Source organism: Saccopteryx bilineata, chromosome 2 (assembly GCF_036850765.1).
Source record: "Saccopteryx bilineata isolate mSacBil1 chromosome 2, mSacBil1_pri_phased_curated, whole genome shotgun sequence".
In the NCBI taxonomy this organism is placed as follows: Eukaryota; Metazoa; Chordata; class Mammalia; order Chiroptera; family Emballonuridae; genus Saccopteryx; species Saccopteryx bilineata.
The window spans coordinates 385,550,534-385,789,655 of NC_089491.1; the positions used below are offsets into that span (position 1 = coordinate 385,550,534).

At 42.6% G+C, this 239,122-nt stretch overlaps 4 protein-coding genes, 1 long non-coding RNA gene and 2 other non-coding genes across 9 annotated transcripts; 4 read left to right on the forward strand and 3 right to left on the reverse strand.

Moving 5' to 3' along the window:
* The first annotated feature begins 2,250 nt into the window (after positions 1 to 2,250).
* PPM1E (protein phosphatase, Mg2+/Mn2+ dependent 1E) lies at positions 2,251 to 100,148 on the forward strand. Its single transcript, XM_066264071.1, has 7 exons — positions 2,251 to 2,861; positions 75,511 to 75,629; positions 83,107 to 83,306; positions 86,762 to 86,950; positions 89,414 to 89,557; positions 89,785 to 89,878; positions 95,731 to 100,148. Exons 1-7 carry the CDS (start codon positions 2,392 to 2,394, stop codon positions 96,786 to 96,788), a joined length of 2,274 nt encoding a protein of 757 aa, XP_066120168.1. The 5' UTR covers positions 2,251 to 2,391; the 3' UTR covers positions 96,789 to 100,148.
* On the reverse strand, positions 98,284 to 197,716 carry TRIM37 (tripartite motif containing 37). 2 transcript variants are annotated; one of them, XM_066264069.1, is made up of 25 exons: positions 197,296 to 197,716; positions 194,842 to 194,943; positions 191,243 to 191,283; positions 187,803 to 187,919; positions 184,811 to 184,898; positions 182,868 to 182,990; positions 179,258 to 179,381; positions 176,742 to 176,809; positions 173,819 to 173,943; positions 170,409 to 170,459; positions 169,236 to 169,317; positions 162,711 to 162,787; positions 157,176 to 157,355; positions 153,838 to 153,952; positions 151,197 to 151,412; positions 148,589 to 148,725; positions 147,501 to 147,586; positions 138,849 to 139,043; positions 134,709 to 135,014; positions 129,958 to 130,083; positions 127,586 to 127,775; positions 123,430 to 123,545; positions 112,933 to 113,040; positions 109,776 to 109,854; positions 98,284 to 98,414 (listed from the first exon to the last, which is right to left on the reverse strand). In XM_066264069.1, exons 1-25 carry the CDS (start codon positions 197,314 to 197,316, stop codon positions 98,411 to 98,413), a joined length of 2,877 nt encoding a protein of 958 aa, XP_066120166.1. In that variant the 5' UTR covers positions 197,317 to 197,716; the 3' UTR covers positions 98,284 to 98,410. The 2 variants fall into 2 exon arrangements, with proteins under 2 accessions (XP_066120166.1, XP_066120167.1); XM_066264070.1 differs by lacking the exon at positions 98,284 to 98,414 and having other exon boundaries at positions 108,633 to 109,854; positions 151,245 to 151,412.
* Positions 156,227 to 156,390, reverse strand: LOC136327629 (U1 spliceosomal RNA). Its single transcript, XR_010729809.1, has one exon. It is a non-coding gene; the product is annotated as a U1 spliceosomal RNA (small nuclear RNA).
* A 2,040-nt stretch (positions 197,717 to 199,756) lies between the features above and the next one.
* LOC136323656 (uncharacterized) lies at positions 199,757 to 204,211 on the reverse strand. Its single transcript, XR_010728998.1, has 3 exons — positions 204,063 to 204,211; positions 201,047 to 201,115; positions 199,757 to 199,963 (listed from the first exon to the last, which is right to left on the reverse strand). It is a non-coding gene; the product is annotated as an uncharacterized lncRNA (long non-coding RNA).
* Positions 204,212 to 204,595: 384 nt separating this feature from the next.
* Positions 204,596 to 224,247, forward strand: PRR11 (proline rich 11). Of its 2 annotated transcripts, none has more exons than XM_066255522.1 (10): positions 204,596 to 204,726; positions 211,149 to 211,281; positions 212,660 to 212,810; positions 213,043 to 213,165; positions 215,337 to 215,603; positions 219,464 to 219,562; positions 219,923 to 220,035; positions 220,278 to 220,337; positions 220,425 to 220,521; positions 223,252 to 224,247. In XM_066255522.1, exons 2-10 carry the CDS (start codon positions 211,154 to 211,156, stop codon positions 223,318 to 223,320), a joined length of 1,107 nt encoding a protein of 368 aa, XP_066111619.1. In that variant the 5' UTR covers positions 204,596 to 204,726; positions 211,149 to 211,153; the 3' UTR covers positions 223,321 to 224,247. The 2 variants fall into 2 exon arrangements, with proteins under 2 accessions (XP_066111619.1, XP_066111620.1); XM_066255523.1 differs by lacking the exon at positions 204,596 to 204,726 and adding an exon at positions 210,389 to 210,469.
* A 4,853-nt stretch (positions 224,248 to 229,100) lies between these two features.
* SMG8 (SMG8 nonsense mediated mRNA decay factor) lies at positions 229,101 to 236,419 on the forward strand. Its single transcript, XM_066264072.1, has 4 exons — positions 229,101 to 231,090; positions 232,226 to 232,371; positions 233,273 to 234,145; positions 235,114 to 236,419. Exons 1-4 carry the CDS (start codon positions 229,332 to 229,334, stop codon positions 235,309 to 235,311), a joined length of 2,976 nt encoding a protein of 991 aa, XP_066120169.1. The 5' UTR covers positions 229,101 to 229,331; the 3' UTR covers positions 235,312 to 236,419.
* LOC136327642 (U1 spliceosomal RNA) lies at positions 234,909 to 235,072 on the forward strand. Its single transcript, XR_010729822.1, has one exon. It is a non-coding gene; the product is annotated as a U1 spliceosomal RNA (small nuclear RNA).
* Positions 236,420 to 239,122: the final 2,703 nt, after the last annotated feature.

The window sequence follows — 239,122 nt, forward strand, 5'->3', positions numbered from 1 at the left end:
ATAAATAAAATCTTAAAAAAACCAACAGATTATTCTGTCTCTTTCCCTTCCTCTAAAATCAACAAATTTTTTTTTTTTAAATTAGTTTTTTAAGTTTGGTTGTTTTTTTTTGTTTTTTTTTTTTTTTATTTATTCATTTTAGAGAGGAGAGGAAGAGACAGAGAGAGAGAAGGGAGGGAGGAGCTGGAAGCATCAACTCCCATATGTGCCTTGACCAGGCAAGCTCAGGGTTTTGAACCGGCGACCTCAGCACTTCCAGGTCAATGCTTTATCCCACTGCGCCACCACAGGTCAGGCTAAAATCAACAAATTTTAAGAAAATAAAATAAACCTGTCAGTTAAAAAATAATTGTTGGGATGTAAAATTGTGGACATTTAAGTTTGCAGTCTTACAAGTTTCTCAGTCTTTTCTAGACATTCTGAATTGGAAATGAACAGTAGATTGAAAACAAAGACAAATGAGTAGTTTAAAGACTTTCTTGTCATCTCATAGAGAAGTTGCTCTACACTGGTGATATTTTAAACAAAATACATATAAATACATTTAGCTTGTATGGAAACAGACTTATTTATTGGGTCTTTCTATTTACTTTTGAGACAAAAATAAATAGTTATAGAGGGCTCATGTGCTCACTATACACTTTCTGTCAGGTACTATTTAATTTCAAGCTGGGAGAGAGAATGGACATCTATTTTACATGATGCCATAATGTACATTAGTGAGCTCAACCCACTTAATCTTGAAACAACAGTATCGGGTCAAGGATTTAGAATACAGTATTACATGAAAACAGTTGGCAGGGAGACTCCTTCTTCTGCCATTAATAACTGACTATAAATGGTATATCAGACCTTAAATCCAACTGAAACCCAGAAACAACAAATGGAGAGGATGGGTGGATAATTCATAAACATGTTTTTCTTTTATTATTATTTTTGAAAATAGAGGTGAACTCTTTTCAAAGTAGAAAAAGAATATATTTCTGCTGAATTCTGTTACATGGACATGGCAGTATGCAATAAGGATGCTATCCTCTACACAGCTTTATAACAGCTCCGCCTCTCCCTCTCCCAAACTCTCACTCAGTAAGTCTTGAAAATAATAGGTTTGTGTGTAGTGTGGTAAGAAAAATAGAATCATTTAAAGTTTCAATTTCAAGCTAAGAAACAAGAGACTCCAGAGATGAGGAAGAAGAGCAAACAAAATGTAAAAACCCCGCATATTATGTAATAAAGTATAATATGTATTATGCAGAGACTAAAAAGGGGTGTGCTGGAAAACTAATGTCTTTGCAGTGAAAAAGATCCAAATTTACTCCTTGTTGCATCACTGTGTGACCTTGAGCAAAGTCACGATTTCTTTAAAGCTCAGTTACCTCATATATAAAATGGAATCATAATGGTAATGTCTTCTACCTTGAGGCGCAATTGTAAGGATTAAAGGGGTGAATAACAACCTATAAAGTATAAAGCCTCATAAAAATAAGGCTTTATAGACATATTGCACCACTGAAGCTTCAGAAACAGAGAAAAAGGGGGAAAAGTCTAGCAGGCTTCGGAGTCTGACAACCTGGGTTCTTATTCCATTGTCATGGCTAGTAGCTTTGACACCTCGAAAGGGGTAAAATACTTAATCCTGCTTTTCTCTTTTTGAAACAAGGATAACACCACTTTCTCCACAGAATCAAACGAGAGAAAGTATGCAAAGGAACCTACCACTTGGCATGTGTATGATGCCCTCCACTGCCCTCAACTACTTATCAAAGCAGTGACATCAACAGCAAAGGTGTCCACACTGTAGTATCTTTCAACAAATAAAGACGCTGGGGCAAGGCAGGAACAGAGTAGGAAAACTGAGGTAAATCCAATCAAAGTGGGAACCAACTAGACCTGGAGATAGATGTCTTAGTTCACTTTATCCACATGAGGCTAGGCTAGGATATCCATACAATAAAGACATTCAGAGTTGGAGAGCGGAAGAGTCAAGTGTCCTTTCGACTCCACGGACTCAATGGAAGGGACCCTGAAAATTCTTAATTAAAGCCGGTTGCCATGGCGACAGTCTCTAGGCAGCGTGGGCTGAGCTTTCCATAGGGCTAGGGGGTGGGCCTCCGCAGGACCCCGAGTGCGCGCCCGCCGCCACCAACTTTCCCTCCAGATCCGAGAGGGGCGGCGCGCGCCGCCCCCCCCCCCCCCCGCGCCCGGGCCGCGCACGTCCACCCTCGGCGGCGCGCACGCCTGAGGGAGCCCTCTCCAGGCAACCTAGTGCTGATCGCTCGTGCCGGTGCGGCCGTTAAACGCCCCGGTGGGAGCCGCCGCTCCAGAGCAGCCCCCTCCCCTCCCCAGGCTTCCCCTCCCCACTTCCCAGTTGGCGCCGGGGCATGAGCAGCTATGGCTGGCTGCATCCCCGAGGAGAAAACTTACCGGCGCTTCCTGGAGCTATTCCTGGGCGAGTTTCGCGGACCCTGTGGCGGCGGCGAGCCGGAGCCGGAACCCGAATCGGAACCCGAACCCGAGCCCGAGCCCGAACTGGTAGCGGCTGATGGAGCCGAGGCTTCAATAGAAGAACCCGAGGAGGAGGCGGCCAGGGTGGCCGCGACGGAGGAGGGGGAGCAGGAGCAGGAGCGGGAGCAGGAGCAGGACCCCGAGCCCGAGCCCGAGCCCGAGGCGGCGGCGGCAGAGGCGGAGGGCCAGGGCGACCAGGCGGCGGCAGCCCCGGGGCAGTCGGCCGTGCCGCCGCCGCCGCCGCAGCCCCAGCTGCCGCCGCTGCCCCCGCTCCCGCGGCCGCTGTCGGAGCGCATCACCCGCGAGGAGGTGGAGGGCGAGAGCCTGGACCTGTGCCTGCAGCAGCTCTACAAATAGTTAAGTGGCGGGGCCATGCCGGGGGTGGGGGTACCCCTCGGACCGAGCTCCCTCCCCGCTCTTCGCCTCCGAGTGCGCCCCCCGCCGCTTCGGCTCGGCCGCCGGCTGCGGGCTGCCCACGCCACCTGGGCCCCCGCGCCCGCCCGCGACCCCTTCCCGTGTCACCTCGGTCGCCCGCCCCTTGCTCCCCTCCATCACCGCGTGCCCCTCCGTGCCTTGGAAGGTCCTCGCTTCCTTCCCACTCTCTCGCTCCCTGGGCTTTCTCCCGCTCGGTGTCTGTTTTCCCGGCTGAGTGTCTTGTTTGGTGGCGGGGAAGCGAGACTTGGTTCTAGGCTGCGCCGAGGGTGCCTGCTGCGTAACCGCGACAACAGTGGGGCAAGCGGCCTCAGGGCCACGGGGTGGGGGAGGCCGGAGGAGATGTTTCCATCAGGCGCTCGGTGTTGAAAGTGAAGAGCTTCTTTAGATGGCTTAATGCACGGGAGCCTGCTATGCTAGTTTAAAGATATTTGATAACTCGTGATTGAGGGAGGTGGGAAGGAATTGGAAGGGTAAGAAAAATTTTACAAACCAGACTTCAGGTGAAAGACACCGAAAAAGCCTTAATTCGTTAAAGTGGATGTCAGGCAGGTTTGATAAAATTGCAATTGGGTGCAGTATTTTCAGTCCATTAAGTAGATGGGGTAGGGGAGAGAAAGCAGATGGCTCAGCTACACAGATGAAAGTCGAAAATAGAAAGGTCAAGGCTTTGTCTTTCATCCCCGCTCTGGTTTTTATGGGCTTGAAATAGAAACGGTTTACAATCGCGTCTCTTTAAAAATGGAATTGTTTTGAAATAATGACAGGAGAATAGTAACAAGTTTCTGAGAACGTTGGTAAAACCTGGGAATCTTTTGTCATTCTTATGACAGTTGGCTGTTATTCTGGCCGCCCAAAAGTTTTCTACTGCATAATTCACTGCAATTAAATTCAGACTTACTTCTTGGATTTTCTCAAAAGCCTACATTAAGAGAAGAGGCTGGAAAGTAAATGTTTTGTCTTCATCCAACCTAACAGACACCTGATCAAATAATTTCCTTGTTAAAGCAGAAGCTTAACACATCGACTGTAGAAGTGAACTGTGTTAATGTAAATTTAATTTTTAAATACTCTCCAATTACCAAAGTAATAATACTTTTTGGGGAATGAAAAAAAGAAATGTCATGTCACACCACCACCCAGAGACAAACAGTATTAACATTTCAGAGCCTCTCTAGTGTTTTTGAAAACGGCTTACAAAATATTTTTAAACACTAGATAAAGACACTTAAAACTTTCTACTAAAAACAAAATGAAAATGTTTACCAAAGTGGAGAATTGATCTCAGCACCAGACTAATTCTACTTTGACAGTTATTATCTTTACAAGGTTTTTCAAAGAATGAAATTTATATAAAGATGATGGCAAGTAGATGTGTTTTTTCTGTATTGAGCGACAGCAAGATTAATTTCGATACACATATAAACTAGAAATGATACACGTATAAACTAGAAAAAGTATTCAAATCATAAAATAGCTGTATATATGAGAATAAAGTTTGGATTTGAAGTAAAACTAGCAAAAGTAAAGTTGGAAAATATTATTTTGCTTTAAATCAAGAGATTTTATCATTTGTACTGTGTTTGTACAGAGGCTATTAGCCTGTTCTTATTCATATATAAAATGGCTGGTTTGTTTATGTAAACTAACTTCAAGATTCTTAACGGATAAACCAAAAACTAAAATAAAAAAAACCCCTCAATTGAAAAACAAATAATTTTAACACTTTTAGTTTTTATTTATAAAAGGAAATCATATCACTTAAATATAAGAATCATTACTGGCCTGACCAGGTGGTGGCGCAGTGGATAGAGCGTCGGACTGGGATGCAGAAGGACCCAGGTTCGAGACCCCGAGGTCGCCAGCTTGAGCGAGGGCTCATCTGGCTTGAGCAAAGAGCTCACCGGCTTGGACCCAAGGTTGCTGGCTCCAGCAGGGGGTTACTCGGTCTGCTGAAGGCCCGCGGTCAAGGCACATGTGAGAAAGCAATCGAGAAACTGATGATTGATGCTTCTCATCTCTCTCCGTTCCTGTCTGTCTGTCCCTGTCTATCTCTGCCTTAAATTAAAAAAAAAAAAAAAAAAAAAAAGAATCATTACTGGAAGACATTGGAGGGATAGATTGTTTTTGGTCCAAGCAGTTTATTTTACAGATGAGAAAACTATGGGTCCAGATTCAAAAATGACAGATTATGTACAAATGATTTCAACATTTCTCAATAGAATTTCTGAAACTCAAATCTCTCCCTGACATACTTGAAATACTCCCTGACATATTTTGAGTCCTCAGATTTCTTAAGAAATACTTTTAAATAACTCTGATTAGGAATAGGTTAGAATTGCTTATTTGGGGGTTATTTTTCAAAATACCAACCCACGCTATTTATTTTGGGAATTCTTAATATTCTTTAAAAGCTGTCATGCTTGTCAAATGGTGCTAAAGTTCTTAAGTTACATGAACTATATATTCACTAATTTTATAGTTGGCACTGCTATAAAAAGAAATACTATGTTTAATGCCAGTTTCATAAATCTAGTGTGTTTTTTCTGTCAGTATTTTAGAAATATATACAATATGTAGCTGTTTAATAGACTGAGGTTCTCTAAAGAAAATATAAAGATTCTTCTCAAAACTGTTTTATTTTTATGTTGGTTGAAAAATTTAAAAATATATTGTTTTTTTTCAACATTTTGGTTCTCAAAGAGTTTTAGAATAAGAACAGCAGATATAGTTATTCTTGATTTTGGTAAACTCAAAGCTCAGTTCTAGCTTAATATAAGCAGTACTTAGGTAAGTAAAGTATTGAGATTTAAATGGACAAAATATAATCAGTAACAGAAGAGTTTTTCAGAGCAATTATTTGATGTAAAGTTTTTGCCTTTAGTCTTCAAAATGGGAAATATTATGTAGTAGAGGAGTATCTAAGTACATAACATGTAACATTTTGAAAGAAAAATATATTCTAATAACATAAAATGGTATTTCTAAGGTTAGTGAGAGAAATCTCTGAAAAGGAGGTGGTGAGATATTTTATAGCTTTGAAATAATTTGCATATAAAAAATTTATAACTGATCTTACAGCAGATGTGAATGTGAGGCTACTTGTATAGATTACATGGGTCAGTATGTGTATTTTATTTCTCTGTACTGTACTGAAGATAAATCTATTTGTTTTAATCTTGAAGAAACAAATACTCTCAACTTGTTACCAGAGCTACATGTCAGTACCTTTTTTTTTAGATTTTATTTATTCATTTTTATTAGAGAGAGAGGAAGAGAGAGAGAGAACAGGGGGAGGAGCAGGAAGCATCAACTCCCATATGTGCCTTGACCAGGCAAGCCCAGGGGTTTGAACCAGCGACCTCAGCATTCCAGGTCGACGCTTTATCCACTGTGCCACCACAGGTCAGGCCCATGTCAGTACATTTTTACAGTAGTGTTTCCTCAGTTATAGATTTGTCTGGGTTGGATTTCTTAAGGGGGAGACAGATATCCCAGCAGCCTGGCAAAGTTAAGTAGTTCCAGATGGTTTATAGTAATAATGAGGGTGGGTACTTTTAAAATGGCTTGAAAAAGAAAATCATTGATTAGGGACACTAATAACTCAGTTATATTGAACTATGTAAATCATTAATGACTTTGAGGTAGGTCAGAAAATCATTAACTTTGCCTCACTGTTATATATATAAATTGAAAACACATGGATGTAAGTTATAATACTCATTTAAAATTACATATTTTTTCTTATTATAATGTAATGCTCATTACTAGAAGTAGAGAAAATGGGACATTAGCAAAAAGAAGAAAAGAAATACCAACCATTCAGTATTAACTGTACTTTTCAGGTTTTTCTCCTACCTCTCAGGCTGCCACTTACTCTGAGTTTTTAATACTCTGCCTATTACTTGATTATTGGTGTTTGGTCCTTGGCCTTTCAAGACTGGTTGACTTGTTTGTAGTCAGTCTTTCCCTTGTCTTTCATAGTTGTAGTTATGCTAATACCTCCTGATTCCATCCTCATTTCTACCTTGACAGCTAATAGAACAGTTTTAGATGTCTAAAATGGTCCTCAAATTAAACTATTCAATATTGAATTCAGTCTTGCTACTCCAAGTGCAACTAAAACCTGATTCTCTTTCTGGTGGTCCCATCCCTGATTTCTCTTCCTCTCTTTCACGTACAGTTAATTTTGCATTGTAAATCTCATAAATATGTTCCTCTCCACTCCCACTGTCATTGTCATCTCTTGCTAGTCTTACTCTTCTACAATATATTGTCCCCAGTGTAGCCAAAGAGTTTCCTCTAGAATCTAGATATGTACATTGCCTAATTGTCACCCACTGCTTAAACATTTTTACTGTTTACCCGAAATTAGCCAAACTGCCAGGTTAAAGGCACAGTTCTTCAGAGGCAACTGCAAGGGGTCTGATAACGAAGTTAGAGGGAAGAGTCTGTCCATGAGCACCCTCATTTCTGACACCATCTACAAATTTGGAGGTTTCTCAAAACCACCTGCACGTTTGATAGTTCACTAGAAAGACTGACAGAACTCATTGAAAGCAGTGATATTACTGGAATAGAATTCACTATAGGGAAAAGATACAAATTAGAACCAGCCAAAAGAAGAAATGCATGGGATGCCATCTGTGAGGGTTTCAAACGTGATGCTTCAATTGTCCTCAAGGGATGTATTTGTTGTCCTCTCAGGATCACGTTGTAGCAATACGTATGGAGTGCTGCCAGCCCTAAGCAGCTCACCTGAGCTTCAGTATACAGTTTTGTTTGTGACTCACTGAGTGATTGCCCAAGTGGTTGAACTTAGTTTTCAGTTTCCCCACCTACCCCCAAATGAGCTACCACATGATCCAAGGGTCCCCTACATGAATAACAGAGACTCTCCTGTTAGTTCCAGGGGACTGGAGGTTACCTCCCAGGAGCTAGGGACAAAGGCTAGAACTCTCTTTGGGCAAGGCCAAATGCTTTACACCTTCATCACCTATTTCTCCACTGCCCTCCAGATAAAGTCCACACAAGGTTTTATCATCAGCCTCATCTCTGGATCACTATCCATCCACCCAACTCCTCTAGAAATATACTTAAGCTACTTTAGACTAATATATATATTCATTTGAATGTGCTGTATTTGCTCTTACCTCTACACCTTTGCACATAACTTACTATTCTTTTTTTTTTTTTTTCCATTTTTCTGAAGCTGGAAACAGGGAGAGACAGTCAGACAGACTCCCGCATGCACCCGACCGGGATCCACCCGGCACGCCCACCATGGGGCCACGCTCTGCCCACCAGGGGGCGATGCTCTGCCCATCCTGGGCGTCGCCATATTGCGACCAGAGCCACACCAGCGCCTGAGGCAGAGGCCACAGAGCCATCCCCAGCGCCCGGGCCATCTTTGCTCCAATGGAGCCTTGGCTGCGGGAGGGGAAGAGAGAGACAGAGAGGAAAGCGCGGCGGAGGGGTGGAGAAGCAAATGGGCGCTTCTCCTATGTGCCCTGGCCAGGAATCGAACCCGGGTCCTCCGCACACTAGGCCGACGCTCTACCACTGAGCCAACCGGCCAGGGCCAACTTACTATTCTTTCTGCTTGAAATACCATGCTCTGCCACCCCTATCCCATCCAATCCAATCTCTTATTTATTCTTTAGGTCTCTATTTAACATTACTTCCTTTATCACCCCATAGTCATAATGAGTTAGGTCTTTCTTCCATGTACCTCTCCAGAATACCCAATGCTTATTTCTCTTGTAGCACTTCATTTGTTATTTTTTATCAATAAATATTTATATATACAGTATTTTACTCAACCAGTGGACTTCAAAGTGAGGTATACCCAAAATAACTCATTGAGGTGAAGGAATTATATATATATATAATTTTTAACAGTGACAGAGAGAGAGCCAGAGAGAGGGATAGATAGGGACAGACAGACAGGAATGGAGAGAGATGAGAAGCATCAATCATTAGTTTTTCGTTGCGACACCTTAGTAGTTCACTGATTGCTTTCTCATATGTGCCTTGACCGTGGGGCTGCAGCAGACCCAGTAACCCCTTGCTCGAGCCAGCGACTTTGGGTCCAAGCTGGTGAGCTTTGCTCAAACCAGATGAGCCTGCACTCAAGCTGGAGACCTCAGAGTCTTGAACCTGGGTCCTCTGCATCCTAGTCTGATGCTCTATTCGCTGCACCACCGCCTGGTCAGGCTGAAGGAAGAAAATACTAAAGTCTATTTACTTGTATACGAAGTATGAAATTAAGTGCTATTAATATTTCATATATCAAATGAGATTGGCAGTTTGGTCTATATGGCAACTGATTTCATGTTAAGCATGGTAAATGAAGTATCTTGACAAAATGCATGTTTCACAGTTTTGAGGAGTTGACAGTGGCGCGCTCCCTCCAGTTTTCAGAACATTAAGTAGTATTGCAGGCCCATGCTGGTTGGTTCAGTGGATAGAGCATCACACAGCATGCGACATCCCAGTTCAGTCCCTGGTCAGGGCACACATGAAAAGCGACCATCTGGGCCCTGGCTGGTTGGCTCAGCGGTATTGCGTCGGCCTGGCGTGCGGGGGACCCGGGTTCGATTCCCAGCCAGGGCACATAGGAGAAGCGCCCATTTGCTTCTCCACCCCCACCCCCTCTTTCCTCTCTGTCTCTCTCTTCCCCTCCCGCAGCCAAGGCTCCATTGGAGCAAGGATGGCCCGGGCGCTGGGGATGGCTCCTTGGCCTCTGCCCCAGGCGCTAGAGTGGCTCTGGTTGCGGCAGAGCGACCCCCCGGAGGGGCAGAGCATCACCCCCTGGTGGGCAGAGCGTTGCCCCTGGTGGGCGTGCTGGGTGGATCCCGGTCGGGCGCATGCGGGAGTCTGTCTGACTGTCTCTCCCGGTTTCCAGCTTCAGAAAAATACAAAAAAAAGAAGAAAAAAAAAGCGACCATCTGCTTTTTTCCCTTGTCCTCTTCCCCTTCTCCTATCTTTCCCTCTCGCAGCCAGTGGCTGGATTGGTTTGAGCATCAGCCCAGCGATGAGGATAGCTCGGTTGATTTGAGCATCGACCCCAGACAGAGGTTGCCAGGTGGATCCCAGTCGGTTGGGGCACATGTGGGAGTCTGTCTCTCTATCTCATTTGATCTCACTTAAAAAAGAAAAGTTTATCTGCACTGATTAAATGGATTTATTGATTCTATTTCCTGGTTTTAACAAAATTAACCCTTACAAATGGACAATTGGCTTTAAAAATTCCCGCAGTACCTGACCAGTGGTGGCACAGTGGATAGAGTGTTGACCTGGGGCGCTAGGGTCCCAGGGTTGAAACCCCAGTCACAGGCTTGAGCGCAGGCTCATCTAGTCACTGGCTTGAGTCCAAAGATTGCTGGCTTGAAGCCCAAAGGTCACTGGCTTGAGCAAGGGGTCAATGGCTAGGCTTGAGGGCCACCCTCCCCGCCCACACTGTCGATGTATGTATGAGAAGCAATCAATGAACAACTAAAGTGATGCTACTACGGGTTGATGCTTCTCACCTCTTTCCCTTCCTGTCTCTCTCTAAAAAGAAAAGAATCCCTCAGAGAAATCTTGGGTTGAAAATATTATAATGCAAGTATAAGAAACAACAAAACTTAAGGATGGGAGAAGTAGAGGTTCTCATATTAGCTTTTTTTTTTTTAAAAAAAGATGATGTAATATCTGATGAGAAATCAAAAATAGAATTATTAAGTAAATTATGTGCAACATACTAGTTCCCCAGGTATAAGATGCACTTTTTCCCGAAAAATTTGGGGTCTAAAAACTGGTTGCGTCTTATATAGTGGTTGTAGAAGTGTGGCATTTCAAATGCCATGGAATTGAGGACAGGGCAATATATGAAGACTGCGACTCGTCCTCAGACACAGATGAGGACAAGAGAATGAATAGAAGTTTTGACAGTGATGAGGAGTTGTATGAATTCTATGATGAATAAAACTTGAGTTCAATAACTTTATGTAATACATTTTTTTCTAATTTCGAGCCCCGGCCCTGGCTGGTTGGCTCAGTGGTAGAGTGTCAGCCTGGCGTGCATAAGTCCTGGGTTCGATTCCCGGCCAGGGCACACAAGAGAGGCGCCCATCTGCTTTTCCACGCCTCCCCCTCTCCTTCCTCTCTGTCTCTCTCCCCCTCCATCAGCCGAGGCTCCATTGGAGCAAAAGATGGCCTGGGCGCTGGGGATGGCTCCTTGGCCTCTGCCCCAGGCGCTAGAATGGCTCTGGTCGCAACAGAGCGACGCCCCAGATGGGCAGAGCATCGCCCCCTGGTGGGCGTACCGGGTGGATCCCGGTCGGGCACATGCAGGAGTCTGTCTGACTGCCTCCCCATTTCCAGCTTCAGAAAAAAAAAAAAAAAAAAATTCGAGCCCCAAAATTAAGGTGCATCTTATACATGGGAGTGTCTTATATATGGGGAAATACGATAGCTTATTCAAAGAAATGCTGCCATATTACTGGTGAGAGTAATGTGTGCCATGCATGGGTGTATATTTACATTCTGTTGATAGGGTGCTTGGAGTAAGTGTTTGGAGGCAATTGGATTAGATTATTAACTACATATTTACCATCATATTCCTAGGTCAATAATGATAAGCATATATACAACACAATAAATAGTTGCTGTTCCCATGAATGAACCAAAAGATTTAAAGAAGATATTGTTCTTACTGTCTTAAACTTTTTAAAAATTTGGTAAATTTTGATATTCTCATATTTTAAAACTTTCTATAATAGAAAATTTAAAGTCTATAAAAAATTAACAGTGTACTTATCACCCAGCCTAGTCAATTTATGGCAAATCTTGTTTTCATCTAACTTCATACATCCCACTTGACCTCCCATTATATTCCATGCAATTTAAAAATAAATATGCAGTAATTTAATCAATTCTATTGCAGTTTTTAAGTGTTATCAACTTTTAGTTACTCTAAAAATATTGTGCCTGACCAGGCGGTGGCGCAGTGGATAGAGCGCCGGACTGGGATACAGAAGACCCAGGTTCGAGACCCCGAGGTCACCAGCTTGAGCGCAGGTTCATCTGGTTTGAGCAAAAGCTCACCAACTTGGACCCAAGGTCGCTGGCTCCAGCAAGAGGTTACTCGGTCTGCTGAAGGCCCGCGGTCAAGGCACGTGTGAGAAAGCAATCAATGAACAACTAAGGTGTCACAACGGCAATGAAAAACTGATGATTGATGCTTCTCGTCTCTCTCCGTTCCTGTCTGTCTGTCCCTGTCTATCCCTCTCTCTCTCTGTCCCTGTAAAAATTAAAAAAAATAAAAATTAAAAAATTAAAAAAAAAATATTGTGATAGTCATCTTATGAGCATACCTTTGATTTTTCTTAAGAGTATATTTCTAGTGTTGGGACTTTGTTAAAAGATACTGACATATTTAAGACTTAAAATGCATAGATTTAACATGTCCTCTAATAGGGTTTTACTAGTTTACCCTCTAAGCAGATATATATAAGAAAAAGATTTTTGGTATTATGAAATAATTCAAACATTTAGAAAATAATGGAAAATGATAAAGCAAAAATCCATATAGCCACCATGCAGTTTCAACAAATTATCATAATTGGTTAAGATTATTTTAAGGAAATAGCCCTGGCTGGTTGACTCGGTGGTAGAGCATCGGCCCAGCTTGTGGATGTCCTGGGTTCGATTTCCAGTCAGGGCACACAGGAAAAGTACCCATCTGCTTCTCCACCCCCTTCGCTCTCTCTCTCTGCCTGCTGCAGCCATGGTTCGATTGGAGAGAGTTGGCCCTGGGTGCTGAGGGTGGCTCCATGGCCTCTGCCTCAGGCGCTAAGAAGAGCTTGGTTACTAAGCAATGGAGCAACACCCCAGATGGGGAGAGCATTGCCTATCTAGTGGGCTTGCCAGGTGGATCCCCATCAGGGAACATATGGGAGTCTATCTCTGTCTCCCCTCCTCTCATTGAATTAAAAAAAATGATAATTTAAAAAAGATTATTTTAAGGAAATAAAAATTTCATATGGAATTGAAGACTTTATTGTCACTCTCTTCTCTGAAGCCATTTCCTTATTTTTTCTTCCTAGAGGTAATCTGGATATTTTAAGACTATATTCTTTTGGTCTATATTTTTATATTTTTATTACATATGAATTTGTATGGTCAAATATATGGTAGCAGCCCTGGCCAGTTGGCCTAGCGTGCAGGAGTCCCAGTTTCAATTCCTGGCCAGGGAACACAGGAGAAGTGCCCATCTGCTTCTTCACCCCTCCCCCTCTCCTTCCTTTCCGTCTCTCTCTTCCCCTCCCACAGCCTAGGCTCCATTGGAGCAAAGTTGGCCCGGGCACTGAGGATGGCTCCGTGGCCTCTGCCTCAGGCGCTAGAATGGCTCTGGTTGCAACAGAGCAACGCCCCAGATGGGCAGAGCATTGCCCCCTGGTGGGCGTGCCGGGTGGATCCCGGTCCAGTGCATGTGGGAGTCTGTCTGACTGCCTCTCCGTTTCCAACTTCAGAAAAATACAAAAAAAAAAAAAAAAAAAAAATACATGGTTAGCTTTTTCATAACTATCTTGAGACTAACTTTTAAAAAAAGATTTATTGGCCCTGGCCGGTTGGCTCAGCGGTAGAGCGTTGGCCTGGCGTACCGGGGACCCGGGTTCGATTCCCCGCCAGGGCACATAGGAGAAGCGCCCATTTGCTTCTCCACCCCCCCCCCCCTTCCTCTCTGTCTCTCTCTTCCCCTCCTGCAGCCAAGGCTCCATTGGAGCAAAGATGGCCCGGGCGCTGGGGATGGCTCCTTGGCCTCTGCCCCAGGCGCTGGAGTGGCTCTGGTCGCGGCAGAGCGTCGCCCCGGAGGGGCAGAGCATCGCCCCCTGGTGGGCAGAGCGTCGCCCCTGGTGGGCGTGCCGGGTGGATCCCGGTCAGGTGCATTCGGGAGTCTGTCTGACTGTCTCTCCCCGTTTCCAGCTTCAGGAAAAAAAAAAAAAGATTTATTCATTTTGATACATATAGATCTACTTTTTATTTTGGTTAGTACATAGCATTTCATTGTATGATTATACTATGATTTATTTAATCAGTTGATGGACTTTTTGGATTGTTTCTAATTTCTGCATATTACACAATATATTAGGTAATACTAACTGCTCTAATGGATAAATCCTGAAATCTCAAAAGCTTAACATGTTAGTTTATTTCTTGTTCATAGAGTACCTTTAATGGAGAAGAAGGGGCTGTTTTTATAGAGTGATCGAGGATCTGTCATCTTCAACGTGGTTTCCAAGGTTATGCTAGGCATCAACATCCAGCCAGCAAACATAAAATGGAGAATGATGTAGGTCTTTAGGGGCTTTCCTTAGGAGTGCATATATAGTTCTGTTCACTTTCCATTAAATAGAATACAAGTCATTTGGCACCATGTAGGGCCCACATTTCCTAGCAAACAGGACTGGGAAACGTAGTTGCTGTCCTGACAATTTAAGAAACAACTCTATACTATGGAAAATAGAACATCATTATCTGGAGGCTCAGGGGAAGACTCGACTTTCCAGTCCATATAGGTTGCTAACAGAATCTAGATCCTTATTGTAGGTTTGAGGTCCTCATTTCCTTTCTGGCTGTCAGGCAGGGACTGATTTTCACTCCTAGAAGCCATCCACATTCCTTCTCACATGGCTCTCTCCTTTAAGCCAGCAATAGCACATCAAGTCCTTCTCATGCTTCAAATCTCTCTGGCTTCTCTTACTGCTAACCGGAGAAAGTTCTCTGCTTTTAGGGGGCTTGTGTGATTAGATGAGGTCCACCAAGATAATCTTCCCTATCTTCAGATCAACTTGCCATATAACACAACACACAAGAGGAATATATCGCTAGTATTTACAGATTTTAGTTAGAATGTGGCTTTTTTTTTGGGGGGGGGACCATTTTAGCAATTCTTCATATCATAGTAGAGAAAAAAGATTGAAGAGCATTTTAATTATTTTGTTTAGTGGTCTTTAATTTCACTTCTACATGAAAGACTCTCCCATTTCTTTTTGTCTCTACTCCTACCAACCTGGTCCAAGCTCCCATCAGCTCTTTGCTGGCTGTTGCAATACTCTCAACTGCTATTTCTGGTTCAGTCAGGTTTTTGTATAGCAATCATTTGGTCTCACCTTGGTCAGCCTCTGCTCTTGCTCAGTGACTGTGCTTCAGTCACAGTGGTGTTTTTTTTTTTTTGTTTGTTTGTTTTTTTACAAAGACAGAGAGTCAGAGAGAGGGATAGACAGACAGGAACGGAGAGAGATGAGAAGCATCAATCATCAGTTCGTCGTTGCAACACTTTAGTTGTTCATTGATTGCTTTCTCATATGTGCCTTCACCGTGGGCCTTCAGCAGACCGAGTGACCCCTTGCTCAAGCCAGCGACCTTGGGTCCAAGCCAGATGAGCCCACGCTCAAGCTGGCGACATTGGGGTCTCGAACCTGGGTCCTTCCGCATCCCAGTCCGATGCACTGCACCACCGCCTGGTCAGGCTGCTTTTTGGTTTTTATAGCATCCTTTACTTTTTCTTTATATCCACTTATCATAATTTATATACAGTCATCCCTCACTATATCACAGTTCACTTTTTGCGGTCTCACTGTATTGCGGATTTTAATACTGTATATTATCTAATTTTGTATCACAGGATCTTTTGGTATATATGTATTTATATATATATTAATTATCTTTGTGGTAAATTAAGCATAAATTTTTTTTTAAGCATAAAAATTTAAAACAATAAAAAAAAGAGTGTGGGAAAGGCTTATAAGAGTGTGGGGAGGATTTTATTTTTTTATTTTTATTTTTTTTCTGAAGCTGGAAACGGGGAGAGACAGTCAGACAGACTCCCGCATGCGCCCGACCGGGATCCACCCGGCACGCCCACCAGGGGCGATGCTCTGCCCACCAGGGGGCGATGCTCTGCCCCTCCCGGGGGTCGCTCCTGCCGCGACCAGAGCCACTCCAGCGCCTGGGGCAGAGGCCAAGGAGCCATCCCCAGCGCCCGGGCCATCCCTGCTCCAATGGAGCCTCGGCTGCGGGAGGGGAAGAGAGAGACAGAGAGGAAGGAGGGGGTGGGATTGGAGAAGCAAATGGGCGCCTCTCCTATTTGCCCTGGCCGGGAGTCGAACCCGGGTCCTCTGCATGCCAGGCCGACGCTCCACTGCTGAGCCAACCGGCCAGGGCCTGTGGGGAGGATTTTAAAGCCTTACAATATATATAAATAATAAAATACAAGGTCGCTACTTTGCTGATTTTCGCCTATCGCAGGGGTGTTCTGGAACCTAACCCCCATGATAGACAAGGGACCACTGTAAACATATTCATGTTTGTTTTTTAATGTCTCTTACCTAGACTGAGGGCAACAAATAAGGAATGTTTGTTTCACCTTTGTATATTCAGTGCCTAGTATAGGTCCTGGCACATAGTGGGCACTCATTAACAATCTGTTGAATAAATGAATGATTCTTCAACTTTTTCTCTGCCCAGTCTAATGGATTGTTTCCTTTTCAGATTTTTGTAGGCCTATTTCCATTTCCTTCTTTCTCTTTGTTGTTTTCTTTCTCTTCTCTCCTTTCAATAGTAGAGGAACTTTGTTTTCTATTTTATGTTATTACTGGTGTGTTTATTAGCATTTTCAACTATATAGCTGCAGAAGTATGTTTGCAGTTCTCATTACTGATTAACATTTCACAACTTAGTAAATGAACATTGTCATGGACTTAAGAGTATTCTCATGTAAATTCTTTGAGAATACTGTGAACAACGACAAATTTAAATAGTAATAATATAGTATAGAAAGTAATGAACTAGTTAAAAGATTGAGAATGTTCTTAATTCCTTGTGTGTATTTTAACTTACGACTACCTTCTGGTGTATAGCTGTGAGGAATTCCATTACTTTCCATCTTGTTTAAGTCATCAAAGAAAAAAAATTTAAAAGATGAATTATCTAGTTAGAGATGTCAAAGATAACTTATTTCCTGGTGATGTGATTTCATAATGATTTATAAGATTTCTACAGAAACATTCCAGTTCTTGTCTTTTATGGATTTGAAGTATTTGACCTACTTCTACCACAGGGCATAACTTATGATCTTTGATGCTTGTATAGTAATTTTTTTTTTTTTACAGAGACAAAGAGAGAGTCAGAGAGAGGGATAAATAGGGACAGACAGGCAAGAACAGAGAGAGATGAGAAGCATCAATCATCAGTTTTACATTGCGACACCTTAGTTGTTCATTGATTGCTTTCTCATATGTGCCTTTACCGTGGGCCTTCAGCAGACCCAGTAATCCCTTGCTCGAGCCAGTGACCTTGGGTCCAAGCTGGTGAGCTTTGCTCAAACCAGATGAGCCCACACTCAAGCTGGCGACCTCGGGGTCTCAAACCTGGGTCCTCTGCATCCCAGTCCGACGCTCTATCCACTGCACCACCGCATGGTCAGGCTGTATAGTAATTTCTTATTCACATTTTTCTACTTTGTGAATTTAAATACAAAACTAAAACCAAAATTGGTTTTTTGTTTTTTTATTTATTTATTTATTTATTTATTTTTTACAGAGACAGAGAGTGAGTCAGAGAGAGGGATAGACAGGGACAGACAGACAGGAACGGAGAGAGATGAGAAGCATCAATCATTAGTTTTTCATTGCGCGTTGCAACACCTTAGCTGTTCATTGATTGCTCTCTCATATGTGCCTTGACCGCGGGCCTTCAGCAGACCGAGCAACCCCTTGCTGGAGCCAGCGACCTTGGGTTCAAGCTGGTGAGCTTTTCCTCAAACCAGATGAGCCCGCACTCAGGCTGGCGACCCCGGGGTCTCGAACCTGGGTCCTCTGCATCCCAGTCCGACGCTCTATCCACTGCGCCACCTCCTGGTCAGGCCAAAATTGGTTTTTAATAAGCCTGTTTTTCTTGAAAAGTATATTGTGCTACAGCTAATATTTGCCTTTAATTGAAAAAAGCAAGAAAAAGTAAAATGTAATGCTGTTAAGGTTATATATAGTATTTATAAAATTGTGTTTGAGGCATATGATATATAAAATTCTTTCTTAGGTTAAAACTAGAGGACAAGAGTTATTTGTAAACTTTTTTTTTTTTAGTTGGGGGGGGGAAGACGGACAGGAAGGGAGAGAGATAAGAAGCATCAATCCTTCGTTGCTGCATCTTAGTTGTTCACTGATTGCTTTCTCATATGTGCCTTGACCAAGGGGCTCCAACCAAGTCAGTGACCCCTTGCTCAAGCCAGCGACCTTGGGCTCAAGCCAGTGACCATGGGGTCATGTCAATGATCCCACACTCAGGCAAGTGATCCTGTGCTCAAGCCAGGGTTTTGCACATGGGTCCTCAGCATCTAGGTCAATACACTATCCACTACGCCACCACTTGGTCAGGAGAACATATTTTTTATTGAACCTAACAAGTTGTTACATAAATATGAGAGGTGACAGTCATTAAATCAGGCTATTACTGATTTTGCAATTTTTGGGATTTGATTTCTGGAAACCCTAAATATTTATTAGTTATATAGTTTTTGTTTAAGGCAGCCTATAAATGCAGTCTCATCTGTTACTTGAAAGAGACTTGTCTTATTATTCATAATCTACTTATATACAGAGAAACAAAATATTTTCAACTTTTCAAGGTCATTTTGGAAAGTTAACTTTCTAAAAATTATTTTGAGTCTTTTAAAAATATAAATATAAATTTGCATTTAAATGCCTTTTGTCAGGATATTCTCTAATCTTGCACAGGTAAATATAAATATCTTTCTATAAACCTTAGTTAACAAGTAAATCTGCAGAGGTTCAGTGTTGTCTGCACCTGAAATAATAATTGTAGAATTAGTAGTAGTAGTAAGCTACTCCTGGTTCTGTTGTTGTTATTACATTTATTGAGTGAGGGCTTGTTCAGGCACTGTTTTATTATATTCATTACCTCATTTAATCCTTCACGAAAAGTGTTTGACATTAGGTTCTATTATTAGTTCATTTTGCCGATGCAAAAGCCAAGGCACGGCACGTTTAAAGAACTTTCTCAGGTTTCCACGATCATTGCTGTAACTAGGATGTGAACCCAGGCAGACTTGAGAGGTTATAGCTATGAAATTCATTTCATGATTTTCATGCTATATTACAAACAGATTTCTATAAGGGAAAACTTCAGTGAATAAGTAATTCAATTGTTTGAATTTTGACTATGGCTGTTACTTAGTTCTGGCTCTTATCACTGCTTGCTGTGATTACTTAGTACCCTCACAACAAATTTGTCTGCCATTAGTCTCTTTTCTCTCTTAACCGAGCCCAGCTCCATTTTCCAATAGAATTGAGTTTACTGCAGTCCTCCATCTAAGAGCTGTTATTTCTTCCCTCTCTGCCTTTGTAGATGCCATTTCTTCTCCATGGAATATCCACTTTCCTGGCTAACCTCCCTTTTGAAGGAGAGAGGATGATTGGATTTTTCTTTTATCTTTTACCCAAAACATCCATATTGCTCAGGTATTACCTATAAATAGCAGTTTAAGGTTTTTGCACCAAATATTTTTCTGAATCTTGCCTCTAATGAAAGAAAAGGCCAGCAATTACTGCTGCTTATTAAAACAGGTTTGCCTGACCTGTGGTGTAGCACTGGGTAAAAGCGTCACCCTGGAATGCTGGAGTTGCTGGTTTGAAACCCCGAGCATGCCGTGTCAAGGAGCATATGAGAAGCAACTACTGGCCTGACCAGGCGGTGGTGCAGCGGATAGAGCGTCGGATTGGGATGCGGAGGACCCAGGTTTGAGACCCCGAGGTTGCCAGCTTGAGTGTGGGCTTATCTGGTTTGAGCAAAGCTCACCAGCTTGGACCCAAGATTGCTGGCTCGAGCAAGGGGTTACCCAGTCTGCTGAAGGCCCACGGTCAAGGCACATATAAGAAAGCAATCAGTGAACAACTAAGGTGTCACAATGAAAAACTGATGATTGATGCTTCTCATCTCTCTTCGTTCCTGTCTGTCCCTATCTATCCCTCTCTCTGACTCTGTCTCTGTAGAATAATAATAATAAAAATAAAAATTTAAAAAAAGCAACTACTGTGAGTTGATACTTCCTACCCCTCCCACTCCTTTCTTTTCCTCTCTGCTGTCTAAAAATCAATAATAAAATCTTTAAAAAATTTTTTGAAATCAGGAAATTCTTTAAACAATAGACTAAAAAAATAGTTTACAACTTGTTCTGTAGTTCATAACAATGGCAAACAAACATATCACTATTTAACCTGACCAGGTGATGGCCAGTGGATAGAGTGTTGGCCTGGGTTGCTGAGGACCCAAGTTCAAAACCCCAAGTTCGCCAGTTTGAGTGGGGGCTCACCAGCTTGAGCATGGGTTTGCTGGCTTGAGGTGAGATCGTAGACATGACCCCCCATGGTTGCTGGCTTGAGCAAGGGGTCACTGTTTCAGTTGGAGCCCCCCTGTCAATGCACATATGAGAAAGCAATCAATGAACAACTAAAGTGATGCAACTACAAGTTGATGCTTCTTATCTCTCCCTTCCTGTCTCAAAAAAAAAAAAAATACTATTTATCCACTAAGGTGCCTAGAGGTATTTATTTCCATTTTGTACTTTACTAATCCTACAATAGATTTTGATTTTTCAATTTCAGTATAAATTATTGGAGTAGCCAAAACCTGTTTTCTATACAGTTTTAAGGTCTAGTAAAGTAACCATTTGTTCAACATAGTGTCTCTTTAAGAAAAATCTTTTTTACTTTTAAAAAATTAAGTAAAAAGAGAATAGAAATATTTTTGCTCAGTTTGTAGTCTGTATTAGTATGTGATTAGTGTGTGTAGTCAGTATGTGACTTTTTTAGAAGCCAGTAAAATACTTACTGGTTATTAATAAGCAGTGGATTATAAATTAACATAAAACAATAATCACTTGTACTCTAGAAGTGTCATGGATTATAATTCCCACCACTGGGCTCATATGCTGTAACATAGTTTTGGAATCATTATCCTTGTAAAATTCTTCTTCCTTTGCATAATGCATTTAAAAATGGCTCAAAGTAAAGCTTGTCCTTCAAAGTCAGAATTCCATTGTATAAGGTCTACCGGAAAGTTCTGTCCGTTTTTAGAATAAAACAAAATACAAATTTTTCTTACTGTCAATAAGCTTTATTAAGTAATATAATTGCCATTATTATTAATAATTTCTTGCCAGCGTGAGGGCAATTTGTATATCCCATTTTTGAAAAATGTTTTATCTTTTGATATGAAAAATTGAACCAGTGCTTGTTTGATATCTTCTTCATTTTTGAATTTTTTGCCCTTCAAAAAGTTTTGTAAGGACAAAAACAAGTGATAGTCGGAGGGTGCTAAGTCCGGGGAATATGGTGGATGTGACAGACATGCTTCTGTAGCATTTCTTCCTTGTTGAAATTCGTAAAAATTACAGTGGTGTAAATGAACTTTATCAGTAGCCATGGTTACACTATCGCTTCACACATAAGACTAACGTGAATCAACTTTGTTTTAGTTAATTTGCTACATCAGTATGTATACATTAAGCAATAAAAATAGAGAGGCACACATGCACCAAATAAACATGTGCTTATGTGTCAAAACTTATTGTGATAGAAACGAATAGAACTTTCCGGTAGACCTTATATATGTTAAAATATCAAGTTTATGCTCAGCATATAATATAAAGTAAAATTTTCCTTGACTATCAAGGAAAAGAGGAAGAAATAGGGTGAGTTATGTCAGCTTCTAGTGTAGATCTGTAAAAGTAATTTAGAGATTCAAATGATTCAAATATATTTGTAATGCTGGTGGTCGAGGCCAGGCAGGTCCACACTGGATTCGGGCAGATGGCAGAGGAACTGCAGGGCTGGAAAGCGTTGGGCCATTACCATTTAGTAGAGTCTCACAAAAGCAGGTGAGCACACAGGCAGGGAAAACCTCTTCCCCGGCACACAAACAGCATAAATGGCCCCTCACAATGGCGGACAGGCAATCCATCATCCACAATCTTCCGTCTCTCTAGAGCACAAGCACCCATAGCCTTATATAGGCCATACACACGTGGTGCTGCTATGCACCCACACACTATCCAGGCAGAGTGCTTGCAGCTAGTACACCAGCCAGTAAGCCTAACTCAGCTGCCACACATTCCAGCCCTAAGCGTTGCTTGCCTCACAATAGGTACATTACATACATTCCAAAAATGACAATTACAAAGGTGCCCTTCACAATGTCTCCCTTAGCACTCTGCCCAGGGAGTTAACTGGAGGCCCACCTCCAACTCCCTACCGCACAGTGCCAACAAGGCCACCCATTGTAGGTGGGGGACCTGTACTGTCCAGGGCTATGTCCATTGAAACCAAAAAGTGTCCTCGGTGCATCTCTGCAACTGGGTGAGAGCAGCTTCCCGTGCAGGAAGGCTTCCACAGGTGCCACGCCCCCTCGCCCTCAATCAGGGTCTCTCATAGTCACAGTCCAAGATCAGTCCACGATAGACAGCCCAGCTGTCTGTGCAAATTACCAAGGTAAAAGTCCATTACAGGCAACTAGGTGCACACAGGGCCTCAGGCCTCCCCTCATCCCTGCCGTCAGGGTAGCTCTGAAAACGCGGCCCCAAGGAGGAGTGTGTGGCAACAGTGGCCAGCCTCTCCACCTCTGCTCCAGAGAGCGTGCCATCCACCCCTATGTCCCACAATCGCAGCAAACCTACTAGGGGCTCATTAGGTACTCTTTGCTGCTGCGGTTTTACCTTCTTGGCGACCACCAGCCAAGCTCAGAGCTTTCGGACGGCAGCTTCAGCCCGAGCCTCACTCATCCTCAGAAGAAGAGCTAGAAATGCCTGCTCCTGTTGACTCATTACCATGTAGTCGAGTTTCACAACAGCAGATGAGCACACAGGCAGGGGAAAAAACCTCTTCTCTGGCACAGAAACAGCATGAATGGCCCCTCACAATGGCGGACAGGCAACCCACCAGCCACAACCTCCTGTCTCTCTAGCACAAACCCATAGCCTTATATAGGCCATACACATGTGTTGCTGCTATGCACCCACACACCAGTCAGGCAGAGTGCTTGCAGTTAGTACACCAGCCAGTAAGCCTAACACAGCTGCCCCACAATATTGAAGATCAAATATAAAATAAAAGCATTCTCTAAGAATGAGGCCTTTCAAATACTCTTACTCAAATCAACTTAATTAAACATTACAACAGAAAAGTCTATTAAGTATTACATTAAGTAATTAGTATATACCAAACCGTGAAACAATTTTTTCTCATTTCCCCAAGGAATATAAAAGATTTTAATTAAGTGTTGCTATAGTAAGAATTTCCCTGGTTTAAAAAAGCTGTTTATGACCCCAGCTAGTTGGCTCAGTGGTAGACTGTTGGCCTGTTATGTGGATGTCCCAGTTACGGCTTGGTAATTTTGTGGTTAACATATACCATAAAAAATGATAAGTATTCAGTTCCTGGGGCATATATAAGATCAGCTGTGTTCAAGCAAGATATTAAATCATTTGTATTTTGTAACATGTATAGTTAACAGTAAATCCTAAAACCATTCTGAATGAAGACAGTAAGTACCCTTTTTTGAGACTTATGTTAATGGAGTTTATTTTCTTTACACATTCACTTGTTTTTCACCTCATTACAGGAAATATTTCAAGTGGCAAATTTATTTTACTATAATGGGAGTAATATTTAGTCATCAAAAAATCATTAAGTTTTCTTTGAATATATGTACCCTGATTTATTGATGTCACCCCATTAAAATTAATAAAAATTTATTTATTAAAAAAAAAAGATGAACCAACCAAAAAAAAAATTATTAAGTGCCTACCATAAGCTAAGTACTGTGCTAAATGCTGCTTGTACAGAAATAAAATACTTGTTCCTTTCCTTAAGAAGTGCGTGGTTTAGAGGAAAAGTCAGAGAAGTTAACCAGCAAGTCTAATACAATGTGAGTATAGTAAGTTATTAAGTTTGTTGTGTATGAATTGATATGTTAAGTACATTACAAGCTGTTATTTTCTGTTTTAAAATCAAGAACTTAATGTTTAGCGACCTTAGATAACTTACCTAAGATCACACAGTTAGTGATAGACTTATTATTTGAATTCAGATATGTCTGATTCCAAAGCTTGTTATCCTGTTGCCTCTATATACATACTTAGAGGAGTAAACAGTGATGCAGAGGATTTTATGGGGACACTGAAGAGGGGGTGTGTGGCAATGTAGGCTGTCAGATTCTGGAAGAGGATACTTAAATTGAGTTTAGAAGACTAAATAGAAATTAGCCAAGAGAAGGAGGGATCTGAAAAACATTCAAAAAGAGAGACTACCATGTGCAAAGTCATGGAAATGAGCGAACATAGCCCATTTGGGACTTTTCTGACTTAACTGTTATTTCTCTGATTAAAGAGGGGTAAACCTGCAAGTAAGACCAGAGAAATAACTGCAAAGGTTGTTCATTCATTCATTCACTCATTCATTCAGTCAGTCAATAGTAGGCACTGTAGACTTTGTATTCACTGAGTCTCTGGAAGGTTTTAGAATCTTTAAAATTGTAAGACAGAGAAATGTCACTAATGTTAAACAAAATGCCACCTAATCGGGAAACAGAAGAGCCTTATGCTTTTTCTTCTGCCGTCTAATTTGTTTTATTTGGCTTTTAAGACAATGTCTTCTAAATTGTTAAATTTTTTTCTCTCTTTTTTCTGATCATTTCTCTCATCAATGCTACCTGATGCTAACCTGTGTGGAGATGTTAGAACTGAAGACTGCCTAAAGGTTTCTCATTCCAGCTAGCTTGAATCCTATTTAGATTTTTAAAAATTGATTTTACTTACAGAGTGGGTGGGGAATGAGAAGTATCAGCTCATAGTTGCTTCACTTTAGTTGTTCATTGGTTGCTTGTCATATGTGCCTTGACCAGGCAAGCCCAGAGTTTTGAACCAGCGACCTCAGCATTCCAGGTTGACCACCTATCCACTGTGCCACCACAGGCCAGGCTTAAATCCTAATTAATTTCTAAAGATGTATGAAATCCACTGTGTGACCTTATCTTTCAGAGGATAAATGTATGAAAACTACTAAAACATATTCTTTCAAGGAGTATATATAGTAATATCCAGGTTTCTTTACTTAAAATTAGATGTCAAAAGATTGTTTTAGCATGTCATTTCTGTGATTGCAGTGGATGATCATTTGTAGTAAAAAGAAAAAAGTGTGTGGAGGTGAACAGTCACATCTTCAGCACTGATTGATAGAACCCATGAACTACACATTTAATGATATTCCCATCTGTACAGTGTTTGCCATTTCAGAGAGTTTATTTAGAGAGCATACGTAACCACTACGGAAATTGTTTTACTCAATGAATAAATGCTGCAATAAAAAATAAAATGTGGCCTGACCTGTGGTGGTGCAGTGGGTAAAGCATTGACCTCGAACACTGAGGTTGCCAGTTCGAAACCCTGGGCTTGCCTGGTCAAGGCACATATGGGAGTTGATGCTTCCTGATCCTCCACCCCTTCTATCTCTCTCTGTCTCTCTTCTCTAAAAATGAATAAATAAAAATAATTAAAAAAAATTAAAATGTAAAATGAATTAGAAATGTTTAATACTCAAATATAAATAAAAATTTTCTGAGATCTTAATGATATAAATTTTAATATTTTGAGGAGAATAATATTTCTGATCAAGACACCTAGGTCCTATATAATGTCTATTTAATTAATAGTGTTCAGCTGTTAGTAGATATTTCAATTGTAGAATTATTAAAAATATTTATTATTTGAAAATTTATCTAATTATCATTTCTATAGTCTGAAATATGAAGAAGAAAATCACAATTATAAGAATAAAATGATGCTTAAAAAGAAACAATTTTAAAGTGCCAGTAGACTAAAAAAAAATGGCATCTGTCGCATTCAGAGATAACAGTTTTCTTTTAAGCACGGAAATGCCAGAGTTCTTTATACAAACTCTTGTTCCAGGCTTCTATTTTCACAGTCTTTCAGCACATCAAACTGCATAAAGTCTTTCTTTCCTTGATTTTCATCCAAAAAAGACTGTTTCCTCAAGATTAACAAGGCAACTGGAGCTATCTGTATGCCCTAGACAGAAGTATGAGCCTCTTCAGTCTGGTAGAATAGTTATGTTCTCTTTTATGAAGAGGAGAGAAAAGTATACTTACTCAGCAGCAGTAGTCAGTGTCACCAAATGGCAGTTCTCGGAATTTGTTTTTTATTGTTATTGTTTTTGTTTGTTTTTTAGGTTTAGTGATCAATTTTTATGTTCGAAAAATTAAAACAATATTCAATTTGCTTCTGCTCCAATTTCTTGCTGCCATTTGAGGCTGTGGACAGAGAAGAACTTTTCATATTCAAGAATATAATTGCAATGAATGTAATATTTTTTAAAAAATTATTTATTTCAGTGAGAGAGGAAGGGAGAGAGAGAGGAACATTGGGTTACATTTTCCCTGATTGGGGATCAAATTGGCAACCTCTGTGCTTTAGAATGATGCCCAACCCCCAGGCCGCAGGCCGGTACCGGTCCGTGGGCCATTTGGTACCGGTCCACAGAGAAAGAATAAGTAACTTACATTATTTCCATTTTATTTATATTTAAGTCTGAACGATGTTTTATTTTTAAAAAATGACCAGACTCCCTCTGTTACATCCATCTAAGATTCACTCTTGACGCTTGTCTCGGTCACGTGATACATTTATTCGTCCCACCCTAAAGGCTGGTCCGTGAAAATATTTTCTGACATTAAACCGCTCCGTGGCCCAAAAAAGGTTGGGGACCACTGCTCTAACCAACCGAGCTATCCAGCCAGGGCTGCAATGAATGTAGTGGAATGTAGTCTTTATTAGTGGAGAATTTGAAGACTTTAGGCCTAGACCGTTTCCTTTCTTTGTCTTTCGGTGTCTGGTGACAGTAGCAGGACATTAGGGCAAATAAATTGAACGTTCTTTTACAATGCTATTATGAAAGGCAAATCCTATCAACTAAAGAGTTAATGTGAATTTAGTGAATTGGGCTTTAGATAAAATGACTTTTGATAAATTTACTTTTGGCCAATTACCCAGAGCTCACCTAACCGGCCAGATCAGATGAATTAGTCCTAATAATGAAGTGGCAAATGTTTCATCCATGTTGCCTTTATATTCTCAAAATTAAAAATTTTCATGACAGACCACAAAAATAGACTATTAAACCTAACATAAAATGTGCATTTGTTTTGGACTGAAAGATGGCTTAGTAAAAGCAATTAGGTGACCTTTTCTCTTTTTTATAGTGATAGACACACAGCTCCAGCCTCCTATTCTTTTTTTTATTTTATTTATTTTATTTTTTTACAGAGACAGACAGAAAGTCAGAGAGAGGAATAGATAGGGACAGACAGGAATGGAGAGATGAGAAGCATCAATCATCAGTTTTATGTTGCGACACCTTAGTTGTTCAATGATTGCTTTCTCATATGTGCCTTAACCGTGGGCCTTCAGCAGACCAACTAACCCCTTGCTCGAGCCAGCGACCTTGGGTCCAAGCTGGTGAGCTTTGCTCAAACCAGATGAGCCCGCTCTCAAGCTGGCGACCTCGGACTCTCGAACCTGGGTCTTCTGCATCCCAGTCTGACGCTCTATCCACTGTGCCACCGCCTGGTCAGGCCAGCCTCCTATTCTTACTGGAGCACCAGCTCATATTTCCAAGAGAACATAGGGAACATGGTCACTTTGCATTTCAGTACAAGAGTCAAGATTCTGCCTCTTTCTTTTTTTTTTTTTTTTTTTTCATTTTTCTGAAGCTGGAAACAAGGAGAGACAGTCAGACAGACTCCCGCATGCGCCCAACCAGGATCCACCCGGCAGGCCCACCAGGGGCGAAGCTCTGCCCACCAGGGGGCGATGCTCTGCCCATCCTGGGCGTCGCCATGTTGCGACCAGAGCCACTCTAGCGCCTGAGGCAGAGGCCACAGAGCCATCCCCAGCGCCCGGGCCATCTTTGCTCCAATGGAGCCTTGGCTGCGGGAGGGGAAGAGAGAGACAGAGAGGAAAGCGCAGCGGAGGGATGAAGAAACAAATGGGCGCTTCTCCTGTGTGCCCTGGCCGGGAATCGAACCCGGGTCCTCCGCTCTGCCTCTTTCTTCATCAAATAGCACCTCTTTAGAATTTGTGAAGATTCATAGTCTTTTCATTCTTTTCCAGCTCCACTTCTGTTCAGTTATTCCCCAATTGCATTGTCATTTTTTGAAATGTGGCTCAGATTCTCTATTCATTCTTATTGTAACCACCTTAGTTCAAGTAAGTCTTCATTACTCATCCTTCTATATGTTTCCCTGCTTATGTTCTTCTTTCTAGTAGTTGGTTACATTTAAACAGCTTTCATCCTATCTCTCTGAGTGAATCTCCAAACTGCAAAAGTTAATAGCTAACCTTTCTATCTCAGCGTAGGATGTTATATCAGAAGAATCAGCTATCTGTAGTGCTTTTCTTGCTAAGTTAACATTTACCTGCTTTCTGAACAAAAGGCATCTTTATCCTTATTCGTTTTACTTGGATGACTTCTGGCTGTGACCTTTTGCATAGTACTTGTGGTCCTAATCTGTTGGCTTCTCCCTGATATGATACACATGAAACCTGATGATTTTAAATGTTCAATATTATAGTTTAACTCATATTCTCAATTTATCAAGTAACCTAGTTTCTCAGACTTCAGTTAGACATTCTTAGGATCTCTTCCCTGACTGCTGCCTGCCTGACCTCCCACTGTCACTACCCAAGATTGTGGGTATTCTGTACAGCATATATCACACTATTTTTTTTTTTAGATTTTTTTATCCATTTTGAGAGAGAGAGAGAGAGAGAGAGAGGAGGGGGAGGAGCAGGAAGTATCAACTTAGTATGTGCCTTGACTAGGCAAACCCGAGCTTTTGAACCTGTGACCTCAGCATTCCAGGTCGAGTCTTTATCTACTGTACCACCACAGGTCAGGCTCTGTATCACACTATTTTGAAGTAGTCAGTTTTTGTTTTTGATTTTTTTAGCAAGACAGACGAACAGAAACAGGAAGGGAGAGAAATGAGAAGCATGAACTCATGGTTGTGGCACCTTAGTTGTTCATTGATATGTGCCTTGATGGGGGGGGCACCAAGCCAGTGACCCCTTGCTCAAGCTAGTGACTTTGGCCTTTAAGCCAGTGTGACCTTTCGGCTCCAGCCAGCCACCATGTGGTCATGTCTGTGATCCCGTGCTCCAACTGGTGACCCCATGCTCAAGCTATTTGCCTGAAATGGAAGGTATGAAATATTTTTAGTTAATTAGGAAAAAGAGGAGAAATAATGTATCTATAGCAACATAAAACAGTACTCTGCCTCCTGAAACATAAATTTTAGAATTTATTCTTTGTACTATCTCATCAAAGTGAGTGCTCTTGGTAATCAATTTATCTTACATCTTCAAAATCTGTTATTTTTATATATTGTGCAATCGGAATAAAACTAACAAGAAAAATGGAGAGTTTTTGTGTGTATTAACTGTTATCTTAAACTGTAGGCATCTGTGTAACTATGAAGTGTTCTGCTTTATCCGTTTCTATAAGATCTTACTGATTATTAATTAGCAGGTATAAATTGAATGTATTTGTGCTGTTCTTCTACTGGTACAATTTTATTTTTGCAGTTCATATCATTAGCTGGAGAAGAAAAAGAAACATGAGACCTTATTCATTAACAGTTATCCTTTGTCATTATAAGATGAAGGACTAAGCCCTGGGCAGATAGCTCCATTGGTTAGAGCATTGGCCCGAAGCGCAGAGTAATGGTTCAGTCCCCAGTCAGGGCACATATAGGAACAGATCATCATTTCTCTCTCTCTCTCTCTCTCTCTCTCTCCCTCTCTTCCTCTCCCTTTCTCTCTGGCTAAAATCAATTAAAAAAAAAAAAGATGAGGGCCTAAAGATAAAGGCAGGACAGATGCCTCAGAATTTTGTTTATTTTTTTAATATCTAAACCCTAAGAATGAAGATTTCTAGTAGAGTCTGTTCAGCATGTTTATGATGCCAACCAAATTCATAGTAAAATATATATATATTTTTTAATTATTTTTATTTATTTATTTATTTTAGAGGAGAGAGAGAGAGAGAGAGAGAGAGAATGGGGGGAGGAGCAGGAAGCTTCAACTCCCATATGTGCCTTGACCGGGCAATCCCAGGGTTTTGAACTGGCGACCTCAGCATTCCAGGTCGACACTTTATCCACTGCACCACCACAGGTCAGGCGTAAAATATATTTTTGATATTAGTTTTACATTCTGTTGTAAAAAGATGGTAGGAGATTGTGAAGTTTCATATTGTTAGTCCAGATGTAATCTACTCACCTCCGTTGATTTATTTCCTATCTTGTTTCAGGGGATATATCATGTTTTAACCATAAATAGCACATATTTAACTCTGCAGGTCTCCTCAAGTCCTTTCAGAAGCAAGCAGAATACAATTCATGAAAAATGAAAACTATCTCTTTCTTCCCTTCAAAAATCTATGGCTCAATCTTTTTTTGTGTGTGTTTTTTTTTTTTTTTTTGTATTTTTCTGAAGCTGGAAACGGGGAGAGACAGTCAGACAGACTCCTGCATGCGCCCCACCGGGATCCACCCGGCACGCCCACCAGGGGCGATGCTCTGTCCCTCCGGGGCGTCGCTCTGCCTCAACCAGAGCCACTCTAGCGCCTGGGGCAGAGGCCAAGGAGCCATCCCCAGTGCCCGGGCCATCTTTTGCTCCAATGGAGCCTCGGCTGTGGGAGAGGAAGAGAGAGACAGAGAGGAAGGAGGGGGTGGGGGTGGAGAAGCAAATGGGTGCTTCTCCTATGTGCCCTGTCCGGGAATCGAACCCGGGTCCCCCGCACACCATGCTCTACCGCTGAGCCAACCGGCCAGGGCTACAGAAACACAGAGAGAGGCAGAGAGAGGGATAGACAGGGACAGACAGACAGGAAGAGAGAGAGATGAGAAGCATCAATCATCAGTTTTTCGTTGTGACACCTTAGTTGTTCATTGATTGATTTGTCATATGTGCCTTGACCGTGGGCCTTCAGCAGACTGAGTAACCCCCTGCTCGAGCCACTGACCTTGGGTTCAAGCTGGTGAGCTTTTTGCTCAAGCCAGATGAGCCCGCACTCAAGCTGGCGACCCCGGGGTCTCGAACCTGGGTCCTTCTGCATTCCAGTCCGACGCTCTATCCACTGCGCCACCGCCTGGTCAGGCTATGGTTCAATCTTAAGGACCAAATAATGTTGCATGTTTTTTCTTTTTCTTTTTTTTTTTTTTTTTTGGCAGTAGTCATAGTCATTCGTGATAGCAGTGAAATGAGAGAAATGGTTTGAGTCACTGCCTATAAGATTATTATTGTTCTCAGGTTGTGTCATGTGTTTAATTTTTCTCCCCCAAAGAAAACCCAAGCTCTTTTATGACAGGGATTTTGTTTTTTGTTTTTTTTTTAAGATTTTATATATTCATTTTTAGAGAGAGAGGAGAAAGGGAGAGAGAGAGAATGGGGTGGAGGCGCAGGAAGCATCAACTCCCGTATGTGCCCTGACCTAGCAAGCTCAGGGTTTTGAACCAGCAACCTCAGCATTCCAGGTTGATGTTTTATCCACTGTGCCACCACATGTCAGGCCAAGAGAGAGACTTCTATTTTGTTTATATATCTCTATCCTCTTTTTGTCAAACTTCAGGCCCATGTAAATCTCTATCTTATTCAAAATACTTTTGTCTTGGCTAATTTGTACGTGGGATTTTTTAAAGCCTTTTTCTTATGGAAACCTCGTTGGCATTTCTCTCTGATAGAAAAATTGTGCACATGATGGAGAAAAGCCCACTTTAAGTTGACTTAGTGGGACTACCATATTTGCCTTTCTGAGACATTTGCTTTTTTATATATCCAGATTGTTCCTTATCTCAGTGAAAATAGATATAGGAGACTACTGTAATTAGCTAATCTTATAATTCTTGCCAGGACAGTAGGGGTTGTTCATTGTGAACATGTTCTGCTGCCAACATCTGCGTTGGAACATTGTGTTTATTGTGAGGAGATTTGAGTATGAACAATTTGGTTTAAAGAGTAAATGAGGAAATAAGTTCTGTTGGTAAACCTGATGAAATCATTAATCTTTTAAAGAAAAATTACTGAATTATAGAGGAGTTCACATTTAAAGTATTGAATATCATACTGAATATTGTAGAAGTTGAAATTTCTGTGCGTATTTTATTTAGAAAAGTTCTTTAGCTTTCCTCTTGCCTTTTTGAACAGTGGACAGATGATCTGGGGGCAACCTAACTTGGTATGATAACCAACAGATTGGAGCACAGAGCAGAACTAGGTGTACAATATCAAGGAGTCTGATTCAGTGTGTATTTATAACATACAAGGAACTTTGATAGATACTCTGGAGGGGGGGAGGTTAAACTGGATATAAGAATGAATAAATAAGAAAGTCTCTTAAACAATGTGAAACCCTGTGGGAGAAATAGACCAGTAAGTAATAGAAAATAGAAATAAACATGTTAAAGGTTTCACAGTAACATGTTGTAAGGGAACATGGGAAACAGCAATGAAGATTATTTAGAAAATCAGAGAAGGTATCACTAAGAGTGTGGCATTTTAGTTGATTCCAAAAAAGGAGTGGTATTTGGGTGGATGATGTTGGGAATAGGAGTATGAGGTTTTTGGTTTTTGTTTTTAACTTGAGAGAGAGAGAGAGAGAGAGAGAGAGGAAGGGAGAGAGATAAGCATCAACTCATAGTTGCAGCAGCTTAGTTGTTCATTGATTGCTTTCTCATATGTGTCTTGACCAGGGGGCTCTAGCCAAGCCAGTGACCTTTTGGCTTAAGCCAGCGACATTGGGCTTCAAGCCAGTGACCTTTTGGCTCAAGCCAGCCATATAGGGTCATGTCTATAATTCTGTGTTCAAGGCGGCAACCTGGTGCTTTAGCTGGCAACCTTGGGGTTTTGAACCTGAGTTCTCAGCATCCCAGGCCAACACTCTATCCATTGCAGGTTTTTAAAATTTTTTATTATTTAAAATTTTTTATTTATTTATTTATTCATTTTAGGGAGGAGAGGGAGACAGAGAGAGAGAGAGAGAGAGAGAGGAGAGGCAGGGAGAGAGCTGGGAAAGGAGCTGGAAGCATCAACTCCCATATGTGCCTTGACCAGGCAAGCCCAGGGTTTCAACCTCAGCATTTCCAGGTCGACGCTTTATCCACTGCGCCACCACAGGTCAGGCCTATTATTATTTTTTATGAGGGATTGGTAAATATGGAGACATGCATGCATGGTTAAATACCTCAATTTTGTGAAAGGATAAAGAAAAATGAATATAAGACCAAGCTATATTTTGGATTTTTACTCTGTAATAACATCAATATCAATATTTCTCTAATATTTCTATGTACATTTTGAGAATTACAGAATAGTTGTGGAAGGTGTTATTACTGTCCCTAATGTATACATGGACTTGTGTGATTTAGTGGAAATATCTGGACTTGAAAGTTGACTTTATTACTTAAATAATATTACTGAGTATTAGTTTTCTCATCTGTCAAATGTGGATAATACCTCCTTCAGTAGACTATTTCAGGATAGTTCTGTAAGCTGCGCACTGCATTATTCCAGGGGCTGCATTCACACAGACAAGGGAGTGGTATTTCTTTTTTCTGTAAAGTGTGAGATAGTAAATATTTTAGGCTTTGCAGGCCATAAAGTATCTGTCACAGCTGTTCAGCCTTATTGTTGTAGCACAAAAATAGCTATAGGCAATATGTAAACAAGTGGGTGTGGTTATAGGCTAATAAAATTTTACTTACAAAAACAGGTATTGGGCTACATTTGACCCAGAGCCTGAAATTTGCTTGACCACAACATAGACTGGAATGTGAATGGTGCACCCTTGAGTTGTGTAGTCATGTGACACAGAGTGTTTTAAGAAGTAAATTACATGAACTATCAGAAACATTCCTATAGCACAGAAATATTCTAGTTCAGTACATGTGGGTGCTCAGTGAAAGAAATCCATACACTTTCTTGTCTTCCATTTAAAAGTTATTACCATTGAGCCTGACCAGGTGGTGGTGCAGTGGATAGAGCATCAACCTGGGATGCTGAGGACCCAGGTTCGAAACCCTGACATTGCTGGCTTGAGTGCAGGCTCATCAGCTTGAGTGTGGGATTGAAGACATGACCCCATGGTTGCTGGCTTGAGCCCAAAGGTCCCTAGCTTGAGCAAGAGGTCACTGGCTCAGCGTGAGGGCTGCCCACCACCCCCGTTAAGGCACGTATGAGCAATCAGTAAACAACTAAGAGTGCTGAAACGACGAGTTGATGCTTTTCATCTCCCTTCCTATTTGTCTGTGTCTCTCCCTCTCTCGCTAAATATTCAATAACTAACTAACTAAATAATATTATTACCATTGAATTCTTGGGTAAACCACTTAAACATTTTCCCTCTTTAGAATTCTTTGCCCTCTTCAGAACTTCAGAATTCTCAGTAGGAAGATAAAAACTATCCTTCTGCCAAATTAACTACAATTGGTGTGCAAGTTAGAGTGATAATATATGAATATTGTTTTGAATTCCTTAAAATCAATGTTAACTAGAAATTATGGTTGAGAAATCGTTATAATTGAGTGTCACTGTATCCAGCACTATTAAACACAACGTGATAGAGAGCCTGAAGCTTACACTGATGATACTGTTCAACATATCATGTGATTTATTGCTTTGTGTAAATGAAGATTTTCACCTGGAGAATATATACTGCTTTTGGATCTCTGTCGAATTTGCATGTGATAGTATACTGTCCTGATTTTGATCCCTACCATAGTTTTTGTCAGACTACTACTGCATCATTCTTGAAATACAGTTAACAACTGAAAGAAGCGTACATTCTAGAGATATCTAGAAAGATTGGGGAGAATATGGGCTTTCTCTTGCTTTTACTTAGTGATAGTTTTGTGACTGCTGTTCTTTTCCAGAAGTATTTTTTATAAAGATTTTTTTTATATTTTATTTATTGATTTTTAGAGAGAGAGGAGTGAGAGAGAAAGAGAGAGACAGAGAAGGGGGAGGAGCAGGAGGCATCAACTCCCATATGTGCCTTGACCAGGCAAGCCCAGGGTTTCGAACCAGCAACCTCAGTGTTCCAGGTCGATGCTTTATCCCACTGTGCCACCACAGGTCAGGCGCTATCACACTTTTTAAAAATGTATTTATTTTATTTATTTATTTATTTATTTTGTATTTTTCTGAAGCTGGAAACGGGGAGAGACAGTCAGACAGACTCCCGCATGCGCCCGACCAGGATCCACCTGGCACGTGCACCAGGGGCAACGCTCTGCCCACCAGGGGGCGATGCTCTGCCCCTCCAAGGCGTCGCTTTGTTGCAACCAGAGCCACTCTAGCGCCTGGGGCAGAGGCCAAGGAGCCATCCCCAGCGCCCGGGCCATCTTTGCTCCAATGGAGCCTTGGCTGCAGGAGGGGAAGAGAGAGACAGAGAGGAAGGGGGGGGGGTGGAGAAGCAGATGGGCGCTTCTCCTGTGTGCCCTGGCCGGAAATCGAACCCGGGACTTCTGCACGCCAGGCTGACGCTCTACCACTGAGCCAACCGGCCAGGGCAAAAATGTATTTATTGAGGGGGGAGAGAGAGAGAGAGAGAGAGAGAAACATGGATTTGAGAGAAACATTGATTTGTTGTTCCACTCATTCATGCATTAATTGGTTGTTTTGTTTTGTTTTTTACAGAGACGGAGAGAGAAAGAGTCAGAGAGAGGGATAGACAGGGACAGACAGACAGGAACGGAGAGAGATGAGAAGCATTAATCATCAGTTTTTTGTTGTGCATTGCGACACCGTAGTTGTTCATTGATTGCTTTCTCATATGTGCCTTGACCGTGAGCCTTCAGCAGACCGAGTAACCCCTTGCTCGAGCCAACAACCTTGGGTCCAAGCTGGTGAGCTTTTGCTCAAACCAGATGAGCCCGCGCTCAACCTGGTGACCTCGGGGTCTCGAGCCTGGGTCCTCTGCATCCCAGTCCGGTGCTCTATCCACTGTGCCACCGCCTGGTCAGGCAGTTGGTTGATTCTTATATGTGCCCTGGCTAGGGATTGAACCCACAATCTTAGCATTGAGATGATTCTCTAACCCAGTGGTCCCCAACCTTTTTTGGGCCACAGACCGGTTTAATGTCAGAAAATATTTTCACGGACCGGCCTTTAGGGTGGGACGGATAAGTGCACAAAGTAAAATTATGCGACCGGCGTAAAAACTGTGGTATTTTTAAATATAATTGTTGAACTTACGAGACAAGCGTCAAGAGTGAGTCTTAGACGGATGTAACAGAGGGAATCTGGTCATTTTTAAAACATAAAACATCGTTCAGACTTAAATATAAATAAAATGGAAATAATGTAAGTTATTTATTCTTTCTCTGCGGACTGGTACCAAATGGCCCACGGACCGGTACTAGTCCGCGGCCCGGGGGTTGGGGACCACTGCTCTAACCAACTGAGCTACCCGTCCAGGGCCCTCCATTTTTAATTTTTTGAGGAAACTCCATACTGTTTTCTACCGTGGCTGCACCAGTCTGCATTCCCACCAGCAGTGCAGGAGGGTTCCCTTTTTTCCACATCCTCGTCAGCACTTGTTGTTTGTTGATTTATTGATGTTAGCCATCTGACAGGTGTAAGGTGATAACCTCATTGTGCTTTTAATTTGCATCACTCTGATGATTAGTAACATTGAACATTTTTTCATATGACTGTTAGCCATCTGTATGTCCTCTTTAGAGAAGTATCAGTTAAGGTCCTTTGCCCAATTTTTAATTGGGTTGTTTGTTTTCCTGATGCTGAGTTGTATAAATTCTTTATGTATTTTGGAAATTAACCCTTATCAGATGGTCTCCTATTCTAGTAACAATAGCAGAAACATGGAAAATAGATCAAAGAAAGGAGGCACTGAAATATGGCACTGAATGAAATAAATATATAAATATGAGGAGGCATTATAAAACATGAGCAGCAATGTGGACTATTTACTTAAGGTACAGCTGAGAAATATGATTTTTTTGGAAAGAGAATCCCAAATCTCTGGCTTCAAAGAAAGTGAGAATATAAGCCTCTTTCTGATTAAGTTATTGGTTTCACTAATAATTATGGTTAGAACAACTTCTAGATGTTTGCTTTGTGGCTGGCTAGTAGGAAGAATACCAAAGATGGAGCCAATTTGTATCCCTTTTCTGTTCTGTTATACTAGGCTCAAGTGTTTCCTAAAAATAGAGTGTGTTCACATTCCTAAAGGTGTATCCCATAGACATTTGTGAACTTGCTCTTTGAATTAAGATCATTCATATTTTTAAACACTGATTGGCAGTAAGAAATGTGAAACTTTGTACCTAATCTGGGGTTCTTTTCTAGAATAGGATGTGCGATTTGTGTGTGTGTTTTAGGGAATTTCTAATTAGAACAAGCATAAATTTAAGCTTCTGGATGATAATGAAAGCTATGATATCAGACAGATCTGACAGGACTTGCTGTTTGAGAATGTAGATTGTAATTGATTGTGTTGTTCAGGGTCTGTAACAACTTCGGGCTGCCAAAGTCAGTTGCCCAAATTTCTTCTCCTGTCACTTATAAAATAGTGAGGCAGCAGAGTATTGTGAAAAAGGTGTGTCAGGAGAGCCAAGTTCTGATTGTTCTTGTTCTTCCTGTTTGACCTACAGCAAATCCTTCTAGTCTAATCTTTTCTGATTTTCAAAATGAGATAATATCTCTCTTACCTATGTCAAAGCATTATATATCCATCAGATAGTATAGTTATATGCAAGCTCTTTTTAAACTGTAAAGGCAAACTATAAAAGTAAACTCTTATCATTTCTGTTACCCAAGAAAAACTCAATCTATTCCTGTCATGTAAGCACTTCTGATAAATTGTTCAAAGAATGGAATGGGCAGGAAAGGAACTATAAAAATAATGGAAAAATAATTATGTGGGTACTTGTATGAAAGGCATGCTTACTTGAAATTTCAGGCACAGGAATGGTTTCTTGGGGTTGTGATGATGCTATTTTCTGAAAGATTGAGGTGAAAGGAAAAAGTCCTCAGTTAGTAATTGGATATATTTTATATCAAGATATAATAATAATAAATATTAGAGTATGGTTCCTGTGAATCTGTAGTCATCCTTTGAAATTTGTAAATAACATTGTCTCTACGATTTGGATTGCCTGTTGTTTGGTTCTTAATATTTTTCCTTAGGAAATTGTCTTTTATACATTCTTTAATTATTGCAAAAAAAATGATACAATTAAGCATAGATTAGATCAGGAGTAGTCAACCTTTTTATACCTACTGCCCACTTTTGTATCTCTGTTAGTAGTAAAATTTTCTAACCGCCCACCAGTTCCACAGTATTGGTGATTTATAAAGTAGGGAAGTAACTTTATAAAATTTATAAAGCAGAGCTACAGCAAGTTAAAGCATATAATAATAATTACTTACCAAGTACTTTATGTCGGATTTTTGCTAAGTTTGGCAGAATAAATCTTTATAAAACAACTTACTATAGTTAAATCTATCTTTTTATTTATACTTTGGTTGCACCACTACCGCCCACCATGAAAGCTGGAACGCCCGCTAGTGGGCAGTAGGGACCAGGTTGACTACCACTGGATTAGATCATATATAAAGATGTGAAATTTAATTCTCAAACAAATTAATAAACTATTCTCAAATATATGATGTACAAAATACTACATGGGTTGGCAAGTTGTTCATATGGAAAATAGCACAATAATAAGTAACAATACAAAAATAAACTGTGTTTTGCATACTCAAAACTGTAAACCCACTTTTGCCCACCCCTGTATATATACTTTTAAAACATGAATTATAGTTAAGGAAAGGGGATTGAAAGAAGATGACCACATAGATGAAAATCTCAATCCAGGGTAAAAATATATGTAACAATTATCAGTCAATAAATTTATTTATGCATGATTAAAAAATTTTTTTTTCTATTGATTTCTGAGGGGAGGAAGGGGAGAGAAGAGAGAAGCATCAACTTGTTTCACTTAGTTCTTTCATTTAGTTGTGCACTCATTGATTGCTTCTCTTATGTGCCCTGACCAGACACTGAACCCGTGACATTGGTACACCAGGATGATGCTCTATCCACTGAACCACCTGGCCAAGGTTTATTTATACATAATTTAAAACTTTTTCTGTGTGTAAAAACAGTAGGTTGTCCTAACTATTAGTCTTAATCTGGGTGATCTATTGAGCTCATAACCCTTTCTGAGACTCTAGCACAAGGGTCCTCAAACTTTTTACACAGGGGGCCAGTTCACTGTCCCTCAGACCGTTGGAGGGCCGGACTATAAAAAAAACTATGAACAAATCCCTATGCACACTGCACATATCTTATTTTAAAGTAAAAAAACAAAACAGGAACAAATACAATATTTAAAATAAAGAATAAGTAAATTTAAATCAACAAACTGACCAGTATTTCAATGGGAACTATGCTCCTCTTACTGACCACCAATGAAAGAGGTGCCCCTTCCGGAAGTGCGGCAGGGCCGGATAAATGGCCTCAGGGGGCCGCATGCGGCCCGCGGGCCGTAGTTTGGGGACCCCTGCTCTAGCATGGGCACCTTTCTTAGATCCTCTCTAAGAAGTGGTTAATTAGCTGGTAAATGTTGCAGAATAAACATTTTATTTTTAAATAATGTATACTCAAAAATGCATATCAATGAAGATAGACATTTCTCCAGCCTAATTATTATTAGTCATTTTAATGGAATCATTACAATCATTTTGAAAAGAAAAATGATTCAGTTATCAATTTATGTTGCCTTAGCTGCTGATAAATGTTGTTTTATGTAAATGTCAATGTTTACTTCTTTGTATATTGTCTTGCTTTTTTTTTTTTTTTTTTACAGAGACAGAGAGTGAGTCAGAGTGAGTCAGAGAGAGGGATAGACAGGGACAGATGAGAAGCATCAATCATTAGTTTTTCACTGCGCGTTGCAACACCTTAGTTGTTCATTGATTGCTTTCTCATATGTGCCTTGACCACGGGCGGGCCTTCAGCAGACCGAGTAGCCCCTTGCTGGAGCCAGCAACCTTGGGTTCAAGCTTGTGAGCTTTTGCTCAAATCAGATGATCCCGCGCTCAAGCTGGCGACCTCGGAGTCTCGAACCTGGGTCCTCCGCATCCCAGTCCGACGCTTTATCCACTGCGCCACCGCCTGGTCAGGCTTGTCTTGCATTTTTTAACTACAGAGAGAAGAAATTCATTTAACACATCTAAGCATATTTCTCTTCAAAAAATGGTTGACTTGCCCTGGCCGGTTGGCTCAGCGGTAGAGCGTCGGCCTAGCGTGCGGAGGACCCGGGTTCGATTCCCGGCCAGGGCACACAGGAGAAGCGCCCATTTGCTTCTCCACCCCTCCGCCGCGCTTTCCTCTCTGTCTCTCTCTTCCCCTCCCGCAGCCAAGGCTCCATTGGAGCAAAGATGGCCCGGGCGCTGGGGATGGCTCTGTGGCCTCTGCCTCAGGCGCTAGAGTGGCTCTGGTCGCAACATGGCGACGCCCAGGATGGGCAGAGCATCGCCCCTGGTGGGCGTGCCGGGTGGATCCCGGTCGGGTGCATGCGGGAGTCTGTCTGACTGTCTCTCCCTGTTTCCAGCTTCAGAAAAATGAAAAACAAACAAACAAAAAAAATGGTTGACTTTTAGAAAGCTTTGTGTTAACATATTTCTTCAAGGAATAATACAATGAAAATGCAGTAATTTTCCATTTTCTGATTTATTCTGTATATAGTACATTTTTATATTTAAAATATAAAATGTTATACTTTTAATGGTCCCTAACATTTTTCTCAAGTTTGTTCAGAGTATATGAAAACTGCTTTAGTGTCTTTTTTTTTTTTTTTTTTTTACAGAGACAGAGAGAGAGTCAGAGAGAGGGATAGATAGGGACAGACAGACAGGAATGGAGAGAGATGAGAAGCATCAATCATCAGTTTTTTGTTGCAACACCTTAGTTGTTCATTGGTTGCTTTTTCATATGTGCCTTGACCGTGGGCCTTCAGCAGGCCGAGTAACCCCTTGCTTGAGCCAGCGACCTTGGGTCTAAGCTGGTGAGCTTTTTGCTCAAGCCAGATGAGCCTGCGCTCAAGCTGGCGACCTCAGGGTCTCGAACCTCGGTCCTCAGCATCCCAGTTCGACGCTGTATCTACTGTGCCACCGCCTGGTCAGACTGTTTTGGTGTCTGGTAAAAGAAAGTTAGCTGGACAGATACAGTTGTTGAATTTATAAATAACTACAGATGTCTGAAGCAATAAAGGGGTTTACTCAGGTTGTTATGGCAACTAAAACCTCCAAGATAGCTATATTGAAGGAGGAAAGTACATTAAAGATACATTTAATGCAACTATATAACTATATAATAAAAATTATTGCTTGCTATCATTTTAGATTCCAAGAGAGAAATTAGTTTCAAGTTGTCAATGTAATTTACAATCCTGATGTACAGAGATTTTGTTACTTATTGTCTGTATGGTTTATATATACTTTTAAGGACCATGTAGTAATAATGGATTGTGCTGACCCATTTAAAGTCTCTGTCAGCCCTCTTTGTAATGAGTTCAATGTTTATTTAAATCTGCTGGCTAGGATTGAGGGTACATTTTTGAGTCCATGGAATATGGAATTGGGGTTTAAGTCCATAATCTTATACTAATGCTTTATCCAACTGAACTAACCAGTTAAAATCTTTTAGGCCATGAAAATAGGTGGAGATTGTTACACGGTAAGTCTGGGAATAGAACATTAGGATCTGTAGATTTTAAAAATAATTTTTGTTTTTACTTAATATAATAAATGTGCTTTTGAGAGAGGAGTAAAGTAAAATAGTATGCTATAAAGCCATATATATTTATTTATATATATATAACCATATTTATATATATATATAAAAGGGGGCCCTAGCTGGTGGCTCAGTGGATAGAGTGTCCACCTGGTGAATTAACATCCTGGGTTTGATTCTCGGTCAGGGCAACACAGGAGAAATGACCATTTGCTTCTCCTCCCACTTCCCCCTTCTTTTCCTCTTCCCCTACCATAGCCAGTGGCTCGATTGATTTGAGTGTGGCCCTGGGTGTTGAGGATAGCTTGGTTGGTCCAAGCATGTCAGCCTCAGGTGCTAAAAATAGGCCAGTACTTAAGCATCGGCTCCAGACTGGGTTGCCAGGTGGATCCTGGTCAGGGCACATGGAGGGGAGCCTCCTCTCACCTAAAAAAAAAAATAGAGGAAAGAAATGAATTAAACATCATTATTTTGTTTCTCAAATTTGAATAGCAGAAGGCAATTTTCTTAAATATTTTCTAGGCTAAATTTTATAACTCTCTACACTGATTTTAAGTTCATAAAATATTTTTAGCTTCCAAAAGATCACTTATTCTATATTTGCCATTTGTGTTTCCCCCCCTAGCTGGCAGATTAAGGTCTTTTTTTTTTAACTTAATAAATTGATGGTTTGCTTGACATATTTATCATAATGAATACATATACCAACTAAGTCACCTAAAGTCACTCCTTTCTTATTTGGAAGTTTAGCCACAAGAAATGATTCTCCCTTTCAAACATTTATTTATTTTACTTTTTTGATACCAGCTTCACCAGTATATAATTCAGATATCAAACTTTTATTTCTTATGGGTCTATTTATCATAATCTTTCAGTTATCACCTACCATATATAGAAAATATATTTATCTTTTCAGTTCTATTTGTAAACTGTTATCCCTAAAAACAGCACTGTATTAGCAAAAGAAAACTGGGAGTTTTGACAAAAGATTAGAAATGAGTTTCTAGAGCACCTTTAAGCTCCTTCTAATATATCCAGAAGTCCTCTTCAGAATCTCCACAAGTCTCCTAATTCTGTGATTCAAAATATGCTTTTATTCAGTTACCAGCATTCAACTTAATAAAACATCTTTAAAACAAAACTTTATTCTCTACTGCTTTATGAGTTAAATATCTTTGAGAGCCAGCTGGGAAATCTCCCACCACTGCCTGATCTGTGGTGGCACAGTGGATAAACCATTGACCAGGCATACTGAGGTCACCAGTTTGAAACCCCAGGCTTGCCCAGTCAAGACACATACAAGAAGCAGCTACTATAAATCGATGCTTCCTGCTCCTCCCCACATCTTCTCTTTGTCTCTCTCTCTCCTCTCTCTAAAAATTTTTTTAAATAAATAAATAAACAAATCTACCACCACTTACAACATTTTCTAAGAGAAAATGCATTTAAATTACTAAATTTTAAAAGAAACTTTTAAAATACAATTTGTTCAAAAAATTGAGGTTTCCTATAATGTAGACCAGAAAACTCCCAGTGATCTATAAATCACTGTGAAGATGTATTAACCTCTTTGGTAGGTAACTAATTAGTTTAGAAACGTATGAGCCAGTTCTATTCTTTGAAAAATAGAAATTAAACAAGAAAATTTAAAAAGCAGTATCTTACCTTTACACTGAAAACTATAAGATACTAATTTTGAAAAATTGAAGAAGATACAAATAAACAGAAAAATATTCTGTGCACATGGATTGGAAGATTTAATATTGTTAAAATGTCAATACTACCCAAAGCAATCTATAGATTCAATGCAATCCCTATCAAAATTTCAATGGCATTTTTTATAGCACTAGAACAAATCTAAAATTTGTATGGAACCACAAAAGATGTGGAATAGCCAAAGCAATCTGAGAAAGCTGAAGGCATCATGTGCTCAGATTTCAAACTGTACTACAAAGTTATAGTAATCAAAACAGACAGATCAATGGGGCAGAATTGAAAGCCCAGAAATAAACCTACACAGACATGGACAATTGACAACAAAGGAACAATGGAGAATGAACAGTCTCTTTAATAAATGATCCTGGGAAAACTGCCACATGCCAAAGGATGAAACTAAACCACTCTCTTACACCATACACAAAAATTAATTTAAAATGCATTAAAAACACATGACCAGGTGGTGGTGCAGTGGATAGAGTGTCGACCTGGGACACTGAGGTTCCAGGTTTGAAACCCTGAAGTCACTGGCTTGAGCGCAGGCTCACCAATTTGAGCACAGGATCACCAGCTTGACCATGTGTTCATAAACATAACTCCATGGTGGCTGGCTTGAGCAAGGGGTCACTGGCTTGGCTGGAGTCCCCTGGTCAAGGCACATACGAGAAAGCAATCAATGAATAACTAAAGAGCCACAACTACGAGTTAATAACTCCTCATCTCTCTCCCTTCCTGTCTGTCTCTGTCTCTCTCTCTCTTGCTTAAAAAAATAAAAACATTAAAAACTTGAATGTAACACTTGAAACCATAAAATTCCTGGAAGAAAACATATATGGCAAGCTCCTTGACATAACTCTTAGTAACATTTTCATAGATATGACTCCAAAGGCAAAGTGAACAAAAGAAAAACAAATGGGACTACATCAAACTAAAAGTTCCTGCACAGGATCTCTTCGTGAATGTCTACATCAGGGTCCCCAAACTACGGCCCTGGGGCCGCATGCGGCCCCCTGAGGCCATTTATCCGGCCCCCGCGCACTTCCAGAAGGGGCACCTCTTTCATTGGTGGTCAGTGAGAGGAGCATAGTTCCCATCGAAATACTGGTCAGTTTGTTGATTTAAATTTACTTGTTCTTTATTTTAAATATTGTATTTGTTCCCGTTTTGTTTTTTTACTTTAAAATAAGATATGTGCAGTGTGCATAGGGATTTGTTCATAGTTTTTTTTATAGTCTGGCCCTCCAACGGTCTGAGGGACAGTGAACTGGCCCCCTGTGTAAAAAGTTTGGGGACCCCTGGTCTACATTGTGTGGCGTCTCTCAGCTTGCATTTTCCATTCTTATTCACATTTGTTGATGAGCTTAGCTGCACTTCCATTTACTAATATAAATTCCATTTTATTTTAGCATTTTAGAGACTACAAACAACTAAATATTGAAGGAGAGGGAATATGTTTTTACGTGGAGTGTTAAAAAGGGTAAACTTCTACTATGGTAGTGTTTTGGTTTTTATTAAAAGAGAGGTTGGTTAAAACTAAGCGCTACAGGTCCAGCTTGAAGGACCCCACGTACCCTTCCTTCCCATGGAAGCCACTTTCCTGAATTTGTATTTATCTTTCTCAGCTAAGCTTTATATGGGTGGATTTAAGGATGCTAAGGATCCTTCAGTGCTGTTGTTTTTTTTAATAAAATATATTCATTTAGTCTAGTATGTGGGATGGGAAGCATTTCTGAAAGGAGTCATCAGTCTCTGTCTATGTATAGGCCTTTCTAGGGAAAACTTAACAAGATTGCATTTTCTCTCCAACTTCTTCAGATATTTTGTTTGCAGTTCCTGAAATCAAATTATAAGTTTATATTGCAGTGTTATACTTCTTATGATGATAAACTTCTTAATCAATTTTGCCATAAAGCCATCACTGTTTTCCTTCCAAAGACAATCTTTTTAGACTTTCAAAATGCAACCACTTCAGTTGTTCTGCTGTCTGGGCTGTGGAGCACAAATAACAAATGAGCAATAAAAATTGTGTGTTAAAATATACTAGAAACATACAGATCCATATTACTGTGTTTAGTTGGATTACTTATGTCACCAATTTATGTATGTAAGAAATATAAAATTATTTTATTTTCCATAAATTAACTGAACTCTGGCTTTGAATTGTCGAACCTGGTAAGATGCAGATTCATATCAGTCATGCGAGTCCGTGAAGAATGAGGCTCCCTTCCTTTTCTTTTCTTTCTCTTCCCCAACCCACTTGTTTGCAGTTATCATTGTCACGACTGATACCCTCATTAAAATAAGTCCATGTATTCCTTAAAGTAAGGCACCTTTACTGCTTTTTGGCCAAGCCTGTGCACAAATGTCTATGCTGATTAAATACTCAGGGCCTAGGAGCATAGCCTGCAAAAGTGCTCCACGTAGCCATTTTCCTCTACAGTCGTGCCATTTCCTTGAACCACAGCCAGGGAGTAGGGTTCAGGTCTCTACCATGCCTAAGATTGGGGAAACTGGGCTTAGAAGGCTCTTTCCCAGTCTCCTTGAGCCCGGCTTTGCCAAATTTACCTCAAGCTACCAAAAATTTAAAAAAACAGGTTCTCCATGAGTAACTTCTATTTTTTTTATTCAGTAGCTCAGATCTTCCATAAAGGATGGAGCCCAAGACCTGGTTACCTCTAGGAATGGGGGAAAGGAAAAAATAAATGGAGAACAAACGCAAATTAAGATCTTTAGAAGTGACGGGCCACTCTTACATGTTCACCCCAGAGACATAAGATGTCCATCACATCTTTCTGCCCACGTCAGCTGCTAGGTGTTCAGTTTTATTGAGCACAGGGAGGAAGAGGCCTTAGATTACTACAGATGAATCTATATTTATAAACATTTTAAAAAAGATTTTATTTATTTATTTTTTAGAGAGCGCGAACAGGGCAGGGTGCAAGGAGCAAGAAATGTCAAGTCATGGTTGCTTCACTTAAGCGGTTCATTACTTGCTTGTCATATATGTGCCTTGACCAGGCAAGCCTAGGGTTTTGAACCGGTGACATCAGGGCTCTAGGTTGACGCTTTATCCACTGCATCACCACAGGTCAGGCTATTACTTTTTTATTGTATGTAATTTAGTTTTGTTGAAGCACTACTGGCAAATGTGCTATTAAATAACTGAAGTAGCCCTGGCTGGTTGGCTCAGCGGTAGAGCGTCGGCATAGCGTGCGGAGGACCCGGGTTCAATTCCAGGCCAGGGCACACAGGAGAAGCGCCCATCTGCTTCTCCACCCCTCCGCCGCGCCTTCCTCTCTGTCTCTCTCTTCCCCTCCCGCAGCCAAGGCTCCATTGGAGCAAAGATGGCCCGGGCGCTGGGGATGGCTCTGTGGCCTCTGCCTCAGGCGCTAGAGTGGCTCTGGTCGCAACATGGCGACGCCCAGGATGGGCAGAGCATCGCCCCCTGGTGGGCAGAGCTTCGCCCCTGGTGGGCGTGCCGGGTGGATCCCGGTCGGGTGCATGCGGGAGTCTGTCTGACTGTCTCTCCCTGTTTCCAGCTTCAGAAAAATGCAAAAAAAAAAAAAATAATAACTGAAGTAATGGTGTTGTTATTCAATAGAATAAAATACATTGAGAGGAAAAAAGTGAAGAGAAGCAATTAAAAGAATGATTTTTATTAAATGACAAGATCAATGATAAATCTACACTATGAAAGTGACAAAAATTTATGTGCATGCATGAGAATTATTTTGAATAATCATTTTACCTTAACCATTTGTTAAAATTTTTCTCTAGTTAACTATCACGTACAGTTTCTTTGCAGCTTACCCTTTCCACGTTATGTAATACAGCATTCTACACCTAAAAAAATACTAGTGTCTCTTGGGTGCTATAGAATATTTTGAAACAACATGTAAATATATATAGAGAAATGATTTCTTCATACTCAAGAATAACTTTTTTAAATGAAACTCGGGATAGTAGAAATGATTTTATATTAGGTTTTTAAATAAGTTTTAGTGAAAACTGAAAAACAGACTTCTTTCATAGTTAATGGTGTTATTAGGAAGAAATCAGATGTTTTGGCTTTCCAGATTAACTGAGTATCAAGCAGAGAGAAATCATTAGTGTTCACTTTACCTTCTTGAAGTGTTTTTAGATGGTTGTTAATCAACAAAGAAATTTACAATAATAATAGGACATTCCTCTTGCTTTCCGTGCCAGTGGAGGATGGCAGCAGCAGCACAGAAAACCTCAGAGGAACAGGAACACAAGGAGAATCCCACACCATCTATCTTAGGGGGTCAGGCAAAATTGTGTTTTGAAACTGCATCTGCTTTTATGCCATCTCCCACTGATCTCCAGATGATACTCCTTTATACTCTCTGCTTGACTCTCCTATTCTCTGTCATTTTCTTCTAAATATTATGCATTTTCCCCTAAACCTGGCTGCTTGTTCTAAAAATAGTTGTAGCAACCAAGTACAAATATCAAATAATAAAAATCAGTTACAACTAGGAAGTATTTTTAAAACTTCAGTCCCTGGAAAAGCTATTATATAGTATTTATCTACCAAGAAGACTACTAATTAGCCTCTGTCCTTGTCCAAAACAACAGGGTTAATGTCTTTGACTTCATTAATTTAATCAGTGCTTACAGATGGTGTGACTACTTTTCTGATTGTAGCTAGTGAGAAGGTAAGGGAGATTTTTAAGTTTGTGCCCTTCATTTTATATTTTGTATGTCTTACCTATGTGTATTTTATAATTTTATGTAGAATACCAATAGCGAGAGAGACAGACAGACAGACAGGAAGGGAGAGAGATGAGAAGCATCAACTAGTAGTTGGAGCACGTTAGTTGTTCATTGATTGCTTCTCATACGAGCCTTGACTGGAGGGCTCCAGCCAAGCAGGTGAGCCCTTGCCCAAGCCAGCGACCTTGGGCTCAAGCCAGCGACCATGGTATCAATCCAGCATCCCCACACTCAAGCCGATGAGCCTGTGCTCAAGCTGGAGACCTCAGGGTTTCTAACTTGGGACCTCAGGATCTCAGGTTGATGCTCTATCCACTGTGCCACCACCTGTCAGACAAAGCCACACCTTTTTAAATGTGAATTAAATATTCTGTAGTCAATATCAGTTGGTTAATTTACAGTAAAATAACCCAAATTAGTTACATTTGGAATTTATTTTTCAGGATCATTAATTTTTTCCCTAGTTTTCTCTAAGCTATACCTTTTTGTGTATAAAGGTGATATTTTATACATGAAACGACCAAGTACATTTCAGTATGTGAACCTAATTCTGAGTTTTTTGTTTTTGTTTTTGTTTTTTTGTATTTTTCTGAAGCTAGAAACGGGGAGAGACAGTCAGACAGACTCCCGCATGCGCCCGACCGGGATCCACCCGGCACGCCCACCAGGGGCGACGCTCTGCCCACCAGGGGGCGATGCTCTGCCCCTCCGGGGCGTCGCTCTGTTGCGACCAGAACCACTCTAGCACCTGGGGCAGAGGCCAAGGAGGCATCCCCAGCACCCGGGCCATCTTTGCTCCAATGGAGCCTTGGCTGCTTGAGGGGAAGAGAGAGACAGAGAGGAAGGAGAGGGGGAGGGATGGAGAAGCAGATGGGCACTTCTCCTGTGTGCCCTGGCCGGAAATCAAACCCGGGACTTCTGCACACCAGGCCGATGCTCTACCACTGAGCCAACCGGCCAGGGCCCTGAGGTTTTTTTTATAAAGTGAGAGGTGGGGAGGCAGATCCCACATGCACCCTGACTGGGATCCACCTGGAAAATCCTCTACCGGGTTATGCTGTGATCCATGTGGGCTGCTGCTCTGTTGCTTGGCCACTGAGCTATATTTTAGCACCTGAGGCAAGGCCATGGAGCCATCCTCCGTACCCAGGGCCAACTTGCTCAAACTCTTTGAGCCATGACTGCCGAGGGGAAGAGAGAAAGAGAAGAGAGGGAGAAAAAGGGGAGGGATGGAGAAGCAGATGGTTGTTTCCTCTGTGTGCCCTGACTGGGAGTTGAATCCAGGATGTCCATGTGCCGGGCTGACACCCTGCTGCTAAGCCAACTGGCCAGGGCCTGAGATTTTTTTTTTTTTTCCTGAAGCTGGAAACGGGGAGGCAGTCAGACAGACTCCTGCATGCACCCGACCGGGATCCACCCAGCACGCCCACCAGGGGGTGATGCTCTGCCCATCCGGAGCATCGCTCTGTCGCGACCAGAACCACTCTAGCGCCTGGGGCAGAGGCCAAGGAGCCATCCCCAGCGCCCGGGCCATCTTTTGCTCGGATGGAGCCTCAGCTGTGGGAGGGGAAGAGAGAGACAGAGGAAGGAGAGGGGGAGGGGGGGAGAAGCAGATGGGCGCCTCTCCTGTGTGCCCTGGCCGGGAATTGAACCCGGGACTTCCGCACGCCAGGCCAACGCTTTACCACTGAGCAAACCGGCCAGGGCCGAGATTTCTTTTTACATGAAAAATACGGCTTTTTATTTAATCTTTTTTAAAAGTCAGACATGGCAGGTTTACAATAAAACTTTAGATATATTTAAATGCACTAGAAGATAACTAGCAGAAATTTTATCATAATGAAAACTTGTAAAAGGTCATAAATTTTTAACATGTAAAGAACAAAAAATTTGCCTGACCTGTGGTGGCGCAGTGGATAAAACGTCGACCTGGAAATGCTGAGGTCGCCGGTTCAAAACCCTGGGCTTGCCTGGTCAAGGCACATATGGGAGTTGATGCTTCCAGCTCCCCTCCCCCTGTCTCTCTCTCTTCTCTCTGTCTCTCTCTCTCTCTCTCTCTCTCTCTGTCTCTCTCTCTCTCCTTCTCTCTCTCCTCTCTAAAATGAATAAAATTTAAAAAAAAATTTTTTTAAATTAAAAACAAAAAATTTTATATTTACAGACACATGTTTTTTTCCCAGTGTAGTTTTCCAAATAAAGAGAGGAAACTTAAGAAGCTCTTTTCAGGCCTGACCTGTGGTGGCACAGTGGATGAAGCATAAACCTCGAATGCTGAGGTCGCTGGTTCGAGGCTTTGCACTTACCCTGTCAAGGCACATGCAAGAAGCAACAACAAGTTGTTTCCTGCTCCTCTCCCTCATCTTTATCTCTATCTCCTCTCTCTACATATGAGTAAATAAAATCTTTTTAAAAAAAAGTCTTTTCAGTTTTCTAGAGGTGTAGAGAACCCTTTACATTGCAGCACATAACTTTTCTAAAACAAAACTTACAGCAGCTGAATTACTGATGCACATCTTTTCTTTTCTTTCTTTTTTTTTTTTTTTCATTTTTCTGAAGCTGGAAACAAGGAGAGACAGTCAGACAGACTCCCGCATGCGCCCGACCGGGATCCACCCGGCACGCCCACCATGGGGCGACGCTCTGCCCACCAGGGGGCGATGCTCTGCCCATCCTGGGCATCGCCATGTTGCGACCAGAGCCACTCTAGCGCCTGAGGCAGAGGCCACAGAGCCATCCCCAGCGCCCGGGCCATCTTTGCTCCCATGGAGCCTTGGCTGCGGGAGGGGAAGAGAGAGACAGAGAGGAAAGCGCGGCGGAGGGGTGGAGAAGCAAATGGGCGCTTCTCCTGTGTGCCCTGGCCGGGAATCAAACCCGGGTCCTCTGCACGCTAGGCCGACGCTCTACCACTGAGCCAACCGGCCAGGGCACATCTTTTCTGATCACTCCCCTAAGTAATTTTCTTGTTATGACTGAAAACCAAAGATTTTATTCCCATGTAATTGTACCAGACTTTTATTTTCTTGTACTTGAGTGGTAAGAATACCATGCTTTAATACAAAATTAATTAATTACCTAAAAGGTAAAATTGGCTAACTGAGAGAAATTTTCTAGCTTCACCTTTAGCAGTAGTAGTTTTGACGGAATGGAGAAAGAAGAGCACATTGATTGCTGATAAGGAGGAAATAAGGGGCAGATTTTTAGATATTCTGAAATGCAATTGTATATATTGCATTTTAGGAGCTAAAATTGCATATTTTAGGGGCTAAGAGTTAACTGATATAAAATTAGAAAAGAATCTTTGTGGTTTTCAAATACAGAACCCTTCTGGTTGTGTGTGTGTGTATACATATGTATAAAATATCCCCTACTTGAAACCTATATATTCTTATTGATCAGTGTCAACCCATTAAACTTCATTTCTAAAGAAAATATCCCCCACAAATAATATTGAACATTTATTAAGCACTTTTGAGACAGACTTAGTCCTAAGTTCTGTACATGTACTTACTTATAATACTGAAAATAACCTGAAGGAAAGTAGGCATTATTACTTTTAGTCTACAGATGAAGGTACTGAGTCAGAGGGAAAGAAGTGAAGAAACTTAGCCATGGTCACATAACTGGTAAGTGGCAGATCACAATATCTGAATCAGGCAGACTGGCTCCAGAGTCAGTACTCTTGGCTAAATACCATGTAGTTGTACTTTGGTTAGCAATAATTAAGAAAATACATGCCTGACCTGTGGTGGCGCAGTGGATAAAGCATCGACCTGGAAATGCTGAGGTCGCCGGTTTGAAACCCTGGGCTTGCCTGGTCAAGGCACATATGGGAGTTGATGCTTCCAGCTCCCCCCCCTTCTCTCTCTCCCTCTCTGTCTCTCTCTCTCCCCTTCTCTCTCCTCTCTATAATGAATTAAAAAAAAATTAAAAAAAAAATTTAATAAGAAAATATATAATGGCCTGACCAAGTGGTGGTACAGTGGCTAGAGCCTTGACCTGGGACCCTGAGGCCGCTGGCTTGAGCACAAGTTCATCCGGCTTGAGCACATGCTTACCAGCTTGAGCACGGGGTCTCAGGCTTGAGCGTGGGATCATACACATGACCCCATGGTCACTAGCTTCAGCCCAAAGATCGCTGGCTTGAGCCCAAGGTCACTGGCTTGAGCAAGGGGTCACTGTGCCCCCTGGTCAAGGTATGTGTAAGAAAAAAATCAATGAACAACTAAAGTGCTGCAACTACGAGTTGATGCTTCTCATCTCTCTCCCTTCCTGTCTGCCTGTCCCTGTCTGTCTCTTCTCTCTCTCACTAAAAAAGAGAAAATACATAATGACCGGATAAAGAAAACCATGGATCCCATGCTGCTTAAATAAAGCAGTACATAAATTCAGATGGCATTTGTGCATGTCATTCACACTTCCTATACTATTTTAGCTAAATAATGAAATAATCCACAATATGCATAGGAATTTAAAGAACTCTTGTAGTAACGGCCTGGGAGTCCTTCAGTTGTCCACTGCCTACGAGTTAGAATCAAGCTTAATAATATCATCAGTTCCTCCAGCAACAGGTTTTGATTTGAGTTCTTCCATTTCTTTCTGTATATCTTGATTTAGCTTTCTGTATTAGCATCATTTGCTTCTTGGCAAACCCGGTAAGATCTTCCTAGGGCAATGTTCCAGCCTTCCACTCATCAGGGTGCCTGCTACTCGAGTGTTCTCTTTGCCTAGATTTCCTTGTTCCAGAGGTGGCTGAGGAAGCCACTCCATCTTACATAGGCTCTGCCATGGCTGCCTGTACACCACAGCTCGTGGTCTGCAGCCCAGCGGCGGGGTGGCCACAGCAGCCCGGCACATTTTAATATTATTTTTCATTTTGAGAACTAATGATCGCTTCTTGGCTTTCTGGCTAAGATCAAGTGAGAACTACTAATGGATGAAAAGCTTAAGGATAAACTTAATGAATTAATTTATAAGGAAAAATATGTGGATTCGTCCTCTTATCTCGTTTTTCATTTTGTTTTGTAGTCTAGATTTCTTCATGGATATTCATCTAAATTAACAGTCAGAAAAGCAATTGACGCTGTCTAAAACCTTTTATTATTTATTCATTTTTTCCTTCATGTAACAAGCATTAGTTATTTGCCTACTATGTTCCGTATGTTGTCCTTCAGACTGGAGATGTAGCAGTGGACAGATTAAGTCTTGACTGACACGGAGGGCGCTAGTTTGGGGGAACAGAAAATAAACAAAAGAAACAAAGATATACGATACCAGGTAGGATGAGTTTATGGAGAAAATGAAAGTAAGGGTCACAGGAAACACCAATAATTGGGGAGGAACCTTCTGCATAATACAGGGCGAAGGTAGAGAAGATACAGGTCTGAGTGCCTGGTGTATTTGAGAAACGAGTGCCAATGTGCTTACCTCTTTCGACTTCAATTGCTTCACCTGGCAAGTAGCAACCATAACACCTGCCAAGCACAGTCAAGTGAAATACTGTATAAGAAAGAATTGTACCTTGGAATGATGTTTTATTTATCTTAACGGACTGTAAACTACTTGAGAGTGGTCACTGGGTCATATACATCATTCTGTGCCCCAGAGTACGAAAGGGATGATCCTATGGTGTGTATTTCCAGGCACTTAATAAATACTAGTTGAATAAGTGAATGGCTTATCAGGCTTTTCACCCATTGAACTATAACCTGCAGCAGAAACATGTAGACTGACACAATTTTGTTAGTAATTACAGTTTTCTTGATATCTTTGAGTTGAACTGAGCTATATTGTACCTTGGGTCTTAAATGTAATAAAACACATTTTACTTCTCAGAACCATTTAAGTTCTTTTTTTAGTAACCTTGCCTGCTGCACTCAGTCTGGCAGAGAGTGGGAATGTGATAGAGAGGGAGCAGTTGGCTTGCTGACATCCGAAGGTTGGAGTTTGTGATGCTTAGCGGTATGTACAGATGACATATCATTCCAGATACTGTACAATACCTGTTAGAAACATTTTAATATGACTGTCATAATTAAAAGCTCTTGGGCTTTGGTCTTCCAAGCTAAAATCTGAAGTTAAAGAATATAATATGATTTGGCACCATTACTGTTTGAATAACATATGCTCCTTTCAAATCTGAGAAATTAGTTTAGATATAGAGGCCTTCATGTTTAAAAATATCACTATTCCAAAGTGGTTTGAGGGTGTCCCATCCATAATGTACGTATTCAGAAAGGAGGCTTTAATTTTCCACTTTATGTCTGATCATATTAACTTAATTTTCTCTATATTTCTTCCCTCTAATTTCATTGTAACAGAAATAGGGGGTAACATTTAACCACCTTCCTGTGTACTAAAGACGGGAGTGGGCCTTAGACCAGATGAGTCAGCGCTACTAGACACCGTGTCAAGGGGTGGTTTGCAAGCTGTTCTGTTGTACTTATAAACACTTCTACTGGCTAATAATGAGACCTAAAATGACAGCATCAGAGGTTTGTTCCTTTGGTTTAAGGCTTTGTTTTGTTAAAATGAAGATATCCCTGAAGAATTTTTAAAATCTGTTTTTAATCTGAAGTAATCCATTCATTCAACAAATACTTATCGAGTGCCTACTATATACTAGGTGCTGGAGATAAAGCAGTGAACAAAACTGACTGAGGGAGACAGACAATATATTCAGAAATAAGTATTAAGAAGACGTTTTAATACACAGTGGTTAAAATCCTCTTTAGTAATGTTACATTTGAAAGAGATGTGAAGGAAGGGAGGGGTATGAGCCGTATGAACATGTGAAGAAAGGCCATTCCCGGGAAGAGGAAAGGTGCACAGTACAAGGGCCCGGAGGGAGCATTACTGGTCTGTTTGAGAAATAACAAGCAGGCCAGAGTGGCTGGAATGGACTGAGGAAAGAGGAGAATTGTAGATGGTAGCAAGGAATGAATGAGTTTATAAGCCTTGAACAGATTTTTAAAAAGTAAGCTCTTTTGTTTTGAATAATTTTAGACTTACAGGAAGCTTGTAAGATAATTCTCTCGCCCTGGCCGGTTGGCTCAGCGGTAGAGCGTCGGCCTAGCGTGTGGAGGACCCGGGTTCGATTCCCGGCCAGGGCACACAGGAGAAGCGCCCATTTGCTTCTCCACCCCTCCGCCGCGCTTTCCTCTCTGTCTCTCTCTTCCCCTCCCGCAGCCAAGGCTCCATTGGAGCAAAGATGGCCCGGGCGCTGGGGATGGCTCTGTGGCCTCTGCCCCAGGCGCTAGAGTGGCTCTGGTCGCAACATGGCGACGCCCAGGATGGGCAGAGCATCGCCCCCTGGTGGGCAGAGCGTCGCCCCTGGTGGGCGTGCCGGGTGGATCCGGTCGGGCGCATGCGGGAGTCTGTCTGACTGTCTCTCCCCGTTTCCAGCTTCAGAAAAATGAAAGAAAAAAAAAAAAAAAAGATAATTCTCTCATTTACATCTTACCCAGTTTCCCCTAATGTTAACATCTTACATGACCGTGGTACCTTGACAAAACTAAGAAACCAGCATCAGTACATTATTATTGACTGAATTCCAGAGTTAATTGGGATTTCATAGTTTTTCCACTAATCTCCTTTTTCTATTCCAGGATCTAATCTACAATACAATATTGCATTTAATCATCATGCCTCCTTAGTCTCTTCTAGTCTGTGACAATTGCTCAGTCTTTCCTTGTTTCCTATGACCTTAGTAGTCTTAAGGAGTTCTGGCCAGGTGTTTTATAGAATGTTTCTCAATTTGGGTTTATCTGATAGTCTTCTAAATGACTAGGCTGGCAATATAGGCTTTTGAGAAGAAATCACAGAAATGAGGTGCCCTTTTCCAGGAGGTGGAGTTAATCCATTCCCAGCTTAAGGGGTGACTCACTTCTGAATTAAGAGTATAGGTAAACCTGGAAAACACTGCCTTAACCCAGGTGATCAAGATTAATATTAACAGTGTTAAGTCATGTCAACATGATGTAATGAATTGAACAGATTTTAATATAGAGATAACTTGTGAACAAGACCTGATTTTTGGGAAAGTTTTGTCCATTTTATGATTTTCCATAGACTATTCACTAAAAAGCATAAATAATCTGTGGCAAATTAATTTAAACCTAGATTTTTTTACATTTCTCCTTATCTTCCACAATTATTCACTACATAGTATCAAAGATTGTATTTTGTGCTCTGTGTGTGTGTGTGTGAGAGAGAGAGAGAGAGATAAGGGGAGAGAGACAGAAAGGGGGAGACAGAGGAGAGTGAGGTAGGCTTTATCTGTTTGTGCTTGTTTTTGTAGTAAGCTGCAATTATATGTCATTGCAATGACCAAAGACGATTATTGAATCACACAGTCAGTAACTTGTTACTTTTTTTTCTTAGCAAGAGAGAGAGAGAGAGAGTGAGACAGACAGACAGACAGGAAGGGAGAGGAATCAAAAGCATCAATTTGTAGTTGCGGCACTTTAGTTGTTACTTGTTTATTGATTGCTTCTATACTCCCTTGACCATCGGGTTAGGGGTGGTGCTCCAGCCAAGCCAGTGACCCCTTGCTCAAGCCAGCAACTCTGAGTTTAAGGCTGCAACCTTGGGCTTCAAGGCAGCGACCTTTGGGCTCAATCTGGCGACAGTTGGGATCATGTTGATGATCCCTCGCTCAAGCCAGCAACCTCATGGTCAAGCCAGATAGATGAACCTGTGCTCAAGCCGGCAACCTCAGGGTTTCAAACCTGGGTCATCAGGATCCCAGGTCAATGCTCTATCCACTGCACCACCACCAGTCAGGCAGTTAGTAACTTGTTACTTTATAAAAGCCCTGAATTTCACATCTTTATAACTCTCATTCAACTTGGAGTTGGCTGTATTAAACACTTGTTATATCCCAAATAGTTTGGGGGAAAACTGTTTCAAGCAAAATATGCCAATTAAGCACCTATTAGCTGCTGCTTTTTAAAGGTTGTTGTAAAAATTATATGAGCTCTGGGTGGTTGGACCAGTGATAGAGTCTTGGCCTGGAGTGTGGATGTCCTGGGTTCTATTCCCAGTCAGGGCACACAGGAGAAGTGACCATCTGCTTCTCCACCCCCCCCCCGCCCCCTTTATCTATCTCTCTCCTCTCCTGCAGCCATGGCTCAGTTGGAGCAAGTTGACCCCAGGAGCTGAGGATGGCTTCATGGCCTTGCCTCAGACACTAAAATAGCTTGGTTGCCAAGCAACGGAACAATGGCTCCAGATGGGCAGAGCATCGCCTGGTAAGGGGGCTGGCTTGCCAGGTGGATCCTGGTTAGGGAGCATGCGGGAAGTCTGTCTCTCTGCCTCCCTCTTCTCACTTAAGAAAAAATGGATTAAATGAGATTGTCTATGTAAAGACAGTGTCTAGCACATGAAAAACTAGAAAGCCCGGTGGTCATACGAAATGACCGCTGTTCTAGATATTATAAATTGTAATTAAAATGATTTGTGCAAAGGTGTCTGCTAATTCAAACTGAATTACCCAGGGCAGGCGGCGAGGACGCCCCTTTGCTTAGTGCCCCACGGGGTTTCCCCCTTCTACTTGCTTAATTGCTTAAAGTAGAGTGCAATGAAGGAAACCACTGGCGGTACATTCCTTAAGAGCCACCGCTAGCTCAATAAATAAAGGTGATTTAAATAATAAAATGTTAATTAACATGTCAAAGATCTCTTTATACACAACATTTCTTGTGTAGATCTTTCCATCATTTTTAAGCTCGCCTTGCAGAGGACCATCGATTTTTTTTTTTGTTTGTTTGTTTTTTCTGAAGCTGGAAACGGGAGAGACAGTCAGACAGACTCCTGCATGCGCCCGACCGGGATCCACCCGGCACGCCCACCAGGGGCGATGCTCTGCCCACCAGGGGGCGATGCTCTGCCCCTCTGGGCCGTGGCTCTGCCGAGACCAGAGCCATTCTAGCGCCTGGGGCAGAGGCCAAGGAGCCATCCCCAGCGCCCGGGCCATCTTTGCTCCAATAGAGCCTTGGCTGCGGGAGGGGAAGAGAGAGACAGAGAGGAAGGAGGGGAGAGGGTGGAGAAGCAAATGGGCGCTTCTCCTATGTGCCCTGGCCGGGAATTGAACCCGGGTCCCCCGCACGCCAGGCCGATGCTCTACCGCTGAGCCAACCTGCCAGGGCCCATCAATTATTTTTAATTTTACGTCCGTTTTTTCACAAACTCTTGAACAGGCAACAAAGTTGACGGTGTCCAAATGCAGGCTCAGGTAAAAAAAATGCCAACACGTACAATGTTTCCATACTTGCAACATTGAGAAAATCCTTTCTTGCCAAGGTCAAATCGATTAGTTTCTAACTTGAAGTTTAAGGACTGACAGTGTTCACATTTAATATTCATGTCACCAGAGGAATGCTCAAAAATTAAAGTTTCTCCGTTTGAAACTGTTTTAATCCTTTTTGCGTTTCGGTCAGCGTTACTCTGTCGTTTTTTTGCATTTCTTTTCTGCCTTTGTTCAAGGGACTCATTTTGTCGAGACAGGCTTTTTTGTCTTGCATCTGAGGCAAGCCTTGTTTCTCTATGCTCATCAGTCTCATTTTGCCGAGAAAGACACATTTGCTCTGCGACTGAAGCAAGCCTTGTCTTTCTCTGCTCAGTGGTTTCTTTTTGTCGAGAAAGCCGTTTTTGTGCAGCTTTAGCTCCTTTTCTCTCCTCTTCAGTGCTGTATTTTCTAGGAGGCATTCTTAAAAGAAATTACGTTAAGACGTAGTTTTTATGTAAAACAGATGATTGCCAATGCAAACAAATGTTCACCTTCCCCCTGACCCGCTCAATTTGCGTTCAGCTGTGGCAACTTCACCCCATTGGCTAGTACAGTTATGCAAGCAACCAATAAGCTATCGGTGACCCTGGCCGGTTGGCTCAGCGGTAGAGCGTCGGCCTGGTGTGTGGGGGACCCGGGTTCGATTCCCGGCCAGGGCACATAGGAGAAGCGCCCATTTGCTTCTCCACCCCCACCCCCCTCCTTCCTCTCTGTCTCTCTCTTCCTCTCCTGCAGCCGAGGCTCCATTGGAGCAAAGATGGCCTGGGCGCTGGGGATGGCTCCTTGGCCTCTGCCCCAGGCGCTAGAGTGGCTCTGGTCGCGGCAGAGCGATGCCCTGGAGGGGCAGAGCATCGCCCCCTGGTGGGCAGAGCGTCGCCCCTGGTGGGTGTGCCGGGTGGATCCCGGTCGGGCACATGCGGGAGTCTGTCTGACTGTCTCTCCCGGTTTCCAGCTTCAGAAAAATACAAAAAAAAAAAAAAAAAGCTATCGGCGACAAACAGACACTTAAGCTGCATATAATAAAGATTCTTAATAAACAGAAAATAGCTGATAAAGGTAGAATTTTCTGTTGTCCTGTTTTCCTGATCTTGTTTAAGTAAATACTCAGCTAAGCCTTGTTCATTCTTCCTAAGCCTTTGCTATTTCTCTATCATTAAAGAAATTATAACAGAAGCTGACTGATGTAATCAGATGTTAGTGATACTCTAGAGAGAAATTTCTACCTGGAAATTGAAGGTTGACTAGATGACTTCTATGGTTCCTTCCAATTCTCTTTTACATTTTAATACCTATTATATCTACCTCACAGGGTTTGATATGGGATAACCAAGGTCATATATGTGAAAAACATAAATTATCATACAAATATTGTGATACTGTATTCTAATTAGCTAGTTAACAAGAGATTCCTTCAGTAACTAGAAGAACTGTCTATATTCACTGGAAATTAAAGGGTACACCTGATGTGTGAGTTTTTACCCCATCAGATCTAGAGTTTATTATTATAATTGCTGCTATTGTTATTGTCTATTTGTTTATCTTTGTTTTCCTAGCTAGAGGATGATAGCACTTTTTTATAGCATACATTCTCCTATGTCTTCAGTCCATTTACTTCTATGATAGTTTTTCTTAAGGTGATGCCCAGAAGTGCTACTATGGTTAAGGTTATAACAGAAATGCTGATTTCCATTAAGGAAACATCGTTCCAAAAACCATTTTAAAATAGAAAATAGCTCTCTGTAATCAGATTCTCTCAGCTTGACACCACTACTCTTTCTTTTAACTTAAGATGACTTCAGAAGGGAAACTATGGCTGGAAAGTAAAATGATTTTGAAGCCTGCTGAAGTGTCGACTGCCAATTATTTCTTCTTCTCATTATAGAATAATGCATATTTTGTACCATTATGGTACTTCTGCAAAAAAGAAAAATGTTTTACAATCTATCTTTTTTCTTTTAAGTTTTTTCAGGTTTTTTTTATTGACTCTACCAGATCATTTCTCAGTCCAATTGTAATTTTATATTCTGGTTCCCTAAGGAATAGCATTTAAAGAAAATTGTAGTGGATTACTCTAGCCTTACTGATTTTTATTGGACCACTATGAACAAATGCATTTTCCTGGATATTTTTTATATAATTCATGAAAATTGTTTTTCAGCTCTTTCTCAGTATCAAATACTAGGTTGAAATTCTCATTTTGTCTCTACTTGATGTATTTTGTTTCTTCCTGTCAGCATTTCTATTTCTTTTTTTTCCTGAATTTAGCAGTGGGGAACCCACTTGACCGTGTTCACAGCAGGTAACAAGTAGCATGACAGTCCCTGGATGGGTTCTCTGGGTGGGTAAAAGAGTCACAGGGTCATGAAGCTTCTCTGAAGCTGCCAATGGTACCGGTACCGGGGGTTTGGTGCGTATTTAAGGCTGATTTAAAATAGTTCTTTCCAAAATGGAACTATTTAACTGGTAGAATCCCTACGGGCGTACTCCTTTCTCAAGGTAGAGATTACTTAAGATGACTGGAATTTATGTCAAATAGAAGAAAATCCTCTTTCGTGAAAGGCTAGATTTAATGCTGTACTCATTCTGATTTATAATGTTGAATTTATAATTTTAAGGTAGTTTTTTTTTTTTTTTACCTACCACGAATACCCTAAAATATCTTTTTACAAACAATACGTATTTTCAAAATGCAGGTTTCTATAAAACTGAGTAAGAAATATTTATTCAAATACTTAAATTTATTTATTTATTTATCCGTTGATTGGTTGATGTTAGAAAGAGAGGAAGGGGGTGGGGGAGAGAAACATTGATCTGTTGTTCCACTTATCTATGCATTCATTGGTTGATTCTTATATGTGCCCTGACCAGGGATCAACCCTGCAACCTTGGTGTGTTGGGATGATGCTCTAAACAACTGAGCTACCTGGTTGGGGCTTTATTCAAATACTTTTAAAGATTTGAATTCAACCATCATCTTTGTTTGCTTTTGAACCCAAAATCTAAATCTATATAAAATACAGAAAAAACATTGGTTTTTTTCTGAGCTACAGTTATGAGGTCTAAATGTTATCTAAATAAACTGGGATGTTGATATCTTTCAGACACCAAACATTCTAACTGAACCATAAATGAATAGAGTTATCACCACTAATAGTCAACATAGTACTGCCTGCTTTCCCCACTTCTTTTCAACATAGTACTGGAAGTTCTAGTCACAAAAATTAGGCAAGCAAAATAAGTTAAAGGCATCCTAATTGGAAACAAAAAAGTAAAATTATCTGTTTGAGGTTGATGTGCTTAAATGTAGAAAACTCTAAAGGTTACACACACACACACACTATGATAGAATAAGTGAATTTTGCAAAGTAGCAAGGTATAATGTCAGCACATAAAAATCAGTTTTCATATACAATGAAAAATCTGAAAAGGAAATTATAAAAACAATTCCATTACAGTAGCATCAAAAAGAATAAAATACTAAGGGATTAACCAAGGAGGTCAAAATCTCGTGCAATAAACTACAAAACATTGCCGAAAAAAATTAAAGATATGTAAATGAGGAGACATCTGTGTTCATAGATAGGAATATGTGATATTGTTAAGATGTCACTACTGGCCCCGTCCAGTTGGCTTAGTGGTAGAGCATCAGCCCAGCGTGTGGATGTCCCAGGTTTGATTCCCGGTCAGGGCACACAGGAGAAGTGAACATCTGCTTCTCCACTCCTTCCTTCTCCTTCTCTTTCTCTCTTTCTCTCCCCTGCTCCTGCAGCCATGGCTCAATTGACTTGAGCAAGTTAGCCTCAGGCATTCAGGATGGCTCTGTAGCCTCTGCTTCAGCCACTAAAAATAGCTTGCTTGCTGAGTAACAAAGCAGTGCCCGCCTGACCTGTGGTGGCACAGTGGATAAAGCGTCAACCTGGAAATGCTGAGGTCGCCGGTTCGAAACCCTGGGCTTGCCTGGTCAAGGCACATATGGGAGTTGATGCTTCCAGCTCCTCCTCACCTTCTCCCTCTCTCCCTCTCTGTCTCTCTCTCTCCCTTTCTCTCTCCTCTCTAAAATGAATAAAAAAAAAAACAAAAAAATTAAAAAAAAAAAAACAACAAAAAAAACAAAGCAATGCCCAACTGAGCAGAGCAGTGCTTCATAGGGGGCTTGCCTGGTGGATCCCAGTCTAGGCATATGCAGGAGTCTATCTCTCTGCCTCCCCTGCTCTCACTTAATTAAAAAATAAATAAATAAAATAAAAAGATGTCAATACTATCCAAAGCAAAATACAGATTCAGTGCAAATTCCTATCTAAATCCCAATGATTTTTCCCCCAGAAACAGAAAAGGCTATTATAATATTCGTATGGAATATCAAGTGACCCCAAATAGCGAAAACAACCTCAAAAATAAAAAAAAAGCAGAGGACTCACAATTCCTGATTTAATAATGTACTTTAATGCTACAGTAATCAAAACAGCATAGAGAGCCCAGAAGTAAACACTTCTATATATGGTCAAATTATTTTTGACAAGAGTACCAAGATTATTCAGTAGGACATCCAGGTAGCATTCTTAGAGGTTGCTATAGAAAGAAAATAGCTTAAAGAGAAAAAAACTCAGTGCTGATTTTAACTTCATTTAGTCCACTAAGAAAAATAGTACCAAGTCAGGTGGAGAATTTGCCTTCTTCTCCTTCTCCTCCTCCTCCTCCTCCTCCTCCTCCTCCTCCTCCTCCTCCTCCTCCTCCTCCTCCTTCCTCCTCCTCCTTCTTATTTTATTTATTGATTTTACAGAGAGAAGAGAGAGAGTGTTGGGGCACAAGAAGTATGAAGTCATAGTTGCTTCACTTGAGATTTCATTGATTGCTTGTTGTATGTGCCTTGGCCCAGCAAGCCCAGGGTTTCAAACCAGCGACCTCGGTGTTCCGTGTTGACGCTCTCTCCTCTGTGCTACCACAGGCCAGGCATGCCTTCTTTATTTTATTTTTAATTTAATGTGTTATTCTAGATTTAGAATGCATATGATTACCTTGGGAGAGGGATGATCAGAAACTCAACATCTCAGTGCTGTCCCCCAGCAAGGACATACTAAGTAGACAGCATCATCCTATGTGGGCTGAGAAGCTGCTCCAGATGAATCTCACTCCGAGTTCACTGATGGAACTTCCCACCATCAAGAACTTTTATTACCCTGGCAATGCTATGCCAAGGCTGCTAAAACACAGCAGGGGTACCGTGTTGACGCCCACATTGCCAGTGTCAGAAAGGATGTACTTTTTTTTTTTTTTTTTTTTTTTTTTTTTTTTTTCATTTTTTTTTTTTTTCTGAAGCTGGAAACAGGGAGAGACAGTCAGACAGACTCCCGCATGCGCCCGACCGGGATCCACCCGGCACGCCCACCATGGGGCGACGCTCTGCCCACCAGGGGGCGATGCTCTGCCCATCCTGGGCGTCGCCATATTGCGACCAGAGCCACTCTATCTAGCGCCTGAGGCAGAGGTCACAGAGCCATCCCCAGCGCCCGGGCCATCTTTGCGCCAATGGAGCCTTGGCTGCGGGAGGGGAAGAGAGAGACAGAGAGGAAAGTGCGGCGGAGGGGTGGAGAAGCAAATGGGCGCTTCTCCTGTGTGCCCTGGCCGGGAATCGAACCCGGGTCCTCCGCACGCTAGGCCGAGAAAGGATGTACTTTTAAACCTCTAATTTATCTAATAATGTCTTTAGTGATTTGTGTAGGTTTCGCATTGTGATGAAAACGCTTCCTGGTTTGGTTTATAACAAGAATTCAGTTAGCAGTCTTAAAATATATATTGTCTTAATATACATGTGGAAAGTCAAGTCAATTTAGAAAAAGAGCTGAATAAATTACATTACTGTCCTATTCATCTCATAGAACTTATCTACCCTTTATATCATACTTAAAAATGATGCAAATTAAATGTGTTTGTATGCTAGAATAATGTATTGTCATTTGTTTTATAAACCAAGATAGTAATATATAGCACTGAAAGAGTCAGCTTTTATATTCAATTACAATCTGACTCCTTTCCTTTTCTCTAAAGAACAACCATAATTGAAAAAAAATTTTTTTTAATGTGGATTGGACTATGTCAGCCTATAGTGTGGAAATAGAAAAATAAGCTCTTGTAAATAAATATTTATAAGGAGGTAGGAAATAGTACTCTCTTGTTTGAAATACAAAGTTTCATAACCAGTTGCTATTATTTTATATGAAGCTTAATAAGTGTGTCTCTTTAAGAAAACAAGCTATACAAAATCTGAGGGATTCTTTCCTAACTAGTAGATTCACTGCAAATATTGATTACATTGTCAAAATAGATATACATTCAATTTTTTTAAATTAATTAATTTTTTTTACAGAGACAGTGAGTCAGAGAGAGGGATAGACAGGGACAGACAGACAGGAATGGAGAGAGATGAGAAGCATCAATCCTTAGTTTTTCATTGCACATTGCAACGCCTTAGTTGTTCATTGATTGCTTTCTCATATGTGCCTTGACCGTGGGCCTTCAGCAGACCAAGTAACCCTTTGCTAGAGCCAGCAACCTTGGGTTCAAGCTGGTGGGCTTTTGTTCAAACCAGATGAGCTCGCGCTCAAGCTGGCGACCTCGGGGTCTCGAACCTGAGTCTTCAGCATCCCAGTCCGGTGCTCTATCCACTGTGCCACTGCCTGGTCAGGCTACATTCAACTTTTAAGAATACACCTAGTGTGGTAAAGCAGAGTACTTCTATATTTCCTTTTATATACATTCTGCTGTTCTATGTGAAAATATTTGTTTGGATTAGAAGTGTCTTCATTTATACTTTTAAATTGCCATTGCCCTATCTTTGAAATTCAAAATGTTATTTGAAATAAAATTATAGAATTAGAATTTTAGACCTGGAAGAGACTTTAGAGTTATTTTATTACAATTGCTTAGTTTACCAGTTGAGGAAACTGAAAATCCATGGTTTAAGCATTTTTTCCTAAGGTTACACAGCCTGAATTAGAACTTGGCTTTCTAACTCCTTAAATTTCTGCTATTGCCTCTAGTCTCCAACATGTTAGTTGAACAGCAATTAAATAAGTTGTCAGAAATATTAGGCCTCCCTTAGTCTGCAAGTATGTATGTCCAGACTTCAAAGTCAGTAGTGATCCCTAATTATTCATCATCATTTAAAAAATATTCTTATAGCAACATAGGGAAATTGCAGAGTTTAAATTATGAGCCAAAATGACTTCCGAGTGACTGAGATGTCTATGTATAGTCTTTAAAATCTTGGCCTGACCTGTGGTGGTGCAGTGGATAAAGCATTGACCTGGAAATGCTGAAGTCGCCAGTTTGAAACCCTGGGCTTGCCTGGTCAAGGCACATATGGGAGTTGATGCTTCCAGCTCCTCCCCCCCTTCTCTCTCTCTGTCTCTCCTTTCTCTCTCTCTCCCTCTCCTTTCTAAAATGAATAAATTAAAAAAAATTAAAAAAAATCTTTAGGTCATAGCCAAAACAATATTGAGGAAGAACAAAGTTGGAGGTGTTGCATCCACCAAGCACGAGAACAAACGTTGGAGACTTTCAGGGGTTTAGATCTTATTTTATTGGCCAAGTTTAACCTGCGCAGGGGCGAACTCTCAAGGTGTCCAGAGACACCGTATCCACAAGGGGCTGCAAACGAGAGTTGCGCCTCGTGCTTACAACTAGGTCCTTATATATCCTAAGTGAGCAAGCAGTATACAGAAGCAGATGTGGCAGTTCGCTATTCGCTAGGAGGGTCACACAGCATAGCAACAGGGGAATGTTTAGCTCAGTGGCGAATTTCAAACATAAACTTCTGATAAGGATCTCTAACTAATGGAATGCAGGATGTTTGCCCAGCTTTGTGCTGATCTCTTTGTTCTCGGCCTCACAGGGACCCTATCAGCACTTCTCTGTTCCTGCTCCTCCAAGAGTTAGACTCTGGCAGCCACAGCACACCTCCCCGAACCTAACAGAGGTATCATACTACCTGAAATCAAACTATATTTTGAGGCCATAGTAACTAAAACAGTATGGTAATGGCAGAAAAACAGACACATAGAGCAGTGGAACAGACTAGGAAGCCCAGAAATAAACCCATACGTATATGGTCAACTAATTTATGACAAAGGAAGCCAGAATATACAATGGGGTAAAGGCAGTCTCTTTAATAAATTGTGTTGGGGAAAATGGACAGATACATGCAAAAAAGAAAAATGAAACTAGACCACTTTCTTAGACCATATACAAAAATAAACTCAAAATGTATTAAAGACTTGAATGTAAGACCTAAAACCATAAGACGCCTAGAAGAAAACATAGGCAGTAAACTCTTTGGCATTGCTCTTTAAAAAAAAAAAAAAAAAGATTTCATTTATTAATTGCTTCTCATATGTGCCTTGACCAGGAAGCTTGGGGTTTTGAACCAGTGACCTCATTCCAGGTCGATGCCTTAACCACTGAGCCACCACAGGTCAGGCATGAATCTGAGTTTTATGTATTTATGTGTATGTGTGTGTGTCTGAAGAACACCTATTGTTAGCTTAAAATAAAAATTGTGCTTTATTACTTGACCAGGTAATAGTGCAGTGTATAGAGAGCGTCGACCTGGGAAACAGGATCCAGGTTCAAAACCCTGAGGTCACCACCTTGAGCATGGAATCATAGACATGTCCCCATGGTCGCTGGCGTGGGCCCAAAGGTTACTGGCTTGAAGCCCAAGGTCGCTGTCTTGAGCAAGGAAGGAGCCATTGGCTGGGCTGGAGCCCCCAGGTCAAGGCATGCATGAGAAACAATCAATGAACAACTAAGGTGCTGCAACTACAAATTGATGCTTCTCATCTCTCTCCTTTCCTGTCTGTCTCTCCTACTATTCCTGTCTGTCTCTCCTACTAAAAAACAAAACAAAACTTGTGTTTTATTTCCAGAGTTCAGTTGATGAAGTGTAATAGAGCCTGGACTTTTGCTTTACAGTGTATAACATTGAGAAAGTCAGAAATTCAAATATCCATTTATGTATCATTAACATAGTATTAATAAACTGGAATGCTTATGTGACTAAACTTAAAAATTAAAACTAAATGGACTCCTATTAATGATATTTTAACATTGTTCAGAGGTATTTATATATCTATATATAGTTTATATATGACCTAGGCATAAACTAGACAAGGATTTTATTTTATCTATGAGTATAAAAAGTCTGTACTTTGAAACAAACAAGAGAGTAAGAAGTTGGTATGAAAACACATTTCCTTTTGTTCTCAGGATGTGAACGACTTGAAGATAGGAACGGTAAGCCCCTCAGATATATCTAACAAGTAGCAAAGGATCATTTTTGGACTATCTTTGAGGGACCTGACAAGATTAATTTGACTTTGAAAGAGCCAGTCCCCCAAAATGACACACATTTCAAAAGTTAAAAAAATTTCTAATCATACTCTACTTCAGCAATGTTCTCAATATAATAACATTTGTAACCCCAATTCTCCAAACGGTGACAAACATCGACCCTCCTCTGATATTGCTGTGTAATATATATTTACCTCACTTTAAAACCTGTATTAGGGTCTTTCTCCAAACGGTGACAAACATCGACCCTCCTCTGATATTGCTGTGTAATATATATTTACCTCACTTTAAAACCTGTATTAGGGTCTTTCTCCAAACGGTGACAAACATCGACCCTCCTCTGATATTGCTGTGTAATATATATTTACCTCACTTTAAAACCTGTATTAGGATCTTTCAAGCATTGAATGAGAAATGATGGAAAAAAGCAGTTTACTGTATCATCACGTTACCGACTTTTGATAGTTCTCTTAAAAATGACAAGCTTTAATAATAAGCTTTTATTTGAGTCGTATCAAATATTCTCTGATGTGACTATGTTTTAAAATATATTTGCAATTCTAATTTCTTAGAAATAATCACTTTCAATTCAGAGTCAAAACTGTAAGAACTTGTTCTGCTGATAGCTTTCTGACATGTAGAAATAACTGATGTGGGTGAAGTGTCTCACTTGATGTTTTATGTCTAGCTATTAGCTAATCCTCCTTCCTACTTCACTGAAAATATTTTCATTCCGTCTGACAAAAAGTAAAGAATTACATTAACTGCAGATGACACATTAATGAGAATAATGGTTCTTGCCTTATTCTTGAAAGTTTTCATAGTCTTACCTTTGGTGAACGCAGATCCAGATAGTTTAATAATTATAAAAAAGATATCCTTTATTTTAAAACTCTGGGAACTAGATCACAGTAAATGTTTTGGGTAATTTTAAATATAATTTTTAAAATAAACAAAAGGACCAAGTAAATATTATATGATACTATTAGTATAAAGTCCTCTTAGGCAAAATATTTGGATGTGTCCAGTTATTCAAAGTAAAGCATGACTGAAAGGTAAAAGACAAGCAGTGCTGACCAAGAGTTTAGGTGTAGGAAGGAAAATTTTGATTCACAAGGAAAAATTTAGTTAACTTAGCATGAAAGGAGAAATGGCAGTACTGTTTTATAAGCATTTGGATTCCAATTTATTTCATAATGATTAAAGGGCAGTGGCTTTCAATGTTTTTTTTTTTATTAAAATCAGGATTCAATATATCCCTCATGTGCCCTATTCTATTTCCTTTTAAAATAATACCAGTCACAATTCTTAAGTTGATTTTATTACCCACTAATGAATCATAACATAAAGTTTGAGAAATACTTATGACATATAAAGAGAATTTTCTAAGTTTTTTTTTTCCCTTGGGGACTTAGAATGTAAACATTATCACTTTATCTGTTTCTAAACCACTAATTTTCTTGGTCTCATCTAAACCTTGTTATCACAAAAATTATACCAGCTCCAAAATCATATAGACAAGCATTCTCTTCTCAGACTATAATAACATTCTGTCCTTTTGGGTTATGTACCCAAGTACTTCCACTACAATTTTTAAAAAATTTTTTTTTATAATTTTTTTTTATTTTTTATTCTTTTTAGAGAGGAGAGGGAGAGACAGAGAGAGAGAGAGAGGAGAGACAGAGAGAGAGAGAAGGGGGGAGGAGCTGGAAGCATCAACTCCCATATGTGCCTTGACCAGGCAAGCCCAGGGTTTCGAACCGGCGACCTCAGCATTTCCAGGTCGATGCTTTATCCACTGCACCACCACAGGTCAGGCCCCACTACAATTTTTAAATTACATTTAGACCACGTTGATTGGCAACTCATGTCTGTTCTTTCTTAGCCAGTAGTCCATGGTCGAACATTGTAATCGTATCCTTAAAAAGATACTCAATTTTCCTTTACAGTCCTCACCTTGCAAAACCTCAAATCTTGATGAACTAAATAATTCTTTTTACCTACGTGTGTTCCAGCACATGAACGCAGATGAAGAAAATCTTACAACTAGAAAGGAAGACTGGTTTCATTAAAAAATTGTCACAAGCTTTCAATAATCACTTGGCACTGTTTGACTGCCCTGTTACCTCTCTGATATGACTATTTCATATCTACTTTCTCTTCATCCTACTTTCCCCATGTGCTTTCTACCCTCACCACCCAGTGGTTCTCAAAATGTGGTCCCCAGACCAGCAGCATGAACATCATAGGGGAACTTGTTAGAAACGAGACTTCTTGCCCTTACTCCAGGGCCAAGTCAGAAACCCTGGGGTTTTACCAAGCCTGCAGGCAGTTCTGATGCATGTAAAGGTTTGCCTGGTCTAGCCTATACTTATTTGAGAAGCCATTCTCTAAAATGTAAGCTCTGGCCTGACCTGTGGTGGTGCAGTGGATAAAGCACTGACCTGACATGCTTAGGTCACCAGTTCGAAACCCCAGGCTGGTCTGGTCAAGGCACATACGAGGAGCAACTACTACAAATTGATGCTTCACCACTCCCCCTCTTTCTCTCTCCTCTCTCTAAAGTCAACAAATAAAATCTTTAAAATAAGATGTAAGCTCTGAAGGCAGGGGTTTTTGTCTTTTTTGGACATATATATCCTGTGGACAAGAACAGTGCCTGGAACATTGTAAACCTCAATAAGTTATTGTTGAATCAAACCATGAGGTGGGAACTCCTTGATTTTCCTACTAAGAAACTGGAAACCTACTTGCATCTGTACCCGTTTTCTTCCTTTTCCAGCTAAGGAAGCGTGCCTCATCCTAACAAAGGTCAGTGTTTTTCCATGTGGATTGGATCTCATCTCTCCTTGCCTTCTCAAGAACTTTGTTCCTTTAATCTCCCCTCTCTCCTGCATTATTTATCAATCTTTCTCTACTAGGTCATTTCATTTAGTATGTAGTCAGATTCCACACCCTTCTAAAACCTTCCCTGTCCCCATATCAGTTACTGCCACACCTCCTTGCCTCCCACTCACTAACCCATTCTAATCTGACTTTCACCTCCACTATCAGTTCTTGACAAAGTCAATCACTTTTTAACACTTTTTAAAAATATATAATTTACATACTGTAATTATGCATTTAAAGTGTAAATGTACCATTCAGTGGCTTTATTATATTCAGAATTGTTTAACCATCACTACGGTCTAAGATTTAGAACATTTTTATCACCCCCAAAAGAAAGAAACCCCATACCCATTAGCAGTTCCTCCCTATTCCCCTCACTCCTCAGCCCTAGGCTACTCCACTCCTCCATTTCTATAGATTTGCCTCGTTTGGACTTTTTTTTAAAATGAAGTTATTATGTGGTTTTTTGTGACTGGCTTCTGTTGCTTACCATGTTTTCAGGGTTCACCCATGTTGTAGCATGACTCAATACTTCATTCATTTTATGGCAGAATAATATTCCATTGCATGTATATACTGTCTTTTTTTTGTGACAGACAGCGAGAGACAGAGGGACAGATAGGAACATACAGGAAGGGAGAGAGATGAGAAGCATCAACTCTTCGTTGTGACACCTTAGTTGTTCATTGATTGCTTTTTCATATGTGCCTTGACGGGGAAGGTGGCTACAGCAGAGCTAGTGACCCCTTGCTCAAGCTGGTGAGCCTTGCTCAAACCAGATGAGCCCGCGTTCAAGCTGGTGGGATTTCGAATCCGGATCCTCTGCGTTTTACTGTCTTTTATTTATCCACAAGCAGATGATGGACATTTGGTTGTTTCTACTTTTTTTTTTTTTTTTTTTTTTTTAGCAAGAGAGACAAGGACAGGACTGAAGGGAGAGAGATGAGAAGCATCAACTCATAGTTACAGCATCTTAGTTGTTCACTGATTGCTTGACCTGGGGGCTCCAGCCGAGCCAGTGACCCCTTACTCAAGCCAGCGACCTTTGGGCTTAAAGCAACAACCATGGGTTCGTGCTATGATCCCACACTCAAGCCAGCGACCTTGGGGTTTTGAACCTGGGTCCTCAGAATCCCAGGCCAACACTCTATCCACTGCGCCACCGCCTGGTCAGGAGCCTCTTTCTTTTTTTTTTTTTATTGCAATCACCCTACTTGGTGTGAAATGGTATCTCATTGTGACTTGATTAGCATTTTCCTAATGGCGAATGATGTTGGGTATCTTTTCTTGGGCTTTTTGGCCATTTATGTATTTTCTTTGGAAAAATACCTATTCATATCCTTTATTCATTTTAAAATTATTTTTTTATTATTGAGTTATGAGTTCTTTATTCTAGATACCAGTGCTTCATCAGATACGATTTGCAAATATATTGTACCATTCTGAGTTGTCTTCTCACTTCCTTGATTTGTGATCCTATTTAGTTCTCTTTTTTTGTTGCTTGTGTTTTTGGTGTCATATTTAGGAAAACCATTGTGTAATTCAAGGTTATAAGGTTTTACTCCTATGTCTTCTTTTAAGATTTTTATAGTTTTAGCTTTTAAAAGTCTGTGATCCACCTGACCAGGTGGTGGCGCAGTGGATAGAGCGTCAGACTGGGATGCCGAGGACCCAGGTTTGAGACCCCAAGGTCTCCAGCTTGAGCACAGGTTCATCTGGTTTGAGCAAAAAGCTCACCAGCTTGGACCCAAGGTCGCTGGCTCGAGCAAGGGGTTACTCGGTCTGCTGAAGGCCCACGGTCAAGGCACATATGAGAAAGCAATCAATGAACAACTAAGGTTTCACAACGAAAAACTGATGATTGATGCTTCTCATCTCTCCATTCCTGTGTCTGCCCCTATCTATCCCTCTCTGACTCTCTCTGTCCCTGTAAAAAAAAAAAAGTCTGTGATCCATTTTGAGTAAATTTGCATATATGTGTTGTAAGGAAGAGTCTAACTTGATTATTTTGCATGTGGATATCCAATTGTCCCAGCATCATTTGTTGAAAAGACTGTTCTTTCCCCCATTACATTGTCTTGGCACCTCGTCAGAGATGATTTGTGTATTAAAAGCAGTACCCGGTTTTCCCCTTACCTATTTGTCCTATCCACATCATTGACCGTGCTTTCCTTCAAATATTCTACTCTCTTGGTTCTCCTTTTACTTTTTTTTTTTTTTTTTTGTACTTTTCTGAAGCTGGAACCAGAGAGAGACAGTCAGACACCTGCATGCGCCTGACCGACCGGGATTCACCCGGCACGCCCACCAGGGGCCACGCTCTGCCCACCAGGGGGCGATGCTCTGCCCCTCCGGGGCTTGGCTCTGCCGCGACCAGAGCCACTCCAGCACCTGGGGCAGAGGCCAAGGAGCCATTCCCAGCGCCCGGGCTGTCTTTGCTCCAATGGAGCCTTGGCTGCGGGAGGGGAAGAGAGAGACAGAGAGGAAGGAGGGGGTGGAGGTGGAGAAGCAAATGGGCGCTTCTCCTATGTGCCCTGGCCGGGAATCGAACCCGGGTCCCCCGCACACCAGGCCGACGCTCTACCGCTGAGCAAACCGGCCAGGGCCTCCTTTTATTTATTTTGCTATTTCTTTTCAGTATTTATAGGTTCCTTATATTCTACCAAGCGTCTAAATGTTGGCTTTTCGTGGCTGTGTAACAAAACTTAGTGGCATAAAATAATTACAATATTTATTATGCTCAAGTGTTTTGGGGCCAGGAATTCAGACTGAACAAAGCAGGGCAGCTTATCTCTGTTCCGTGGTGTCCGGGGCCTTCGCTGGCCAACCCAGGCTATGGACTGGTGTCATCTGAAGGCCTGTGCCGTTGTACATGTCAGGCTGTTGTGAACAACTATCGACCGAAAGCCTTCGTTCACATCTACACAGGCCTGTGTCTCAGCGGGAGGAGGGAAAGAGTAGGAAGAAAGGGAAGAAAAGAGAAGGAGAAAGAAGAGAAGAAAAAGCCCAGGGAAGCCATTTCGTCTTTTATGACCAAACCTCAGAAGTTACACAGAAACACTTTTGTTACATTTTAAAAAAAATCAAAGTCTCACATTCAAAGAAAGGGAAATAGAATGCCTCTTGATGTGGAACAGCTAGGTTCTTAAGAGTAGAGGGGCAGAGATATTGCTGGGGCCTCTTTGCAGAAAACAAATCTGCTGCAGTTTGTTCTGGCCACTTGGGTTCACATCCTCTCACACGCAACACATCCCTTCGTCTTCCAAAGTGTCATCCCTTTATGGTATCAGGCTGAAGCTTGAGGTTCAGGATCTCACTGAGGTCAGGTTCAGGTGTAGGTGGGATTCCTTGGGTACAATTTCTTGATGACAGCTCCTTGAATATTTATTTAAAAATCTGGGGACTAAAGAGGGAAATTATCAACCCTCACTCCACCATTACCCAACATAAAATGATGAGACATAAGATAACCTTCCTACTGCAAAAGGGGAAACAGAGGCACATAGAAATCACTGTAATTCTTTTTATAGTTTTAAATACCGTGCATACATTCATGACTTCCAAATTCCCTAAGGTCTTGGAGTTCCACATTACAATACCGTAATTCACAATTTGACACCTGCACTTGGACACTGCAGATATTTCCAACTTAATATGCTAAAATGAACTCTTGTTTTCTACTTCACTTATTTTCCTGGTTTCTCTGTTTAGGAGAATGATGCCACCCTTCACTTAGCTGCTCAGATCAAAATGCAGAACTCAGCCTCAGTTCTTTTCTCTCTCTCACCTCTACATCCAGTAATCAGCAAGTTCTATATTTTCTTTCTCCAAAATATAGTTGTTTTTTTTTTTTACATCTCACCTGGATTGCAACAATCTCCTTATTGGTCACTCTCTATTCTTGTTCCCTTCCAACTTCCTTTGACATAGCAAAGCAATTATTTTAATTAATATTACTTTAATAACATTTTAAGTACTATTTTAATGAATGGCATTCTCTTGCTCACCATCTTCAGTGACTACCCACTGCACTTTGAGTAAAATCCAAATTCCTTAGCATGGTCTAAAAGGTGCACATAACTGAGTTTTGTCTGTTCCTCTGTATGCCCTGCCATTGTCTCCCTGACACACTATACTTCCATCTTGTCTGGGCTTCTTTCAGTTCCTCAAACATACCAAATTCTCAGAAAGGGTCTGTACACATGCTATTTTCTCTGACTGGAATACTCTTCCCCAAATTCCCATCCCTACCTACCTGAGGCCTTCTCATCCTTCAAGGCATGACATTCTTGACCATTCTAAGTAGGTACCTCCTCTTACTCTCTTACTCTCTTTCACTTGTATCCTGTGTTTCCTTTATAAAACTTGTCCCAATTTCAAGTCATATCCTATTTGTTTACTTATCATATGTCTCCCTAACTAATCCATATGTTCCACTAGGTTCCCTGAATTATTCACTATTTTTGAATTATTTACCAGGATATATACTCACTGTCTAGCACAAAATATGCACTCAATAAATATATTTTGAATATTGTTTAAAGGTGTACTTTCGTTTTGAGATAAAAAGAAGTAATTATTAATAATGTCAAATGTATTATTTCCCATTTGTTACTGAAATAGCCTTTTGTTCTTCTCTTTCAGTAACTGCCCTTCCTTTCTGGCTGCTGCTTTAGCCAGAGCCACATCAGACGAAGTCCTTCGGAGTGATCTTTCTCCACATTACATCCCAAAGGACACAGATGGCACAGAAGGGACTGTGGGTGAGGACCATTCTACGTGATTTGTTTCAAAATATTAGTTTCTTCTCATGTGTAATGAGCCACAGGAAACGTTTGCCACATACTAGCTCTAATTATGTTTACTGTGTTAACTGTGTAGTGGTAGCAAGAGAAAAAATCAAAAAGAAAAAAAAATTTTTTTCTTTAAACTAATCAATAAAAGGAGGAAGAAAGAAAAAAAATAGAGGAATGTTTTGAAGAGATGTGAAGGTGGTAACTGGAGCAAGAGATCATCATAACAGTATATTGTCATTAATACCTAGACAAATGGGAAGAGTCAAATGAGAAATGTGAAGAAAAGATGAGTGAGGGAGGGGAGAGAGTTTGAGCCAAACCTATTTAAAATTATTAGCTTACCTTTAGGAATCCAAGTAAAAAGGTCAGATATAAACATTCAAGAACTCAGTTGTAACAAAGCCTCATTAATTACATTAAATTTTATATAAATAGAGCTCCTTATGACAGCTCTGCAAACGTGAGTTAATTACATGGATCACTGTACTTTTTACAGGCAAATTATGAGGTATTATTTATTCAAGAAGGCATATTTATTCATGTATTAGACTTATATATATTTGACAGGCTCTAAAGAAATAATGATTTTTCTAAAAATTAGGGAATTACTACTGAAAATTGTTAAGGAATTTTAATATTTCATTCTATTTGTTCTGTTTTAAGCATTTGCCTTCAAACATGGTACATAAGGAGCACAGCATATATTAATGAATCAGAGTAGCTAGATTCCAGTAAAGATTCCTGTTCTTCCTTTATCTCTCTAGGTCATTTTTGACAGAAAATAAGCAAGGAAGGCATTCCTCTGCTTGTTTTTTACTGAGAGTAATTGTTTCACTTGGAACCAAATTGTTCCAGAGTCAAGCTGGCTGGGATTCCCACTACAAAGCCGTCTCTCCCCTGCTACTGGTGCGTGAAGCAAGCGCCCTTGAGGGAAGAACCGGGGTAAGCCCCGCCCCAGCACAGCCGCCTGGCTGACTCCCACCAGCTCAGTGCAGCGGCCTGAAGACTGAGTAATTTACAGCTGTTAGGGGGAGGACTACTACTTGAACAATTTTCTTTTTCACGCCCCTTTAAATTGTATTTTTCCATTTCAAGCAGCAGTTATTTATATACCAGTGCTCGATACCACTCCCCATAGGAGAATACTTCAAGTAGCACGGTGGAAGTGCTGCCCTACAGACGCCCCTGACCCCCTCGTAAGATAGAAAAAGTGAAGTGAAGGTTTTTTTCCTTTTGGTGGATATTATTGGTCACCCTGATTTTATATTTTTCTGAGAGATTATTCAGTAATGTCTCCTAAATCACATGCCACTGCTGTGATTTAGGATGATCTATTATAATTCTGGACTATATGCAAGTCCTTAATCTGTTCAACACAAATCAATGTAAACTGCACTGAGAATATCTACAGGGCATATTGTGTCTCTCCATATATCAGACTGAGAAGTGAGTGTACTGAATAAGGCCGGTTGTCATTGGCTTATAGGCACTGCTGTCCCCATTGAAATGCCTTTTGTCTTTCCTTTTAGTTTCCAAAAAACAGGCTTTAAAAAAATCCTTAACTTAAGTTCCTTTTATTTTTATATCATCCCTAACAGAATTTTTGCACAAATTTAGTTTAGCAGACATAATGCCTGTCCAGACAACCTAAAATCAATTTGAAATATCCCAGTATAAAAATTAAAAACAAAAAGGGGAAAATGATCACTAATACGGAGGAAATTGAGAGAATTATTATAACATTGTAGGAATAAATTTGAAAACCTGGGTATTTTCTAGAAAAATGCAAATTAATAAACTTGACCTAAGAAGAGAGAGATTGAGAAGATTGTTAAGGAGCTAGCTACCTTTGCAAAAGGACAAGGAGTGGGTGATACTCAGATAAACAATTTCAAAGAATCAAAGACATAATTCCAATGCTTTTTTTTTTTTAAGTGAGAGGAGAGGAGGCAGAGAGACAGACTCCCGCATGCACCCAACCGGGATCCACCGGGCACTCCCACCAGCGGGCGATGCTCTGCCTATCTGGGATGTTGCTCTGTTTCAACTGGAGTAATTTTTTAGCTCCTGAGGCGGAGGCCACGGAGCCATCCTCAGCGCCCGGGTCCAACTTGCTGCAATTGAGCCTTGGCTGCAGGAAGGGGAAAAAGAGAGAGAAAGAAGCAAGAGGGGGAAGGGTGGAGAAGCAGATGGACGCTTCTCCTCTACACCCTGACCGGAAATCAAACCCGGAACATTCACATGCCGTGCCGATGCTGTACCACTGAGCCAACTGGCCAGGGCCTAATTCCAATGCTTTGTAAAGTGAATTATTCAGTTTCATAAAAGGAAAATTTGCACTGCATAACGCTGATACCAAAACTTAGACAAATTGTGTCTAAGACAATTTAAAAAGGAAATGAGAAGTCAATCTCAGTAATCATTATTAAATATATTAAGTAAAATACTGGCAGCACTGAGTACAACAGTTCGTTCATTTGGTGAGTATTTTACTGGGAGCTGGCCACGTCCTTAGCACCGTGCCAGTGAATAGGACAAACGATTGGGAAGTCTGTCAGCGTAATTTATATGTTACTGCATCACAAGAAACAAACCAGAGTAATCTTTAAAGATGCCCAAAGAAGCATTGATGATATTCAATATCCATTCCTAATTTTTAAAAATATACTTAATAAAGTAGAACTAGATGGATACATAGTGGACATTGTAGAACAAAATTTGACTCTAATCAAAATCTAGCATTTATGCTTGATGTATATACTCAAGAATTTTTTGGTTGCAAATGACCACTAACACAACACATGGCTTCAGCAAAAACAGAATTTATTGGCTAGCCTTCAGTGTAAGGGCTACGCAGCTAGATTCAAGGCCTCTCATGATGTCATCTGAATCTGGAATTTCTCCAGCTCTCAGCTGTACTCTTTCATTTGTATTTTATTTTCAGGCTCCATGCAGCGTCAAGACAACTGCTAGGAGCGCCAGGTCTTCATCTGCCCAGTTCAAAGCAAGCAGGAAAATAAGAGTAACTTTACCCAGCTCCTCTTACATAAGTCACAGCATTTACCCTAATCAGCCCAGCTTGGACTAATGTCCCATTGTTGACCCCAATCACTGTGGCCACAGGAAGGTGATTCTGACTGTCTAGACCCGAATCACAGTTCATACCCCCAGGTGCACATGGACTAAGAGTAGAGAAAATGTTCCAGGCCGAAAGAAGATTGCTTGGCCGCAAACAGCACATTACAGCATAGTTCAGACTCAAAATAGCACGTAACTAGTAATTAATTCATTAGGAAATATGAAGGACCTGTTAAAACTGTATTGAGCAATAGAAGAAGGATTTAAATTTAAATTAAGGAAACAATATAGCTTGTTCCTGGATAACACTCAATGTGAAAAAGATGTCATTTTTTCCCAGATTACTCTATAAATTCAATGTGGTCCCAAACACAATGGCAACTAATTCCCCCCCTAAAACTTTGCAAAATAATTAGGAAGTCCATTTGGAAGAACAAATACGTCAAAGCAAAGTGACATCTTTTAAAATTAAGAAAATAGGTAGGGCCTGACCTGTGGTGGCGCAGTGGATGGGGCATCGACCTGGAAATGCTGAGGTCGCCGGTTCGAAGCCCTGGGTTTGCCTGGTCAAGGCACATATGGGAGTTGATGCTTCCAGCTCCTCCCCCCTTCTCTCTCTCTGTTTCTCTCTCTCCCTCTCTCTCTCCTCTCCAAAAATGAATAAATAAAATTTAAAAAAAAAAAAAAAAAAAGAAAGAAAATAGGTAGGAAAACCAGTCTGCCTGCTATTATCATGTATAAAGTTACAGTAATTTTAAAGGGACCCGCACCACTGTAGAAATAGATGGAAAAATTAGTGAAGTGAAACAGACGATGCAGAGCAGATATTTTAATATTTTAGTGATTAATTTATATAAGTTTGCGTACTCATTTATTCAGTAAACATCTAATGAATCCTGTTATCTGCTAGGTACTATGCTATGACTAATGAAAGAAATTAAGAAACAGTCTTTATCTGCGCTCTAATTTAGGAAATGTAGAGCATTGGGTGTAAGAGTCAGATATACCTAGGATTGAGAATGGTTCTGTTTTTGAAATATTCTAGATACAGAATGTACAAATACCCACAACATACTGGCTATTGTTACAAACTGTGGTAAGAACTATAGTAGATGGTGTGAAAGAGTGCTGTGGGGAGATCAGGGAAGGACTAACGGGGAGAGGCAGGGACAGTTCTAGTGCTGTACTGAGTAGTATGGACGCTGGTATTGCTTCCCTACCCCCTTTAGCCTGTCTGCATCAGCACTGTCGGTCACCAGCCCAGTGTTGGAAACCTGAGTTCTCCACCTTGTTGTCCAGCGTGGTAGCCACTGGCTAGATGGAATTATTGGACAGTTGAAATATATCAGTAGCTAATATGGCCAAAATATTGAATTTTACATTTTACTTAATTTTAATTAATTTAAGGTTAAGTAGCCATATGTAGCTAGGAATCGACTTTATTGGACAACCATGTCTATATAATAATATACAAACCAAAAAATGATATAATGGTTTATATTATTACCTGGGAATTTGGGAACTATCCTGATAGTTAATATCAGTTGTTTCACCTAAATCTGTTCTGCCTCAAAGTTTCTGAGTTCATTTATCATTTAGGAATCCTCTGTTGTGACTGAGTTAAATGCCCACCCAAATGCAGGGTCCAGATGGGTTGGAGTGATACAAATATGTCAGTGCTGGCTGGAAGACATAGTCTCTAGTGACTGGTGCTTTAAAAAAGAAAAAGATTGGCATTGCAGCCCTGGCCAGTTTGCTCAGTCGCAAAGAGCGTTGTCCAGAAACAACAAGGTTGCATGTTCAATCCCCAGTCAGGGCACACACAGACAGCAACTAATGAATGCTTCCCTTCCCCCCCCCCCCACTCTCTCCCTTCCTCTCTCGGTCTCTCTAAAAGCCAATCAATCAGTAAAAACCTGGTTGGGTGGCTTGGTTGGCTGGAGTGTCATCCTGGTTGAGGCTGCTGGTTTGAACCCTGGTCAGGGCACAGACAGGGGCAGCTTGATGTTCCTGTCTCTCTCTCTCCCCTCCAAAAAAATATTGGTGTTGCTTAAAATATACAGTCAAATGTTGGGTTCTCTGTTGGCCTCAGTTTCCCTGTTATACACACCTCTTCAAGTTTTATTATATAATAATATACAAACCAAAAAATGATATAATGGTTTATATTATTACCTGGGAATTTGGGAACTATCCTGATAGTTAATATCAGTTGTTTCACCTAAATCTGTTCTGCCTCAAAGTTTCTGAGTTCATTTATCATTTAGGAATCCTCATTTGTTTTATTTGTTTTATTTGTTCTTTGCAATTCTTTTTTTTTTGTATTTTTCTGAAGTTGGAAACGGAGAGGCAGTCAGACAGACTCCCGCATGCGCCTAGCCGGGGGCGATGCTCTGCCCATCTGGGGCATTGCTCTGTTGCAAGCAGGGCCATTCTAGCACCTGAGGCAGAGGCCATAGAGCCATCCTCAGCGCCCGGGCCAACTTTGCTCCAATGGAGCCTTGGCTGCCGGAGGGGAAGAGAGAGACAGAGAGGAAGGAGAGGGGGAGGGGTGGAGAAGCAGATGGGCGCTTCTCCTGTGTGCCCTGGCCGGGAATCGAACCCGGGACTCCTGCACACCAGGTCGACGCTCTACCACTGAGCCAACCAGCCAGGGCATGTTGTTTGCAATTCTTTTCTTTCAAATGTACCCTTCATTTTCAGTTACATAAAATTGTCAAGGGGACAAAGTCATAAAACCTGGTTAATCGCTCTGTATTCTGTTAATGAGAAAAACAAAAGCCTTGAGGTCAGATTTCTGAACAGTCATTTTAAAAAGAAATTTGAGTAAGAAAACAGGTAACTGTAGTCACAGATTTCGGCAGTGGCAGGGCGAGAACTAGAGGATGAGACTCCAGGCTCCCAGGCTGTCCTAAGAACACACAGCCTCTCTGGGATTTGTGCTGTAGGTCACAGGAGGCCCACCCCACCATTCCCCATCTGCCACACGCTTTCTCAGGCTGTCAAGCTACATCTGACTTAGTAAAGTAAAAACCAAAAAAATGTGAATTTTAATTTTTTTTTAACCTGGGGAACCTCTAAAATACTGGCCTCAGAAAACCTAGTCTCCCTTTGCTTATTTCAGTAGCCACAACTTGAGTTGAGGACAGCTGAGTGGAGATGGTGTGAGACAATCTGGCCAGTACTATTGAGTGTTGCTTAAAGGCTTCCACATCTGGCCACACACGGAGGGATGTGTGGCCTCAGAAATCAGCCAGTCTCCTGTCTGTAACGGGTCAAGTAGCAGACTTAATAGTCTAGGGTAAAGAATCCTCTGATTGCTATTTCTTTTTCTATCCAGGATTACACACATAGAATTTAAGTACTTTTTCCTTAGGGAAATAGAAAACTCTGTTAGTCTGTTGGCTATACTATTTAAGCTATTAACTAAAGCTTTAATTAAAATTACATCAAGGCCCTAGCCAGTGGCTCAGTGGATAGTGTCGACTCGGCCTGTGGACGTCCCGGCTTCAATTCCCAATAAGGGCACACAGGAGTAGCAACCATCTGCTGCTCTCCTCCTCCCTCTCCCCCTCCTTTCCCTCTTCCCTTCCTGCAGCCAGTGGCTCGAGTGGTTTGAGCCTGGCCCCAGGCGCTGAGGATGGCTCCACTGGAATGCGTCAGCCTTAGACACTTGAGCTTCGGCCCCAGACAGGATTGCTGGGTGGATCTGGTCAGGGACTCTGCCTCACTATCTCCCTCCTCTCACCTAAAAGAAAAAAGGACATCAAATAGTAAAAATATATAATTTACTTCTAAATTATGATCAGTTACAGGAGAGAAAAGTTAGGGAACGGGAAGGAGGGTAAAGAAGAGGTTGGGAAAAGGGAGACAAAGACAAATGGAAATCAAAGTAAACCCTGTGGTTCCTGTAGTTGGTAAATAATCTCTTGCTCACAGGCCTGTCGTATTCCAGCTAGCTGGATAACCACTGTTCATATTTCAGTCACTCCTCTCAACACAGGGGACTTGGCTCTCCAGATGACTATGGCAGCCAACCCAAAAGAACCATTCCCTGAGCGAGGTGGCAGTGGCCAGAGCACTTGTGGACTAGAAGAAACCTGGCCTTGGTAAAGACCCAGACCCGACCAGAGGTTTTCTTCTCATGACATAGGAATCATGTTAGTGGCAACTCCTGGCTGGTTTCCTACTAGATAGGTTGTCATTTTCTCTCTTCAGAAGCAACATTTCATTTCCCTTGAGAAGGAGGAATTTCTTCTATTAAGGAGGGGCTTGACTAATGTGACCTACTTCTGTCTTTACTAGTCAGACAAGTGAAAAGCAATTTTACAGGGCTCTTCATTGGGGGTTTCTGTGTTTCTTTCAGAGATTGAGACAGTGAAATTGGCCCGTTCTGTCTTCAGCAAACTACACGAGATTTGCTGTAGCTGGGTGAAAGATTTCCCTCTCCGCAGGAGACCCCAGCTTTATTATGAGACATCAATCCATGCCATCAAAAACATGCGCAGGAAAATGGAGGACAAACACGTCTGCATTCCTGACTTTAATATGCTCTTCAACCTCGAGGTAAGGGCACTTCTGAAGTCAAATGATATTTAGAAAAACACCTTCATGGTTCTGTTTTCGAACGGAACTCCTCATATACGTCTAATACTATCGGATAGGATGGAATATGACAAGGCAAAGTGGCACAAATTGGATTGCATTAGACAAGGAACTACTTTAATTGAAATAGGTAATACATTCACATGGTTTAGAACAGAAAAATAAAATCTCTCATCTTTGTCTCTCACTCACAGTTCCCCTCCATGAAGGCAAGGGAGTTACCAGTTTCTTGTGTAACCTTCCAGAGCTACTCTAGACACATACAAGTGAAAAAGAAAACTGTTATATCACAATAAAGCTGGTTTTTTAAAGGACACTGTTTTGCTGGTATAATCAAATGGTGTTCATTAATTTCCTAAATTACTATGTTGCTGAAGCAAATATAAATATAAAGGAAGGAATTTGAGACTGGGACAGTTTTCAGTTTTCATGTGGTTTTCTTTTTTAAATCTTGGTTTCTGAGATAAAAAAAGTAGCTAGACTTACATTTCCTGAATCTCTGACTGACAGATTAGATCATGTGAGCCTTGTCAACTTAATAACCATTTTCTTGCTGTATTCCTCTTATCTATTAAGTGTGTTATGTTAATGCAAACAGAAGTAGGCTTGCTTTCTTTGCCTGTCACTTGCCTCTTTCCTTCACTCAAGTCCATAACTTAGAAGTTACAATGCAGTCATTTCTGCAAAGCACAACATTTCCTTCATTGAGCAGTTAATTTAAATTTTAGCTGACAGTCAAGGTCTGATAAGCAGTAATAGTGGGCTGGTAATTGGCATTCACATTACAAAGACAGATCTGGTGATATCTGTTTCCAAATGTTACCATACCCATGCAAATGTAACCCAGAGGATGTTTTGTTTGACAAAACTTTTACACAACACTGTCAGTAATAATAAAAAATTAGAAATGATCTAAATTATTAACCTATAGGGAATAACTGTGATATGCTCATAAGATTTATAGTACCTATCCATTTAAAATCATGTCTTCGAGAATACTTAATGACATGATAAATGGCAAAAAGCAGTATATAAAATTCCATGTACAGTGGTCCCTCATCTATCATGAGGGTTAGGTTCTAGAACCTCCCACAATAGACAAAAATCCATGAAGTAGCACCTTATATTTATTTTATTATTTATATATATGTTAAGGCTTTATAAATCTTTCTCATACTGTTAATCTAGAAAATGCTTATTTTACCGCAAAAATAATTAAAATAATATATAAAAATACTTATATGCTGCAAAATCCCGCGATATAGCGAAAAATCCGCGATACAAAATTAGATATGCACAATTTAAAAATCTGCAGTACAGTGAGACCGCGAAAAGTGAACTGCGATATGGCAAGGGATGACTGTATAGTATGATCCTAATTTTATTGACAAAATGTGTATGTATACAAAAAATACTGGTTATCTGTAGATAGTGGGATTATAGACATTTATTTACTTCTTTACACCCTTTTTTTTTTTACAGGGACAGAGAGTCAGAGAGAGGGATAGACAGGGACAAACAAGAATGGAGAGAGATGAGAAGCATCAATCATCAGTTTTTTGTTGCGACACCTTAGTTGTTCATTGATTGCTCTCTCATATGTGCCTTGACCGCGGGCCTTCAGCAGACCGAGTAACCCCTTGCTCGAGCCAGCGACTCTGGGTCCAAGCTGGAGAGCTTTTTTTTGCTCAAGCTAGATGAGTCCACGCTCAAGCTGGCAACCTCGGGGTCTCGAACCTGGGTCCTCTGCATCCCAGTCCGACGCTCTATCCACTACGCCACCACCTGGTCAGGCTTTTACACTTCTTTATGGTCAAATAAATGTACACCATCTTTATAACAGGGAGAAGATCAGTATTTTTTTTTTTTTACTTTAAGAAGTTATGCTGATTATTGAAGAGCTTCATTTGGCTCATCCTATTTTTTTGGATGCTATACTAGGAATCTCTCCACCTATCTCACATTACTTTGTTATACTCTCATGTCCCAATAAAGGAATTATTGTCCCTCTCTCTGTGATAATCCCAGAACAGCTCACTCGTCATTTAAAAACTGTTTATATATGCTGTTTTTTAATTTTATCCTTTTCCTGCCAATGCAGTTATTTAAAAATGAGTACTACTTTTCAGTATAAGTAAAAACTCTACATATCAGGACTTTTTCTAGATAGTTCTATTTAATCATTTATTCTTTAATGACATTACAGATAGTGTTCATTGGATTGCTAAATTAACTAGTTGTAATGTCTAGCTGATATAGACTTCATAATACTTGGGTGTTATCTTTATGGACATTTATATGCGGTACTTATATAAATGCAGTATATATCCTTTAAAAGAACTTTTCCAAAGTCTAAATAGACCTATTGTTTTAGTAGTTCTTCCACATCCCTGTGAGATGGGAAAGCAAGCACAAGGAAATTAAATGTAAATGAATGGGAAGAAACCAACAAACTAAAGTGAAGCAACTACAAGTTGATGCTTCCCATCTCTCTCCCTTCCTCTCTCTCTCTCTCTAAAAAAAAAAAAAGAAAATTAACTGCTTTACTTTGTATATTTATTTTGCTTTGAATGACAGGACCTGGACTCATCCAAGCAGAGCCCAAGGAAGGTCAGAGACTTACAAATGAAAATCATTACACACTGTTGCCTAAAGGGAGACCAGGACTCAGAGTTCAGTGAGTTTATAGATCTCCTAAGGAAGCTAGATCTGAGACTGAAACACTTGAGTTGAAGCACTTTCGTGGTGTTAATGTCATTGGCTTCCTTTGTCAGGAGAAAGCCTGACTCTTAGCTTAGGGGACAAGGTCAAGTGTTACAGGGCAGCTAGACATCTGTTGTGGTTCAAGTATTGCCACCCAGTTCAGACTATGTTATTTAAGGTGAGAATTTAATGTGACCATGAATGATTTAGGATGGAGACTTTATAGTTTGGAAGTGTGTATAGGCTTTCATTATCTCTGTATTTTAAACAACCTAACATAATTGGCCTTGTGCTGGAAGGCCAATTATCTCTTATTGTTCTTAGTTTCTAACTTTATGATTAAAATGCTTTTCTTTTTGGAAAAAACTCAATCCAGAACAGCTTTTGTTCAGTTCTCATACCTTCTCTTTTCTCCCCTTGAAATTGTAATAGCAACTCTGAAGCAAATGCACGTGGGCGGTCTCCATGGTGCAAGACAACAGCTTCCACGGAGAGGGCACTTCAGCCTGAGCTAATTGGGCATGATGTGTTCCAGCATGCTGGCATAACAGAGATGCCCTAATACTGCAGGTGTTTTAGCAGCTGATCAGGCATATCGGAGAAGGGACACCTTTAGTCTCATTATCTGGTGACAAATGTAGTGGAGGAGGCTAGGTAACAGTGCTCGCTGGAACCATGCTGTGCCTCTCTTCACTGTTTGTTTCTGCTGACAGGACCAGGAAGAACAAGCTTACTTTGCAGTGTTTGATGGCCATGGAGGGGTGGATGCTGCCATTTATGCCTCCATTCACCTGCATGTTAACTTGGTGCGCCAGGAGATGTTCCCCCACGATCCTGCTGAGGCCTTGTGCCGGGCGTTCCGGGTCACTGACGAGCGGTTTGTGCAGAAGGCAGCCAGGGAGGTATGCCTCTTTCTCATTAGTTCTGGTTCTGACTCCACTAGCTGGGCCCAATTCGGTTCATGGTTAAAGGGCTATTTGGATGTTCTCTTTTGAGACAGGCATTAAAGTTCTTTTCCAAATGGTGTTCTTGACCCCTAGTGGTGGATTGTTACAGTAGTTCTAATTCTCCTGATGAAGAGTTTCAGTGGGGGCCAGGGGTATTGTGTGGAAACTGCTAAGCTCTAGTTCTCCGGAAAGGCAGTCATTGCTGGATGTGGCAGGGGGGTTCTGTCTCTTAATCACTATTGTCTGTCAGGTTCACAGGAGGCCCAACCCTCTAAGCAGACTTTGCTGATAAAGTCTGGATATGGTGATTAAAACAATGGTCTGAAAAAACCCCACAGAAGCCAAGATTACTCCCATACATTTAGTTAAAAATGAGTTGGCAGTGTTTTGCTGTGTATCTCTTGAGGGTGAGGGAAAATTTGCTTGGAGACAGTGAGTCTTTAGATGATCCTTGAACAGATTTTCCCTTAACAGAAAAGTCAGAGCTCATGTCCTGATTTCTTAAGGTTATTCAGATTTAAGGTTTTTACACTGAACAAATAACAGGGGTTCTATATTAAGATCTAAAAGTAAAAATTTTAATCTAATTATCAGTCTGGGTATTGGTACATAATTAACTATGGTATTCTACATTCATTTCTAACGGGGGACCAACCGAAAGAGAATGTTTTATTTTTAAAAGTAATCATATATTACATACACACAGAATAGGACTCCTGCCCTATGGCCTAGACATGACCTCTTTTTGAAATGGACTTAGAAGAGAGCAATCACTTCTTTGATCTCATAGTTATGCTCTACAGCAGTAGTAGGCTTGGAATTCATGAAACAATAATTCAGAACTATTTGGCAAAATATTCTGTATTTCTCCAGCCTATCCCGTTTAGATTAATATGCACATCCTCCAACAGCAACCACTAAGGTCTACATATATAGGTGTGGGGCTGGAAAACACTTTGTATAGTGCTGACCCGTCTCTTGAGCGCCAGCACGGCTTGGCTGTCTGCTTTGGAGCTACTGGCTGTCATCATTCTGAATGTGGACAAAACCTGGCCCGAGAGGCAATCCATAATCACCCATGAAACTAAGAGAATCACTTGCCTTATTCTGTTCTATCCCTTTTCCTCTGTGTCTTCAAAAGTATGGTTCTTTCTGACCATGTTCACCTTACTTGCTTCCACTGCTCCTAGTGTCTCTCAATCCTGCCAATAGTTCTCCTGAATAATTTAGGTTTGCCTCAGCAGTTACTTCTTGTGCCTCCACGAGCTGCTAGCTGCTGGGAAGCAAGTAGCTATTCCTGCTGGGCGTCAGGCAGCCCTGCCTCCTGCTCTCTCCTGGGCATATGCACTGAGGTGTCTTGATCATGTTTCCAGGGGGCTGAGCTTCTGAACAGTCTGTGTGGGAAGACGTTTTATTGGTGGGTGAGGATTTATAACAAACTTTCCCTACATAGGGAAAATGAGAAGTTTTCTCATAGGCTCCCAGGGGCCTTTTACCACCCATGACACACTGGTTCTAATTTAGGCCAAGTCCTTAGTAACAGAAAGGCATGCTCATTTGGTGGTGACTCATGTCAAATGCAGATGTCATTTTAATATAGTACTATCAAGAAGAGCATTAAGCAGTGGTTCTGAGCTATTGCAGTGAAATTCCAGTCAGTTCTTTATACAATGTTCAAAAGTAAAAGCCCCTAAAATTATTTTGTTGCAAGGTATAATTAACTTACCTCTCATTCGGGAATGTATGTTATATCTTGGCTCTTATCTTACTATCCAGAGAATGGGAGCATTTGTGTACCAGTCAGATGCTTTATGTTATTTTATAAAGGGAAGACTCTCCTCTCTAAACATACAGATGTCAGAAACAAAACAGAGACCAAAGTATGGTAATCTCTCTCTTTTAATGGATTTTAGAAAGACACAGAGACATTCATTTGTTGTTCCACTTAGTTGGGCATTTGCTGGCTGCTTCCCACATGTGACCTGACCAGGGACAGAACCACAACCTTGCTCTTTGCAACTAAGCTAACTGGTTGGGACTTACTCTTAGGGTTGATATAATGGATTCAACCCTGGACTAGCAGGAAAAAGAATTTAATTTCTCTTTTATGTACTAATCAGTTACCTGCCCTTGGACAAATTACATAACCTGCCATAGTTTTCTTACCTGTGTCTACAATGGAGTTAGTAGTCATTCCTGTCTTGCATATCACAGATCAGATGGATCTGTGTGCACCCAGGAATGTGTACATGCACATAAAAACAAAATTTGAATTTAGAAATAAGAATTGCTGTTTATTTGTGAAATCAAGTTATTAATAATCTAGCTCCCAATTGAAAGGTCTGTATCAACTATAAATTGCTTCTCAATGAGAATTTGGTATCTATTTTTACTAAGTTTTATTTAAACTCTTTTCAGAGCTTAAGATGTGGAACCACAGGAGTGGTGACTTTTATCAGAGGCAACATGCTGCATGTAGCCTGGGTGGGGGACTCCCAGGTTATGCTTGTGAGAAAGGGCCAAGCTGTTGAACTAATGAAGCCACACAAACCAGACAGAGAGGTGAGTATGCTTTGTTCCACAACGGCAGTTTTCTAGTTATTAATTAAGACTCACTTAATTACCATAACTATCACCATTATCTCAGCAACCGTGCCCACCTTCCAAAGGAAGAATAACGAGAACCTTTCCAGGAAGCTGATGAGTATTATATCTGTTGTTTACTGGGAAGGTAGAGGAGTAAATCCTGAATCTAATTATTTGCTTCTTTTTATTGCATTGCTGTTTAGGATGAAAAGCAGCGAATCGAGGCCCTTGGTGGCTGTGTGGTCTGGTTTGGTGCCTGGAGAGTGAATGGAAGTCTCTCAGTCTCCAGAGCGATTGGTAGGAAAACCCAATTAATTTGTTTCTCTAAACTGTCCTCTTCTGGCTCATTGTCTTAAATGAACTCTTGATACAGCAGGGAACCCGAGATGATGATAATTTATATTATCAGTGTGCTTATTATTATCTAAAATAACAGTTGGATGATGCCTCTTTTAATTATTTAGCTTAATTAACTTATTTATATGCTTAAATTTCATTATTAAGGGGGAACTATATTAAGAAATGCAGAACTTACTAGTTTATTTTTTTTAAAAAGAAGGCTTTAATGTTTGGTACACAGATCCTGCTTAAAGCCACAGCAAACCTCATTTCATTCCATTTTGGGTCATAGTTAGTTTAATTCAATATTGTACAGAGAATGGAAGCCTCCCTCCATATTTCACCTTGCTTATATCTTTATGTCATTCATTATGAATTTTAAAATGACATAAACAACAGAGAACCAGTCCATGGGAAAAACATTATGCTTTTTAGATGAAAATAATTTTCTATACGAGGGCCTGTGCAGTGGTGGTGCAGTGGGTAAAGCGTGACCCGGGACACTGAGGACCCACCTTCAAAACCCTAAGGTCACCGGTTTAGGTGCAGGCTCGCTGTCTTGAGCGTGGGATCATAGACATGATAAGACCACACGGTCGCTGGCTTGAGCCCCTGGTCACTGGCTTGACTGCCGCTCACCCCCACCAAGGCACGAAGGAGAAACAAGCAATGAACGAGTGATGCAACTGCAAGTTGACAAGTTGATGCTTCTCATCTCTCTACCTTCCTGTGTCTCTCTTGCAAAAAAGAAAATCTGTATGAGGAATGTAATAACTTGCCAGATAACCCCGGGGTTTCAAAGAATCTGCTCCCTGGGACCTAAATCCTTCAAAAGAAGTGTAAAGACAACAAAACTCTAAAACTTAAACAGCTAAGCTGACTGGACAGAATACAAGGTGTAACTTCAAAGAATTGAGCTCTACTTTGTTTCACTTTGGCACCTGGGTTTATTATTTGTTTCATGCCTTAGCTCACGTTCTTTTTATTTTTATTTTATGTTTTTTTACAGGGACAGTGAGAGTCAGAGAGAGGGATAGATGGGGACAGACAGAAACAAAGAGAGATGAGAAGCATCAATCATCAGTTTTCCATTGTGACACCTTAGTTGTTCATTGATTGCTTTCTCATATGTGCCTTGACCACGGGCCTTCAGCAGACCGAGTAACCCCTTGCTTGAGCCAGAGCCAGGGTCCAAGCTGGTGAGCTTTGCTCAAACTGGATGAGCCTGCACTCAAGCTGGCAACCTCGGGGTCTCGAGCCTGGGTCCTCTGCATCCCAGTCCGATGCTCTATCCACTGTGCCACTGCCTGGTCAGGCTTCACCTTCTTTTTAAAAAAGAACTGTGTGAGTGTCTACATGGATGATATATATGTGCGTATCTACTGCAGGTCTCGTCACCGCCTCCTCAGGAAATGATGTCGTCTGACCTGATGGGGGTAACATGGATAAGTGGGGGTAACATGGATAAGTGGGCTTCACTGCCAATCCCCAAGTCTTGCTTATTACCCAACAATTCCAGAACACTAAAAAATCTCAAAGGGCCGATTCCGTTTCACCACTGATGTGAATTCCTCCCACTCTATAGGAAGGTGTTAGCAAGCTGTGAAGTGGCCCAAATGTGAGCAGCAGGTTTAGAAAGAGAAAAATTCTGCAAATACTTCCTGAAAAACTAAAAGTTGGCTTTACCCTATGACTGAAGGAGTTATTAGGAACTCTGGAATAAGGCCAAATAGGGAAATTTCTCATTTCTAAAACATACCCCCGTATAGAATTTTTTGACGTCAACCAAAGACCTCTTTCTCTTCCTCTTCCCGTCTCTGAGTACTGAGGTATCTTTAATGCCTATTACAGAAGCAGCCTTACTATATTTTTAGAAACAAAAAAAGGTTACTTGCCTTTTTTTGTTTCTAAAAATATAACACAAAGGGAGCTAAAGCCGGAGAATGTCCTTGAATAAATGACAGTCTCAGACTTCAGAGTGAATTGTGGGTTGGCTGTGGGGGAGGATGTTCAGGCAGGAAACTCCAGGTCCAGGGGACACAGGTCCACAGGTGTCTGGAAGAGCATGTCCTGCTCAGGAATGGCAACAGGCACCGGAGGCTGGGGCCGGGCGGGGCAGTCTAGGCGGAGGGCCCACGTGGCCAGGTCTGTGGGTGTCAGGTATCTGTGATGACAGTCTGAAAGCCACACCGGAGTAGCAGGCCTAATGAGGCACCATTGCGGGCGCGGGCGCCCTCGTTTGCTACAGAGGCAGCCTAAAAAGGGATAGACAGGACCTACTGACAACGCTGAGTGAGAACTTTAATTGGTCACATTTAAGAAATGTTTGGGGTCAGGAGGAGGAAAGACCACAAAATAATCAGGTGAGGGCAAATGCGCAAAAGGGGCATGTGCAGATTCAGTTTCTTGGACAATCTGGTGGAGAAGTGACACTGTGGTGACTTGAGGGGAAAGCTGGTTTTGAAAAGGGTTGCTTTTATTGTTTTTAGGACGCGATTTTGGACCAGGTCATGTTTGTAGGATGGAGGAGAGCAAGGAGAGGAGAAACTGAAGAGGGGAGAAGCCGGAGTCCTGGAGAGACGTCCAGCAGCACTGCCAGCTCTGGGAAGGCGGGAGCGCCTTCCACTCTGAGAAATGGTAGTGGGGGAACCTCTAGATTCCAAAAGAAGAAGAAGAAATGGGGTAGCTGCAGAGGAACTGAGGGAATTCAGGCCTGATCAAGTTAATTTTCTTTGAAGCTGAAAATTAGGCTATCTACCCAGATCCAGTAGTTTAAAAATGTGAGATTTGGAAAGCCGCTGGGATAAAATAGAGGGTTAAAGAGGAACAAGAAAAAGGACTCCTAAGTAGAGTTCAACTGAAGGAAAAAAAAAATGACTCTTAAAGCTTTAAACAAGGGGCCCTGGCCGGTTGGCTCAGCGGTAGAGCGTCAGCCTAGCGTGCGGAGGACCCGGGTTCGATTCCCGGCCAGGGCACACAGGAGAAGCGCCCATTTGCTTCTCCACCCCTCCGCCGCGCGCTTTCCTCTCTGTCTCTCTCTTCCCCTCCCGCAGCTGAGGCTCCATTGGAGCAAAGATGGCCCGGGCGCTGGGGATGGCTCTGTGGCCTCTGCCTCAGGCGCTAGAGTGGCTCTGGTCGCAACATGGCGACGCCCAGGATGGGCAAAGCATCGCCCCTGGTGGGTGTGCCGGGTGGATCCCGGTCGGGCGCATGCGGGAGTCTGTCTGACTGTCTCTCCCTGTTTCCAGCTTCAGGAAAAAAAAAAAAATAAATAAAGCTTTAAACAAGGAACAGCTTCTTTGTGCGTGTGTGACAGAGAGAGGGACAGATAGGGACAGAAAGGGAGAGAGATGACAAGCATCAGTTCTTCATTGCAACACTTTAGTTGTTCACTGATTGCTTTCTCATATGTGCCTTGACCGCGGGCCTTCAGCAGACCGAGTAACCCCTTGCTCGAGCCAGCGACCTTGGGTTCAAGCTGGTGAGCTTTGCTCAAACCAGATGAGCCCGTGCTCAAGCCGGTGAGTTCAGGGTTTTGAACATGGGTCCTCCGCATCCCAGTCCGACGCCCTATCCACTGCGCCGCCTGGTCAGGCTACAAGGAACAGCTTTTAAAATGTGTCCCCCCATGAGCCCTTCGTATTTATGATCCGAAGCTGATGGAGCATGCTTCCCAGCATAAAGAGTGAGGAGGCTGAAGACACAGGATGTGGCCGCTTCTCATGGAATGGGTAGTCATGCCCTCCTACCAGACCTGGGGGCGACATGTCATGAGTCTGCCACCCGATGGCAGAGCAGGTGAAGAGCTGGCATTCCGGCAGCCTGTTCTCCGTGTCAACCTTCGTATGTTGTTCTAAATGAACAGCTGCACGAGTCTCTTCACTGAAGCACTACAACAAGACTTTTGGGAACAGTATGACTCAGATCACGGTTATTTTTAGAGCTGGAATTCAGAAAATAATAATGATAATTTATTCAGGTGGAGTAGGGATGGGGAAATTTGTAAAGGGGATTGGTGGACACGGAATCCCATGATGGGAAGCTTTAATTAGCTTGAACAGGCTAATCAGAAAGCATCCCAGTGTGGAAGTGAAGTTGCCAAAATCAAAACCATGCTTGAGGACTGTGGTCCTGGCTCCTGTGTGAAAGAGAGTTTCTTACCTTCCACATAAACCAACGCAGGCATATACATTAAGTCCCGCTGTGCAGGGCCTCCCAGCAACCTGCTAGGTAGGGCACGGGGCCCACACTGGTGCCAGCAGTTGTCCATGTGGTTCCAGTCAGCTTTCTGGGCCTGCTTGAGGATTAAAAAGGGGCGTGAAGTGTTGCAGAGACTTTTACTTGGGTAGGAGAACAGACATCAAAAACAGCGGTAACACAGCCAGGTCACTTCCGTTTATCTCCTTTTCATCTTCCCCAGTCAAAAGCTGTTTACTGCAATGGGAAGGCTGGTGGCGGATGAGGGTGCTGGCCGGTGCCGGGGTCAGAGCCAGGCAGTCTGACTCCAGCACTGGCATCCTCAGACCACTACGCGCTGTCACTACTTTACAGATGATAAAAACCACTTTGTAAACTTTTTAAAACTATTGTTTACCGAATTATGATACCCTAATCTAGGAATTTCTGCTAATACTCTGTGATTTCTGTGTAAAGAAATGAGTAATAAGTTATTGGGGTACCCAGTTGGCCAAGCACCCCTTTGCTAGTCTCTCCAAAGGAAAACAAGGAATGGATTTGGGAGTGCTCTGGATCTGGAAGTTCCAAACGGAGGAATTATGTTAGTAGTCTGGTGACAAACCCAGCTTACTGTGGGCCCCAGACCCCAGTCTGTCTCTCCTCCCAGTACCCTATATTCAGCTAGACATTACTGCTTAATAGCTGCCTCTCTTTGTTGATTCTTTTTCCTCAACCCAGGGCCTTTGCTGCTGCTGATAACTAATTTGTCCTTCAAGGCCCAGCTCTGAGTGGACAAGCTAACCAGATAGGGCTTTGGGGATTCTTACAGTTGTTCACAAATAGAGACTAAATAACAGCAATGAAGACAAAAGGGGGGATAATCAGAAACATGAAGAAGAAAGAATAATAATGGTGGTCCCTGGATTTAAGAAAATGGACATACACATTCTGACTATTCTCTACAAGTAATAAGCAAAGCAGAATTTAAAAAACAGAAAGCAAATTGGACTAGGAACAAAGAGACTAACATTCTAGTTCTCTTGTCTGAAGCTTGGAATGACTTCCTCGCTTGTGGAAGTTGACCTTGGTTTTTAAAAATCCCTTGTAACTCAAGCATTGCTCTGTGTTCACAGTATGAAACTTGATTTGTAAACAAGGATAAAACAAGAATTTTAAGTACTTGTTGAAGAAGAGCGATCAGAACTTTGGTTTGTTTTCCAATGTGGACTTGTTCTCAAATATCAACTGAAGCAAGCTTCACCACCAGTAAAAGAACGGATCTCCCGCAACACTCAGGTTTTCCTGTGTAGGACTGATTTCCAGTACAGCAGCAAATTTAGATTTGACATTTGTTGCTGTGCTCAGCTAAGGCTAAGTCATAGCCAGGGCACAGGATTCAGAGTCTAAGCTAGGTAAGAAATTAAGCTTAGTTAATGGCAATTACTGAACTGAGAATAACTGGTAAGCAGCACCTGATTAACAGAATTCAAGTGCTTTATCTAAAACTAGTTTATAAATTCTTTCCAGTAAATTCAGATCACATTGCAACAGAAGGTGGTCAGTCATAGCATTGGCCAGAAACACTCTTACCTGCTAGGTAAACCCAAACCTGACCTGTGTTCTAAATCCCACAGGAGATGCCGAACATAAGCCGTATATCTGTGGGGACGCCGACTCGGCCTCCACTGTTCTGGATGGAACTGAAGACTACCTCATTCTGGCCTGCGATGGCTTCTACGACACCGTGAACCCTGATGAGGCAGTGAAAGTTGTCTCCGACCACTTGAAGGAGAACAATGGAGACAGCAGCATGGTGGCCCACAAATTAGTGGCGTCAGCTCGTGACGCTGGGTCAAGTGACAACATCACTGTTATTGTGGTATTCCTGAGGGACATGAACAAAGCTGTAAATGTTAGTGAGGAATCAGACTGGACAGAGAACTCTTTTCAAGGAGGGCAAGAAGATGGGGGGGATGATAAGGAGAATCATGGCGAGTGCAAGCGCCCCTGGCCTCAGCACCAGTGCTCAGCACCAGCCGACCTAGGCTATGATGGGCGTGTGGACTCATTCACTGATAGAACTAGCCTGAGCCCAGGGTCCCAAATCAACGTGCTGCAAGACCCAGGCTACCTAGATCTCACACGAATAGAAGCAAGCAAACCTCACAGTGTTCAGTTTCTGCCACCAGTTGAGATGTTTGATCCTGGTGCACCAAGGAAAGCAAATCTTATTAATGAGCTATTACTGGAGAGAAAATCAGTTCAGTCATCCTTGCCCGAACGGAGCGGTGCCGGAGAGCTCCCCTCTTCCTGTAATCTGGGTTCTGCAGGGCGGCAGGGAAACAGAATGGAGAGTCTGTTTCCTGTCTGTTCTGGGCTGGAGAATGAACAGCTCACATTCCTGGGAAAGAGAGTTTCTAGATTATCTCATTTATGCTACCACTACTCAAAGAGGTGGCATGGATTCAGGCTTAATCCAAAGTTTAATTCATTCCTCTCTGCTCAAGAGCCTTCCCACAAAGTAGGCACTAGCCTGTCCTCACTTATTCGAAGTGGGAAGAGAAATAGAATGTTAAGACGTTCTCTGCCATGGAGGCAAAATAGTTGGAAAGGGTACAATGAAAACACGAAGAGGCTCAGAACGAGTAATGGTGTTCCGTCCCCAGATCTTCCCTGGAGCTGGGAAATATAATCCTTTCTTTCCAATAGGCTAGCTAGCTCTCCTCCCAGTAAAAATGCTACTCAGAGTAGAAACAAGGTAGACATCTCTGAAATATGTGTTCATTATGAAACTATGGATGGCTCAATTCTTAAATGTAAATAGATCAAAACCCCAAATAGTGTTTTCAATCTAAAGAAAAAGTATTGGTGGTTTTACTAGCAAAATTCTACAGCTGGTCCCTGTGATGTCTCCCCACACCTACACACAAACCCCACTGCCTCTTCACGCCACTAGTGGGAGCTGATGAGGTACTTATTTTTGTCAGAATACCGTGTTGAAATCTCAACGCAGTTGAAATTTGGTCTGATGTGCCTAATATACCTTTGGAAAACAATGCAGAATTAGATTTAGTTGGGGAATGTTCCTCAAAAGACTGGAGACTCTGAGGGAAACCCCTCCCTCATTTTTTGGTGAGTAACTAAAAGCCATATGGGTTTTAACTGGTAACAATGAAAGTAGAAACCTACTGTAAAAACGTCATATTCTCATACTTGTGAGGCAGCATACAGTCAAGATTTACTGATTTCTTTTCTGTAACATAAAGGACTGTGAAAAACTTCAAGTATTTCCTAGGGCTGTAGCTATATGGGAGTTTCATAACCTGTTATGGTGCTTTTGGCAGAATTTTTATTTGTCATTTTAGGAGACCGCTGTCAATTGGTTTTAACCTACGATGCTAACATGTTTTTCACTGTACCTTCATCTCAGGAATAAAACTGTTTTAATGGAGATGATGTCAGGTACAAATACACTAGAATCAAGTTGCCATTTAAAAAGAAAAGTAGCATTTCTAATTTTTCTGCATTTTTTTAAAGGTTACAGACAACAAAGGCATGTACGACTAAAAAATAAGTGGGTTTTGGCGAGTGAAAAATACTAGTTTTAACTTCTCCAAAACTGTTTCCCCCAAGGGAATGAATTGGTGTGAAAGGCTGAATGAGTGTGCCTAAAGTGAGCCCGGAGGCCGCGTGCAGGGGGACTGCAGGCTGCTGAGACCAAAGTCTGCTTAGCATGAGAGAGCAAGCCACCGGCAACCTCAGACTGCAGAGATCGGACATGTTTTCATTGCAGTATTTGTATTTGATAGTTTGCCACTGCTGCAGTTTCAAGTGAGAAGCATGTCCTCATCTAAAGAGAGCAAAAAGACTAATCATCAGAGTCATTCAGTGCAGCAGCCTCCGATTCTGAGAATCACAAAGGTCTCACCCCTAGTCACCCTGGACCAGCCGCGCTGCTGGACAGGACAGGACAGGACAGGACAGGACGCACCTGCGGGGGTGCTCAGCTGCCGAGCGCGCTCGCCGGGAGACGCCCACTGCCTAACCATGTTTTTACGTAATAATGCAATTTATATTCCCCAGAACCATAATGGAGGACTGAAGTTCCTGGATTTCAAAAACCGAGGACTGTAGCATATTTTGGATAAAAACAGCTTCATTTTAGCAATGATCAGATCATCTACAGATTTTATTTTAAAAATTTGGATGTAAGTAGAGATTTTCAATATTTGTTTTATGTTGACTTTGGAATCATTTCTTCTTCTCTCAAGGCTTGTGACACATGCAGCCATCAGGTGCAGTGTCAGTCTCAAATTACCTAAGGAAACAAAAAACAGGCAGCAGAGTATTGGTATATTATCGTCCAAAGTATTTTGCTAATTAAAAAATTGTTTTTCAGAATTTTCTATAGTTGTCTATAGCTGATGTTTTTGACCAGAATAAAAGCCGTGAAAGGAAAGAAGGTGGAAGTGGACAGGTTTTTTTCAGTGGGGTGAAACGGGATAAACACAGACCGCATCTTTAAGGGTCTGGGTCTTGTAGGTCTGACTACGGAAGCAGTGTTAACTCCATTCTCATACCAGTAGCCCTCTAGACAGTAAAGCAGAGTAGTTCTAGTATGATCAAGCTGTAAAACAGTATTGTAAAAAAATAGCAAATTTTCATTTGTTCACAACATGCATATTTATAAAGTAGTTAGGCTCCATAGGTAAGTCCTTTAAAATCCTATAATACATTTTAAAGTAGTGGTTATTGGTCTGATATATGCTGCTCCTGGTTCTATACACTAGATAAAAGCAGTATTTTGTGAAACAGTGTTCTCTCTTAATGCCACTGGCAATAGAAAGTAGTTCCCTTCAGTTCACACTCCTGTGCCCTTATCTGCTGCTTGCTGACGTAAGCAATGAGTACCCTCTAACTAATGGTTTCCACACGTCTGTAACTTAGACTTAATGATGGTGTACCTGGTGACTGTAAAAATATTAGATAGATATAAAGGTATCTATATAATATATAGTAACTGTTAATGCTGAGGTATAGTCTGTGAATTATGTGTTCTGTACTTTTACTCAATGTGTGATTTAGTGGTGGTGAAAGTTCTACACTCAATCTTTAAGAGTGGCTGTACCCCTCTCAATTCAACATGATCTGCATCAGTTTGTTTGCCTGCTAAAGTTTTGTTAGAATAGGAACTAGTAAAACAAATAGAAACAAGAATGTCTAGAACTGATTAGGGAAATAGACTTCAAGTCACCAACTGAAGTAAATACAAACTCCTTGGACATTCACTGTGAGTTTTAACGGGAATCAGTCCCCAGTGTATTCCCTTTCTGGACGCGTGCTGCTGAGAGGTCTGATGGGAAGCAGCACTGTCTTGCACCAAACACTGGGGCTCTCGGTCCCAGTTAGGTCTGTACAAAGGAGGATGGTGGAAACACACATGTACATACCATTTCTTTACCTAGAAGTGCCATCCACTGTCCCTGAATTAATAAAATTAAAGTTGCTGTTGCACTTAAGAGGATCCTTGAAAGTCAGCAGTGTCGACACTGAGTCTGACTCTGATCACATTAAGTGGGACGATGTCCACGTTCATGACTACCACATTGCACTGTTGGGACACTGTGCCAGTAAGGAGTGAGACGTCCAGTGGGCAGATTAAAATGATGCAGAAAAGACATCAGTGTTCACAGACAGAACTGCTGTCATTCAAGTACTGCCTTCCCCATCAGAGGCTGGCCAAGGCTTCGTAAGAAAGTCATCTACATCATTATTTTGATGTTTAAACAAGTTGTTCATTCAGTGGTCATTCTCACCTATAGACCATAAAAGGGGATAGACAAATATCCACTCTTCTGTTCTGACCTGTGAATAACAGATGTTTTTTTCAAATCAACATACCGTCAGTATTATAACATGACTATTTTCCAGACAAATGGTACTGTGCTGATAAAGAATTACTTCCTCTAGCAGCATTCTGTCTTTTAATGTGAAGATTTATTGTACTAATTAGAAAACATGGATAAGCTAGGGAAGTCCAGACTGACAGCAGTTGTTCTGGAAAAAAGAGCTACTCTAGCAAACTCGGATGTCAGATACCCCCAGGTACATGGCTGTGACTTACTCTCGGTGCTCCTGGTGAGACACAGCTTTGTTCTCTTGTTCATGACATTTCTCTGCAAAGAATTCTCTATGGAGTGAAGCAAAGGAGGTAAATCATTTCTTTCCAAGTGTATCCACTTATGAACCTGCTCTACACCTCACTTTTGAGTTCAAATGTAATCATGAGTGAGTCTTCATATTTTATTTATTATAACTGTTCATTCAGGTGAAGAAATATATTGAAATTTTTTGCCAATATCTTAATAAAACCCGGCAATTTAAAACTACTAGTCATTTGTCTTTTTATTCAAAGATGTTGATTCTCTCAGAACTGAAAATAAAATCCTGAGGTGGTAGTTTTCTAAGAGTAGGAACATTATTTTAAAATTCTGCTAAGTGCTGCTATCCTGTTATCCCCTGGCCCCAGAAAACACAGGAGATATGTTTCATCTTCTCCAAGTTCTCCCAGTAAGTATATGATGGGGGGTAGAGGGCTTAGTATCCACAAACAGATGAGGAACAGTCCCTGCCAACGGCTAAGTGTTGACACTCAAACCTCCCGCTACTTTTGTCTTCACACTGCATCCAACTTAGTCCCTGCCTTCTTAGCTTCAAACTGCAAAGAGAACAAACAGCCAGGTGACTTGTTGCTGAAATTCTGTCTGGAGCTTTGGGGACAGAGGCAGAAGGCTGCGGATCTAAGGGCCCGGAACTGAATGTGCAGCATGTGAGCGAGTTAATGCAGTTCCTCTCTCCTCCCACCGGTAAGTCCTAGGAAATTCTTAAAATCCTAACTTACTAAATTCACTCAGCACTTAGTAGGATTTTATATGTAATTGAAAAGAAGCCAAGAATTGAGGAAAAAAGCAAAGGTCTGAAAGAATTGTATTTGAAGGGTTTGTTAACACAGGAAATAAAAGAAAATATTTTGATAATAAGTATTATTTATACTTGAAAAAAATCCCTTAAAACATCATTTTTCAACTGCCCGTCCCCAGACAAGTCCACCAGAAATTTCCTGCTGGTCCACAAAAGACACCACCCTGGTGCTGTATGAGGATTATAGACCCAGGGATCTTAGCTGAATTTGCTTATGCTCAGGGTGATTTCTGCCTTAGTGGTCTCCAAAATAATTCTATTTTCACCAGTCCCCAAGTACATAAAAAGGTTGAAAACCACTGCTCTAAAATACAGTATTATTTAGTTCAAAAGGAACATCTCTTTCCAAAGCAGCACATAGCAAGGTTTAAGTGAAACACTAAATACAGTGAGATCATTTAAATTTAATAGAAATTTATCTGGCCCTGGCTGGTTTGCTCAGTGGATAGAGAGCATCAGTCCAGCGTGCGGACATCCTGGGTTCGATCCCTGGTCAGGGCACAAGGAGAAGCAACCATCTGCTTCTCCTTCCTCCCTGCCCTGCCACCTCTCCCCCTTCTCTCCCACGTCCGCTCTCGCAGCCAGTGGCTCGACTGGTCTCAGCATTGGCCCCAGGCGCTGAGGATAGCTTGGTTGATTTGAGCACGGGCCCTAGAGGGGTTGCCAGGTGGATCCCAGTCAGGGTGCATATGGGAGTCTATCTCCCCTCCTCTCACTTAAAAAATTTATCCATATTACCAAATTATCAGATACTGCTCCATGGATGGCTAAGATGTTTAATTGTTCCTTTTCTGATTACAAGTTGGCCCTCTGTCACCTTAACAATAATTATTAAAGAACGCTGTTCTATCATGCTTTAGAAAACCTACTTTTGGTTGGCCTAGGAATAATATCATGGAAGGGAATCCTCAGTAGACTATATTGCTGAAGGCAAAAATCAGTAGCCTTTAATAAAAAATACCCTAATTGAAACACAAAAGAAAAAGAAGGTAAAATAAAATAAACCCAAAAAAGAACACATACGAGCTGTGGTAGAGTATCAGTTTAACATATGTATAATTAAGATCCTACAAGAGAAAGATAACTGGGCAGAAGACATGGCTGAGAATTTTCCAAAATTAGTATTTTTGTGTGACAGAGACAGAGAGAGGGACAGATTGACAGGAAGGGAGAAATGAGAAGCATCAATTCTTTGTTGCAGCACCTTAGTTGTTCATTGATTGCTTTCTCATATATGCCTTGACTGGGGGGCTACAGCAGAGTGAGTAACCCCTTGCTCAAGCCAGCGACCCTGGGCTTCAAGCCAGTGACCTTTGGGCTGAAGCCAGCGGTCGTGGGATCAGGTCTAGGATCCCACACTCAAGCCAGCGACCCTGCGCCCAAGCTGGTAAGCCTTTGCTCAAACCAGATGAGCCCACACTCAAGCCGGCGACCTCGGGGTTTCGAACCTGGGTCCTCTGCATCCTACCCACTGCACCACCACCTGGTCAGGTCCGAATTATAACCAGCATACCATAGATCCAAAAAGCTTGAAGAAAGCTAAGCAGAATAAATACCAAAAACAGAGTTGGGGAAAGAAAAACTTCCAAAGATTACTTCCTCTAGCAGCATCCTTTCACTGGTAAATTTTAATGAACATTTAGAGAGCAAGACCAATTCTATACATTCTTTTCCAGAAAAGAGAAGATTCTTTACTAGGTCAGCATTACTCTGATACCAACTTAGATAAAAACAGAACTACAGACTAATATCCCTCATGAATATAATGCAAAAATCCTCAGCAAAATATTAGCAAAATGAGTTATCACTACATACTTATTAGAATAACTAAGACCAGAAATACTGATAAGTGTTTCTGGGACGCAGTTGGAACCCACACCATGTTGCTGCTGGGCCTGCACAATGGCAGTGCTGCTCCTGGAAAGTCTCGTAGCTCCTTATAAAGTTCAGCACGTATTTATCACAAGGCTCAGTGCAATTACTTCTGACACCAACCAGACTTCACAGGTTAAAGAAAAATCCTCCACAGGACTGCTCTTACTTCAGATGCCAGGTTTGGGGGTCCCAAGCTACCCCCATTTCTGACCAGTTTGCTACAAATTTGGGAGTTCCCACTATTGCCCCTTAGGTTTGATAATTCACTAGAATAGCTCACAGAACTCAGAAAAATATGCTGCTTACAATTCCAGTTCTATAAGGAGACACACACAGGGTGAGGTCTGGACTAGTCCCCGTGTGAAGCTCCCTTGGGATCAGGGCGTGTTCGTCTCCTGAACCACCAATGCATGACAATACAAAATATTGCCAGCCAGCAAGCACATCAGAGCTTCAGTGTGCAGAGTTCTTACTGGGGTTTCACTGGGTAGGCATGAATGACCGACTGGAAATAAGGCTGAACCACTGAGGCTGCTATCATGTGACTCATAGACTCATAGCCCCAATACCCTAATCGCGTGGTTAGTCTCTGCGGCATGGCCAGTCCCCATCCTGAGCCATTTCATTAGCATACCCTATCAGGACCCACCTATCATCCAGGAAATTCTAAGAGGCTATATAGCACTAAGAGGCTATAGCGTGAGAACCAGGGACAGAGGCCAGCCATAATCCACTCCAAGGAATATATATTTGAGAATGAAAACTAATGTTCACAGCAAAGTCTATACAAAATGTTTATAAAGCTTATAATCACCCTAACCTGGAAATAACCAAATGCCCTGCAATGGGTAAATGAGTCAGCCGTGACACATGTTTGCTACTTGGCAATAAAAAGGAGTGAAATACTGACTCATATACAAGATGGAGCAGACTCACCTGCACTTCACTAAATGAAAGGCAGCTACATACTGTGTAATTCTATCTAGAATACATGACGCCGGAAAAGGGAACTAAAAGGGCCGAGAGCTGCCAGGGCCGGGGGGTGGCAGGGGCTTTCCTTTAAAGCAGTGGTCCCCAACCCCCGGGCCATGGACCGGTACTGGTCCGTGAGTCATTTGGTACCGGTCCGCAGAAAAAGAATAAATAACTTACATTATTTCCATTTTATTTATATTAAGTCTGAACGATGTTTTATTTTAAAAAGTGACCAGATTCCCTTTGTTACATCCGTCTAAGACTCACTCTTGACGCTTGTCTCGGTCACGTGATACATTTATCCGTCCCACCCTAAAGGCTGGTCCGTGAAAATATTTTCTGACATTAAACCAGTCCGTGGCCCAAAAAAGGTTGGGGACCACTGCTTTAAAGAACCAACGCAGGGAAATTTGGGGCACTGAACTGTTCTATAAGGTAGCAGTTGCATGATTCTGTTTGTCAAAACCCACGGAACTGGATATTCCATAAAGACAATTTTAATATATGTAAATTTAAAAAGCAACCAGGACACATGGGGGAGGACAGAGCAGACTTGAGCAGACGAGTCTAGCTGCATTACAGCTGAGCCACACGCACACTGAAGAGAAAAGAACTGATGGAACACTGAATCATAATACCTTTTAAATAACTTTGGAAAAGTATTTTGACACCACAATAAAAGGCTAAGAACTATACATAAACACTGTACTGTAGTCAATTTGTTTCTCCTTAAGACTATAAGTCAACAAATCTTTGTTTCTAAATAGCACTGTCAAAAAAGGGGGAGCAGGGAAAATGCAGGATGAGCATGGAGCGTGGAGGAGAGGAGGGAAGGGGAGGGAAGGGGAGGGAAGGGGAGAAAAGGGAAGGGAAGAGGGAGGGATGGGAAAAGGAAGGGGGACAGGAAGAGAGGAATCCACTAAAAAAAATCTCAAGGTCATGAAAAATAGGAGCAAAGCTTAAGACCATTTATAATCACACATATTGATTGACTTACGACCTATGCAAAGTATGACCATTCGATTTTACGACCACATCACTAGCCATGACTGCTCCGCATCTGGCAGCGCAAGTATTGCCCAGCTGGGCATATGATAGTGCGGACCAGCTTCCGGCAGCGCTACCATCTCCACGTGCACCATTTCAACTGTTATCCTAGACTCGGTACAGCAATTTGTGTTTTGTGTCTTGGATATTTTTCATCAAACCCCTCCCAAGATGTCTACCAAGAGGAAATTGTCTTTGCAAATATTAAACCACTTGTACTGGTAACGCACCTGATGAATGTAAAAATAAGAAACAAAATGGTGGAGAGATGATACAAATGGCATAAAATGAACAAAGAAAATTATATATAATAATGAAAGAAAATTATGATAAAATATGACTTAAAGATTTTTATAACATTATTTCACAGTACTGTACATATAGCCTACTCAACTTACAACCAAATCGTGTTACTACCAGTCTGTCGGAACCAACCATGGTCATAAGTAGAGCACTAACTGTAAAAAGAAAAAGAGAGAGCCCCCCCAAAGAACAGAGGAATACCTCAAAATACTATTACAGGAGGCCCCCCCCTTGTCCACAGGGGATGCCTAAAATCTCAGATGGCGCAGTGCCCTATATAAACTATGTTCCTGCACAACATACTTATCTGAAGTTTCACTTATATGTCAGGCAGAATAAGAGACTAACAGCAGCAATAATAAAATAGAGCGATTAGAGCAATACTCTCCTGTAGTTCTTGTACTTTCCAGCCCAAACCTTTTCCTAAATCTGTGTAACCATCCCCTACTGGGTGTCACTCACTTCGGGGGATCCCTTGCTGAAGTCTTCATATGGGCTCAGCGCTTGCTGGAGCAACACACTGTTGTCAATCAACATGTTTTCTGTTCGTGTCTTCCACCCCAAAATGTTAACACCTTTTCTACTTTAACCCTTTGAGCAGTACGAATGTTCATATACGTCCTCGTGCCTCCTGACCATCCAGAGTATGATCAATATATCTTTTAAAAAATATTTTATATTTTATATTTAAAAATATATATAAGGCAACATAAAAAAAGACAAATGTATGTTCTTGTTTCATAAATTGGTTATCAAACAAACATGATTTTAAGTTAATAAAACTATAACTGGAAATAATTTTTTTTTTTTGTATTTTTCTAAAGTTGAAAACAGGGAGGCAGTCAGACTCCCGCATGTGCCTGACTGGGATCCAGCCAGCACGCCCACCAGGGGGCGATGCTCTGCCCATCTGGGGCATTGCTCGGTTGCAACCAGAGCCATTCTAGCGCCTGAGGCAGAGGCCACAGAGCCATCCTCAGCGCCCGGGCCAACTTTGCTCCAATGGAGCCTCAGCTGCGGGAGGGGAAGAGAGAGACAGAGAGGAAGGAGAGGGGGAGGGGTGGAGAAGCAGATGGGCACTTCTCCTGTGTGCCCTGGCCGGGAATCGAACCCGGGACTCCTGCATGCCAGGCCGACACTCTACCACTGAGCCAACCAGCCAGGGCAGTAATTTCATTTTTTGAAAAAAAAAAAAAAAATTCACTCTGGGGGTCAGCGAGCATAAAAAATACTACTCAAAGAGTCAACTAAGCACTTATCATGCTCGCTGGCCCTAACTTTTGCAGTTTGAGGTGTGACAACAAAGCTGGCATAATTTTCTTCCTTTTTCATTATTTCATGAATAAAGATTCATTTTTATTGTAGATTGTAGCAAACTCAGCATGTAATTTTTCTTCCTTACTGAGAACTTTCGCCGTTCCACGTAAAGGAAGCACTTCACAGCTTCTCTTTGGAATATCCAAATTGTTGGCATCACTACACTCTCGTGTGTTGAGGCCTTTAAGTAACATAAGGGTTTCCTGAGCTCAAGCACCACAATACCAGGGTGACAGACTGTGACCAAGTGACTAATGGGCAGGTGGCATGTCCAGTGTGGAAACACTGCATAAAGAGATGACTGCCATCCGGGGGGAATGGAGCAGAAGGGCATGAGATTTCATCTCACTACAGAACAGCGCACAATTTAAATCTTATAGGCCCTGGTCGGGTAGCTCAATTGGTTAGAGTGTTGTCCCAATATGCCAAAGGCTGTGGGTTTGATCCCCAGTCAGGGCACATATAGGAGTCAACCAATGAATGCATAAATAAGTGGAACAACAAATTAATGTTTCTCTCTCCCCCCACTCTAAAATCAATAAACAAAATTATTTTTTAAATTATGAATTATTTCTGGAATTTTCCTAATTGTTTGAACACAGGTAACTGAAACCAAAAAAAGCAAAACCATGGACAAGGGGATACTACTGTACACACATTAATAACCCAAGAGAATCCCATGACTAAATCACTCATGCTAAAGCTCTTACAAGTAAATGTCACCAAATGGAGAGTTTCTTCTCAGGTTTCTCTTAGTTCCTAACCACACATAGTTTCCCATATTTTGAAAATAACAAAAATTATAAAAGCACATGGAAAAGCACACAATTCTGCATCAAATCTGTACAGGTCAAAACGTAGTGAGGCAATAGCGAGAGATTCAAAGTGTCACTCACTTGTGTTTATGGGTTCTGATAAGCATCATCAAAAAAAACCCTACTCATTTCCTACAATGGTTTGCTCTCAACATACAACTAAAGGTGCAAAATTCTTACATTATATTGTCATCTGTTACAATGTAGTGTAGAGGTAAGAGACAGCTGGATTAAAAATATCTTGTCAAAATGTAATGAACATGAATATATTTCCATCTAATAAAAATGTGTTAAAAAAAACTTATTAGTGGCCCTGGCCGGTTGGCTCAGCAGTAGAGCGTCGGCCTGGCGTGCGGGGGACCCGGGTTTGATTCTCGGCCAGGGCACATAGGAAAAGCCCATTTGCTTCTCCACCCCCACCCTCTCCTTCCTTTCTGTCTCTCTCTTCCCCTCCTGCAGCCGGGGCTCCATTGGAGCAGAGATGGCCCGGGCACTGGGGATGGCTCCTTGGCCTCTGCCCCAGGCGCTGGAGTGGCTCTGGTCACGGCAGAGCATCACCCCCTGGTGGGCAGAGCGTCGCCCCCCGGTGGGCATGCGGGTGGATCCCGGTCGGGCACATGCGGGAGTCTGTCTGACTGTCTCTCCCCGTTTCCAGCTTCGGAAAAATGCAAAAAAAAAAAAAAAAAAAAAAAAACCTTATTAGTAATGTTTTAGATCACTGCATGATAAACTCCATAACTATACAACAGCATACTAATAAATATGTTAGTAAACAAATGCTAATTTTTTACCTTTCCTAAGTATAGCACTTAAATATTTCCAATTACCTTTTTTTAAAAGATTTCATTTATTCATTTTAGAGAGGAGAGAGAGAGCACATGTGCGCAGGGGAGGGAGGGAGAGAGAGAGAGAGAGAGGAGTGGGGGAGAAGGAAGGAGGAAGAATCAACTCCCATATGTGCCTTGACCAGGCAAGACCAGGGTTTCGAACCAGTGACCTCAGTGTTCCAGGTTGACACTTTATCCACTGCACCACCACAGGTCAGCCTCCAATTAACTTAAAAAAAATCATATAGAGATTATACATAAGTCTTGTAACTTTCCCGTGCATTTACTAACAGTCCACAGAGCTCAACAGCCTCCATTATATATTGGCAAAATGAATAAAAAAGGGGGGGGCTTGCTGTCCCACTGTTAATAAATTCAGAGGCGTATTTTCTCAAGTTCATTTTATTAATAAAAAGTGCAAACTGTTTTGAACAAAAGCAAGTCGTGAATCACAGCAACCAGCAAGACATTCGACGCGGAGAAGTGAACAATATTAAGTAACATATAAGCAAATGAGAGGCCTCTCGCATGTTTATATTTCATGCTTTTCCGAGAGTCTGGTCAACTTTCAGTGGGACACTCACCCAGACCAGCAGCTCAGACACAAGTGCAGGCGCACACGGCACACTGGGCAGCTGCTATGAGCCAACTGCAAGTACGAAAGCGAACCTTATCCCAGTTCCACGTAAACCACTCTGAGCATGTCCAAGTCTCTAAATGTATCGACACTGAAATCAATGTCCAACCAATGAAAATAAAGGAAAAAGGAAGGTTTTTAAATACTTGTACTTTAGATGTTTAGTAAGAGCCATAAAAATGAAATAATTTTAAATGACTTTACATGCGTTCATATAACCAGGAACATAACCAACCCACACCAACTTATCACATTTAAAATTTCATTTGCAAGAGTCACACAACAGAAAGACCAGGCCATTAGTCGGCGTGCCTGCACTTGAAAAAACAAGATACGATAAATAAGTTAACTTTAATCAGTCCACATTCTCCAAACATGAGGTTCAGTATAGTGTTACTTCCGTTGTTCACATACAGTATCTACGGGACAGAATCTACACATTAAGTAATTTTTCTGTTCACTAATCTACAGGCACTAATAAAACTATACACTGTGAGTAAAACTCAAAACATAAAGACAGTCCAACACAACGGAGCCTCTGGCCGACGCACAGCAGGGCCAGCGCCGGGCAGCTGCTGGGCGTCGCTGCCTCTAGGCTAGTGGCCCTTCTGTTGTAGAAGCTAAAACTGGGTTATAAATATACTTTACTGAATTAATTAAGCACTACATCTTTATTCATTACGTTACACAGAATTCTTCCCACACTCAAGTTTTTCCTGTTTTCTAATGTCGTATACTAGGACTGCGCTACGTTCTAAAGTTTCAGAATTACTATTTCAGGTAGATATGATAAAGAAAGTTAAACCAAATCTGATTATCTGACAGAAGACAATTTGAGCACCAACGACAGCAAAGTTCAGGGTCAAGACAGCTTCAAGTCAGTTCTCCTGGTTTGCAATTACCTTGCACTGCTCTCCTCAGTACTGAAGCTGGGCTCCTCAGGCCCTCTCTGCCCTCCGTCGGGAAAACCGGGGTGTGTATCTACGAGAGAAAGGCAAGAGCACATGATATTTTCTAAAGACTGCTGTTTTCCTTTCCATGTTTTTACATGACCTTACCAAGTGTGGTGCTTCAGCAATCAAGACCTGCTGGGCTGTGAACCAAGCTGTCTCAGACTCTGTGATCGGAGTTTGGTGTAAGCAAACACAAAGGGGGTAGAGGGGGAGAGAACTGTGCACCAGACCCGGGAACTGAAAAACGGACGACCCCGCCCCCCTGTCCTCCTGGGCACAGTGCGGGGGCAGCGGAGGAAGGGAACAGCAAATGGTGATGGAGACACTGCAGACGGTGTCAACACACAACGCATTTCAAAGATAATAAACTGCACGTGTAAATATGACAGACACCCATCAGCACTCAAAAAACTTTCCAATATTCGGCTGCTGCTTTTAGAAGGAGAGAAAATTACTGAAAGTGTTTTAATACTTAAAAAAATAATCAAATGCTTGGCTCTGTATTGAAAAAGACACAAGAACATCAGGGAAATAGAAAAAGTATAAAGCTGACAATTAGCATAAGCCTGACAATGTTGTCATTCTGGGAATCTTGTAGAGCAGGGGTCGGGAACCTATGGCTCACGAGCCAGATGTGGCTCTTTTGATGGCTGCATCTGGCTCACAGACAAATCTTTAATAAAAAAATAATGTTAAAAATATAAACCAGTGGCCCTGGCTGGTTGGCTCAGCGGTGGGGCGTTGGCCTGGCGTGCGGGGGACCTGGGTTCGATTCCCGGCCAGGGCGCATGGGAGAGGCACCCGTTTGCTTCTCCACCCCCCCTCCTTCCTCTCTGTCTCTCTCTTCCCCTCCCACAGCCGGGGCTCCATTGGAGCAGGGATGGCCCGGGTGCTGGGAATGGCTCCTTGGCCTCTGCCTCAGGCGCTGGAGTGGCTCTGGTCGCCGTGGAGCGTTGCCCCCTGGTGGGCAGAGCGTGCCCCTGGTGGGCGTGCCAGGTGGATCCCGGTCGGGCGCATGCGGGAGTCTGTCTGTCTCTCCCCGTTTCCAGCTTCAGGGGGGAAAAAAAAAAAAAAAAAAAAAAAAAAATATATATATATATATATATATAAATATATAAAAAACAGTGCCTGACCTATGGTGGTGCAGTGGATAAAGTGTCAACCTGGAAACGCTGAGGTTGCCGGTTCAAAACCCTGGGCTTGCCTGGTCAAGGCACATATGGGAGTTGATGCTTTCTGCTCCTCCCTCCTTCTCTCTCTCTCTCTCTCTCTCTCTCCCCACTCTATAATGAATAAATAAAATCTTTATTAAAAAAATAAAATAAAAAAATATAAAACATTCTCATGTATTACAATCCATTCATTTCCTACTGCTCATGTTCATGGTTGCGGGTGGCTGGAGCCAATCACAGCTGTCCTCTGGACAACACCAAATTTTTATTGGATAATTCATAAGGTACATGGGTTGTTGTATGGCTCTCACGGAATTACATTTTAAAATATGTTAAAATTTTGGCGTTCATGGCTCTCTCAGCCAAAAAGTTCCTGACCCCTGCTGTAGAGGAATGCTCGGATTGACCATAAAGGTCTCTGGCTAAAACATTAACAACATGTGATAAATGGTGACTAAACTCACTGTGGTTATCACTCGGCAACACACATACTAAGCATTATGCTGTACACCAAAAACAAAGTAACAGTGGGTTTCACTCAGTGAGCTTAGGGAATAAAAAGTAATGATTCCAGGCCCTGGCCGGTTGGCTCAGTGGTAGAGCATCGGCCTCACGTGCAGGAGTCCCGCGTTCAATTTCTGGCCAGGGCACACAGGAGAAGCGCCCATTTGCTTCTCCACCCCTCCCCCTCTCCTTCCTCTCTGTCTCTCTCTTCCCCTCTTGCAGCCAAAGCTCCATTGGAGCAAAGTTGGCCTGGGCACTGAGGATGGCTCCATGGCCTTTGCCTCAGGTGCTAGAATGGCTCTGGTTACAACAGAGCATCGCCCCTGGTGGGCATGCCGGGTGGATCCCGGTTGGGCACATGCGGGAGTCTGTCTGCCTCCCCGTTTCCAACTTCAGAAAATACAGAGGAGAAAAAAAAAAGTAATGATCTCTAAAAATAAAAAAATATCAAACACCTACAATCTCCCCAGCGGCCAGCAAACATTTCCGAAAAGGGGCAGAGAGTAAAAACTTAGGTACTGTAGGGCACAAATGGTCTCTGTCGAGAATTTGTCTTTTTTAAATAACTTTTTTTTTTAATTTTTTACAGAGATAGAGAGTGAGTCAGAGAGAGAGATAGACAAGGACAGACAGGAATGGAGAGAGATGAGAAGCATCAATCATTAGTTTTTCATTGCGCATTGCAATACCTTAGTTGTTCATTGATTGCTTTCTCATATGTGCCTTGACCGCGGGCCTTCAGCAGACCGAGTAACCCCTTGCTGGAGCCAGCGACATTGGGTTCAAGCTGGTGGGCTTTTGTCAGATGAGCCTGTGCTCAAGCTGGCGACCTTGGGGTCTCGAACCCAGGTCCTCTGCATCCCAGTCCGACGCTCTATCCACTGCGCCACCACCTGGTCAGGCTTAAATAATTCTTTTTTTTTTTTTAATTTTTATTTATTCATTTTAGAGAGGAGAGGGAGAGACAGAGAGAGAGAGAGAGAGAGAGAGAGAGGAGAGACAGAGAGAGAGAAGGGGGGGAGGAGCTGGAAGCATCAACTCCCATATGTGCCTTGACCAGGCAAGCCCCGGGTCTCGAACCAGAGACCTCAGCATTTCCAGGTCGATGCTTTATCCACTGCGCCACCACAGGTCAGGCAGGCTTAAATAATTCTTGACATCGTGAAAGCTATTCTTAGCGGTCACTGGCGGTCCTGAGGCTGCCAGCCGCCTCAGCCAGCGAGCAGTGCCCAGCTGGGTGTCTGACCAGCTAGGTACCACCCACCCATTTCTCAGCGCTCACCGTCTAGTCTGCCCCATAGACACCGTCTCACAAATGACAATAACGAAAACAGAAACGCAGACGAGGCAACAGGGCAGGACAGAAGCAGAAACAGAGCAGCAGCAGCAGCAGGGATGGGCTTATTCATCTGTGAGAGGACAGTGCGCACCTTGGACCGGGGGCAGTGCCTGGAAAGAGTCGTTAAATCCGCCCATGCTGGAGTCCTCCTGCTCCTCATTCTCAGTGTCACATTCGATGTCACTGTCGCTACTCATTCCTGGCCGGAGAGAAGGGAAGAACGTGTTTCTGACCAGAAATCACTTCAAGTGAAAGGAAACAGAAATTTCCTTTTCTGCCAAACTGATTCCCACTGAATCTGGCATGGAATGCCAAGACAATAGACGACACCAAACCAACCAACCAAGGAAAACCAACCACACAAACCTCAGTTCTCTTTAGTTATTAGAGCACTGGTCTAATTTTTGTCCTTGAGATTAAGATGACTCTTTCCACAGTCCCTGAAGGTTATCATTTGAAACCAATATTAATTTCACTACACTGAGAATATCTTTCCAAAGTTTTACACTGTGTTTTCTAAAGTCATAGATATAGCAGGAACTCTTAATCCTGACTGGATGTAGACATAATAGTTTCTAGCCTAAAACATATGCAATAAACACGTTATATAAACATAAACATACATTTCCACACAGTTATCTGGCCTATTCACGAATGTATAAGAAATTTCGTTATTCTAGCAATAAGTGAGTTGCTGTCCCATTCGGACCTCCAATTTTGTATTTTTGTGTATATCAGCTCATTTTTAAAAGAAAAATTCTGTAGAAAGTACTTCTGTTACAAGAAAATACCGATCAAAAAAAAAATCTAAAAATCTATCTGCTAAACATCCTTATAAACGATAGGAAAAACTAACTTATGATACTATGTTAACCAGCAGTCCCATTCAAAAGGAAGAAGGGGAACCCACAGCTTCCCAGACAAGCAGGATGAGGAGGCCCAGCAGGTCCAGCAGCCGTGGACAGGGAGAACGTAGGGCCATCCACACTCCCTTGGGGACAGAAAACAAATCTTTGAACCCACCAAAGAAAGGGAGTTGAAACTGAGACTACAACTCCACTCCCTGCATAAAGCTAAAACTCATACAGAAAGAACAGACTGGAAAGAGCCTGCCTACTGGCACAGAAGACAGCAAGGGCTGTATCTGTTTCTGCGAGGCTCAGCTCACTCCAGAATTCAAAGTAAGGCCTGTGTACTTAATTGAGGTTTGGGATTTAAAGTTGAGGTTCAAATGTCAGGAAATTAAGATAAAAACGGGCCAGGAGCTAGAGTTATTTGAACAAGGCAAATGTGAAATCCTTTGGAGGGAAGGCTAGGAAAAGTGGAGTAGCATGGCCCACCCACTCTCCCACTGAGTGTAGGTGCAAACAGACGGGTGCCTGCAGCAGCTATTTAAGGACCGTGGGAAGTCAACAGAAACAAGCATTTGGTGTAGACCTGAATTTGAGGTACCACCAAAATAGGCGGATTTAAACAAGACCCAGATTCTCATAAAACCATATTAAAAATGTCCAGAATACAATTCAGAATTTCCTCAACACATGAGGAATCAGGAAAAGCCAATCAACAAACATCAACGCCGCCTGACCAGGTGGTGGCGCAGTCGACAGAGCGTTGACCTCGGACCCTGAGGTTCCCAAGAGAAGCAATCACTGAACAAAAGTGAAGCAATAGAGCAACTACGAGCTGATGTTTCTTCACCTCTCTCCTCCCTCTGTCTCCCCTCCCATTAACGAAAGACAAACATCACTGCTGAGATGATAGAGATGCTGAAATTATCTAACAAAAAACTTTAAAGTAGATATAAAAATGCTCATGGCCTGACCAGGCAGTGGTGCAGTGGATAGAGCGTTGGACTGGGATGCGGAGGACCCAGGTTTGAGACCCCGAGGTCGCCAGCTTGAGCGTGTGCTCAGCTGGTTTGAGCAAAAAGAAAAAGCTCACCAGCTTGGACCCAAGGTCGCTGGCTCGAGCAAGGGGTCACTCGGTCTGCTGAAGGTCCACGGTCAAGGCACATATGAGAAAGCAATCAGTGAACAACTAAGGTGTCTCAATGAAAAATTGATGATTGATGCTTCTCATCTCTCTCCATTCCTGTCTGTCCCTCTCTCTGACTCTCTCTGTCCCTATATATAAAAAAAAAAACCCCACCCGTTATCAATAAACTAAGTAGTTTAAAAAAAAATGCTCATGAACATTCTTGAATCATACTTTAAAAACCTCTCTGGAGGGAAACTTTCACAATACAGGTCACTGAATTACCATAGGAAAAAGGGAAAAAAAAGAATTCCTGGAGGTTGGGGTGGGAGGGGTGGTGAGAGTCTGAGAAAATTGTGTTCCAATCAAAATGTACAAAACAAGGCCCACAATCGCCTTAGAGTCAGCAGCTACACTAACAGAACAATACCATGAATTTTTCATAACATGAAATAACTCCTAAGAGACTGCACAATTCCATTTAACAATGGAAAACAAAAGGATATTTTTTTAAATTATTTATTTTATTTTATTTTTTATAATTTACTCATTTTTAGAGAGGAGAGGGAGAGACAGAGAGAGAGAGAGAGAGAGAGAGAGAGAGAGAGAGAGAGGGAGGAGAGACAGAGAGAGAGAAGGGAGAGGAGCTGGAAGCATCAACTCCCATATGTGCCTTGACCAGGCAAGCCCAGGGTTTCGAACCGGCGACCTCAGCATTTCCAGGTCGACCGATGCTTTATCCACTGCGCCACCACAGATCAGGCTAAAAAGGATATTTTTATACTAAGTACTTTCTAGAATAAAAGATATTTAAATTAAAATATTAATTGATGAGTTTAGAGAAAGTTAGCAAAGTTAAAGTTAGAACTGAGCAAAGTAACCATAACACCAAAGAAAAATGAGGTGAAAATTATAAAACGGAGCTTAAGAAACAAGGGGATAAAAGGGAAGGGTTCAGACAGACTGCCACAAAGACAGCAAAGTGACAGAGGAGGACAATATATTAAAAGAAAATTCCTGCAAATTTTCCAGGAATGAATGAAAAACATTCTGAATAGAATAAAAATAAAAATACAACATACCAATAGTTCTGGGATGTGGCTACAACAGATTTTTAAAGGAAAATTTATAGCACTTAATGCTTTTATTAGAGAAGAAAAAGATCTTAAATGATCAAAGCATCTACTTTTAAGAAATTAAAAAAAGGAGTAAATAAACTCAAAGCAAGTAAATGGAAAAAAATAAAGAACAGAAAATTAGCCAAAAAATAAATCAGTGATACAAGATAGTTCTTTGAAAATATCAGTGAGATTAAAGAGCTTCTAAATGGACTAAAAAAGGGCAAACAAAACTACCAATATCAGAAATAAAAGCGGGACATCACTATAGACCCAAACAGACACTAGGATAATAAGGGAATAGCAGAAACAACTTAATGCTCATGAAATCAAGACGTGGATGAAAAGGACGAATACTTCGATTCGGACACAAGCTACCAAAGCTTATTCAGATAAAAATGGATAACATGAATTGGTATTTTAACTACTAAAGAAATAAAATTTTTAGTAAAAAAAAAAAAAAAGACTTCCATCAAGAAGCAACAGATGGCTTCACTGATGAACTCTTCCCCCTTCTGTTTTCAAAAAGTGTGTGTAGTATGATTTTTCCCTTAACTATTTAAAAGACACAGACAATGTATGGACATTTCTGAAATCTCTTTCTTTAATTAGCAAAGAAAAAAAAAAGTTCCTGCTCTAGAGAGCAAACAGGGATGCTTTTAGAGACCAAACCAGCTACTTCCATGAAACACCACTACCACCTTGTGGCCCCTTCATGGAACTGTTCTGAAAACACTAAGCCCACTTGAGCTTTTGAAATTCTAAGCATAAATGTTACCTCCTGGTACTAATGTTCCTAAATTCCTGACAGATAATACTAACCTTCAGGATTCACAAACAAGAAATTGCTATTCTCTGGGTTTCCTAAAATCTTAACTTAGTCTTTAAATATCTACAACAATTTTGAAACACTTCATTCATTATATATCTTTTTTAAAAAACTGTTTAATCTGTAGTATTTCTAAGAACTTGTAGCCTACAATAGATTTTCAAATGCTGGGAAATGGTCTAAACATTATTGGGTAGTACTCAAATAATGTAACACTTAAAACTTTGAGCAAGGTTTATACTACTTCATAGAATTGTGTCAAAAATGCCAATTCTGCTTCCCAAACTCCTATTTCTTGTAAGACCACCCAGAATTCCTATAAAGCAGTGGTAGTCAACCTGGTCCCTACCGCCCACTAGCGGGCGTTCCAGCTCTCATGGTGGGTGGTAGCGGAGCAACCAAAGTATAAATAAAAAGATAGATTTAACTATAGTAAGTTGTTTTATAAAGATTTATTCTGCCAAACTTAGCAAAAATCCAACATAAAGTACTTGGTAAGTAATTATTATTATATGCTTTAACTTGCTGTAACTCTGCTTTATAAATTTTATAAAGTCAAGTTACTTCCCTATTTTATAAATCACCATTACTGTGGAACCAGTGGGCGGTTAGAAAATTTTACTACTAACGGAGATACAAAAGTGGGCGGTAGGTAAAAAAAGGTTGACTACCCCTGCTATATAAAGTATAGTATAAACTCATTAATATTTATACAGCAGTAAACAGGGCCAGGAGCACATACTTATCACGGGACAACAGTGAAAACCAGGACTGATTGGTTGTGATCACTCCTTGCCAAGGAGCTCCTGCTGATCTGACCCTTTGATTCCAGGTATCAGCACCCCCAGTTCTTATTTCAACTTGCCGTAAATGGACTCCTTCAAACCAGTAATGTTTCTGTGTTGACTGTTAACTCTAACAGGAGAATTAGAATAACTTTTCCATTTTCTTTTAAAAAGCTTTTTTTATTTTAATTTTTTTTATATTTTTTTATTTATTCATTTTAGAGAGGAGAGAGGGCGGAGGGAGAGAGAGAGAGAGAGAGAGAGAGAGAGAGAGAGAAGAGAGAGACAGGGGGGAGGAGCTGGAAGCATCAACTCCCATATGTGTCTTGACCAGGCAAGCCCAGGGTTTTGAACCGGCGATCTCAGCATTTCCAGGTCGACGCTTTATCCACTGCGCCACCACAGGTCAGGCCAAAAATTTTTTTTTTTTATTTATTCATTTTTAGAGAGGGAGAGAGACAGAGGAAGGAGAGAGAGACGGGGGGGGGGGGGGTGCGGGGGGAGGAGCTGGAAGCATCAACTCCCATATGTGCCTTGACCAGGTAAGCCCAGGGTTTCGAACTGGCGACCTCAGCATTTCCAGGTCGACGCTTTATCCACTGCGCCACCACAGGTCAGGCTTCCATTTTCTTTATTTGACTTAATTTTTCTCAGGACTCAGGAAAACATAAATTGCCCAAGACACGGGCAAACACTGCCAGTCTTTTCTCCAGGCCTAGCCCCAGAAGTGGCCAGCTTGGTGACTATAATGAGAAAGACAAATGAGTCTCTGACCCTCACACCTACCAGGTGGACCACTAGGTCACCAGGTGTACAAACCACTGCCGCACCTGAGAGGAAGCAAGCCCAACGAAAGCTCCAATACTTGTGCTTGTTCTGAACTGCGACTGGCTGCATCGCGCGCAGGCCTCGGGCTCCCTGCTGTGCTTGCCCGTGCTCTGCGGTGTCTACCCACTGCACTAAGTGATGATTAAAGCAAATTAGTGATAAGTCACCGACTCTAAGAAATTTGAATACTGCCCCTTTCTCGATCTCCCCAGAAGGTGTCAACAGGTTTTCACATACTGGCTGTCACTGGTAGTAATTATAAGGTACCATTAAACATAAGATGCTTCAAAGATGTTAATGGGGAAACAAAATTACATCTTAGAGTGAAATCTGAAACACGGTATTTCTGTATCAATCGCCTACCACATTTTTTGAGCACCCCGTTAATGCTCAGTGCCGTCCCAAGCTCATTGCCGAGTTAGAACTCACTATTTAAGGTTGCTCACATTTCTGATGCTTGCAAATTACATTAACACTCAGTATAGCAAAACCCAACATTTGTCCTGGTCGGGTAGCTCAGCTGGACAGAGCATCGTCCCGATACGCTAAGGTTGCAGGTTCCATCCCCAGTCAGGGCATCCAGTAATGAATGCATAAATAAGTGGAACAGGCCTGACCTGTGGTGGCCAGTGGATAGAGCATCAACCTGGGAACGCTGAGGTCACTGGTTCGAAACCCTGGAATTGCCTGGTCAAGGCACATATGGGAGTTGATGCTTTCTGCTCCTCCCTGTCTCTCTTTCTCTCTCTCTCTCTCTCTCTTCTCTAATAAAACTGAATAACATTAAAAAAAAAAAAAAGTGGAACAACAAATTGATGTGTCTTTTTCTCCCAGAATGTTGTTCTAACTCCTCACGACACTTGGAACTGCCATCCTGCCATCCTGCGGGAGCTGAGTCAACTCGCTGAGTGGCGGAATAAAAGATGGGGGAAAACCGAGCTTTGTGTTTTGTTTTGTTTGTGACAGAAACAGAAAGGGACAGAGGGAGGGGCAGACAGGAAGGAGATGAGAAGCATCAACTCTTCATTGCAGCGCCTTAGTTGTTCACTGATTGCTTTCTCATATGTGCCTTGACCAGGGGGCTACAGCAGAGCGAGTGAGCCTGCGCTCAGGCCAGCGACCTTAAGCTTTGAACCTAGGTACTCTGTGTCCCAGTCCTATGCTCTATCCACTGTGCCACCGCCTGGTCAGGTTCGAGTTTTTGATGACAGCGGGTGGCTAAATTTTCCAACCCTTACTTGCCCTACCAGACCTAGGGAAGACTTTCTATAATTACAAGAGAATAAGTCTTTTCCATTGGTTAAGCCCACTAATTTAAGTGTCTCAAGGTTAAAAGCTCTGAACGTTTCCAGAGGGACCGGCAGAGCTGGAGCGTCCCTGTGCCTCCTCTTCCAGCAGGCTGCCCGCTGGCCTATCCCAGGTGGCTGCAGCTTTTCTCTAGGACAGTGTTTTGATGCCCATGTCTTGAAGGAAGGGGTCCTGTGCTACTTCAATGGGCACTTAATTGGAGCGGTCTCGAGTTTTAGATGGGCCAAGAAAGAAACTGGCCCACCCACAGGCATCATGTAGGGCATCAACTGGGTGAGGGTGGGGTGGGGAAGCCAAGCTTTTCAGCGTCAGGCCACCAAACAGAAGATTAATACAAGCTTGTCCCATATGTTCCAGTTAGAAAGGAGAAGCCTGGCTGATGCCTGTTATGTCTAAGAAAAGTCGCATTTCATTGATACCCAAGAATATTTAAGAGACTTTAGTAGTCCCAAATTCTGACCTCGCAATACAAACAATGCCTTATTTTAAAGCTTCTTCAGACAGCTTGAGAAAGCAAAGGGGAGGGAGGGGCAGGGCGGCAAAGAGAGACATCAACCCACAGTGATCTGACACAGAAAATTCTTTTAGGTATTCTGTTCAAATAAAGAGCCTTGTTTTTCCTAAGCATGGATACAAGAGAGACCCACCCAACCTTCTACCAAAGCTTGCCAGTGTGAAAAATAGGTTTTTTTGAGAATTGGCTCCTGCTGATAACAGAATAATACCCACAGCGGTGGGTAAGGCCCCATTCTCCTCTCACCAAGCAGATTCCAAGAGGCACAAGAGCTCCTTTTGTCCATCCACTGTGTTCCCTTCTTCCAGCCTCATCGGTTGGTCTCCTGCTCACTGCCTAGCCTGAACTCTAGTGGAGAACCAAGGAACTGCAACGCTGTCCTGAGGCACTGCTCATCTGCATGTTTACAACTTTTCTTACTGACTTACAGGTGCTTTTTATCACAACACTCCTTACATAAGAGAAAATGTGTTGTTGAGTAACACTGACCACTTAGTCAATATTAGTTATTATTTTTATTATTTCATACTTGTTCTCTGAGCTCCCTATATACTCTATCACAGTACTCATCATTCTATATTATAATTAGCTATTAATTGGTGTCTCTGACAAAAGACCAGTGCTTTCAACTGCTGTCCCTCCCTCCCTTCCACCACCAATAACACATGTGTATATCCAATATACCTGAGAGCTACTTCTCCCATTTGTAATGGTGACCCACTCTAGCAAGTAACTTTTTTTAAATTTTATTTATTTATTTTTTTACAGAGACAGAGAGTGAGTCAGAGAGAGGGACAGACAGGAATGGAGAGAGATGAGAAGCATCAATCATTAGTTTTTCATTGCGTGTTGCGACACCTTAGTTGTTCATTGATTGCTTTCTCATATGTGCCTTGACCACGGGCCTTCAGCAGACTGAGTAACCCCTTGCTTGAGCCAGCGACCTTGGGTTCAAGCTGGTGGGCTTTTGCTCAAACCAGATGAGCCCGCGCTCAAGCTGGTGACCTCGGGGTCTCGAACCTGGGTCCTCTGCATCCCAGTCCAATGCTCTATCCACTGCGCCACCGCCTGGTCAGGCTGGCAAGTAATTCTTTTTTTTTTTTTTTTTACAGAGACAGAGAGTCAGAGAGAGGGATAGACAGGGACAGACAGACAGGAACGGAGAGATAAGAAGCATTTATCATTAGTTTTTCGTTGCGCACTGCGACACTTTAGTTGTTCATTGATTGCTTTCTCATATGTGCCTTGACCGTGGGCCTTCAGCAGACCGAGTAACCCCTCGCTTGAGCCAGCGACCTTGGGCTCAAGCTGGTGAGCTCTGGGTCTCGAACCTGGGTCTTCAGCATCCCAGTCCAACGCACTATCCACTGCGCCACCGCCTGGTCAGGCTGGCAAGTAATTCTTAAGGAGTAGTCACCCTGGTTGAGAATAATTCAACTCAACTAGTGGCTTTTACAGGGGATGTCTGCCTCCATGAAGACATTTGGCAATGTCTGAACATTTCTGGATAATGTTACTTGGTGAAAGTACTTCTGGAACCTAGTGGTTAAAAGCCAAGGATGTGGCCCTGGCCGGTTGGCTCAGTGGATAGAGTGTTGGGCAAACATATATGGACATCCCAGGTTTGATTCCCGGTCAGGGCACACAGGAGAAGTGACCATCTGCTTCTCTCCCCTTCCCTCTCCCCTTCCTCTCCCTCTTCCCCTCCTTCAGCCAATGGCTCAATTGGTTCAAGCATGGCTCCAGGTGCTGAGGATGGCTCAGCTGGTCCATGCATCAGCTTCAGGCATTAAAAATATCTTGGCTGATTCAAGCATCAGCCTCAGATGGGGGTTGCTGGGTGGATCCCAGTCAGGGCACATGTGGGAGTCTCTCATTATCTCTCCTCCTCTCACTAAAAAAACAAACAAACAAGGATGCAGCTAAATACCCTATAATGCACAGGGTAGACTCCCACAACAAAATCATCTGGCCCAAAACATTGATAGTGCCAAGGCAGAGGAATAAATACTAGGTTCAGAAATTATCACCAGCATCTTATGCAATTCCAGGCAAATTAGAAGCATTTTTCATAAATGTTTCAGGAATAAAAGGAGTTTGTAATTCTAGCACATGCTATAAAAATTTAAGCCACTGCAATTTATAATCAGTAGATATAAATACATGAAAACAAATCCCTTCAAGTCCTTAGCTATAAAAAAACAATCATAACATTTTTTTCTTAATGTTTTAACAATCAGCACTTCACTTTAAAAATCCTTTCCATTTATTACTTCTATTGAAATAATGCTGTCCACCATAGGGCACCAGCCTAGAGAGAAGACCAAAATGTTTAGTGTTCTTTTGCCGAAAACCTAGAAATACCACCCACACACCCTCACACAGGGCAGTCAGTGTGCTGGCACCTGCATGCATGCTCTGAGCTACAATCCATCAATCACTGAAACTCAAAAAAGTGCAGAAGTGGAAGGTGGCAGTTTCACTGAAAAATGAAAATTTCAAAGTCAAGGATCACTAATAAAGTTGACATGCTGTTTTGCTAACATAAAAGGGCACAGCAAGGGCAATACACATAAGCCTCGTTTCAAACACCCTCAAAATTACAGAAAGTCTTCTATGCTTTTAGAGAAAAAATAAGAAACCTGAAAGAACATGTAGAATACTAGAAATGTAATTGAAAAATGAATTGGCAGTCGAAGTCAGTTACCGTGAAGGGTTTTTTACAGGGTTCAAGTACAGAATACTCCTATAAGAGCAAAACAGTCTACAAACAGCAATTGACAAACTGGAATTGACTGACTTTAAAAGATGAAGTACTTAACACTTACTACTCTAATACGTTGTTTGGGGGCATGTCTTCCCCATGAGACTGTGGCCATATCTAATTTCGCCTTCCCATTGCTAGCAAAAACTCAATGCCTGCCGTGTAGGTGACTTAATATACTATTTATTGAATGAGTAGATAAACCATCTGCAGATTCTGCCCTCCTGTAAATGTCCCTTTTAGTAAGACATGTCCTTTTACATAGTCAATTACCCATTTTGCCTTCCTCTGTGCTTAATGGCCTAATAAATCAAATTCAGTAGCACAATGAATGCTGTGTCCAGATCAATGACTTCAGATAGTATCTCAATAACTTTTTTATTAAACCAACTAATCTCTACTACCAACACCAAAAAATGATCATTATTCCTACCTCCTGCCTAATTATGATTTATCACTCCTTACCTTCCTCGGGGGCGGAAGCTCCTTCAGGAAGCAGAAGCTGTAGTTTCCCAGTTTCAGAATCACTCTCCAAGCCTGTCATCTGCAGTCCTTCCAGACGACCTCCTTTCACACTGACCCTCCAAGAGGAAGAAAACAACTTCATATTTTTGTATAAAGAGCCACTGATAATTGTATCTATAGTTTCTTCTCCTGAAACTGAGCATCAAATTAAGTAGGATACATGGCACTAATGTTTAATACTAAATTTCAAGTTTATTTTTTAAAATCTCACTAGAGCAGTGTTTTTCAACCAGTGTGCCGTGGCACACTAGTGTGCCGTGAGACATGGTCAGGTGTGCCATGGGGAAATTAAACATGGGTCCCCAAACTACGGCCCACCGCCAGCCACCTCCATCTGAACATAAACATTCCCCTCACAATCCCTCCAGCTATCAGCGACAGGAAGAGTGGAGGCACAGGGAACACTCACTGACCAATCACTTTCTAGGATTCATCCCGACCACTAGCGATGAACCAATAGTAGGCCACCTCTCATCCACACCCAGGAAGGTCCCCGCTCAGGCTGCCGCGCACTTGTCATTAGGTGGCCGCGGCAAGTAGTTGAAGCTGCTACTCCTCCCCATGGTCCCGATTTCTAATCCTGGTCAGGACTGGAGGTAAATGTTGCCACCACTAGATGAAGCCTCAGCCTCAGCCTCAGCTGGTTATGTCTATCCTGATGGTGTATATAGATATTTGACCCTTTTCTTTTTAAAAGAGGACCCCGCAGAGGGTGATATACAATGCATCACAATGTTATCTATATTGTATATGGCCTCCTGAAGGGTCATCTTCTTAAAGAGCTCAAATTTCTGTATACACCATCAAAACAGACAGAACCAAGGCCCCTGCACCCAGCTGACCATGGGATTTGAACCCACAACCTCAGGGAGAACTCTAGTATTTATCAGAATCCTTACCTAGAAAGCAAACTTCTCAATCTGACAGTAGAGATGCTCTGAGGACTTATGATGTTACACAAGTACCCAACATTTTCTAAAATTGATTTTGTCCAGTCTCTATATAGAGAGTATATGCCAAATTGATTTGAACCCACAACCTTGATGAAAGCTCCAGTATCTATTAGCGGGACTGTATATATGAGGCGATACATGGGACTGTATATATGAGGGGTTACATGGGACTGTATATGAGAGGATGTTACATGGGACTGTATATGAGGGGATGTTATGTCGGACTGTATATGAGGGGATATTACGTGGGACTGTATTTATAAGGGGATGTTATGTGGGACTGTATTTATAAGGGGATGTTACATGGACTGTATATATGAGGGATGTTACATGGGACTGTATATATGAGGGGGTTATCCTTTTTTATTTAACTTTCTTTTTTAATAAATGTAATTTATTTAAAGGACCTCTGCCAGGCATATTTCACTCTTGTGACAGTTTGGGATCTCAGCAAGACGAGCAAGTGACAGTGATGGAGAAGTTTTTGAGAAGGGAAAATGCAAATGCCGAACAGGGCCCTGGACAAAATTCTGACCCAGATGAAGGCCCTAGTATGAGTGGTCGACAAAAGAAAAAAGACAAGACGGTGAGCTCGAGGCAATACAGAGAAAGCTATCTTTCATTTGGATTTACTTTCACTGGGGATGAGACAGCACCGACTCCGCTGTGCTTGGTGTGTGGTGAGAAGCTATCCAATAGCGCCATGGTGCCAAGCAAGCTTAAACGCCATCTCCAAACGAAAGACCCTTCCGTTCAAAACAAGCCGATGGACTATTTTGTACGCTTACATACAAACAATGAGAAACGGGCAACTTTTTTGAGAAAAACCACAAAGGTAAACAAGAGAGCCCTCAAAGCTAGCTACCTTGTTGCTGAACTTGTAGCTAAATCAGAAAAGTCCCACACTGTGGCAGAAACATTAATACTGCCAGCTTGTAAAGCCATTGTAAATGAGATGCTTGGCCCTACCGTGGCCAAAGAGATAGCTACAGTGCCTCTCTCAGATAACACAACTGCCAGACGTATTGATGACATGTCTGCGGACATTGAAACTGTTGTTTTGGAAAAGGTGCACATCAGTAAGAAATTTGCCTTGCAACTTGATGAGTCGATGGGTATTAGTGGACATTGTCAGCTCTTGGCCAACGTGCGTTTTGTGGATGGAGAAGCCATTAGAGAAAACTTCCTATTTTGCAAGGCACTGCCAGAAAAATCAACAGGAGCGGAAATATTTCGGGTTACGTCAGAATATCTTGATAAAAGCGGGTTTACATGGGAAAACTGCACAGGTGTCTGCACTGATGGAGCCGTAGCCATGGTCAGGCGCATCAAAGGCTTCATAAGTAGCGTCAAAGAAAGAAACCCAGATGTTATTGTTACACACTGTTTTTTGCACCGTGAGGCCTTCGTTGCAAAGACCTTACCAGCAGATCTAGCTCCTGTGTTGGATGATGTTGTGAGCATAGTGAACTTTGTGAAGACGCGACCTTTGAGATGTTGCTTATTTGCGTCTTTGTGTAAAGAAACGGGAGCGGAACATAAAATCTTATTGCTCCACACGGAGGTCCTATGGCTGTCGCGCGGCAAAGTGCTGGCCCGTGTGTATGAGTTGCGAGAGGAACTTAAAGTATTTCTGACAAACGAGAGGTCCGATTACTCAAAGCTGCTTGCAAGTGATGAGTGGTGTGCAAAGCTGGCATACTTGGCTGATATATTTCATTATCTGAATGAACTGAACACACAGATGCAAGGCCGAAATAAAAACCTGCTTACAAGCACTGATAAAATGAACGGATTCCATTTAAAGGTGCAGCTCTGGCAACAACATGTGCAGCGTGGCAGCCTTGAGATGTTCCCGCTCACCGAGAAACAGCATGATGGCAACACTGCTGCATGTGCGAGGTGATTGGCAGACATTTGAAAACTCTTGAGAAAACGTTGTCATTTTATTTCTCTTCAGCCTTCACAGAATGCCTTGACTGGGTTAGGGACCCATACAGCTCAGTATCCGTTGCTGGAAAGGACATGACTTTGAGCAAGAAGAACTCACTGAACTGAAACAAGATCGTGATTTAAAGCTAAAGTTTGCTGATCTTCCTTTGGACAGTTTTTGGTTATCTGTTGCCAAGGAGTTCCCCATTCTGGCCAACAAAGCTATTTTGACATTGCTCCCGTTTTCAACCACATATCTATGTGAGCTGAGCTTCTCAAGCTTGATTGCGATAAAAACTAAAAACAGAGAGAGACTGAGAACTGTTGAGGAAGAGCTTCGTGTGTGTCTTTCTACCATTCCTGCCAGGATATCCCTTTTGTGTTCATCGGAACAGGCCCAGGTTTCACACTAAGTGAGCATAAATACATTTAGAAACTATATTAACTATATGTATAATATGTACTGTGTTAGAGTGTCATTTTGTGTCATTTTGGTAGGTGGTGTGCCCCAGGATTTTGTAAATGTAAAAAATGTGCCACTGCTCAAAAAAGGTTGAAAATCACTGCACTAGAGGACTCACAGGAAGGTTACAGAAGGGCGGGCAATGTCAACATCCTGATTGTGATATTGTACTACCTTTGCAAAAGTAATCATTAGAAGAAACTGGGCAAGGAACACAGGACCTCCATATATTATTTCTTTAAACTGCATGTGAATCTACAAGTATCTCAACAAAAATTCTGATTAGAAAATAGAAGTCTTCACTTCTAAGAAGACCTTTATGATAGGCGAGAAAAAAGGTTACACAAAAGCAGTGTTCAAATAAAACTGCCGGGGTTCTTTCTTCTATTGAAAGTAGGTGTAAAAGACCGAGGAGACAGAATATAGCTCAGTATAGGTATCTTTGAAAAGTGTGGCTCAAATTGATGGAAGCTTACTACACACACAAATCACAAGGCAGAGTTCATACAAGGTTTCACACTTTACACACTATCCCACCTTCAGTGAAAATGAGCTCTAACATATATAAACAAAATTTCTGCTACTACTATCACATCCATTAAGAAAAAAAAGTAAGATTTCTAATACTTCTCAAGTTACAATTGAATACAACAAATGAACTTTCAGCTAAAAAATTAAAATAGTGGAAATTTATTTTGTTCATTATGAAGCTATTATTCTATTACATAAACAAAAGAACATGATTTACCCCAAGGTGACCATCTTCCTCCTTTTCTCAACAGTAGGTAAGCCATTGATAACGGCAACCACAACTGCGTCCGAATCCAAAGCTCGACACTGCCGGTCGTCGGCTTTCGGCAGAAGGTCACCGATGCTGCCAGGCGCCAAGGCTCGGGGAGAGCCATGCCTGCTTCCGGACTGAGAGCTTCCCGGGGAGCCTACGGAGAAGGACAGGGAAGTGCAGAGAACAGGAAACCAAAAGTTCGCTGAGTTTCCGCTTTAGAATATCTTGCTATATATTTATCTTTCTAAACTGCAGGCAAATGCAAAATTAATTTTAAAATATATCGGCCTTTTAAAAAATTTTTTATTTATTGATCTCAATGAGAGAGGAAGAAAGTGAGAGAGAAGGAAGGAGAGAGAGACAAGAGCATCAACCTGTTTCTGTATGTGCCCTGATTGCAGACGGAACCGGCAATCTCTGTGCTTTGGAACGATGCTCCAGGGGTCCCCAAACTTTTTACAGGGGGTCAGCTCACTGTCTCTTAGACCGTTGGAGGGCCGGACTATAAAAAAAACCATGAACAAATCCCTATGCACACTGCAACATATCTTATTTTAAAGTAAAAAAAAAAAACAGGAACAAATACAATATTTAAAATAAAGAACAAGTAAATTTAAATCAACAAACTGACCAGTATTTCAATGGGAACTATGGGCCTGCTTTTGGCTAATGAGATAGATGGTCAATGTGCTCCTCTCACTGACCACCAATGAAAGAGGTGCCCCTTCTGGAAGTGCAGCGGGGGCCGGATAAATGGCCTCAGGGGGCCGCATGCTGCCCACGGGCCGTAGTTTGGGGACCCTTGCTCTAACCAAGTGAGCTATCCAGCCAGGGCTATATCGCAGTCTTTTTGATGCCAACTATTAAAAAAAAAAGAGCCCGATATAAATATTTTGGAACCACACAGTCATCTAAAGAATCATGTCAATTAAGATTTTATCAGGCGTCCCCAAACTACGGCCCCCGAGGCCATTTATCCGGCCCCCGCCGCACTTCCGGAAGGGGCACCTCTTTCATTGCTGGTCAGTCAGAGGAGCACTGTATGTGGCGGCCCTCCAACGGTCTGAGGGACAGTGAACTGGCCCCCTGTGTAAAAAGTTTGGGGACCCCTGTTTTAAGTTGTTCATTAGACAGGAAAGGATCTTCCTTATACAGAAGCTAGATTTAAGGTAAAATTCTAGTATCATTTTATAGACTATTAAATAAGAATATGGCTTGAAATGAGAGAGCTGGTGATTCAGGTGGCCTCATTCCTCTACGAACTGCTTTGTTTACTCAGTTGTTTTCATTTAGTTGCAATAGAGTTTATGCTTAAAAATCTGTGCTGAAAGGCTGTAAGAATCATTCCAATCAAAATATTAGCTAGATGAATCAGTGGAGTAGGAAAATCTATTTTATATTTGCTGGCCACATGTAATTTGTGAAATATTTTAATAATCTTTCTTACTTGAGAAGAGGTTCTGGCAATATAACATACTTGTGAAACAAATAGATCTTATGTAAGGTTATTACTCAAAACATTTATTTCAGATTAGAGATGCCACGTATTTAAAATCAAGGCGTCCAGAATATGCAATCTAGTGGTCGCATTTTCTTACTGATGGGTTTATTCTGTTGTGAGATCAGGAACCTTTTGAATCAAGATTTTTTTGTTTTTGTGACAGAGACAGAGAGAGGGACAGATATGGACAGACAGGAAGGGAGAGAGATGAGAAGCATCAATGCTTTATTGCGGCACCTTAGTTGTTCATTAATTATTTTCTCATATGTGCCTTGACTGGGGGGCTCCAGCAGACCGAGTGACCCCTAGCTCAAGCCGCGACATTGGGCTCAAGCTGGTGATTAAAACAAGTTTTGGCATTTTTGGTGCCTTTCAAGGTCTAAAGCTACACTATAAGATCAATTCAAGGTCCTGGCCAGCTGGCTCAGCAGTAGAGCATCAGCTGGGCGTATAGAAGTTCTGGGTTCAATTCCCAGTCAGGGCACACAGGAGAAGCAACCGTCTGCTTCTTTACCCCTCCCCCTTCTCCCTCTCTCTCTTCTTCCACAGCCATAGCTCAATTGGCTCAAGCGAGTTGGCCTCAGGTGCTGAGGATGGTTCCATGGCCTCTGCCTCAGGTGCTAAAAAATGGCTCCTATTGTAATGAGGCAATGCCCCAGATGGGCAAAGCATCACCACCTAGTGGGAGTGCTGGGTGGATCCTGGTTGGGATGCATGCGGGAGTCTGTCTGCCTCCCCTCCTCTCACTAAAATAAAACAAAATAAATAAAATAAGATCAATTCAAATAACAGACACCAACCCATGGAAATTACATCCTAGACTCTACAAATTTACCTTCAGACAGAGGCTGGCAGTCTCCCTTTGAATAGGTTTCCCCAGGGTCCACTGCTCTCCGAAGTGACAGACTACCTGCTAGACTGGACCGAGCCGGCTTGGGTGAGTTACTCTTTCTATTTGTGGCTGCAAAGACATTTACAAACATTTCTGAATAGGAAAAAATAGCAAAATTACTGGTTTACTTGGGGTTTTATTCCAAAAATATTTCTACTTTGCTGCTTGTAAAGTAGTCTTAACTTACAAAAAAAAAAAAAAAGGAAACTAAATCAGTAAACTTAAAAAAAAAAAAAAAAGACAAACTCTGATCTTCTTATAATTAAACTAAGTATTAACAACAAAAATATAACCCGGCCCTGGCCGGTTGGCTCAGCAGACAGTGTTGGCTCAGAGTGGAAGTCCCGGGTTCGATTCCCGGCCAGGGCACACAGGAGAAGTGTCCATCTGCTTCTCCACCCTTCCCCCTCTCCTTTCTTTCTACCTCTCTTCCCCTCCCGCAGCCAAGGCTCCATTGGAGCAAAGGTGGCCTGGGTGCTGAGGCTGGCTCCATGGCCTCCACTTCAGGCACTAGAATGGCTCTGGTTGCAATGGAGCAATGCCCCAGATGGGCAGAGCATTGCCTCCTGGTGGGCAAGTGGGGTAGATCCCAGTCGAGCACATGCGGGATATATATATATATATTATATATATATATTATATATATATAATTTAAAAAAATATATATATGTATATATATACACAGTGTGTCCGTAAAGTCATGGTGCACTTTTTTTTTCCTTTTTTTAAATTTTTCTGAAGCTGGAAACGGGGAGAGACAGTCAGACAGACTCCCACATGCGCCCGACTGGGATCCACCCGGCACACCCACCAGGGGGCGACGCTCTGCCCCTCTGGGGCATCGCTCTGTTGTGACCAGAGCCACTCTAGCGCCTGGGGCAGAGGCCAAGGAGCCATCCCCAGCGCCCGGGCCATCCTTGCTCCAATGGAGCCTCGCTGCAGGAGGGGAAGAGAGAGACAGAGAGGAAGGAGAGGGGGAGGGGTGGAGAAGCAGATGGGCACTTCTCCTGTGTGCCCTGGCTGGGAATCGAACCCAGGACCCCTGCACGCCAGGCTGACGCTCTACCACTGAGCCAACCAGCCAGGGCCCATGGTGCACTTTTGACCAGTCACAGGAAAGCAACAAAAGACGATAGAAATGTGAAATCTGCACCAAATAAAAAGGAAAACTCTCCCAGTTTCATACCTATTCAGTGCAGTTCGATGTGGGCTCACGCACAGATTTTTTAGGGCTCCTTAGGTAGCTATCCCATATAGCCTCTACAGACTCCTCACTGACTGATGGCTACCAGAACGGGGTTTCTCCACCAAACTGCCGGTTTCCTTCAACTGCTTATCCCACTGAGTAATGTTATTCCTATGTGGTGGAGCTTCATTATAAACGCGCCGATATTCATGTTGCACTTTGGTCATGGATTCGAATTTAGCAAGCCACAGAACACACTGAACTTTCCTCTGTATCGTCCACATCTTGACTGGTATGGCCGTGGGCTGCTCTGCTGTATACAAGGTGTTACATCATCATCTGCACATGCGCTCATGCTGCCACATCATCCTACAGAAACTGGGAGGGTTTTCCTTTTATTTGGTGCAGATTTCACATTTCTATCATCTTTTGTTGCTTTCCTATGACCGGTCAAAAGTGCACCATGACTTTCCAGACACACTGTATAACCCCTGAATACTTGGAAATTATAAAATATTATTCGAGCCTGACCTGTGGTGGCGCAGTGGATAACGCATCGACCTGGAAATGCTGAGGTCGCTGGTTCAAAACCCTGGGCTTGCCTGGTCAAGGCACATATGGGAGTTGATGCTTCCAGCTCCTCCCCCTTCTCTCTCTCTCTCTCCCTCTCTCTCTCCTCTTTAAAAATGAATAAAGAAAAAAAGGAAAAAAAAAAGATTAAAAAAAAAAAAAAAAAAAGATGCTGCTTAGCAATTTAAAAAAAAAAAATATTATTCGACTGAAAAGAAAATCAACACTGAATTAGAAATGCACCATAATTATAATACTTCAACTAAATCAATAATCAGAAGAAAATGTACGGCCTTAAAATGAATTATAAAAAGCTGTTACTAAATGGCTTAACATACAGACTCAAGAAGCTAGAAAAAGCCTGACCAGGCGGTGGCGCAGAGGACAGTGCATCCGATTGCGATGTGGAAGACCCAGGTTAGAAACCCTGAGGTCGTTGGCTTGAGCACAGGCTCACCAACATGAGTGCGAGGTCACTGGCTTGAGTGTGGGATCATAGACATGAGACCCCATGGTCGCTGACTTGTAGGAAAATCCTCTGTTTGGAACACACTGATTGCAAGACTATATTGTTAACCTAGCAGTACTCCTAAATCTGATCTACAGATCCAACACAACCCCTATAAAACTTCTAGTTATCTTTTCTTTTGAATTGCTGAAGTGAACAGTGTAAAATCCATGTGAAAATGCAAAAGATCCAGAACGCCCTAAAAACATCTTGAATGGAGAACTAACATTTCCAATTTCAAAACTTGCTGTAAAATTACCATAATCAAAACTGTGTGGAACTGGTGTAAAGACAGAAATACAGATCAATGGAACAGAACTGAAGGTCCAGAGATAACCCTTACATTCATGGTCAATTAACTTTTTTTTTTTTTTTTACAGAGGCAGAGATAGACAGGGACAGACAGGCATGCAGAGATGAGAAGCATCAATCATCAGTTTTTCGTTGTGAAACCTTAGTTGTTCATTGATTGCTTTCTCATATGTGCCTTGACCGTGGGCCTTCAGCAGACCAAGTAACCCCTTGCTGGAGCCAGCGACCTTGGGTCCAAGCCAGTGAGCTTTTTGCTCAAACCAGATGAGCCCGTGCTCAAGCTGGTGACTTTGGGGTCTCGAACCTGGATCCTTCCGCATCCCAGTCTAACGCTCTATCTACTGTGCCACTGCCTGGTCAGGCATGATCAAATTAACTTTTGACAAGAAGGCTAACCAAGACAATTCAATGGGGGAAAGAAAAGACAGTAACAAGCATTAACCAGGATATGGAAAAACTGAAACCCTCAGGTACTGCTAATGGAACTGTAAAATGGTGCAGCTTCAGACTTACGTACCATTCACCTGCCTACGAGACATTTTACTGGGATATCTAGCAGACCTCTCAAATCCAGCATACTTAAAAAAGAATTCCTGACTTTCTGCCCTTACCTCCTCACACCTTCTTCTTCCATATTTGATTTGCATCTCAGTGACACCACCAGTCACTAAGTTTCCTAGGTCAAAAAAGTGAAAACACCATTCTTAAGTCATTTTCTTTCCCTAATACACTATCCAGCCTTTCTTACTATTCTGTGGGAAAGAAGTGAGCCCTCCTGGTCTAAAATATCCACTGCATTAATGGAGTAAGTTCTCTATGTATCTAAAACAGTGTCAGCTACAGGCCAGCCTCGGGAGAATTAAGAAAAGTAGAAACCTGAGTCAAGAAAGGTTGCTAGACTGAGTACATCCATCCACCCACTGTAATAAGTCCAGAACAAGCCACCATATTTCATATAAGCCATTGTTATAGTTGCTAACTGGTCTCACATTTCCCACTCTCAACCCTTTTCAAACCTCTCTCCATACTACAAAGCAAAGTGATCTTTGTAAAAGGTAAATCCAATCATAAATACCGCCCCCATTTATATTCTAGAGGAGTCTAGAGACTTCCTCCCAAAATCAGAATAGAACACAAAACTCTTTACTGAGGTCTTACAGAAAAGCCTTCCTGAGCTAGATCCTGCTTGCCTCTCTGACTTATCTGTCATTCTCCCCTCTGCTGTGTTCACCATCTTCAGCCACACCGCTCTTCTTTCAAGCCTTCAAACATGCAAAGTACACCCTTAGCATTTTCTGTTGTTTACCCTGAACGCTACTCCCCCGGATCTCTGCGTGGCTGCCATCTTGTCAACCTTCAGGTCTCAGTTCAAAAGTCACCTCCTCAGAGGTGTCCTCTGACTACCCAACCTCACCTGCTCTTTCCCACCACCCTTTGTTGCTTCCTTCACAGCACCTTTTACCAACTGTATTATCTTTCCTTGTCTACACACTTTTATGTCCAAGTCCCATCATATAAACACACGAATGCAAGATCCACAAGGTTCAAGATTCTGTGTTATTGCCCGGTAGAGAATCAAGATATGTTTCAAGCAATCAAGAAATGTTAGTTCTAGCCTGACCAGGTGGTGGCGCAGTGGATAGAGCGTCGGACTGGGATGTGGAAGACCCAGGTTCGAAACCTCGAGGTTGTGGGTTTGGGCAAAAGCTCACCAGCTTGAGCCCAAAGTCACTGGCTCAAGCAAGGGGTTACTCAGTCTGCTGAAGGTCCGCAGTCAAGGCACATATGAGAAAGCAATCAATGAACAACTAAGGTGTTGTAACACGCAATGAAAAACTAATGATTGATGCTTCTCATCTCTCCGTTCCTGTCTGTCTGTCCCTGTCTATCCTTCTCTCTGTCTCTGTAAAAAAAAAAAAGAAATGTTAGTTCTATTATATAATTATATAGTATAAAATTTAGTCCGTTTCAGTTGGAGAAAAGGCTGTATATATTTGTAGTCTTAATTCATTACCTGTATAAGACAGATTTTAAGTAGTATTATTCTGAAAATAACCTATCCTCTAGCTTCCCAAATGACACACGGAGAAATGACACTAAGAGATCTTTGGCACTTACAGTTTCGTATGTAACAACTGGCAACCGATGACTTCGCCAGGAGCTCCATTCCCAAGTCCTGTAGCCTGCCCGAGCTCTCAGTTCCGCACGCCACCAGCGCAGCTGGGTCAGCCGAGAACAGGCCTGTCTGCACGTCTCCAGCAGAGCTGCTGCTCTTTATTTCTGACAGTGTGTTCTTTACGTCGGTTGTCATACATCGAACTTCCTCCATTTGAGTTTTGAGTCTTTTCAGCATCTTTAAGTCAGAGGGAACTCGCCACATTGCCTGCTGCTTCCTTTGATCCTTGTCTTTCCGCGAATAGGAGGCTGCAGAACAAGCGAGAGCCGGTGACAACTCATGTTAATGTGCAGTAGTTTAACACTCATGACACCACTCTGCGCTGTGAAATGTGCACATCTGATGTGCTGATGTGTTCATAAGCTACAATGATTTAGGGTGGTATCAACAATAAAAGTATGTATTAAATGCCATTAATGAAAATAAAGATAGTCACAAATATCTTAACTTTATTCATACCTTCAAAGTTAGAATCTGGGTCACATTAGAATCACTAAAACCTGTATTATATACTTACCTCTAGAAGTTTAAAATGCTGCCGTACTACCTGTGCCTTTTTCCTTACACTTCTCTACTTTTCTCAGCTTTTCTATACGGAAGTGTTTTTTTGGGGGGGTTGGGGGGATTGAGAGAGATAGACAAACAGGAAGGGAGAGAGATGAGAATCATCAACTCGTAGCTGTGACACCTTAGTTGTTCACTGATTGCTTGCTCATATGTGCCTTGACTGGGGGACTATAGCCAAGCCAGTGATCCCTTGCTCAAGCCGGCAACTTCGGGGTTTCGAACCTGGGACCCCAGTGTCCCAGGTCGATGCTCTATCCACTGCACCACCACCAGTCAGGCACACTGAGGTTTGATTATGTTCATAATTTAAAACATAGCCAATACTTAGTCAAAAATGATCACCTAGTATATAAAAATGTATCTATTCTAACTAAAGTCATTAAGCTTATTTACTGAACTACTATACAATATAGACACAGCTATGAAGTGTCATGAAATATCATAAAATAGTTCCATGTCACCGACTCTGCAGCCACTACTTTTTCTTCCCAGAAAGTATTGAAAGTTGTTTTTTATTTTTAAATTTATTGACTTCAGAGAGAGAAAGAAAAATCAAAGAAGAGGGAGAGAAAAATGAAAAATAACCCGTTTCAGTACCATGTGATACATGGCAAGACAGGAAAGGTAAGGTGCTATGGGATTTTACCCCAAGGAACCTGACACTTTAAGGATATTTACTATGCTGACAATGAGAAGCCACTTTCCTGAATTTGCCAACTTCTATGGTCCATTAGAACTGAGAATCTCATCAGTAACCCTTCTTCCGTGTCATTCAGCTATGGCGCCCAGGAGTGACAGTTCTCCACAGCTGCTCCTTCTAGTCATCAGCGTCTGCCAGTGCTGCCACCCTGGTCACCTCAGCTTCTCCAGGGTCATCTTTACTACATTCCACCTGTTGCCAAGCCCTATAACTCTAGCTTCATAAAGTTCAAACACTACCACTGCCATACTCTAAGTAAAATCTTAGTTATACAGTGCCTAGACTGACATATCCCCTAGGTGTTAAGTAGAACTTTTATTACATCAGAAAAATTCTGAAGACCTTACCCCAGTTCCACATTTTTAATCATTCAATGATTGAGAAAATACACAGAAATGTATGAATTTTCCCTCTCATATTAGGAACCACTGAAATAAACTTCTACAATAGTACCCTGATTAAACTCCCATTTCTGGTAAAACTACCAGCTTTCTAAAATCGAGTTTGAGCCTGACCAGGTGGTGGTGCAGTGGATAGAGCGTTGGACTGGGATGCAGAGGACCAAGGTTCAAGACCCCAAGCTCGCCAGCTTGAGCGCGGGCTCATCTGGTTTGAGCAAAAGCTCACCAGCTTGAACCCAAGGTCGCTGGCTGGAGCAAGGGGTTACTCGGTCTGCTGAAGGCCCACGGTCGAGGCACTTATGAGAAAGCAACCAATGAACAACTAAGGTGTTGTAACACGCAATGAAAAACTAATGATGGATGCTTCTCATCTCCGTTCCTGTCTGTCTATCCCTATCTATCCCCTCTCTGACTCTGTCTCTGTAAAATCGAGTTTGAATTAAACCACTCCTAAACTGAACAACGACTCCCCACTTTGAATAAATTCCTCAGGTTCACATGTAAGTAAGGCCTTCCACAGAATGAGCCCAACTTGACTTTCCAGTTTCTAAGTTCTGCACTTACCACTGCATTTACCTTATAAGCTGATTCAGTTCTGCACTGGACACACCCTGATACTTCTTATACTTCTATAATGCTTTTACAGCTTAGAAGTTAAGCATCTGCAGTAAGTCTCATAACAGGCGTTCACTCAATATGAGTTGAAAGAACAAAAGAGTAAAAGGACAATAAAGGAATAACATAGCAACTTTATGCCAACAGATCTAATAACCTAGAGTAATGGACCAATGACTTGAAAGATAATCTGCCAAAACTCACACAAGAAAAACAGACAATCTCAATAGGCCTGTACCTATTAAATAAGATCAATACTTAGTAATTTTCCAAAACAGAAAACATCAGGCCCAGATGAGTTCACTGATGAATTCTATCAAATGGTTAGGGAAATTATACCAATTCTCTACAATCTCCAAGGAAAGAAGCAGAGAAAATACTTGCTAACTCAATCTATGAGGCCAGCATTACTCTAATAGGATACAATATCCAGTCATGATTCAAACAAACAAAACAAAACTGTTAGTAAACTATGCATAGAAGGGAATTTCCTCAACTAATATCTACAAAAAAACCTACTTAATGAGGAAAACCAGGCCCTGGCTGGTTGGTTCAGTGGATAGAACATTGGCCTGGCACACGGACAGCCCAGGTTTGATCCCAGTCAGGGCACAAGTGAGAAATGATGATCTGCTTCTCTCTCTCTTCCCGTCCACAGCTAGTGGCTTAGTGGGTTCGAACATTGGCCCCTGGTACTGAGGATGGCTCAGTTGGTCTGAGCGTGTCAACCTGGGGCACTAAACATAGCTCAACTGATTCGAGTACTGACCCCAGATGGGACTTGCCTGGTGGATCCTGGTTAGGGCACATGTGGGAATCTATCTCCTCTCCCCTCACTTAAAAAATAAAATAAAATAGGCCCTGGCCGGTTGGCTCAGCGGTAGAGCGTCGGCCTGGCGTGCAGGAGTCCCAGGTTCAATTCCCGGCCAGGGCACACAGGAGAAGCACCCATCTGCTTCTCCATCCCTCCCCCTCTCCTTCCTCTCTGTCTCTCTCTTCCCCTCCTGCAGCCCAGGCCCCATTGGAGCAAGGATGGCCCGGGCACTGGGGATGGCTCTGTGGCCTCTGCCTCAGGCGCTGGAGTGGCTCTGCATGCAACAGAGCGAAGCCCTGGAGGGGAAGAGCGTCGCCCCCTGGTGGACATGCCAGGTGGATCCTGGTCAGGCACATGCGGGAGTCTGTCTGACTGCCTCCCCGTTTCCAGCTTTGGGAAAATGAAGAAAAAAAAAAAAGTAAAAAAATAAATAAAATAAAATAAATTTAAAAATAAGAAAAAAAGTCAACTTTGACTACACGTCTAATACATGTATGTATACAATATGCTATAGGAACACAAATGTAACTTCTCTCCAACAAATAACCTACAGACTTCAAAGTTACTGACTGGTACAGGTTTTGGGGCTGCTGAACAGCAAAGTATGAGTAAACCATTCTTTTCTATATTCAATTTAGACACAGTTCCCCTTGGAAGTTATGGTTTTCATAAAGTGTGCAAAACTCCAACTCAACTCACAAACAGGGACTGTACTTCTTCATATGGATCCAATTGTCAAGTACATACAATTTAAAAGGCAAATCGTTATGAAAAAAACCCTGAGAGGCACTTTGACATTTTTGCAGAAAACACCTCTGAACAAAAATAAAAATTAACTTGATTAATATGGCATTTTGTGACTTACAATGAAAAATCATTTTGCTACAGAAACATACTGTATTTCAAAACTTGGATGAAATCCTCGGATTAAAATCCGAGTTTTTCTCGGGAGCCACAACAAAGAAACAGCATGCTCCTAGCTCACCTGTGGGCTGCAGCAGAGAAGCCGGCGGGGGCGGCTGCAAGCCCCACAGATTCTCCACACTGCTCCGGTCCTTCAGGTGCAGCAAAGGGATTAAGATGAAAGGGTCAATGTCTAATAAACTGCTGGCAGCAGCAGAGCCTAAGTGCGCTCTTCTTGGCATTCTGCTACTAGCGCCCACATAGCCATGGTCGCTACCTGCAAGAGAAACAGACACAGAAAATGCATGTTGTATATTTGTACAAATGTCTTCAAAGAAAAAGCAAACTGGTCAATGTCTGAATACTAGTCTATAGACCTATCACTGAGGAGTGTTGTCATGACGAGAGACACAAAGAAGAGACCAGAGTGCCAGAGAGGCATCCACAGCACAGTGACCAGGCCCCAGCCTCAGTATTGTCCAGAATCCAAAGCAACCCTCGACCTCATCCTGAGCCCTAAAAATAAAAAGGTGACAATGTATACAATATATACAATTAGCGGATGACAACGAGGAAGGGAGAATACATCTAGTGACTCAGTGGTCTTGGAGGAAAGACAAATCCCCTTGGTATAAAAGATTCCAAGGAGCCAGATACCAAAATAGGTATCTTCTCCAGGTCTTTGGACAGCAAACTATACAGAGTCATGACAGTTTGGGGGGCTCTTTTCTAGCTTGATGAAGATCTAGAGCACATCTTGAAGTTTATAGACTGAACTTGTTAATGACTAACGTACAGTACAGATACCCGTAAGCAAATGTCGTATTTCCATCACCTAAAGTAGATGAAGCTTGAAGTCAAGGAAACCACGTAAATGCCTAGCAAGTAGCTAAGTATGAAAGTGTTGGTTAAAATTGACCTTGAATGAAACTATTTAATTATATTCTAAAGAAACACAACATTTAAAATGCTATCTGAGGCAAACTCAGAGCAGATAATGTAAATGAATGTTTCAAAGAGATGCAATAGGAAACAACAGGAGAAAAATTCAATTATTCAGAAGCTTCCAGCCAATTTATGTTTTTCATCCACATACATATCCTCATAACTTCACCTTCTTCTTCTTCTAAAGATTATCACTTCATTACCAATTTTTCTTCCCAGCCTCTGTACCCACTGGAACTCCTATTAAAAAGAACAGAGCCTGACCAGGTGGTGGCACAGTGGATAGAGTGTTGGACTAGGATGCGGAGGACCCAGGTTCGAGACCCCAAGGTCACCAGCTTGAGCGCAGGCTCACCTGGCTTAAGCAAACAGCTCACCAGCTTGGACCCAAGGTCACTGGCTCAAGCAAGGGGTTACTTGGTCTGCTGAAGGCCCACGGTTAGGGCACATATGAGAAAGCAATCAACGAACAACTAAGATGCTGCAACGAAAAACTGATGATTGATGCTTCTCATCTCTCTGTGTTCCTGTTTGTCTGTCCCTATCTCTGACTTTCTCTGTCTCTGTAAAAAAAAAAAAAAAAAAAAAAAAAAAGAACAGAAAATTATCCCCCCTCCACCTTGAAACCATTTCAAATCAGACTGCATTATTAGTCAGCTGGAGAAGTTTTTAAAATTACAGATTCCTGACTCCACTTCAACTGTACGAAATGAGAACATTGGAGTGGGGTCCAGGACCTTTTTCTAAAAAGCTCCTCAGGTGATTTGAGTAGTAAGCTCAGTAGCCCACTCTACTGTATCTAAAGCCCTGATAGCTGGTTCTTCTTTAAAAATAAAAGTTGCCTGTTATCTGAACCCACAGTACAGAAAGGAGAATTAGTGACTTCTCTGCTTCTCACTGCTCTTGCAGGCTGATACTCTCACTAATGAACAGAAGCTCCTCCTTTGTGGTTTGTGCCCTTTGGCCACTACCACTCTCTCTCTTGTTCCCACCCTCTCTACTCACTAGGCAGGAGGCCCCAAACTATGGCCCATGCTGAGGCATGCGGCCCCCTGAGGCCATTTATCCGCCCCGCCACACTTCCGGAAGGGGCACCTCTTTCATTGGTGGTCAGTGAGAAAAGCATGGTTCCCATTGAAATACTGGTCAGTTTGTTGATTTAAATTTACTTGTTCTTTATTTTAAATATTATATTTGTTCTTGTTTTGTTTTTTTACTTTAAAATAAGATATGTGCAGTGTGCATAAGGATTTTTTCATAGTTTTTTTTATTGTCCGGCCCTCCAATAGTCTGAGGGACAGTGAACTGGCCCCCTGTGTAAAAAGTTTGGGGACCCCTGCACTACGGTATTCACCCACAGGCATCCGACTTTAGCTCCATTCCACTTCCTCTCTAAGAACAAATACTGCCAGCATTGGGGAGGGTTCTCTCTCTCCGTCCCTCTGTCTCAGACCTAAGTATACAGCCTAATGAATGTTCACAAGGTACTGGCACCCCAGAACTACCCCCCTCACCTCCTCAAATAGCTCACTAACCTTCCTCCCCAAAGGTGACCTCCATCCTGAGTTAAATACCATAGATTAGTTTTCTCTGTTTTTGGAAGTTATATGAAAGTAATGACAGAGTATGTATGTCCTCTTATATCCTGCTTCTTTGCTCAACTTTATGAGATTCATCTGTACTGCTATGTAGCATCCCAGTACATGAACATACCAATTTCCTTATTCTACTGGGAAAGAATTTGGGTAGCTTTTAGCTACAAAGAATAAAGCTACTGAAAATTATAAGTAGTTAACTGCTCTTAAAGCTCACATGGGGAAAATATAAAACACCTTGTAACAAAGCAAATGGATCAGAGATGGGTTCCTCCCTTCCTGAGCCAGGCCCATTAATCCTGCTAAAATGTCACACTGATCTACTTAAGTTCTTGATTGTATTACAGCGCCTGCTTGCGTTACAGCATGACATTCTAGGTCCTACACAGTCTAGTCCCAAACTACCTTCCAAGTCTTCTCTACTTTTCTACATCCTTTGTTACAAATTACATTTGCTTTATGTTTTTATTTTGTTTTGAGAAAGAGAGACAAGAAGGGAGGGAGGGAGAAACAGCGGGACGGAAAGAGAAGCATCATCTTGTAGTTGCTTCACTTCAGTTGTGCACTGATTGCTTCTCGTATGTGTTTTATTTTTATGGGAGACAGAGAGAGAGGGACAGAGACAGATAGGGACAGACAGGCAGGAAGGGAGAGAGATGAGAAGCATCAATTCTTCATTGCAGCACCTTGGTTGTTCATTGATTGCTTTCTCATATGTGCCTTGGAGAGGGCTCAAGCAGACCAAGTGACCCCTTGTCTCAAGCCGGCAACCTTGGGCTCAAGCCAGCGACCTCTGGGCTCAAGCCAGCGAGCATGGGTGTTGGGCAGATGAAATATATTATGCCCACTTTGTTAAAGATGGCGCTGCCCAGGCGGAAGCCCATCGCCCAGGTGATATTAGTTGCCCTTCTTGCTTGGGATGGGTGTGATTATATTAATATGTGTTGGGGGTGGGCTGTGGGCAGGCAGGATCAACTCCCTTGTAGCCTGGGGCTTGGTTTTAGAACTAAGTCTTTCCCGCGCTTTTTTTTTTTTTCATTTTATTTATTCATTTTTAGAGGGGGGGGGAGAAAGGGAGAGAGAGAGAGAAGGGGGGAGGAGCTGGAAGCATCAACTCCCATATGTGCCTTGACCAGGCAAGCCTAGGGTTTTGAACCGGCGACCTCAGCATTTCCAGGTCGACGCTTTATCCACTGAGCTACCACAGGTCAGGCTCCCACGCTTTTTGATGTGGGATGGTGCACTCTCATGAGGAATCCCATTATGCCTCAGATAAGTGACCTTGTATCAGAGACTTCCTTGTTTGTATATTGAATTAAAGGTTTTGGTTTCTACACTATAAAGTGGGGCAGACCGAGAGCTTGCTCTCTCTTGGTTCCTGCGATTAGCATTAGAGAGAGCAGAGAAAGGCCACGTGGAGGAGGCCAGGAGAAGCAGCCAAGATGGTCACAGAGTGCTAAGTGAGAAGACAGTTTGTGCAGGGAGAAGAAAGGAGATGGGGAACAGAGGTGACTAAGTCTGGTGAGCTAGAAACCTTTGATTCTAGGAAACTCGGATAAGTCAGTAGCTTTGTGAGCACTAAATGAGTGGGTTTTGGAGCCCAGTGTGTGTTTTTACTTGCCCACCAGGTACAAGCTAGGATTGAAGATGATGGCCCACCAGTTCTTGGCTCCACTGTTTCATTACCATCTGTCTGAATCTAATGCGAACCTGCATGGGCCAGGCAGCTGTGATGGTAGCCACAGCAACTGGCTTTACAATAGGGTTTTGAACCTAAGTCCTCTGTGTCACAGTCCAACACTCTATCCACTGTGCCACCGCCTGGTCAGGCTGATCACATTTGTTTTTAAAGACCTTTACTGGTTCTACTGAAAAACTCCAAACTCCTTAGTCTGGTAAATAAGATTTTCCATTGCATGATCTTGTTCCTGCCTACCAATCTCACACTAACTTGCTCCCATATAAACGAGTCTGAATTATCTAAAGTTAAAAAAAAATAATAGCTCTGGCCTGTTGGCTCAGTGGTAGAACGTCAGCCTGGCGTGCAGGAGTCCTGGGTTCGATTCCCGGCCAGGGCACACAGGAGAAGCGCCCATCTGCTTCTCCACCCCTCCCCCTCTCCTTCCTCTCTGTCTCTCTCTTCCCCTCCCGCAGCCAAGGTTCCATTGGAGCAAAGTTGGCCTGGGCGCTGAGGATGGCTCTGTGGCCTCTGCCTCAGGCGCTAGAGTGGCTCTGGTCACAACACAGCGACGCCCCAGATGGGCAGAGCATCACCCCCTGGTGGGCATGCCGGGTGGATCCCGGTCGGGCACATGCGGGAGTCTGTCTGACTGCCTCCCCGTTTCTGGCTTAAAAAAAAAAAAAAAAAAAAGGAAATAAATAAATGATAATGCTGCATCTGCTGCCTGGAATGCATTTGTTATCCCACACACTGATCTCTCTGCTCCCCTAATGAACTGTCAGCTCATCTTTCCTTTTCTTTTTTCCTTGTATTTTTCTGAAGTAAGAAACAGGGAGGCAGAGAGACAGACTCCTGCATGCGTCCAACCGGCATCCACCTGGCACGCCCACCAGTGGGCGATGCTCTTCCCATTTGGGGCATTGCTACATTGCAACTGCAGCCACTCTAGCGCCTGAGGGGGAGGCCATGGAGCCTTGGCTGTGGGAGGGGAAGAGAGAAAGAGAAGAAGGAGAGGAGGAAGGGTGAAGAAGCAGATGGGTGCTTCTCCTGTGTACCCTGGCCGGGAATCAAACCTGGGACTTCCACACACAGGGACAATATTCTACCACTGAGCCAACCAGCCAGGGCAGATTTTTTTCTTAAGTGAGAAGCAGGGAGGCAGAGAGACAAACTATCACATGCACCCCAACAGGGATCCACCCAGCAAGCCCCTTTAAGGGGCAATGCTCTACCCATCTGGGCCACTGCTCCACTACTCAGTAACCAAGCTTTTTTAGTAGTCACTGAGGTGAGGCCATGGAGCCATCCTCAATGCCCGGGGCCAACTTGCTCCAACTGAGCCACGACTGTGGGAGAGGAACAGAGAAAGAGTGAGAGGAGGAAGGGTGGAGAAGCAAATGGTCGCTTCTCCTGTGTGCCCTGACCGGGAATTGAACCCGGGACTTCCACATGCCAGGCTGACACTATATTTCAAGAGCAAGGTCAAGCATTTGTCCCCTTTCTGAAGCCTTAATCCACCCATTCCCAATTAGCTCTCACTTTCTTTTCTGGTGTCACCCCCCCACCCAGAATCTATATTTACAATCACAAAGTTTTGCAATGACTAGTGGTTTCTCGTTTAGGGAAAGTGATGTTCATTCGTCTTACACTCCCAACGAACAACAAAGTGGCTGATACCTAGTGGGCATTCATTAAACATCTGTAGAACAGGTAACCTTAATCTCTAATCTGAAATAACAAGTGTTTTGAGGAGTAGCCTTACATAAGGTCAATTTGTTTCACAAGTATGTTATATTGCCAGAACCTCTTCTCAAGTAAGAAAGATTATTAAAATATTTCACAAATTACATGTGGCCAGCAAATATAAAATAGATTTTCCTACTCCACTGATTCAACTAGCTAGTATTTTGATTGGAATGATTCTTACAGCCTTTCAGCACAGATTTTTAAGCATAAACTCTATTGCAACTAAATGAAAATAACTGAGTAAACAAAGCAATTCACAGAAGAATGAGGCCACCTGAATCACCAGCTCTCTCGTTTCAAGCCATATTCTTATTTAATAGTCTATAAAATGATACTAGAATTTTACCTTAAACCTAGCTTCTGTATAAGGAAGATCCTTTTCTTTCTAATGAACAACTTAAACCTCTTAACTGACATGATTTAGATGACTGCATAGCTCCAAAATATATATTAGTAACAGGCGCAAAGTGGACCTTCTGTAATTAACATACAATGATAATGCATGCTACTCTCAACCCTGCTCCATCCCGAATGTAGCCTGTTTACTCCTTTATTAAAATGTTTTATTGTACATTGTATAAAACATTAATTTAATGTTTATTAAATTGTCTTAGATTTATAAGTGTAAAGAGAATATACAGTATTTCTGTACATCCCATACCCAGTCTCCCCACTGTTCAACATCTTTCATTACTATAGTACATTTATCATAACTAATAAACCAATAGTAATATGTAATTAAATTCCAAACATTTTTCAGATTTTATTAATTTTCCGCTAATGTCCTTCTTGTGTTCCTGGGGTCCCATCCAAAATATCAAATCACATGTATGTTTTTGACGGCTTTGGCAGTTTTAAGGAGTACTAGTTAGATATTTTGTAGATTGTCCTTCAGCTGGGGTGTGTGTAGTGTTTTTCACATGGTTAGACAGTGCTTATGGGTTTTGGGGAGAATGGCAGATAGAGGTGCCATTCTCAGCACATCACATCAAGGGTACATGCTATCAACTTGACAACACGATGACACTAAACCTGACAATCTGGTGTAGGTAACTCTCCCCCTTTCACACTGTACTATCTGGAAGCCAAGTCCCTAAGTGTAGCTTACACTTAACAGTGGGAAGTTATGCTCCATCTACTCAAAGAGGCAGTACAGAAAGCAATTAGTTGAAATTCTTTTGCACGTGTACTCTCTTATATTTACATATATTGTTCACACATCTATTCACCTTTAGATTATAAGTAACTAAAGGGTTAAGTCTTTTTCATTGTATTGTCCAGAAATCCTGAAACAGGGAAGAATTTCAACAAGTAGCTACCAAATATATAAAACTCCCAAAAGCACAGAATAAAAATTAACTGTCTGATTCGCTGTATCCTCAGCACCTAGAATTCAGTGTCTGAATTATAATAGGTACTCAAAAAATATTTGAGTCAATTATAAGTTCAGAATTATAGAACATAAGGTCCATGAGAACAGGGACTTTTATTTAATACTGTCACTCCAGATAGTAAGAGTACCCAGTTCCAGTTAAGTGCTCGGTAAATATCTGGTGACTGAATAATTGAAAAATATAACTTCTAGTTTACTCAGTGTCTAAAAATGTTATACACAGGAGTTTCCCTACAACGCAGTTTAAGAGAAGAAATCACAGAATTTAACTTCAAAATAAAAAAGCTAAAAAATACTCAGTAACTTTGATGCAGTATATTCAGCTTCTATTTTGCACCAAGACAGCCTCTGAATTTTTCGGTATTACTTAAAATCTTGAAACTGATATTAAAGACTTGATCATAAAGTGCATTTACTCAATATTGATCTGAAAAATATTAAATGATCTCTATTATACTGCTAAGTGCTGGGTATGCAACGTTACGTCCCACACTGTCTCGGCTTCATGGAGTCCGAGGTGAAAGGCAAACGGGCAGGCACTAAATAAGCAGTTAAATAGCTTACAGGGGTCCTACAGGTTCTGAAAGATTAATCTGAGAGCGGAAAAGACACCCAGGGCAAGCAGTCTCGGGAGGGCTTCTAGGAAGAGATGAGATAAAAGCTAAGACAAGGAGAAGGTAAAAGGAACACGTGTGGGACGCGAGGCTGTGAGAGGTGCCACGGGATACGTGGTGGGCTGGACGATGACACTGGCGTGTGAGCGAGGGGAACCTGAGAACTTAACAGAGCCGGCACGCACAGGGCTTTGTGTACCAGGGTCACGAGTTTGGACTTTAAGTAAAGAAGTGGCATGATCAGATATGAATGTGAAGGACAAAATTTCATCTGTCTTCATGCTGTAGGAAACAGAATGAAGGGAGCAACAAGGGATAGAAGGAACCCAGCGGGAGGCTACTTTGGAGACAGTGGCCTAGCATCTCACAGAGTCTTATACGTAAGTAAGGTACACAAAGTGTTTTTGCACAGTGCCTGGTAACAAATGCTAGGTATTAGTATTGTTTCAAATATATTAGTGCCCTGGCTGGATAGCTCAGTTGGTTAGAGCATCGGCCTGAAGCACAGAGGTTGCTGGTTCGATCCCCAGTCAGGGCACATGCAGAACAGATCTATGTTCCTGTCTCTCTGTATCCCTTCCTCTCTGGCTAAAAATAAATAAATTTAAAAAATACACTAGTAATGGACTCTAAAGTCCATACACAAAATATAGGACCTCCAACACCACGAGTCATACAGAGCAGTGGCTGCCACATATTAAAATATAATACGATCAAAAAAGAACAGAAAAGAATGGCCCATGGGGTTTGGCCTCTGTACCTGGAGGTCCTGCAGTGGCTCTATCTACTACAATTTCTCCCTCCTCCAATTCCATGTTGTTGTATTCCACATCATTTTCTCCAGACCTAAAAATATACAGAGTTCATTATTCCCATAGAGTAAGGAAAATCAACATTATCTGTCACACCTCAATGCATTTTATAACTACAATACACAGCCTTCTCCTGTGAAGATAGGATACTTCTATATACAAAAATGAAGAAAAATACTTTTGTCATTATAACATGTATAGGTAGTACTAATAGTCAAACTACCTTTAAAAAAATACTAAAATATCCTGACTAGGATGTGGCACAGTGGATAGAGTGTCAGCCTGGGATGCTGAGGACCCAGTCTTGAAACCCCAAGGTCGCAGGCTTGAGCGCAAGCTCATAAGCTTGAGCACAGAGTCACTGGCTTGAGCGTGGGATAGATATGATCCCGTGGTAACTGGCTTGAGCCCAAAGGTCGCTGGCTTGAAGTCCAAAATCACTCATTTCAGCAAGGGGTCACTGGCTTGGCTGTAGCCCCCCGGTCAAGGCACATATGAGAAAGTAATCAATGAACAACTAAGGTGTTGCAACAAAGAATCGATGGTGGCCCTGGCCGGTTGGCTCAGCGGTAGAGCGTCGGCCTGGCATGCGGGGGACCCGGGTTCGATTCCCGGCCAGGGCACATAGGAGAAGCGCCCATTTGCTTCTCCACCCCCCCCCTCCTTCCTCTCTGTCTCTCTCTTCCCCTCCCGCAGCCAAGGCTCCGTTGGAGCAAAGATGGCCCAGGCGCTGGGGATGGCTCCTTGGCCTCTGCCCCAGGCGCTAGAGTAGCTCTGGTCGCGGCAGAGCGTCGCCCCTGGTGGGCGTGCCGAGTGGATCCTGGTCGGGCGCATGCGGGAGTCTGTCTGACTGTCTCTCCCCGTTTCCAGCTTCAGGGAAAAAAAAAAAAGAATCGATGGTTCTCATCTCTCTCTTCCCCTCTCTCTTTCAAAAAAAGGGAAAAAAAGGTAAATATCCCACTTTTAGGCCTAGTTAATATGCTTCTACTATTATCACTTAGATGCTTCACAATGGTAATTAACGTACAACACTCACATAGTTTCTTCATCAATGTCATTTTCCTCTGTGTTACTTGTCGCTGTGGAACTGGCAGAGGAACTGCTGCCATCGAGGTGATTTACTTCATCTTCCCCAACAAGATCCAGATCCAGGTCCCCATCTGAAAGCTCGTGCTAGAACAAGGCAAAAAAACAAGAGTTTCATCTCAAAGAACGATTCAGTACGGACCAGGTACCAAACAACAATGGAATCATCAGAATTCTCTGCTCCTGTGCCTAGGCTGCTGGGTGCAGCGGACAAAAGCACACAACCACATTACCTAGAACCACTAGTAATTCATTGCTGCTCACTTCAGCTGGGCCCTCAGTGTAGCTGGAAATGCTTCACAGAGCCCGCATCAGCTTCCAGTAAGGCTCCACACGTACAAACATTTCAGATTATCATTCCTCGGATCATGCCTCATCTCTACGATCCGCAGGGCCATTGTAAAACCTGTCACCTATCTTCCCAGAAAAACATACTGACTATTAAATATAAAACCCCTGCCTGACCAGGCGGTGGCGCAGTGGATAGAGCATCGGACTGGGATGCAGAGGACCCAGGTTCAAGACTCCGAGGTCGCCAGCTTGAGCGCGGGCTCATCTGGTTTGAGCAAAAGCCTGCCAGCTTGAAACCAAAGTCGCTGGGTCCAGCAAGGGGTTACTCGGTCTGCTGAAGGCCCGTGGTCAAGGCACATGTGAGAAAGCAATCAATGAACAACTAAGGTGTTGCAATGCTCAATGAAAAACTAATGATTGATGCTTCTCATCTCTCTCTGTCCCTGTCTATCCCTCTCTCTGACTCACTCTGTCTCTATAATAAATAAATAAAATTAAAACCCCCAATTTCAGCCGCCCTACCAGTAAACCCCACCTACCCTTCCTTTACCTCATCCTAGCATAAGGTTAACCTGACTGCTTCTTCCAAACCCTATTAATCTTTTTAAATCCTTTGTTTTGTGTCTTAAACTTATCATCAGTCTGTCTCCGGGATGGCGCCTTCAGTTTAATGTACACATGGTCTCAGAAAGCTTCCCTCTGCATCCGTCTCACCTTCAACAAAAACACCTCCTTCTTAAATTCTCATCCTAATGGTGTTTAGCTGAGACAGAACTGCGCTATCTCCCAAAAGCCCTAGATCATTCTATCTACATATGCAATGATAGAATGATCATTGCATATAATGTAGTTTCAATGAATGGAAATAAAACACATTTTTAAAATTCACAACCTATATAGTTTCTAGAATGTCCACCACAGTTTGTTTCGTAGAATGTAACTTTCTACAATAAATTAATTTTTTTTTTTTCCCTGAAGTTAGAAGCGGGGAGGCAGTCAGACAGACTCCTGCATGCACCTGACCAGTATCCACCCGGCATGCCCACCAGGGGGCGATGTTCTGCTCATCTGGGGCATTGCTCTGTTGCAATCAGAGCCATTCTAGCGCCTGAGGGGGGAGGCCATGGAGCCATCCTCAGTGCCCAGGCCAACTTTGCTCCAATGGAGCCTTGGCTACAGGAGAGGAAGAGAGAGGTGGAGAGGAAGAGAGAGGTGGAGAGGAAGGAGAGGGGGAGGGGTGGAAAAGCAGATGGGCGCTTCTCCTGTGTGTCTTGAGTGGGAATTAAACCCAGGACTTCCACACACCAGGCTGACACTCTACCACGGAGCCAACCAGCCAGGGTCAGTACAATAAATTAATTTTAAAACCTTAAAACACTTCAATTCAGCCTGATCAGGTGGTGGCGCAGTGCATAGAACATCAGACTGGGATGCGGAGGACCCAGGTTCGAGACTCCAAGGTCGCCAGCTTGCACACGGGCTCATCTGATTTGAGCAAAGCTTGGACCCAAGGTCACTGCCTTGAGCAAGAGGTTAGTCTGCTGAAGGACCATGATCAAGGCACATAGGAGAAAGCAATCAATGAGCAACTAAGGTGTAGCAACAAAAAACTGATGATTGATGCTTCTCATCTCTCTCCATTCCTGTCTGTCTGTCCCTATCTATCCCTCTCTCTGACTCTCTCTCTCTGTAAAAAAAAACAAACCAAAAATCACTTCAATCAGCCACTGCTGACTCATCTATAGAAAGGCATACAATAGCCCTGGCTGGTTGGCTCAGTGGTAAGAACGTCAGCCTGGCATGCAGGAGTCCCGGGTTCGATTCCCAGCCAGGGCACACAGGAGAAGCGCCCATCTGCTTCTCCACCCCTCCTCCTCTCCTTCCTCTCTCTCTCTTCCCCTCCCACAGCCAAGGCTCCATTGGAGCAAAGTTGGCCCGGGTGCTGAGGATGGGTCCTTAGCCTCTGCCCCAGGCGCTAGAATGCCTCTGGTTGCAACAGAGCAACGTCCCAGATGGGCAGAGCATCGCCCCCTGGTGGGCATTCCAGGTGGATCCCGGTCGGGCGCATGCAGGAGTCTGTCTGACTGCCTCCCCATTTCCAACTTCAGAAAAATACAAAACAAACAAACAAACAAAGGCATACAATAAAAGTGAAAATAAGTGGACAAGACTTTTGGCACACTAATTCCCCTATATCATATGCTGAAAACCACGATCGTGTTCTCTTATCAAACACAAAATAAATCTAGAACTGGTCTAATTATTACATGATAATCCTCATTCTGAATCTTCTCCTCATCTTCATCGTCTTTGACCTCTCTGACAGTAGCTGAACCAGGACTGTCCTGGAGAAGCGTGTCAGCACAGGAACCAGACTTCTTAGATCGGGTCTCGGGAGTGTCATCATTCTCGGGGCTAAGATGATTAGCTGCTGGTGACAAATCTCTTGACTTCTGAGTTCGAGATAACTCAATGGCAAGCCTCTTTTAAGACAGAAAAAGCACAAATAAACATGAGTCACAGGCAGTGTTTCTGTGGTAGAACAAAAATATTTTAAATAAACAATATACCAACGTGTTCCTAAAGCCATTGCTTGTACCGTCTCTCACCACCCACTGCCCTATGCTTATCAAACATCTGTAACAAAGAAAAACTGCGGCCCTGGCCGGTTGGCTCAGCGGTAGAGCGTCGGCCTAGCGTGCGGAGGACCCGGGTTCGATTCCCGGCCAGGGCACACAGGAGAAGCGCCCATTTGCTTCTCCACCCCTCCGCCGCGCTTTCCTCTCTGTCTCTCTCTTCCCCTCCCGCAGCCAAGGCTCCACTGGAGCAAAGATGGCCCGGGCGCTGGGCATGGCTCTGTAGCCTCTGCCTCAGGCGCTAGAGTGGCTCTGGTTGCAATATGGCGACGCCCAGGATGGGCAGAGCATCGCCCCCTGGGGGGCAGAGCACCGCCCCTGGTGGGCGTGCCGGGTGGATCCCGGTCGGGCGCATGCGGGAGTCTGTCTGACTGTCTCTCCCTGTTTCCAGCTTCAGAAAAATGAAAAAAAAAAAAGAAAAACTGCCCCATTTATTCTCATCCTTCTCCTATCCAGCCTAAGCTACACATACAGTTAGCAAACTACAGTAAATACAGGAAGTTTTAAGTGATACAGTTAACATAAAAACCTCTGAGAGTATGTATTTATTCTTATTTTCCTCCCTCATCTATGAACTACTCAAACCTTCTCCTGCATCTATCCCAGTTTCCACGGACAAAAAAGAAACATTCCTTATGTAATTTAGTTTACCACTGTAAAATAAAAATTAACCAATTCGTGCTAGTGCTCAATTCAACAATAGTGAGGATTCAAGAGGGGGCAACTCTGAATCATCTAAATTCAAGAAACCGTGGGGAAGAGAAATACAGAAGTCACTGAGAGAAGACCAAACAGACAACCTTAAACTAGAGCAGCACTATAGAAAAATATTATACGACGATGCAAATATCTATGTCTGCAGTGCCCAATACAAGCACTTAAAACGCGGCCAGTGCAACTACTGAACTGAATTTGGTCTTTTTGCTTGTTCTTCTTTTGTTTTTGTGGGAGAGACAGAGAGAATCAGAGAAAGGGACAGATAGGGACAGACAGACAGGTAGAGAGAAAGATGAGAAACATCAATTCTTCGTTGCAGTTCCTTAGTTGTTCATTGATTGATTTCTCATATGTGCCTGGACCTAGGGGGCTACAGCAGACCAAGTGACCCCTTTCTCGAGCCAGTGACCTTCGGCTCAAGCTGGTGAGCTTTGCACAAACCAGATGAGCTCAGGCTCAAGCTGGCGACTTCGGGGTCTTGAACCTGGGTCCTCCACATCCCAGTCTGAGGCTCTATCCACTGTGCCGCCTGGACAGGCTGAATTTGTTTAAGTTTACAGAGCTACATATGGCTAGTGGCTACTGAACAATAAAGAATTAGAGGTTCAGCCTGACCAGGCGGTGGCCCAGTGGATAGAGTGTTGGACTGGGACGCGGAGGACCCAGGTTCAAAACCCGGAGGTCTCCAGCTTGAGCGTGGGCTCATCTGCTTGGAGCAAGGCTCATTAGGTTGAGCCCAAGGTCACTGGCTAGAGCAAGGGATTACTTAGTCTGCTGTTGTCCCCCCCCCCCCCCCCCCCCCCGGTCAAGGCACATATGAGAAAGCAATCAATGAACAACTAAAAAGCCACAACAAAGAACTGATGCTTCTCATCTCTCTCTCCCTTCCTCTCTGTCTCTATCTGTACCTCATCACAAAAAAAAATTAGAGGTTCAAAGGTGGTAAGAATGGAGAATATAATTGAACTTTTCTACAAAATTACAAATAGTAATTATCAAAAATCTACCATATTCCATCATGTATAAGACGCACCCCCCCCCCCCAATTTGGGGTCTAAAAACTGAGTACACCTTACACAGTGGTTGTAATTTTTTCCCTTGCATTTCCCGCTTTTTTGTGCTTGTTTTTGTTCTCATTGTTGAAGACAGTGATTCGTCATCAGACACAGATGAGGACAAGCTAATGGATGGGTGTTTTTACAATGAGGAGTTATATGAATTTTATGATGAATAAAACTTGAGTTTTGCCTGGTCAAGGCATATATGGGAGTTGATGCTTCCAGCTCCTCCCCCTTCTCTCTGTCTCTCCTCTCTCTCGTTCTCTTTCTCTCTGTCTCTCCCTCTCCTTTCTAAAATGAATAAATAAAAAATTTAAAAAAAACTTGAGTTCAATAACTTTATGCAATACTTTTTTTTCAAATTTCGGGTGCCAAAATTAAGGTGTGTCTTATACATGGGATCGTCTTAGACATGGGGAAATACGGTAATCAAAAAATGTTAATGGTCAATAAGACAAAATGAAACACTAAACCCAAATATAAACTTTTTTGCTTACCTCTTTAAGGTTATTTATTTGTTGAATATAGCTAGTCTGTGCAGCTTCCAACTGAGTAATATACCAGTGCTGGTCCCGGCATTTTTGAAAGAAAGTTGGTGAACGAACCTGAAACCTTAAAAGAATAGCTGCACGTGAAAAATAACCCGAACAGTAAAGTATTATCAACCAAGCCTAAACCAGTATCCATAATTTCTAAAATTTTAAGTTTCATTACACTGTAAGGCCAAAATTCAACATGAACTCAGAGCTCCTCATATTCGCCATTTATCCACGTAGTTCACAAATTATAATAAAATCAGGTTCTAAAAAGTCATCTGTAAGTCAGTTACCTAAACTTAAACAGCAGCTTTTTTTATTTTATTTTATTATTATTATTATTTTTTTTTACAGAGACAGAGTTAGAGAGAGGAATAGATAGGGACAGACAGGAACGGAGAGAGATGAAAAGCATCAATCAGGCCCTGGCTGGTTGGCTCAGCGGTAGAGCGTCGGCCTGGCATGCGGGGGACCCGGGTTCGATTCCTGGCCAGGGCACACAGGAGAAGCACCCATTTGCTTCTCCACCCCCCCCTCCTTCCTCTCTGTCTCTCTCTTCCCCTCCCGCAGCCAAGGCTCCATTGGAGCAAAGATGTCCCGGGCGCTGGGGATGGCTCCTTGGCCTCTGCCTCAGGCGCTAGAGTGGTTCTGGTCGCGACAGAATGACGCCCCGGAGGGGCAGAGCATAGCCCCCTGGTGGGCAGAGCGTCGCCCCTGGTGGGCGTGCCGGGTGGATCCCAGTCGGGCGCATGCGGGAGTCTGTCTGACTGTCTCTCCCCGTTTCCAGCTTCAGAAAAAAAAAAAAAAGAAAAAAAAAAAAAGAAAAGCATCAATCATCAGTTTTTCGCTGTGACACCTTAGTTGTTCATTGATTGCTTTCTCATATGTGCCTTGACCGTGGGCCTTCAGCAGACCGAGTAACGTCTTGCTCAAGCCAGCGACCTTGGGTCCAAGCTGGTGAGCTTTGCTCAAACCAGATGAGCCCGCGCTCAAGCTAGCGACCTCGGGGCCTCGAACCTGGGTCCTCCACATCCCAGTTGAACGGTCTATCCACTGTGCCACCACCTGGTCAGTAAACAGTTTTCTAAAGAACTGGCTGGGTGGCCAAGTGGATCAAGTGTAGCCCTGGTGCACCAAGGTCACAGGTTTGGTCCCATCAGAGCATGTACAAGAAGCAATGGAGTACACAACTAAACAGAATACGTAATGAGTTGATGCTTCTCTCACTCTCTCTTCATTCCCCCCTTCCTCTCTCTCTCTCAAATCAACAGAAAAGTTTTTTAAAATAAGAAATAACATTACATGTCATAGTTATCTACTGAAGCATATTTATTAAAATAATGTAACTGAAATACGATGTTAATCATGAGTTACGAAGAGCAGGACCATACTAAGCAGGAAGGAGGAAGCTCTTTCCTTCCCCTTTCTCAACTAGGTCAGACCCTAGCAAAACAGGCAGTTTGTTTTTTGTTTGTTTTTTTGTTTTTGTATTTTTCCAAAGTGAGAAGTGGGGGGCAACAGACAGACTCTTGCTTGCGCCGAACCGGAATCCACCTGGCATGCCCACCAGGGGGCGATGTTCAGCCCCTCTGGGACGTTGCTTCGTTGCTGTCAGAGCCATTCTAACGCCTAAGACAGAGGCCATGGAGCCATCCTCAGCACCCAGGCCAACTTTGCTCCAATGGAGCCTTGGCTGCAGAAGGGGAAGAGAGAGAGAGGAAGGAGAGGGAGAGGAGGAAGGATGGAAAAATAAATGGGTGTTTCTCCTGTGTGCCCTGACTGGGAATCAAACCCAGGACTTCCACACACTGGGCTGACACTCTACCACTGAGCCAACCAGCCAGGGCCAGGCAGTTTGTTTTAGGTACTGCTCTTTCTCACTCCTTGTTCCATCTCACATTCCTAGATTTCTTGCTCCTCAATAAAAGAATCACTTAAAAGTTCAACTACCCGCCTGACCAGGCGGTGGCACAGTGGATAGTGCGTCAGACTGGAATGCAAAGGACCCAGGTTCGAGACCCCGAGGTCGCCAGCTTGAGTGTGGGCTCATCTGGTTTGAGCAAAGCTCACCAGCTTGGACCCAAGATTGTTGGCTCGAGCAAGACGTTCCTCGGTCTGCTGAAGGCCCACGGTCAAGGCACATAGGAGAAAGCAATCAATGAACAACTAAGGTGTCACAACGAAAAACTGATGATTGATGCGTCTCAACTCTCTCCGTTCCTATCTGTCCGTCCCTATCTATCCCTCTCTCTGTCTCTGTAAAAAAAAAAAAAAAAAAGGTCAACTACCCAAAACTGCTTTTTTTTGCTTTAATATGTATTAGTTTTTTGTTTGTTTGTTTGTTTGTTTTCAGGGGAGAGCGCGAACGCAGTCCCCCACTACCACAAATTATGCAGTCGAGTTTCCCACATTTGGGGAAATCGCAGGGGTCAGCACACTCGGAGTGCAATGAGTGAGCCTCACCCTGGGGAAACCACCTTCGTGATCATGGTATCTCCCCTGCCAGGTAAGTATATTTTCTGTTTGTTTTTTAAGTGAGAGGGGAGACAGCAGACTCCCGCATGCTCCCTGACCAGGATCCACTCAGCAAACCCCGTCTATGGCCAATATTTAAATCAACCAAGCTATCCACAGTGCCTGAGGCCAACACTCAAACCAATCGAGCCACTGGCTGTGAGAGGGGAAGAGAGAAAGAATGGGAAAAGGCAAGGGAAGAGAAGTAGTGGGTCACTTCTCATGTGTGCCCTACCAGGAATCGAACCCAGGATGTTCACACATGCAGCCAATGCTCCATCCACTGAGCCAACCGGCCAAGACTGAATAACTTTTTTAAATACGAAAAATTAGCCCTAGAGAGTGGTGCAGTAGATACAGCATGGGCCTGGAGCACTGAGGTCATCAGTTCAATCCGGGGTCGCCAACTCAACCCCAAGGGCACTGGCTCAACCTCTAAGGTCCTAGGTTCAAGTCCTGGTCAGGGCACTATGTGAAATGAAAAAATAAGCACAAACCTCTATTTTCTGATTTGCTAAGTGAGGCTGCAAGTTCAACAGATAAATGGCACCCTACTAAATTTATGGCATTACTAACTAGATGTCAAACACATTTCTGACTAACTTAAATTATTCTATTCACTGACTACACAGGACTCATGGAAATAAATGGGTAAGAACATAGTAAGGTTATAGTTAATGTGAATTTCAATATTCATCTTCGCTAAACAAATAGATTTTAAAACAAAGTTCTAGTGAATTTATTCCCTCAAGATAATAGCCACTATATCAAATGTTTCCTATTACCTTAAAATCACTGTATCATTTTGTCGATTCAAGTACCCTTCATTTGCAAGTAAGTCCAAACGGAAAAACCTATTATAACCCCAGCATTCTCCAACTTCAAAGTCAGATGCAAACTCTCGAATGATATTTTTCGTAGGATCATTGCAGGACTGGTGAACCATTTCTACACGATACTCATATCTAAAATTGAAAAACAGAAGATTACTATAGGTAATAAGCCAGAATAAAAAAGACTCATCAGAACATTAAGGTCATTGCATAATGACCTTAGAAGAAACTTAACCAATATACACAATCACATTTCTTTCAGAAGGACTGTATTATTTATAAAGACATCAGCATTGTGAATGGGTAACCACAACAGACTGGCACTGGGTCCCTCTTTCCTCCCCATGATGTTTACCAATATAGCAGGTAGAAAACATCACCTCAGTAAATAAATCTGTATAAAATAGTACTTCAAAGTTATTTTTGTTTGTTTTTGCAAAGCCATACATATTTTTTCACATATTCATTATATTTCCTCACAAGTAAAAAATCTGCCATTTCCTTTGAAGTATATCACCATGAAATTTTAAAATAAATCATAAATTTTGAAAAACTCTACCACATTTTTCCATTGAGGCCTATAAACTTTTCTAACAGAAAATAAGTATACGTGGGGAAAGCCAATATTTTCAGATTTCCCTATCTTACAGAATACAAAACATGCAAGTCTTCAAACTCATTTTTACTAAGAAAGCACTATTATTACAAAAAGAAAGAAAAAGTGAAGAAATAAAAATAATCAGAAGGAACACTCAACATTAATGTGAACAGAAAAATGGGTTGTGTGGAAAGTTCCTCACAGGGCAATCTGATCATGAATTCCTAAGTGGGCAGGTCATGGTGGGTGGTCCAGCTCCAGGTGTGCAACTTCTTTAGAAAGGGTTTAAGCCAGCCTTGTCCATTGCTCTTATGCACCCAAATTAACACATCTAGAAGTAGTAACCCTCAAAGAAGTTATTAAGCCTCAAGAGAGCACACAATCTTAACTACTCTTTAATCCACTCCCCTCCTTGCTGTCTCCAATCTTATGACTCTCTCCTTAATTTTAAATGCATAAAAGAAGCTGCAAACCTGTTCTTGGGGAATTTAAAATCTTGCTCCCCAGCATTTATTAGTTTGGCTCAAATAAATTTTCATGAAAATAATTCTCTACAGGTTTAGATAGTCTTACCTCTATAGTAACCATAAAGTTTCTTTTTTTGGTGAATGTAAACTTTGTGTATTTTATTTTTCAATTACAGTGTACATTTCAATATTATTTTTTATTCATTTCAGGTATACAGCAAGGTGGAGGTAAATTTTTAAAATAAAAAACACAATAGCTCAATCTGTTATTCCTGCTGCCAAAGGCAAAAGAAAAATTTACAACTTTTCCTGTAAATATCATGTGTAAGTATTTCTTTAAGTGTTGTAAAATAATTTTTGTACTAGTATCTCTCATAGTACATTATCTAGATTGATGAAACAAAGAACTAACCAATACAAAAGCTATGGTACTTTGTCTATCTAGATTTTATGAAAGTCATGAGACCAGCTCTGTATACCATTCTATGTCCAGAAATAAACCCAAATACTGATGCACAACTGATTTTTGACAAAGGTGCCAACATCTTTCAAAAGGAAAAGAAAAGTCTCTTCAACAAATGTTGCTGAGAAAATTGGACAGCCATATGCAAAAGAATAAAGTTGGAACCCTATCTAACTTCATATACAAAAATTAAATCAAAATGGATCGACAACCTAAACATAAGAGCTAAACCTATACCTCTTAGAAGAAATCATGGGTATAAGTCTTTGTGAATTCAAATGTGGCAGTGGATTTGTAGATTAACTCTAGAAGTATAAGCAACAAAAGAAAAAACAGATAACTTGGACTTCATAAAAATTAAAAATTTCTGTGCATCAAAGGATATTATCAAGAAAGTGAAGACAAAGATAAAAGAAACTATTGTTAAATCATTTATCTGATAAGAATTCAGGATACAAAAAATATATAGAATTCTTATAACAATTTAACAACAAAAAGACAAGCAACCCAATTTAAAAATGGGCAATGAACTTGAAAAGACATTTCTCCAAAGAAGTCATATACAAAGACTTTATACTAAAGCACATGAAAATACGTTCAACTCCTTTGGTGACTGAGGAAATTCAAAATAAAACCACAATGAGATACCATACATACTCACTAGGACAACTATAAAACATAATTTTCTCTGGCCCTGGCCAGTTGGCTCAGTGGTAGAGCGTCGGCCTGGCATGCAGAAGTCCCGGGTTCGATTCCCAGCCAGGGCACACAGGAGAAGCACCCATCTGCTTCTCCACCCCTCCCCCTCTCCTTCCTCTCTGTCTCTCTCTTCCCCTCCCGCAGCGAGGCTCCATTGGAGCAAAGATGGCCCGGGCACTGGGGATGGCTCCTTGGCCTCTGCCCCAGGCGCTAGAGTGGCTCTGGTCGCAACAGAGCTACGCCCCGGAGGGGCAGAGCATCGCCCCCTGGTAGGCAGAGTGTGCCGGGTGGATCCCGGTTGGGCGCATGCAGGAGTCTGTCTGTCTCTCCCAGTTTCCAGCTTCAGAAAAATACAAAAAAAATTTTTTTAAAATAAAAATAAATAAAAAGTTAGTCTAAAAAAAAACAAAACATAATTTTCTCTTTTCTTTTTTCTTCCTTTCCAAGTGAGAGGAGGGGATACAGAGAGACAGACTCCCGCATGAGCCCTGACTGGGATACCTGGCAAACCCTGTCTGAGTCAAATGCTCTGCCCATTCTGGTCCATGCTCACAGTTGAGCTATTTTTAGTGCCTGAGGCAGAGGCCAAGGAGCCATCCTCAGTGCCCGGGGCTAACTTGCTCCAATCAAGCCATGGCTACAGGAGGAGGAGGAGGAGGGGAAGAGGGAGATAGACAGAGAGAGTGAGAGAGAGAGAGGCAAGAGGGGGAGGAGTTAAGAAGCAGATGGTCCCTTCTCCTATGTGCCCTGACTGGGAGTTGAACCTGGGACTTCCACACGCCAAGCTGAGGCTCTGCCACTGAACCAACCAATCAGGGTCAAAAATAAACTTTTTACTATTTTAAAAATGAGAAGCAAAAACCCAAAACTCATAGAGAAACAATCAAGAATATTGAAAAATCTGGGAGACAGATATTAATACATAATACATAACACATAACAGTCCAATACATCCAGGATCAAGACAGATGTTTAAAATCAAAACAAAACATTTTTGAAGAATTAGTTCTTTTGTATAAGACGTCATACAACGTTTGAAAAAAAATCATTCTTTTATCTGCATTAGTTTTTTAAAACCATGACAAATATAGGCCCACATTCCTAATAAATATGGTAATTAAGCCATGTTAAATTATTCACATATTACCTCAATCCCAATCAATTCAAACCTTAAATTTGAATATTCCAATTTAAATTCTTTTTTTTTTTTTTTTTTATTTTATTTATTAATTTTTAGAGAGAGAGGAGAGAGAGAGAGAGAAGGGGAGGGAGGAGCAGGAAGCATCAACTCCCATATGTGCCTTGACCGGGCAAGCCCAAGGTTTCGAACCGGCAACCTCAGTGTTCCAGGTCGACGCTTTATCCCACTGCGCCACCACAGGTCAGGCTTAAATTCTTTCTATCAAACTGAAAAGTCTAAATAAATGTAGTAACTGTAAACTTAAAAATTTTAGTCTCATTAAAATAACTCTCCCGGCCTGACCTGTGGTGGCGCAGTGGATAAGGCATCGACCTGGAAATGCTGAGGTTGCCGGTTTGAAACCCTGGGCTTGCCTGGTCAAGGCACATATGGGAGTTGATGCTTCCAGCTCCTCCCCCCTTCTCTCTCTCTGTCTCTCCTCTCTCTCTGTCTCTCCCTCTCCTGTCTAAAATGAATAAATAAATAAAAATAAATATTTAAAAAAAAAAAAATAACTCTCCCGAAAACTTCTACTCTATCCTTAAGTGACTCAGTTCCCTTCTCTAAAACAAGTCACTCAGTAGGTGCCAGTAAGTCACTTCCAGGATGTCACTCAGGTGCAGATTTCTTCTAAAAGCCTACACACACGTGTATGCTAACACACACCTATCATACAGAGAAAATTAAGTATAATAAAATTATAAAAGTACTTCTGCAGGGTCCCAGGTGATATTAAAATCTAGATAATGACACAATTTAAGTTTTTATTCCACATTTGACAGTTACACTATCTCACTGTTAAACTCTTAATTCTATAACTGAATGACATTTCAGTACAAGTTGATGCTTCTCATCTCTCTTCCTTGTCGTCTCTCTCTCAACAACAACAAAATAACAACTTTCCAACTGCATGATATTCAAAATCTGTGAGGCTACATTTTATATACAGACTTCAACCTAAACAACTTGTTCCACACAAATTAAATATAGAAGCAAATGTAAGAATCCATTTGTCGGCCCTGGCCGGTTGGCTCAACGGTAGAGTGTCGGCCTGGCGTGCGGGGGACCCGGGTTCGATTCCCAGCCAGGGCACATAGGAGAAGCGCCCATCTGCTTCTCCACCCCCCACCCCCCCTCCTTCCTCTCTCTCTCTCTCTCTCTCTCTCTCTCTTCCCCTCCCACAGCCAAGGCTCCATTGGAGCAAAGATGGCCCGGGCGCTGGGGATGGCTCCTTGGCCTCTGCCCCAGGCGCTAGAGTGGCTCTGGTCGCGCAGAGCGATGCCCCGGAGGGGCAGAGCATCGCCCCCTGGTGGGCAGAGCGGCGCCCCCGGTGGGCGTGCTGGGTGGATCCCGGTCGGGCGCATGCGGGAGTCTGTCTGACTGTCTCTCCCCGTTTCTAGCTTCAGAAAAATACAAAAAAAAAAAAAAAAACAAAACCCGAGGTCGCTGGCTTGAGCACAGGCTCACCAGCTTGAGCACAGGGTTATGGGCTTGAGTGTGGGATCACTGGCCTGAGTGTGGGATCACTGGCTTGAGCCCAGGGGTCGATGGCTTGAAGCCTAAGGTCACTGGCATGAGGCAAAGGGTCACTCACTCTGCTGTAGCCCCTTGGCCAGGGCACATATGAGAAAGTAATCAATAAACAACTAAGGAGCCACAATGAACAATTGATGCTTCTCATCTCTCTCCCTTCCTGTTTGTCCCTATCTGTCCCTCTCTCTGACTCTCTCACTGTCAAAAAAAAAAAAGTTATTTTTCAAGAAAATGTTGTTTATGTTATAATATAGAATAGGTTATTATTTTAAAGTTAATAAAACAAAAAAAATTTCTCAGTTTTAACTTCTAATTCAGAAAATGCTGATAAAACCCTCCATAAAGAAAAATTCCTTATGGTTCCCAATAAATTTTAAGAATATAAGAAGTCCTGAGGCCATACAATTTGAGAACTGCCTGTCTATGCCACTATACTATTCCAGGGGTTCCATACTAGTATATACCTTCACAAATATACACAGTATAAGAACTGAGAAGAGGTATGTATGTAAACAACACTGAAATTTGTTACTGAATCACATCTTACTTGGAAGTTTCCGACAAGCCGGCAGAGAGCTCCAGAAACACAGATAAGTAGTAGCCACGGACAACTCCATTTCCATCCTTAAAAAGAAGAGTTATAGAACTATAAATGCAGATCAGTTTAAATTAAGCCACAATTAAATAAAAAATACAGACTAATATCCGATATTTGGATTGGGAAGTACTTCTAAGCTTAAAAGAAGAGAAATATTAAAAAGACCAAAAGTTTTGAGCCTGTAACAATTTAAAACTTACGCACATTAAGAAAAACACATGAAAATATCAATAACTAAGAAAAGAATTAAGTTTTAACATAAACAAAATTTTACAGATTTATTGAACTTAGAGAAAGGAGAGAGAGAACGGCAGGGGGGAAGAGTGGGAAGCATCAACTCATGGCTCCTCCTCGTATGCGCATGGTTCAGGCAAGCCCGGGCTTTCGAATGACCACCTCAACATTCCAGGTCAACGCTTTATCCACTGTGCCACCACAGGTCAAGCAACATAAACAGAACTTTTAAAAAATTAGTCAAGAGGCCCTGGCCGGTTGGCTCAGTGGTAGAGCGTCGGCCTGGCGTGTGGGGGACCTGGGTTCGATTCCTGGCCAGGGTACATAGGAGAAGTGCCCATTTGCTTCCTCCCCCCCCCCTTCCTCTCTGTCTCTCTCTTCCCCTCCCGCAGCCGAGGCTCCATTGGAGCAAAGATGGCCCGAGTGCTGGGGATGGCTCCTTGGCCTATGCCCCAGGCGCTAGAGTGGCTCTGGTTGTGGCAGAGCGACGCCCCAGAGGGGCAGAGCATCACCCCCTCATGGGCAGAGCGTCGCCCCTGGTGGGCGTGCCGGGTGGATCCCGGTCGGGCGCATGCGGGAGTCTGTCTGACTGTCTCTCCCCATTTCCAGCTTCAGAAAATAAAGAAAAAAAGAAAAAAAATTAGTCAAGAAAAATAAAAACCCTGAAGAAAAAAAGTAATTTTTTTTGTTTGTTTTGGTGAGAGAGAGAGACAGACAGACAGGAAGGCAGAGAGAGATGAGAAGCATCAATTTTTTGTTCTTCGTTGCAATACCTTAGTTGTTTATTGATTGCTTTCTCATATGTGCCTTGATGGGGGGGGAGCGCTACAGCAGAGCAAGTGACCCCTTGCTCAAGCCAGCGACCTGAGCTCAAGCCAGAGACTTTAGACTTCAAGTCAGCGACCATAGGGTCATGTCTATGATCCCACGCTCAAGTCAGCAATTCTGAGCTCAAGCTGGTGAGCTCACACTCAAGCTAGCAACCTCAGGGATTCGAATCTGGGTCCTCTGCATCCCAGTCTGATGCTCTATCCCAGGGGTCCCCAAACTTTTTACACAGGGGGCCAGTTCACTGTCCCTCAGACCATTGGAGGGCCGGACTATAAAAAAAACTATGAACAAATCCCTATGCACACTACACATATCTTATTTTAAAGTAAAAAAACAAAACAGGAACAAATACAATATCTACAATATTTAAAATAAAGAACAAGTAAATTTAAATCAACAAACTGACCAGTATTTCAATGGGAACTATGCTCCTCTCACTGACCACCAAAGAAAGAGGTTTCCCTTCCGGAAGTGCGGTGGGGGCCGGATAAGTGGCCTCAGGGCGGCCCGTGGGCCATAGTTTGGGGACCCCTGCTCTATCCACTACCTGCACTCAGGCAAGAAAAATGTTTTTTAAAAATTCTTAATTTCAATTAAATTCTTAATTCCTGGCCAGTTGATTCAGTGGTAGAGCATCAAGCTGCTATGTGGAAGTCCCGTGTTCAATTCCCAGTCAGGGCACACAGGAGAGATGACCATCTTCTTCCCCTCTTCTCCTCCTTTCTTCTCTCTCTCTCCCTCTCTCTCCCACAGCCATGGTTCAACTGCTTCAAGGGTGACAGCCCCAGGTGCTGAGGATGGCTCCATTAAGCCTTTACCTCAGACACTTATAATAGCTCAGTTGCAAGCATCAGCCCCAGACAGGTGTCACCTAGTGGATCCCAATTAGGGTACATGTGGGAGTCTGTCTCTGTATCTCCCCTCCTCTCACTTAAAAAAAAAGAATTCTGCTAGGACTAAAACAAGAAAATATTTAATACCAAAAATGAGTAAAGAAGAAAAAGATAACACTGGAGGTTGAAAGTAACTGTCATTTCTATGTTTTGTTTTGGGGTTTTTTTCATTTTGGGGAGAGAGAGAAAGAGAAAGCGAAAGGGGGAAGAGCAGGAAGCATCAACTCCCATATATGCCTTGACCAGTCAAGCCCAGGGTTTCAAACCAACAACCAAAGCTTTCCAGGTCATCGTTTTATCCAATGCGCCACCAGAGGTCAGGCCTATTTCTATGTTTTATATGTTAGGATTTCATTTAAGATTGTGTATAGATTGAGAAATTGTTTAAATTTCTATTACAAAATTTTGCAAAGATAATTATTCCACTCTGTATTTCTCCAATACTTTGTTCAGATGACATTTTGTTTTAAAATTTTTAATTGCATTTATTGGGATGACATCGGTTAATAAATTTATACAGGTTTCAGGTGTACAATTCTATAATACATCATCTGCACACTGCACTGTGTGTGCACCCCCAGGTGACTTTTTTGAAGGGTTACACATTCCTACCCAGTTTTTCTAAAAGTATTGTGTTTGGCTTAAAAACAAACTAAAAAACCTATAAAATGTACAACACAAAGAATGAACTCTAATGTAAAATGAACTTTGGGTGACAATAATATGTCAATGTAGTAAATTCATCAACTGCGACAAATGCAGCTCTCTGATGCAGGACATGTTGACAGTGGGAAAGGCTATTTACGTGTGTGGGCTCAAGGGGGGTTTGGGACATTCTGTATTTTCAACTGGATTTTGCTGTTAACATAAACTGCTATTAAAAATAGTCTACTAAATAATTTTTAAGATAAATACTGGTTACCCCTCCCCAGAAACATCCACATACTAGCTCTGTTCACTAAGGAGGCCTAGAAACATTGACCAACCTAGAGAAATGAACACCCCTAGCACCTAGTTAGGTCTTAAAATAGTTTCCCCTATAACAGAAATCAGGGTTATTTGGATAAAACAGCCAATTCCAGATACAGAGTAAAAAATGTACAAAATTGCCTGACAGGTGGTGGCACAGTGAACAGAGGGTCAACCTGGGATACTGCAGTCCCAGGTCTGACATCCCAAGGTCACCGGCTTAAGCGCAGGCTCACTTGTTTGACATGGGGTTGAGGGCTTGAGCGTGGGATCACAGACATGACTCCATGGCCTCTGGCTTGAGGCCAAAGGTCACTGGCTCAGCTGGAGACCCCCCTTCCAGTCAAGGCATATATGAGAAGCAATCAATGAAAAACCAAAGTGATGCATCCACCAGTTGATGCTTCTTATCTCTCTCCCTGCCTGTCTCTCTCACTAAAAATAATTAATTAATTAAACAAATAATTAAAATGTACAAGATAAGCCTAGAGTATCTTGTCATAAAAAAAAAAAGATACCTAACTACTAGGGTTACTACTAGGGAATATTAGGGCCACAACAAAGTGACAAAGAAGCCAACTTCAAGAGATTAAATATGAATAAATTCACGAGTTCATAATGTTTTATTTATTTATTTATTTATTAAGTGAGATGAAGAAAGATGGAGAGACAGACTACTGCATGTGCCCTGACCAGGATCCACCAGGCAACGCCTATCTGGGTCTGACCGAGCTATCCTCAGCTCCTGGAGCCTACACTCAAATCAATCGAGTCACTGGCTGTGAGAGCAGAAGAGGGGGCGGGGGGAGAGAGAGGGGAAGAAAAGAAGATAGTCATATCCTTACCAGGGATCGAACACAGGACTTCTGCACACTGGGCCGATGCTCTATCCACTGAACCAACCGGCCAGAACCAAGTTCAGAATGTTTTTAAAAACCTAAGTAATCGGCCCTGGCCGGTTGGCTCAGTGGTAGAGCGTCGGCCTGGCGTGCAGAAGTCCCGGGTTCGATTCCCGGCCAGGGCACACAGGAGAAGCACCCATCTGCTTCTCCACCCCTCCCCCTCTCCTTCCTCTCTGTCTCTCTCTTCCCCTCCCGCAGTGAGGCTCCATTGGAGCAAAGATGGCCCGGGCGCTGGGGATGGCTCCTTGGCCTCTGCCCCAGGTGCTAGAGTGGCTCTGGTCGCAACAGAGCGATGCCTCGGATGGGCAGAGCATCGCCTCCTGGTGGGCAGAGCGTCGCCCCCTGGTGGGCGTGCCGGGTGGATCCTGGTCGGGCGCATGCGGGAGTCTGTCTGACTATCTCTCCCCGTTTCCAGCTTCAGAAAAATACAAAGAAAAAAACCAAAAAAAAAACACACTACTGCTTATATTCTTGCCATGAGACTATGCATCTCATCGTGCCACTGGGTCCGGCTGCCAATCTGCAGAAAATACAGATCAAAAGTACATACTGAAATACACAATGAGTATGCAATTAGCATACACATGTTCTGTACTTTTTTGTTTTTAAAAAGATTTAAATAAGAACTTCATATATGTCTTATGCCTACAAACAAGAAATGAGTTTCCAACAATTCATCAGAGTTCATAGTGTAATCTCAGGTAGCTAGTTAGTTAAGGAAGGGAGCAAATGGGATTGGACATGAAGCCTGATTCACTAGAAGTTACAGCATTTGCAGGCTCCCCAGGGACCGCTGTATCCCCCACCAAAGGGATTTAATCTCAGGGGGCAGAATGGGCACCAGCAGGATTATGGAGGGAGGTAGGGGAGGGAATTCCTTTGCTAGGCACATGAGCAGTAGAAGCCAAGACGAGGCAGAAAAATTTGGGGAGCATGCACAGTTAAGAGCCAAAATGGTGACATAAAGGGGTAAAACCTAGCCTGTGAAAAGTTACAGATTGGATAGGGGACAGATTGGGAAGAAATTTTTTAGTTTGAAAGATAGCCTTTCTCCTAAACCCAGGTAAAATAATCAAGGCTTTTTTTTTTTTTAATTCAGTGAGAGGAGGGGAGGCAGAGAAACAGATTCCCACATGCACCCCGACCAGGATCCACCCAGCAAACCACTAGGAAGCAATGCTCTACCCATCTGGGGCCATTGGTCTATTGCTTCAACCTAGCTTTTCTTCACGCCTGAGGCAGAGGCCGAGGAGCCATTTTCAATGCCAGGGCTGACTTGCTCCAATCAAGCCATGGCTGCAGGAGGGGAAGAGAGAAAGAGAAAAAGAGAGAAGCGAGAGGAGGAGGGGTAAAGAAGCAGATGGGCACTTCTTCACTGTGCCCTGACCAGGAATCGAGCCTGGGACATCCACACACCAGGCCAATGCTCTACCACTGAGCCAATCGGCCAGGGCCAATCAAGGCATATATATTTTTTTAATTTTATTTCCCTTTTGGTACCTTTCTGAAGCTGGAAACAGGGAGGCAGTCAGATAGACTCGCACATGCAACCTGACCGGAATCCACCCGGCACGCTCACCAGGGGGCGATGCTCTGCCCATCCCGGGCATCGCTCTGTTGCGACCAGAGTCACTCCAGCGCCTGGAGCAGAAGCCAAGGAGCCATCCCCAGCGCCCGGGCCATCCCTTGCTCCAATGGAGCCTCGCTGCGGGAGGGGAAGAGAGAGAGAGGAAGGAGAGGGGGAGGGGTGGAGAAGCAGATGGGCGCTTCTCCCGTGTGCCCTGGCCGGGAATCGAACCCAGGACTCCTGCACGCCAGGCCGACGCTTTACCACTGAGCCAACCGGCCAGGGCCTTCAAGGCGTAATTTTAATAAAGGCTCCCTGAGTAACACATGTTTGTTTCTTCAGAGGTTCTCTCTCTGTAGCAGCCATGTGGCTCCAAGTACAAGCATGGGTGCAGCAGCCTGAATGCAGCGAGGTACAGAGACTAATACTGGACTACCAGAGCCCAGGGTGATGCCATTACAGTTCTGGACCCTGACCCTACTGGTGGGCACTCAGATTCAACTGGACCAGACTTCTTCCACAGCAAAGTGGAGCTACGCCTTGCGGTTAAGACATTAGGCACCTGGGGGCAGTCCTTAGTTTTTGCTCCAATGAATTCTACTACACCTCATCCTCCTATTTGTGGGGCCCTGAAATGCTTCTCTCATGACTCCGTGGAAGAACCCTATTTCCATTGGCAACAATATTATTCATATTTAATTCATTTCTCCACAGAATAATAGTACTTATAAAGAAATATTAAAATTGGCCTGACCTGTGGTGGCGCAGTGGATAAAGCGTCGACCTGGAAATGCTGAGGTCGCCGGTTCGAAACCCTGGGCTTGCCTGGTCAAGGCACATATGGGAGTTGATGCTTCCAGCTCCTCCCCCCCCTTCTCTCTCTCTGTCTCTCCTCTCTCTCTCCCTCTGTCTCTCCCTCTCCTCTCTAAAATGAATAATAAAAAAAAATTAAAAAAAAAAAGAAATATTAAAATTGTCATTACTTTAATTTCTTACTCAACTAAAAAAGCGAACCAGTACACTATAGAACCCTGAAATATTTAGGGTTTAAAAATTATTAAAAATATGAAAAACTTACTGGGTAAACTTTTAACCTCCAACAAAGTCCTGAAACTTGAAGAGGTGGACTGTAAACGGGATCAGCTCTCTGGCGCAAAGTGCTACAATAAAAGAAAACCAACCAGATCCCAAGATCAAAACTCTTCTCAAACAGCACAGGGAAAACCAAAGCCAGCTGCTTTATTGATGTTACTTAGTTTAAGCCCTGGACAAAGTAAACGAAGGTGACTAAATAACTCAGGTTCACACTGGGTAAATTTATATAGACTTACATCCAAAAATAAAAGAAAATTTAATAATACTGAAATATTTGGCAGTTATCTTTTTTAGTTTCAGGTTAAAAATACCCTCAGATCTGTGACATTTAGGAAAAAAGGAAAAAATAACTAAGAATCCTGAAGTTAATTACCACTTCAACAGTCTTTCAGCGTTAGAGGAAAAAAAAAAATGTGTTTCTCTTCCTCATATCCCTGTAGTGGAATTACCTTTTTTACAATGAAAAAAAACCAAGAGTGCTAAGTTTTAATGTGTGTGGGGAAATCTGCAAAAAGTTTATATTTCAGCCACAAAATTATCCTATAATTTAATAACCCATATAAATTAAATATGGAGCAGTGAAAATTCTCAGTTTGGCCTTATTTTGATGATTACCACCTCCTGGAGTTTTCCTCTCCAAGACCTTATAATCTTGGTATGTGGCCTTTGAAGACAAGTCCCTTAGAACCTTTTTGTTTTAAGATCTTTGCTTCTAATCTTGGAGAAAAAACAATGGCTAAAAAAATAACTATGTAAGTTACAAAGGTTACAAATTCCTTATAACGGCCTCTTATCACAATTGCTGACTCTCATCTGAGATAAATTGGTGCCTAATGGACTTGTTCCTGTCCCTCTCATTTCTGAGGACAGGGAAGGGGCTCATCTATTTTTATCATCCCACTCGTCCCACCTTAACAAAAGCCAAAGTGACCCTCTTCTTTAAAATATGGTTCCTTTTCCCAGACTAGAAGAGCAACCTGTCCTGAAAGAAATAATAAAATCCAAATAAATGACCACTATGTTTCTAACAGGGAATTTGTTTCTTCTATGACAACACCAGGTGTCCTAATTCATCAGGTCTACATCCTACCCTGGAATAACACCTTCCTTATGTTATGTTTACACACAAAAATCCAAGGTTGTCAAAAACTCTTACCTGAAATTCTCTAAAACAAAAGTAGCTGAATCATAAGACGGTACTAATTCACTAAAAAAAAACAAAGGCAAAATAATATTACTTAGCTTATGTAAGTTTAAAATTTCATTTAGTTAAAAAAACAAAGCTAAGTCCCTCAGTAATAGCTTAAAAACTTTATTAAACTAAGTCCCTCAGAAATATTTGTAAACCCTTATTAAAAATAACATTAAATCAAATAAATTCATAAAACCATGAAAAGACATCAAAAGTGTGCAATGAAATTGGGGACTCAACAAACACTTCATTCACTAAATATCTTTTTTTTTTTAAAGGCAATATATAATTAAGTATTAAAATAAGTATAAAAGGCATTTAAATAGTACTCATGAAATAGAAAAAGGAAGAAATTAGTGCTTAGACTGGAAACTTGAAACATGGAACCAATATAAACAGGTTTAAGAAGCAAAAAGAAAACAGCAAAAGGAAAAGACAATAAATCCTCAAACTTCCTCCTTCAGAACAAATTATGAGGAATACTGACAGACACTAAAAACTTGCAGAGTATATACGTACTAGCAAATAATCCTATACAATTCTATAGGGTAACCTATACAATTCTATAGGAGAACAGATCACAAAGGGCAAGCACAGGACAGCCCACGCAGGAACAGCTTCTGGGCCAGGCAAGCTCCCCTCAGGCGACTGCAGAGTCACAGTCTTCTCCAGACAGAACTAATCGACAGTCACAGGAGGGGCATAAGGACAGTCCACTTGACTGCTAAAGACCCTATATCAGGTGAATGTCTGTAGCATCGTCATTAGAATGCCACAGAAGTCAGTCACTAAAATATGTATGATCAAGACACTGTCACACATAGTGTTGTAACACACTGTTATACATTTAATATATAAAACTATAAATTTATCAAAAAAGATAAAAACTGTGGCCCTGGCCGGTTGGCTCAGCAGTAGAGCATCAGCCTGGTGTGAGGAAGTCCCAGGTTTAATTCCTGGTCAGGGCACACAGAAATAAACTAAGGAGAGTTAAAAATAAAAAACTACAAATACCTAGCTGTACCCAATGTTATGGACTGAACTGTGTCCCCCTAAATCCGCATGTTTAAGTCATACCTCCAATGTGATTATATTTGAAAATAAGACCTTTAGGGAGGTATTTAGGGTTAAATGAGATTATAAGGGCAGAACCCTAACCCAGTATGACTTGTTTCTTTAGAAGAGGAAGATACCTGAGACTGATCTCTGTGGATGCAGAGAAAAGGTCATGTGAGGAGAGGACATAGCTATCTACAAGCCAAAAAGAGAGGCCTCACCAGAAATCAAATTTCCTAGTACCTTGATATTAGACTTCTTGCCCCCAGAATTGAGAAAATAAACTTATTATATAAGCCGTCCAGTCTGTGGTATTGTGTTATGGCAGTCCAAGCAGACTAATAAACACACAGGGATTTTATCTCAAATGACCTGGGGTATGGGCCAACCCTGGTAAATTTTCAGAAGAATCCCAAGTGAGTCTAACATACAATCAGTGTTAAGAACCACTGCTCTTAACACCACCAGGTAGTCTAAACATGCTTAAAAGAATAAGCTGTTCAGAAGAATTCTAAGACTGCCCAAGATCAAAACAAAAAAGATATGTAGAATGCAACCACTATCTCCAGATCTCGGCACTTCATCTCTTTATGGGCTTTCCTTTTGACAACATACATGTGAACAAGTTATAGTCACTGTGTAATAAGATGGAAGTAAACTCAAAAGGTAAATAGGAGAATGAATATAAGACAACATAGATGAACCTTGAGAACATTATGCTAAGTTAAGACAAAGAAAAACGCCATATGCTCTAAAAAAGGGGTCAAAGGCACAAACTTCTGGTTATAAAATGAGTAAGTCATGGGACTACATTGTACAACATGATGACTATAATTACAAATACTGTTTTACAGGCCCTGGCCGGTTGGCTCAGCAGTAGAGTGTCGGCCTGGCATACGGGGGACCCGGGTTCGATTCCCGACCAGGGCACATAGGAGAAGTGCCCATTTGCTTCTCCACCCCCCCTCCTTCCTCTCTGTCTCTCTCTTCCCCTCCCGCAGCCAAGGCTCCATTGGAGCAAAGATGGCCTGAGCGCTGGGGATGGCTCCTTGGCCTCTGCCCCAGGCGCTAGAGTGGCTCTGGTCGCGGGAGAGCGACGCCCCGGAGGGGCAGAGCATCACCCCCTGGTGGGCAGAGCGTCGCCCTGGTGGGCGTGCCGGGTGGATCCCGGTCGGGCGCATGCGGGAGTCTGTCTGACTGTCTCTCCCCGTTTCCAGCTTCAGAAAAAAAAAAAAAAATACTGTTTTACAAAATAAAATAAAAATACTGTTTTGCGTATCTGAAGCTTGCTGAGAGAGGTCTTAAAAGTTCTCATCACACACAAAATGTTTTTTCTATGTATGATGATGAATGTAAACTACAAATCAGACTTATTGTGGTGATCATTTCTTAATATATATCAGCCCTGGCCAGATAGCTTGTTTGGCTGGAGCGTCACCCCAACACGCCAAGGGTGCAGGTTCAATCCCCAATCAGGAACATAAAGAAACAGATCATTGTTTCTTTCTGTCTGTCTCTTTCTCTCTCTCCCCTCCTCTCTAAAATCAATCAATAAATTAAAAAATATATACATATATAAAACATATCCTTATGTTGTAAATCTGAAATTAACAGAGGGTTATGTCAAGTATATCTTAATTTAAAAACGAATTAAAGTCCCTGGCCGGTTGGCTCGGTGGTAGAGCATCGGCCTGGCGTGCAGGGGTCTCGGGTTCAATTCTGAGCCAGGGCACACAGGAGAAGCACCCATCTGCTTCTCCACCCCTCCCCCTCCTTCCTCTCTGTCTCTCTCTTCCCCTCCTGCAGCCAAGGCTCCATTGGAGCAAAGTTGGCCCGGGCCAACTGAGGATGGCTCTGTGGCCTCTGCCTCAGGCGCTAGAATGGCTCTGGTTGCAACAGAGCATCGCCCCCTGGTGGGTGTGCCGGGTGGATCCCAGTCGGGCGCATGCGGGAGTCTGTCTGACTGCCTCCCTGTTTCCAACTTCAGAAAAATACAAAAAACAAACAAACAAAAAAACGAATGAACACTCATGAAATAAGAAGTGACCAATTATATTTTTCTACAGAATGGAAAATGAAGCTCTAGGAAGAAATCAATTCATAACTCACTATCGTCTTCTCTTTGCACTCAAAAATACGGAAGTCCACATCCACCAGAATTTTTTTAAACCAGACATACATGCATAAAACTAAAGTTTACATGACCACATCAATATAAACAGCATCTTAAAAAATGAAGAAAAAAGATTTTTTTGAAACAAATACATGTATTTCCACATAAACTTAACATGAAAATGAAATTTAAAACCAGGTCCTACCTGGTAAAATCTGGTGGGACAGGGGTTGTAACAAAGGACGCCATGGGCTTGCGGTGAACTTGCTGAAACATCATGAGGATCTCCGCACTCTTAGATATCAACTCGCTCTTACTACAAGACCGTAACTGGTGAGAAAAAAAGTTCCTGAATAAACAAAATCACTGTTCTTTGGCACTTCAAAATCCCTAATAAAGAAAATAATAATTCTCCTGGTTATATACTGAAAAAAAATGAGGTAAAAAGATAGAATGACTCAAAGTGGGTTTGAGAATTAAAAATCTACAAAAAGTCTAGGTTTATTTATTTCCATTCTAACAGTAAAGTCACTAAGTACATTTGATCATTAAAAGTACATTTTAAATCATTTTCCTCTCCTTATATATTAGAGTACACCCAGTTTTAAACAACTACAAATATAGTTTAGACTGCTACAGTGTAGCCATCACGGTTATTAAGAAACCCACAGGCTTATGGCCTTCAAACAAGGATTTCTAAAAATGCATTCCAGGGACAGGGAAACCTTAAGATGGAATACAAACAAGCTTTAACCTACATCAATTTGGGAAATACTAAGTTATGCAAAAAGTGAAAAAGTGAGAAATTCAACCTTAGTGAAATAAAAACAGTTAAAAGACTATTAATTTTGTATTCAAGACAGCCAGTTTGAAGTCCTGGTTCTGCCACACTAATTCCAGGACTCAGAGTTTATGTGCAAAACTGGAATAACAGCCAAGCTTGCTTTGCTGGGTTTATTTTAACAATCATGAAGCTACATGCACAACAGCTTTGTAAACTGCTAGGAGCTCAACTGTGTCCCCCCACTCATCAAACTCATGTTGCATGGCCCCTGCACAAGGATAACATAGAAAAAAATATATAGCCTGACCAGGTGGTGGCGCAGTGGATAGAGCGTCAAACTGGGATGCCGAGGACCCAGGTTCGAGACCCCAAGGTCACCAGCTTGAGCATGGGCTCATCTGGTTTGAGCAAAAGCTCACCAGCTTGGACCCAAGGTCGCTGGCTCGAGCAAGGGGGTTACTCAGTCTGCTGAAGGCCCGCGGTCAAAGCACATATGAGAAAGCAATCAATGAACAACTAAGGTGTCGCAATGCACAACGAAAAACTAATGATTGATGCTTCTCATCTCTTCGTTCCAGTCTGTCTGTTCCTGTCTATCCCTCTCTCTGACTCTCTCTGTCTCTATAAAAAATAAATAGGCCCTGGCCGGTTGGCTCAGCGGTAGAGCGTCGGCCTGGCGTGCGGGGGACCTGGGTTCGATTCCCGGCCAGGGCACATAGGAGAAGCGCCCATTTGCTTCTCCACCCCCACCCCCTCCTTCCTCTCTGTCTCTCTCTTCCCCTCCCGCAGCCAAGGCTCCATTGGAGCAAGGATGGCCCGGGCGCTGGGGATGGCTCCTTGGCCTCTGCCCCAGGAGCTAGAGTGGCTCTGGTCGCGGAAGAGCGACGCCCCAGAGGGGCAGAGCATCGATCGGATCGCCCCCTGGTGGGCAGAGCGTCGCCCCTGGTGGGCATGCCGGGTGGATCCCGGTCGGGTGCATGCGGGAGTCTGACTGTCTCTCCCCGTTTCCAGCTTCAGGAAATTTTAAAAAATAATAATAATAAATAAATAAATAAATAATTTTTAAAAATTTTAAAAATATTTATCAAATAGCTAAAAAATAACACACATTTTATTTATTCATTCACTATATACTTCACACCTAGCTACATACAACCTATGAGACAGTTTTTCTTATCCCTTTTGTCCACTGCTATGTTACAAAAATTTAAAACAATGCCTACTGTTAAACTGCTATTTAACTAAAATTTCCTTAATAAGTAAAAATGCTAACTTTAGGATAAGGATCAGTATTGACAATAGCAGCCTATCTCGAAAGCACCACTTAAGTCATAATGTCAAAAAGATTTTAATCTTTTATAGAGTTCGATGTCTTTGCACTATTCCAGTAAAAATAATTCCATTCCTAAAAAACAGAAATCTTAATTTTATCTAGTTCCCAAACATGATGGAGAAAACTTGAAAGAATCAGCTAATTCCTATTTTGTAAAAATCCTCAGTATATACAGCACACAGATCACCAGATCTTTTGATCTTATATATATAGTCTCTACTAAAAAAGAGTTTTAAGCTTGACCAGGCGGTGGCGCAGTGGATAGAGCATCAGACTACGATGCCGAGGACCCAGGTCCGTAACACCGAGGTCGCCAGCTTGAGCACAGGTTCATCTGGTTTGAGCCACCAGGTTGGGCCTAAAGTCGCTGGCTTCAGCAAGGGGTTACTCAGTCTGCTGTAGCCCCCCGGTCAAGGCACATATGAGAAAGCAATCAGTGAACAACTAAAGTACCACAACAAAAAACTGATGCTTCTCATCTCTCTCCCTTCCTGTCTGTCTGTCCCTATCTGTCCCTCTCTCTGACTCTCTCTCTCTCTCTCTCTCTGTCAAAAAAAAAAAAAAAAAAAGAATTTAAGGCACATGGACAAAAAAGATAACTTTATTACATTCAATATTTCATTACCGTCTGATCAGGTGATGATGCAGTGGATAGAGCGTTGGATTGGGATGCAGAAGACCCAGGTTCAAGACCCCGAGGTCTACACAGGTTCGTCTGGTTTGAGCAAAGCTCACCAGCTTGGACCTAAGGTCGCTGGCTTGAGCAAGGGGTTACTCAGTCTGCTGAAGGCCCACGGTCAAGGCACATATGAGAAAGCAATCAATGAACAACTAACGTGTCACAACGAAAAATTGATGATTGATGCTTCTCATCTCTCTTCGTTCCTGTCTGTCTGTCCCTATCTATCCCTCTCTCTGACTCTCTCTCTGTCTCTGTAAAAAAATAAAAATAAAAATAAATAATAATAAAGCCAATTAGAGCTATAAATTTAAAAAAAAAAATTTCATTACCTGGTGCTCCACTTCCTGAAGTAAGGATTCCAAAAGCTCTGTTTCTTGTGTTAGAGAAGTCTTCTGACCTATTTAAAAACAGCAAAGTACCAACACTCAGGCTCATTATTGGTTTAAGAATGCAATTAACTTTCACTAAATACATTCAATAACAGAGAATCAATTTTAGAAAAGCAAAAGTTCATTACACCTACCCTAAAAAATATTCCCAGAGCTTTAAAAGGTTGAATGTAATATTGTATTAACTTTGACAAAAGGATTTCAGAATCAACCCTAACTATAGTTTTAAACAAAATGCAATTTAGGTCTATTAACTTCATCTAAGAAATCTACAATGACTCCTGACCTGTGGTGGCGCAGTGGATAAAGCATCGACCTGAAACGCTAAGGTTGCCAGTTTGAAACCCCAGGCTTGCCCAGTCAAGGCACATACAAGAAAAAAATGAACTGAAATAAAGCAACTATGAGTTGATGCTTTTCACCCTCTTTTTCTTTTTCTTTTGTTATAAATTTTTACTTTAATGAGGTGACATCAATAAATCAGGGTACATATATTCAACGAAAACATGTCCAGGTTATCTTGTCATTCAATTCTGTTGCATACCCATCAACTAAAGTCAGATTGTCCTCCATCACCTTCTATCTAGTTTTCTTTGTGCCTCTTCCCCCACCCTCTTTTTCTCACCTACCACACTTCTAAAATTCAATAAATAAAATCTTAAACAGATACATAACATATATATATATACACACACACACACACAATGACAATATATGTAAAGAAATTAATGACAATATATGTAAAGAAATTAATGTTCTGTGTCCTGACTAGCAGTGGCGCAGTGGGTAGAACGTCAACCTGGGATGCTGAGTTTCGAAACCCCAAGGTCAACACCTTGATTGTGAGCTCACCAGCTTGAATGTGGGGTCACCAGCTTAAGCATGGGATCATAGACATGACCCCATGGTCACTGATTTAAGCCCAAAGGTCTGTGGCTTGAAGCCCAAGGTCACTGGCTCGAGCAAGAGGTCACTGGCTTGGCTGCAGTCCTCTGCCCAGGTCAAGGCACATGTGAGAAGCAATCAATGAACAATTAAAGTGTCACAACTATAAGTTGATACTTCTCATCTTTCTTCCTTCCTGTCTATCCCTGTCTGTTCCTCTCCCTATCTTGCATTAAAAAAAAATGAAATTGATGTTACTGCTTCTTCCAAAAGGACTCTAAAGATCTAGATTAAAAAAAAAAAAAGATCTAGAAAAGTAAATTTTTTATTCAGTCCACTGTTCTGAAATAATTCCTCCCCAAAATTTAATTGCAGCTTAAAAAGAATGCAGTAAGTGGGCCATATATTTATGTTTAATGTCAACAAAATGTATGTTCTTTGAACATAAGAACCTGTAAAAAAAAGAATGGCCCCTCCCCCAATATAGTCTCTAGAAATGAAACATACAGGAATAAAGGAATTATTATTACAGAAATAATTATCAAAAAGGAAGAAAGATCCCCTGGCTGGGTAGCTCAGTTGGTTAGAGCGTTTTCTGATACACCAAGGTTGCAGGTTCTATCCCTGGGCAGAACACATACAAGAATCAACCAATGAATGCATAAATAAGTAGATCAACAAAAATTGATGTTTCTGTCTCTCTAAAAACCAATCAATCAATAATTTTTTAAAAACGGAAGAAATGACCCCAACTGAATAGCTCAGTTGGATAAAGCTTCATCCCAAAGCACAAAGGTTGCCATTTTGGTCCCTAGTCAGGGCACATGCAGGAATCGATGGATGTTCCTGTCTCTGTTAAATGAATAAAAATTTTTTTTAAAAAGGAAGAAACTGCTCTACTTGTTTTAAAAAAAAAGTCAACAGGATGGGCATGTGTGCCTAGTAAGACCATTTTATTATTTTTTTTGTATTTTTCTGAAGTGAGAAGTGGGGAGGTAGAGAGACATACTCCTGCATGTGCCGGTCAGGGATTCACCTGGCATGCCCACCAGGAGGTGATGCTCTCTCTGCCCATCTGAGCCGTTGCTCCATTGCAACTGGAGCCATTCTAGTGCCTGAGGTAAGGCCATGGAGCCATCCTCAGCACTTGGGCCAACTTTGCCTCAGTGGAGCTTTGGCTGTAGGAGGAGAAGAGAGAGACAGAGAGGAAGGAGAGGGGGAAGGGTGGAGAAGCAGATGGCTGCTTCTCCTGTATGCCCTGACCAGGAATAGAACTCGGGACATCCACACACCGGGCCGATGCTCTACCACTGAGCCAATTGGCCAGGGTCTGACCATTTTATTTTTAATCACAAATTTTAAAGAGCTGGAAGCATATCCAAGGGGGCTAACAGAAGTTATATTAATTTAGAGTTATGTCTTTGAAAACAGGAACACTTAATAGGAGGAACTTTCATTTTTTTAAACCAATCTTTTACTAGCCTAACAAGTCACCAACCATTTCTCTTCAAAGGCTGAAAATCAAGAATACTCAAAGCACCAGGCACCCCCGCAGCACAGAGAACACTCACCCATCAGAGTCACAAGCTTATTCTTCAGTTGTGTGTCCAGCCGGGCAATCATCATCTCCACTGCGTTCCTGATTTCCCGAACACGCTCATCCTTCGCATTTCTTACAGCTTCTACGTTTCTTTCCTAGAGAGGTAACAGGTAAAAATATTTTAATTGAAAAAATTTAAAATAGAAGCAAACAGACATTAAAATAATCACTGCAATTATTCTTAAGGTCAATTGATTTCCTCTTTAAAAGTAAGCCAATAATACATTTTAATTGTTCACATATCATAGGAAACTCATTGTTTTAGAAAACATTGTACACTGAACTGAATTGGGAAGAAAAGATTCTTAAAAGAAAACAATAAAAAACAATAAATAAGTTAATAAACAATTAACAAATAAAAGGTATGTAATTACAAAAGTTGGTTTGGGTAACATATGTACGCAGAACACATACTCACTGCCCCAATTGTATCTCCAATAAGAAACCACCACTTGAAAATAAAAGTATATTGGAGACAGTTTATATCATGCAAAACCCTAAAATAAGCTTAAAAAAATTTTTAAACCATATCTACTCTAATTTACAAAGTTTTTCATTTTTTTCGTAACACAGAAAAAAATATTTTCAAAGGTTGCAGATAAAGATTTTGTAGCATTTCCTATACTGTTTTAAACACAAGCAGTGAAAATCTCAACCTAGAACACTCTCCCTAATGATCAAATTACAACATTGCCAAGACAATAGGAAAAAAGGTAGTTAGATAAAGGCCAAATAGAAACCATCCACTTGTTTATATTCCAAAATGATTTTGTAGCTAGTATAAATACAAGTCAAAAACACGATTTTCTGTATAAAGAACAAAAAAAATTATAATTAGCTGAATCTTTATTCCTGAAGGTATAAAATGAAGACAGTATCTTAAGTTAGGAATAGTCTGCAAACTTCATTAATAACAATTATCGCCTGACCAGGCGGTGGCGCAGTGGATAGAGCGTTGGACTGGGATGCAGAGGACCCAGGTTCAAGACCCCGAAGTCGACAGCTTAAGCGCGGGCTCATCTGGTTTGAGCAAAGCTCACCAGCTTGGACACAAGGTCGCTGGCTTGAGCAAGGGGTTACTTGGTCTGCTGAAGGTCCACAGTCAAGGCACATATGAGAAAGCAATCAATGAACAACTAAGGTGTTGCAACAAAAAACTAATGATTGATGCTTCTCATCTCTCTCCGTTCCTGTCTGTCTGTCCCTATCTATCCCTCTCTGACTCTCTCTGTTAAAAAAAAAAAAAAAAAGCCTGACCGGGCGGTGGCGCAGTGGATGGAGTTCAGACTGGGATGCGGAAGACCCAGGTTCGAGACCCCGAGGTCGTCAGCTTGAGTGTGGGCTCATCTGGTTTGAGCAAAAGCTCACCAGCTTGAGTCCAAGGTCGCTGGCTCGAGCAAGGGGCTACTTGGTCTACTGAAGGCCCGCGGTCAAGGCACATATGAAAAGGCAATCAAAAAACAACTAAGGTGTCACAAGAAAAACTGATGACTGATGCTTCTCATCTCTGTCTGTCCCTATCTATCCTCTCTCTCTCTCTGTCTCTAAAAAAATAAAAAAAATAAAAATAAAAATAAATTATCATTCTGGCAACTTTAAACAAAATATATTCCAAAAGTAAATTTAGTAAATGTTTAAAGCTTATTTCATTTTTCCCACAGAAATATTATAAACGGTAAATAGCTCACCAAAACTGTTTGATCCATCTGAAGAATACTGTTAAATAGTGATCTTTCAATTCTGCAGCATTCTAATTTGGGACATAAGAAATAATTCGGCCCTGGCTGGCTCAGGCCCTGGCCGGTTGGCTCAGTGGTAGAGCGTCAGCCTGGCGTGCGGAAGTCCCGGGTTCAATTCCCGGCCAGGGCACACAGGAGAAGCGCCCATCTGCTTCTCCATCCCTCCCCCTCTCCTTCCTCTCTGTCTCTTCCCCTCCCGCAGCCGAGGCTTCATTGGAGCAAAAGATGGCACAGGCACTGGGGATGGCTCCTTGGCCTCTGCCCCAGGCGCTAGAGTGGCTCTGGTGGAGACAGAGCGACGCCCTAGATGGGCAGAGCATCGCCCCCTGGTGGGCGTGTCAGGTGGATCCCAGTCGGGCGCATGCGGGAGTCTGTCTGACTGCCTCCCCGTTTCCAGCTTCAGAAAAATACAAAAAAATAATAATAATAAAAATAATTCATTCTTGGTAGCAGAAACTCCCAAAGCTGGAGTCCTAAGAATGAATGATTGATTCTAGACTGACCAGGTGGCGAAATGGACAGAGCGTCTGCCTGGAATGCTGAGGACCTGGTCTGCGAAGTTGCTAGCTTGAGAGCAGGGTCACCAGCTTGAGCCTGGGATCATAGACATGACACTATGGTTGCTGGCTTGAGCCCAAAGGTCACTGGCTTAAAGCCCAAGTTCACTGGCTTGAGCAAGGGGTCAATGGCTTTGCTAGAGACACCACCCCATCAAGACACATATGAGCCTGACCAGGTGGTGGCGCAGTGGATAGAGCGTTGGACTGGGATGCGGAAGGACCCAGGTTCGAGACCCCGAGGTGGCCAGCTTGAGCGCAGGCTCATATGGCTTGAGCAAAGAGCTCACCAGCTTGGACCCAAGGTCGCTGGCTCCAGCAGGGGGTTACTCGGTCTGCTGAAGGCCCGCGGTCAAGGCACATGTGAGAAAGCAATCAATGAACAACTAAGAAGTCGCAACGCGCAACGAGAAACTGATGATTGATGCTTCTCATCTCTCTCCGTTCCTGTCTGTCTGTCCCTGTCTATCTCTGCCTCTGTAAAAATAAATAAATAAATAAATAAATAAATAAATAAATAAATTAAAGACACATATGAGAAGCAATCAATAAACAAAGACAACTAAAGTGATGCAACTACAAGTTGATACGTCTCATCCCTCTACCTTCCCGTCTCTCTCAAAAAAAAAATTTTTTTTTTATTGTATAATAAAACAGGCTTATGCCCTGGCCTGTTGGCTCAGTGGTAGAGTGTCAGCCTGGCGTGCAGGAGTCCCAGGTTTGATTCCCGGCCAGGGCACACAAGAGAAGTGCCCATTTGCTTTTCCACCCCTCCCCCTCTTCTTCCTCTCTGTCTCTCTCTTCCCCTCCCGCAGCCAAGGCTCCATTGGAGCAAAGATGGCCCGGGTGCTGAGGATGGCTCTGTGGCCTCTGCCTCAGGCACTAGAATGGCTCTGGATGCAACAGAGCGACGCCCCAGATGGGCAGAGCATCGCCCCCTGGTGGGCATGCCGGGTGGATCCCGGTCGGGCACATGCGGGAGTCTGTCTGACTGCCTCCCTGTTTCCAGCTTCGGAAAAATGAAAAAAAAAAAAAAAACAGGCTTATTTAACTCATTAACTGATTCTCTATTTCTGCATAAAAGGCAATTCTTGGCTCCAAATGCATAACTGGCCAGGGGTTTGGATCCAAAATTCCCCAGCTAGTTTAAAGTTGGTGAGATCTGACTATAAATATAGCCTATTAAATTTTCAAATCTTGATTTCAACATCTGATTGATGTATGTTATAAAAGTATATGTTGTATAGTATAAACTATTAAAGGGATAATATTTTAGAAGTCTTACCACTTCTTGAACTAAGCTGATTAGTTCCATGAGACGCCGACGAAGTTTGGCTACTTCTTCATTCACTTTAGTGACATGCTGCTCATAAATTTCTGCCAAAGGTTTAAAGGTATGGCCACCATGCTATTTAAATTAGTAAGAGTAGTTTTAGAACATTTTCATATATCTCACCTGCATTTACATTTCTTTATTAACATTCTATGGACACTAAAAAACCAGTAAATATTTTGAAATAAATTTTATCTTCTTGGCTGACTTTGTTAAAATAAGCCACAGCGTGCTTAAAATCACTTAGCCCATGTAAGAAATCCTCCAGTTGTAATTAAAGATGTTTAGGAAAACATTTACACTTCCCTAGAAATCCTCAAAGAACCAAAATCTTAATCCTGGCCCAAAGCGCTGGACACACCCTCGCCTGCCACTCCTCTTGCTCAGCACTAGCCTTCTGCATGTCCTCACACTTCTTCCCACCAGGCCTTCGCAAAAATAATTTATTCAGAAATAATTCTCCTTCCTCTTCCTTCCCCAACTCTCCACCTCTTAACTTCTACTCATCCTTTGGAGCTGAGCTCAGTATTAGAGGGACAGGTTCCATAGTTAATCTCCCTTATCCGTACTGTATACTTATTCCTAATGTTTGTCACAACGATTGAATACGTAACTAGTTGTTCGTTATCTGTCTTGTTAATCACTGAATACCCAGTCTCTAGCACGACTGAACAAATTAGAAAGACACTTGAGGAAAAAACCCCTGGTACACTATTAGCAAAAGCAAACCCATTCCTCATGCCACAGTTACTGCGGACAGAAGGCCCATACAAATTAGGCTTACAAATCCAGTTGTATTCAAAGAACCATTTTTTGGAGCTAACAACCTAAAATCAATTTCCTATCCAATTTTAGTATTGTAATTTATAACTCTCTAGATTGGTAAATAGAACTTAAGCTTCTATTACAAGAAATGTCCTATAACAGGTAAGTTCTTTTTGGAATTGTCTTGTTTAAACAAAACACACAGTCATGGTCTCTAAGAAAAAAAATGTCAATTTTCGCATGTCCACTTAAAATATGAAAAGGAATGTTTCCATTGCTTCTTGCAAAAACAATCTATTTAAAGTATTAAATTGTGGCAACTGGATTTTTTTCTACTTAGCACAGCAGTATTCAAATTCCAACAAAAAGTTCTCCAAACTGAGCTCTACTCAACCAACTTGCCTGCCTAACTCTAAAATATGCTGATGACATATTTAATTAATTTGTATTGCTAACCAGGCACCTCTAGATGTCTAACCACTTCTACTCCCACTATAACTGACTTTCCCCACCAAGAATCTATTGTGTTTATTATCAAACCTGTTTATGCTTATTGTACTAATTACTGTGAATATTATATAACTTAATAGTAATTAAACAATAGAACATAAATATAAAAGGCTATTTCTAGGAAAAGTAACATGAACGTTTTAGACTTGATAAAGGTAGGTAGCCTTAAAAAACTACTTTGAATTAGATTGAAAAATATAAAGAATTAAAGATCTAGATGTTTGCATTCAACTTTTTCACAAAGGTCAAAGTTGTTCCACTTTAAATAAACCAAAACTGGACACTGTGGACAAGACATGAGATCAACTGACCTTTCATTTAAAAACATTTTTAAAACTAAAAATAACCTTGATCCTACACAAAATATTTGAAGATGAATATTCATTTTATAAGTTTATAATTTTTAAAATATTAAGGGGTACATCCCCTACATCAAAATCTCCCACAAAAGTTGTTTTTCTGCAATAACAGAAAGAACGATACCTCCTACTATCAGGCAGAATAATTTAATTTTCATACTATAAACAGAGTAAAATGCTCTTTTCTATGAAAATCGAACCAGTATTTCAGTGCTTTCTAGTCTCAAACTAAAAATAATATGCTGAATTTGTTCTGCTCACCATTCCTCCCCAAAGTGCACACTGATGGCAGATACACTTCTTACAAGTCCAGCAAAATACACTAAGTTTTTCATGGTGATTTTCACATCTATAGATTATGAAAAGAAAATACAGTTATAAAGTAAACAAATTAAAATTGAAAAATAATTACCCCAATATATTCCTAAGTTTGGGCCAACAGGTTGGCCAATTTTAAACTATATCTCAGGAAACAATATAAAAGGTATTCCATGGCTTATGTAAATTAAGCTAAATAATTACAATAGAACACAATTTTTTTTAAGTATTGTTTTATTAATCTGTAAAATTACTGCTATAGGTGATATATTCTAGCCTTCTATTACATTTTGGGGCACATCAGATTATGTGTTTACATCTACATGAGTACATATGCGTGCACAAATACTTCTTCTACATGGGGCCCATGCTAACAACAACCAAGGCACATGATTAACTGCACAAATACCAGATCCTCAAGAAAAAGGAATTCAATTCTAAAGTTTTCCCTTAAGTTGTATATCTACATGCAGAAGAATGAAGATAGGCCTGGTTAGGAACTGAACTGCAGTCCCTCCCTCCCGATTTCTTCTGTTTAGAGTCCTCTAATGTAACTGTATTTAGATACAGGGCCTTTAATAATGTTAAAGGAGGTCATAAGCGTGGGGGCCTATTCCCAACAGGACAAGAAAAGAAAGATGCCAGACACGGATATGCACAGAGGAGAGGTGCCGTAAGGACACAGAACAAGCCATATCCAAGTCAAGGAGAGAGGTCCAGTCTGACACCAAACGACAATACCTTGACCTTGGGCTTCCTTCCAACCTCCAAAACTGAAAATGTACACTTGTATTGTTTAAGCCACCCAGTCTGCGCTATTCTGTTATAGTAACCCTAGTGATCAGTTGTGCGACACTGTGAACATGCTTAACACTACTGAACTATATATTTAAAAATGGCTAAGAAAAGGAAAAAACAGGTAAGGAGGAAAAAATGGTTAAGATAGTAAGTTTAGGACGTGTATTTTACAATAAGAGGCTATACCTTTAAAAGAGACAGTGTTATGTTTGTTCTGCTTATCGCTGAAGTACATTAAGCTTAATTTTATATTCTCATTTATAAGTAATCTTAATATCAAATAGAAAATTAACAAAATCATGAAGAAACAGCGTATTGGATATTCTCTGAAAGCTCACTTAGCATGATTTCCACACCACCAAATCTATAGTGGAGCTTTTAAATTTTAAGAAATTCACCAGAAAAATTCTCTTAATGACCTATTCACACCACCAGCAAACCCAAGGGGAGCCATAAATCATCAAGAGGCAAAGAAGAGGCTTGGCCTATGGTGGCATAGTGGATGAAGCATCGATCTGAAATACTGAAGTCACTGGTTCAAAACCATGGGCTTGCCCAGTCAAAACACATACGACAAGCAACCAATGGACAACTAAAACAAAGCAACTATGAGTTAATACTTCTTACTCCCCTTCCTCCTCTCTCTGTAAAATCAATAAATAAAATCTCAAACCCTGGCTGGACAGCTCGGCTGGTTAGAGCATCATCCCGAAGCACAGAGGCTGCCAGTTTGATCCCCTGGTCAAGCAGATTCAGGAACAGCTCAATGTTCCCCTCTCTCTCTCTCCCTCCCCCTTTCCTCTCTCGCTAAAATGAATTTTAAAACATTTTTTTAAAGACGCAAAGAGAGCCTGACCGGGCGGTGGCGTAGTGGATAGAGCGTTGCACTGGGATGCGGAAGACCCAGGTTTGAGACCCTGAGGTCACCAGCTTTAGCGAGGGCTCATCTGGTTTGAGCAAAAAAGCTCACCAGCTTGAGCCCAAGGTCGCTGGCTCAAGCAAGGGGTTACTCGGTCTGCTGAAGGCCCGCGGTCAAGGCACGTATGAGAAAGCAATCAATGAACAATTAAGGTGTTGCAATGCACAATGAAAAACTAATGATTGATGCTTTTCATCTCTCCTGTTCCTGTCTGAATGTGCCTGTCTATCCCTCTCTCTGACTCTCTCTCTGTCTCTGTAGAAAGAAAAAGAAAAAAAAAAAAAGAGGCAAAGAGATTAGCAGATTAGCAACTGTAGTAGTTCCACTCCTTTTCTGAAAGGCTCTGATAAAAGAAACCAATCAAGGGTTAGAAGGATCTTTCTAAATAGTGATACCTGTACCATGTCAGAAGTATTTGTTCACCTATGAAACTTTCTTTTTTTTTTTTTTTACAGGGACAGAGAGAGAGTCAGAGAGAGGGTTAGATAGGGACAGACAGGCATGGAGAGAGATGAGAAACATCAATCATCAGTTTTTCGTTGTGACACCTTGGTTGTTCATTGATTGCTTTCTCATATGTGCCTTGACCGTGGGCCTTCAGCAGACTGAGTAACCCCTTGCTCAAGCCAGCGACCTTGGGTCCAAGCTGGCAAGCTTTTTTGCTCAAGCTGGCGACCTCGGGGTCTCGAACCTGGGTCCTCCACATCCAGTCCGACGCTCTATCCACTGCGCCACCGCCTGGTCAGGCTATGAAGTTATTTTTTTTTTAAATCCCGAAGGCTCTATGGAGTGTGTCTGTGCCTTTCCCCTTCCTTCTTTCCCCAGATGCGTTCTCTTTCTCTCTTCCTGGAACTTCTCCTTCCTCTTCTGTCTCTCAACACATCTCTCTCTCTCTCTCTTTCTCTCTCTCTCTCTCCTTCCCTCCCTCCCCATGTCCTGCCCCAAGATCCAAGGGCCCTTTTTTTTTTTTTTTGCCTCTGTATCTTGTTTCCTGAGCTCATTCTTTTCCAGCTCACTTCTTCTACCTCTGTGACTTTCTAAATAAACTTTCTCTTTCAGTGGTCTTGTCTCTGAATTCTTTCTTAGTCAGAACTCAAGTACTGAGGTTGCTATTAGTTTTTCTTAAGAAATGTTTTTAAAAACCCTTTCAATAGTTTCACTAAAATAACATATTAACAAAATCTACAAACTACTTAAGCAGAGAAAGTGAGGACATACTTGTCTTTTTCATTTTCTTCATGTTTGGTGAGACTACAAAGCTGAAGAGTGTCAAGCTGCTGTGTTACTTCTTCTGCCCAGCGACAGTTCACGAGTTCTCGTAGCTGGAGCGGAGCACTGCAAAGACAGATACATGTACCCAGTTCAGGAACTGAAGGTTATTTTCTAAAATAAATACATCCTGAAAGTAAACATGCAAGGTGACAGATGTGCTAATTAACTCAATAGAGGGGAATCCTTTCACAATGCATACATATACTGAATTATCCCTCTAAATATTTTACATTTTTTGTCAATTATATCTCCATAAAGCTAAAGAAAGAGATTATCAATGAAAATGAACACAATCCTCAAACTAGAGCTCATGATCACATTCCATATTACTGTTAAGATAACAAACACAGGCCCTGGCCGGTTGGCTCAGTGGTGGAGCATCGGCCTGGCGTGCAGAAGTCCCAGGTTCGATTTCCAGCCAGGGCACAAGGAGAAACGCCCATCTGCTTCTCCACCCCTCCCCCACTCCTTCCTCTCTGTCTCTCTCTTCCCCTCCTGCAGCCGAGGCTCCATTGGAGCAAAGATGGCCCAGGCGCTGGGGATGGCTCCTTGGCCTCTGCCCCGGGCGCTAGAGTGGCTCTGGTTGCAGCAGAGCGACGCCCCGGATGGGGCAGAGCATCGCCCCCTGGTGGGCGTGCCGGGTGGATCCCGGTAGAGCTCAGGCGCATGCGGGAGTATGACTGTCTCTCCCCGTTTCCAGCTTCAGAAAAATACAAAGAGGAAAAAAAAAAGATAAACACAAAATGAAAAGTATGTTTTGCAGCTTATTTTTATGTTAATATACCATTTTCAAAACAATACTATGCAAGGCCCTGGCCACTTGGTTCAGGGGATAGAGTGTTGACCTGACATGAGGAAGTCCAGGCTTCCAGTACAATCCCAGTCAGGGCACACATGAGAAGCGACCATCTGCTTCTCTTCCCTGCCCTCTCCCTCTTCTCCCCTCATAGCCAGTGGCTCAGCTGGTTTGAGCAGAGGCCCCTGGTGCTGAGGATAGCTTGGCTGATAGGAGCATCAGCCCCAGAGGGGGGTTGCTGGGAGGATGGATCTCAGTCAGGGTGCATGTAGGAGTCTGTCTATCTCCCCTCCTCTCACTTAAAATAAAAAAATTTAAAAGCTATGCAAAAAATATTGACAATTTAGATTACAGACTGAATTCTTAATTTCTCAGTTTAAAGCAATACTTTCCAAAATGATAGCCACTAGTCACATGTGACTAAAATTCAGCAAAAATAAAATTTCATCACATAGTCACACCAGATATATCTGAAATGCTAAATTGCCACATGTAGCTAACAAGGTGGACAGCAAAGCTACAGGACATTCCATCATTACAGAAAGTTCCCATTGATAGTGCAGGTCTTCTTAAAAATATGAAAAAAGATAACTATGTGAAGAAAAACAGGTAAAACATGTTAAGAGGTAGTTTAGGGAAAAAAAAGAAATATAAATGGCTAAAAATGTTTCTAAAGAAGCTCAGTTTTAGTCATTTTTTAAAAAACATTAAAAATGATAATTTTTGGCCCTCACCAGTTGGCTCAGTGGTAGAGCGTCGGCCTGGCATGCAGAAGTCCCAGGTTCGATTCCTGGCCGGGGCACACAGGAGAGGTGCCCATCTGCTTCTCCACCCCTCCCCCTCTCCTTCCTCTCTGTCTCTCTCTTCTCCTCCCGCAGCCGAGGCTCCATTGGAGCAAAGATGGCCCGGGCGCTGGGGATGGCTCCTTGGCCTCTGCCCCAGGCGCTAGAGTGGCTCTGGTCACAACAGAGCGATGCCCTGGAAGGGCAGAGCATCACCCCCTGGTGGGCAGAGCGTCGCCCCTGGTGGGCGTGCCGGGTGGATCCCGGTCGAGCGCATGCGGGAGTCTGTCCGACTGTCTCTCCCCATTTCCAGCTTCAGAAAAATACAAAAAAAAAAAAAAGATAATTTTTCACTTAGCAGAATTACAAGAAAATGATAGCTTAGTAGTATCCAGTATTGGCAGGAATGTGAGGAAAAGGCACTTTCATATCTTCTATTGGAAATGTAAAAGGGTAAAAACTACCATTCAGTGCAGTCTGGCAGCATTATCTGAAATAACCAAAAGTGGAAACAATCTAAATGCCTGTCAATGTAAGACACAAATAAATCAACAATGGTCACATAATAGATTAATCAAACATTTTTCTTTCTTTTTTTTTTTTTTTTTAGAGAGTCAGAGAGAGGGATAGACAGGGACAGACAAACAGGAACAGAGAGAGATGAGAAGCATCAATCATTAGTTTTTTGTTGTGACACTTTAGTTGTTCATTGATTGCTTTTTCATATGTGCCTTGACCACAGGCCTTCAGCAGACCGAATAACCCCTTGCTCGAGCCAGCGCCCCTGGGTCCAAGCTGGTGAGCTTTGCTCAAACCAGATGAGCCCACGCTCAAGCTGGCAACCTTGGGGTCTCGAACCTGGGTCCTTCACATCCCAGTCCACAACGCTCTATCCACTGCGCCACCACCTGGTCAGGCAAACATTTTTCAAATGACATATGCATACATCAACAAAGTTACCACCATATTTATATTTAAAAAGCAAGAGCAGAACAGTATTATCATTTGTGTAAAAAAAAATATATAAGTACACATATCAGTATATACGTAGAAAAATGTTTGGAAGAATAGATGACAAACCCAACAATTTCATTTGAAAGTGTTATTTCATGAAAAGATGAGGTGGGGGATAACAAAATCAGAAGACTTTTTATTTTATATTTATCTATACTATCAAGATTTCTGGCCCTAGCCAGTTGGCTCAGCAGTAGAGCATCGACCTGGCGTGTGCATGTGCCAGGTTCAATTCTCGGGGAGGCACAGAAAAGAGGCAACCATCTGCTTCTCACCCCTCCCCTCTCTCTCTCTGCCCATCCTGCCACCATGGCTTGATTGATTCGAGCATGTTGGCCCAGGTACAGAGAATGGCTCCATGGAGCCTCCAATTCAGCCACTAAAAATAGCTCGGATGCAAGCATGGCCCCAGATGGGCAGAGCATCAGCCCCAGAGGGGGGCTGTGGGGTGGATCCCCGTCAGGGCCATGTGAGGAGTCTATCTCTATCTCCCCTCCTCTCACCAAAAAAATAATAATAAAATTAAACCAGTAACTTTTTTTATTTCTAAAAGGTAAAACATTACACATGATTTTCTAAAAGAAGGTAAACAATGTAGTTAATGCAGTGTACCTAATTCTAGTCATAAATTCATTTATTTGCACTGCTGTATCTAGACAGATTACTTATTTTCATCTGTATTCACAAAGGAGAAATGGAGATTCCAGAAAGAATTTCATTAATACTAGGGTACATTCTGACTCTATCACCTTATTATTTTCCGAATTCACCAATAACCATAGCAAAACACTTACCGGCAGTGAGGACACTGAGCTCTCTGCTCTGTCAGCCAGCGCTGAAGAGGCAAAAAAAAATCAGATTTTGATTATAGAAACACCATGACTTTCATTTGTACTACTGAATTCTTATATACCAAATTTAATGAGTTTAACTCTCTAATGCCTGCATTAATTATAGATACAGAAATAGTAGATACCCTACTGTCTTCCTTTCATTATCATCGTGATCAGGACAAAATTTCAAAGGGACAGAACTATTCCAAAATAGCTAAGAAGCTCTTCTCCCACAGCAAAGATGTGAATATTCACACACAAAAATAATGATACCGTCCCTGCCATTTCCAAATATAAAGCACAGGGATGATTTACTTCTAACCTACCATAAAATCCCTGAGGAAGTTTAAGGCATTACTAAATTCTTTTTTAGAAAATAAAACTAAATTGAAGTGCATACATTACATATATAAACTGGACCTAAAATATGTTTAAAGCAAAATACCAAAACCTTCCTTATGTCTTAAAAGTTCTACATTTCACCTGACCTGTGGGGGGGCGCAATAGATGCAGCATTGATCTGGAATGCTGAGGTCGCCAGTTCTAAACCCTGGGCTTGCCGGGTAAAGGCACACACAAGAAGCAACTACTATGGGTTGATGTTTCCCACTCCTCCTCCCTTCTCTCTTTCTCTCTCTCTCTCTCCCCCACCCCAATAATACCAATAAATAAAATCTTTAAAAGAAAAGTTCTAACCTGACCAGGCGGAGGTGCAGTGGATAGAGCGTTTTGGGGATGTGGAAGGAAGGACCCAGGTCCGAGACCCCGAGGTCGCCAGCTTGAGCGCGGGCTCATCTGGCTTGAGCGAGGGCTCATCTGGTTTGAGCAAAAGCTCACCAGCTTGGACCCAGGGTCGCTGGCTCCAGCAAGGGGTTACTCAGTCTGCTGAAGGCCCTCGGTCAAGGCACATATGAGAAAGCAATCAATGAACAAATAAGGCAGCGGTTCTCAACCTGTGGGTTGCGACCTACAGGTTGAGAACCGCTGAACTAAGGTGTCGCAACACGCAATGAAAAACTAATGATTGATGCTTCTCATCTCTCCGTTCCTATCTATCCCTGTCTATCCCTCTCTATGTAAAAAAAAAGTTCTACATTTCAGTAACTTAAATATCTAGATAACTTTGTTTCCACATAATTATAAAGGTTTTATAAAGCCTTTCAATTATAAAATGTCTCCACAAAACCTCAAATTCTATTAATTTAATAGTTTTAATTATTACTGGATAGGGAGTTATATCATACCATATACAAAGAAAATGCTAAGATTTTCTGAATACCTTTCCAAAAACAATAACTTTATGATGGGTTTTTGTTTTTTGTTTTTTTGTATTTTTCTGAAGCTGGAAACGGGGAGAGACAGTCAGACAGACTCCCGCATGCGCCCGACCAGGATCCACCCGGCACGCCCACCAGGGGGCGATGATCTGCCCATCTGGGGCGTCGCTCTGTTGCGACCAGAGCCACTCTAGCGCCCGGGGCAGAGGCCAGGAAGCCATCCCCAGCACCCGGGCCATCTTTGCTCCAATGAAGCCTCGCTGCGGGAGGGGAAGAGAGAGACAGAGAGGAAGGAAAAGGGGAGGGGTAGAGAAGCAGATGGGCGCTTCTCCTGTGTGCCCTGGCCGGGAATCGAACCTGGGACTTCTGCACGCCAGGCCAACGCTCTACCACTGAGCCAACCGGCCAGGGCCTTATGATGGGGTTTTTTAATAAACCCCCCACCAAGCAGTTTCTCCTCCAAATGCAAGCTTTATCTGGGTTAGGAAATTGATGATGGTTCCTACCACTTTATCTTCATTTATTTTTCCTTTCTTTTTTTAATTTCATGTTTTTAGTGAGAGACAGACAGGAAGGGAGAGAGATGAGAAGCATCAACTTGTAGTTGCAGCACCTTAGTTGTTCACTGACTGCTTCTCATTCATGCCTTGATGAGGAAAGGGCTCCTGCCAAGCCAGTGACCCCTTGCTCAGGCCAGCAACCATGGGGTCATGTCTATGATCCCTTGCTCAAGCCAGCAACCCTGCACTCAAGCTGGTGACCTCGGGGTTTCAATCCTGGGTCCTCAGCCTCCCAGGTCAATGCTCTATCTACTGTGCCACCACCTGATCAGGCTATTTCTCCTTTTTTAGTGTTTTTATTTTATTGATTTTAGAGACAGGAAGAAAGAGAGAAAGGAACATCAGTATGTGCCCTGACTGGGGATCGAACTGGCAACCTCAGTGCTCTTGGAAGATGCTGTAACCAACCGAGCTATCCCGCCAGGGTTAGTTGATATTTTAACAGAATGTAAAACCTTAGTAGAGAATAGTACTTGATAGTTTCCAAATTACTTTCTAGCTTATCTCATTAATGCCACAACCATACTGTGAGCCGGTCTTGCTATCCACATTCTACTGCTGAGGAAACAAGGCTAAGACAGATTGAGTCTCAGTTTATGAGAGGGAGAACTATCACAGTATATACTGTATCTTCTGCATGTGGTATAGTGGCAAAGAACAAAGACTCTATAGCCAGATTACCTGGGTTCAAATCCAGCTCAACCATTTGCCAGCTGTGACTGGAAGCAAATCATTTTAATTGTAGAGATACTACTCTTCACAAAGGGATATTTATCTTCCTTAGGCAAAAATAAGGAACCACAGAAAAATTCTAAGGAGAAGCGCATGTTAGATGGCTTTGATTTTCCCAGTAGAGGAAATATCCACTAAGAGTCAAGTGGTCTGCAGATGTGCTACTGAATCCTCATGTACAACCAAAATAGGTTCTGACATCTTAAGCTTCCTCCTGATTTTGTCTGAGGCAATCATCTACATTCAAGTTTTAAAACCTCTGGATTTTATTCATCTCTAAGGTCTCTCCTAACTCTAAGATTGTATTTTATTCCTTGCCTCTGAACTTGTTTAGGGGCCTTACCCCCTAAACAAGTATAAACTGTCCCTCCTCTGGGTCTCACAGCCTTTCGTTAGCTCCTCTTTACGATGGTAAACATTCTTCGATGTAAACACGAAGTCCATTCTCTCGATAAGATTTAAGCTTCTTCAGGGCAGGTACTTCCTCATTTATCTTCACCTTCCTCAAGCCCAGACACAATGCAGGCCAGCCCATCTAAAGTACTCGTTCAATGTGCAGTGATTTATTAATGTAAACATACTAAAATTACAGTGGATTTTTTAATTGATTGATTTTAGAGACAGGGAGAGGGGGGTTAGAAGCATTCATTTGTTGTTCCACGCAGTTGTGCATTCATTGGTGGTGACCCATATCTACCCTGACCAGAGACCAAACCCACCACCTCAGTGTTTCGGGACATCAACCTAACCCATTGAGCTAACCAATCGGGTCTCGTGGGCTTCGGTTTCCAGACATTTCATGGCAGTTATCACTTGATTATTCATCTCCGTAGTATTAAGCAATATGCACTGATGGTCTCCCTATTAAGGAACATTCCTTTCAGAAATTTTTTAGAAGGGCACAAAATGTAAAGAAAAAGATTTTTAAGTGATTAATTTTTACAATATATCCTACATATACTAAATGCATGTAAAAAAAATTACAACTTACCCTGATACAGCTGAAACAACAAAGCTTGGAGCAATGAGGACAGAGGCGTGCATCCCGCAATTTCTCCATACAAATGAAACATCGGAAAACCTCAGCAATGCTCTGAAAACAATGGAAGGTGTCAGGTCCACCAGATTAGGCAACTGAATCAGGAATAAAAGGCATGCTTAAAATAATTCGCTTAACTACATTTACTTTGTGTTGATAACATCTCAGTTTTAACTTTATTCCATATCAAGACTTAGTTACTCAAGGTCCAAGGTCCCTCAGAACATCTAAGCTTCACAATGGTTCTATTCTAAGGGAAGGATATGAAATGTAAACGTAGACTCATGCACAAATATTTTCACTGAACTATGAATTATAATGGCAAGAATCTGGCTAGCCAAATTTCCAAGTATTAATTAAATTATCACAGTTAACGCAGATTACAAAAGTCCCTACAAATATCCCTTGAATTATTTCATGATACAGAAAAATGCTTACATGTTAACAGTAAGGGGGAAAAAGGCAGACTGTATTATTAAAGAAACAATATGTGGCCCCGCCAGTTGGCTCAGTGGTAGAGCATCAGCCTGGCATGTGGAAGCCCCAGATGCAATTCCAGCCAGGACACACCTGAGAAGGGACCATCTGCTTTTCTACTCCTCCCACTCCCCCTCCCTCTCCTCTCTCTCTCTTTCTCTCTTCCCCTCCCATAGACAAGGCTCAATTGATTAGTGTTGATCAATTGGAGCACACTGGCCCCCAGTGCTGAGGATGGCACCAAGGATCCTCCTCGGGTGCTAAAAATAGCTTGGTTTTCAGCATGGAGCAGCCGCCACAGATGGGGGTGGATCCTAGTAAGGGCGCATGCGGGAGTCTATCTCCCCTCCTCTCCTTTAAATTTAAAAAAAATTTTGGGGGAAAAAAGGAACAAAATGAACGTCTTACTTTTTCTGCAATTCCCCAAGTGGGATGAATTGTTTTTAAAATTTTTAAATGATACATATCCTAATAGCAGTGTACTTTGATTAAACTAATTCAGAATTCAGAAACCCATATTTCTGCCCTGATGCTGCAACCAAGTGCTACTTATTTGAGCCTGAGATTCTGCCCTTATTGAAGAAACATTATCTTTGCAAACAAGGCTCATATGAATCAATTTAAGAAGTAACTGGCGCCCTGGCCGGTTGGCTCAGCGGTAGAGCGTCGGTCTAGCGTGCGCCCAGGTTCGATTCCCGGCCAGGGCACACAGGAGAAGTGCCCATTTGCTTCTCCACCCCTCCGCCGCGCCTTCCTCTCTGTCTCTCTCTTCCCCTCCCGCAGCCAAGGCTCCATTGGAGCAAAGATGGCCCGGGTGCTGGGGATGGCTCTGTGGCCTCTGCCTCAGGCGCTAGAGTGGCTCCAGTCGCAACATGGCGACGCCCCGGAGGGGCAGAGCATCGCCCCCTGGTGGGCAGAGCGTCGCCCATGGGCGTGCCGGGTGGATCATGGTCGGGCGTATGCGGGAGTCTGTCTGACTGTCTCTCCCTGTTTCCAGCTTCAGAAAAATGCAAAAAAAAAAAAAAAAAAAAAAAGAAGTAACTGGCAAGTAAACAGGTATAACTAAGTGTAGGTTATATGTTATTTTTTACATAATTCACATTTATTTTTACTCCATTCTATGAGAATTAAACTCTCCGAAAACCAAGGTAAAGTTACCAAACCCTTATAATACCTTCACATGAATTAAACAGAAAATTACTCGAGTCTAATCACGACTCTGCAAGGCCAGGAAGAACCTGAGAGCTGCAGACAGGAAGACCGTTCGGTGAACTAGTTTCAAGTGGAGTGCCCAGTAAGCCTTACTAAGCAAGGCCTTAGTATTTGGAAGATTCAAAATTGGACAACTGTTATACAATTATGTGCAATAACCAAGCTATTTCTTTTTAACGTTCCTAGCCTTTACGTTAAGTACCCCAACCATTTTAAATCACAGTTTGTGTCAGGCATTCAAATAGGTTGTTCTGGCAAAACTACAGCCAAATAAGATAGTAAGAGTATAACCTCCCTCAATCTAGGAACTGCAGTGATCAACACTGCAGAGGGAGGAACGACTACGGATTCGGAGATCTGGATCCGCGCAGGAACTCGCAAGAACTGGCTGTGAGCGGCAGGACACGGCCGTCTGATGAATTTGCAGTTCTGCTCTGCACAGGTGGAGTTTGCAAAACCCCTGCGGGGATGAGTACCGGTGCCGAGACAACACGAAAACGCCAGGATACGCACCACCTGGCCGCGGGGACGGTCGGAGCACGGCACCCTCGGGCTGCCCACCAAGCACTGCGTCCCTCGCCCGGGACCAACCCTCTCCACAGCGGCAGCGACTGAGGGTGCCCTACCTCGGACAGGACTAGGGCACAGCGACCCGATTAAGGGGCACCCAGCGGGGCAGCGAGGAGACGAACCACCACCATCCTCAAACGTCCTCACCTCTACGCTCAGTTCATCCATTGCCTCCGACTCTCGGCGGCGCCCTCCGCGACCCGCGGAGTCCGTGCTCGGACCTATTAGGCGTCGGGGGAAGGGCGCCAGTTCAAACGACTGCAAAGAACAAGCCGGCTCCCAAGTCAGGAGGCTCCAACGGCCGCCCCACCTGCGCGCCCCATCGCTTCAGGTTCGGAACCAGCTACACCCACTTCGCCATTTTTTTATCCGCGTGCCGGCCCTCGGGCGCAGCGGGAGGGCGAGCGGTGGCCGCAGCTCCTTCCTCCCGACTCAGCCACCCGCCGGGGACCGCAAGGCAGCCGTGGCCCACGTGATACGGGCGGGCCGGCGCGCGCGTACGCAACCGCCGCTGGAGCCCGGCGGCGCTGGTCTCCCGCGAGGAAGGCGCTGCAGGGAATCCACCAACACCAACGGTAACCAGGGCAGCTGGAGGCGCGGCGCCGCACAAGGCAACAGCGCGCATGCGCAGAGGGCGCGGCGTTAGGGGAGCGAGCGAGGCGGGGGCGCACACGAAATTTGGCGGTCGGCTGCCCTCCCATGGCTCCCCTTGGAACCCCGCATAACGCAGGCGACCGGGAGCGTGGGGATTGGCGGGGCCCCGCCCCTTCAGGGGAGGGGCAGTGGTCCACTCGTCTCAAACTTGCGCGCCAAAGAGTGGAACCACCTGGAGTGCTTGTGAAGACGCAAGCTCCGGAGCCGCAGCCCTAGCTATTCGGACTCCCCGATTCTAGAGTCGGGCCCCACCGAACCCACGTTTTCAACAGCCACTCTCGGTGATTTGGCTGTAGGTGATCTATGGCGCGCCCCTTGCAAAACCGTGGTGCAGAGGCTTCCTTGCTCGTGTATTTTTTCTCTGGGAGGAAGCCCAGAGACTCCGGTTTTAAAGACTTCCGCCCCACCTATGGAAGCGAAGCTCCACTGGGAAGCGTAGAGCTGTGTGGTTTCTTATTCCGGGGGTGGGAGAACGGGACCAGATTGTGTAGATGTAAGACCCACACCACGCCCTGCATATCTTGCCGCTTGAGGTGAACCGTTGCAATGAGACAATACACAATGCAAATGAGTATCAGCTGTATTCAGCTTTCCTATTTTGGAGGCAGCTTTCTACTTTCTAGCATAGGAAATGTTTAAATATTACAGGGATTCAAGATGTAAGGCAAAAGGCATTCATCAAATTATTAATTTGAAATTATTTTTATTTCTGGGGTTTATTGCAAATAACTATTACGCTTAGCCCAAACTAGAATGCACATGTATTGAATCAACAATGACCTAGAAAGTTCTTGAATATCAAAGTATTTGAACTTTCTTATGAGTGGGCAACACTTTTTTTTAGAACTAGGTTAAGCCATGAACAAAGATAATTTAAGAAAATTCGTGACTGAAATTCTTTTACCAAAAATTATTTATGTACATGAACTTCCTTAATATTAATTGCCTCAGTACTGAAGAAAATATGTTACTAAAGTGTGACTTTTTGTCCTTGAAATATTCAAACTAGACAGGACAATTTTTTTTTTAATTTATTCATTTTAGAGAGGAGAGGGAGAGAGAGAGAGAGGAGAGACAGAGAGAGAGACAGAGAGAGAGAAGGGGGGAGGAGCTGGAAGCATCAACTCCCATATGACCAGGTAAGCCCAGGGTTTCGAATTGGCGACCTCAGCATTTCCAGGTCGAGGCTTTATCCACTGTGCCACCACAGGTCAGGCGACAGGACAATTTTAAATGCAGCTACTCTCCCAGCCCTATTTGTCACCTCTTATTGGTCAATGGACAAATACATGCTCATAACAGAAAATTTTAAAGTTATATTAAAGTATAATTCTATATAACCTGCAGACCTAACATTTGATGCAATTTTCCTAGTCCTTTCAAGGCCTTTTTTTTTTTTTTAATTTTTTATTTATTCATTTTTAGAGAGGACAGAGAGAGGGAGAGAGGGAGAGAGATAGGGCGAGAGAGGAGAGAGACAGAGAGAGAAGGGGGAGGAGCTTGAAGCATCAACTCCCATATGTGCCTTGACCAGGCAAGCCCAGGGTTTCGAACCAGCAACCTCAGCATTTCCAGGTTGACGCTTTATCCACTGTGCCACCACAGGTCAGGCTCAAGGCCTTTTTATTACATATGTGGAAATACTTATTGAAGGATTACTAAATATACTTCAATATTTATCTTTCAAAACCAAACACCATCTCGTGTTTCCAACCATTCAGGCACAGTTAAGTGCTTTGCTCAGGATCACACAGTTGGAATTTAAAACCTGCTACTGTACATATTTATGTCTCAGACATGATGTCAAAACCCAATTTTAACTTTAAAACTGCAATATCTGTTTCCCCTCTCAGCATTTCCCAGAACGTTAACAGTAATAATTTATAGGCCATCTGACCTCTTATTGCATAGATACTGTCAGGTATGGCCCAAAAGAAGTCACAGGGGATCAAAATTGATCAAAAGGAATATTTATTTGAGGCTTGTTTGTGCTGTAGGTGGTCATGTCTTAAGGATGACAACCTCTCCAAAGGTAGGGGAGAGGTTATATAGGGGAATGGTTGGCGCAGGTGGCTGGTGTCTAGTTAACCTGTCCATCAGTCTGGCAGATGTTCTCACAGTGGTTCCTTTGTGCCCTCAGGGATGGAAGGTTCCTTCCAATCTGAGATGAGAGTTTACAGAAACTACCATGATTCATGTCTAGAAAGTTATTTTTACAACCTGACTGAAACTGGCGTAGGGCTAGACTATTGTGATGTTTTTTAATGTTTATTTTATTGATTTTAGAGATAGAGGGGGAGAGAGAGAGAGAGAGAGACAGGAACATTGAACTGTTCCTTTATGTGCCCTGACCAGGGATTGAACCAGCAACCTCTGTGCTTCAAAACAATGCTCCAACCAACCGAACCATCTGGCAGGGCCAGACTATTGTGATTTTATTAAGGTCAGTTATTTTTCTTATGTTAAGCGAATCTGGCAGCTGCTGGGAACAACTTACAACTTAGGCCTAACTGATATACCAAGATTTACTTTCCTGTTTACCTGGTATTAGCCAGATGTGTGTAGCATATTGCTATTATAAATAACCCTGTGATTAACATTTGTGCCAAGAGCTTCCCCTACTTTCAATAATTACTTTATTGTCAGGTTATTTAAAAATAAATAGGGATGGCTTGACCAGATGGTGGCACAGTGGATAGAGCTTCGGACTGGGATGCAGAGGACCCAGGTTCGAGACCCCGAGGTCGCCAAGCTTGAGTGCGGGCTCATCTGGTTTGAGCAAAAGCCCAACAGCTTGAGCCCAAGGTCACTGGCTCCAGCAAGGGGTCACTCGGTCTGCTGAAGGCCCGCGGTCAAGGCACATATGAGAAAGCAATCAATGAACAACTAAGGTGTTGCAACGCACAATGAAAAACTAATGATTGATGTTTCTCATCTCTCATCTCCGTTCCTGTCTGTCTGTCCCTGTCTACCCCTCTCTCTGACTCACTATCTCTGTAAAAAATAAATAAATAAATAAAATTTTAAAAAATAAATAAATAGGGATGGCCCTGGGTGGTTGGCTCAGTGGTAGAGCATCAACCTGGCATGTGGAAGTCCCAGGTTCAATTCACAGTCAAGGCACACAGAAGCGACCTTCTGCTTCTCCTCCCCTCTCCCTTCTCTTCCCCCCTCTCTCTTCCCCTCCTGCAGCTATGTTCTGCCCATCTGGGGCCCATGCCCGCAACCAAACTATTTTTAGTGCCTGAGGCGGTGGTTTCACGGATGTGCCTTGAATCAGTTGAGCCATGGCTTCTTCAGTCAGTGGTGACAGCTAGAAAACAAATGACAAAGTCTTTATTTCAAAAACATTTAAAGGTTTTAACTACACTTTATTAAAAAAAAACCTTTAAAGACTTAAATTAATTTAGTTAACTACCTTATCACACCAATTTTCCATAAACTCATACCATGTATGTGATCACAAATTTAGGAAAGTAGGGAAGAAATAGATTATTTGGCTATCCACATACAAAGTATTTTGATGTTCCAGCTTCCAAAGAATTTGCAATTAAGTTGATAAAGACCAAGAAATCAAACAATTTAAGGACTACAATTGAACAGAACCAAAGAAGTCGCATTTGAATGTCATATTGTTAAAGTATTTTGAGAAAGAAATGTGAAAAAAATAATCTGGAAGTTTTCTCAGAAGTAAAAACTTGGGCTAAATTTTGAAGGGTAATTAAGGTGCTTTAAGCTGCAAGTAACAAATACATTTCAAAATGGACAAATAATAATAAGTTGTTATCACTGCATAATAAATCCAGAAAAAGGATAGACTTCAGGACTGGCTATTCAGCAGCTCAAAAATATAAGGATTTGCTTTTTTCCATCTAATGGCTCTGATATCCTTGATGGTGACTTTATCCTCAAGCTGACAGGAAACTAGATCTGGCAGTGCTCGGCATCACATCTATACAAAAGGCTTAGAAGAAGAAAAGTTCTCTCTTCCCCAGGGTATCTCAGGAGTGAAGAAACTCTTCCTCATTTTCTACTTCCAGAATTTCCCTCCTCCCATGTCATGTGGGTTAAAAACCCACTCCTGAATCAAGTTTAAAGGAAAACCCATTGCCCTTGCCAATCGAGCACACACTGAAGCTGAGGATAGTGCCAACTTTATTTACCCCCAGGCATGAGGCTGTGAGTGATGGCACACGTCTTGAGAAGAGCAGCACTCTCTAGGGCAGGAAGGAAGAACAGATGCTGAGAAAAGAACCAGCGGGTAGTAGCCACAAAAGCAAAGGGAACAAGAGACGCTGAGGGGAACTTGTAAAGGATTTTCACAGAGCACCAACAAACAGGCTGGCTGAAACAAAGTGTCCTACAGGGAATTAATAGGAGGTAGAGTTTAAAGAATCACTCAAATAGTTACAGATCTGCCTAACTATATGCAATAGTCCCAAAATATGTTCCAAGACCCCCCAGTGGATGCCTGAAATTGGAGACAGTACTGAACCCTATATATACTATGTTTTTTCCTGTACATACATAGATACCTATGATCAAGCTAACCGGCCAGGGCCCCTCTGTGCCCTTTTTAATTGCCCTTCCCTCCTTCACTATTCTTCTCCTCTCATGACATAACAGAAACTAAACTATCATTTTAGGCCCTGGCTGGTGGATCAGTGGATAGGGTGTCGGCCCAACATGCCACCATCTGGGTTTGATTTCTGGTCAGGGTACACAGGAGTAGCAACCATCTGCTTCTCCTCCCCTCTCTCTCCCCCTTGTCTCCCTTTTCCCCTCCCAAAACCAGTGGTTCAGTTGATTCCAGGGAGGCTCCAGGCACTAGGATAGCTCCTGGGAGTGCATGCCTCGGGTGCTAAAAATAGCTTGGTACTGGATCATACGCCCCAGATGGAGTTGCCGGGTGGATCCCAATCAGGTCGCATATGGGAGTCTGCCTATCTCCCCACCTCTAACCTAAAAAAAAAGAAAAGAAAAGAGAAAAAAAAGAGCTCAAGGATGGGTGAGTCCTCCAAATTCCATAGGATTCTTTGTTTATTTTTTAGCAAGAGACAGGAACAGAGGGAGATGAGAAACATCAGGTTGTAGTTGTTGCACTTTCAGTTGTTTATTGATTGCTTCTCACATGTGCCTTGACTGGAGGACTCCAGTAGAGCCAGTGACTGCTTGCTCAAGCCAGTGCTGACCTTGGAATCATGTGATGATCCCACACTCAAGCCAGTGACCTCCCAGTTTCATACCAAGGACCTCAGTGTACCAGGTTGACACTCTATCCACTGTGCCACCACCAGTCAGGCCAAATTCCACGTTTTAAAGGAAGCCAACCCAATCAAAAACAAACAAACAAACAAACTGGTAATGCAGATGGGGAAAGAAGGGCTAAAGATAAAACAAGGGAACGAAGAGAAGAAAAAAGCTTGGGCGATGAAGCTGATAGTCTAGGGACGCGAGGGAGCGAATAAAGAGGACAAAGGAGAGAAGGATCCTTAGAAAACTAGGACAGATCTCCAGCTTGGCGCCCTCCTGCAGTCTAAGCAGCACGGGAGAATTTTCCAATTATTAATATTTGTATCCCTCCCCTGAATGAAACTAGGCAACTCCAGAGCAGGGTGCCTAGCCTGTCACAATCCTGCCCATGCTCCAGCACAGGAGCTCCTAGTTCAGGTGCCAGACGCTAGCTCCACCATCCAAGGGCACTGCCTGCCACCTCCGGCCAAACAGAAACTGGTCTAGGAGCTTTCTTGGCCGCTAGAAAGTTAAGCTCGCAAGTTTAGCATCCTTGGTCAGACTTTCTCAGTCTGCCTGAAGGGATTTCTTTTGCCCCCTTTGGCTTATCCCCACCCAACCCCACCCTCCTTCCTCTTCTGAAGCGTGAACAAGCTCTTCCCCTTCTTGGGGCTTTTGGAGACTATTTCAGTCACGTCTTTTTGGTAAAAATAGGAATGTCTGCACCAGCTACAGCTCCTTGAGGGGGCAGAAATGAGAGGGCAAGGAACAAAAAATCCCAATGGCCCCACACCCTCAGCATCTCCCGCCATTTCCTTCACCAGCTTCCGGGATATAACGCCTTCTCCCTTCCCCCGCAGCGGTACAATGACTAGGCGGTGGCGACTTCCTTTGGTGCAACAGTAGGGAACTCAGGTCTGGTCCAGCCTCCGCCGCCCTGGGATCCGGCCACTCCAAACTGCCTTCCGCCTCGGAGGCCATCGGGGAAATATAAATTACCCAGTAAATCTCCTTTACTTTACACTCACCATCAATTCCAGTTTATCGATCTCCTCCTCCATGTTGACATTCCTCAGGCCCTGGCAGCGCTTAAGCCTCAAACCAGACCAGCACTGAGGGTCCCTATTGGACAGCTGTCACTCAACGTCTTGCACTCATTGGCTCCTCCGCTTCACCGGTTCCCGCCCACTTGAGACTAGGTAACGCCTTACCTCATCTAAATACCTTTTCTTGTTGGGCAAAGACACAAAGTGCCGCAGGAGGATTGGCTGCTGGACACTCTTTTTTGCATTGGCTACACCCTCATCTCTTTCTACAATTTCATGGTTAGGGCACAGCGGAGAAGATCGCGATTGGTGCTATTAGAAGAAGAGCCAACCAATTACACAAAGGCTTCCACAAAAAGTATAAAGGAAGTAACACACCTTCTTTCCCCTCCTGCTCCTCCTCCCCTTCGCTCCCGCCTTCCCCTTCTTCTTACAAGTAGCGCCTCAGCTCTAATTGGTCGGAGCGTGTTGCTGTCTCAGCCAATCACAAGCCAGTCTGTGCCCCTACGTTACTGGGAGAACTAATGGTGGAGAGTTCATGGCTATGATTGGTTCCTCCACCGTAAGGTTTTAATTTTGAATTTTTCTTCTTGGCGAGTGAGAAGCCACTGCCTGCACTTCATCTAATCTCCGGGCTCTTAGACTAGTAAGTGCAGGGATATCTTCCTTTGTTACCTGGGCTCGTGTCTTCCGTGGCTGGGCCTGTTGCTGCTTGTGTTCTTACGGTTTAGGGAGGTGGGGACTTCAGCTGGATTCGGAGGGGAGATGGAGCGCTAACTGTATTTCTCTATTTAATTAACATTCTACAAATCAGGTTTTTGAGGAAAGCATCTGCATTCCTTTTGCACACTCCTTTACATCTTTGCTACTCAAAGTGCGGTCCACGGACCTACCACACCTGCATCACTTGGGAGCTTGTTAAAAATGCAGAGTGTCGGGCCCCACCCAAACCTGGTGAATCAATATGCATTATAACAAGATTCCTTTCCCCTACCAGTGATTCTCATGCAAGGAGTATTACTGCACTATGCTCCTTGATACAGAAGCATAGTACAGTAATATGTACTATGAGTCTTACTATCCTCCAACGTTTTGAGTGTCAATATTGTACCTATTACTGTGCTGGACTAGGGTTTAAGGAGCTGTAATTTCTTTAGAAAATAAGAGCCAGGAACTAAAAAAGTGATGTTCTACAGCATAAAATGTAAAATTAAATATGTGTAAGTACCAGAAATAGCCCTATGGATGTGCAAAAGGAATCAATTGAACTGGTTGGTAACGGAAATGGATTCATTATCTGAACTCCAATGTGAAGTTGGGGGGGAAATGATCAGTAATACATCTATAGCATTTCTCACTTATATAGGTAAAATAAGGTAAACAACCTCAAGAGCATAGATAAGCCTGACCTGTGGTGGCGTGGTGGATAAAGCATTGACTTGGAATTGCTGAGGTCACCGGTTCAGGACCCTGGGCTTGCCCGGTCAAGGCACATACAACAAGCAGTCAATGATCAACTGAAGTGAAGCAGCTATGACTTGATACTTCTTGTTCTCTCCCCTCCTCTCTGTAAAATCAATAAATAAAAATCAAAAAAAAATTTTAAAGAGCATAGATAATAGCAAAACATTAGGAAGTGATGAGTTTTGCATACTGATTACCTTTTAAAAAATAAATTATCTAATTGTAAGTTTACATAACTTAATTTTAAGAGTGGATGTGTTAATAACTGACTTGCAGATTTCCTGAAAATGTAGCACAACCATTGGAATAGAGATAAATGTATAGAGTAAATCCACTAAGTTTAACCAGAATATCCAGCTCCTTTGTAAAGTCTATTTTGATAATTTAGAGATGGGTGATTATAGGGGGAAAGGGAAGTAGGAGCAAGAGGCCAGTTCTGTCAGTTTGACCTCTAACTGAAGACATCAAGGGTAGAGAAGGAACAATAATGGGAAGGACTGCAAAGGGACAGATAGAAGACCAGGAAGGGGAGGTTACCAGGGAAGTCTTGGATTCAAGGAATCTCACCGATGAACTCTGGGTTTCCAGTGACATTTCTTCATAGAAGGTCATGGACATGGATTTGATGAGGTTTATTTAACTTTTTCAGGCAATTACAAGATTGCTGCTGCTTCTGATGCTTTCAGAAATATCTGCATTCAGAATATTATTTATTTATTTATTCATTTTAGAAAGGAGAGAGAGAGGGGGAGAGAGAGAAGGGGGCTAGGAGCAGGAAGCATCAACTCCCATATGTGCCTTGACCAGGCAAGCCCAGGGTTTCTTTCGAACCAGCGACCTCAGCATTTCCAGGTCACGCTTTATCCACTGCGCCACCACAGGTCAGGCCAGAATATTTTTGCTGTTACTTTTTTTTAAGAAATCAATAAGTCCATTAAAAAATAAATCCTTTGGCCATCCCTTGAGTTTAATATTCCCTGTTTGACCTACTCTCATTATTTCAGCATAAAGGAAAACATATAATAAAGTTGAAATTGGCCTGACCGGAGCCCTGGCCGGTTGGCTCAGAGGTAGAGTGTCGGTCTGGTGTGCAGAAGTCCCGGGTTTGATTCCCGGCCAGGGCACACAGGAGAAGCACCCATCTGCTTCTCCACCCCTCCCCCTCTCCTTCCTCTCTGTCTCTCTCTTCCCCTCCGGCAGCCGAGGCTCCATTGGAGCAAAGATGGCCCGGGCGCTGGGAATGGCTCCTTGGCCTCTGCCCCAGGCGCTAGAGTGGCTCTGGTCACGGCAGAGCGACGCCCCCGGAGGGGCAGATCATCGCCCCCTGGTGGGCAGAGCGTTGCCCCCCTGGTGGGCGTGCCGGGTAGATTCCGGTTGGGCGCATGCGGGAGTCGGATTTTCTCTCCCCGTTTCTAGCTTCGGGAAAATACAAAAAAAAAAAAAAAAAAAAGAAATTGGCCTGACGGGGTGGTGGCGCAGTGGATAGAGCATTGGACTGTGATGCGGAGGACCCAGTTTCCAGACCTTTAGGTCGCCAGCTTGAGCGTGGGCTCATCTGGTTTGAGCAAGACTCACCAGCTTGAGTACAAGGTCGCTGGCTCCAGCAAAGGGTCACTGTGTCCGCTGTAGCTCCCCCCTCCTCCGGCAAGGCACATATGAGAAAGCAGTCAACGAAGAATTGATGCTTCTCATCTCTCTCCCTTCCTGTCTGTCCCTCTCTCTGACTCTCTCTGTCACTAAATAAATAAATAAATAAAATTTTTAAAAAAAGTTGAAATTGTTGACAGTGAAATGACACCAGGTATTAGTTAGACTGGTGGAGTCAGACTGGACATTGGTTCAGCCAACCTTGGTACTTGAGTTCTAGCTAAGAAAGAATTCAGAGCCCAGAATTCTTATTTCTCTAAATTGTAAGAGAAAGTTTATTTAGAAAATTACATTGGTAGAATAAGTCAGCCGTAGAAGAAATGGACTCAGGAAACAAGTTATAGAGGCAAAACTAGGGCCTTGGAGCCTAGGAGAAAGAGAGAGGCAAGGAAAATGCGCTGGAGTAAAGGGAGTGGGGAAAGGCGGGGTATACTCAGAAAGCCTGGCAGGGTCCTCCATTCTAAGGGCTTTTTTCTTTAATTGACTTTAGCAAGACAGGAAGGGAGAGAGAGAGAGACAGGAACTTTTGATCTGTTCCTGTGTGAGCCCTGGCTGGGGATCAAACCGGCAACTTCAGAGCTTTGGAAAGATGCTCTAAGCAACCAAGCTATACAGCCAAGGCAAAGGCTTTTTTCTTTTTTTAAGATGTTATTTATTGCCTGACCAGGCCGTGGCACAGTGGATAGAGCATCGGACTGGGATGCGGAAGACCCAGGTTTGAGACCCCAAGGTCGCCAGCTTGAGCATGGGCTCATCTGCTTTGAGCAAAGCTCACCAGCTTGGACCCAAGGTCACTGGCTCGAGCAAGGGGTCACTCAATCTGCTGTAGCCCCATGATCAAGGCACATATAAGAAAGCAATCAATGAACAACTAAAGTGCCACGACGAAAAACTAATGATTGATGCTTCTCATCTCTCCGTTCCTATCTGTCTTTCCCTCTCTCTGACTCTCTCTGTAAAAAAAAAAAAAAAAAGATTTTATTTATTGTCCTGACCTGATGGCTCAGTTGGCTCGGTTGGCTGGAGCATCATGCTGAAGCACAGAGGTTGTCAGTTCGATCCCTGGTCAGGGTACATATGGGAATAGATCAATGTTCCTGTTGTCTCTGTCTCTCACTCTTTTTTCCTCTCTCTCTAAAATCAATAAAATAAACATTAAAAATTAAAAAGATGCCTGACCTGCGGTGGCGCAGTGGGTAAAAGCATCGACCTGGAACACTGAGGTCACCGGTTCGAAACCCCCAGGCTTTCTTGGTCAAGGCACATATGGGAGTTGATGCTTTCTGCTCCACCCTCCCTTCTCTCTCTGTCTCTGTATCTCTCTCTCTCTCTCTCTCTCTGTCTCCTCTCTCTAAAATGAATAAATAAAATCTAAAAAAAAAATTAAAAAAGAAAGATTTTATTTATTGATTTTAGAGAGAGGGGCAGAGGAACAAGAAGTATCAACTCATAGCTGTTTCACTTTGGTTGTTCATTAGTTGTTGTATGTGCCCAAACCAGGCAAGCCCAGGGCTTCAAACCAGCAACCTCAGCGTTCCAGGGCAATGCTTTATCCACTGCGCCACCACTGAGGACCTTTAAAGGCTGAGATTTTAGGGGAGGTCCAAGGGAGGGTCTCACCAGAATATTAATCAGCTTTCTAGGTGTGGTCTTTCTGGATTGTGGTACCCACTGATTGATTGACACCAATGTAGGGGTCATTAGTCATCACAGCTGGTCCTGACCATGGTGTCCCATGTCACCTGTGTTTCAGACAAGATCAGTTGAAAAATGCTGGCCTAGATGTTAGCTCTAGGCCTTAATGCTGAAGGGAGTGGTGATGCAAGGGCTTGCTTGGGGGTTGTCTGAGGCTGTTCTCCACCCACCTGTCCTTGCTCTGCTCATTTCTAACTGCCTGCCACAAAATCCATTAATTTTGGTATGTCTTTCAAGCCTCAAAGAACTGAGGAAAATGCTCTGTTAATTTGAGATCTGGAAATTAGTTCAGTAAGATGCTATTAAGAATCTTTGGCCCTGGCCAGTTGGCTCAGTGGTAGAGCATCAGCCTGGCATATGAATGTCCCAGGTTCAATTCCCAGTTAGGGCACACAGGAGAAACTACCATCTGCTTTTCCACCCCTCCTTTCTTTCTCTCTCTCTCTCTCTTTTCCTCTCTCTCTCTCTCTCTCTCTCTTTTCCTCTCTCTCTCTCTCTCTCTCTCACTCTCTCTCACTCTTTTCATCTCCTGCAGCCATGGCTCAGTTGGTTTGAGCACATCAGCCCCAGGCCTGAGGATGGCTCCATGGAGCCTGCGCCTCAGGCACTAAAGATAGCTAGGTTGCAAGCATAACCCCAAATGGGCAGAGCATGGGCCCTAGACGGGGGGCAGCCAAGTGGATCCTGATTGAGGCACATGTGGGAGTCTGCCTATCTCCCCTCCTCTCACCTAAAAAAAAAAAGAATCTTTACTTCTGGGAGGCTGTTAATATATGCACTGTCACATGTTGCCATTAGGGGTGCCCTGTGCAAGTCCAAAGCTCTCAGAATTAAGCCACTTCTCAGTTTTTACAGCCCACTGTGGACTGTGGGTAAGTTCTTCAGCCAATGGAATCTGAGAACTCAGCAAGCCTAGAGCTGCAGTACCAAGTGCTGGCAGGTTACTGGGTGAACAAAAGTAAAATGACTGTATTTTAAAGACCAATGGTTCCTATTCAATGTAAGTTTGAAGGGAAGGAGACCCAGCCATTGAGATCATTTTTAGTTCTGCAGGCCTCTGGAACCGGGAACATCACACAAGCCAGCTCATACTTAATCTTAAGAAAAGAATCTGGAATGAAATATAAAATATATTGATACTAGTGTTTTTAAATGCTTTAAAATAAATGTTTTGAAACACCCATGTCTTAGATTTGGGGTAATTTTTTTTCCTTTTTAATTATTATTTTTTCTTTATTTCTTTCTTTCTTTGTTTATTTATTTTACAAAGACAGAGAGAGAAGGACGGATAGGGGCAGACAGACAGGAACAGATTGAGATGAGAAGCATCAATCATCAGTTTTCGTTGTGACACCTTAGTTGTTCATTGATTGCTTTCTCATATGTGCCTTGACCGCGGGCCTTCAGGAGACCGAGTAACCCCTTGCTCAAGACAGCGACCTTGGGTCCAAGCTGGTGAGCTTTTGCTCAAACCAGATGAGCCTGTGCTCAGGCTGGCGACCTCGGGGTCTCAAACCTGGGTCCTCCACATCCCAGTCCGACGCTCTATCCACTGCGCCACCGCCTGGTCAGGCAGATTTGGGGTAATTTTTATTTCATTGTCTACTGTTACACCACAATATATTAGAAAGAACATGGTTTTTGGAAGTTTATAGGTCTGGACTTAATACTTGATTGCACTGCATTGGGCAAATCATTTAACCTTTCTAAGCCTCAGCTTATTCTTATGTAAAAATGAGAATAAAAATCCCCTTCCTTAGGTATTATATCTTATAGGATAGAGAGGATTCACTGAGAAAATGTATGTAAAGGTGCCTAAAACTCAACGGGCAGTCAATAAACAGTTAATTTTCTTTCTTCTATTACAAGTTTGACAGTAGATGCTCAGTAAACGTTACTGGCAAAGAAAGTTAATTCCTTTGAGTAATATACCGTCATCCAACTATAGGTATTTTCTCTGTTATAAAGAAAGGGAAATTCATTTAATGAAGAAAAGCAAGACAAGCAAAACAAAATTAGAAAGTAGTGTAATGCCAAAGCCAAGATGTCTCTAGAGATAGTTTAATCTGGGTTTAAATATTCTCTACGTCACGGGGGACTTCTGGGATGCTTGTAATGACCTAGTTCCTAACCAAGGTGGTGGTTACAGGTGTGTTCACTTGTGATAATTCATTGAATGATACATTTAACATTTGTGCACTTTCTATATGTATATAGTATTCTTCAAGAAAAAAAAAAAATTTAAATTTTTATTCTCTACAGAAATCATGCCCAGGTTTAAGAAAGAAAGAAGAAAGCTAAAAGCAAAAAAGAAAAGATTATTTAAAAAAAAAGAAACTTCTCACTTTCAGTCCAAGCTACTTACACCTCCCCCTCCGCCACCTTCAGCAGAAAGGTAAGACATAATGTGGAACAGAGAAAATATTAAAAATCCCATCAGTTTAGCATAAAATTACTAGATTTAGCAAATGAAAATACAAAATGTTGAGTTATATTTGAATTTCAGCTAAACATTGACTATTTTTTATATCGTCCCATGCAACATTTATAATATACTAAGACTTATTCATTGTTTATCAGAAATTAAATGTTAACTGAGCAGCCTTGAATTCCGTGTGGCAGCCCTAGTTGAAGAGTTCAGATGGAGTAACAGTCACAAGGGCTTGTGTTGGAGGTGCACAGTAACTCCTTTTCTCTTTTCCTAATCCACTTTAATTGCATAATATGGTAACTACGCAATGAAGGAGAGGTATAAGAATAGAATCTTCGTTTTGGTCAAGTTTGGTCAGTTATTCTCTGGGACTCAGGGCTTAAATGTGTTATTGAAAGAGATTCTAAGTTCTAGGAACCCAAGGGTATTAGGTGTCCCAATAACACACTTTATACATTTTGTTGTCATAGCTCCGTTTACAGAAAGAATTTAAAACAAACAGGCCCTCAAAGAGCAGTAACTGTAGTACTGTACTCTTCTCTGTCTCTTCCGAATATTGAGAAAGTCCCCCAATTTGTCTTTCAGCTTCTGCCCTTGACCCCTCTGCAGGGAGCCTATTAAATCATGTCATATTGCTTTCCTGCCTAAAGCTCTGTGATGTCTTCCTCCCTCAGAGTAAAACTTGGAGCCCTTGGTGTGACTCAAAAGGCCTTTTATAGTCTGACTCTGACATTACTTCTTAGTCCTCTTCCCTTCTATTTCTCTACCCTACTCCTCCTGGCTATTCCTCAGACTCCTCAATAAGATTACATCTCAGGGCCTTTGCACCTACTGTTGCCCCTGCCTGAATGCTTTTCTCCCACATATTTGCATTGCTAGCTTCTTTACTTCCAGTAGGTTCTTTCCCCCTCAAAGATCCCCTTCTCAGTGAGACTTTCCCTGGCTACTCTATCTAAAATTTCACCTCCACACATTTCACACTCCCTCTCTCTTGCTCTTTTTCTATTTACCATTTATTCACTCACAACCCATATATATTCTTTATTAGTTAGTTTCACTTTCTTCCATGAGGCTCTAAACCCCATGAAGGTAGGGTTTTTGCCTGTTCCTTACTGAATCCCTGATGCCTATTTGCTCACTATTTTATTTCTTTTATTTGTCATTATTTACTGAACAAATACTTGTTGTTTCAGTGAATCCCAGAATTCTAGAAGTTACTGATGAATTTGGCTTGAGGTAGTCTCTGTTCCTGACTATGCTATCAAACTGTCTTATTGTGTAATTAGAGGTAATTATTCCAACTTAGGAGGTTTTGCTTAATTTGGTTTTGTTTTTCCTGCAGAGTAGTTATTCCTTTAACAAATACACCACTTAGCAGAAGCTGGCCCAGATCATGCTGGAACTTCAAATTTCCCAGTATCAAAGATGCAGTAAAACTCTGGACAAATAGAGTATGGTCTATATGCAACTGGTGCCGGAACTGCATGGCCCAGGTATGGGTTCCACATGCCTGTTTTCAGCAACACGGTTTTCCTATGCACATGATGTGTGTGTGCGCCAGTCAGCACAGCACTCAGGCTAAGCTCCAACAAGATGAAATGATGGGGTTAGGCCTGCCTCTGTTTTTATAATACATACATCAAACAAACCACTATCTTGTCCTCTTTCCTTGTCCTTATCTTATTGCTCATCAGAGTCAGGCTTTTTTTATTATTATTATTTTAGAGTTTAGATGTATTGAAAGACACCATCTTTCCTTCCCGTGTCTGCCACCGAGAACTTCATGGTCTAAAGCAACGGTTTTGCATTTTGGAAAGTGAATTATGCAAGCTCCAGGAAGTACTGAAGGTTGGTGTTGTCAAATAAGAAACAAATCTGGAATTGGGTCAGAGGGGAAAGGGGCTGTGTCCCGTAGGAATCCCAAGGTGCTTTTACTAGAAGAAGGAATGAGTACAGGTGAGTGCTAGTCCTGGGCCACTTTGCCCTCAAATCTGTTCCTTAAAACTTAGAGGCCCTGCTCCTACTGCAGTGATGCTGACCCCTGCAGACCCTGTTCCCCAAGCTCCGCGCCACCTGGTTCCTGCTTGTGCTGGGCTAATGGTGGACACTGATGAGAGAGACGAGGGAGGAGGTTTTCCCTTTCATTCTTTCTGCATTGGGCGGTTTTTCCAGCAACAGTTGTAGCTATCCCTCAAATTCCAGCTCTCACAAGGTAAGTCCGCCACATTCCTTGATTCTCGGGGATTATCTCGCTCCAGAGACCTGGTTCTACAGCTCTTTCCATTGTCCCTCTGGTCTCTGGTCTCAGGGCGTGCAGAGCTTTCTGCTGCTGCCAACTTCTGGGCCGCCCCACTGCCCCCTGTGTGCTTCTTGACTCTTCTATCAACGGCGGAACCAACTGCCTACAATACATCCTCCCTCTTTGCAATGCTCAGGGTGTCTTTATTGTCTTAATTGATACAGGCAGGAGAAAAACCCTGTAAATATCCACCCTCTCCAAACTCTGCTGAGCAAGGCCTGTATTCTCAACATCCGAAACTCAAAGAATAAACATTGCACTCATTGGTTTGGAGAGAAGCTTCTAAGGTTATATCCCTGCTTCCAGAATACGTACCTCAGGATGAATTAGCCAGAGGGGGAACGACAAGTCACCTGACCTGTTTAGGCCTCAGTTTGATCATCTGTAAAATGAGGATGGTGCCATAATAGTGGGCTGAATAATGGCCTCCAAAAAGATGTCCAAGTCCTAATCCCTGGAACCTGTAACTATTACCTTATTTGGGGGGAAAAGGTATTTGCAGATAAAATTAAGAATTCTGAGGTGAGGCGATCATCCTAAATTATCTGGGTAGACTCTAAATCCAGTGGTCAGTGTCCTTACAAAAGGGACACACAGAGCAGAACACACGGAAAAGGAGGACCAATGGGACCGCAGAGGCTGGAGAGACGCAGCCTCTGCCAGGAAATGCTGGCAGCAGGAGAAGCTATTATAGAAGAGGCGGGGGAACGGAGTCTTCCCTAGAACCCTGACATGGAGCACGGCCCTGCTGAGGCCCTGATTCTGGACTTCTAGGCTCCCAAACCGTGGAAAAATAGATTTTGATTATTTGAAGCCACAAATGTGTGATAATTTGTCACTGAATTTGTTTGCTGGGCTGCCATAACAAAGTAGCAGACAGAGTGGCTTACTTACCTTCTCACAGTCCTGGAGGCTAGCTGTCCGAGATCAAGGTGGGGTTGATTATTCCCTGTGGCCTCCTGCCTTGGCCTGCCTCCTGACTGGATCTTCATGTGGTCCTTCACTGTGCACGCCCATCCCTGGTGGCCCCTGTACAGTCAAACTTCCTCTGTTTTAAGGACCCCAGTCAGATTGGCGTGAGCCACCAGATTAGCCTTATTTTAACGTGATCACCTCTTTAAGGACCCTATCTCCAAATACATTCTGAAGTACTAGGGGTTAAAACTTTACAAAGTGATTGGTGGGGGAGGGGTGGGTGTACACAGTAAGTCCATGTGGCCATGTTCCAGCCCGTTGGTCCTTTTATCTCGTGCTTGAATGTACTAGATTTTTGGCTGCTAAATGTTTTCTCAGCTAGGAACTCGCTTCCCCCAGTCCACATCTCCCCTTCACATGATAAATCTCAACCCACCCTCGAGATCGTAGCTAAATGTCACTCCCGGCTTCTTACTCTTCATGCCCTCACCTCAGTTCATTACTCTTATTGCATTACTCTGTTTGGTTTTGGTGTATTTGTTTGTGTTTAACGTCTGTGTTCCTCACCAGACTGTCAGCTCCTGAGGTGGGGGACAGGGCCCACGTGGCGGTTGTGCCTGGCATATAGCATACATAAAACAAATGTAGAATGAGTCAGTGAACGAGCTCTTGAGAAATGAGAAAATATGAAGCACATGGTAGACTGAGAAAGCATTCAATATAGTAGCTCTTACTTTAATGATTCTCAGCTGCAGGAGCTCAACTCATCTGCTATTCCTTTGCCAAATGTAATGTCTTCTTTCAGAGCATCCCAGAAAATCCTTCCTGTCCGAGCTGTAGTCAAACCTGCCACATGGGGGGTAAACGTGCAGATGTGCCTGCCTGTACGCTAACCACCCCTGGAGAAGCTGGAGCTGGACCTGCTGCCACGGCGGCGCCAACGCCTACGAGCCATCCTCCGCCGCAGCCACCGCCGCCGCCCCCGCCACCCCCTCCTCTGCCTCCGCCTCCACCTCCACTACCTACAGCACCTCTGCTGCTCAGGAAACCCAGTCTCTCTAAAGCCCTTCAGGTAGACAATGATCCAGTTAAGGTTTGTTTTGGTTAGTATGCCATGGAGCAGTCAAGACAGGTGACCTTTTAGGACTGGGCTAACTTACAGGAAAGCTATATTTTCTTCTGATTTTTTTTTTTTTTACAGAGACAGAGAGTCAGAGAGAGGAAGACAGACAGGAACAGAGAGATGCGAAGCATCAATCATCAGTTTATCGTTGCAACACCTTAGTTCATTGATTGCTTTCTCATATGTGCCTTGACCATGGGCCTTCAGCAGACCGAGTAACCCCTTGCTCAAGCCAGCGACCTTGGGGTCAAGCTGGTGAGCTTTGCTCAAATCAGATGAGCCTGTGCTCAAGCTGGCAACCTCAGGGTCTTTTTTTATTTATTTATTTATTTTTGTATTTTTCTGAAGCTGGACACGGGGAGAGACAGTCAGACAGACTCCCGCATGCGCCCGACCGGGATTCACCCGGCACGCCCACCAGGGGCGATGCTCTGCTTCTCCGGGGCCTTGCTCTGCCGCGACCAGAGCCACTCTAGCGCCTGGGGCAGAGGCCAAGGAGCCATCCCCAGTGCCCGGGCCATCTTTGCTCCAATGGAGCCTTGGCTGCGGGAGGGGAAGAGAGAGACAGAGAGGAAGGAGGGGGGGTGGAGAAGCAAATGGGCGCTTCTCCTATGTGCCCTGGCCGGTAATCGAACCCAGGTCCCCTGCACACCAGGCCGACGCTCTACCGCTGAGCCAACCGGCCAGGGCCAACCTCAGGGTCTTGAACCTGGGTCCTCTGCATCCCAGTCCGACACTCTATCCACTGCGCCACCGCCTGGTCAGGCTCTTCTGATTCTTATGTCAATTATTGTGTTTATAAAACTCGGTCCCCTGAGAAGTCACAAAAGCTGGATATAGAAATAAAATGATTATTTTTTTAAGGCTAAATGACTGAAACTCAGTAGAGTGGAGGATTTCTGTTGCTTCTCAGCATATCTCTTTACCAAAATGAAAACCTCCCAGAGAAACCAAATTAAGAACAAAAGACGGCTTAGTAAACTCAGACTGAAAAGCCTCAGGTTCCTAAAGCAGAACGCTGTTAGGCTGCGGAGCCAGTCTCTGTAGGATTGGCTTATCTGCTAAGGGGACAGAATATCTGTGCATCACTAAGACAGGCATGACCCGGCTTTCAAATCTGAGTTTTCACTATAGATACATTTGATTTGTATGGTTGAGTTAGATCCACAGCCTATCGTCATATTTGTCCTAATGTATACCTCTCTGACTACATTTTTTTTTTTGGTATGTTGTATTTCAATTTTTATTTGTTTCAAGATTTTTTTTTCTACAGAGACAGAGACAGTCAGATAGAGGGACAGATAGGGACAGACAGACAGGAACGGAGAGAAATGAGAAGCATCAATCATTAGTTTTTTGTTGCAACGCCTTAGTTGTTCATTGATTGCTTTCTCATATATGCCTTGACCACTGGCCTTCAGCAGACCGAGTAACCCCTTGCTCGAGCCAGCGACCTTGGGTCCAAGCTGGTGAGTTTTGCTCAAGCCAGATGAGCCCGTGCTAAAGCTGGCAACCTCGGGGGTCTCAAACCTGGGTCCTCGCATCCCAGTCCGACACTCTATCCACTGCGCCACCACCTGACCAGGCTGACTACATTTTTTTTTAAGATTTTATTATTGATTTTAGAGGGAGGAGAAAAAGGGGGTGGGAAGCATCAACTCAGAGTATGTCGGGAGCCGATCCACTAATGTTGGCTAACTAGGTCACAGCAGGAGAAGATCCACAACTGCTGGTTGACAAAGTCACAGCAAAAGAAGATAGAGTCACCGCAGTAAAGACCAACAGCTGCGGGTTGACAAAGTCACCGCAAGGAAAGGCACAACGATACTTCCCCCTTTAATCTTTTGAATTAATCTGGCCTTATATTCCCCCCTTTTCTGGGTGTGTGCTATTATTTATGGCACAGGGATAATAGTACCGTGCTTTCCCTGTAGATTTGTAGTAATTTCTTTGGAAATGAGACAGAAGGTGTAAGTTCCACAGAAAAGCCTGTAAGCCCCTTGAACTGGGCTCATAAACATAAGAGGCTGGCTATGATATCCCTCGTAAAGGGTTAAGTTTGTAGGAGAATTTCTTCTTAATCATGTTAGAAAGAATAGATTGTGACTTGTGAATGGGTAGAAGGCAGGGGCTGTGCGCAAAGCACCTTTCGGCCTTCACTTAATTCATCATTTTTCCTCCCTAGCCTTTTCATGTGATAGAGTAGAGAAACTTTCCTTTCTTCTTGCTTATTTGATCTGCAGATAGTGGAACACTCTAAGAAGAATATAGTTAGAATTTACTAGTGTGTGAATATAGTAAATAAACAGAATTTGACTAGACAATAGAATCTTAGGTAAGGTGTTATGGAATGGCCCGTTGCATGGCTTGGGATGGGAACGCAGTCAGCAAGAAAAGAATGTTTTGCTAAGAGACTTGTTTTATGACTAAAGGCAGTTACTGGGCTTTCTCAGTGAGACATTCTCATGAGATTTATATGCTTTCCCAAGGTTTTTCGTTCAGATAATAAAGAGGAATATGGAAGAATCCATAGAAGCAATAGCAATTAATGCCTTCTGATATTCTGTTGCTACTAAGCTATCTTGCAGGTGCACTCTATATATCTTTAAGCAAAAGTTACTCTTGATGTTATGATAATTTCTTAATAAGCAAGCCTTTTGAAGTCTTGTGAGAAAAATTAGGACACTGCATGAACTCAAGGCCATTTGCCTGAGCAAGCGGTGGGCCTTTGCTAGTCCTTAATGATTTCGTTTGCTAATCTCTCTCTGCGCCCTTAACTCACAACAACAGTAGAGTTATTAATTAGTACTAATCTTTTAGAAGTTTGTACCAATACTGTTATTGCTATTGTATAACTGTACTTTGAATAACTTACCACCTGATTTATAGTTTATAGATATGAATTAACTTATCTAGAAACATGTAACCATAGTGAAACAAAATACCATGTGATTGTAACTTAGTGTGTGTGCATAAAAAGAAAGCTACACCAGCATTTGGTAGAGATGCCTGGCAGTAAATGCTAACTAGAGAATAAAGAGAAAGAAAAGAATTCGGCTCTCTCACTCGATTTCGCCGACGCCGTCTCCTCCTGTGGGACCCCTGGATCCCTCCCGGGGCTGGACCCCGGCAATAGTAGTTGTTTCTCATATGTGTCTTGACTGGGCGAGCTCGGGGTTTCGAAGCTGTAACCTCAGCGTTCCAGGTTGATGCTCTATCCACTCTAACTATACATTTTTGCTGTTTGAGGACTGAATCTTCTTTTTATGTAGTTCAGGTAAACTCTACTTTGATTTAGGGAGAGACAGAGACAGACAGACAGGGACAGAGATGAGAAGCATCAACTCATGTTTGCACACCTTAGTTGTTCATTGATTGCTTTCTCGTATGTGCCTTTACCAGGGGGCTCCAGCAGAGCTAGTGACCCCTTGCTCAAGCCAGCAACCTTGGGCTCAAGCCAGCGACCTTGGGCTTCAAGCCAGCAACCTTGTGGTGAGCCCATGCTCAAGCTGGCGAGCTTCACTTTGATTTGAAGAATTCTTCAACTCTTGTCTTATTATAATGACTCTTGAGGAAGATGCATAGCTGCATCTTGTATTTATGATCAAAATTTACCTTTTGATGAGTCCTTTCAGTAGCCTTAGCATCTTTGGGTACTGAAAACTGGGTAATTCTTGGTTGAATGAAAAGAATCTGATAACTTCCTAGGGTAAATAAGAGTTAACTTTTAACGCTAGGTCTTTAAAAATTATATTTGGATTTGCATTCATGGTTTCAAATTGAATTCTAATCTTTACCTTTATATTAAGGCTGGACCATTAAAAAAAGAGGGACCCATGCAGATAACAGTTAAAGATCTACTGACTGTGAAATTAAAGAAAACACAGAGTTTTGATGAAAGAAAGAAGGTAAGATATTAACTATATACATAGTCTTTCAGCTATTAGCCTGGTTGACCCTTTATGGAAATAAAATATAAGTCTTATGTATAGACACTATTCCAAAGTAAGTATTTGATGTCTTATTTAAGCAGTTTTGGATGATGGATGACCTCCTCAAAATGTATATATCCCAAAATTATTTAATTATGCAGTTTTATGTACCAACCATTAATCTGAAGAGGTAGCTTTCAAACTTTGGACTAAAAATTGCATGGATTAGTGAATATAACTTACATGTTCTCAGCATTCAAATATTCATTGTTGCAGCATGTTTACATTTTGAATATTTTAATGTGTTTTTAATAATGTCGCATTTTGCAATTAAAGCTTGTTCCATCACCAAAGGCACGAATTCCGCTAGTTACAGCCTCTGACCTGCAGCGTGTTACCCTGAAGCCCAACTCCAAAGTGTTGTCAACTCGAATTACAAATGTCCTAATGTAAGGAATTGCACCATGTTATTATTTTTTAAGTGAGAGGAGGGAAGATACAGTGATAGACTCCTGCATGCACCCCAACTGGGATCCACCGAATAACCCCCAGCTGGGGCCAATGCTTGCAACCGAGCTATTTTTAGCACCTGAGGCAGACGCTCAACAGAGCCATACTCAGCAGCTGCTTTTGTTTTGGGAAAAATGATAAAATCTAGCAAGCTCTAACTCTGATGTCTTTATTTTATTAGTACTCCTGGTAAAAGTCAGATGGACCTACGGAAACTACTTAGAAAAGTCGATGTGGAGAGGTAATAACTTGCTTGTCTTCATGCTTTGTAAATCCACTTGATAATTGGCATAAAACACAGTTTCTGACATTTTCATTACCTTTCCAGGAGCCCAGGTGGGACCCCACTTATCAATAAAGAAAATATGGAAACAGGAACTGGACTGACCCCAGTAATGACCCGGGCCTTGAGGAAAAAGTTTCAGGTAATCCTTTAGAAAAAAAAATTTTTTAGGTTCCTTTAAAAATAATTTATTTAGAATCATAATCTAAAGCAGCTTTTTTTTTTAAACTTTATTCATTGTAGAGAGGAAAGAGAAAGAAAAAGAGAGAAAGGGGTGGAGCAGGAAGCACCAACTTCCATATGTTCCTTGACCGGGCAAGCTAGGGGGTTTCAAATTGGCAACCTCAGCATTCTAGGTTAATGCTTTATCCTCTGCGCCAGCACAGGTCAGGCTAAAGCAGCTTTCTCAATAATTTTTATTTTTATTTTTTATTTTTTTTGGGTTTTTTTTTTTGGTTTTGTATTTTTCTGAAGTTGGAAACGGGGAGGCAGTCAGACAGACTCCTGCATGTGCCCGACCGGGATCCACCCGGCATGCCCACCAGGGAGCAATGCTCTGCCCATCTGGGGCGTCGCTTTGTTGCGACCAGAGCCAGTCTAGTGCCCGAGGCAGAGGCCACAGAGCCATCCTCAGTGCCCGGCCCAACTTTGTTTCAATGGAGCCTTGTCTGCGGGAGGGGAAGAGAGAGACAAAGAGGGAGGAGAGGGGGAAGGGTGGAGAAGCAGATAGGCGCTTCTCCTGTGTGCCCTGGCCGGGAATCGAACCCAGGACTCCTGCATGCCAGGCCGACGCTCTACCACTGAGCCAACCTGCCAGGGCAATAATTTTTATTTTTATTGGGATGACATTGGTTGATAAAATTATACAGGTTTCAGGTACACAGTTCTACAATACATCTATAAATTGCATCATATGTTCACCACCCCATGTCAAGTCTCCCATAAAAATAACTTTTAAATGGTACTTGATGCTTTACAAAGCACTCACATACTTAAGCTTCATAAAATTCTGTGAGATAGTGAGGATTATCATCTTTACTTTAGCAATGACTATCTTACATTTCTTTTTTACGTATTTACTAAACACTTCCTATACACCAGGCACTGTGCTGGGGCCCCAGGGATATAGCAGTAAGCAAACACAGCGCAGATCTACTGTTTTAGAGCTTTCAGTGTAGTGGGGAAAATAGAAATTAGCCAGATCATCACATATATGGATAATTTTGCTCTGAAGTAAGTGCTGCGAAGGAAAGGAACAGGGTTCTGTGGGAAGCCATATAGGAACTTGATCTAGCCTGGGTGATTTGGGAAGGATTCCCTTAAGAAGTGACGAGGCGAGACTAAAGGATGAACAGGCATGAACAGGGAAGGGTAACTATGGGGTTTGGGGGTGTTTCCCCCATGGATGTCAAGGAAGAAAGAGTTTCAGGCAAAAAGAACAGCATGTGAGAAGGCCCTGTGGTTGGAGGAATCCCAGCCTATCAGAGGAACTGAACAGTGGTCAGCATGGCTATAACAGAGAGCGCTAGCATGACAGTGGGGATGGACAGGAATGAAGAGGTAGCAAGGAGTCAGATCATGCAGACTTGACAGGAAATGGTCTTGACCATTTTTTTCTTTGTCATCTATGTATATGACCACTCACCAACATTCAATACATCAGCTTGCCTTGTGTGATATTTTTCCCCAAACCCCGTTTGTCTCTGTCATCTCCCCGAACATCAGCTCTGTCAGGAGCACCCATCCTTCTGCCACCCTGCTCAAGTGCAGGGACACAGGGCTGCTAGCCTCTCTGGCTATGAAGCTTACATTTCTGTCTCCCTCGGGAAGCAGAGGCTCACCACAGCACCCCCTGCTGATGCTCTCCCACCCCAACACTGTCCTCCCCGTGTTTCCTCATTAGGAATCAGTGCCTTTTGCAGGAAAGCTTAGTTTCCCTCTTGCCAATTCAACTTGGTCCTCCTGGTCACTATACAGCCTCTTTGGAGGTGTGGCCAGATTCCTCTTTCCTCCTTTGGGAGCATCCAATAGGAGTCTGCCCCCCAGATCACTGTCCTTGGTGGTACCACAGATTGTGAAGGGCAGGGGCAGAGGGCAGAGGCCTCACCGAAGGGCTAAGCCCCTCCCTTTCCTTGTTCAGCTCTAGGGTCCTTTTTGTGCCAGCCCCACCTCATAACCACTCTCAGGGACTGAGTAATGTAGAAACAAATAAAAATATAATAAATAATGTACCCACATATTGAGCAACGACATTAAAAATCACAGATAGGACCTGTGCCATCTGTTGTGCTCCTCAAAAGTCCCTTACTAGGAAGATGCCCAGATAAAACTGTTGTTGGACACAGAATGGCCTTTCCCACGTAACCCTTGAACTCTGAAGCAGCTTCCTCGCTCCTTGAACTCTGAAGCAGCTGCATTAGCTAGGTCTTGCATTTGGCTGCAGGTAACATAAACCTGACTGCAGTGGCCTAAGCAATGGGGGCTTTTCTTACCTACATGTTTCCTTGGGAAGTAGGCAGTTTGTAACTGGTAGAGCAGGTTCACCATGTCATCACTATTCTTCCCTCCTTAATGTGTGGCTTTACGTAAGGTGCAGAACGGCTGAACTTCCTGAAGCCTCATGTCTACATTCTAAACAAGACAAGAAGGGTAAAGGACAAGAGGGTGTGCTGGCTAAGCTATCCCTTATCTGTTTAAACAGTTGCTATCCAGGAACTTCTGATTCTATCAGAGAAATTGGGAAAATTGGTTTTTAGAATCTGGATGCATTGTTTCCTTGCACAAAACCTGAGTTCTGTTAGCGAGGAAGAAGGAGAGCTGTGTTGGTTACAGGAACATAATTCATGTTATAATTGAAACTTTTTTTTCATAGCTGGCTCACCCTAGAAGCCCAACTCAAACTCTGCCACTTTCTACAAGCAGCTTCGATGAACAAAACTGATGCCATCTCTGCCTGGCTCCACGTGATGATTCATAAAATATAGAATTAAAACCACCTCACTCCTTTTTTAAAAAATATAGTATGTATAAATAACTATTCTAGCAAATAATTCCATTAAAGAATTACATACAGTATGTGTGGAGCCCACATGTACTGTGGTATAAAGAGGGTATTTGAATATTTCCTAGTTTATATGATCAGTAAGAGAACAGAATGGAAAATATAATCCCCAAAGCGAAGTCTGTCCTGGAATTACCCAATTTAGGGTGGAGAGCTTGTTCAGATTTAACTGGATAACTCTAATCTGTACTCTGTCCTTAGACATTGAGATAAGAACCCAGTTTCCATTCATTTTGGGTATTTTCAGGTGATTGAAAAATATTTCAGCCTGTAAGGCTCATGCATTCATTAAAGTGCTACAAACTTGATCAATGAAAAAGACCTTCTATATTTGATTACTGTTCATTATAAATAGTTAAGAGGTAAGACCATCCTCCATCCAAACACAACTATTTTCCAAAAGGTTTGGAAGCAAAAGATCCAATGTGACCTTAAAAATTAGAATATTTCACTTCTAGTATCTTAGGTAGGTAGTTATATCTGGCTCACTGAAGTCTGAGATATTTGTTGTTTTGTCTGCTGTCCATATTTATACAATTAAATATAAATTTCACAAAGACTTCAACATGAACCTGGTATTTTCTACAGTGTCCTGCGAAGAATTCATCAAGGTCCATAACAGGTTCTCTCTAAGACTTGATACCCTATCCCCAATAACCTGTTGGTTCAATAACAGTAATAATGCACACCTAGCCGGATTTTTGTTCTTTTCTGCTAGTCCGGGATTGCCAGACTTAGTTAATATAAATACATGACACCAACCAGATTTTAATTTCAAATAAACAATAAATAATCTTTAAATATAAATATGACCCATTGAGGCCCTGGCCGGTTGTCTCAGTGGTAGAGCGTCAGCCTGGCGTGCAGAAGTCCCGGGTTCGATTCCCGGCCAGGGCACACAGGAGAGGCGCCCATCTGCTTCTCCACCCCTCCCCCTCTCCTTCCTCTCTCTCTCTTCCCCTCCCGCAGCCGAGGCTCCAGTGGAGCAAAGATGGCCCCGGGCACTGAGGATGGCTCTGTGGCCTCTGCCTCAGACACTAGCGTGGCTCTGGATGCAACAGAGTGACGCCCCAGAGGGGCGGAGCATCGCCCCCTGGTGGGCATGCTGGGTAGATCCCGGTGGGGTGCATGCGGGAGTCTGTCTGACTGCCTCCCCGTTTCTAGCTTCGGGAAAATGCAAAAAATAAAATAAAATAAATATGACCCATTGAATAATGAATAGGTTTTTTTACTATAATTATATCTGAAATATTGCATGGAACATATTTATACTAAAAAAGAAATAATTCTTTATCTGAAATCCAAATTTAACTGGGCATTCTGTAACTTATTTGGTGGTCCTATGAGTCAGTCCCCTACAAAGTTGCCAAGTATTTCTGGGAACCCCCCCGTTTGTCAGATGAGCCTACTTAGCAGACCCTATGGAAGCTTCCCAAGGATCCTCATCGTTAATGTTCTAAGTATCATGGAGGAAGAGGAACTCTCATTAGTGTGAGTGTGAATGTGCAGAATTATCTTTGCCACTGCAACCTTCACTGAAGTTCCAAAAATAAGGATGGAAGTTCTTTGTTTTTTGTTTTGTTTTTTAGAGAGGAGAGGGAGAGACAGAGAGAGAAGGGGGGGGAGGAGCTAGAAGCATCAACTCCCATGTGTGCCTTGACCAGGCAAGCCCAGGGTTTCGAACCGGCGACCTCAGCATTTCCAGGTCGATGCTTTATCCACTGCGCCACCACAGGTCAAGCAGGATGGGAGTTCTTAATGGTTAGAAACCAAAGGGTTTCACATCATCACTACTTTTTAGCCTGAGAGGAGATAGCTACATAGAAGATATCTTTGAAATATCCCCTGGTTGGCTTAGGCTAAAAAGATATTTTAGCAACTTCCCAGAAATGGTTGTATCAATATTTCCACAGATAAATATTGTTCTGAGATGCTGAATAGTGTTATAAAAGTCACCAGACTAGAAAGCAGACCATTGATGATACTTTTGTTTTACATCATCTACATTTATGTTTACAGCACATTTATAGATAAAAATTCAATAGGTAATAAAGTTAAGAAACATATGTGCTTCCAGTAGAAGTCTTTTTTAACCTGCTAGCTTAATATATATTTTGTGTGAATAAAGGCAATGATCGTTGAGAATAAAGCAATTGAGTATTCGTACAAAATATTTTTTGAGGCACTCAGAATGTTTATAATATTAATAAACAACTGTATTTTTTTGTTTGTTTGTTTCTGTTTTCTTTTTACAGGGACAGAGAGAGAGTCAGAGAGAGGGATAGATAGGGACAGGCAGACAGGAACGGAGAGAGATGAGAAGCATCAATCACTAGTTTTTTGTTGCTACAACTTAGTTGTTCATTGATTGCTTTCTCATATGTGCCTTGACCGTGGGCCTTCAGCAGACCAAGTAGCCCTTTGCTCAAGCCAGCGACATTGGGTCCAAGCTAGTGAGCTTTTGCTCAAACCAGATGAGCCCGTGCTCAAGCTGGCGACCTCGGGGTCTCAAACCTGGGTCCTCTGCATCCCAGTCCGATGCTCTATCCACTGCGCCACCGCCTGGTCAGGCAACAACTGTGTATTATATCAATTTAATTTAACTGATTTGATCATTCCTGTGGAATAAAAGTTCATAATATAAAATGTTATAGAAATCCTATAAATATTTGTAAAGTTGTTTTTGCCATTGTACCAAGTCCTAGAATGTATTCTACATCATTTATTAATTTTTGCATCATTTATTAATTTTTATGACAGGTTTTTTTTGTTGTTGTTGTTGTTGTTTGGTTTTTGTTTTTTTTCTGAAGCTAGAAACGGGGAGAGGCAGTCAGACAGACTCCCGCATGCGCCCAACCGGGATCCACCCGGCATGCCCACCAGGGGGTGATGCTCTGCCCCTCCGGGGCGTCGCTCTGCCGCGACCAGAGCCACTCTAGCGCCTGGGGCAGAGGCCAAGGAGCCATCCCCAGCGCCCGGGCCATCTTTGCTCCAATGGAGCCTCGGCTGCAGGAGGGGAAGAGAGACACAGAGAGGAAGGAGAGGGGGAGGGGTGGGGTGGAGAAGCAGATGGGCGCTTCTCCTGTGTGCCCTGGCCAGGAATCGAACCCGGGACTTCTGCACACCAGGCCGACGCTCTACCACTGAGCCAACCCACCAGGGCCCAGGTTTTTTTATTGTAGCTATTTGAGAATCCTGTAAACACTATGGCTCTCTTGCTGATCATATGTTCCCAATGTTTATTTTGAGACTAAATGACAACCTGGGAATATTAACTACCAGGGTACATCTGGTTATGTTTTTAAATAAAGAGCAATAAAAAATAAACCTTTGGTTTTTCTTTTTAATGTTTTCACTAGAACCATAGCACATAGAGAAAAGTATATAAAACAAATATACTGCTCACAAAAATTAGGGGATATTTCAAAATAAATATAAAGCAATAAAAAAGCTTTTTTTTTTAATTTTTTTTTATTTTAATTTTTTTATTTATTCATTTTAGAAAGGAGAGAGAGAGAGGAGAGAGACAGAGAGAGAAGGGGGGGGAGGAGCAGGAAGCATCAACTCCCATATGTGCCTTGACCAGGCAAGCCCAGGGTTTCGAACCGGCGACCTCAGCATTTCCAGGTCGACGCTTTATCCACTGCGCCACCACAGGTCAGGCCGCTTTTTTTTTTTAAACAAGTACATCAGAAAAACAAGTCAAAGTTGTTCAGGTATGCAAATGAGATGCAAAACCTACTTTTCTTCAGTGAAAATAAATGCACTATAGAAAAGGCTGAAAGTCCTGGAGTATCTGCACATTCCCTGATCCCCTAATTTTTGTGAGCGGTATAATTTAACAAATCATAAAACACTCATCTAACCATCAAGAAAGACAGTATAAATGTCTTTAGAAACCTTGTCTCCCTCCCCTATTATAACCTTTCCTCTAAAACTAATTACTGATATGCTTGTTACAATAAATATTTCTGGCTTTTACCCTCTAAGTATACACCATTATGCTGTGGTTCAGGGGTCAGGAACCTTTTTGGCTGAGAGAGCCATGAACGCCACATATTTTAAAATGTAATTCCGCCCTGGCCGGTTGGCTCAGCGGTAGAGCGTCGGCCTAGCGTGCGGAGGACCTGGGTTCGATTCCCGGCCAGGGCACACAGGAGAAGCGCCCATTTGCTTCTCCACCCCTCCGCCGCGCTTTCCTCTCTGTCTCTCTCTTCCCCTCCCGCAGCCAAGGCTCCATTGGAGCAAAGATGGCCCGGGCGCTGGGGATGGCTCTGTGGCCTCTACCTCAGGCGCTAGAGTGGCTCTGGTCGCAACATGGTGACGCCCAGGATGGGCAGAGCATCACCCCCTGGTGGGCAGAGCGTCGCCCCTGGTGGGCGTGCCGGGTGGATCCCGATCGGGCGCATGCGGGAGTCTGTCTGACTGTCTCTCCCCGTTTCCAGCTTCAGAAAAATGAAAAAAAAACAACAACAATAAAATGTAATTCCGTGAGAGCCATACAACGACCAGTGAACCTTACGCATTATCCAATAAAAACTTGGTGGTGTCCCGCAACCATGAACATGAACCATGAAATGAATGGATTGTAATACATGAGAATCTTCTATATTTTTAACATTTTTTTATTAAAGATTTGTCTGTGAGCCAGATGCAGCCATCAAAAGAGCCACATCTGGCTCACAAGCCATAGGTTCCCGACCCCTGCTGTGGTTTATTTTACTTGCTTCTGAACTCTGTATAAATAAAACCATTTGTGGCCCTGGCTGGTTGGCTCAGTGGTAGAGCGTCAGCCCAGCGTGTGGAAGTCCAGGGTTCGATTCCTGGTCAAGGCACACAGGAGAAGCGCCCATCTGCTTCTCCACCCTTCCCCTTATCCTTTGTCTCTCTCTTCTCCTCCTGCAGCCAGGGCTCCATTGGAGCAAAGTTGGACCTGACGCTGAGGATGGCTCTATGACCTCCGCCTCAGGCGCTAGAGTGGTTCTGGTTGCAGCGGGGCAACGCCCCAGATGGGCAGAGCATCACCCCATGGTGGGCATGCCTGTGGATGGGGGGGGCGCATGCGGGAGTCTGTCTGTCTGCCTCCTCGCTTCTAACTTCAGAAAAATACATAAAATAAAATAAAACCATTTGATATATATTCTTGTCTTCTATTTTAAGATTTTACTTATTCATTTCAGAGAGAGAGAGAAGGAGCGGGAAGCATCAACTCTCATACGTGCCTTGACCAGACAAGCCCACGGTTTTGAACTGGCAGCCTCAGAGTTCCAGGTCGCTGCTTTATCCACTGCACCACCACAGGCCAGGTGTATTTTTGCCTTCTTTCAATCAACACTTTTAAGATTCAATCATGTTATTATTGTGCAGTGTCATAAATTGTTTCTTTACAGAGAGGCAGAGACCGACAGGAAGGGAGAAAGATGAGAAGCATTAACTCACAGTTGTGGCACTTTAGTTGCTCATTGATTGCTTTCTCATATGTGCCTTGTTGGGGAGCGGGGCGGGGGCGGCTCCAGCTAAGCCAGTGACCCTTTGCTCAAGCCAGAGACCTTGGGCTCAAGCCGGCCACTCTGCGCTTTAACTGAGCTAGTAACCTCACTTAGAACCTAGGTCCTCACCTTCCCAGATCGAGGCTCTATCCTCTGAACCACCACCTGGTCAGACTAATGTGATATCTCAATTTCTACAGCCTCAGGTTAAGGAAAACCTTAAACCGCTGTAGGGCAAGACGAGGGAAAACTGCAGAAAAACTAGGAGGGGAGGAACGGGAGGCGGAACCTAAAGTGAGAGGAAAGCAGGAACTGCAGCCGCGGAAGAGGATTTCAAACCTGAACGAAAGTCGGTCGGGTTTACCGAGCGGACCGGAAGTACTGTAGAGAAGCTTCGGCACCATGGCGGGTCCTGTCAGCTTGCGAGAGCTTCTGATGGGAGCTTCAGTCTGGAACAGCCCTGAAATCCCGGAGGGAGCCCCTCCAGAGGGCGAAGGGAGCGTGCCTAGCGGACCGGAGCCTCCCTGGCGAGAGGATGAGATCTGCGTGGTGGGAATCTTCGGCAAAACGGCCCTGCGACTGAATTCCGAGAAATTCTCACTTGTGAACACGGTGTGCGACCGACAGGTCTTTCCCCTTTTTCGCCACCAAGATCCTGGGGACCCTGAGCCGGGAATTAGGAGCGAAGCCAGCGCTGTCAGGGAAGCTGGTGGAGCCGGGGACCCTGGGGCTGGGGCCGCTGATCCAGTTCTGGGAGGTGCAGCTGCCGCGGAAGGTAACCAAACTGAGCCAGGCGCGCAGGACTACAGCCTGCTGCAGGCCTATTACAATCAGGAAAGCAAAGTTCTCTATCTCCTTCTCACTTCCATCTGTGACAACTCCCAGCTTCTGCGGGCTTGTCGAGCCCTTCAGAGTGGGGAAGCTGGAGGTGGCCTCTCTTTACCTCATGCAGAAGCGCACGAGTTCTGGAAACATCAAGAGAAACTTCAGTGCCTCAGTCTCCTTTACCTTTTCTCGGTTTGTCACATTCTGCTGCTGGTCCATCCCACTTGTTCCTTTGACATTACTTATGATCGAGTGTTCAGAGCCCTAGATGGACTGAGACAGAAAGTACTACCACTCCTCAAAACAGCCATTAAGGATTGTCCGGTTGGCAAAGACTGGAAACTCAACTGCCGACCTTGCCCTCCTAGACTCCTTTTTCTCTTTCAACTTAATGGAGCCCTCAAAGTGGAACCCCCTCGAAACCAAGACCCAGCTCATCCAGACAAGCCCAAGAAGCATTCTCCCAAAAGGAGACTGCAGCATGCCCTGGAGGACCAGATTTATAGAATCTTCCGGAAGAGTCGTGTATTGACTAACCAGAGTATCAACTGCCTCTTTACTGTGCCTGCCAACCAAGCTTTTGTGTACATAGTTCCGGGAAGCCAGGAGGAGGACCCAGTAGGCATGTTGCTGGACCAACTTAGGAGTCATTGTACTATGAAGGACCCTGAGTCTTTGCTGGTGCCTACATCCCTTTCTGGTCCCAGGCGATACCAGGTGATGAGGCAGCACGCCCGACAACAACTTTCTTTCCACGTTGACAGCAGCAGTTCCAGTTCTTCAGGGCAGCTAGTGGATTTCACTCTTCGGGAATTTCTATGGCAGCATGTGGAGCTAGTCCTAAGCAAGAAAGGTTTTGATGACAGTGTGGGCAGGAACCCACAGCCTTCCCATTTTGAACTTCCCACTTACCAGAAGTGGATCTCAGCAGCTTCAAAACTGTATGAAGTAGCTATTGATGGCAAAGAGGAGGACCTGGCGTCTCCCACTGGGGAGATAACATCTAAGATTTTAAGCAGTATTAAAGTCTTGGAAGGGTTTTTGGATATTGACACCAAATTCTCAGAAAACCGGTGCCAAAAAGCTCTACCCATGGCCCATAGTGCCTATCAGTCAAATTTGCCTCATAATTACACAATGACTGTCCATAAGAATCAACTTGCCCAGGCTCTACGAGTATACAGCCAACACGCTAAAGGGCCAGCCTTTCACAAATACGCCATGCAGTTACACGAGGACTGCTACAAGTTCTGGAGCAATGGCCATCAGCTCTGTGAGGAGAGGAGTTTAACTGATCAACATTGTGTACATAAATTTCACTCATTACCTAAATCAGGTAATGAGTAGCTTATATAAGTTTTTTTGGCATTTTGAAATCAAAACTTGGAGCTATGTTTTTATTCTTGTTCTAAGAGAATTTGTTCACCATAGATTGATATTTTTAAGTCTTTATTCATTTTTTAGAGAGGAAAGAGAGAGAGAGAAGGGGGAGGAGCAGGAAGCATCAACTCCCATATGTGCCTTGACCGGGCAAGTGCAGGGTTTTTTGGTTTGTTTGTTTGTTTTGGGTTTTTTTTTTTATTTTTCTGAAGCTGGAAACGGGGAGAGACAGTCAAACAGACTCCCGCATGCGCCCGACCGGGATCCACCCGGCACACCCACCAGGGGCAACGCTCTGCCCACCAGGGGGTCATGCTCTGCCCCTCCGGGGGGTCCCTCTGCCGCGACCAGAGCCACTCTAACGCCTGGGGCAGAGGCCAAGGAGCCATCCCCAGCGCCCCGGGCCATCTTTGCTCCAATGGAGCCTTGGCTGCGGGAGGGGAAGAGAGAGACAGAGAGGAAGGGGGGGGGGGTGGAGAAGCAAATGGGCGCTTCTCCTATGTGCCCTGGCCGAGAATTGAACCCGGGTCCCCCGCAAGCCAGGCCGACGCTCTACCGCTGAGCCAACCGGCCAGGGCCGAGTGCAGGGTTTTGAACTGGTGACCTCAGCGTTCCACTTTATCCACTGTGCCACCACAGGTCAGGCTAGACTGATATTTTTAAAGAGCTCTATGGAAATGTAGATACATCACATTTAAGTTTTCTCCTGCTGTAGAAAAAATAATCAGCCATGGCTACTAATTATTTTATCATATTTAAACAATAAACCCTAGAAGATTAGTAAATGAGAACTGTTAAATAATACAGTTTCAGAAATTTCATATGAACATTTTTATATTGTAGTTTTTGTTGAACTAAAATGAATATGATGAAGTGTAAGGTTACCATAATAATGATAAAAGTTACTTAGCAACTCTAAGATATTTTTATTTGTTCTGTTAATATATTTAGTCAAGGTTTGGTATTTTGGGTTTTTTCCCCTCATTCTGAAAGTATTATTTGGAGAAATTTGGGGGTTAGATGCTATAGAATGCAAAATAAATTTGACTCCATGTTGTGGGTGTGGAATTAATAGTGACTCACGTTCTCAGGAGAAAAGCCGGAGGCTGATAGAAACCCTCCTGTGCTGTATCACAACAGCCGAGCTCGATCCACTGGCGCCTGTAACTGTGGAAGGAAACAAGCACCTCGAGATGATCCCTTTGATATCAAGGCAGCTAACTATGACTTTTATCAGGTAGACCTGGATTTTTCTCTTCTCCTTGGTTTCTTGTTTGTTTGTTTTTTTGTTAACTACCAACTGAGTACAAATATTTTCAGACGTATCAAAAAAGGTAAAACTGCAGTGTGATATGTAGATAAGGGAAATTTTCTTATATGTACTTACTTGCTTAGTCATTGTTGATCTTGCTTTTTAAAGTGAAGAATGTGTTGTTTTTGTTTTTTTTTTCTACAGAGACAGAGATAGAGTCAGAGAGAGGGATAGATAGGGACAGACAGCCAGGAATGGAGAGAGATGAGAAGCATCAATCATCAGTTTTTAGTTGCGACACCTTAGTTGTTCATTGATCACTTTCTCATATGTGCCTTGACTGCGGGCCTTCAGCAGACCGAGTAACCCCTTGCTCGAACCAGTGACCTTGGGTCCAAGCTGGTGAGCTTTTGCTCAAACCAGATGAGCCCGCACTCAAGCTGGCGACCTCAGGGTCTTGAACCTGGGTCCTTCTGCATCCCAAACTGACGCTCTAGCCACTGTGCCACTGCCTGGTCAGGCATTGTTTTTGTTTTTTAAGTGAGAGGATGGGAGGTAGATCCACCTGGCACCCTGTCTAGGGCCAATTGTTCGAATCAATAGAGCTGTTTTTAGTGGCTGAGGCTGACGCATTGGGACCAACTGAGCTATCCTCAATGCCAGGGGCTGACACTCAAACCAATTGAGCCACTGGCAGTGAGAGAGAGAAAGAAAAGGGGGAGGAGGAGAGAAGGAGATGGTCACTTCTCCTGACCAGGAATTGAACCCAGGAATTCTGCACGCCAGGCTCGTGCTCTATCCACTTAGCAAACCAACCAGGACCAAGAATATGTTGTTTTAAATGAAAAGTTCACAGGTGTTTTTTTTTTTCCTTCTTCCTCTACAGCTTCTGGAAGAAAAATGTTGTGGAAAATTGGATCATATCAATTTCCCAGTATTTGAACCAAGTACTCCAGATCCTGCTCCTGCCAAAAATGAATCTTCTCCTGCCCCTCCAGATGCAGATGCTGATAAACTTAAAGAAAAAGAACCTCAAACCCAAGGAGATAGCACAAGTCTGAGTCTAGCGTTGAGTTTAGGCCAATCCACAGGTAGCTTAGGTACCTATCCAGCTGATCCACAAGCAGGAGGAGATAATCCAGAAGTTCATGGTCAAGGAGAAGCAAAAACTGAGAAGAGACCAAACTTGGTTGATCGACAGGCATCCACAGTTGAGTATCTCCCAGGCATGCTGCATTCAAATTGCCCGAAAGGTCTCCTTCCCAAATTCTCCAGCTGGTCTTTGGTTAAACTAGGCCCTGCTAAGTCTTACAACTTTCATACGGGTTTGGACCAACAGGGCTTCATTCCAGGAACAAACTATCTTATGCCTTGGGACATTGTCATCAGGACTAGAGCTGAAGATGAAGGAGACTTAGACACAAATTCTTGGCCTGCTCCAAATAAAGCTGTCCCTGGAAAGAGGAGTGCAGTTGTGATGGGAAGAGGAAGACGGCGAGATGACATAGCGCGAGCATTCGTGGGCTTTGAATATGAAGACTCTCGAGGTCGGAGGTTTATGTGCTCGGGACCTGACAAAGTAATGAAAGTACTGGGAAGTGGACCAAAGGAATCAGCTTTAAAAGCCCTGAATAGTGATATGCCCTTATATATTCTGTCCTCATCTCAGGGTAGAGGGCTAAAACCACATTATGCTCAACTTATGAGGCTTTTTGTTGTGGTTCCTGATGCTCCTTTGCAGATAATCCTGATGCCTCAGGTAAGAAATACAACCATTTCTGTCTTTAGAAACAAAGCGTGCTGATGCTTATTTTGATTGTTTTTAAAAAGTACAAGATAATATCAAAGTAATTATTTCACTGAACAGGTCTTAATTTTAAATACTTTTTATGTCTAATATTCTTTTTTTTTTTTTTGAAAAATAAATTGTGTGGCCATGGCTGGTTGGCTCAGTGGTAGAGCATCGACCCAGCATGTGGCAGTCCCGGGTTCAATTCCCAGCCAGGGCACACAGGAGATGCGCCATCTGCTTCTCCACCATTCCTTCTCCTTTCTAGTTCCCTCTTCCTGTCTCGCAGCCAGGGCTCCATTGGAGTAAAGTTGGCCCTGGTGCTGAGGATGGCTCCATGGCCTCCACCTCAGGTGCTAGAATGGCTCCAGTTGCAACAGAGCAACGTCCCAGATGGGTAGAGCATCGCCCCCTAGTGGGCATGCCGGGTGGATCCTGGCCGGGTGCATGTGGGAGTCTGTCTTTCTGCCTCCTTACTCCTCACTTAGGAAAAATACAAAAAATAATAATAATAAATAAAATAAATTGTGTGTTAATCAGTTCATGCCATCAGTTCATGTCAATTGGTTCACTTGATGTTAACTATCTGTAGAAAAGCAGGATAACATTTGAGCCTAAATAATGAAGTAGTATTGAATATGATTAGAGTTAGGTGTGTACCCATTACTGAGAAACCTGTTGTTTGTTTAGGCATTTATCTTTCAGGTGTTTTTTATTGAAAAGAGTAAAGATTATACCTACCTGGCAGGAGAGATATCATGATCACACAGGTGGTTTTCCCAGGGTGAGGCTCACTTATTGCACTCCGAGTGTGCTGACCCCTGCGATTTCCCCAAATGTGGGAAACTCAACTGCATAATTTGTGGTAGTGGGGGACTGCGTTCGCGCTCTCCCCTGGGTTAAAAAAAAGTAAAGATTATTTTACCTATGCTTTTCAGGTTCAACCAGGCCCACCACCATGTCCAATATTCCACCCAGAAAAACAAGAAATCACTCTCCCACCGGATGGCCTCTGGGTTTTGAGGTTTCCTTATGCATATGTGACAGAAAGAGGACCTTGTTTCCCTCCAAAGGAGAACGTGCACTTAATGAGTTACAAGGTGCTCCGTGGGGTTCTAAAAGCTGTAACGCAGTAAGTGTCTTCCAGCCAATTCAATCCTAAACTTGAACTGTTTTGTTTTTGCTGTATATGGGGTGTTTTCTTGATATTGTGTATGCTGTGTTTTCTTGAATCCAAAATGTGTTTTGGTTACAGGAGCTCATTATTTGGACAATAATTGTTCTATTTCATGATATTATTGATATTTATTGTCAATGGGACTGCAAATTCCTAATAAACATTGGTTATTCTCAAAAAACGACTTAATATACATGGTTGATAACTCTGTTTTTCTCTTTCACTGTCCATAACAAGACATGTTTCTGTCAGAACTGAGTATTGCATAATCATGTTGAGCCAGAAATTAGTTTTTGCTAAAATTATGTTTTAACTGGGATTTTACTTAAGATGCTGCTCCTGCCTGACCAGGCGGTGGCACAGTCGGACTGGGATGCGGAGGACCCAGGTTTGAGACTCCAAGGTCACTAGCTTGAGCACGGCCTCATCTGGCTTGAGCAGAAGCTCACCAGCTTGGACCCAAGGTCACTGCCTCAAGCAAGGGGTTACTCGGTCTGCTGAAGGCCCGCAGTCAAGGCACATATGAGAAAGCAATCAATGAACAACTAAGGTGTCAAAACAAAAAACTGATTGATGCTTGTCATCTCTCTCCATTCCTGTCTCTCTGTCCCTCTCTCTGACTCTATCTCTGTCCCTGTATAAATAAATAAGATGCTGCTCCTAAAATTATCTTCAACTTGTTGTTAGGTTCACAGTTCTGTTACCTGAGTTAGATTCTTTTTTTCTTACCATTTTATTCTTGGACTGATGAAAAACCATATTTTAAATGAATGCTGTCTGAGCTAAAGCTTTTTTTTGTTGTTGTTTTTTTGGGTTTTTTTTACAGAGACAGAGAGTGAGTCAGAGAGAGGGATAGACAGGGACAGACAGGAACGGAGAGAGATGAGAAGTATCAATCATTAGTTTTTCATTGCGCATTGCAACAACTTAGTTGTTCATTGATTGCTTGACCGCGGGCCTTCAGCAGACCAAGTTACCCCTTGCTGAAGCCAGCGACCTTGGGTTCAAGCTGGTGGGATTTTGCTCAAACCAGATGAACCCACGCTCAAGCTGGCGACCTCGGGTTCTCGAACCTGGGTCCTCTGCATCCCAGTCTGATGCTCTATCCACCACGCCACCGCCTGGTCAGGCACTTTTTTTTGTTTTTTTAAGGTTTTATTGACTTTACAGAAAGAGGAGAGAGAAGGGTTAGGGTGGAGCAAGAAGTATCCGTTCATAGTTGCTACACTTTAGTTGTTCATTGATTGCTTCTCATATGTGCCTTGACCGGGCAAGGCCAGTATTTCGAACCAACGACCTCAGCATTCCATGTCAATACTCTATCCACTGCACCACCACAAGCCAAGCTAAAGTTTTTAAATCCAAAATATTAACACACTTTATTTTTTTTAATTCCTATACCATGAAACAATTTGTTAAATGATACAGATGTTATAAGTCTATGGTAACTTTCATGAGCATCAACATGGTGACACTGATATATCACCAATTAGAAAAGTGTGTAAGATAAGTTAACATAACAGAATTTTAGTATTATTGATTACATTTTCCTAAACACATTAATTCTGAAATGCTCGGAAATTAAATTGGAGGTTTTAGTTTGCATATATATGAAATACAGTATTTGCATAAGATGGCTTACTAATAGCTTAAAGCAGTTATTTAAGTTTTGATTAAGAGGTGCAAATAAGGCCTGATCTGTGGTGGCACAGTGAATAGGGCATCCACCTGGAATATACTAGTTCAGAAACCCCAGGTGTGGCCGCTCAATGCACATGCGAGAAGCTGGTAATACTATGAGTTGATGCTTCCTACTCCTCCCCCAACTTTTCTCTCTCTCACTAAAAAAATAAATAAAATACAGCCTGACCAGGCGGTTGCACAGTGAATAGAGCGTCGGACTGGGATGCGGAGGACCCAGGTTCAAGACCCCGAGGTCGCCAGCTTAAGCACGGGCTCATCTGGTTTGAGCAAAGCTCACCAATTTGGACCCAAGGTCACTGGCTTGAGCAAAGGGTTACTCAGTCTGTTGTAGCCCCACGGTCAAGGTACATATGAGAAAGCAATCAATGAACAACTAAAGTGCCACAATGAAAAACTGATGATTGATGCTTCTCATCTCTCTGCGTTCCTGTCTATCCCTATCTGTCCCTTTCTCTGACTCTCGCTGTCTCTAAAAAATAAAAATACACAATTGCAATTACTGTATAGAAAACACCTTGGTTTTTTTTGTTGTTGTTGTTTGTTTTTTAGCGAGAGAGACAGAGGGTCAGATAGGGACAGACAGGAAGGGAGAGAGATGAGAAGCATCAATTCTTCCTGTGGCACCTTAGTTGTTCATCAATTGCTTTCTCATATGTGCCTTGACCAGGGGGCTCTAGCCAAGCCAGTGACACCTTGCTCAAATCAGCAACCTTGGGATCAAGCCAATGATCCTGTGCTCAAGCTGGCGGCCTCAAGGTTTCGAACCTGGGTCCTCAGTGTCTCAGGCTGATACTCTCTCCACTCTGCTACTGCATGGTCAGGCTTTAAATAAATTTAAATTCAAATTTTTTAAATAAAAATTTTTAAAGAGGTGGAGAACCCTGATCCCTTTTCTTTGGAGGTTTATTTTTATTTATTATTTTTTTTTTTGTATTTTTCTGAAGCTGGAAATGGGGAGAGACAGTCAGACAGACTCCCGCATGTGCCCGACCGGGATCCACCCAGCATGCCCACCAGGGGCGACGCTCTGCCCACCAGGGGACGATGTTCTGCCCCTCCGGGGCATTGCTCTGTCGCGACCAGAGCCACTCTAGTGCCTGGGGCAGAGGCCAAGGAGCCATCCCCAGCGCCCGGGCCATCTTTGTTCCAATGGAGCCTCGGCTGCAGGAGGGGAAGAGAGAGACAGAGAGGAAGGAGAGGGGGAGGGGTGGAGAAGCAGATGGGCGCTTCTCCTGTGTGCCCTGGCTGGGAATTGAACCCGGGACTTCTGTACGCCAGGCCGACGCTCTACCACTGAGCCAACCGGCCAGGGCCATCTTTGGAGATTTAATGTCATTAGAACCTCCCTAATGGACAGAGATGGCTCCAGATAAGGTCTGCTGACAAGGAAGGGTGTCAGAGGCCCCAGGGCAACCTGTCATGAGCAAAGGAAAAAAGACAGAACTAGTGACCCTGTGCTGTAGCCAGCTGGGACTGCTGTAACAAAATACCACACTGCACAGCTGGAACAACAAACATTTGCTCCTCCCAGTTCTGGAGTCTGGGAAGTTCAATATCAAGATGCCCATATTCACTGTCTGGTATAAGCTTTTTCCCTGGTTTGCGCATGGCCACCTTCACTGTGTCCTCGCATGGTGGAGAGAGAGGGGTCTCTGGTCTCTTCCTCTTCTTGTAAGGGGATCCACCCTCACGACCTAAACACCTCCCAAAGGCCCTGTTCCCCAAATACCATTGCATTGGGGTTTAGGGTTTGAACAGATACATTTGAAGGGAAGACACAAACATTTGATCATGGTACTTTATATCAATGCTAAGGCCAAGAATGGTTCAGGCTGAAGGTGCCCCCTAACCAGACAGATGCCTAGAAAATATGCTTTGGGAACCATAGCTGAGCAAGTGATACAACCAAAGTTTTGCACCTCCGGGGCCCAAGGACTTGGCACTCCTGGTTAACAGTACGATTAAAGGAGTGGGGTCGCCTGCCATGCAAGCCATGCGTTGGCAGTTAAAGAGCTGAAATGCTCATAGTCCAGGCATCTGGTGGCTTAAGGATGGTCTGTTTCTTT

Coding starts and splice junctions, on each gene's coding strand:
- PPM1E (XM_066264071.1), top strand. CDS start 2,392: ATGGCTGGCTGCATCCCCGAGGAGAAAACTTACCGGCGCTTCCTGGAG. Junction 2,862..75,510: donor CTGCAGCAGCTCTACAAATA/GTTAAGTGGCGG, acceptor CTTCTCTTTCAG/TAACTGCCCTTCCTTTCTGG. Junction 83,307..86,761: donor ATATGCTCTTCAACCTCGAG/GTAAGGGCACTT, acceptor TTCTGCTGACAG/GACCAGGAAGAACAAGCTTA.
- TRIM37 (XM_066264069.1), bottom strand. CDS start 197,316: ATGGATGAACTGAGCGTAGAG. Junction 153,953..157,175: donor AATGATACAGTGATTTTAAG/GTAATAGGAAAC, acceptor TATTCTTTTAAG/GTTTCAGGTTCGTTCACCAA. Junction 147,587..148,588: donor GACATTGATGAAGAAACTAT/GTGAGTGTTGTA, acceptor GTATATTTTTAG/GTCTGGAGAAAATGATGTGG.
- PRR11 (XM_066255522.1), top strand. CDS start 211,154: ATGCCCAGGTTTAAGAAAGAAAGAAGAAAGCTAAAAGCAAAAAAGAAA. Junction 212,811..213,042: donor GCCGGAACTGCATGGCCCAG/GTATGGGTTCCA, acceptor TTATTATTTTAG/AGTTTAGATGTATTGAAAGA. Junction 220,338..220,424: donor AGAAAAGTCGATGTGGAGAG/GTAATAACTTGC, acceptor TTACCTTTCCAG/GAGCCCAGGTGGGACCCCAC.
- SMG8 (XM_066264072.1), top strand. CDS start 229,332: ATGGCGGGTCCTGTCAGCTTGCGAGAGCTTCTGATGGGAGCTTCAGTC. Junction 232,372..233,272: donor CTAACTATGACTTTTATCAG/GTAGACCTGGAT, acceptor CTTCCTCTACAG/CTTCTGGAAGAAAAATGTTG. Junction 234,146..235,113: donor AGATAATCCTGATGCCTCAG/GTAAGAAATACA, acceptor TATGCTTTTCAG/GTTCAACCAGGCCCACCACC.